At 37.0% G+C, this 288,358-nt stretch overlaps 1 protein-coding gene and 1 non-coding gene across 2 annotated transcripts; both read left to right on the top strand.

Moving 5' to 3' along the window:
- The first annotated feature begins 14,401 nt into the window (after positions 1 to 14,401).
- TRNAK-UUU (transfer RNA lysine (anticodon UUU)) lies at positions 14,402 to 14,474 on the top strand. Its single transcript has one exon. It is a non-coding gene; the product is annotated as a tRNA-Lys (tRNA).
- A 74,954-nt stretch (positions 14,475 to 89,428) lies between these two features.
- LOC150087359 (uncharacterized) lies at positions 89,429 to 247,945 on the top strand. The gene is made up of 13 exons (XM_090372455.1): positions 89,429 to 89,594; positions 131,219 to 131,394; positions 139,713 to 139,958; positions 150,650 to 153,736; positions 157,914 to 158,003; positions 174,638 to 174,815; positions 200,475 to 200,666; positions 210,137 to 210,319; positions 214,233 to 214,388; positions 219,477 to 219,606; positions 223,691 to 223,758; positions 233,782 to 234,319; positions 246,841 to 247,945. Exons 2-13 carry the CDS (start codon positions 131,264 to 131,266, stop codon positions 247,785 to 247,787), a joined length of 5,946 nt encoding a protein of 1,981 aa, XP_090228581.1. The 5' UTR covers positions 89,429 to 89,594; positions 131,219 to 131,263; the 3' UTR covers positions 247,788 to 247,945.
- Positions 247,946 to 288,358: the final 40,413 nt, after the last annotated feature.

Below are 288,358 nucleotides of genomic sequence, written 5' to 3'. Positions count from 1 at the left end.
TTTGGAATGTCATTCGTCACCATTACAATCACGGTGGCATTAATTATAAAACTTCTTATATTTAATCATTTATTATGTTTGCTTTTTACCATACTTACTTAATTTTTTCAATGAATGTTATGCATTGTAAGATCAGTACATGATATTCCATGCTGTTAATTAAGTTGACGAAAGTACAGGCTCATCAGGACTTAGTTAGATGGTTGGGTTTTTCCCCAATGATGACCGAGTTTTTCATCCTTCCACAATACAAAAAAAATTTCATTGTAAAAATAAAAAAATTAACTTAGATTTTGTTAGTATTTTCTTTTTCATTATAATATATATTACAATCACTTAAAATGTCTACACAGCAAAATAAGCTTATGCCATTAAAACCTTCCAATGTAAGTGATGAATCATATATTTTTCAAAAATATGATTTTGAAAAATTTTATTTTGAAAATTTATTTCATTTTAGCATTAATTTGTTAAACTGTGCTCAAAAATTTACAAGATACTAGAGAGAGAGAGAGAGAGAGAGAGAGAGAGAGAGAGAGAGAGAGAGAGAGATTGTGTCAGAAATAGAAGGGAATCACCAAGAAAGAGAAGAATGATGATATCCAGCTTAGGAGATCCAGGGTCCTGACACATTCAGGCACATCCGGGCTTGGCACATCCAAGGTCCTGAGCTGGGTATCATCATTCTTCTCTTTCTTGGTGATTTTCTGCTATTTCTGACTCTCTCTCTCTCTCTCTCTCAGGGTAACTCAGTTTTTTTTGTCTGGTACAGCATAAACCTCAGGCTTCCTTGTACCACGTGGATAATAATAACTAGGGGGCTTTTCCCCCTGCTCGCCCACCCCCGTGCACGCTTTTCTACGTAAAATGTAGCGGTATACGGAGTAAGTCAAATCTTTTCTATGTAAAAGACACACCTGTCGAAACGCACTGGTCGATATCTAATCACGAAATGACCTATGTAATGCATTTGTAGTGCGCGGCATTCTCAAGGTCGAATAAACATCACGGTAAAATTCCAGAACGGTGTACACCCTCCAACATGGCGGCAAGCAAAACAGTGGGAAAGCAGTGATTGACAAGTTGTGACTCCTATATTTCGACAAACGGACAGGAACAAAGCAGTGATTGGATTGGCAGATGCCACTTCTTTCCCCCCCCCCACTGTCCTCCTAAGTTGATATGCCTAGGGTGTTTTTCCGCTGTTTGTAAATCGGGAACTCGTTTTCCTATTTTAAAACAGCGGAATGGAGGGATAAACACCCTACCTAAGCTAAGCCCCCCCTCCTCGACGACACAAAACAATCAGAAAAGGGAGTTGCCTTCATCTGTCAATTATCGCCGTCTTTCTTGCTTTCATCGAAGTACTTGACTTCGTTTACACAGGTCACTTAGGAACAGGCCTTTTGCTTCGCGTTCCATAGTACATGAGGAATATTGCTACATCCCAGAGAGCAGGACTAAAATATTAACTGAAATATTTACAAAATACTAAACTACAATATTTACGAATATACAATATTCATTAATATACAAAAAAACGTTACAATGAAACATCAAATGTTAGACAGTGAATCACGTGCACGAGGTTAGTGAACGTTATGGAGGCAGTTGTCAATAATTAATTCCATTTGTTACGTAATTGCCTCGTCCTCTTTTCCCATTGGCTCGAATAAATATCACTAGGAGGAAAACTTTTTTTTAATGTATAGATAGATAATAATATAAAAATAAACAAACGCGAAAAAGTTATATTTAATTCCTCAGTGTGGCACAGTTTGATATTTTATAACACGATTATATTCGACACTCCATTAAACTATAATCAATCGAAAGAAATGAATTAAGAGAGCAAATCTAAAAAGTCTATCTCATTTATCAAAGTAATGATGGTTGTTACACAATACCCGAGACAACACGCGCCTTTTTATTTTTTATCTTTTTTTTTTTTTTTTTTTTTTTAGTGTTTGATAGTTCCTGAAAGTTCAACGATTATGAGTACAAATTTTCATAGTATGGGCTTCATTACATAGAAAGCTTAAAAAAAAAAAAAAAAGTATACTGTATTTTGCTTTCTTGATGTAGCATGAAGTCTTATTTTTATGTAAAATACTAAAAGTAAGAGTATCTTTGAACATAGTTTGTCACTTCATTGATGGGAGGCGTCATTTCATCACTAAAAATTGGGCAAAGTTCTTTTGGCGACCCATCTTGTTAGTTAAATCGTGCTGCACTGTTGGGATGTGTCCTCCTATTAATGAGATGGCAATAATCATAAAAACGGTCGTCTGTGAAGGTAACATCACCAATAAGTAGCATTATACTTAGGAAAGATAAGACTACCGCTTACTGTGATGTACTGAGGTAACTCGTTGAAATAGCCTCGCACATGTGATCAGTTAATTGAAAGGACCGATATTTGTCTTATTTTTTCATAAATTTTGCGTATATTACCAGCTTTTCCATAAAAGAAAACTGCAAATCCTTTGCTTGCTACAATTTTTACTGATAGACAGAACAACAGCTTTTTTAAACCCAGTTTGAAGTTTCTGTACTGGATATTGTAAATTAATGTGATTGAAATGACTGATTTCTATTTTATAGCCCCCTTCCCAAAAAAAAAAAAAAATATATATCTTGAGTCAATTGCAATCTGCCCATTTTCAAAAATCTAATTCGAACTTTAATCTTATGATAAATGGAATAAGTTGTCCCCCCTCAACTACATTTGGTGGGGGCAACTTATTCCATTTATCAACAGTATGCTGTCCACAGGTGAACTTCCTGAGATCTAATCTTTTATTACTACCCAAAATTTTATAACTGTCCCATTGTTCTATTTTCTGCCAACATGAAAATACCTCCCTCCATTCATTCTGCTTATTCTTTTAAAGGCTTTATACTCCTTTATCAGGTGTATATACAGTATTCATTCTTAAAAACCATAAATTACGTCATAAATATTTTTAAAGAAAATATTTAAAAGTGAATGCAAAGTATATACAAGGGTATCCAATTCAGAAAACGGTGAATAACGAGGTTCCAGTGATGTCACTGGAATTGGATATGGAGTGAGGTATTTTTAGACTGGTTGTAGAAGTCAGTTTCATTGTGACAGCAACGATATTTGAGGAGTATTACATTGCGGTGCATAATTCACATCTGCGTTTTGTTCAAGAAGAATATGTATTTATTCGGAATGCTACCGTTCATCCAAACCATTTTTGCACTGCCAAAAGATATTCAGTAATAAATATTTTTTTCAAATAGGATTATATCAAATATACTATCTGTTAATTTAGTTTAGAATTTATGTCCAAAGTGAATTTAGTTTAGAATTTATGTCCAAAGTGAATTTAGTTTAGAATTTATGTCCTAGATGGAGCCACATCAATACATCTAGGTGACGTATTTATTAAAAAGGTGATATCGTTAACATGGAAAAATGCTATGTGCTGTACAGGAAATATAGATTATTAAAATTATTATTAGCCATATGGTGCAAGGAAGCCTGAGACTTATGCTCAGGACCCTGGGTGTGCCAAGCCCATACTCACCAGATGTGAGCCCCTGGGATTATTCTTTGAATTTCTATGGGATCATCTTTTCACTAAATACAAAATTACGTCAAAGAACTATGTAAATTACATCGAGAAACTTCATTTTCTTAAATTCTATATAAACTTACTTGCATCATTTGCAACTACTACTAATAAGTTATGTTGTAATATTTATGATTAAAATATATAACTTCTTTACTTAAGTAGTTAAACAATTTCTGCAAAAATAAATAAATTAATTAATTAATAAAAAATAACGTTACAAAAATTTGATTAGGTACGTAAGACACTGCCACTTCTTAAAGCTTCTAACTATCTGGTGGTAGCTTTAAAATTACCGTATATTCCGGTGTATAAGAATTGAAAATTCGTTCTTAATAACATATCCGCTGTATAAATTCACCGTCTCCTCTTACTCATTTTTCTCATTTCGCATTTATTGTTTAATTCAGATATTTCAGCTTTTTTAATGTCTACATTCAGATGTTATATTGCACTGCACAGTAAGCTGTAAAGAAGGCGGTAAGTGTACACAGTACTCCCATGTATTTTGACCACTTAAACCAAAGCCTACAGGCATAAGTGACGATATGACATTGTTCTTATTGATGTTATATGTACATGGGATACCTTCATTATGTCACTCAGTCATTCCTTTTTTCCTGTTTAATACTGAAAATTGGTTTCTCTGAAAACTGTCTCGATACGGAAGCACTATTTTTGCTATAAGAAATTCACAGTCTCGAAAGTTTACTAATCGAGTTTTGAAAAGTAAATCCCCGGAAAAAAATAATAACCTCCTGACGAAATGCATTAATTTTTTTTTCGTCTGAAAGAAAATGAAAAATTCTTGGGTTTTACATGGTGAGCAGTGGCGTAGCTACCATGTAAGCAGGCAAGGCAATTGTACCTGGGCCCTTTAGGGGCCCGGTCTTTGGCTGTTGCCTGTTTTAGCAATTTTCATTTAAGTAGGGGCCCGAACATGTTATTTGCCTCCGGGCCCGAAAAAGGGTAGCTACGCTCTGATGGTGAGCAGCAATGTATATTCATGTAAAAATATAAATATAAAAAATATAAAAACCAGCCAATAATCTTTCGATTATTGGCAGGTTTGCAGAACATATTCCTTTAAACTAACGTTTCTCAAGCTGTGGTCGACCAACCTCGGGGGGGGGGGTAGAGATGCTTCAGGGATAATTTTGTTGAGCGTGTGGAGGTGGGGGGGGGGGGGATCACGAAAAAATTTTTAAGTTAAAAGAGCTGCTTATGTAAAAATATATCACTAAAGTGTGAAAACTACTGTTCTGGACTATCCCTTAAACACTTAAAAAAAGATTTGAAGTTTCAGCCAATCACAGAAAAGCCCTATCTGTTAGTTACTCATTGCACCGCTTCCACATTTTTTATTCAGCAAAATGCTATTTTGAGTACTGTAATCATTTGGGCACTGATTTATCGTCATGCATTTATACCTTCATAATAATGATATATTATTATTCGAGGATTCCAGTCCAGATGACGGTTAAAAAAAAAAAGTTTTAATTTTCTGTGTAATTCTGACTTTGAGATCTCTCTCTCATACGAATTGCTGTCCCCCTTCACAATGCCTTGATTTTGCACTATTTCAATAAATAGCACTTCCCTATTGAGAGAAAAAAGTATTGCTATTTTAATAGGTATTTTCTTTGAGTCCTTCACAAAGAGGACTGCATTACTTCAAGTAATCAGTACTTCCCTAAAGGGATAGAAATAAGTTACAAAAGCTGGTTATTACAGAGAGCTGTTTAAGTTCACAGTGAGTTGCATTACTTCAATCACTAAATACGAGAAGATAATACATTTATTTATTCTCTAATAAAAGACTTCAGCTTTTTGTTGTTGAAACTTGTAGTACTGTTACTACTACGAAAGAAACTTTTCAAGCCATCCGTGGCTAGCCTGTTGTTGATGGTCGAAGCAAGGTTGGTCCTGGTTGTTTAGGCTATGTGACCCGCCAATGAGCACATCCAAATATTTCGTAGTGACCATGGGCCTAAGAGCCATGAGAAATAAGATAAACCTTGTCCCGTTTATAATGTCCGTTTGATGTCGATCTACACAGTAGACCGACTGCAACCAACTTCTGCAGCTATACGTGGACTAGAAAAGTCCCCCCTGTCAATAGCAATAATTACGCTTTTCTTCCTTGGAGATATCTGAGTGTATGCCATACTGCTGCTGAACTGGAAAACAGATAGCAGTAGGAGGATGCTTTTATAAACAAGATGATGCAATATCACCGTAATGTTACCAAATGGTGATGCAATCACAGTAATTTTACACGATAATGTAATAGTGTCTTAAGATGACATAATTTTACCTATAAAAGGAGTTATTAAGGAAATATTAAACTTTAAGACAGTGATGCAATTTATGTGGCCGCCACTGCTACTACACTTAATGATCACTGAATTATGACCACCCCATCCGTAATGGACTATGCCACATGGTTCGCAGTATAAAAAGAAAAAGTTTCATAGTTATGGGACATAGTCAAGATATTACGGAGTTTCAAAAGGACATGACTGTGGGAACTCGTGCGTCCATATCAGAAACGGCACGTCTTATCGGTTGCCCACTGTAATTAAAGTGCATAAAGATTGGTGTCGAACAGGTCTAACCACTTCTTGCAGACAGAACTGTAAAGGATTACGAAAAGTGGATGTTCGTGGTGAGCGAAGGGTGTAGAGCATAGTGGCGCCTCCGTAGTCATGTGGGCAGGAGCAGCAGTGCGTAGCACACGCTTCTTGTATATATGCGGAAAGGTCAGGGAATGACCACCGCATATCCCCGGAGCAATATGGCCTTAGTTGCTAATGCTCCTAAAAACCAAATAACAAACAAGCAGAGCATAGTACTTCTCAACGGCAGGTCACTGTGCGACAGTTGGCATTGGAATACATACTGTATATGGGGAATGCAAGAACAATATCCCAAATAACGATGCGCCGCACACTCAGACTTAAGGCGTTCCATAGCTGACGACCAAACAGATACCCTCTCCTCATCGACGATCATCGTCGATGGTAAATGCTCTGGTGTCAACAACACATTGGTTGAACACTGACTAGAGGACTGGAAATGAGTGTGCTGGTCGGATGAATCCAAATACTTGGTATAACACGTTGGCGTACGCCTTCGTGTTTAGTGCAGGCAACACGAGTCCATGGACCCATTGTGTATGGTACCCACTATCCGGACAGGTGGCGGTGGTTGCTTAATATGAGGCATGTTTTTCTGACACGAATTAGGACCTTTGGTGCATATGAATCGTTTCACTGATGGGTTCTGCGGGCAGTTCTTAGGACACTATGTGCAATCCTGCCGACCGGGTAAAGTGCCTGCCTGGCAACCCAAAGGTCACGGATTCGAATCCCGCCTCGAGCTTGGATCAAAGTACTGCAAAAACCTTGGGAGGTGCATTATGGCCACAGAAGCCGATGCGCCAAAAACTACCACAAAAAAAAAAAAAAAAAAAAAAAATGTGCATCCTGCCATGTTACATTTTTTCCTGGACAGAAATTGGATCTTCCAAGACGATAATGCAGCATGTCATCGGGCCTGCACTGTGCACGAGTGGTTCGAGAAACTCAGTGAAGGTATCACTGATCTTGATTGGCCTCTAAGTTCGCCTGACCTCAATCCAGAACAACACCTTTAGGTTGTTTTGGAACGGGAAGTGAGGCGGATGGACGCGCAACTGTCATCTCTTCCGACAGTGGAAAGTGTTGCAGGCAGAATGGCTGCAGATCCCTACGGACGTCTTGAGGTATCTAGTGGATTCAATTCCTAAGTGAATAGCGGCTGTTACCCGTGCGAACTGTGGCCCAACATGGTATCAGGTAGGTGATCATAATTCAGTGATCATCAGTGTATATATACACTTGTGGGAACAACATATAATTCGATTGACGTGTAGCCCTGTTGTATAACGTTACAGTGCAGTAAGCGATGTTGGAACCGCCTACCATTCTGTGCTAAACATGCTGGAACGCAACATGTCTTCGGCAATGCGGTGAAAATGACCTGAGGAATGGCGGCAGTTAACTCGTTGTTGTATCCTTTAGTTTTTAAACCGAATATGGATTGTTCTTTTTAAAATCCAGCTCTTTAAGATATTCCCAAAGGGAAAAAAATCAGAAGAGGGAGCTTTATTTCTCTTGGTGGATTTAGGGATCCTTATTTCCCTTATGATGCATCTAGTTACAGCCTTTTACCTGGTTCTTGATGGTTAGTCCCCTTAAGAGAACAGGCGATCTTCAAACACGGATGCCACTGAAATTATTTTTAAACTATATACAGTAGCTTAAATATAATTTCCAGTGTTTTGCTGTTTGAATAATGTCAGGTCTCATTATTATTATATTTTTTTTTTTTTTCTCTGCAAGATTCTGTGTTTTTATGAAACTCGTAAATTGGTTCTGATTCGATTGGTTTCGTGATTCGGTCAACCTAGTAGCGATCTGAAGAGAATTAAAAACATCATTAGCTGTTGGTTTCCGTGGCATATATTTATCATATCACCTCTTTATTTTCAATTCCTTCGGATGGTGTTTAATGGTGAAACTATTTTTTCATCTACCAAAAAGTGCAACTTGGATCGTTAAGTATTCTGTCTGACCAGTGTAGTGCCGATTTGCATGTTGTGCAGGTTGAAAAAGTGGAATAACTACAGCTCCTATTGAAGAGGTCTCCAGTTTTACAGGATTCGAAACCAGGCCCCTCCAAACGAATGGTAGTGGCAAAACTGCTATACTGTCATGGATAATACTGTACTGTTAAAATGTCCAAATAATTTATTACAGAGTTCATGGAATAACGGCACCTTTGGGGATGCCGTTATTCTGAAAGTCGTTATTCTGATTCAAGGTGCCGTTATTTCGATTTTTCTGTTATCTATAAATTTTTATTTTTAATATATGTAATGCAGAAATAATGAGACTAAATAAGAAATAGAGAGATTAAGAATTCAATTTTATTAACTGCACATAAAAAACATAAACACGCTGACGATCCAATGTTATATTCTGCCATTAATACACTCCTACTAACACCAGTTCTATTTTATATTATTATATCAGATTTTTCATAAGCTTTAATCTTCTTAATTATTCTTCTTTTCTTCTCTGTATGAGGTTTATTAACTTTAGGAACCATAGTAAGGGGTTTTAATTTAAAATAAATAAAACAGCAGTATAATTCGTGATACATCCAGGGTCCTGAGCTGGATATCATCATTCTTCTCTTTCTTGAAGGTGATTCCCTTCTACTCTCTCTCTCTCTCTCTCTCTCTCTCAGACTTCCTTAATTAGTACGATAAAATGTAATAGACTGGTTTAACTGGGAATGATCCTTCGCTGAAATTTTCGAGCGATCCCCTTGTTAACAAATTGGCAGCCGACCCCTGAGCGCAACCAGAAATTCATTTAGAGGTTGTATAAACTTATACTGAGGGGTTGCAGTGTATAGATCTGCTATACTAATTTATTTATTATTGTACGTGCAAAACATCGACTTCTATTTTAACTTAGAAAACTACGCCTAATTTCATTTTATTTTTTGATAGTGTATTAAAGTAGACATTAATAAAAAATAAAACTAACAGCAGGACGTTTGTAATAATTTGAACTGATTATAATAAAACTACTGATAATAAATATAAAGGATGTCTTGTCTTTTTGTTTTCATAGCAAGGAGCACCTACAGTTTCCTTGGCTTAATTGAGAAGGGGCCCTAGTAGGTAGCACAGTTGGTACAATCGCCGACCTCCTCACACCGGGTGGAAAAGACCTGAGTTCGAGTCCCATCGATGATATGAGGAATTTTTATGGGCCCTTTTCAGTGTGGCTGAATTAGTCGGTCTCAGGCGAGATAGCAGGTTTTTTTTTCCGGAAACTCTGGTTTTTCGTTCAGCAAACAGAAAACCGACCATACAACACACGCAATTTACAGACGGTATACTTGTCGTAGGTCATTCTCCGAGAAGGTGGGTGGGTGGATTATCTGGGTGGGTGGATGATAATCCACCCACCCACCCACCTTCTCAGTCTTCCTCTCAATCTTTTTCCTACGGTTGCCCTTCCATTGCTTTCCTTGGCCATCTGTTTTCCCCCATTCGTATCACGTGGCCTGCCATCTAAGTCTTGATCTTTATCACTCCTACTCTAACTGGTTTTCCATACAGCTCTTGGTTTGTCCTTATTTTCCACTCTTCCCCGACTTTTACGGGGCCAAAGATTTTCCTTAATATCTTCCTATCCCACACATTTAAAGACCCTATTACAATCATAATTGAGAAGTGAGGGCAAGTCAAATGGCATTTGGTGTATACCTACGTAGGGGATGATGATATTATTTCTTCAGTGACGGTTTGAAGAAGTAATATCGCCATCTCACCCTCTGCCGTCCGATTTTTGTAGTACCTGTAACGATTCCGCATTGACAGGTCCTCTGAATGTTTTCCTGGAGCAGTTCTACTTTTGCATAAAAGTTCAGCTGGATGACTTATTTCATTTTGTTTGCTTAACAAATCGCGTACAAGCCAGTTATCAGATCAGCAAATAAAAAAAAACAAAAAAACTTTTTCAAGTCCCTTCTGAATGAAATTTAATGCTAGTTACCGGTTTATATTCATCTGAAATATGTATACAAATTTTGCTCTTGGAATATCTGATACAGTACTTTGATAATCTCTGAAATCCATGTATAGTGCTGCCATCTTTGACATGTCCTGTAAACTACTTTTTCCAGTTTTATCTCCTTTTCATTCAATTTAATACATCGTCCCCTGCCGCCAGTCTGCCACTCCCCTCGAGAGGTCCGGGTTCAATTCCTGACCAAGATTGTAGGAATTTCTAAAATATCCTTCAATCGAGACTTAATTAGCCAATCTCAAGTGGAGGAATGCTTTATTTTAGCGTTATAAATTCACAGCATTCCTTGCGCGTCAGCTCCTATCTGGTGCCGATTGCTCCGGTCGGCTTAGTGTTATGCAAGCCTGTTACAGGCAACCCCCGTATAACACGGTACTTCTACAACACGGTTTGGCTTTAACATGGTTAGAGAATTTCGGCAAATCTCGCATAACAGGGTATTTTTGGGCTTTTGTGCAGGGAAAACCCTGCATAACATGTTGGATGTAATTTTTCAACTTTTCCACTCTTTTTGAATCTCTGCTGTTGACTCGCTAGTCAAAAAAAAAAAAAAAAAAAAAAAATTGAGAAATCCCGGTATTTTATTTTGTTGGGAAATCCCCGTGTTATTATTATTATTAGGAATCATCAAGAAAGAGAAGAATGATGATATCCCGCTTAGGACCCTGGGTGTGCCAAGCCCATACTCACCAGATGTGAGCCCTACGGGTTTGATTTTCTGTGCTATTGAACTTGTGGAAAAATCTAAATTTCAAAGTTTTATTACTATTGGATTAGCACGCCAGGCCATCCAAAAGTTTTTAAGTCATCCAAACGTTGAAGTTATGTTTCTACCACCACAGTTGTACTAGGTTAATACAACGTCTTTCATTCAGCCATTAGATCAAGGCATTATATCCACCTTTAAAACTCATTCCATCAGAAAGTCGTTACAATGGATTTTGGAAAAAATTGATTCCGAATCTATTGACGTAATGGAGGCATGGAAACATTTCTCAATTGTGGATTGTATCAGAATCATAGCTTTATCACTCAAAGAAGTAAAACTGTCAACATTAAATGCGGGTTGGAAAAATGTATGGACAAAGTCAATTCATTCAAGAAATATGGTCGATCCAGCAGAAAACGGACTCGGTGCGATAGTAGAACTTGCTATGTCGGCAGGAGGGGTAGGTTTTGATGATATAACTACTGAAGCCCTCATGTGTAGCGCAGTTTGTAGAATCGCCCTCCTCCCCCATACCTGGTGGAAAAGACCTGAGTTCGAATCCCGTCTATGATGGGGGCGAGGAATTATGGGTCTTTTTCACAACGTGGCTCAGTTAGTCGGGCTCAGGCAAAGGTAGCATGGTTTTTCGTCCATCAAAACAGAAAATCGACCTCGGGACACATTTCAAATTTTAAACTAAAAAGCATACGGGAAGGCATAAAGTTAGCCGAGCAGTTAGAATCTTATTTTTTGAATGTAGATTCTTGAATGAAAGGAGCTCAAAGTTCAAAAGGGTGCTTCAAAAATGTTGAGTTCCATGCGATAAAATTCACAAAGATTTATCAAGCAAAAGCAAACAAAACCAGATTACTGATTTTTTTTTTTTTTTTTTTAAAGAGAGCAGAAGGTGCACGAAATCTAGAATGGTGTATTTTTGTTAACATTTTATTAACGAAATGGTGTATTTTAGTTAGCTTTTGGAACATAACCCCCCCTTTTGTACTTTTTCTTAGTCCCGTATAACACGGTTTCGCACAACACGACATTTTATAGGAATCTAACTACCGTGTTATACGAGGGTTACCTGTATTCGACACTGGAGTGCAGCGTGGTGAGAAATTTTCCATGTTTTCAGTAATTCAAAAAGAATTTTAAAAAAAAAACAGTTTTTTTTATACTGTTGTTGCATTTTTATTTTTCTGCGCTTATAGCAGCGATATTTCCACCACTGTCAATAAAGTTCTGCAGTTTTAAGTTTTCATTTCATGAAGTGCGCGCGCACACACACTCATGCACTCGATGACATATCGCTTCTATAACTCGATATTCAATAAGCGCAGAAAATAAAATAAAAAAAACTACAGTGTAAAAAATCTGGCACACACTGACTGTGACAACTGCCATGGAGACGGGCAATTAGGGTAAGCGACACACAAGCTGAAAATAACAGGTTTTAGTAACAGTGAATCGGCCGCAAAAACACAGGTTCAGTTAGTGGTCATGCGCAAGGTATGCTGGGAATTCATAACACTGAAATATGGATTACAGCAGGGTTTCTCCTATGGGAAAACCCTTTGTTATTCAGCTATTAATTTGAGCTATTCAGTTGTTTTTTGTTTTTCAGCTCTCACAACATGCAAATCAGCCGTGAACACGTTCCCACAAACATAATACACATGGTCACTGCAGGTGCGCCATGTCGCGGTGCATTGGGGAGGGGGTGAAATCATCTGCAACACATTTTCAAATGGTATATCTTGTATACCTTTCTTTTTTTTTTTTTTACAGAAGTTTAATGTATTATTTTATATAAGAGGATAGACTGATAAGTTTGGCCTGTTGACTCATAACTTGGTAAACAAAAAAAAAAAAAAAACGAACGATAAAAATAAACGAATAATCAGAATGTTCTCTACGCATGCGCAACGCTGAGATTCTGTACCATAACTAAAACTCAGTTACTAGCCATTAGAATGAGTGCTAGTGCAGTAGGTATGTCATCGTGCTGAAGTGAATTGCGCATCACTACACGATGATCGTGTATTAAAGTGGAACTGTCGCATGGTGGTTCCTTTATCTGGAGATTCTTAATGCATGAAGTGCACTACTGTTGGCGCCTGCATCATGTATACATATACATTTGTAACGAGGTTAAAATAAAATACTGTATTCTAATTTCAAGTACAAAAGTATTACTAAAAAATTATGCATAATGATTTCTATATAGATAAAAAAATAGAATGATACGTGATATTTGTGTAACTCGCCAACCACGGTATTGAAATAATAAAAATATAAAATCGGTTTTTAAATTAAAGTACAGTACCTTACGTAAATGTGAATACTGCTTATAGTAAAAATGCAAAGAAAACATACTGAATGCAAATAAAACCTTGAAGGGAAACGGTGTAAACCAAGCTCTACGCTACAACAATTCTGTATCTTTATTAACCGCGACTGCTCAATAGGAAACCACTTAAAACAAACCGTTGTATGCTTGGCCAATGCATATATCGGTGAGACAGCTGTTTTTTCACTACTTCCGGCCACTTTCCTGGCTTCCTGAAAAGTCATGTCAATTTTTGGCTGCGCTTGTTACTTCCTGTGTTTCGACTTGTCTTTCCAGCAACTTGAGTATCTCGGTATTACGTACAGTACGTAAAAAAAAAAAAAAAAAAAATTTGGGTATTAACATTTTTATACACTGCCGGTAATCACTAAAGCTGTTGGGAACCCCAGTTTTAGTAGAAGGAAAAGCTTCTTTTTTTTTTTTTTAATCAGATTTTCAAAAAAAGCTGCAAAAAAGTAACAGTTCACAGATTATGATAATTTCATTTAGAAATCTTCCTATATTATTTTTTTAATAAAGAAAGACATCTTAAATAAATATTGGTAACCGAAAAATAATGCAATAACATGTACATAACCTGTGGCTGTCCCAGGGACAACAGACCCCTCTTTTGATCAAAATAATGTGAATTTTTTTTTATAGCCGTATGATCATTAAACTTAATGCTTAATGGTTACTGCCTTAGCTACCTCATTCTCTACGATTTAGAAAATCCTAGAAGTGTCAGTGTACACAATAACACCTATATACAGTGCACATGCACAGGAAAATAATTTATATAGAGTTTATATTTCTTACGCTTGTGTTTTTTTTTTTTTTTTTTTGTTGCACTAAGCAATTACAATATTTGTTTGTTTGCTGAAAAGACTGGATTTGCTTTTGGGGTTGAAATGAAAATATAAGCTTGTTTGTTACACGTATCGCAAGCGGGTACTTAGATTCTCTATTTGAAATTTAGTATATCTTAAAGGAAAGGTTATCTTGTAATAAATATTGCTAACGTTAATATAAACATTATATATGAATAATAATGTAATCATTAAGTGAAATAACCTTGTATAAAAATTATTTTAGAGAAAAAAATAGGTACGCCCGGATAGCTCAGTCGGTAGAGCGTTAGGCTTTTAACCTAACGGTCCAGGGTTCAAGTCCCTGTTCGGGCGTTCAAATTTTTTTCTTTTTTTATCATACCTTTTCTTTACTTAGTTATTTTTTAACCCTGTTCGGGCATTCATTTTTATTATTATTTTTTTTTTATTATACTTTTTCTTTACTTAGTGATGTTTTACCGCTTTAAATCCTTATAAGGAAAAATGAAATGCTTAATATTAGTTTTTTTCCAATTTAGCCTTATTTAAAAATGGGTTATGAACAAAAAAACAAACAAACAGAAGTTAAAGGCTGAAAATAAATTAATAATAATGCTAAAAAAACAATATTAATTGGCATAAATGGATTTCTTACGTCACTACACATTATTATTATTTCTCCCTGACTGGGGAAGGAGGTTCCACCCCGTGACGGGTATTGCTGCCAAGTACATAGTGTGATTGTTATATGTGGCGTTACTATTGGTTGAGAAACTTTCTGACTATGGTGCAGGTGTTCAGGGTTGCTACTTTCTGGAGTTCCTTGTAGGTGTTCCCTGGGACACCTGTTGTTGCTAGGCTGTTATGTAGGTTCTTTGGCACCATACCTGTGGTTGACACGATGATCGGGATGGTCGTTACTTGTTGCATATGCCACATCTCTTTGATCTCCCGTCTTAGGTTCGTGTACTTCCTGATTTTTTCCCCATGGGTTTTCTGGAGGTTGCTAGTGTTGGGCACCCCTATGTCAATCATATAGGTAGCCTTTTCTTTCTTGTACACAAGGGTTATGTCCGGTCTGTTGTGCGGGATTGTCTTGTCCGTTATTATGGCGCGGTCCAAGTACAGCTTGGGGTTCGTACTTGCAATACGGTACGCTTTCTTTGATCAACGGGGGCCCTCGTGAGTAGCGCAGTTGGTAAAATCGCCGTCCTCCCCACACCGAGTGAAAAAGACCCGAGTTTGAGTCCCGTTGATGACGAAAGGAATTTTTATGAGCCTTTTTCACAACGTGGCTGAGTTAGTCGGTCTCAGGCGGGGGAAGCATTGTTTCTTCCTTCCGGAAACTCGGGTATTTCGTCCAGCAAACAGAAAATCAACCTCAGAACACACGCAATTTATAGACGGTATACACGGAGCAGTATGCTCCTAAAATCCAGTAACACCAACGATGATCAAATGGTATTTCCTTGCTAGCTTCTGATATACAGGCAACCCCCGTATAACACGGTACTTCTACAACACGGTTTCGCTCTAACACGATTGATAAATTGCGGCAATCCTCGCACAACACGGTTTCGCTCTAACAAGGTTAGAGAATTTCGGTAAACCTCGCATAACAAGACCAAACTATTATATTTATATCACTCAAATAATTAAATTCATCTGCCGTGCTGTGTTTTATGTCTGTTAAATGCGTGTGTTCTATGGTCGATTTGTCTGTTTGCTGGACGAAAAACCCCAGTTTATGGGGGGGGGGTGAACCTTGTTATCTACTCCTGAGACCGACTAACTCAGCCATGGAGTGAAAAAGGCCCATTAAAGTTCCCCGGTGTGGGGAGGACGGTGACGATACCACTGTGCTACCCGCGCAGACAACCTCGTATAACAGGGTATTTTTGAGTTTTTGTGCGGGGGGAACCCTGTGTTATGTTGGATGTAATTTTTCAGCGTTTCTACTCTTTTTGAATCCCTGCTTGATTCGCTAGTCAAAAAAAATTTAGAAATCCCTGTATTTTATTTTGTTGGTAAATTCCTGTGTTACGTTCTGTGCTTTTGAACTTGTGCTTGAACTTGAGGAAAATCCAGATTTCAAAGTTTTTCTATTACAATTGGACAACACACCAGGCTATCCAAAAGATTTAAGTCATCCAAACGTTGAAGTTTTGTTCCTACCGCCACAGTTGTACCGGGTTAATACAACTTCTTTCATTCAGCCGTTAGATCAAGGCATTATATTATATAATAAAGAATTCTTCTTCTTCTTCTTCTATATCCAACTTTTAAAACTCATTCCATCAGAAAATCGTTACAATGGATTTTGGAAAAAAATTAATTCCGGAACTATTGAAGTAATGGAGGCATGGAAACATTTCTCTTTATCGAAAGAAGTAAAATCGTCAACGTTAAATGCTTGTGGAAAAATGTATGGCCAAAGTAAGTTCATTCAGGAAATATGGTCGAACCGGTAGAAAACGGAATCGGTGCGATTGTAGAACTTGCTACATCGGTAGGAGGGGTAGGTTTTGATGATATGACTACTGAAGCCCTTGTGGGTAGTACAGTTGATAGAATCGTCCTCCTCCCCACACTGTCTGGGGAAGACCTGAGTTCGAATCCCGTCGATGAAGGGAGGAAATTTTATTGGTTTTTTTATCACAACGTGGCTGAGTTAGTCGGGCGAATGTAGCATGGTTTTTTCTTTCGGAAACTCGGGTTTTTCGTCCAGCAGAAAATCGACCTGAGGACACACAATTTATAGACAATATACACAGAGTAACATGGCCTTAATCGCCGATGCTCATTAAAAAAATATGATTATTGAAGACGTTAAAGAATTACTGCTAGAAAAAGAAAACGGCGTAGCGGATTTGGTGCAATTGGCATCGGAGGTAAAATCAGATCAATTCAGATGATGATAGCGGAGGTGAAAATTCTAAACTTCCAAATTTTACAGTAAAAAAGCATACGAAAAGGCATAAAGTTAGTCGAGAAATTAGAATCTTATTTTTTGAATGCAGCTTCATGAATGAAAGGAGTCCAAAGTTCAAAAGGGAGCTTCAAAAATGCTTAGTTCCATACGATGAAATTCACAAAGATTTATCAAGCAAAAGCAAACAAACCCAGACTACTGATTTTTTAAAGTGTAGAAGATACACGAAATCTAGAATGGTGTATTTTTATTAGCTTTTGGAGTGTACCCCTCTTTTTGTACTTTTTCTTAGTCCCATATAACACGGTTTCGCACAACACGACATTTTACAGGAACCTAATAACTGTGTTATACGAGGGTTACCTGTATTATCCTGGATACCTGGTCGTGTCTACGAGTTTACTCAGTCTGGGTGATCACCTTGCATCCCGCGGTGATGTGTTGGATCCTTTCTGAGGCCAGGTGCGCATCATCGATATGTGTCATCTGACACTCCAGGCTTCTTGGCGATGTATTTTCTGTAGTTTCTTATGTTAATTACCTGGTTTAGATTGGATGGCGAGCATGAATCCTTCATTCTCAGAGAAGAGCGTCCCGCTCGGGTGCCATGCATTGGAAGCTGTTTTATCTGTGTGATCTTGATGGAGGTCACTGTAGTGTCTGCCATTGGAATGCCTTCTTTGTTCATCTTTCAGGCTTCGTTTGTCGCGTCAGGACGGGAGGGGACTATTCGCTTAGGTTGAGTGGAGGTATGCCGCTTGTCTATCTTCCTTATGGCCTGGTAGAGTGTGGCTGCTTTTTTCTGGAAGTAATCCTTCAGGTTAGCTATGGCTGTTTTCTGTTTCTCGATGAGGTCTATCAGGCACCTCCCTCCCTCTCATTTTTCTAGCTGTTGTCAGTCTCTCTCCACGCCTGACTTTGGGTGATGTTGGTGGCTTTTGGTCATCATTGTCCTTATCTTTCTCATGATATGAGAAAGATAAGGACCTTCCTCCAGCTCGGTGTTAGTCAAATCTATAATCCCGAAGGAGCATGTTAGTACTGGGACTTCATAGGTGTTTATAGCTTAAACTGTGTTCCCACCGTTCAGCTTTGCTTTGAGTTTCTAATGATATTTTTCAGTCAGGCAGGCCTTGATTTCCTTGTGCCCTAACTGCTGAGCCTGCGGGTCTTGCATTTTTCTAGGCCAAATTCCATCCTGATATCATTGCTGAATTTTTCGGTGATCTGGAGTAGTTGCTGGAGTTGTTGCCGCGTAGAGCTCGATGTCATCCATGTACATCAGGTGGGTGAGGGTGTACAGGTTTTTTCTTCCTTCTTTGAGGTTATATCTATACTTGCTGCCGTTGAGCACAGTGGATAGCGGATTGAGTGCTAGACAGAACCACAGTGGACTCAGGGCATCTCCCTGAATGATTCCTCTCCTGATGAGGATCGGTCTGGTTGTGATATTCTCCACTTTAATGATGATACTCATTTCGCCATCGTTGCTTCTAGGAAGTTTGTCACTGTCGGATTGACTTTGTAGATCTTCAGCGTCTGTACTACCCAGCTACGAGGCACGAAGTCGAAAACCTTGCGGTAATCGATGTAGGCCGTGTACAGGTTGCGGCGCTTCTTGTAGGCTGGATGGTTAATTGCTCCTTGCATCCATTGCTCATCCGCTTACATCCTTTCTGCTGTTCGGCCATTATGTTCTGGCTGGATGGTCTTGCCCTTCTTTTGTGGTAGTCATACGGGGTACAGTGCCTCTTTCTCCTCTTATTATTATTATTAGGCCTTGAATTGTTAATACTGACATTTGTTTCATACTGGCCCCAATTTTTATTTCCAATTTTTTTATTGCCAATTTACATTTTAAGAAAACCGGATATTTGTGATTTCGTTTAAATGCATCTTTCGCTTTCGAGTATTAGTGTAAATGATTCAAAGTAGATGTTTGCAAAATTTTAGGCAATATCACTTTCTGCTACTAATGATTACATTGTAAATTGGGTTAGGTTCTTTTACACTGAGGAATATTGCCTAAACTTTTTCAATGACATGCTCGGACATGTTTGAAAGAATGCACTACAAAAAAAAAAAAAAAAAATTTACTACATTTTGAGCTTCTAAACTACACTTCGACAACAATTCTCGTCGGTCACGCCTAATGTCAATTGAAGTGTTGGATTTTGTACTATCGAAAATTAATTTCGAAAAAACGTATTCATTTTCAACAAAATAAAATATAAATAAAAGCTTAACAACATCTTCCTAGTAGTTAATTGCTGATTATTTAATTTGCAGCGTGGCATCGCCACTGTACAACCACTGAAGTTTCAGAAAACTGCCGGTAATTAGCAGGAGAGTGTATGTCTAAGAATATGCTAATACAATTGCAAGTTCTGAAATGTGTAGTAATTGAAAAGTGGTCTTAAGTGATGTGCTGGTACTTGTGAACCGCCTACCTACTCGAGCAAAATAAAAATTTGTGTAAATATCTTTTTCATTTTTATGGCTTTTATGTTAATTGAAGTAGTATTGATTTCTTGTGGTATAGAAATGTATTTATGTATAGAACATTTACGTTTACTTTTTTTATTTACAATATGTTACTCCCCTTATTATAACTGTTACTTCTCTGTGGAAAAATAATTTCATCGCAGTGGCTTTTTCTACTGCTCACAATCAGACTTTTGGGACACTTTCCTAACTGTCCTTGGGACACGTTCCTAACTGTCCTGCCCTAGCCCTGCCACTCTTTGGAAACATATTCATCGTAATGCCTCGTCTTGAAAACCCTTGATTATCAACAACTTTTTCCTCTTTTACTTTTCGACATTTTATCAAATAACCAACTTTTGTATAAGCGGACATTCTGTATATATATGACTATTTATTGATGACAAGTTTATTTCTATAATAAAACAAAGGTGACAATGACAACTCATTTATTTTATTAAAGTAAGGCACAAACAACTCCCATGTTTGTGCTACTCTAAACACTCTGTTACAGGTTTATTTCTTTAAAAATTACATCTGTTAAAATATTGTCCATTAAAATTGATGCACATCCTGAAACACACCAGGATGTTGCTCATCACTGCCAGCAGTGCGTCATTTTGGAGAACAGCGAAGGTTAAAACAATCTTAATTTTGTTCGTCGCCAGTTTTAGATCTTGTTCTGTTTACTCTTCAATATTTGTCAGAGAAAAATAAGAGGTAAATGGTAAAGGAAAGGCAATTTATTTTTTATTAAATCAAAAAAAAGGAAAATATGTTAAAATATTATTTTTCATGTACTTCCTTTGCTTCTCCAAACACTTCTCACATCGGTCCACAAGCTTCTTAATGCCATCTAAGAAAAGCATCTTCTATTGCGTGAAGCCACTTGTTCACCTCGCTTTGATTTGATCAAATAAGAGGTGAAAATCGAGGTGCACGTAATGCACTTTTAGAGTGCTAAAAAGTTGATAGTCTGAAGGGGTAATTCGGACCTCATCCACTCCAAGGTTCGGAGTAGGTGAAGGTAGCTGCAATCAGCGCTCTCCATTCCAGCCTCCATCATCCCAAGTTTTTGAATTATTTCAACGGTTGCAGCGGCGGGGTTTAAGTTTCCCTTCCATAATGGCCTTTCACTATTGACACTCTCTCCACATTCCTGATAATGTTCCAGAATAGGTCCGTTCAAATTACAAAACAATGTCAACATGATTCTACCAGAAAAAGGCACACTTTTGAATTTTTTTTGATTGTTGGAGATGACGTGTGTTGCTTCCTTGAATTTAATTATTCCATGCTTCGCTGCTTGCTTTCGGGTTCATTCTGATGCACCCATGTTTCTTCTCTCATAAAGTTCATCGTAGGAATGCCTCTTTTATTGCGATGCAGCTGCAAAAATTACTTGCAAATCTCTGAAAGCGTCCTTTTATGTTTATCTTGGGGACATAAGGTGGGTCCCCAAGTTTGGGGACCCACCTTATACAAACTTTGCGATATTTGAGAGTGTTATGTACAACACCATCACGTTGACAGACCGGCTCCTCGAAACAACACTTGCAGTACATCTCAGATAAGATCATCACAGCAAAATATGTAAAGATTTTTGAAGAAGAATTCTGTATTCTCATATGAGCGAGCGATTCAGCCAGCAATTTCCCAGCACTGCTTTGGTCACAGGCCCCGAATACCTTCATACCATTTTGCACAAGAGATCAACAACCACCAATCTTCTAGACACTCTCTTCAGAATCCAAAAAGCCCTCAACAGCAAATCCCAGATTGACATAATCTTTCTGGACATTAAATCGGCATATATGATAGAATATACCTTCCAGCTCTGTTTACCATACTTAAGCACTACTTCGGTCTAGCAGATACAAATCTTGAGTCAATTCTACTTCCCAGACATCTGTCTGTTACCGTCAACGACATCTACTTGTAGGTGTAGACTTTCAACGTCACAAGCGGTATCCCGCAGGGGAGTGTGCTTTCAACTATCTTCTTCACAGCTGTTTTGGAACCTTTCTTAGCATGCAACTCTTTGTTTCTTATGCCGACGATCTGAAGTTCTACGTGAGTTCAAATCATCCTCATCAGATTTTTGATATTAACCAACATGCCTCTACACAGATAATGAAACTGGAAAACACTCTAGCCACAATTGGGCTCCATCTGAACCCTTCCAAATCTGCTCAATCTAGGCCTCACCTGGGATGTTGGACTCACCTTCCAACCTCACTTTGTCAGGATGAGACAGAAGACGTACGCGGCACTTTTGGGCAGTGCATCAGCCAACGCTACTTTGTTGGTACATCCTGAGGTTCATTACCCCTATTCCTCTCTACGCATCTGAAATTTGGTCATCTGCTCCTGCCTTCCACCTAAAAAAGTACCTAATTCTGGAATATTGGTTGCTCAGATGGATGAACAGGGTAGTGGGCCACTCTTTCACTATCTCCAGATCCATCCTCCAAGCTAATCTAGGCACCACTCCTTGGAGACTTCTCATCACGAAAAGAAATACACTCACGCTAGCTCGGCTTATCACAGGTCAATTGATGCTCCGTCTATATCTCCATTAATCTCTGGGCCAAAGAAGACAAGGGGAGAACACTCCTACTCCTGCTTTCCTCTGCGGCTTAGCCTTACCAACATTGATTCCCTTACGGACATGTTTCCGGCCAATTGCTTTCAGATCTATAATAAATTAGGCATCCACCATGATAAGTTCTGTGAGGACAAGCTCTAAAGAAGTAAATACTTAAGAACTGTTACCAGCTATTGAATCTACACTCGTGTGCAAAATTTAAGGACCAGTCAGGTTTTCACCTGTAGTTTCTCATAGGAGTGGCCTGGATATGGGAAAAGCATACCAAAGGAGGTACAGAAATGGTGAAGGAAACAATACTGACGCAACAACGGAAACAAAACGGTACAAAGGGACTTTATTCAAAAATGGCAACAGCACTGGCTGCCATGATACAGATGCATCACTGCCAAAGATGGAACAAAGGGAAGAGGTGGTCCTCAGTAGGAGATATGGCCACCTCTAATGTCGATGCAGGCTTTGCACCGCCTGTCCATACTTAGAACAATGTTGTTGATAAGTTCTTGCGGTAACATCGTCCATTCTTCTGTCAGCGCCATCTTCAGTTGGTGAACATTTTCTGGTGGGTGTGGACGTGCTGCTATGCTTCTCCCCAGAACGTCCCATATGTGTTCGATGGGATTTAGATCGATGGAAACGGGCATGCGAATCCATACGAGCAATGTCCTCACTTTCTAAAAGCATATCAACAGCTGCAGTACGATGGGGTGTGGCGTTATCATACATAAACACGAACTCGGGGCCAATGGCATCTCGAAACAGACGCATATGGGGAAGGATGATTACCTCAGTACAGTAGCGTGCACCGGTTTGAGTACCGCCTTCCTGTTCTGGAGTTGTGTACGTCCATCCAAGATAACGTCTCCCCAGACGAGAACACCTCGACCGCCATATCGATCCCTTTCAGTGATGTTTGCGGGGTTGATACCTGTGCCAACCTCTCGCCAGATCAGCTGACATCCAGAATCGCTGCTGAGACTGAATCTACTCTCATCAGTAAAGAGTACCTTAAGTAAACATTTTGTGGTTGTAACCTTTAGAAATAGTGTTGGTCCTTAGGTTTTGCACACCAGTGTATGACGTTCATCTACATCTGGACTTTTTTTGCTTGCTGCATTTATCTTGCTTATTACAAACTTTTTGCTTTTATTTCGAGCTCCTGTAAGTTCATCTCTGTAAACATGTCAGCTCAAGCACACACGTACTCTTGTACATTGTACGTGTGGTTCCTTGCACCTTAGTATGTAAATTTCACACCCTTCCGGCATTTGCCATCCTGGGGTGGCCCACAGTTTTCTGGGGCATCGCCCCAGGAAAACTGTGAGCCACCCCTGTATTACAGCGATGTCCTAGGCCCTAGGTATTCCTAGGCTCTCCTTGCTTACAGACGAAGGGAGACTTCTTATTACACTAAAGTTGATCACTGTACTCAATATATCTCCCTCTTTCTGGGATCTCTGTGGCGGGAGCGTTCCGCTTTCTCAACTTAGAGCAACCCCTGCATCTTTCGAATCGCTTTGTCCCTCATGAGATGCTTAAACAAGTACAGAAAATGGATGCTGACCTCAACAAATTGCTACTAACCGCACTTACAGGAAACACATCCTCCGGCTTGCAGACTCCCCCTTCCTCCTATATCTGTCAATCACGCATCGAAAACGGCTCCACACTGGTTGCATGCACCACCACATTATGACGGCCGATTCTAATCAGAACCTGGTGACTCCCAATGTGACATCCTTCATTTTATGGCGTCATCTAAACTTCTTGCAATGTCCGCCCTCGGTCGTCTTAATATCAGTCCGGGTTGTGGATTTCTTACGATGAGGATTCATCATATTTTGTCTCCGCCACTGTTAAAACCTCATACTGTTTGGTCAGTCTTTACTGACGCCACAAACTAATTACTTGGGAAATTGTCTATAAAAAGCTCACGCAAATCGTGAACTAGTCCGCCGTAGCCGTGTGGTCAGGAGCGCGCATGCATAAGTACACGTGCCTTGAGTGACCGGGGTTCAAGCCCGTGACTGCTAAATACGGTGCTATTTCTTGTATTCTGTCTATCTTGTGAACTCCTCTGACCGTTTGGTCGTCCCGGAGTATAAACAGAAAATTTATTTTTATAAACTCTGGCGGCTCGCTCCACTTGACCTCCCAGAGCTCTAGATCTCATGTTGAGCTTTCCTTAGCTGTTCCTCCCCTTTCTGTGAACTTTGTGGATAGTATTATCTGTCCTTTGTCTGTTTTTCGTTTTACTATGTGCATATAAATTTAAACAAATTAATTTGATTTATACTATGTATATACAAATTTTGTATCAAATTTTTTTGTTAATCCAACCCAACCATTTCTGATTTTTAACGTTTTGTCTATGTTAACCTTACTTTTTAACATGTCCTGTTTATATCTTTGTTACTTTAGAAAAATTCGTGATATATCACTATTTTTTTCTTTATTAACAAAAACAAAAAGCGACCCCTAGCCAGAAACTGGCAAATCCGCTATGTACATACATAAATATATATACAATGATATATATATATGATACAATATATAATGATACATACAATGATATATACATATAATCGTGTTAATTACAATGTTATAAGTGTAGTGAACATGCAACATGTTCACACAGCAAATCACATCATGCAACTAATCAGAAGTATAAATTGTGGCACAGGAACCACAAGACAGCAGTCTTTTTCTGTCCTAGGAAGAACGGAAACCGCACCCACTGGAGGTAGTGCTATACTAATGGGTGTTAGCTAATCCTGTATCCACAGCTGCCCAAACTGGGGTACCAGCTTAAAAAAAAAAAAAAAAAGTAGATGGCAGACGATATCAGTTTTAAGAAATATCGATAGACATTACAGGTGTTGGGTTGGTTCCTTGTTCTTGATATGTTGATAAACTTGAGAAGAGTTGCTTTCTTTTGGAGAAAACAACAGAGCAGAATTGTTGTAGAGCTGAGAAAGATTGAGAATTTTCAGTCAGCGCCACTTCATTTCCTTCAGAGAAGTTGCTGACAGCAGCTTGTAGTGTAGATTTGTCGTCGTGGTACAGGTTGCAGCGATACAGAATGTGCGTCCAGGTTACCTCAACACCACACAAGCAGAGATTGGTGTCAGACAAGGCAAATTGAAATAGTTTGGAGTTGATGGAGCTGTTCCCAGTAAGTATATACGATGTTGTTAGGCTGGGAGAAAACCATTGACAGACGTTCTTGTTGAGAGTGAAGGTAACTGCAGGAACAAAAGAGCGGGTGACTTGACCAGTAGTACTGGAATCCATCGTGATTGCCACACACTGATAAGTTCATTCCAGATTCTCCGTTTCTCGTCTTTGATGTTAGCAGTTAAGTTGCATGAGATGCCGAGAATCTCGCCGGGAACTCCGTGCTTTAGACGATAGCATAGTCCGTTGAAGATGACATGCAGGTCTAGTGGTAAGACTCCAGCAAGGACTTGCAGAGCAGCAGAGGACACTGTCCTGCAGGCCCGGAGCATGGCAAGCAGCATAATCCGTTGAATGGAGCTGAGTTTGGAACGGAGTTTAACATTAACGGCTCTATGAAACCAGACTCCCGAAGCATATGTTGTTATTGGTACGAATACTGCTGTATAATATAGTAAGAGTCTTCCTATTTAGTCCCCAGTCCGATTTGGAAATGCGGATAATTGCTGCAGTGAACTTCTTAATCTTCGAGGCGAGGTGATTAATATGAGAGGAGAAGGTTAACCTGTCATCTAAAATTACGTCAAGATGTTTTAATTCAGGAATAAAAGGGATTTGCTTTCCGTATATTTTTATATTTGGAGGTCTTCTGTAATCTAACTTGCCCTTAAAAACCATCAGTTTTGTTTTTGTGGCAGATATTCGCAGTTTATGTATACTTGACTTGATTAGCTCAGAAAGAGTTATATTGGCTGATTGTTCTAGTTGAAGACGCGATCGACCTGGAATTAGAAGAACCAAATCATCAGCGTAGGCGAAGACAGAGATATTGTCAGGTTTTTGCGTGAGCCAGCTATCCAAAACTATGTTCCCGAAGAATGTTCCCAGAACTGATCCCTGGGGGCATCCTCTTGAGATGGTCCTTGAGAGAGACTGCTGTTTCGAGATTACTTGGATGTGTATATTTTGGAAGTAGCTTCTGATAACTTGGAACAGTTGCTGAGAGCACTTGGCTTTGGTAAAACGATTGAGAGCGCTCTCTCACCAGAGGGAATCAAAAGCTCCTTCGAAGTCAACGAATATGACCATTTCATATTTAGCCCTCGAAGCTGATATGTGGTTAACTAAAGAGACCAAGGCGTCTTCACAGGATTTTCCCTTCTTGAATCCAAATTGGGATGGAGACATTAAGTTTTGACCTTCAATTAAATCTGCTACTCTGGGTGCTAACAATCTTTCAAATAGTTTGCCAAGGTTTGCCAAAAGAAAGATGGGTCTGTATGCTATGGGATCAGATTTAGTTTTGTCCGGCTTGTGAATAATTTTGATCAAAGCTACCTTCCAGAGATTAGGAAATATCCCCTCAGTAAGACATTTGTTGTACGTAGAAGTATTTCTGGAAAGATTTCGCCAAATTTGATAATTACAGCATTTTCCACAAGATCTAAACCCGGATATATAAGGAATAGGCATAGGAGCATGTATGCTTGCATGTATACCAATGCTAGAAGTATAGTAAATAAATTTGATGAATTTGAAGTGTTGGTCAAGACATCAAAGGCGGATATTGTTGGGATAGCAGAGACATGGTGTCACAAAGATATAAGGAATGCAGAACTGGAATTTGGGGAGTACAATGTGTACAGAAAGGATAGACAGGACAGAAAGGGAGGAGGTGTTATGCTGTTAATTAAGAAAAACATAAAATCAAAAGAAGTGCATCCAGTTGATATAGATGGACAGTGCACTGTTGAGTCAGTTTGGTGTGACATAAGCACTGCAAAAGCAAAAATAAGAGTAGGAGTGTGTTATAGGCCTAATGACTCGAATGAGTACAATGAACAATTGTACAGAGAAATAGAGTGGGCCAGTAAATCAGAATGTCTTATAATGGGGGATTTTAACTTCCCAGATATTGACTGGAACTTGTGGGTTGGGCATTCACACACTAGTCAGACTTTTGTGGATTTATTGGATGATTGTTTTCTGCAGCAGCATGTTCGAGAGGCAACCAGAGAAAGTAATACTCTTGATCTGGTTATCAGCAGTGATCATTCGTGTATTAAGAATTTGCAGATAAAGGAACCACTAGGTGGCAGTGATCAGTGTGCTGAAGTGGGATTTACTCAAAGAGGTAACTACCGTCAGGGGTAAAGGAAAGGGTTTTTGCTTCCGTAAAGGGGAGTACAGTGGTCTCCGACAGTTTTTAAATTCTGTACAGTGGGATCGACTGACGATGTTACAAACAGTAAATTCTAAGTGGGAAGCATTCAAGGAATTAATCGTGGATGCTACTAGACTTTTCATACCGATGAAGAAATATTGTTCAAGGTTTAGGCCTAAATGGTTATCAAATGAACTAATGAGACTCGTGACAGAGAAGAAAAATGCATGGGATGCATATAAATTATCAGGCGACGCAGAATCCTGTAGCAGATATAAGCTAGTCTGTAATCAGGTCACAAAGGAGGTTCGGCAGGCAAAGGCGGATTACGAGAAATCTTTGGCAAAAGATGCTAAGAAAAACAGCAAGGATTTCTTTACTTATATAAACTCTAAAAGGAAGGGGCTGAATATGATTGGTCCACTTGGCATCGATGGTTCGACTGTTGATGATCCTGCTCAGATAGCAAACAAACTGAATGAGTATTTTGCATCTACATTCACACGTGAGGAATCATTACAGTTTGAAAATGGAAGAAGGTTATCAAATTGTAGCAGTGTGCTTAATGATTTTGTAATAACTGAGAGCAAAGTGGAGGAGAAATTGTTGAAGTTAAACATAAGAAAGGCACCTGGGGCGGATGGGATCTATCCAGTTATATTAAAGGAGGCGGCAAAGCAACTAAGCAAACCCTTAGCCATAATTATGAGAGCATCCTTGGATTCAGGGGAGGTTCCCACGGACTGGAGATGTGCAAATGTATCCCCAATTCACAAAGGAGGTTCGAAGGGTGACACGAATAATTACAGACCAGTTAGTTTAACTTCTGTTCCGGGTAAAATAATGGAGTCACTGGTTAAAGATGCATTGCAGGATCATCTAGACAAGACTGCAGCAATAATTCAGACACAGCATGGGTTTGTTAAGGGAAAGTCTTGTATGACAAATTTGATTGGTTATTATGATGTGGTCACAAAGGAACTGGATGCAAAAAATAATTTTGATATCATATACTTGGATTTCAGGAAAGCTTTTGACACTGTTGCGCATGGAAGACTACTGTACAAATTGGAGCAGAATGGTATTAAGGGTAAGTTGCTACAATGGATAAAAGGATGGTTAAGTGGGAGAAGACAGAGGGTGGTAATCAATGGGTGCTGCTCTTCGTGGACTAATGTTATTAGTGGAGTCCCACAGGGTTCGGTGTTGGGGCCACTGTTGTTTTGTATATTTATCAATGATATTGATGAAGGTATATCAGGCTTAATGTCGAAGTTTGCAGATGACACGAAGGTTGGCAGGGTTGTTAATGACAGTAATGGCAGTGTGCTACTGCAACAGGATCTAGATAATTTGGGCAGATGGGCTAAGAAGTGGCAACTGAAGTTTAACCTTGACAAATGCAAAGTACTGCATATGGGTAGAAGTAACCCCAGAGAAACGTACCAACTGTGTGGTACTACACTTAAGGTGGTAGAAAATGAAAAAGACCTGGGAGTAATTGTGCAGTCAGATATGAAGTTTTCTGAGCAATGTAGACAGGCTGCTAGGGCAGGTCATGGGGTCTTGTCAATGATATATAGGAATTTTGCTAGCAGGGAAAAGGAGGTGATTGTCCCTCTGTATAAGGCAATGGTCAGGCCACGCCTTGAGTACTGCGTACAGGTCTGGAGGCCTCATTTTAGGAAGGATGTAGATTTGCTTGAGCGTGTACAGAGAAGAGCAACACGATTGGTGAGGGGAATGAAGGGATCCTCTTACCAAGAGAGGCTTAAGTTCTGCAAATTGCAGTGGCTGGAGACTAGGCACCTGCGTGGTGATCTGATTGAGGTCTATAAGGCCTTGAATGGGTTGAGCACGCTGAATTCTGATGGGATCCTCCCACTTGTTCAGAATACGAACCTACGGGGACATAAGTTCAAATTAAGAAAGGATAGATGTAGAATAGATGTGCGGAAATTTGCCTTTAGCCAGCGGGTGGTTAATTGCTGGAACAAACTTCCATCTGTCGTTGTGGAAGTTGATAGGTTAAATAAATTTAAGGAAGAACTGGACAGGCAATTGGAGGGTATGGTGTGATTTTTTTTTTTTTTTTTTTTTTTTTTTGGCTGATGCTGCATAAGCTCCTACACTGCTTTCTTGCATCAAGTGCCACTACTACTACTACTACTACTACTACATTTATGGATATTAATTTTGCTTAGGGCCAGCTTTAGCTCGGGAAGAGTGAAGAGATCCGTTTCATATGAGGAGTGGTAGGTTGAGTTGTTATTCCGGATAGATATTTGTTCTGGAGTTTCTGTGGTGAGATCGTCCAGGGGAAGCAAGCGATCCAGGATGGTGTTAACTGAGTTATTCCAGTTAGTGGTTTCTGTGTCGTTGTTCACTACAGTGTTGTACACTTCATGAGAGTGATACTTGTTTTTGCTAATTTTATATAATAGACCCCAGGGATCAGAATTTCCTGTGGAGTGAACTAAGTGTTGCTAGGAGGCAAGTTTTTGTTTTGCGATTGTATTTACGTATTCGTTCCGCTGGCCTTTATAGATATTTTTTAGTCTGGTGACTTCTGGTTCAGGCCAGGACCTTCTCCATTGAAAGTCTCTGCGTGCTTTGTGTACTTTTTTGCGCAAAGTGGAAAGTTCGGCTGTCCACCGTGGAACTGTAGTATGCTTGCTAATTTTCTTCTTCTTAGCGGAGCGTTCTGTAGCACGAAGTAAGGCAGCCTGTACATAGAATGCATATTCTGAGGCATTGAACTGGTTCAAAGACCGTCGAGTGTCAACGTTAAAATCCTGGTGAATTGAAGACATAAATAAAGGCCATTTGATGGTTTTGATAGAAAATCTAAGATCTTTTGGAGGAGGAGAAGGAGGGGGACCTATAATATTTGGAAGGAGAGTTACCTTAAAAGTGATTGCTCGGTCACTGTTTGTGTAGTCAGCATGTATGGTCCAATCAGAGATCCTCGAGGACATGGCGGACGTTGAAATGGTTAAATCAATGTTTGATTCTCTGTGGACGTTTGAAAAGGTGTGCGGTTGGTTGGGTAAGTTGTGAAGATTTAAATTGTAGGTGAATAAAAATTCCTCGAAAATCCTACCTCTGTTGTCCAAGATACTGCTGAACCATAAGAAAGATTTTGAGTTTGAATCAGTTGTAATTATTAAATATGTGGGATTTAAAATAGCAAACACCTGTTCTAGATATCTTTGTGATTAATTAATATCTGCTGATGGTGAACAATATAGTGACAGTAAGTAGAATGAGAAAGTTGATGTAGAGACTAAAATACAGGTGGAATTTTGATTACATCCAGCTTGTTGTTGAATATGATGATGGCAGATTTAGGATCTGTTGCAGAGGACTGGATGATTCTTGTAGTCATGGGATATTCCATAACTTTGGAAGATTGCCCATAAATGTGCTTAGAGACATAAGGTTCCTGAATGCATATAATATCAAATAAATTTTCCGTTGCAATGAGCCTGATCTCATCAGCAACGCATCTAGAGTGTTGTCCATTGATCTGCATGATTGTAAGTTGGAAGAGACAGTCTGGTTCGCTGCCTAGCTATGCAGAAAGAGGCACACTGCCCGTCTCTGGTCTCGAGATCGCTTGTACCGCTGGTTGTTATCACTATTTGAAAAACCCTGGTCGTAAAGGGATATGCATAACTATTCCATGTGACAGTTTGCAATCAAGATATTCTATCTCTCTATCAAATATCTCCATGATCACATCTCCACTGTAGAAAACAGACTGAGTGCAGGTAACTGGCGATACATGTGTATACCTAACAATGTAATAGGTATGATGATAGTTTCGGTAATGGGCTTTTTGCACTCCGTGGCTGAGTTAGTCGGTCTCAGGCGTAGATAGCAAGGTTTCCCCCCCCCCAGAAACTGGGGTTTTTCGTACAGGAAAAAAAAGACAAATCGATCAGAGAACACGCAATTAACAGACATGACACAGCACGGCAGATTAATTTAATTATTCGGGTGGCCTAACAAATAATAGTTTGATGAGAGTTTCGGTATAATGATGGATCGGTTTTTTGATAGATTGGTATGATGATAGTTTTTCATACAAATTGCCTTTACTTTTTGATTTATCCCTCTTTTGAAAATTTTCCTTTTCTTGATTTAATAAAACATAACCTGCCTTTACGTTTTGATGTACCCTCTTAATTACCCTCAAAAATATGAAATGAAAATGTGTCAGATATTAATGGTTCACCCTGTATATATTTCTTTTCCTTATCTTTTGAATTCCTCTATGTGGTCTTTCCACATAGAGGAATTCACAGCTGTTTATAATCCATAAACAGAAAATTTATTTTTATTGCGTTAATCCAGTGAGGCTGAACATGAATGATTCACTTTACTTAAAGCCATGTTTGTATTTCCTGCAGCATGCAAAAAACTACATTCTCTGCCTGAAGGAGCAACTTTCTGTTGTAAAGACTTGCGTCATGATAGGATAAGATATCAGTTTTCATACCGGGACCGGACAGATGGTTTCCTCTTTTTCATTTGCGCTACTATGACTCACAGTATTTATATCCGGTTGCAACAGTTACTCAGAAGTGGAACATAGTATTCTATTGTCTGACTGCGAAAAAGAGGTTAAAACTCTTAAAAATATGACATACAAGTATTTATAAAACTACAGGGTGATTATTAAATGGCTTCTTGCAGTTGGAGGTTAAGCCTGGAAACTTTAGGATATTCCCATATTAGGCATGCGTTTGAGATTTCCGCCGTTAGATTTTCATAATTGCATGGTTCGAATTTGTGCCACCAGCTGATGATTATCATTAGCATTATCAGTGGCAAATGATGCAAGAAAGCAAGCTTATATAGTATCAGCCAAAAAGAAAAAAAAAAACAAACAAAAGACGCCTCCCATTTCATCCATTCATTCCCTCCACATGGAATGAATAGATGAAAGCCTTCCTTGAGTTTATTTAGGTTCCTAGTTCCTTATTCCTACTTCTTCCTTAAATTTATTTAAGCTATCAACTTTCACAATGACAGATGGAAGTTCATTCCAGCAATCAACCTCGACGAAATCAACCATTCATTCTCCAACCGTCCTTCCTCAGTTGGAATTAGTGCCTCCTCATGTGTGTGTGGTCTGAGCAAGAGGAAGAATCCCATCATCATTGAACTTGCTCAATCAGGTCAAAGCCTTAAACACCTCAATCAGATCACCTCGCAGGTGCCTAGTCTCCAGACGCTACAATTTGCAGAACTGAAGCCTTTCTCGGTGAGAATACTCCTTTGTTCCCCCCCTCACCAATCCCGTTGCCTTTCTCTGTACTCGTTTCAGCAGCAGCTCCACATCCTTCCTAAAATGAGGCCTCCCAACCTGTATGCAGTACTCAAGATGAGCCCTGACTATTGCCTTATACAGTGGAATAATCACCTTCTTATCCCTGCTAGCAAAATTCCTGTCTGTCATTGACAAAACCTCTGGTAGCCTGATTGCATTGCTCAGAGAACTTCATGTCACAATTACCCACCCAGGTCTTTTTCATTTTTCACTACCTTGAGTGTAATACCACGCAGTTAGTATGTTACTCGGAGTTACTGCTCCCCTGATTATTCAGGATTTTTGCTTTTATCAATGTTAAACTTCAATTGCCATTTCTCAATCGATCTGCCTATCTTTTCTAGATCCTGTTGCAGTAGCATACCGTCATAACTGTCATTAACCACACTGCCAACATTTGTATTATCTGCACACGTGGACATTAAGCCTGATATGCCTTCATCAATATCATTCATAAATATAGGAAGCAACAATGGGCCCACACCAAACCCTGGGGAACTCCATTAATAACATTAGTCCACGAAGAGCAATGTCTGTTGATTGCCACTCTTTGACTTTTCCAACTCAACCATCCCTTTATCATAGGAGCAACTTGCCCCTTAATGTCACACTGTTCCAATTTGTACAGCAGTCTTTTATGTGCTACTGTACCAAAAGCTTTTATAAAGTTCAAGTATATACTATCAGAATTATTTTTTACATCCAGTTCCTTTGTGACCACATCATAGTAGTCAATGAAATTAGTCAGAAGATATTTTGCTCCATCTGAAGTATAATTGCAGCCTTGTTTAGATGATCGTGCATTACTTCTTTTACCAGTGACTCTGTTATTTTCCCTGAAATAGAAGTTAAACTAACATATTAGTTTAAACTAACTTTTAACTAACATTAAAATTAAACTAACATATCTAATATAACATATTAGAAGTTAAATTAACATAACACTTGCTTATTGGAGGCTTGAAGTGGTAAAACCCATATTTAGCCACCACAGCAAAGTTTCCAGCAATCCCCTTCCTCCCCATCTTCTTCAACCCGTGTACGGTACTAAGTGCTGTTGGTTTTGATACCTTTCGTGTTTGGGGGGTTTCATAAAAAAAAAAAAAAAAAAAAGTCTGTAATTACTCGTGTCGCCCTTCCTTTGATTCCCCCCTTTGTGAATAGGGGATACATTCGCACATCTGCAGTCCCCGCGGATTGCAGCTGTGATTCTAAGGATCTAAGGATGCTCTCATAATTATGGCTAAGGGTTTGCTTACTTCCTTTGCTGTCTTCCTTAATATATTTGAACAGATCCCATCCACTCCATCCCAGGTGTGCCTTTATTGTTAAACTTCAACAATTTTTCTTCCACTTTCCTCTCAGTTATTTACAAAATCATTCAGCTCCCTGTCAGGGTTTGATAAACTTGTGGCATTCCCCTCCCTGGTTATTTAGGGGACAGCGTCTACTAGTTCACGAAAGCGTTCCACAGTATTTCCATCCCTGCTTGCTGCAATGCTATCCATAATTCCGTCGCATTCCTGGGTGGAGGATTCGAAGCTCGATCGGACCTTTCCACAGCATCCCACAGGGTTCATGTCCGGTGAACGGGGAGACCATTTCATGGTGGTAAAATCTGCGGAATGCTCTTCGAACAATGTTTTAGTCACCAATGCTCTGTGGGGAGGCGCATTGTCCTGCTGGAAGAGTCCATTTGCCCTGTGAGTGCACAATGACCATGAAGGGATGCAGATGGTCTGCAAGGATGAACACGTAACCTGGACCGTTCAGAGAAGTGTCTAGACGTACCAGAGGTCTCAACATGTGCCAGTCGAACACGTCCGAGACTATTACCGACCGTCCACCTGCCTGAACAGTTCGTTGTTGATATGACGTGTGCATAGCTTCTGTGGTTTCCTCCAGATATGCACCCTCCTATCCGCTCGAAATAATTGGAAACTGGACCCATCGGACCAGGAAACTAGTCCCCAATCATCCAAGGTCCAGTGCCGCTGTTCTTTCGCCCAGTTGAGGCGTAGAATCCTGTGTCGTGGTGTTAGCAATGGGACTCTGGTGGGTCGGCGGCTCCCATAACTTATTGCGGATAATGATCTCCTAATGGTCTTGGTGGAGGCGTTTCTTGGGCCTCCCTCGTTGAAGTCGGCGGTGATTTGTGCCGCTGTCACTCTCCGGTTGGCTGAAACAATGCGAGACAGACGTCGACGGCCACGTTCGTCCAACACCTTTCTCCGCCCACAGCGCTGTCCACGATGAGATGTTATTCAAGAAATGGCACATTCCGATAAACTCTTCATACTATCGAACGGGAATAGTGCAATTTCTGTACTACCTCCGGGCGCCTCCGTAACCAGGTGGGAAGGTGCAGCAGCAGTGCGTAGCACACGCTTCTTGATTAGGCTGGGGTTCGAGCCCGTCACCACCAAATACGGAGGATGCGGAAAGGTCAGGGAATGACCACCGCATATCCCGGAGCAATATGGCCTTAGTTGCTAATGCTCCTAAAAATCAAATAACAACACCAACAACGGTGCGTACCACCTCCGCGACATAGTTACCCATGTGTCGGGCATCCACTAACACCCCTCTTTCAAAGTCTGTTAACTGACGACGTTCATCCTTACTGACATCGAATTACCGTCTACATCAGCAGTTCCCAACCGGTGGTTCGCAAACCCCCAGGGGATTCACATTAAAAATTCTATTATGGCGTCTGCTTAGATTTACATAGGTATATTATTGTAAACTACAAAATATAACTAATAATAAACAATAAAGTAAAATCAAATTAAATAAAAAGTAAAGAATTGCCAAAGAAAGAAACAACATCTCCCACAATTTCTTACAATTAGTTTATTATCTTACAGTATATCATGTTAAATAAATATGTTTTCCATACTAATTTTTTTTTTCTCAAGGACCGTTGTCATGTACAGGTACTTTTTTTTTTTTTTTTTTAAACCTATAGTACTTAGTACCGTGCATAGGTTGAAAGAAGATACTTCTTAACATTGGACTTGAACTTCTGTAGACTGTAATTTTCAGGAAATACGTATGAAGGAAGGTTGTTCCAGAAAACGGAAATTGAATGAATAAATGAGGAAGATGAAAAGTTGGTTCTGTGAGTTCGAAGGTGGACAGTAAATGGATGTTGCCTGGTGGCGGCACGTGTTTGCATTTCTTTGAAAGAGAGAGCGGGAATTATAGAAGCCAATTCAGAAGAACAGTGCCCATAGACGTATCTATAGAAAGGTCTATGAGACAGAGAATCGAGAGACTCTGTTAGAGATGAGACTGTTGCGCGGTAGCACAGTGGTATCGTCACGATCCTCCCCACACCGGGTGGGAGGGCCCGGGTTCGAATCCCGTCGATGACGCGATGAATTTTAATTTTTTCATCCCGTGGCTGAGTTAGTCGGTTTCAGACACAATAAATATATGGGTAGATGTAATCATTTACGGGTGACTCTAATATCATAACTTTTTTTTCTTTTGTTAGAGATGAGACATTAATTAACCTAACTGCCATCTTCTGAACGGAATCGAGAAGCCTGAGAGAGATTTTGGGGGCACCGCCCCAGATGTGGGAACAATATTCCGTGGTAAGCTTTATTTGCGATTTCTACAGAGTCAACAACAGTTTGGAAGAAAAGTAACGGTCAGAGATAAAACTGGATACTCAATTACAATAAACAGCTGGCAAACCATAGGATGGAAGCTTGTTTAGAAGACCTTTATGCCAAACACGAACGAAAGCCTTTGAGATGTCAAGAGCAACTGCTTGTGTTTCACCAAACTTTTCCATTGAATTAGTCCATAAATGGGTAACATAAGCCAGAATATCACCAGTGGATCGACAATGACGGAATCCATACTGGCGATCGTTGATCAGACGGAATGTTTCCTGATAGTCTAAGAGTTGGTGGTTAATTGATTTCTCAATTATTTTAGAAAGAGTAGAAGTAATTGCAATGGGACGATAATTGGATGTTAGGGATTTGTCACCCTTTTTAGGAACTGGCTGGATATGAGCAAATTCCCAAGCAGAAGGAAAAACACCTTTGGAATAAGGAAGCGAAAAAAGCGGCAAAGAACAGAAGTAAGTTCAGGAGCTCAGGTTTTGAGAACAAGCGGAGAAATGCCATCAGGACTTGGAGCTTTCTTAGCATCAGATTCATCAAAATCCTTTTGACGGAAGACCAAAAGAGGCTTTGAATGGAGTGTGCTGAGAATGGTTTGAGGTGATTTACCAAGATCATCAATACATGAGTTGGAAGGAAAATAGGATGCCAGCAGGTCAGCTTTATCTTTGGCTGATGTGGCAATAGTTTTGACAATCTGGTTTTGACAGAAGTGGGAACGGAGATGGGCAAAAATTGCAGCCAATAGTTTTGGCAAGGGACCAGAATGCTCGGCTACCATTAGGGCAAGAAGCAAGTTTTTTACTCTTAGCCTGTTCGAAATCTAGTTTGGACTGATTAATAACTGCTTTACAAAGTATAAATGATACGTAATAATAAAAATTATTAAAATTATGCTATGTCGCTTATGAAAATGTAGTACTGGAAATATTTTGTAATAAAAATTCATTCAGAAATATTATACGATTTCAGAGAATATATAGGCTTAGTGGTTCGCTTTAAAAAATATTATGTTGAAAGCAGTTCGCAAAAAAAAATTTTACGTTGAAAGGCGTTCAGAATAAAAAATATTATGTTGAAAGGGGATCGCGAGTCAAAAAAGGTTGGGTACCCCTGGTCTACATTGATGCAGTGTATCTATATGCCGATCGGTGGCTTCGTCCACTAGCCAGAGTGGTGACAGCGTCGCGTTGCCCAGAACCAGGTATCCCAGATATCCATTTTTCCGAATTTAAAATCAGTGGATTTCTGGTTATGGGCACGGAAGTAGGAGGGGGGGGTGCTCCACAGTAGTAGTGAAAATGGCGTTAACTAAAAATATAACAAACCAAGCGAAATGCTTTCATCAGCTGTACGTGATGTGTTGACAAATTATAAAGTTTATATGGGTAATAAAGCAAAATGACCGATCATTTTCTGTATCAATTTGTTTATTTATCCTAATAACAGTCTTTCTGCATCTGTGGCGAAGAAAACGTGGTAGATTAGGAATTGGTTTGATTTCTGGTATGGAGTGTGATATTTTATGGAGCAGACATTGAGAATGGAAGATATTAGAAGATTGGAAAGTTTGGAGATGTTATGAGGAGGCTTTGAAAAGGGTGGGTGAGAAGGGATGTTTGACTGAAATAATCACAAGGCTGAAGAGAAATTGGATTTGACGTGCGTTGCGCACTGAGGGTTTGATGAAAAATATGGGTGCAGGAAAAATTTGAGGAAAGTTGGGAAAGTGGCTCAGAGGATGATTGAGTCGGGATAATTTCTTGAGTTGTACGCTTGCCCTTGGCAGAATGCTTAGATGACGATCTCTCGGCACCAGCTGGATCAAAAAGTATGCACATCCAACTTAACATATATCGAGCGCATATCTAACATGGAAATACCAATGGAAATATCACAAAATTTCTACTCTTTCCAACAACTCTCTTATGAAAATGGAACCCAAGTGCTCTTTGGTTCCATTTTCGTAAGAGGCTAACAATAACTTAAAAAATAACTTAATTCGAAGTAATTGGAAAGACGATTGACCTGAGTGTGACCTAAACTAAAATTAAATGAAAACGGAAACCACAGTGAGCTCGGAAATGTCGTCACAATAACAAGGTGGTTATTTGGTTTTGATTATATCTATCAGGGAATTTATCTGATGTTCAATAATATTTAGTGCTACTAAACTATACAAATTTGCGTACACACGCGGTACGTGCAAATGTAGTGTATTTTTATATTTTAATTTAATGTTATAATATAAATAAATAAATATGTTTATTTATTTATATATTTTTTTTTCAGTTGTGGAAAGCAAAATAGATCTTTTGAGCATTTTCAGTTCCTATATTTTGATGCACTGTTACAAGTGCGGATAGTGCAAATAATTATCAAATAAGAATGTCCCTTCAGTTTTGCGAAATTTCTCAAAAATTGTTCCTAAAAATATATTCGCATTTCTCGAACACTAGGGCTATCTTCATCAGCCAATTATAGATGTATCACACTGGAAAGAAAGCGAGACTTAAAGTAGATATAAACAGGATGCTTTCATTACTGTTCCTAATAACATTTGCCTGTTTTAAAAGTCCTTGGATTATGAGGGGGTGCACCCACTCATAACAGACTTCTCTAAACATATTTTTGCAGAGTACGTTTAATAAAAATAGCGCATTCATTGCTTGCCAAAATGAACGGTGCCTCTGTATTAACTGAACTCATTCAAAATGAATTTACTCATTACTCAATGCTGAGCAACAAAAATTGCGCTGGGTTATATTAAGTGAATTTGGTTTGGTATTGCATGTCTTTTAGGACTTTCTTCTGCTAGCCGATTTATTTCGCGCTACTATCTACTAAATGTTCAGATGTGTATGAAACATTTGTTAAACAACTATTTATTTTTTTATTTATCTGTACAAATAAATCTAAAGATTTATTATTTCTGATAGTTTCTTAGGGATTTATTTTTAATTTATGAGTACCTTTTAATTGATAATTAATTAGTAATTACACTACCTTGCCACTTTATTAGGACCATGGAGGTTTGCGATATATGCAACAATCTATGCTAAAATATGTAAATCGAAGAATTCACATAATGTTTGACGTGTGGCCTTAGTATGATTGTTAAAACAGTTCCTGTGGTTTCCCACTAATCCGCGTTAAGTACCCTGTGATGCTGTACAACTTTGAAAAATCGGTCGGTGTGAGTAGTCTCGGCTGTGTGTATTGTTCGACTGGTCACTTAGTTACCAGGAGGCACGATCACCAGAAAGGGACTTCCCAGCATCCGTCCACTGCACTGGAGTCGGACCAGGGACCAGATAGGAACGCTTATTGGACCACCGGTGCTCTGGCAAGAACATGAGCAAAGCCGGTCCCGGAACGGAGTTGATAGGAGAGGACAAAATAGTTAAGAGCAGGGAAGTGTTCAGGAAAGCTCTGTAAAGTTGTGTGTCCTGACTAGCGCCCAAATCAATGGCAGCTACACCTGAACTCATATTCAACTCCGCCATTTTATTCTGTGGTGTTACAGACTCTGTATAAAGGATAGGTATATGTTATGTTTGTTCAGGGTACCATTTTTGAAGTGAAACTTCTTTAGGCGCGTTCCAGGCAATTTTCAGATGGGAGTAACTTGCATTCGTGGATTGACAAAAAACACAACGAAAATGCGACCGTTGCCAGTGAAGGCATTTCAGGCCCTTTGAGCAGCCAGCTATTGTACTAGGTTAATTTAGACATGTTAAGTTTTTGGTGTGTAGGGCTTTCGCTAGCGTATAAGTAGAGAGGAGGAGGCAGAAGGCTGGGGGGAGAAAGACAGAAATATGGGGCCAATAGAGTAGGTAGCCCCAGTTTTCAGTGGGCATGCCCCTGCCCCACCAGAGTAGAAGATATGGGGTGGAGAGGAGGAAGGACGAAAACGTCCCCCTCCCCCCAAGGAAGTAGGTATAAAGGTGAAGGGGGGCTAGAGTGCCCTCTTCAGATCGCCCTATGGCTATTGGCAGCTACTGCTGCATTTCTGTTTTAAAGTTTCTTCACTCATGGGGCAACCTTCGTCCTTGTGCTTGTGTCCCTCATCTTTAGTTGCAGCCCTTACATTGTGCTGGCTGGTGTCTCAATAGTGGTACTTGATGTCAGTCATTGTAGATGGTGATTAATGTCCTTCTCCTGACGAAGAGGTCTTGTGTGAACTGGGATAATGCTCTATATTCATCTTCAGTATCTATGAAATGGGATTCCAATCCTTTGGTAGGTATCTTATTTTTGTTATAAGTACCCCTCTGTGGTCTTCATATTGTGGGCACTCGTACACTATGTGATTCCGGCTTTCTGTCTCCCCGCACGTACAGTTGGGGCCCTCAGTGAGTCCGAATCCGTGCAGCTTCTCATTGTAGGGTCCGTGTCCTGTTATTAGAGATGTCAAATGGTACCCTGAGAAGTACCAGGTCGGCTGTTTTGGGTAGATTTTCTGGAGGTCTGGTAGATATCTTCTGGTTATCTGGCCCTTGGTGGTCTCCGTCCATCTTCTCTGCCATAATTTTAGCAGATGGTTCTGTAATCTAGTTTTTTCCGTTTCTAGGTTGTTCCCTGGGTCAGTTATGTAGTCCAGATGTGTGGCCGCCACTCCCCTGGATAGCAAGTATAGCAGACCCGTGCGAACGACCTCCGGGTCCAAAGGAAGCGCTCCAGCGAGTACCTGCAGTGCTAGGGTACACACTGTACTACACGCACGCGTCGTAGTTAAGAGTATGGTCCTTTGAACCAATCGTAAAGCGGGTGGGGAATTCACTGTAGTGAACGTTGTAAGGCGTATAGCGCACGTATACGTGCAATGCGTTTGTGAATTGACAAAAATCGCCAAAAAAATGCGACACGAAATGATTCATTCCCTCTCCACCATTATACCACTCCGTACCAGGCACGAGCGACGCATGACCTAATCAGTAGCCCTACTGTTGCATCATGCTATTTCTTTCATCATTTTCCACATATTTAATAAAAAATTTCTACGAAAAAAAATTTATAATTCAACATGTGGAAGACTAATAGTGAGCATTGTAAGGCGTATAGAGCACGTATACGTGCAATGCGACCACCGAAACCACCTCCATTGAGTACAAAGGAGAGATCTAAAATATTTCGACAGTTTAAGAAATTACAGCGTAAGATGGAGTTGAATAAAGAAGCCCGAGAAGGTCCATCCACATCTTCAGAGCCTTACAGCCCCCAAGAAATGAATTTGGAAGAAGGAATTATGGAAATTAATAATAATGCAAATGAAAACGACGAAGAGTCCTCGAATCCCGGTCGTAAACGTAAAGAGAAGAAGAGAAAACCGACTGCCAGAAGTGCTCCACCAAATCGTTCAACACGTAGCGGGCGTAATGCACAGCAGGAACAGCAACAGGATTTTATGAAACACCAAAGCATCCACGCACAGTTTAAATGTACATTCCTGGATAATGATTTCGGTTCAGTCTGTTGCGTGTGTGATCGGCTTTGGTTCAAGAACGAGGTGAAGATTGTAGCAGTTAGAGATCACGCTCTTCTTCAAACAGCTTTTCCAAATGAGGATGCAAGTCAAATGTCGGCCTGTAACAGCTGTCGTAGCTCTCGCAAGAACAAGGTGATTTCGGCTCTATCGAAGGCAAATGGTTTTAAATATGATCCGATGCCACAGCACTTTCCTAAACTAGATTTGGTAACGGAACGTCTCATATTTCCGAGGCTCCCATTCATGCAGATTCGTTGCCTACGACATTCATACGGTCAATACGGGATTCTCGGTCAAGTGATAAATGTTCGACTAATTAACACACAATTATTTATTATTTATTTTATTTATTATTTATTTTTTTGATGAATTTGGCCATTTAGCTAACTGGAAGCAGTGATCACCAGGAAAGTTCCATTAACTTTCGCATCGCCAAGGAATGCCGAACTAAAGCCTCGACAATGCCAAGCAAATCATGCTCTATCAAGTGCACAACTGGACAACAAACCAGCAAATCCTGCCCCAGAAAACAGGAGCCAAGCAATCCCTCCTTGAAGGGTCAGCAAAAAAAAAAAAAAAAAAAAAAAATTGCCGGCATGGATAAAGTACAAATTTAACTATATAACCGATGCCATCAAGTTCAGGGCGCCTCCGTAGCCAGGTGGGAAGGAGCAGCAGTGCATAGCACACGCTTCTTGATTATACCGGGGTTCGAGCCTGTGACCACCAAATATGGAGGACGCGGAAAGGTCAGGGAATGACCACCGCATATCCCTGGAGCAATATGGCCTTAGTTGCTAATGCTCCTAAAAACTAAATAACATAACACATAACATCAAGTTCACATAAAGATCATAACAAACGCACAAAAATTCCAAATGATCCAGAACGATCACAAACTCCATAATGATTATAGCAATGCATAATAAAAGTTTATAGACGTAGCCGAGTGGTCAGGAGCGAAAGTGCAATAGCACACACTCTTTGAGAGAACCGTGGTTCAATCGTTCATGACTACTAAATACGATTAACGATGGTATTCATGAATTATTGTAAGTTCCCTTGACCTAGTGGTCGTGCCTGAGTATAAATAGGAACAATGGGGAATGGACAGGATCTCGCGAATTTCGTAAGAGTTATGTCAGAATGGAGAAATGCCCGGAAAACATCCGTGAACAAGCAAGTTCAGCGGAAAATGTAAGGAGAGGGGTGTTCGATGTCTGGAACGGATTATGAATTGTGTAACGTTGCCAAAATGACAGAATTGACCTCTGCATTTAATGGGCAACTTCACAAGGCATTTGTACCTCTCTGTATCATGCGACGAACTCTACAAAGAATGCACCATGAAAGCCAGTGATCTCGGAGACTAAATGGGAATACGGCTGCGTTGGTAGCAGGAACGCAAAGGATGAGTGCAGGAGGACTGGAGGCAAAATCATTTGATCCGACGAGTCCCGAGCCACACTGACTCTCTGGGGTCGCCTTCTCTATCGTCCCCATATTTCTACCTCTTGCCTCCACTCCATCTGTATGCCAGCGAACGTTTTTTCCCTCAGGAAATTAGTTGGCAAGACCTGCCAGACTAACTGTCTTAAACTACTGGCGAGCCTGGTCTACCTCCACGGGAAAAAGTGCGGGCAACGTCAGGCCTCAGTAGGGATCTGGCGGCTAAATGGCCAGAGGAACAACGGTACACAACACTACACGTAAACAATACCCATATACTTTTAAATCTCTGGCCTTTACAATGTTCTGTATCACAAGACAATGTATATCACTCGGAGATGAGGGGGGGAACCCCTGGTGCCGTTTGACCCTAAACACACTACTAATTCCACCTCGAAAAGGGAAGTAATACACAAATATTTTTGTACTTTAGAAAATGTTTCGCATCAGCAATTCTACTTTTCAGATTTTTAAACAAGGACATGTTGGGAATACATCACCTACCACACAAATGATTTTTTTTTTCAGCTTGAGAAATAATAATACAGTATTTTATTTTCAGTTACTTATCATAATCAGTTTTAGGATTGCTATCTCTCCTCGAAATATGTAAGAAAATATTTCAGCTGAACCTGTATGCGATATTTGAAGTCCGGTGTGCAATCTTGCAAAAATCTATGATAGTGCAACGATTTAATATAAAGGTACTAAGGACATTCGTGAACAATCTGTTTGTCTCATTTTGATAATCATACGCAATTCGTACAAAACCAAATCTTTGGCAACACTGTGAATCTCCGCATGCAGAGCAGTGAGAACATCAAAACGGAATTTCGAGCAAATATCAAGATTCACTAGAACCAAACAAATCAACAATTTTATGATTAACCCGTTTTCGTGAACTAGATTGGAGTTTTTGACACACAAAAAAAAAAAAAAAAAAAACATACAAAAGATATCGTCGAATATGATGAAAAACATTCCGTGCATGTATTCAACAAGTTTGACCTTTCAGTGTTTATTATAAATTTTTATAATGACATAATCTAAAATTAAAAGAATTAAAACATTTTAATTAATGATATTTGAATTTCGCAATTTTAAATTTCTTGTACTGGTTATATAGCATCGCAAGGTGAATGACTGCTTACCTATAACGATCCCACTATTAGGGGGAAACTGTAAAGCATATAACTTAACTTAGGCTCGTTGTTCACGCGGTCCACGGTAGCACAGTTGTAGCGTGCTTGTTCGCCGAGTGGAAGGGCCTGGGTTCGAATCCAGCAGAAGGTATTCAGGAAGTTTTCCTGCCTTCTTTCACTCGGTGCTGAGTTAGTCGATCTCAGGCCGTGGAGTGAGGTTTTCTCCGGGTACTCCGGTTTCCCCTCACAGACCTAAAATCGACCGTGGAACACACACGAAGTTACAGACCACTGCATTTCGCGTTTCTTGAAATTTCAATGCCCCGTTTTGGGGTATTGAACTTTCAAGGTTCTCCTACGGGAGCTACCCCCGCCCGGGAGAGGGTAGTTTCTCGCTCCCCAAAAAATGATTCACTAGTTTATTCTTATTTGTCAGTACGTTCCATTCAAACATTTGTAAAACAAATGATTTCGATGATTCAAACGTTTGTTTTACAAATGGTTGATGTTTTTTTTTTTTTTTTTTTATGAAAATCTATAGTACCGTGTATGGATTGAAATGTTAACAATATTTATTATTACTGTTACTATCATAGTCGTTTTAATTACATAATCTGATATTAAAAGAATTAACATTAACGCTTTGAAAGATTCAACCCCCCATGTGTATTTCCTAAAAAATGCATGCAAAATACAGAAGTGAAAGTAAAGTGCGAACAAACTTCTATTGTATCCAAATCTTAACAAGACCGGGGCACTTTTTTAAAAAGATTTCCTAAAAAAAATTTTGAATGTGCATTAAAAACCGAAGGTTGACAGTACGTTCCATCAAGAACTGTATCGTGATCACTGCATTCACCATTTATAGCACGATTTTAAAAAAATTGCCATATGCCGAAATGTCATTCACCATATTGTTTCTTACACCGAATTGACATGATCCAGAGGAAATCACACCAGGCACTGGAACCATCCTGTTGTTTACCGAAAGTACAAGCTACTGGAGGAGGTGTAATTGTGTGGGGTATGTTTTCATGACATAACCCTGGTCCCCGAACCCACTGGAGAGCACCGTTAACGCCGGATAAAATCTGAACAACGTTGAGGCTTACCCCTCTGGAGCAGTTGGTCCAATGTCGAATACAAGTAACTGGACTTCCCATTACATACCGCAATGACAAACAGACAATAGATGACGCAGTGCAAAACAAAGAAAAGAAAAGATTTACTGATTCCGCAACTGTACAGCAGAGTATTCTCTCTATGCCGACTGCAGCGAAATTTAATTTCCCCTCTCCTCTCCAACGAATACTATTTCAAAGATTCAGCCACGGCTTAATCGCAAGTTTTAAATTCTCTTACCGGAGATGGGTAATGGAGCTCTTATTTCTGAATCTGAACCAACTAATAGCTGAAGATTGATATGAAGGTGGCCATTAAATTTGTGAGGAGTGCATGGAATTTGTGTCAAAGTATCAAGGTGCAAACGGTTCTCAGAAAGCTGGTTTTGCTGCGATTAGAAATGAAGTAACTTTTGATGATGCAAGTATAGAACTGTGGGATGAAGCCATCTGCCATGACATAAGTAGTGGTACTACTTTGAAGAACTTTTGTACTGCAGATGTTAATGTGAGATCTATTGAAGTTCTGAAAGGAAAGAAATGTATTACGGATGATGGTGAAGACGAATTGCTATAAGTAGAAAATGGTGTATCGGCTGTAGAAACTGTCTCTTGCTTTAGATACTGTACAGTTAAAAGCTTTTTGATGTCCCGAGACTGTACTGAAGTGCATTTCCTTAAACTTGATTATGAAGCGTGTTGAAAAGAAAAGGGGGAAAAGTTGTAATTTAGACGAATGGTTAATTAAGAAATAGGAGGGTTAGAACTTGTCGATGTTTTTTAAACGCATTACTGTACATACTATATTTTATCTGTGTTTCTGAATTTACTTTTGCAATAAATGTGCGGATATAACAACTTTTTCATTAACCCTCTTTTTATAAACGGGTTCGAACTGTAGTATATAACTATTAAAATCATACGTCATTATATGTTAAGTTTTCTGTTTTCTTTAGCATTTATTAAGTGTTTGATAAAATGTGCAATACTAAATGATTCATCAGTTTAATCTGTATGTTTATGATGCAGCACCCCCCCCCCTTTTTTTTAATTTGGAAAACTGCGATAGTAGATGAGACAGGATTAAAAATGATTTCTCAGTCTTTATTGGTTCCGACATTCAATGCTGCATATTGCGTTGCGCAATATTTACATTAATTTACTTCTGACCTTATAAAGTACTCTAATAATACCTTGAATGGATATTTTTAACAGCTATTAATTAAACAGGCCAGCCAAATTTAATTATTATACAGCGAAGTGTGTTTAATTTCACCAATATTAAAACGCAAAAATAAAACGTCATACTGTTTTGTCTATGCTGCATGAAGGAATCAAATATGTCTCGCTTAGTTATTCCAGCAAAGTATTTTAAGTAAGTGGACGTGGGATGCCAGTCGTCTGCCTTGACGAGAGATATTATTTATCTGTTTTTCTATACGTCCGCAGTATTTGAAACAGCTTATCAGCGATGATGAAAGCGACATCCGGATTTTTGATTGCACATGGGCGCCATCTACAATGTCGTCTTCTGCTGCTGTCCATCTTCTGCCTCCTCCCTTCTCCATTCTCTTTCGCTCTCCCCCAATAGTGTTCTTAATTAAGCGCTTTTGTAGCTAATTTCGGCTAATTAATTATGATGGTATTTATTCCATTGCCTTTGTCGTTTAAACTGCGTGTTTTTATCAGCGAGGCCGACGGAACAAGACAAGGGACATTGCCCTACCAAATTGTTTTATTTTATTCATTTCCTCCCCCCCCCCCCCGAGAATTTTGTGGGTGAAGAAATGGCTCGTGCTGTTGAATCATTCTGAATTTCTGCCCTGACTTGGTTCATGGTGGCAGGTTATCTGGGGTCTCTGTGCTGACTTGGCTCATAGTGTCCATGATGACTGATTCAGCTGCGTATTTCTTCGTTAGATTGCAAAGAACGCCCAAGATTTCTGAATGGTTTGTGAGCTAGAGATTGTGATTCTTTGTGCTTCTCGAGTGTAATTTGGTGCCTCTCCTTGTATCATGCTCTTGCATGAGGTTCCTGTGTGCGCCACTAGTATCTCTGTGCGGATTTGGTGATTCAAGAAGAAACTACTGAATCTATTTGACATGTGATTTGGACTTGGCCTGATTGTAATTTTTTTTTTTTTTGTAACGTGTATTTTTTTAGGAGTAAATCTGCAAACTGTATATATGTCTATATTTCTGTAAATATACGGCAGGATTTCCAAGGTTAAGCCGGGACCGCCTAGTATAATAAAAAAAAAAAGCATTGGTAGACCCTTACCAAAAATTTGGGAATGCATTGGCTTATTGAAAATATAGTGAAACTTCGATACATTTTGGCAACGTATCCCTCCTTATAACTAAATATCTCATGAATGTAAAAGACCAGTTTCTTGAATATTAAATTCAACTTCTGGACAGTTATCTTTCAAGGCATCTTTATTTCAGACGCTTGCAGATTAATCACGAATACCATAAAATATTATGTTGCAGACCTGCCAATTTTTCTGGTATTCACGTTTTTCAAATACGCATGTGCGTTATGTTTTATTCATCGATATGAACGCTTCAAAATCTACTCCGTGTAAGATATATATATATATATATATATATATATATATAACAATTTTTAGTTAATTATAATACCAACTAGATAAATTGGAGAATTTAGCGTAAAAGTATTAGGGGTGAAAACTATACTCATTAGTTCAAAGAGCCAAGTTTAGGTAACATAAGTTGGACTTCTTTGTTGTACCCTATAAATAAAATAAAATGATAATACAGCTAATTATAGATATATGGATACATTGAATGGAACGTTAACTAGGGCTAGCTCTACTCAATATATCCCATCAATAATTAGCTGAGGCTATCTGTTTCTGTTTGCCATTTGCCAGTTTTTCTATATTCATATATGCTGAGAATTTACTGTGATTATATAATCACAGTAAATTACTTTAATATACCTTAAATTTAGCAGAATAACCGCTAGCCCGACAGACAGCAGCAAAAATTAATAATAATGGAAGTGAATAATGAATGTGAGTACCAACTTTATTTATCCAACTTTGTAGGATTCAGGTCCGGATTGTTTCCTGGCCAGCTAACATTTGTAATGGACCGTTCTTCCAACCATTTTTTCACCTGTAACAAATGTAAACACATTACTGTCGAACCTCTAATGCAGAAATGAAGCTAAAGTAAATACAGAAGTGCCTACTTACACTTTTCGCCCGATGACAAAGAGCAGAGTCGTCCTGAACGGTGCAGTTACTTGGCAGCTTGAAATGGTTTCTAACGGTTGGTAGCAATTTGCCTTCTAATATAGCCAGGTATCTATTGGATTTACGGAACCTTTTATAAACTGCAGGATGACCTACTCCGCGATACGAAATGCACCCCCATATCATTTGGCTGGTAGGGAATTTCAGTGTAGACACTATACAGTCTGGATGGTATTCTTCAACACGTCTACGGCGAATCGTTTGTCTCCCATCAGAGCCATGCCGGTTGAATTTCATTTCATCCAAGAAAATAACTGACTTCCACTGCTCGGGGTCCATTTGACATTCTCCTTACACCAAATTAATCGGACCTTTTTCATTTTTTGTGTGAGGAGGGGGCTTCTTCTTAGGACGACAGGCTACAAGTCCATTTTTGAAGACGCGTCTTCTGACTGTTACTGCACATCCAAGAGTGGTAACTCCTGGATGTTCTTCCCATTCTCTTTTCAGCTCAGACGAAGAAGCTTTACGGCTTTTAAGGCATAAGCGCTTCAAAATGCGGTCCTGTTTTGGCGTAGAGACTCGTTTGCGTCCGGTTCCTTTTTTCCTATCAGCAGAATCAGTATTCTTGAATTTGGAAAGAAATCTACTCACTGTCGACTGATTACAAGACACTTTATAAGCAATATGACGGAAAGAACATCCTTCCTCACGTAAAGCAACAATAGCACTCTTTCTTTGCGGCATAAACTGCACGTAACTTGCCATCCTGACACAAGCAAGGAATGACTGCAACTCTTGCAGAGCGTGCTTATATAGCTGAAAGTAACAGCTGATGCAATATTACGTCATCACCTACGCGTGTCAATCTTATCTGATGCAATCTGTAAGAAATATTGTCATATATGTACTTATGTTATTCGGAAGACAATTACAATTTTAAGGGGTGATGCACTTTCTTTGAACACCAATGTATATATGGATCGATTTTGGATGACTCCCCTGCATATATGCGAGAAAGTACAACGAAGATGTTTTGAAAAAATTAGTGTGTTAATTTAATTAATCAGACTGTATGCAACAACGTGTTCTATATGTTGTATACAATGTGTTTGGCTCTAAGGGACTTTGGGGCGAAAGTAACGAACAGCGGAAGGTGAGAAGAAAATTACTCAGCTCCATCCGATCCCCAGTTATAGCCTTGGTAAGGACTTCAGGAAGTCTTAGTGTGCAAGTATTTTATTCAGGAACAGCATAGTTCCAGTCATGGTACCATTGCTCCCAAGTAAGTGATGAGGGCAAGTTTTATTTCCGAAACAAGCTATAGTTTCTTTGATAAGAAACTTGTCAAATACTTGCCTTTTCAAACCAACAACAGAACTAGACAAATGAGAAGCTAGACAACAACAATTTTGCGTGGTCACCCATTTCTCAAACAATAACATGAACTCATAAAAATTCATACCATTAATTGTTACAGTTGTGTGTTAAACAAAGTTTACATATAGTATTGTGGTTACAACTTTGCGTGTTTTATTATTTTTGTTTTTTGAAATTACAAAAGTAATTGAATATAATAACTGGAAGGGAATATTATAGATGTGGGAATTGACTGGAGAGATAAAAGTTTGATAAAGGGACTGTATTTGGATCAAAGAGTTATTTTGTCTCTCCCCAATCGTTCAGTGTGTATGTAGAGGTAACTGTAAGAGAGATGATAGGGTCGAAGGAGAGACGGAAAAGTGGGGAGGGAAGGTATAAAGATAGAGGTAAAATAGCGTAGAGAGTAAGATTTGCAGATGCTATGGCGCTGATATCTGAAGATGGAGTAAAGATTTTGTTGGGAAGAAGTACAGAAGATGGAGTAAGATTTTGTTGGGAAGACTTAAGGAAAGTTGTACAGAATGTGGGATGGAAATAAATTTTGATAAGGCTAAAATTATGATGGTGGGAAGGGATAAAAGGGAGATGACAAGAAGATATTACAAGGGAATAAATACAAATATATTGGCAGTCTGCTAACAAGTGATAGAAGTATTCAGGAAATTATAAATTGCACTGCAATGGATAAGACAACGTTTGAGAAGAGGAAATGTAGCACACACGCAACACTCAGTGTTGAGTGTGCGCTAAGAAACTATTCAGAAGAGCGCCTTAACGTATGGGAGTCCATATGTTGAGGCGCCATTGGATAATATTTGTAAGGTTAAAGCTGCCGTTGGTAGCTATTTATATTAAGAAAAGGATGAACATGCATATCATTATTCTCAATTAAATTTAAAGAATACAAAGTTTTTCTGTGAATATTCCCAAACAACTAGTTTAATTTTGATTTGATTTTATATTTATTACAATTCCTGTTTTTGCCCCTATAACTCGTCCATTCATTAATTACTCAAAATTTTAGGTGTTTCTGGGCTACGTCGTCCTGTTTGTGGGTTGCCAATTGCTGTCTTTGGGTGTAGACCCTGTCTAGATTAGTCACAAAGGGGCAGAGAACTACAAAACGTCCTACGCAGAGCTGTTAGACCCTGGGTGTAACTTTTGCATCCAGATGTCTTTTGTTAGCTTAGCACTTATCAGAAATTTCCAATTTCGCAAAAAAAAAAAAAGAAAAGAAAGAAAATTGTTTGGGATATTACATGTTCTTTCATACGTACTATTTCTCCATATCCATTTTTAATAAACTGATTATTTTACTCAGTGTTGAATGTGCACTACAATGATCATTACCGAATGGCAAGTGGGTGGGATGCTTATTACGGAATCATGCTTTGGTTCCGTTGGATTGGCTCAGGGCACTGTTTACTCGTGAGCTGAATATGAAATTAAAAAGGCTTACCAACAATACTCAAATCATTCTGTGGGTTTCCTACCTACTAGATGTGAGTATTATTCAGTACTCTACCCACAAAGTAACAATATTTGAAATCTCCTCAGTGGAGATTAATTTCGTGACCCCTTTATTAGAAAAGGAGAATCAGCCAAATACTCAAATATTTTATTATAAGGTCGTTAATTTCACTTAGCTTACTCATATAAATATCTTAAATTATAAAATAAATGAATTGTGTTAGGCAAAACTTGATTTATTAATTTTTATTTTGTTTTAAGCAGTGGCCAAAGTCGTTTCTTTCTTTTTTTTTTTGTGTTGAGTAAACTAAGTTTGCTACTTAGTCCACTAATCTCATATTGTGGGGGCACCTTCGCCACCAGTTGCCTTGGTATTGCGCTACTCTAAATAAAACGCACTGCACCAGTGGAGAAGTATGTTGATGCTTTATTTAAAGCGTTTATCACTATTAAAACTCGAATTTCGCTTTATTTGAGTTAATGTGGTCGAACTCCAAGCTTTTCGAATTGACTTAGTTTCAGTAGACGTCGTTCTGTTCTCTTTCTTTTATTTTTTATCTTCTTCAGAACTTGTTTCGTCTTTGAAAATTTGGTCGCTCTGTATAAAATCTTGTTTTGCAAATAAGGTAAAAATTAGCAAATCTTGATTTGCTGATTTTTTCTTTATATGCAAAATGGTAGAAATGCTCAACCTTGATTAAGGTACTCTTTCAGATCTACACGTATATAATTCATAAACACTTGTAAAATAAAATTTACATTAGTTTCCGCAGGTTACTTTACTTTTTTTAATTGCATAGTGGGATAAATTTCAATCATTTATAACGCATAAAATAAACTTGCCCTGAGAACAACAGTTTTTCAGCGAAAAAATATAGCTTTTTTTTAAAACTAATATAATTTTCATTAAGTTATTTTAAATAATTCATTATGTATGTTAAACTTAATTTCTTGGTAAATCGACATATTTCACACTCTACACTATAAAAATAAACTAATAATAACTAGGGGACTGCGCTCGCTTCTTTTGATAAAATACTTACTTTAAAAGCTTTCGATACTGTGTATGTCTCTTCCTCAGCTATGAATACGTTACATATGGAAATCAAGAATGGTACAGCGTGATCATGCTAGATAAACAAAGCGCGTGCATGAGGTTTATCTAGCATGACCACGCTAAAACAGAAGCTTGTTTTACCATACCACAGTAAAACAAGCTTCTGTTACGTATTACCACGTAACCCGCATCTCTTTTCTCCCATTGGCTCTACCAATAAATATCACTAGGAGGAAAATTATTTTAATGTATAGAAAGATATTTGAATATGAATTTTTATACAAGATCTTCAAAGTGCATGCATACTATACATGTATTTAAATTTGCATTGCATTTTGTTAGTTTGCGGAGTGAGTTCTTTTTAAATAGTATTCTACTTTTTGTTAGATTGTATTATCAACAACAAAGGTTTCCCCCATTCTCTCGGCTCTTTTCATCTTTTTGCCGAACTTTGGATATCATGAAGGCAAGTTCTACAAGTTTTCAAACAATAAGCAATTCAAAAGCAGTTTTTACTGCATAGAATTTTCTATATATCTTATCGTCCAAAAGAAGTGTTAAGGAGATCTAAATTAAATTATAATCGGACGGTGCAAATTTTGCATCTTCTAAGACCATGGGGTGGCCCAACCAACAGCACAGCTCTTGTGACACGCGCCTCCCGATATGAACAAAATAACGTAAAAGATTATACAACCGATTTGAAAAATCAGAAATAAATAAATCTTTATTTGTCCTACCATACTTAGTAAAATGAACTTTCAAGTTTTTAATTGGTATTAAATTGTACTATATTGTATCACTGTCGCACCTGTAGTTTATTTGTTTCACGTTGTACGCTGATCAGCTATAAATATATGTGGTGATGTAATTATGGTAAATCTCCCACTACGTGGGTCAGTCAACTCAGAAGATATGCCTTAAATGTAACAATACAAAGTTTTACTCGTTTATATTAATTTAAGTGTTATGCCTTAAGCAGATAACGGGTATTTCTAGCGTTGTATAATCCAGATATATTTAGTTTCACAAAATTGTATAAATCATATAACAAGTACTGTATTACATGTCTTTTAAAATTGTATATTGTCTTATATTCTGTAACATAATTAAATATGTAACTTCACCCCCTGGCCAGTAGCTGTAACCGGGTGTCTCCTCCTAGAAGAAATAAAGTGTTACAATGGTGAGTGACAAATTCCCTTAACGGCAGTAAATGCCAGAGGATTTACATATAATACAATGTAAACAAATAGAAAATATAGATTGATTAAATTTAGAGTGCATTTCTGTCCTGACAGTTAATGTGCAAGTTGCTCAATATAACAAAAACTACTGAAAACACTATAGAAACTTGTTTACATAAGCACACAGTTCAAAAACGCGCAGAACTGTTAGGTGACAGTAGCCTCAACGAACCACATCGCTGTTTTTTTTTTAATTTACTTCGGATCTTCTATAGCCTTTCGAAGTCGATTCCAATTTGATATTGAGTCCGACGCGCAGGCTGGTATGAACCTAACAACCATCTTCAATCTATTTGCTTTCATCCTCAGGGATTAGGTGCATCTTAAGATGGTGGGATGTGCCACTCACAAATCTGCCAGAAGCACGGTGAGGATATCACGCCCGTCATCATCTTTATTGTAGTTATGAGTTGTTTCCAGGCAATCAAGTCTGGCAAACGCTGTAGTTTCAGTTGTTCCGCAAGCCACGCAGCTTGCGTAACAACTGAAGAGGCTTATTGTTGGCCCACTTCAGCAGCCAGAATTCAGTCCCATATATTCTCGTAATGTGGATAGGGGTGGCGGACGCCCTCAATTCAACATCTTACAATATGGCCGAATACACTGTTGTTCTTATGTATCGTGCGGTTGTCGCAGCTTGTCTCACGTGTAAAAGGCGTTGCTAAGATGTTCAATGTAGATAGTTTATCTACGTCAAATTTTTGATACCAGGTACAAATCTTTGTACCTGGATTTGTCAAAAATTATCCCCAGATCTCTATGAGTTGTGACAATTGGGATAGGCATTCCATTTATTTTTGAATGTACGAGCGTTGGTGTTTTTTTTTTTTTTTTTTTTTTGAGAGAATACACCATCATTACAGTCTTCTGCGGATTTAGGGCCAAGCCAAATTTATCTAAGTATATGAATAGCTCCATAAGCTTATGATTGATCTGGTCACACATTGCACTATTAGACAAGGACGGTTGGATGGTCGTTAAGATCTTAATGTCATCTGCGTACGTGTATACATCGTCCCTGCTCACTCTGAACGGGATCATCATTGCTGTAAAGAGGAGTCTGGATAAGACGCCACCCTGTGGAACTCCTGCATGGAATGGTCGTTGGAGGATCAGACTGTCTGTATGTAAGTAAATGGAACGGCAAGTTAGTAGGGACTGCAGGAACTTCAGCAAGTTTCCTTTTATTCGGAAGGCGAGTTGCAGCAGACATAGTAGGCATATACATTCACACTATCGAAGGCTGCCTTTACGTCAGCATATATTATTGCAACTTCATTTCCGTCTTGGAAAGCGTTCAGTATCGCGGTTTGCACAGTAAGGAGGTTCGTAATTGTTGATCTGTTAAAATATTGCAAAATGAATTTATTGATCCTGACTGGCCAGGATCTGTTGCGACAATTTTGGAGGTAGGGCTTTCTCCAGTATTTTCAACAGTGTAGATGCAGTCGTTATAGGACTATAGTGCTCCATGAGGCTGGGATTAGTAATTTCTGGCATAGGGATTACAGCATACTTATTCCAGTTTTCCCGGAAAACTCTGTTAGCAAGAATAGAGTTATAAATAACTTGCAGTGGTTCAATTAGATATGGACTGAGACACTTTACCATGAAGTGAGCAACCTGATGGAGTGGCCTTGATGGAGTTAATACTCTGTATCAGCGCTTCTTTTGTGATAATAACAGACTCCAGCTCATTATCAACCAACGGAACCCACTCAACCTCTATGACCTTGTGATTGATGATGTTTGTTGGAAAATCTACTTATGTGGTCCATCCAAGCTTCACCGTCAACTCGCTGATATGTGTCATTCCTGTGCTTGCATCGGAGTAGCTTTCCCTCGTCAAGTGTATCTTTCATATACCTGTTGATTGCTTTAGATTTTTTCCTATTAAATGTTGCTCTGGCTAATGAGTAGTTATTTCTGTCTTATTTGGCAGTTTCCATTTTGTGTACAGAGTTTGCTTTATTTCAAACAGGCCAGTTACGCTCGAGTTCCACCAGGCTCTCGATCTTGATGAGATCCTTACAAGTTTGGAAGCCGCAAATTCTGCGACAGAGTTGATCCAGCTGGTTAAAAGAGATGTTACCTTAATGTGTCACATGTGAGTAGACAATTCCATGGGATACAGTTAGCAGCATATAAGCATTTATTCGGGTCCAGAGAGGCTGGCGAAGTCACAAGCTGGCTTTTGCATTTGTCCTTAACATTGAACTCAATATAGGGTAGCATTATGAGGTTAGCGAATGGACTGTGATCGGATAGAAAGCACGTTTTTGGGGCACGTCAATTAGACATTTACCGGATGACAGAATCAGGCCTAGTCTATTTTCACCTCTTGTGGATCGGTCATTGCTAAGTGAGATGGAGCATGGCTGCAGCCTATTTAACCTGGTGTCCATAGGTTATTGAGCAGTGGTGGAAGGTTGAAATCTCCACATATTATATGGGTGACTGACACATGTAGCTTGTTGAGAAGCCAGTCCACTACGTTTTTTATCAAGTGTAGAATAGGGACAGGAGGGATGTAGACGATAGCTATATCCAAGAGTGCAGTGTAGACTTTTAGTGTGACGAGTATTGCCTCATAAAGCTCTGAATCCGAGTAGGAGGCTGAGATCATCTGAAATCCGTTATCACGTACAAACAGGGCTACTCAGCAGAGCTTGTCACGTCATGTGCCAAAGGGTGTTGCCAAATTTTGGCGACACCCTTATTATTAGCATTGCTTTCACTCTGACTTCTTTTAACTGCATATATTGTGATATAATTAATTGATTAATACATTAACAGATATACGATACACAGCACGGCAGATGAATTTAATTATTCGGGTGGCCTAAAAATAATAGTTTTTATTATTTTATTTTTTTTTTATTGATTAATACATAAAAAAATTACATTTGTTTCGTGCTTCAGACTTGTGGTTTGGTGAGCACTGGACACGTTTCACATAGCCTTGCGCTTAACCAAAGCTATTTGAAATGTGTTAACGCATATTTTGGCCGAAACAAAAAAAGTTGCATTCACCACTAGATTAAATAAAAAAAAAAAAAAAAAAGGGTAAAAGGGTCGGTGTCGATTTTTTTTTTTTTTTTTTTTTTTTCATGTACATGGTGTGTTGGCCTCCAAAACGTTTGGAAAGCACTGACGTACAATTTAAATTCCACCTTTATTACCATTACGACCTTGGTTTGAACGTGACGGGAACTATATTTAGCTGCTGTCTTTTAGGTTTAATTTAGCGCAGGTAAAGAGGGGCGCTAGTGAGCTTTTAACGACTTAGATTCTCTGGGGACTTTTTATTTATTTTATAATTAAAAAAAATTATAAAATTTATTTTATAAACTAAAAATTATCTTCATTTTTCTTTTATTACAAGCACTTAGCATAAAATTCTTTTATGTAGCTAGCAAAAACATTTGGTGGAGCCAAGCGCGAATCATTGGGGGGGACGGCACTGATTCCTGTAGCTTCTGGATTCGACCCTAGGTGGCACGGTACGCAACACGCTGCAGGTTTTGGCGAAACTGGAAATTCTGTATTTCCCCGCTGGTTGCTGAATTGACCTCTATACGATCTTTAACAACCATACCAAATAAGCCATCGAGAGTTCCTCAGGCTTTCGCGGTGGCGGCCTGGTGGTATAGTACTGTAGTTTCGTCACTATCTGCAGGAAGAGGTTGACCACCCACTGTTCTAAACCGTCTTAATATGGACATAGATCATTACTCCTCAGCAATTTGGTTGTCTTTCTTTGTAAACTCTCTAGAAGTTTAGTCACATCCTCCGGACTTGAATACAATATTCCAATTGTGGTCTTCATATCGTTTTATATAGAGTAATAATGACCCCCTTCTTCCTACTTGCAAAGGTCCTTTAAATCATTGAAAAGACACCATGTGCCTTCCTGCCTCTTGTTTCTACTGCATGGTTAAATTTTGTCTGATTGTATCATAACCTTTTTTGTTTGGAATCAATTTTAATCCCTTATCTTGTAAGTTGCTTGTGAATTTCTGTTGCTCAGGTGCAAGACTATATTTATTAATGCTAAACCTTAGTTGCCATCTTCAGACCATATCTGTAACATCCAAATTATTTTAGTGTTGTTCTGGTTATTACTCACTCTTCCTATCTTCAAGCTTGCTTACACGCCCATCATTTGTTTACAAGCGATTAGCAGAAAGTCGAGACACCTTCCCCTCTTAACGATTTGCAGTGTTAAATGCAATTCATCTCATTCTGACCGGACAATTGAGATCGACATTGAAGACTTGCAAGCTTTGGTGGAAGCGGATTACTGATTATAAGTTGGAAAATTACTCAAAGCCTCGATACAATACATGCAAGTGTTATATTGAGGACCATCATAGCAAATAGGGTCCCTCGCGGGAGGACATTCGTACTGCTTATTCTCCCTCTTATTTCTAATCTTTAACTTTTCCACTATTTTTCGTTTAAGTAGAGTAGGGAAAATACTTGTAGATCTAAAGTGAGATGATGCTTGAAAATAATTTGCAGGGAGCATTCTGTTGCTTTTTTTAGGACACTGTATATCTGAGTTTGCTTATTTGTAATTATTTTTTGTTGATTGTTTAAAAGTAGTGCAATACCTGTTGCTTGAATCTAAGTTTAATATTATCTGTATTTTTAAAATGGATTGCCAAAATACTTAATTTAGACATCTTTATTGTACGAAATTACAGTTATGATGTTCTACAAGGTGACATGAAGTAAACATTATTTCTTGCTTCTTTCCGTGTTAATGACTACCTTTTTTGTACCCTGTAATCAGCACATGTTTTGCGATTATGACTTCCTAGCATAATGGTAAATACATTTATCGTATGTGGTAATTTTTACCTCACGCATGTGACAAAATCTTAAGTTTTTATACGTGTTTCCAGGTTAGCGTATAAATTCGAGTCAAGTATATTTAGTACTCGTATTTATACTTAAGGCACGGTCCAGTTACCGTCTTCACTTATTTGTTTTGTTCCGCAACAAAAATTGCTGTACAGCAACTTTTGTTGCGAAACAAAAACAGTTCTACATTTCAGTCTTGTTTCATCCACCTATCCACCACTGCAGCTTTGCAAAATATCTCAGATACAAAATATTGCGTTTAGATCTTTCATTTAAAGATTTTCCTTGTTATCTCTCTACATAATTTATCAAGTACGGCTATGGAAATATTTTTATTCGATAAAAGTAATTAAGGTCTTTCCCCCCCCCCCCCTTAATATTCATTATAAAATATGTTGGCAGTTGCATAAGACCAACCTGATGTTCGTGTAGACATTTCTTTATTTTTAATAACTGTAAATTCCTGTCATCTGTAGACATGGGCGCCTGTCTGTCTGTCTGTTCTTGAAGTAATTGATCCACGGACCGGCATTAAATGGATGCTTTTAAGCAGCTGCTATTGCTCAACAGAAAGTTGTTGCATTAGCAGTTCTGGGTATTCTGCCCACCATTCTAATGGCATACGCAGAAAGAATGGGGGGAGGGGTAGAGAAATCCCCCATCTGTTGTTAAATGTCATATTTGATATTTTGGTAAAACGTAAAAATATGACTTATTTCTTGTTTTTAACTGTAAACATTTTATTTTTATAAAAAAATAACGTATTGCTTTATTTCTGCATAAAAGCAATTAGCTTTTTAATTTTAAGGACAATAATTAGTTCATTTAATTAAAGCAGTGATGACCCGTCAAATTACGCGGAACTATACAGTAGTGGACAAAAAAAAAATTAAAAAAATCGCAAACCTAACAAAATTAAAGCTCTATAAATAAATTACAATTTTCTTACATTATCTTATGAAACCAAAGCCTATTCTGTACTCTTAAGATAGTTTAAATGATACCTAGAGGCGAATTTACCGTGAAGCTAATGAAGCTTTAAGCTTCAGGGTCCCTCACTTGCACGGGCCACTTCTAAGGCCCTGGGAGAGGCCCTAGCAATGTGTTCACATTTTTGTAAAATTTGCAAAAGTAAGATATTTTAATCACAATCGGTTAAGACTGTTGTCTCTTCCACTCCGACTTCCCCTCCATCACATTTCCCATCGTATCTGGTGGAATTGGAATGGCCGCGGGAATTTTTGGGAAGAGATAAGCTTCTCAAACAGATATTTCGAAAAAAAATTTTTTTTCTGTTGCTCGGGTGCAGGGCTTTGTATTTAATAACGTTAAACCTTAGTTGCCATCTTCAGACCATATCTGTGACATCCAAATTATTTTGGTGTGGTTCTGGTCGTTACCCACTCTTCCTATCTTCAAGCTTGCTTACAAGAGATCAGCAGATCTCTTGTAAATATATGGTTTTGTTTGTAAACTGTTTTCAACATGACAGACATTACTTACATCAGACGGGTTTTCAGACTGGATGAATATATTGAGAAACCTCGAAAGTCAAAAAGACTCCACAGAGCACAAAAAGGTTATGTTTACTTGGATTTATACACGTAAATCAAATAAAAATGTACTAGACCAACGTCCTGAAGAACAGACAAGAAAGAACATTCAGTATTATTTAGAAGTGCTAAAAAGAGTAGTTGTGGTTATTAAAATTTTAACTATAAGAGGTTTGTCCTTCAGAGGTCACGATGAAAAGTGGCGTTCTTCAAATAACGGGAATTTCATGGGAACATCGAATTAATTGCTGAATTTGATCCATTTTTGCACGAGCACTTGGAAAAATGTCAAAATGAAAAAAAAAAAAGAAATGCGACTTATTTATCCAAAACAGTTTACGAAGAATTAATCGAAATGATGGGAAAATGTGTGCAAAATGAAGTGGTAATACTACTCCATTATTGTAGATTCTACAGGATGTGACAAACACTGATCAGTTGGCAATTGCAGTATTGTGTGCTACTGTTATAACGGAAAACCCTATTAAAAAAAAAAAAAAAATTTCGATCAACCAATGTTAGAGGAAAGACTGAATTATCTTTCTATTCTCTCTATAGAAAATGATATTACAAATTCGTTGTCATATAAAGAGGCGATCAAAGAGTATGTAGCCAAAAAAAGTATTATAGAGGTGTGGCAGGCAGTTAATTAATAAAAATATGTCATTTTTCCTGGATTTTGCGATGTGTGTGTTGTGGTATTTGTCAGCTTTTTAAAATTTGTAATTTGTTGTGATTTCTTTTCTCATTCTAAAGAAATATTCACTTTCGTACTTAAATTTCGTATTCTTTTTCTTAAAGACGGCCCCAAAAATGATATATGCTCCAGGTCCCACAAAACCTGGATCCGCTCCTGATGATATCACAGGTGATGCTGACAGACAGGAACGAGTAGGCTCGGCCATAGTTCTCCCTCATTCCCAGAACGTTGGACGTCAGGTTAGTATGTGTTATTTTTTATTTATAAATAATTTATTGGTTTTTGACTTTAACTGGTATTTTCTTTTCAGTTTTCATTATTGGTTCTTTATATGACTGACCATTATGCCGTCATATCCAACACCGTGGAGTTGGGCGAGGATACGATGGCCTATATATTTTGGTTATTAAAGATCAGGGAGTGGCACGTCCGAAATTCCAGTGGTAGTTGCCACCACCTGGTAGCAACGTGATCAGAAACAACTAAAAAACACAAGATACACACTACAAAAACATACACTAATTTCTTCCATTTTATAGAGTGCTGTATTATCCACTGTACCTTGGCAGAGTTGAAGTGATGGTCTCAGGAGCTGTCCTACTTAACTTACAATACATGTGACATGTATTGTATCTTGTCCATTCCAGTAAGAGAGGAGAATACGTAGTTACGCCTCTGCACACTTTGCTTTATAAATTGGGTTTTGACTCGGCCTGAGCAGTCCAACCATGGTTCTTGTCTAAATGACAGCCGATCCTTTGATTTCTGGGGAAAACTATTCGCCGTCCATACTTCCACCTCTGTTGCATTCTTATCTAATGCTAAAGCTGACTTATTATATCAGCCTACGTTTCCTCTTGCGTCGATGAATTTGATAATCTTCCCCTATCACAGAGCTAGGATGAGGCATATCTGTGCCAAAAGCAGCTTTTCAAAATTGCATACTTCTGCATCCGAGGTAGGTATTTAGAAGTATGCCCCATCCTTTCCAATTAATATATCGAATGAATTTGTACCATTAATTTATCTCTTGTGTTCCTTCCAACCTTGTGCTATATGCAGGTGCCTCAGTCACCTCTCCTCGTCTCGGTAGTATTACCATACTGAATACATCTCATTCTGTGCTATCCTTGACCTGACAAAAAAAAAAAGAGATCAGAAGAACCTTAAACAATCGCGATGCCAAGAAGTTTAAATGTCCTGGAGAATTTCTTCACTTGTTCTTAAAATCACGATCGGTTTGAAGCGTGTTCCAATGGTGCGATTGTACCCAATCGAATAAGTAGCTGGTCCCTGCGCTTAGAATAAAATTTATAATTTCTACTACTGTACCCGTCGAAAAAAAAAAATAAATAAATTAAATATATAAAATAATATCTTTTACAGAGAGCTTACGTTCCGAAAATACAGAAAACAAATCAAGATTAAACAAAAATACTTGTTACGTAAATAATTGTACAGGTAGTAAGTAAAATTGCAGAATGAAAGTTAGCTGATCGACTAGTAGTGTTACTTTCCTCTGTACGTTGATGTGAACACAGCTGTAACTCAAACTGTTCACCATTCTCTTCAGATAAGCTTTCTTTCTTCCAAAAAAAAAAAAAAAATTCATTTTTTAGTTTATTTTCTGTGATAATCAGTCTCATGAGATCACATTAATGTCCCCACACCCAAGCAACTTTTTTGTTTATAGTCCGATCCAAACCAAACTTACGGTGCACTTGAAGAAATTATAGAGATATCCTAATGGGAGTAGTTTTATTTCAATCTTCCATCTTAAAACAAGGTAACTGCCACTAGAATTATGAACACCGCCACTTTAGCAATCATGTGTTTTGAGTCCGAAATAAACCAAAATTACAGTGCATGGATGAAGTCAAGTCTAAGGGTACTCTGACTAGATATAATTTTATTTCGAACCTCGATCTTTAAATAAGATTGAAATGTTTCATTTTTCGCAACTTTGGAAGAAGCGAAAAGTAAGCGATTTTAATTTTTAAAGAATTTTGGAGAATATTTTATTCATTGACGACCTCTTAAATTTTTCTTGTCGTTGTGTCATTTTGTTGTTTTTGACACCTTGGCCGAAGTTTCGGATTGCATGAATTACCTTTTCCCCACCAGAAATGCTGTTTTTCTTCATCCAAAAAAAAAAAAAACCCAGCAAACTTGCAGATTATACACATAAGACATTAACGATCATCACTTTGGCTGCTTTTTCGTGGATAGGAGAGTACTTATTATATGTGATGTTAAACATTAGTGGAAGTAGTTCAAATGTGGCCGATCAGCCTCCTTTAGACATTTTTGTAAAATTTTAACTAACGAGCCAATGTTTTTGCTCTTTTAGTTATAGTAATGGATACATCGTTTTGACCCTGGCAGTACACAGGATCGGATCAATGGTTACCTTCTCAAATTTGGTTACCGTCTCAAGGCCATTATCGCAATATTGCGACGATCTCCATAAATATCTTTGGTTAAGCAATAAGACGTTGCGCGCTTAGTAAAACTGCCTTAGTTTTCTGCAAGACATCTTGCTGCAGAGCTCCATCAATGTACGCCAAGCAGCAAAAGAGTAAGGCTGCATCCCTAGCCATTGTACTTAACTAGATTAGATTTTTTTTTCTTTCCTCATCTCTGAGAGTTGCTTTACGAGGAAGATATTTCAGCAGCGAAATGACTTTCCCGTAATGCAGTTAATTCCGTTGCTAAGACAATGTTTTCTGCACAAAGTGCAGATTGTAAAAGCAAGGTCATGAAGGTCGTGTGTCGTTGAGAAAAGTGCGTGTATCCGGTAACAGATTATGTAGAGCATGTGTGTCTAATTTGAAGTTTTTGGGTCAAGGGTAAAAACTTTTTGACTTAACTTATAAAACGGTTTCTTATGGGACATATTATTTATTTAGAATCTATTCATGCATTAAAGAATGAGCCCAATTACATTATATGAAACGCGATAATACAGTTACATAAATTACACCAGTAACTAAATATACAATATGGTATTTTAGTCAGGGCCGATGTTTTTTTTTGAGGGGTAGGGGATCTAGGGATGCAGCCCAGACCTCAAGCAGCTATACGAGACTCCAAAATAAGTTGACACAACTTACTTGAATATTCAGACAATCTAGAGGAAGAGGTCGAAATTGTGCTCAGTCTGGGTCCCGCGTGCTTAAGTGGGCCATTACTTATAACATGCATTTAGAACTGTCTACTTAATGAGACAATCCATTCGTAATTTGTACTACGTCAAATTTCTCAGAAAAACCCTTGTATTTTTTAAGAATTCTTTTTTGAGAAAAGATCAATAAAAAGCACTTTCCCTATAATTTTATGGAGAATTACTGAGTACGCTAGTAGTTGAAATTTCCTGGGGGAATTTCGCATAGATTTCTTTGAAAGTGAGCCACAGAAACAAGTTTATTTTGGATTCCAGGGCTGGTACTGTATTCAAAGGCCTGGGTACAATTATTATTGCGACAAAAAGTCAGGAAGGAGAAGTTCTCCTTTCCTGGACTGAGGTCCCCCCCCCCCCCCATTGGGATGGATTTGATGCTGTTTTCAGTTCTGGGACCGGGTGATTGCACATGCTGCATCCTAGTAGGTCCCCTAATAATGATTTAACCACTTGAGAAGCTTAATAATGATTTAACTACTTAAGAAGTGGTTAAATCATTATTACGCTTCCATTATCCTAATTATAACTGTTAACCGCACTGTGGTAAAATAATAATTTCTACACTATAAATAGCCGGGAATTCCTCTCTCCAACACTTTTGGCCGCTTTTCGGATCCTCTGCAGGTCCTGCTCTGGCTCTCATTTCATCGCCCTAGTTCCACCGCAACCTCGCCCTGTGCGTGTGTTGCACCTCACTTTATCCCCTTTAAAGCGTGTCATTCGGTTTGATAAATAAAAGTTCATCTTCAGCTTATTACTTTACTTTTCAAGGTCGAGGACACACGCTTTGATATCGTCCAAGGCTAGCACACGTCAGTATTACGTGCTGCCTTTTCACTTCAAAATGGAGGTGTTTTTCTGCCATTTCCCTTCTTTGATTATCTCAAGCTTCCCATTACTGCAATCTTGAATGCCACGTACCTCTTTTCATTCTTTCGTATGGATAGTCATCCATACGTGCCATTACGCCTACCCATACCAATTTGTCCGCTTGTACGTAGAAACAGTTTGCCGACAATACCTGCAGGAATCATATACTCCATCGAAATACGTTTACTCCAGTGACTCTCTCTCTGCCTCCTTTCACGTGCGTGAAAGTTTGCTTCAAGGCATTGTGTGGAGGCGATGAACTCACCATGCCGTTTAACCACTATGCTTCCCGCATTCCTTTTCTTTTCCTCTCATTTCTTCCACGCTTCGCCCCACATTATTTACTTTATACGCCCTAAGATCGCTCAGGCTTTGGCAAAAATAGACGCTTCGGAGTCGTGCATCTGGTAAACATGAGAAAAGGAAGACGGAAAGGAAGTAGAGGTTCCATTCTTTAGTTGAATGATATTCCAGCTTTCCAGTAAACAGAATATGCATTTTAGAGATTAGTTAGCTTAGATTATATATGAGAAACACTGTGGGATAGGATACATCCAAAACGTGTTTGATTTCGAACATAATAGAGGAGTTTATTACGTAGAGGTTTGTTTACCAAACCCTAAAACGTATTTGTTTTTTGGTTTGGACTTTCCATAATTTATTTGTACGTAGTGTGAAATCTAAACGTGCTTTGTGTAATTGAAGTAATAAAAATATTTGCTCAATCAGATCACCTCGCAGGTGCCTAGTCTCCAGACCCTGCATTCCCTTGGTAAGAGAATCCCTTCGTTCCCCTCACCAATCTTGTTGCCCTTCTCTGTACTTGTTCTAGCAACTGTACATCCTTCCCAAAATGAGGCCTCCAGAGGCCTCATTTTGGGAAGGATGAGACCTGTAGGGCAGATCCAGGCCTCCATCAACAAAAGTCAACACCGAAAATATCTGTGGAGAGCCTTCATAAAGTAATGCATTATAGCGAAAGATGTTGCTAATAGTCCAACTAAGCTAAAATTCAAAGATTGTATTGCTAATTCTTATTTTAAGCAGCTTTCTTTTCTTCTATTGATTAACAATAATTACTCATATCTTTAATTTACTATACTTTTTTTTTAAAATGAAAATTTGACTTATGAAAGATATTTGAGAATGTGTGCTTTTAAATGTTAGGCATTTAATACTATAGCTATAAGTTTAATATAATATTTTTTATATAAATTTGTGTGTAAGACAGTACCTTAAACCTTTTAGAAATACTTAAAATAAATAGTAATTGCGTGATCGGGAAGTTCAAAAATTATCACTCACAGGATAAAAGTAAAAATACTAGTGCAAAGAGTGTTTCTCGAAAATTTCTAGTCTGTTTATGGCAGACATCCAAATGAGACTAGTAACTTGCACTACACTTTATTCAAGTGTCGGTGTTAATGGAAGCCATTTTTGAAGTCTGAAATCTAGACGTCGAGATATATCAACTCCATCATAGTTTTGCAGAGGCACAAGCGTAAGTTCAAAAACTTTGGGGCCATGGCTTCGGATCTTTGTAGCCTGTCTTGAAGGAAGGAGAATGTTTGAGAAGTTCCTCCTCGAAATGAAGCATCAACCAGCTTTTCAACATTTCTAGGTAAAGACAAAAAAACAGGCAGGAACATGTTTTCCATGTCCTCTTAAGTGTTAAAAAGGATGAATTTCATTATCCCAGATATTGATATTAGTAATTCACCTTTCATGACATATGGAAAGTAACCTCGTCACTACATAAATTTAACGGGTTTTCTCTTTGGAGCAAGCCAGTTCAGGGCGTAAGGGCAAAACGTGTGTCGCATCCAATAGCCGAAACCTGTATAATCCCACTTCAAGGCAATTTCCTCCCACACTCAGATAACGCAAATGAGATTAGCGAAGGGGATACAACTGCCAGAAGGAATGAATTTATAAATAAAAATAAATTTTCTGTTTATATTCCGGAATGACCACACGGTCAGAGTAGTTCACAAGATAGAGAGAATACAAGAAACTGATTTCTGGTGATAGTTATACAGTGGCTTTCTATATGCAGATTTTTTTTTTATTTTTTTATGTGATCAATGAATTTCGCGTGGAAGGATATTAAGGATTTCACCACCCGTGGTTTGAACTCTACTGACAGTAAGAACCATCCAAAATGGTATATTTGCACGCATTTAGTTAACCTTGACCAGGAAATTAAAAAATCTTAAGTTTAATTTTCGTGAATATATATTTTAATTCATTCATTGTTTAGGAATAAGCATATAATTAATTTAGCACTTTTAACTAAAAACGATTCAGTACTTTTTAATAAATTAATTATTCATCATATTGATACGCTTTAGCGAATCTTTGCAGTTTATATTTGCATTAAATATGGGATAAAAAATTCCGATTTGGTGCTATTTTGATTCTCATTCTATTCGTTTCATCCACCAAAATGTTTTACAGTATTAAAAAAAAAAAAAAAATCCACAAAAGCGTTTTTACAGGAATTAACAAAATTGGTTTTATTTTCATTTAAGTACTGTATCTTTCCGGAAATTAAAAAAAAAAAAAAAAAAAAAGGAATTAAATATTAAAAGCTCAAGGCAATCACTTCAAGCTCAAGGCTCTTTCCTCAAGGCAAGAGCTCAAGATACAAGGCAATTTCCTCCCACACTCAGATAACGCAAATGAGATTAGCAAAGGGGATACAATTGCCAGAAGAAATGAATTTATAAATATACTCAAAAATATTTAATAATATTTAATTATTGTATATAATATATTTATTTAATATGCAAAGTAATATGTTTAATTTAATTTATATATTTATTAATATGCTGAACGCATTTTATGCTGAATATATGTTTATTCCTAAACAACGAATGAATTAAAATATAAATTTATTAAAATTCGCGAAAATTAAAACTAAGAGAAAAACATTTTTTAATTTCCTGGTTGGGAAATTAAAATTTATTTTTTAACTTAAGGAATGCAAAAGTGGCAGTAGCATTTTGGAGGAATTCTGATGGTTCCCACTGTCAACAGTGTTCAAATCACGGGTGGGGACATCCTTAATACTCCATTTCCCATAGATGCGCCCTTGGTCTAAAGTGGAAAAGGGCTCTTTTATTTTTTGTGGTATATTTGAACATTTTTTTCTCTGCCAGATATATATATATATATATATATATATATATAAGAATAAATAAAAGATATTATGTCAGAACTCCCTATGACGTTAGGATGACACTAGATATACAGTTAACCCATTGTATTATCTACGAAATACTCTCATGCACGCAAAGATGTGTACACAGGAATGTGTTGCCCATACTTTAAACCCGTGCTGTTTGACCTTTAGGGAAGTACGTGTACGTTTAAATAACAGGAGCAGGCCACGAAACTACTCATCGTCTTTAAATTACCCAACCGAAACGCGAATTGCTTGTAAGACCCGCAACATTTAAGCTACAATCATAACGAAAACTGGTTTAAGAGATTATTCTGCAATATTATGTAACGCGTTCTTACTATAAACCTCAACCCCGTGGAGAATTCAAGATGGATAACAATGCATAATTACTGGGACTCCGTTTAAAAAGAATTGGTTTCACCGATGCCATGCGTAACTGAAAGTATAATTATTGTATCCGAGGTCAATGTAACAGTCTTCGAAACTAAAGGAGGGAAGTGAAATAGCAGACTCTTTTGTATTTCAGACTTTTTTTTTTTCCTTAAAAAATTGTTTTAAGGATTACTCTGCAGTGTTCAATAGTGCCTGGACCTGATTCATGTAGCTGGCCGCATATTTTTCTTTAATGAAGATTAATCAACTGCTCAGCGAAAGTTGTCAGTTTTTATTTGTCCCATGTTTGCCTTCACATCCTTATTAACGTATTCAGAGCAGAAAGGTGAAAGAACTGAATAATTTTATCAATCACTGAATCATTTTGCGAAAATAAGTTTTTATTTATGCGTATGCCTGTGTATCTTAGCGAAAATCAGCCAAACTATTTTGTTCATTATTTATTTTTATTATTTTATTATTTTGCAGTCTTGCATAATAGAGCTATAAAAATAGTAATAATAGGATAAAAGTCAGCGCACCAGAATTAAAAGGAAACTACTTACAAACTCGTTAATATTTCTTAATGAAAGCTATCGCAAACGGAGATTTGAAGGATGCGATTTCTTCAGCTTTCCAGAAATTGGACGGGCAGAATTGCCCCATCGAAGCACCAATACAAGGAATTCATGGAAATATAAATAATTATTTCCAAGACAAGATTTGCAGCGTGGCCCATGGATTAAAATGATGAATCCATGTTTCTTCTATGATAATAAACTGGGAAATGAAGCTCTTTGGGTTTAGACCAGTGGTGGATCTAGGAGGGAGCGATCCTCTTCACCAGAACCTGAATAAACTGAAGGAAGTATGTTCTGTGGTATTAAATTAGTATGGTAACTATTCGTGTTGTCTACACTCATAAGCCAAAACGCCAAGAGCATACTTGTTTCCACGAGTGACGCATCCCACAGCATTTAGGAGTAACGTCACCGACTTGCGCAACATATATAGTGACGGCACGGTAAACATGTATAGCATCTTATGTCGGGCAGCTCCCAAACGCTAGTTAAACTACACCGTTCAACTGAGTTAATCTATACTGTAATGATACAAAACTGCGGAAAGGCCAGAAATGTGTGAAGTGCTATGTTTGTGCTGCGTATGCGTTATTTAGTTGTTTCTGGCCACTCTGCTACCAGGAAGGTGCGTCCTGATACCATTCTATGCCACAACTGAGCGAGAACCGCAGCAAACCTCGAGTGTCACGTACTGAATGTCCAAACCATTAAAAAAAAAATAAGTAAATAAAATAATAAAAAATATAAGTTAGAATTTAAAAAAATAAGAATTAATTTTAATAATAAAGAATTGGTAGAAAACTACCAACAAATCCTGCACCAGTGCAAGGCTGCTGCCAGCACCTGATAGACAAATTAAAAGGAAAAGACGAGAAATAAAAGGAAATAACCTTGGCAGTTTCTGGGGTATTTACTCAGGAACAGCGTAATGCCATCAGGAGATAGAAGGTGATGGTAAAGATGGCTGTTTGTACTAAAGACTGTGGTATCACGAACTGGGGTGATGACCTGTATTGAAGGTGGAGCTGGAATAGGAGTAGTTCCAGAAACTGCAGTGCTATTGATGAGTTGTCCACATCTGGTGAACGCTTTATGAGCAAATTCTTGCAGAAGATTAAGCTTTTCTTTGGAGTCCGAGAGAGATGTTTCATTGGAGAAAATTGTTGACACACAGCAAAGAGAAGCTGATGGTGATCCAAGTAATATGGACAGGTGCAAAACTAAACTATTATAAAATAAATTTTCTGTTTATACTCCGGCACGATAACCCAGTCAGTAGAGTTTACAATAAATCGTCAATACAAATATTTATCGTATTTAGTAGTCACGGGCTCGAACCCCTGTCCACTCAAGGAACGCGTGCTCTGCACTCTCGCTCCGGACCGCTCGGCTACGTCATTACGGTCACCTGGCAAGTTACTTTCAACTACCATGTGTACTGTTTTCTGTAAATTGCGTGTGTTCTCCTGTCGATTTGCTTGCTTTGCTGGACGAAAACCCCCAGTTTTTCCGGGGAAGAAACCTTGCTGCCCACACCTAAAACCGACTAACTCAGACACTGAGTGAAAAAAGCCCATAAAAGTTCCTCGCATTATCGATGGGATTCGAATCCGAGCCTTTTCCACCCTGTGTGGGGAGGACAGTGCTATCCGGGCAGACAATGGACAGGTGCAGCTGAAAAGAACATGCTACTAGTCTTCTGGGCTGCTACAGTTACAGAGAGGAGAATAAGACAGATTAAACGTAGCTAGTTTAGCGCAAAGGGAACTATGACCAGTTAGAAGAAAAAGAGTTTGACTAGAGAGCTGAAGACTTGGACTGATCCAATTTAGAACAGACTTTTGTAAAGCAGAAGACACAGATGGAATCAACTTTCTTGTGACCATACCTGTAGAAGAAGAAGACCGCCGATATTACCAGAGCTGGACTAGGTGGTTCCAACAACGAGTCCTATCAGTTTTAGGATCGCGCTATATCAACGGAATTGGCCTGTCTAAGATAGAAGAAAAACCTCGTTAAGCAATTTGGAGGTTCGAAGATAGGTAGTCTGATTGCAGCTGTTCATCTACCAGACTACGAGTATGTTCCCCTCCATTGGCATGATGGAACCATGATTCATCAGACCAGTAAATCTTTTCTAGTCATCCAATGTCCAGAAAAGGCGCTCCCATTCCCATTGTATGCAGTGGTGTCGGTCAACATGGGCACATGAATAGGCCACCTACTACCCTTTAAAACCTAGTGCAGCTGTGGAGACAGTGCAACAGGAACAACTCATCATTAAGAGCATATGCCTTTGGATGGAAGAGTTTCTCTTGGGTATTAACCTTTTTAGTATACCAAAACCAGGCACCACCACGCCACAGGTAAAAATCGGAGAAAACACCACTTCATTCAAAAAACGAAGGGTACAATGGTTAATATCTCAGGATGGATGCGACAGGTGGACAATCATAAAAGTATACTTGGCTATTTTATCATGAAGGCGAAGCATGTAAGACGTGTTTCTGAAAGTTTAATTTATGGTCTAGAATAATACCCAAGAAACTTATGTGAGTCAACCATGGAGAGAGAGCTATCAAAAAGTTTAACAGTCGTGTGACAGCACGGTAGTTCTTTTCAGATCATCAGTACGAAGCCCATGCAATGGGAAAGGGAAGGACCTTACAGATTTTGAACGGGGAATGATTCACGGCGCTAGGAAGGCGGGGACCAACATCTCAGCAATCGCAGGTATTGTCAGCTGTTCGAGGGCCGCGTAGTAAAGTTGTTTGTTGTTGTAGTAGGGTTTTAGAAGCATCAGCGACTAAGGCCATATTGCTCCGTGTATATTATCTGCAAATTTTCTGTTTGCCGGACGTAGTAAAGGTGTGGCGGGAATGGGACACCATACGTTTACACATAGCCATTCATCGTACCCGGACGGGGAGACCACCACTGGTTGACAGTCGAGGTGAACTGCGGTTGGCACGTACTAACCGAGGCAACAGACGGCTCACGATCCCTCAGTTATCGGCAAACTACAACCAGGGCTCGTAAAGAAACGTTTCCGAGCATACCATCCAGCGGACACTCATGCGGATAAGCGTACGAAGTAGGTGGCCTATTCATGTTCCCATGTTGATCGACACCTCCAACTACAATGGGCATGGGAGCATCGTTTCTGTACATTGGATGACTAGAAAAGAGTTGCCTGGTCTGATGAATCATTGTTCCAGCTCCATCATGCTGATGGATGGGTGCATACTAGTCGTCAGGTAGCTGAACAGCTGCAATCAGACTGCATGGTTGGACGAAAACTGGCCGGTGGTGGTGGTATCATGGTTTGGGGATGTTTTCTTAGACAACATTGCCTCCCTTCATCTCCGCTGAGTATACCCTCACCTCACGCCAGACTCAACCTCGTCATTGTTTAGGACCACATTTTGCCCTACATGGTGACTGTGTATCCAGATGGCACTGGACTCTTTCAACAAGACAGTGTCCCGTTGTCACAAGGCCTGCATTTCGTAGGAATGTTATTGAAAAGAACGGTTTCTAGAACCTCAGTTAAACTCTGCCTCTTGTCATAATGAAGTGCAATACTGCAGTCAATGGGCCAGGCGTCGTTCGAGGATCACTCCCACGCATTTCGTTTGCTCCTTTGCCTGCTAAATTCCATCGCATTGAAGATTTGTGGAATGCAGTCTTCGCTAGTCCACGCCAGTGCCTCGCTCCGTTGCTGAACTCTGGAACGTCCTTCTGTATAACTGGTCCAGGATACGTGAGGATACTTTCCGCGGTCTCGTCTAGTCGATGCTGTGCCGGGTTAAGTGGTCATCACGGCGAAAGGCGGCCAATACGCTATTAGGTAGGCTGTTATAATGTTTTAATTCATGAGTGTTATATGGGCTTTTTCTTTTCTTTTTTTTTTTTTTTTTTTTTTAATACCGTGGTCGAGCTGGTCTATCTCGAACGAGGGTAGATATTTTTTTTCTCCTGGAAATTCGGACTTTTTCGTCCAGCCAAACAACCAGACCTACCAGTTTATAGATAAATTACATTTGGGTGTATGAACTGCAGCTCGGATAACCCATAATTTGAAAATATTTTATTTTTATATGTTTGCTATATAATGGCTGGTTAAAAATTTCGAATGACTTCAAGCTAAATTTGAGCTTAGTCACTTATATCATAATTATTCTATTGCGCTACCTCTAGGAAGAACTCCGGATTCACCACTACTTGGAACTTTCCCAAAAGTGCTGTTATTTTTAAACAGTTGCTCTATGTTCCTTCACTAATAATTATGATATCTGTCTTTCAGAAAATGGAGCCTCATATAGTTAATTAATATTGATTATCGTAAGAAATACAATATAACTGGTCGAAACCTGTCTGAGAGTCATTCGGTGATCATTTATGAACCATGGTCTGGTTATGCACTTTTCTTATAATTTCGTAAGAAAAAACGGTGTTGGGCGCTCGTACCAATCAGCAACTTCATATCAGGACTGTACTTTCCAGTAGGCATGGTAAGCGCTGTACCTAGGATTTTCGAAAACTAAAGGTTTAAGAAAAAATTGACCACGTTTTTACTTTTTATAACGAAATCTACAAAAAAAAAAAAAAAAAACACGTATCGCTTCTTAAATAAATTATAAATAGCAAGAATAAGCACACTGTATACTCAAAGAAGGTGAGTTATACCAATGTTTATTGCGATACTACATTTGAGGAGGGGGTCCAGCTTGTAGTCACCTAGCTACAGTAGATAAATGCTGGTGATAATGAATAAATTTATAAAAAAAATAACAAGGATAATCACACTGTATACACAAATAAGGTGAGGTATACTACAATTTGAGGAAGAGGTCAGCTTGTAGTCACATAGCTATAGTAGATAAATGCTGATTGGTCACTGTCTAAACATACCTACTGTTTGTCGTTTCTCTTTTCTGTTAGATATAAGCGAAGTGCCCTAAAGAATTAAAAAAAAAAGTACTATTTGCGAGATGTTTAGGTTACTTCATCTCCTGTTTATTATTATTATTACTCCAGCAGTGGAGAGACCGATAATATCTCGGAAATAAGGGACTTGATGGACCTCATCGAGCAGCAGAAGACAGCGATAGCTAACCTGAAGGATTTCTTCCAGAAAAACAGTGCCACTCTACCAGGCCATAAGGAAGATATACAAGAGACACACTCCACTCAAAGTAAGCGGATCATCAGATCCATAGAAATAAAATGGCTTCCAATGTATGGCTCACAAGCTGGACGCTCTTCTCCGAGACCGAAAATTCATGCTCGCCATCCAAGATCAGTTAATCAACACCAGTAACTATGTGGACATGTGTTTTTGTAATGGGCGACACCTGGAACGCCAGTTTCATTCCGCCTCGTATCTCTGTGAAGAACAGTATCACTAAAAATGGGCCAGATATGTGTGTGTGTGTGTGTTCTGTTGTTGTGTCTGGCCGCTTGGCTACCTACAGATGATTCTGGGTACTTGCCACATCACGGGAAGGTGGGCCAGTCCCAATGGAACACATACTGTCTCAATACGAGACTCTGACCCACCTGATGTTGCCAAAAGGTGGGCCAGATTCCTCTAGCGGGCCCAATCCAGAGGGGGAAAAAATTTAAAATTTTCCCGTGGTGCAAAATAAAACAAAATGTTACCCAAAAAAAAAAAAATATATATATATATATAATAATAAATAATTAAATTTAATAAAAAATTGAATAAAAAACACAATGTGACAGCAACACTGAAGAACTCAAAAAGAAAAGAAGAGAGAGGAAGAGAAAAAAAAAACGTGGCAGCAACACTGTGACGAACACGAAGAAAAAAGAAGAGATGGAATAAAATGAAAAAAAAAAAAAATAAATAGAAAAAAAATATAATAATATTAAATAATTAAATTAAAAAAGAAGTTGAATTTAAAAAAAGCGCACACAGTGTGACATCTACACTGAAGAACGCGAAGAGAAAAGAAGAGATAAAAAAAATATAGTATTTTCCATCCCGCACGCAGACCGGAGAAACTAGCTCCTGAGCCCATATAGCAGAACGGGGGAAAAATTACATGGTCGGTTTCAGTTTACAGCTGAGTCATCGGTGTTGGCCACTGGGGGCCTGTTAATCCCTCGTCTGCGTTTAAAGACTTCTGCTGAGTAGGTTTGCAGTGCAGGGAGGTTGTTAGGGTTCTGTAGGAAGAGCTCTAGATGCTCGCCAGAGATCTATGTAAAGCTTACAAGGTTGGGTCTCAGATCAGCATACGTAATGCAGTCGAATAGTATTTGCCACCAGTTCTCTTTGGCTCCACAATGGCAGAGGTCTGTTGGCTGGAGACCCAGATGGCGTAATTTTTCATGTATGGATCCGTGTCCAGTAATTAGGTACGACGTTTCTAGTGAAGGGGTAAACCAAGACGGTACAGATTTAGTAGCTGGGTAGGTTACATCAAGTCAGAATCTTCTTGTGACAACGCCCAGTGTTGAGTTATCCCATCGAGTTTGCCAAATGTTGAAGAGCTCGTTGTAGCAAAGGGTCATCTCAGCCTTGGGGGGAGACCGTTATACACACTCGACAGACTGCCATTAATATTGTCCTCTGGATGGTTCCAAGCTTATCTCGCATCTTTACAAGAGTTACCCGATGGAAGTTACCAGGCGCCAGCCGCATAGGTAGAAACATTGGTAGAAACACTGCTTTGTAATATAGCTGCATGGACTTTTTTGTAGAGTCCTCAATCATTTTTAGAGATGCGTATGATAGCTCCAGAGAATCTCTTGACTTTGTTTCTTAGATGGACAAGATATGGGAGAAAGCTGAGTTTGTGGTCAATAATCACCCCAAGTACCTTGGTTTGGGTGAGGATTGGCAGTCGAGCATTATATATTTTTACCTGCGGTGGGTGCCTGAAGTCCAGTCTATTCTTGAATAGCATCAATTTAGTTTTTGTTGGATTGATATGCAACTTATTTAGTGCAGTTCAAATTGAGAGATCGCCGAGGACCTGGTTTGCGTTTTCTTCGATGGCCTTCCGTGAATGCTCTGACACCACCACTCCGAGATCATCAGCGGAGGCCACAATTTTCGCATTCCTGAAGGTGCGGGAGAGCCAGTCTTGTAGGATAATATTCCAACTTCCCAGGACTGACCCTTGGGGACAACCTCGATTTACTGATCTGGTGACTTGCTGTAATTTTGACTTAAGAATAACTGCTCGGTCCGAAAAATAATTCTGGAAGGGGCTGTATAATTGCCGGAGAAAGCGGCAGCTCGAAGGCCTGCCAAGGCACTATTTCACCAGACGGTGTCGAAGGCTCCCTCGAAGTCTATGAAGATGCCAATCCGAATTTTTCGTCAGAACTCTCAATATGTAAGACTATATCGAAAAGAGCTTCTTCACACGACCTTCCACAGGTGAAGCCATACTGGCATGGTGATACCAATTCTTGTATCTGTAGCAGGGAGACAACCCTAAGAGCCATGAGTCGCTCAAGGACCTTACCAAGGTTAGTCAACACAGGGCGATAGGCTAGAAGCTGCGAGGGTCTGTTCGTGGCTTGTGAAGCTTCTTGATGAGGTGGAGGAGGGCCAACTTCCATTCTTTTGGGAAGCATCCTTCATCCAAGCATTTATTGAAAAAGTTTGTGAAAGCGGATGATGAAGATGTATTCTATTAGGTCAAGGCCCGGACACTTTTTGACATTAATGTTTTCAAGGACTGCTCCCAGTTATTCCAGGGTGAATGGGCCAGCTTGCTCTTTTGATATATAACTGCTGTTGGCGGCTCTAATTGCCGAATGTTCTGGGGGATTCTCAGAGATGTCATTAGGTGGAAACAATTTGTCTAGAATAAGGTTGGTAGAATCCTGCCAGCACTTAGTTTCCTGAGCGTCTACTGAAAAAGTGCTGAATATTTCCGGGGAGAAGGTTTTTCTCTCTCAAGATCTTATATGCCAGGCCCCATGAATTTGTCCGGTTCGTTTCTTTTACGAAATTTGCCCAAGTTTCTCTCATTCTGGTTGCAATTGCCTTGGTATACTCATTCTTTTTGGCGATATAATCCCTATGAAGGCGTTCGACATCAGGGGCTGGCCAATCACGGTGTCGTTGGTAGTTCCTGCGTGCAGTGCGGACCGACTTGCAAAGGGTGGTAAGTTCCCGGGGTCCACCAGGAGCAGATTGCCGGGCAGAACACCTTCTTTGATACTAACATTAACACTGATACTAATAATAAACTCGTTGAAAAATAACAGGGAAAGTAATAATAATGCTCTTGTGGGTAGCACAGTTGGTAGGATCGCCGTCTTCTCCACACCGGATGGAAAAGACCTGAGTTCGAGTCCTCTCGATGACGTGAGTAATTTTTATGGGCATTTTTCACAGCGTGGCTGAGTTAGTCGGTCTCAGGCGAGGGTAGCATGGTTTTTTCTTCTGGAAAGACGGATTTTTCGTCGCAAACAGAAAATCGACCTCAGAACAGAACACACATAATTTACAGACAATATACACGGAGCAACATGGCCTTAGTCGCCGATGTTCCTAAAATCTAATGACAATAATAATACTGAAAATAATACTGTTAGAAAAAAAAACTGGAGTTCAATTTTTGTCGTCATTTTCATGTGCGATCCTTATTAAGGATCCTTAATAAGGATCGCACATGAAAGATATGTTCCAGATATGTTTAAAAAGTAGAGCAACAGATGTGTTGCGGAGAAAGTGTCTTTTCGAATAGTGAAATACTGCATGAATATAGATAGAATAATTGTTTCTGGAATTTTTACTATTTTCCTAAAGCAAAACAGTAATTACAATGTCAAGAAGAATCTTGACGTCGCAGAAACTATTCGGGGTTTTGGTCAAGATTTCTGTAAATTGGTGAAATAATGAACACTTAAACTTGCATGGAGTGTAATTTGCCTTTAATTTCTTAAAGAATCACAGGTTATTCTTAGACGTTTCGTGATACTTCTACCACTTCCTCAGTGTTCCGTATACAGTATATGTACAGAACATCGAAGAATTGGTACCGGAAGTACCGCGAAACGTCTGAGACAAATTTTTGATTTTTTAAGAAATTAAAGGCAGATTACATTCCACGCAAGTTTAAGTGCTCATTATTTCACATATTTCCAGTTTTTGATATACCTGCGCACCATGCCGCTAAAAGAATATTAAGAATATTCAGGATTGCTGTTTTGCCTTGATTCCATGCTTCAGCGTCTCTCTCTCTCTCTCTCTCTCTCTCTCTCTCTCTCTCTCTCTCTCTCTCTCTCTCTCTCTCTCTCTGTTGTAAGAGGATTAGGCAAGTTGTTCTTTGGGGATACATTTGACAGGCGCCGTTCTTTCTTTTGTGTCACTAGTGGATGCATCATCCTTGCACGTGGCACACTTTGAAGCTGGTTATTAGATTCTCCAGTTAAGTCATAATTTTCTTGTCGGTAGTTTTTGAAGCCAAAAATTCGCTCTCAAGAAAGATTTCAGGGCCTGTTGGCCATATGACCGTCTTTCGAAACTTATTTAGTGCCCTTGTCATTGAGCTGCCCGAAGAAATGCATTCTCAAAAGCTGTCCAATTTAGAACACTTACGTTATACAAGTTTTAAGGCAATTGGACAAGCTACTTTTGCCGATATCATTTTATTGATATTCAACATGTACTCAAAATTAGTACTGCAAATTAAACAATTAAATACATAAAGGGCGAGGATATGCTCCAAATACCAATTCTCATCTTGCCCTATATCTTCGAGGAAAAATGAATGACACCAACCTAACCTTTTTTTTTTTTTATTAACTGTCAAAACAAGAACAAATATAAATATTTGTTCTTGTTTTGACTCAACAGTTATTTGAGATAACTAATTAAATGATAATATTGAATAACTAAAATATTGAAGCATGTAGTTATTAATCCTTAAAAAAAAAGGCAAAGAGTAAGATCATAGGAGTGGGAAATGAAAAAAAAAAAAAAAAAAAAAGACCACTACGTGCAGGGGCATGTTCTACTACGTCTGACTCCTTCCATATTGTGTTTCAGTGAACTAATCTTTGAGTTTGATTTCCTGGTAGGTGGACGCATTTTATATATTTCTCTCATCTTACCTCTTCTTCCTCATTCCGCCATGCCACGTATTAATTTTACTTTACGTGCAAGCATACCAAATTCTATGATCGACTTTTTTGTGATATTTGTGATCCTAGTGAATAGCAAAATGCCGTGGACGTTGTTTATAAATACAAAAATAGTTTCAGTTTAACGGTTAGTATAAACAGTGAGGGAATATAAATAAAAAAAACAACATAATTTAAAATATTATGAATAAAACCCCTATATGCGGTTTGGATCGTGTATCTCCTAAGTAACAAAAACACACGTGAAAATCTTTTATCCCTAACTACTGGTTCAACTGCTTATAATATCCCTATATTGTAAATGTTTTAAATACAATAATACAAGTGATACGTATTTAAAAATGAGAATTTGTAAGCGGTTGATAATGAATAGTAGAAAATTCTTTGCCAATAAATATGAATTGCATTTGGGAGTTTCAAAATATATTCATAATTAAAAATACTAAAGATATTTCAATTAATACAATAGAGAATTAAAACAGAAACGGCCCAAATGCTTAAAACCAGTATACTCCAATCGCGCTGTAATCATTATATTGACATATTCTGTGTGACTTCAGGCGTTTAAAAAACATAGTTTTTTAGCAAACAGAGCAAAGAGGGGGAATAAAGAATTCTTCACATATATAAATGCCAAGAAGAGCAGGACAAACCAGATCGGACCTTTACGTAAGGGAAAGGGGACAGTAATAAATACCCCAGCTGCCATTGCAGATGAACTCAACAGTTATTTTGCATCGATATTTACAAATGAAAAGAATTTTGCGGCAAAGGGAAATTGTGGGAGCGAAGTTAAAAAATATGTAATTAATCATATTGAAATTTCGCAAGATTATTTAATGAAAAAACTTTCGAGCCTACAGACCAGTAAGGCTCCTGGAGTTGATGGAATATATCCTATAATCTTAAGAGAGGCGGCAAGCGAGTGCATTGAACCATTGAGGCTAATTATGCGAGCATCAATAGACTCTGGGGAGATTCCCTTGGATTGGAAAAGTGCAAATGTATCTCTCATACATAAGGGTGGCTCTAAAAGTGAAGTGGGAAATTATCGACCTGTCAGTCTGACTTCAGTAGTAGGGAAAATCATGGAGGCAGTGATCAAGGGTGGAATTCAGGATCATTTGGATCGAATTGAAATTCTCGAGGATACTCAGCATGGTTTTGTAAAGGGAAAATCATGTTTGACAAATCTGGTTCGCTATTTCGAATGGGTCACTCACGAGCTGGATTTAGGGAATAATTTCGACATTATTTATTTGGATTTCAGCAAAGGTTTTGACTCAGTCCCACATGAGCGGTTGCTTTATGGGCTGGAACAGGTTGGAATCACTGGGAAAATCCTTAGATGGACAGAGGGATGGCTTCAGGGCAGGAGGCAGAGAGTTGTGATAAATGGCTATTCTTCAGATTGGGTTGATGTGGGAAGTGGGGTTCCCCAAGGATCAGTATTAGGACCACTGTTGTTTTTGATTTTCATAAACGACATTAATGAAGGGATAGAGGGCGTGATGTCTAGATTTGCAGATGATGTTGAAATTGGTGAAGTAGTTAATGATCACTGTCAAGCTGAGCTTCTTCAGAGAGACCTAGATAGACTTCAGGAATGGTCAGAAAAATGGCAGCTGTGCTTTAATCCAACAAGGTGTAAGGTATTACACCTGGGAAACAGTAATCCCAAAAAAACTTATTCACTTGGTGGAGTTCAACTAAACCCAGTACTGGAGGAAGGGGACTTGGGTGTGGCGATACGGTCAGACATGAAATTCTCTGAGCATTGTAGACAGGTTGCAAGAAAGGCCCATGGTGTCCTATCGATGATCTATCGAACTTTTGCAAGTAGAGATAGGGACGTGATAATCTCATTATATAAGGCTTATGTTAGACCACACTTGGAATACTGTGTTCAAGTATGGAGACCGCACCTAAAGAAAGACATCGAGCTTCTTGAAAGGGTGCAAAGACGGGTAACTCGCATGGTGAGATCGGCAAAAGGGCGTCCTTATGAAGAAAGACTTCGAATATGTGGGTTGCAGAGTTTGGAAACTAGACACCTTAGAGGAGATTTGATTGAGGTGTTTAAGGCTCTGAGAGGCATCAGTAAAATGAATGAGGACAAAATTTTCAAGATTATAAATGATGCTAGAACTAGGGGACATAAATTCAAGTTACGGGGGGAAATGTTTAGATTGGACTGCAGGAAGTTCTATTTTAGCCAGCGAGTTATAAATTACTGGAATAAGTTGCCTTCATGGGTGGTAGAGGCCGACAGTTTGGGGAAATTCAAAGGTCATCTGGATAGTACTTTCGGGTAAGAGAAGCGCATAGGATGATAGGTTTAATTTCCTTTTTATTTATTTTTTATTTTATTTATTTATTAATTATTATTATTTAGTTATTTATTTTATTTATTTATTTTTTTGTTTTTATCATTGTTTTGTTCGGATTTTTTTTTTTTTTTTTTTTTGGCTGGTGCAGCATAAGCCATAGGCTTTCTTGCACCATGCAGCCGTTACTAATACTAATACTAGTTGAGGTGCTTCTCGATCATTTTTCGATAAGAGATGCCATATAAGGTATCTGCGTAGCTTCCTGTCACCCTTTTACTTAGTAAATTAATTTACAAATTTCCTCGCATTTTCTGTCTCATCTCTCATCATGTCACTTTGTTATTCCCACACTTTTTGCTATTGAATGTAAATTCATTCCTTCCTTAAAGTGTGCGAAAAACCCACACTTGTCTACTCGTATATTATGGTTATCATATTTTATTGTTATTCGTATTGTATGTTATTACGTTTCTTTGTGGCCTTCCAGAAAATCATTCTAATCGTTTTTTTTTTTTTTTTTTTTTGAAGAAACCTTTAATGTGCTATGAAAATAAATAAACAAATCACAGCATTAATTATATGACTTACAGTAACCACTGTTAGTGGGGCATGACCATTAGCAAACTATTAATGTTTGATAGCGTGTGTTAAACGGGCCTTAGACAGTCATGCCAAATTTGGCAATTATCTCATTTGGGAGAGGCTGTCTTCCACACAGAAACAATTTAGTGGCAAATGCACATAGTGTGCATAGTATTAGGGTCAGGCGCCACCTGTGATTTCCCACATCTGCGCCATATGTTCGCTGTGAAGGAATACAGTACTACTGTAAATGCCAGAGAAGTGTTGTGTGTTGTATATGACATATTGCGTTAGGTTCTGTTGTGTGTCCTGGCATTTGGCCGCAGGGCCCCTGATGGGACCCCCACGTTTCCCGCACACACCACCAGGAGGCGCCCATTATTCTCTGGCTCTGGCGCCCAGAGCTTCCTGGACGGAGACAAAAAAAAAAAAAAAAAAACAGGTAGAGTCGGGGAAGTATAGAGTGTACGCAAGAAAGGAGGGTATAGCTAGAAATATGGAGGATGTAGGCGAAGGCATCCTCCAGGTTATCAATGGAGCAATAAGCGCCATCAGTTGAAAGGGGAACCCGGGAAGGACGATAAATAAGAGATAGCAAGAGAGCGTTGTAAGTTGCCACAGAGGAATGAGGGGGCCTGTACGCCAGTTGATCCTATCCAGGTTAAGATCGGTTGGCCAGTTAGGTAAGGATTAGATGTTTGGGTTGTTCCTATTTTGTGTTAGCAATAGGGTGCTCCGTCTTGTGAAGCGGGCTTGTGCAAACTTGGTAAACTCATAGTAGTAGTTTTCTTCTGTGATGAATAAGTGTTCATTTCCTTGAGGGTTATCTTGTATACGAGAATGGCAAATGCAGAATGGCACAAATGGCAAATGCACAATGAAAAGTTGTTGTTGTTGGGTTATTATGATTATTAATAGCCATATAGTGCAAGGTAGCCTGAGGCTTATGCTGCATCAGCCAAAAAAAAATTCCAAGTTACCCTGGGTGTGTGCCAAGCCCATACTCACCAGATGTAAGCCCCTGGGGTTATTAGGAGCATCGACGACTTAAGGCCATATTGCTCATTCTGTACTGTCTGTAAATAGTGTGTGTTCTGTTCTAAGATCAGTTTTCTGTTTGCGACGAAAAACCCGAGTTTCCGGGGAAAAAAAAAAAACATGTTACCCTCGCCTGAGACCAACTAACTCAACCACGTTGTGAAAAAGACCCATAAAAATTACTCACGTCATCGAGGGGGGACTCGAACTCAGGTCTTTTCCACCCGTTGTGGAGAGGAAGGCGATCCTACAAACTGTGCTACCCACGAGGGCCTGCGATGCACAGTAGCGCACCCAGAAATTTTGTTTGTCTTGGGGAAGGGGGAAAGTCGTTCTTACAACCATCAACACAGAGTGAGAGTACAATTTCATAATATAAAACAAAATGTTCTTGTGGGGCTTCATCACTTCAGCCTCACCCCAGTGGATGCGCCTATGGCGATTCATCGATAAAATCAAAGCATCGGAATTATTCCCCGCTCTTATGTAATTGCTGTTTTCAACTGAGTGTCTATGGTAGGCCACGCAGTTATGGTATTAACTTTCCGGTCAACGGTAATACCAGATAATCGTCATTATTTTATATTTTTATTATCTGTTTATACTCCGGCACGACAACCAAGTCAGTAGAGTTTACAATAAATCGTCAATACAAATATTTTAAGTATATTTAACGCCGAATTTATCTCCAGAAAAAGAAGACGATTGTCTGTGGCCCTTAATTTGACACGGCATGTGAAAAATTCCGACACAGATTTTGTTACATTAATTTCGATAATGTATTATTATTAATTTGATCAGTAATACAATTACCAAGAAAATACTATAAATTTAAAATAAGAATCATCAGAGAAATAAATCGGTTATAAATATAATTTGTGTGCAGTACACCGGAGTTGAGATTTCTGGGCGAGGGCTCCATTTTTTCCTAATTGCTTTGCCAAAAACTGCATCTATACATTTACCTGTCATTGAAATAGTCTGGAAGGGGGAATGTTGGTCAAGAGGGGAAGGCAAAGTCTTGCAAACGTCCTTGCACCAGTCTACTCCCGTCAGGGTTGGCAGTAACCTGAATGATGCCCTGAGAAAGAAGCTTCTTTAAATGGGGCTGCCCCATCCTTAGCGACGACCATTGCTGACAAGTCTCATTTTCAGTTTGGAAAAGCCATCGCTACTAGGGAATAACACGATCATTAATAGGTGTACCTGAACCGCAACAATGTATAGTTGGATATCGGTCTTCAGATATTATGACATGTGTCAGAGGTTTCTGGGATTCTCAATTAGGTTAGGTAAGTATACAGTGGTGGACAAAAAACTGCATCACCTTAAAAAAAGTAACATTTGTAATGAAACGTATAAGATATTGTTTGATTACAGTCATTTTGTTTATCACAAAGCAAAGGTATTGCTTCAGATAACTCTTCTATTGCATCAGAGAGTAATTGCAAGGTATTTCATCAGCCGTTTCTATAAACACGGCGTTGGAAGGGTACTCATTAGTATCCTGTTTTGCGGAGTTGTAAGCAGAGGTGTATTGCTAAAAAAAATAGTACCGGAACGCTCGTTCTCCAGAACACTATATGATAACCCCGCATCGACTGTACAGTAACTGAATCAGACTTCAGACTCACGGTTCATAGAACAACCAATTCTAGCGTTCAGCTCATGGCGAATCAAAATGCAGCGTTCGCACGCGTCACAGTATATCTCATTCGTTGGATCTCTTTATCTAACACATTGTACTTTATAAAGAAACGTTCAAGTTTCATTGCGAAATTTATATTTTTGTTTTTAAATAAATTTTTAAAGAAATCTATTAATTTTAAAGATTACTATTAATATATATTTTTAGTAGCAATGGGTAAAATAGATATTTCTCCCTCCCCTTTGATTATGCCATTGTTTCATAATGTTAGGTGTATAAATTTAATGATTTTCTATTATGACATTTAGAAAAAGTACCTGAACGTCGTTCCGGTGCGTTCCGGCCCGAATACATCACTGGGTGTAAGCATGGCTCCATATGTTCAGTTGACACCAAGAAAAAAGAGTGTAGCTGTTCCTCTGTCCCAGGAAGGGCTTTCTATGCGTGCTATCTACCGCTGATAAAATAAGGTGCCACTAGTCAACAGTATCCCGGGTGTTGAAATTAAAACGTGAAACCAGTGATGTGAAGAGAAGACCTGGATCAGGCTGTGAGAGAGTGACTACGCCTTCCCAAGATCGCCATACTAGTGCTCCTGATCTAAAACTGGACTTTGAGATGGCCTCTGGTGTTGAAACAAGTGCACGAACTATCCAAATGCCCCAGGCTGGACACCTAGCCTACTTCCAACCCCTATCCCTGGCAGGGGGAGATAACTTTTCGTCGCCTCCCCCACCTGCCATCCAAACTTCCCTCTGGTGTGGCATGGGCATGCTATACTGCCTAGCAGGGGTCATCTCTTCTATCGACCCCTTACTTTTACTTCTATCCCCCGGTCTTCAGCCCCCCCCCCCCCTCCAACTATTATCCTTCATCTAGCGTATAGCGCCACATGTCTAAATTTAATAACATCAAAATTTTTCCCGACCTATTAGGTCTTTTAACACACCTCTCTAGCGTTCAACCCCAACTAGAGATTTCCTAACAGCAATCTCATTAAGCATTAACGTCAAACGCGTGAATTTTTTTTAGCTCCTAGCCACTGAAATCCCAGGAAACTAGATGGCAGGACCTGCCAGAGCAACTTGTTGTGATACTGGACACACCCGGCTAGCCTCCACGTGGCGAGGAATGGGCAGCGTCGGGCGCCACCTGGGGGCCTGGAGGCCAATAAGACGAATAAACAATGGGCACAACACATCACACTGCACAAACACGGCCCACACACTTTCAAGTCTCTGGCTTGACAGTGTGTATGGGCCGTGCACAGCGAACACACACGGAGATGGGAGAAATCCCAGGTGCCGTCTGACACGAATATACCTTATATCCAAAGGTGGCTTTCGGGATATGGTCTGCATGCCTATCGCCCCAAGAAGAAAATAACCATTTGTTGACCCAACAAATGAGGAAGAAACGACTTGCTTGAGCTAAAATGTATGTTTCATGGATAAAAGAGCAATGGGACACCGTCATTTTTTCTGATGAATCGAAATTTAGCCTGCATGGCTCGGATGGGAAGCGATATGTCAGAAGACGAAACTCGGAGGAAAACCATCCTGACTGCACAACGCCGACTGTAACGTTCCCTGCCGGTCAGATGGTGTGAGGATGCATAACAAGCAAAGGGGCGGGGCGAATTAAATTTATTAATGGAACGGTGAATGCAGAAACTACACTGGTATCTTGGAGGAGTGCCTGAAACCCGTTATTAGGGATCACCACACAGACGTCCACAAGGCTTAAAACATGCTTACACCAATGTTTTCCCTCATTTTTTTCCCTTAAGGTGCAGTCATACCTCAGAAATGCTGGCATTACAGTGTTGGACTGGCCCGGCAACAGTACAGATTTGAACCCTATTGAAAATTGCTGGTACATAATGTCGTATAAAATTGCTCAGAAGAAGCCAACAAGTAAGATTCAGTTGCAGGAGAGCATTGTAAAGGTGTGGTACCACGAAATTGGGCAACCGTATATCCAGAAGTTGATGAACTATATGCCAGCTCGTTGCAAGGCTGTAATTGCAGTTCGAGGAGGAACAACAAAATATTGAGGACTTATTTTGCTGATTTACAGAACATAATACTATTACGTTAACTTGTCATTTCAGTTTGTAAATGCAATAAAATGTATGTTTGGTTGTCATGATTGCTATTTGCATAATTTTTCATATTTCCATTAATTACGCATTTTACCCTTTGGGAAGATATTTATGGCAATTAGGTATATCAGGTGCAGTCTTTTTATTAGATTTAATTCACAGAGATATACAGTATACCCCATTTAACAAATGCATTTCGAGCATTTCTGCAACCCACAATGCAGCGCAAAACACATTATTTGCAAAAATCAGAAGTGATGTAGTTTTTTTTTTTTTGTCTGCCACTCTATATCTAAGACTATGAAGTATCTGTAATTGCGTTAATTATCTGTGTGATTTACACATTGGGTGGAAACTACCCAGGTTCGACTCACTTTCAGTAACTTGAAGAATTTTTACTGTTTTTTTTCACCCCCCCCCACAATTTGGCTGAGTTAGTCTGTCTCTGGCGAGGGCTGCATGAATTTAGTCCCGGAAACTTTTCGTCCAGAAAATAGGCAAATCGACTGCAAAATACACGCAATTTGCAGACTCTGCATACTGCAATATCATAGTTTAGTTGCTTTGACATTTAACATATATACACACACACACACACACACATAAATTTATCACATCACAAACCTTTCCCCTATTATTGTCTAGGGTCATGATTTTTGTAAAAATGTTGTTCGGCATTCACCTTTATTTTGAATTGGTGGTGTCCGCCGTAGCCGAGTGGTCAGGCGTGCGGGTGCATAAGTACACGTGCCTTGAGTGACCGGGGTTTAGCCCGTGACTGTTAAATACGGTGCTGTTTCTTGTATTCTGTATATCTTGTGAACTCCCCTGACCGTTTGGTCGTCCCGGAATATAAACAGAATATTATTTTTTTAATATTTAATCTGATCAGTTATGCTGCTAGAAATGGGAAGAAGTATGCTACCTTGTATCATTCCTCTGGGCAAGAAGCAAAGAGGAATGGTACAAACAAGGGGCATGTCTCTGCCCATTGGCATCACGTGGTTTGAATGTAAATAACATCCTGTTGGCCCGAACCACACATACCAGTCTTCTTTCATCCAAGTTGGGTCAATGATAGTTGCACATACTCTCCTAGCATCTGTGATCATGCTCCTTTCAAAATCCCTTAAATATTACGTGAGGCCGTTCGGCAATCTGGTGGAGTGGAGGGGGACAGAATTTATACTTGAACTTCTGCTCTCATTTAACGACACCCGTCAGGCGCTCGACGCTTTGGTATTCCTTGTGGAAGACCTAGCGGTATGCTAGTAGTTTGGCCACTGAATCACAGTTCATCCATCTTTATGAACGATACGAACCATGTGAACCATACGATGCATGTAAGTCCGCCTTCCGCTGATTGTTGCTTGTATTGGATTTAATGTTTATAGTTTCACAGAGTGCGTGGTTGATAAAGATATCCATTTGATAATGAGTGTATAAGGGATTCAGAGCATAAGAAATATGTGTTGTTGTTGTTCAATTTTAATTATGTATTTGGGTGAAGGCAATGAAACAATAGTCTTTTGTTTTTTAAATTACTTTTGAATAGACTAGCTGTGATTGGCTAGCATCCTAGGAACCATGCAATTGGCACATCCTCCCCCAAACCCCAAGGGCTGATGCAGGCTGAATGTGTTTGGCGTGTATGGACGAACCACTCCTGTTCATATTATTTTTGCTGATTTGTGTAATGGTCACTATCAATTCTTGATATCTATTTTCCATGCATCCGCATTTCACACAATAGTTTTCATGTTAATGCTTTTATTATTTAAACAGGTTTCTGCAATTATGTATTCGGAACTCATATGCGTGAAATAACTTTAACGCCATTACGGTACACAAAAGCCAGTGTACCGTAAATCTCTATTCGTTCTCAACTTTCTTACTAGGTGGCAGCACCTTCGGTAAAAACATGCGCTATGAAGGCGCGTGCCAGATTGACAATATTGATTTTGTTGACTAAAACATTGAGCATACTCAGTTTAACGCTAGGGATAGGTTTCTGTGTGTGAATGGTTCAAGTTAAAGATATTCTTAGTTCCGTACAGCTGATTAGTGAAGGATTTTGAATTAATCAGAAAAGAAACTTCTGCAAATGAAAGATGTGCTATTTTACAAGCTATGCCGTTTGTTTGTTTTCATTCAGTCCACATGTAGCATCCGAAACCATGGTATGTATGGCTACTCAAGTGTTGTCAACAGCCCACGAAATGTGGATGACTGTACGGTAACGAAACGCAGTAGCTTCAAGTGATTGAACTGGTTTAGTCAGTGAAATAATAGATTTTCGACGCTTATTTCCACTTGCTTTTAAAACCATGTGCAACAGTGAACTGAGAAAAAAGAATTAAACGTACAGGAATTACAAGAGGTGGATTGTGATAAGTATGGGTAAGTAAAAGCTGAATATTGGCACCGCAGTAACAGCAGAATTATCACGCTGAAATTATTTTTTAATTAGGTGTGTTATTTAATTTTGTAAAAAGAGGGTATACTTTTATTCTTTCACCCTCTCTTTTTTATTATAAAAGTTGTGTTGTGTTTTGAGGAATCACTAGGGAAAAGGGAGCTTCAAACTTTTTGCAGAATTCATGTGGAAAACTGTCAACAGAAAGTGTTTTTTGGAAAATCACAGCTACCGTTGTTAAGTGGAATAGTTTGTAACGTCACTCTTAATAAAAATGAATAATATTTTTTAAATGCTTCAGATTTTTGTTTTTTTTTTTAAATTTTACTTTTCAATACTTTCATTGTCATTCAAATCGGAAGTGAGTTGTTTTTATTAGGTTTTACATGGCAGGATAAGAACTATGTAGGAAAAGTGTCTTTACAGGGGTGGGGCAATGTCGGTCATCGACAGCCTGGATAACGGAATTATTGATGCATTAAATTGTTGCAGGCCAACGAGCAGAAGAGTAATTTCGCCTTTAATGAGAGTGTAAATTTTTTAACTTCTAAGGCTTTTCATTTACTGCACTCATTAACTTGTAAAGAAGTATTAATAAGATTTGCAAAGATAACTTTCAGCATTTATCGACTGGTGATAAACCCGTTTAGTTAATAAATGAACATTACACTATAGGAAAATTAAGCAACTTGCCTGGAATAAAACATAGAAATTAAGAACAATAGAAACTTATGATGTATACTCTGGCAGAGATGGATCTTAATATTTTAATGGAAGATTTCTACCTCCTGTGGATAAATTTATGCGAAAAAAACTGAAGACGTAAAAGAAAATTAAAATATCGAATAAATAATAAATGGAACGTAGCACGTGTGTAAATCCTTACATTATTATGAATGAGAGCAAGACGTGTGTAGTAAAACAAAGTTTATTGAGACATGATGGTAGGGAGCAGTGATCAAGTCTGCTAAATTATTTTTAAATCTTTTGAACTAGATATTCAAATTGACGTACTTCAGATATCTTGTTTATTTATTCAAGTGGTAGTATCATAAATAGCATTAATCTGCTGCTTTTACATGTCTTAAAGCATGATTAGTACAGCGCATAAAGTTAAAAATATTTGTGACATTACATATAATAAAGGGTATATGTAATTTAGAATTATTGATGCTACAGTAGTAACGAAATTATTGATGACATAATAAAAAAAAAGCAAAGCTGTAAGATTTCTGCAAAAGATGAAATAATGTATTATAATATGTAGGCCAATAGGTAGTGTTAATTTATTTCCCAGATTTTTATCATTTTGATCATGGTTTAATTTCAGATTTGAATGTAATACACAAAGAAAGAAAACATGTAGGTTAACTAGAAGTAACTAACGATTAATTTTTGTAATTAGGATTTGGACTGGACACCCAAACATTGGATATTCATATTTAGATCTTCCATTACACACACACACACACAGTAGTGTATGAAAAAAGTTGAAACACAGTCTTTCAAAATTGTGTAAAATAAGAATGAATTGAATGGATATTGTCACATTTATTCCATTGTTTATATTTAACAGCTGTTATCTGATGTCATATTGAATATATCATCTACAGGGTAATGAATTAGTAATATGCACTTTACAGTTGTTAATTTGGTTCTTGTAAGCAATTGAAAAAGTATTTTAATGTGATCCATAAAATGAAATGTTACACTTGCAAGATCCCTTCATAAAAGAAATTATATTTCGTGGGCTTCAATATTATATTGTCATTTTTAAAGAATTGTTCGTGGGTTGAAGATTTTAGCAGCAGATGTAAAACTTTTTTAACCGCTAGTTAAAAGTATTCACCCTGAGAATATTTAGTGGCAAAAAAACTGAGTTAACTATTTATAAAACTAATAACAAATAAGCTTTAGCTTCATACATTAATTCATCAGCAATACAAAAAAAAAAAAAGATATACAAAATAATTGAAATATACATTTCTTCAAGTACTGTATATTTATTCGGTGAAAAGTGTGGAACAGGTTGAGCAATTGAAACATAGTTAGTAAGTAGATATGTAAATGATATTTTTACTTCCAATTCTTTTATTTACTTTCATTACATTTGGTTTTAATTCTGTGCAACCTTTGGGGGTCGGAGGGTTATATATCTATATGAAAACAGATTTGATACATCTTTGAATGCAGGTGGCCATATTAGTTAGACCTCTAATTTAACACAGTATGATATCAATATATAATATTCAATGGGGCATATAATATTATTAATTAATAATAACTTTCTTGATAATTTAATATTAATGTATATGCTTCAAAGGGTGCTTTTTAAAAGGAAATATAATTTGTTATCTAAGTTAATAATTCAGTGCCTTCCATTTAAAAAAGCATCCAGTGAGATGAAGAAAAACACCTTCATAGTAAATCATGATCAGAACTGATCACAACATACTATGAAGGATGATCATGACGTGATCAGATGTGTTAGAGGGTTTGTGACAATTTGGCTCTGTATGACTTATTATTGCACATCATATCAACCTGAAGACACGATGATTATACAGAAGAACAGTATTAGCTGGGAAGAAGTATTTAATGCAGACAAAGTTGAGTTTGTTATTGAAGTATTGTATTGTACTATTCTTGAGGTTCTACCAAGCTTATTTGGGGTTTCAGTTTCATGTGTCAGGAGTTGAAAAGACTGATATCAGTAACAACTTGCTTCTAATGTGCAACACCACTGACTTGAAAATGGTTGACATTTTCAACTTGTTAAATATAGAGAAATTTTCATAGGTTACTTTCATAGGAATGACTCAAGTGTGATGGCAAAGGGCATAGTTGAGAGAGCTTCACCTTGTGTGACTCTTTTTGAAGTTGTATAGTCATACAAGTATTTTGGTGCATGACTTTTTTAAAATTTATTGTATTAGGTTATCCCTGCCACTTTGATGACTCTGCTGCATATATACAAAATCATTCAAATAAAAGCCAGTAAAAAAAAAGAATTTCTGATCAGAAATGTATTACCCAGTCAAAATTAAGTCCAACCACTCCTCAAGCTGCTTCTTGCATATAGTTACTATTGTAGTTCAAGGAGCTACCATTAAGTTTACTCACCATCACAACAAAATCCATACAGTACTGAATTCTGGTCTGCCAAAGCCAAAAGTTTATGACTTAGAGCAGATATAATCTTTTAAGGGCACAAAAGGTGATATATTGTTGTACACGTTGGAACTAATGACATTAAAAGTAGGAGATCTGTGGACTTACTTAACAAGTACAGGTCAATGTTGAAAAAAAGTTACGAGTTAGAGTTAAAATTGAAAATGTCTGCAATTCTGCCAGACATGATAGGAAGGAGTATACGATGAGAGCCTTGTCAGGCACTGCATCCAGGAAAATGTCTGCAATTCTGCCCAGACACAATAGAAAGGAGTATATGATGAGAGCCTTGTCAGTCAATTCAGCCCTGGATAGATTGTGCAAGGCTCATGGGGTAGAATTTTTTCTGAGCGTGGTCTGTGCTTGTTAATAGAAGAGACTGCTTCTACAGGGATGGGATATGCATAAATAGAAAGGGTGCAAGAATGTTTGCTGATGCCATAGAGGCCATCATTAGGTGGGTCGGAAAACTGCTTGCTTGGGAGATTCACAGACTAATAGATTAACAGTAGCTGCAAACAGAGATGGAAGTGATTCTTGCTCTGCTTCTATTGGAATGAGCAACAGCCTGGAAAGCAAGTTGCTAAGGATTTCAAGTACTGCTGGGAGTCATCATGAAAAAAGTAAATACATGGGCTGTGTTAGGGTAACTAAGAGTAAGAGCAGATGCTTGTATACTTGTGTGTACACCAGTGCTAGGAGCATGGTAAATAAATTTGATGAATTTGAAGTGCTGGTCAAGACATCAAATGTGGACATTGTTGGGATATCAGAGATGTGATGTCATACAGATATAAGGAATGCAGAATTTGAATATGGGGAGTACATTGTGGACAGACAGGATAGGAGGGAGGTTATGCTTTTAGTTAAGAAGCACATAAAATCTAAGGCACTACATCCAGTTGATATGAGTAGCCACTGCAATGTTCATAAGCACTGGAAAAGCAGAAATGAGAGTTGGAGGGTATTAAAGGCCAATTGACTCTGATGAGTACAATGTACAAAGAAATAGTTGGCCAGTAAATCAGAATGTGTTATAATGGATGATTTTAACTTTATAGATATTAACTGGAACTTGTCAGTTTGTCTCTCACGCACTAGTAAGACATTTGTGGATTTATTGGATGACCTTTCTACACCAGCATGTTAGAGAAGCAACAAGAAAGTAATACTCTTTATCTCATCAGCAATGATTAATCATGCATTAAGAATCTGCAGATAAAAGAACCACTAGGTCGCAGTGATCACAATATAATGAAGTGGGATTTACTTAAAGATGTAACCAGGGTCTTGCAAAGGTATTTGGGGACCCAGATAGATAAGGGATTAAGGGGCCTTGTTTATTTATGTTGAGACAAAAAGTATTAAATGGAGCATATTTTTATTACGTATTAATTATTACAATTATTTTAATATTATTAAAATATAATTATTATAACATTGTTATGTTTTGATAAATAGTCAAAACAATTACCTATAGTAGACATTAAATGCTGTCATCAACTTGACACAAAAAGGGAATTTACACAAATGTTTTATGTATTGATTATTAGAGTATAATTAAATAGTCAAAACAAAACAATCACCTATAATTAAATAGTCAAAACAAAATAACCTATAACAGACATATTAAATGTTATTATCAATTTGATACAAAGAGGGAATTCATACAAATATATTTTATGTATTTTTAGTTTTTTTTTTTTTTTAGAAGTTTTTTTCTACCCAGTTATTAATTAAATCCTCAAAAGAACATTCAATTGATAATATTGCACAAGCATTTAATTTTTCTTGAAGCATTGATGCTTGAAGTTTGTTTTTATTAACTTTAATTTACCGAAAGATCTTTCAGCTGATGCTACTGTTTCAGGGAGAGTCAAAAAAATTCTTAAAGCAACAAATATATTAGCATTGACATTAGTAGGGGTATACGATGCAAGAAAGCAAGCTTATCATCAGCCAAAAAAACATCCCATTTCATCCCTCAATTCGTTCCAAATGCCTGTCCAGCTCAGCCTTAAATTTATTTAGGCTATTAGCTTCCACAACAAAAGATGGAAGCCTGTTCCATCAATCAACTACCTGCTGGCTAAAGGCAAATTTCCGCACATCTTTTCTACAACTATCTTTCCTCAGTTTGAAACTGTGCCCCCTCAGTTCTTAGTCTGAGCAAGACGAAGAATCCCATCAGCATTCAGCTTGCTCAACCCATTGAAGGCTTTATACACCTCACAGGTGCCTACTCTCCAGGCGCTGCAATTTGCAGAACTTAAGCCTTTCGTGGTAACAGCACCCCTTTATTCCCCCCAAAGGGGGGTGCATGATAAATAATATAATGTATGTTAATATAATATAATGTGTGCTAATAATATAAATAAAATAATAATTATTATAATATAATAATATAATATAATCTATGATAAGTAATAAAATGTATTTCAGATTTCTAATATTATCTTTGCTTCATGTCATATCCTTTAAATATGTAATTTCCGAATAAATAATATTTGAGATGTCATTTGAATAATCTGCATAAAAATCTTTGAGGTTTTCCCTCAAATATGATTTTGATGCTTTTTTAATGTTTATGAGAAAATCAAATTTTTTTTGTCACTTGTGGTAATATATCAAAACAGTCATGTAATTATTGTATAGCAATGTCAATAAAGTTAAAATAAAATGTTATTTTAATTTTTTCATCTAAATCTGTTATTATTTCATCTTTATAATTTTCATCATAAAACCTTTTCTTTTTTCTTTCCTACTTTCAGGAAAATCTGTATTTATTTGCAATTTTCTATCCCCATCCTAGGCAATAATATTTCTTTAAATTTTTCTCTTTTCTCACGTAATCTTTCCTTTTCAGCGTTTAGTAAATATTCTGCACAATCTATAGTCCAATCAGGGGACTACATATATTTGCTTATTTTACTGACTTCACTCAATAAATCATACCATATAATAATGAATATAATGAAAGATAATTTTTGAATTTGTTTCAGAAAACTGCTGGCCTCTGAAGCAACAGCATTATCAGTGACTATGTTTAAGTTCTTCTAAGGCATCCAATAATTCCCTTAATTGAAATCTAACTGCCTTCATTGATTCAGTTTTGCTCTCAATCTTGTATTACTAAGAGGTTTTAAAGTAGTGTTTAAATGCCTACCGAGAATATTCCAATGAATATTCTTGGGGGCAAATATTTGTACTGGCATTGTATTATTCTAAAAAATATTTTGCATTCTAAATTGTTTAAAGCCGCATCACCAACGATAAGATTTAATGAATGTGCAGTACATGGGATATGCATAGTGCTTGGCACAGTACTTGAAACTTTAGCTTAAACCCCTTTATATTGGACTTTCATGTTTGCACCATTATCATAACACTGGCTTCTGCAATTTTTTTTATATCAATATGAAATTTTCCTAATATTTTTAATAACAGATTTGTTAAGCCTTCTCCACTGTGATCAGTTGCTTCAAAAAATCCAGTAAAATGTTTGTTCTCTTATTTTGAATTCATTTTTATTCTTGTAATATAATGTAATATAACTGAGGTTTTCTCGTTATGTGAAATATCTGGTTTACAATCCACTTGAATGCTATAGTATTTAGCTTTTTTTTCCTCCATTCGAAATTTGTTTTAAAACTTCAACGCTGAGTTCACTTAAAAATTTATTTTGAGATCTGTTCGACAGGTGATTCTTTCTTACATTTTTATTTTTAATGGAGTTTAGATATTCTGGCAGAAGCACATCATATTCTGATAATTCTATCAAGCCAAAAAAATTTCCATTTCCATTTGAACTAAAGTCTTCATTAGACCCTCTTTGTGGCAAATTTATACTACATAAAAATAATATTACTGAAAAAATTCTTTCATATAACATTTTCAGATTCTATTTTTCCTCATTTAATAATTTTTGTGTTGACTTATCTATCATTTGACCTGCATTTAGTCTTAAGTGTAATTCTTGCTATTGACAAAAACAATTTATATGTATTTTTCTTACTTCATGATCTGTAAGCGAAACACTAAGTTATTTTCAATTATTATAACTATTTACAAATTTATTTGGTGTATTTGATTTGTGAAATAATAAACAACAAAAGCAATACACAGTCAGTGCTTAATGAATACATTAAGCGATTAATGTGATTAATTACTTTTCCATTTTTTAAAGTTACTTTATAATAACTAGTTAAATTTTCTGTTATCAACTGAGTTACATGGAAAAATTACATCAGTTACCTGTTTGGGACCTAGATTTACAAACTTAACTCTCAAATCATCATTAATTATTTTTGTCCATGTGGCTGGATCATCACAACTAATTATATTTTTATCTTCTGAAAGTTTTATTGAGTCACTATTACAAAAATTATTTGATGCCTTTTGATGATCTTCAATGATGTTTGTTATACATTGTGGTAAATCATTCTTTTGTTCTTCATTTTCTTTTATTTTCTTTTGACACATCTTCAAATACTTCAGTCTTTTGCTCTTTGTCAACAAGCATTGATGATCGTGTGGATGGTCGTTGCCCTTCATCTTGTGTGAAAAATAACCAGCATGACATTCCCAGGTATTTTTGTTTTTCTTCTACGTTTTTCTTTATTCCTCTCTTTTTTGCTCCAGAATGATGTACTCATTTTGTAGACATTTTTTCACTAATCTCTATTAAATAAAATTAATTATTTATTAATGAAAATATTAATAATTAATATTATATATACCCAGTGGACATCCTTAGTAAAAATAATTATTACTCAGTCTGCAAATCACAAAACAGCAATAAACACAAATATAACTTCACTACTGTATGCATGTTCATGGGGAATTTACACCAACTAGTTACTGGGTTTGTGTGCAAGCTTTCTTGTGTTGGATGAGGCTGCAGGGATAGATAAGGAGCTGAGACAATAGGGACCAGCAGACCTACAGATAAACTAGTTCGCTGAACTGATGTGTTCTTGGAATATTTCCAAAATTATTTTATTAATTGACAAAGGTCTGTGAAAGTTTTAATGAATTAAATTGTTATTAAAAAATAAAACAAAAACATTTAAGCTCTTATTTTAAGGCTCCAAAATACTTATCAAGATTGTATTATTTTGTCTATTAAATTTTTTAAAAACATTTCAAATTCTATGCTTCCTCGATTGGGGCCCCTAAATCAGGGACCCTGGTGCAGTGCATCCAATGCCCCCCCCCCATTTGCATGGCCCTGGATGTAACTGCCATCAGGGGTAAAGGGAATGGTTTTTGATTTCTTAAAGGTGACTACAGTGGTCTCAGACAATTTTTAAATTCCGTACAGTGGGATCAACTGATCTGATGTTCCATCAGTAAATTTTTAATGGGAAGGATTCAAGGAAATAATCAAAGAAGCTACTAGGCTTTTCATATCAACAAAAATACTATTCAAATCTTAGACCTAAATGGATGTCACACAAACTGATCAGACTAGTGACAGAAAAGAAAAATTAAGAAAGCAAAGGCAGGTTATTAGAAATCTTTGGCAAAGAATGCTCAGAATAAACATCAAAGACTTCTTTATTTATGTAAACTCCAGAGGGAATGGGATGAATCAAATTGGTCCACTTAATATCGATGGTTCAACAAGCTGGACAGGTATTTTGAACGAACAGAGGGGTGAAGTGGAAGTGGTGTTTTTTTTTTTTTTTTTTTTTTTTGGCTGATGCTGCATAAGCTTGCTTTCTTGCATCAAATGCCTCTACTAATGCTAATGCTAATGATCTTGCTTAGATAGCTGACAAACTGAATGAATATTTTGTATCTACATTCACACATGAGGAATTCTCTAGGGAAGTGGAGGACAAAAGTTTATCAAACTCTAAAAGGGAACTAAAGGAATGTGGAAGAGAAATTGTTGAAGTTAAATATAAGAAAGACACCTGAGGTGGCTGGGATCTATCCATTTATATTAGGGGAGGCATCAAAGGAAGTAAGCAAACCCTTAACCATAATTATGAGAGCATCCTTGGATTCAGGGGAAGTCCCTGTGGACTGGAGATGTGCAAATGTTTTCCCAATTCACATAGGGAACATGAGTAATTCCAGACCTGTTAGTTTTACTTCTGTTCCAGAGAAAATAATGGAATCACTGGTTAAAGAAGTAATGCAGAATTATCTAAACAAGACTGCTGTTATAGTTCAGACATAGCATGGATACGTTAAGGGGAAATCTTGTCTGACCAATTTGGTTGGATACTATGATGCTGTCACAAAGGAACTGGATGCAAAAAATAGTTTTGATATCATATACAGTACTTGGATTTCAGGAAAGCTTTTGATACTGTTGCACCATATAGCAAGTTGCTGGTATGGATAAAGGGATGGTTGAGTGGGAGAAGACAGAGAGTAGTAATCAATGGACACTGTTCTTTGTGGACTAATGTTATTAGTGGTTTGGTGTTGGGCCCATTGTTGTTTTCTGTATTTATCAGTGATATTGATGAAGGCATATCAAGCCTAATGTCAGAGTTTGCAGATGATAGAAAGGATGGCAGGTTTGTTATTGACAGTAATCATAGTATGCTACTGCAACAGGATATAGAAAATTTAGACAGATCAGCTGAGAAGTGTCAATTGAAATTTAACATTGACAAATGCAAAGTACTGCATATGGGTAGCAGTAACCTCAGAGTAATATACCAACTGTATGGTATTACACTCAGGGTAGTGGAAAATGAAAAAAAGCTGGGGGTAATTGTGCAGTCAGAGAGGAAGTTCTCTGAGCAATGTAGACAGCTGCCAGGACAGTTCATGGGGTTTTGTCAATGATGTACAGGAATTTTGCTATCAGGGATAAAGAGATTATCCCACTGTATAAGGCATTGGTCAAGCGACATTTTGAGTACTGTATACAGGTCTCTAGGCCTCAATTTAGAAAGGACGTGGAGCTGTTGGAACTAATACAGAAAAGGGAATGAGATTGGAGGGGAGCAAAGGGATGCTCTCACCGAGAAAGACTTCAGTTCTGCAATTTGCAGTGTTAGTGCACTAAGCACCTGCAAAGCGATCTGATTGAGGTGTTTAAGGCTTTGAAGGGTTTGAGCAAGCTCAATGGTGATGGGATTCTTCCTCTTGCTCAGATTATGCACTTGAGGGGGCATAAATTCAAATTGAGGAAAGACTGTTGCAGAATAGGTGTGTGTCAATTTGCCTTTAGCCAGCGAGTGGTTGATTGCTGGAACAAACTTCCATCTGGTGTTTTGGAAGTTGATAGCTTAAATAAATTCAAAGGAAGAATTAGACAAACTTTTGGAGGGAATGGATTGGGAAATGGGAATTGTTTGTTTATTTTTTTTTTCTGATGCTGTATAAGCTTGCTTTCTTGCATCATATGCCACTACTAATGCTAATGAACACAGTCTTCGTCATGAACAGTGTCTGTATATATATAATTGTATCTGTAACAATGATATCTGTTACTCAAGAACAGTGCACTATGAACTGCCAATCTATTGAACACATGATCCATTGTGAAATACCATATCCTGCAGCACCATGAGCTGCTAGCAACCCAGCAGCACCATTAACTCCCAAGAAAGAATATCACCTGAAGACCAAAGTTTGTGTGATTCTATATTGATAGCAGCATCATGATCTTGCAAAGATGAAAAGTCATCATTGTAAACTGTATATGTAAGGCCATATCTGTCCATTCCCACAAAATATGAAACTCTGCCTGCTTCTGTTCACCCTATTTTCCCCTTATAGGCCCACTTTTTTTTTTTAGGGTTATAATCCTCTTTCAGATCAACTTTTGGTTAATTTTGTGGGAATGAACCCCATTTCCACTCTATATTGGTAAGGCAATCTTGGTCCTTGGTTTTAGGAACTGATTTCATAATATATATGCTTCCAGATTGTTGGAAGCAAGCTGACAATAAATGGACTGAAGATTTTTATTATAAAGTAGGGAAATTGGTCAGGCCCAGTGATTGGTTCACATTTTTGTTACTTATGTTGATCAGTTGCCTCCTAGAGATGTTGACAGAGGAAATGTTCGGTAGTTTGAACTTTGGAGATTGGTTAAAAATGACCTTGGCCATTTTTAATCAATGAGAACTATGAAACCAGCTATGAAAGACATCTTTATCAAGGACTATATTGTGCCTGCCACTCAGTTGAAACCTTCTTCCTTGTGTTTTCTGGTGACAGTGCTTAGCATGCTGCTTGTTTCTTCTTCAAGGTCATTCTTTTTTTTTAATGTAATGCAGTCTGAAAGGGACTGTGATTTTTGCCATCTTTGAAATGATTTCTGCTTTTCCACAAAAACTCATTTAAAGTCCTGATTAAACCATTGGTTTGCCCTTGTTTACAATTAGATGTTTTTTTCAGTCCTTTGAATAGGAATTTTGTAGCTTATTTGCTAGTGTGTGGTGGCTTGTTCAAAGTATTAAGTAAAACATGCTACTTGATTATTAGCTGTTGTGAGATGATGTATTAAGTGTTCCCTATTTAATAACTTGGTTGATAAACATGCTTAGTTTCTTCATTTTTGTAAGAAGGCATTAAGGAAATATGGAAGTCACAACTATGGTGAGAAGTGAATTTAAGTGCTTGTGGAGTACATTTTAAGTATGAAAAGTTTTGTGTAGAGCAAGTTCATGTTGCTGTTGGTTTCTGGCAGGTGGCTTTAGTTAATATATCAGGTTGGTATGGTGAAGTGCATATCCAGGTTTGTTCTGGTTTCATGATATTTTAGTTGTGGCATATTAAAATCACCAGGAAGACAAATCCAAGTTTAGATCTCTGTCTACTGATATTCATTAGGAAGTTCAAATGAATGACAGTTCAGTTAAGAACTAATCCACTTGTTTCTGCAAGAACAGTTTCACCAGAGATGGTTCAATATTAATTTGAAGATTTATCATTCCTGAAAAAAGCTCTTCTTGGTGGAAAAAAAAATTGATGCTATTAAATTAAAACTGGCAGTTAACTGGAACCAAGATTAGTAGAAAAAAGTAATTTTCTCGGATATGCCAAAATTTAATCTGCTTGACTTAAATAGTGTAGTGCATCAGATGATGGTCAGCAGAAAATAATTCACTTGTTGCAATATGGTTATTATACGTAGGTAATTTATTTGCTTCAAAAAGTCTTATGATTTTATCACATTACATTGGAGATGAATTTTACTTAATTGGTTTGTTCAGCTATTATAGACATAATATTATGACCATACATTTAAATTTTATTTGGTGTTGAATTTTAGTATTATTATTATAACAGCTAACTGATGCAAGGAAGCAGACTTTTTCTGCCCCTTCTTAAAAAAAAGGGGGGAAAATAATTCTCACACTTTCCCCATTGCCAAAGTGTGATTATCCAATTCTGCCTTGAACTTTACCAAACTCTACCTTGAGCACCATGGCCAGCAGTTTATTCTGATGATCGACAAAACACTAAAAGAATGTAAATGTCACAAGATCTAGTTTCTATTATTCCCTAAAATTTTATATTTGTGACTCTTAGTCATATAGCATTAATGTGCAAAACTTTGCTTTCAGCTAAAGAGTAATTGACTATTGGAATAAACTTTCCTGTGGTGTTGTGGTAGTGGATAGTCTGAATTAATCTAATCCTGTACCAGGTGCCTGGTCTAAGGATTGATTTTCAGGTGGCAAGATTATTAGAAGGAATGTTCAACCAGTGAGTAAATTTTATTTAATGTACCTTAAAGGTACATTAAATAAAATTTAAAGTTGTTGATCTACTTCTGTAACATTTACTGGTCACATTGGTTTATTAGGATGAGATTAAGGGGGGATTATTATTGACTTTTTTTTTTTGCTGATGCTGTATCAGAGCCATGCCGAGGGTGAGGTGAGCGAGGCTTTTGCCTCAGGTTAAAAGCTGAAAGGGGCATCAATAGAAAGATTAAACAATTGTCAACATTTTTGATTATTCCAATACATTTATTGTCTTGCTTTTGCAAGACGAAAATCTTTGTCGTGCCAGCGTGCAGATACCGAGCTCTGTGCACCAGTGTTACATAGGTCACCACCATGGTTGATGCCCCACTGGTTGTAATTTTTATAACCTCAATTTTAATTTTTTATTAAAACATGTACCAGAAATGTATTTTAAATAAGTTATATTTTTTTATTAATTTTTTTTAAAAAATATTTTAGGGGAGGGTGCAATTTTTCATTCTTGCCTCGGCATGGCCCAGTGCTGTATACTGTTGCTTCCTTGCATAATTTCCACTTCCAATACTAAATCATGCCTACATTGAATGTAATATGGCTCCATTGTAATAGACAATTATAGAAAATTTCAGGTCATCTAGCAGAGCGAAAGGTTTGTGAGTTCATCGTTTTGAAAAAAAAAAAAAAAAACCTGTATAGCTGATAACCAGCTTTTGCTGGTTTTTAGTCTTTGTTAGTTATTGTTATTAGAAGATTCAACCTAAGAGATATAACACTTTAATTTTCTTAGCCATTATTCTATGGCCATAGAATCTGGGCAGTATTACAAAGAAAAAGAACAGAAAAAATTAAAATTTTGAAAACAAGTAATTTATTATTATTATTTATTATTATTATTAGCCACATGGTGCAAGGAGGCCTGAGGCTTATGCTGCACCAGCCAAAAAAAAATTCCCAAGTTATCCTGAGAGAAAGAGAGAGAGAGAAGTAGAAAGGAATCACCAAGAAAGGAGAACAATGATGATATCCAGCTCAGGACCCTGGGTGTGCCAAGCCCATACTCACCAGATGTGAGTCCCCGTGGATAATCAAAAGAGAAAAATAAATGTTTGTTTAAAAGTAGGTGTAATGTCATTTGTCATTAAACATATTGAAGATTATTAGGAAAAAAAAAGGATACAAGGGTAGAACAAGTGATACAATGTATAAATCATTTGCAAACTGCAAAACTAATTGCTATAATTCAGGAGATTTACTAAAATGATTTGTGGATTGCTGATGTGTTTGAAGAAAGTAGTCTTGGTCTAACTTTATGATCTCTTGGATGATATTGATGTAGTGAGTTTTAAAAAAAAGGCAGAGAGGCTGAAAGTAAAATTGATAAAGTTTCTGTTTGTAATGATATTATTAGTATGTGTATGTGAATGATATGTCACATGACATTGAAGATGTCTTGGCTGAAATACTAAAATATACTGACTTTTCTCTCTGAGTTGACAAGTCAACAGACATAACAAGTAAAGCTTAGCTGTTTGCCTTCATACTAGTTTAAAATGAAGGTGAAATAATTGAGAATTTTGTTGACCAGATGACCAAAGGTCAAGACATTTTCAGCTTCTTGTCTTATTTGGTATTCTCTGATTTATCATGGAACCAGTATGTTGGAATTTGCACTTATGGTGCCCACTCAACAAAAGGCATTTTTTCACTTGTCTAAGAAAAAATCCTGATGCCATAACAACAAACTGCTTCCTCCACTAGGAAGTTCTTTTTTTAAAAAAAAACTATTGGGGAGACTTTCAAACAAGTTTCCAATGTACTGTGAACTTGGTCAGTTTTATAAAGCAGGACCCTCTTAAGTCATACATGTTTGCAAAGCTGTGTGAAAATATGCAGAAAGACTGTGTGACTCCCCTTCTAAACACTGAGGTTATATGGCTTTCAAGAAGAAAAGTTTTAACAAGGGTATTTGAGCAGCAAGAGGAAATACTGCTTTTCTTAAAAGATAATAAAGCCAGCTTTTTTGACTTTCTTGGAGATACAAAATGGCTGCTGAAACTAGCCTACTTAGCAGATATTTATCAACACCAGTGTGCAGGGCCCAGAAGAAATCACTGACAGAAAAGCTTGACCAATACTTTCTTTCTTTGTCATCAGAAATGTATGACTGAGTTAGGAATCCTTTTGAGTTCTTATCAAATTCATAAAGTTTACTCAGTCTGCAAGAAGGACAGCTGACTGAACTACAGTGTGATTGAACTGTAAATATAAAATTCAAGGAAGTGTTACCTGATCTGTTTTGGATTTCAATAAGAAAAGTATATCCTGTGATCTCAGCAAAAGTAGTGGACATCTTATTTTAGTTTTCAACTTCTTATTTCTGTAAACAAGCATTCTCGTGTCTGACAAACATTAAAAGCAAAGTAAAAATTTTTTACTGTCTGAGGAAATGCTGCGAGTGTGTTTGTCAAAAATTCCACCAAGAATTCAACATTTATACAAAAAGAAACAAACCTAAGTGTCACATTGAAAGTAAACTATATATTGATTTTGGATGTGAGCTTTATTTTGATCTGATATTTGAAAAAAAAAATTAGATAATACAAAAAAGTCAGGAAAATGCTTAATTTTTTCTTACAATGTAAGCTGACATACACTCAGTGATCATAGAATTATGACCACCTACTTAATACTGTGTTGGGCTACTGTTCACATGGATAACAGTTGCTATTTGCCTAGGCATTGACTCCATTAGATGTCTGAAGACATTCATAGGAATCTGCAACCATGCTGCTTGCAAGGCTTTCTGCAGTGTTGAAATAGATAATGGTTGCACGCCTCACTTCCCATTCCAAAACATCCCAGAGGTGTTCAATTGGATTGCAGTCACATGAATTTGGAGGCCAATCAAGATGGGTGATATCTTCACTGTCTTCTTTGAACCACTCGTACACAGTGCAGGCCCAATGACAGCGCATTATCATCTTGGAAGATCCTGTTTCTGTCCATGAAAAAATGCAACATGGCAGGGTGCACGTGGTCTCTTAAGCTGCTGGTAGACCTCACCAGTGGAATGTTGGTTCACACACACACCAGGGGTCCTAGTTCTTGCCAGCACAACATGCCCTATATTAAGCACCCACCGTCACTTGCCCGGATAGTGGGCACTATGAACGATAGACTTGTGTTGCTTGTGTCATGCAAAGGTGTCTGTAGGCGTGTTGCACCACATATTTGAACTCATCTGACCAGCACACTCATTTCCAGTTCTCCAGTATTCAACCAATGTGTTGTTGTTGACACAACAGCATTCACCATCAACAATGATCAGAGGTTAGGAGAGAGAGTGTCCCTTTTGGCTTTCTGATTTTCATGAATGGCATCAATGATGGGCTTAGAAGGCTTGATGTCAAAATTTACAAATGACATAAAGATTTTTAGAATAGTTAATGGTCAGTACCAAGCAGTGCTCCTTCAGGATAACTTGAACAGGCTACAAAGAATGGTTATAGGAAAGCGGCAGATATGTTTTAATGCAGCAAAATGCAAGGTGGGAAATAGCAACACCAAAATATATTATACACTCGGTGGGGTTGAATTAAAAATAGTAGAGAAAGAAAGGTATCTGGGAGTTATAATATGGACAGTTATGAAGTTTTTTGAGCAGTGTAAACAGGCAGCTGGGAAAGTCCATGGTATCCTATTGATGATTTATCGAACATTATCCTGTAGAGATATGGAAGTAATGGTCCCACTGCATAAGGCAATTGTAAGACCACATTTAGAATACTGTGATCAAGTATGGCAACCTCATCCAAAAAAGATATTGAGCTTCTTGAAAAGGTCCAAAGATGGTGAAATCAGCAAAGGGAAAACCTTGTGAGGAAAGACTCTGTATGTGTGGGCTACAGAGCTTGGCAACCATGCACCTCAGAGGTTACCTGATTGAGGTTTATAAGGCCCTAAGAGAGGTTAGTAAAACAAATGGAGGAATTTTCAGTATTATAGGGAATTCCAGAACTTGACATAAATTCAAATTACACGGAACAAGGTTTAGACTAGATTGTAGGAAATTCTTTTAGCTAGCGAGTCATGGGAACAGGTTGACTTCACAGGTATTTAAGGCTGACAGTTTGAATAAATTCAAAGGTCAACTGGATAGTAACCTATGTGAGGAGGGAAGAAAATAATTTGTATTTTTCTTATCTACTTTTTTTTTTCCCAGCCAGTGCAGCAAAAGCCTATGGCTTCCTTGCACTGTATGGCTATTACTATTACAGATCACTGGTTCTCTTGTGGAACCTCATGCATCCTAGTGTATAATAACATTGTCATTTTGGATATTGTTCTTGCATTCACCATATTGTATTGTGATGTCAACTGTTGCACAATGTTCTGCCGTTGAGCCCATATGATGTGCTGCACTCTTCACCCACCACCAACATCCACCTTGGTAATCCAGAGGTGGTTTGATCCATTCAACACCATTCTTCATATGCCTTAACCACAGTGGGCTCTGAGCAGCTGACAAGATGTGGTTTCCAATATAAAAGCACTCAATGCACGAGCTCCCACAATCATGCTGTTTTGAAACTCTCTGATATCTTTACTATGTCCCATAACTGCTACTTTAACACTTTGACTTGCATGATATGCAAATTACCACTGCTCTGGCTTATGAAACTGTTAGACTTTTTATACTGCGAGCTATGCTGCATAGTCCATTATGAATCGGTTGGTTGTAATTCAGTGATCACAAGTGTATCTACATTGAGATGCTGAATCAGTTTGATTGAGGGATAAGGAGAAAATCTATTGAGAGAAAAGAATTCAATTACAGAGGAGAATTAATGGAGGCTTCTGCCAGTCAACCTATCCCAAATAGAATTGGGTCTGCCAAGTATTCAAGAAGAGTTTGGACACTGCATGTATTAATTTTATCTGATGCAGCATCCTGAGGGTGGGACCCAATTTAAACTTTGTCATTGTGGTCAGTTTTTGGTTTATAGTTAACAGCCCATGTTAATAGTCTAATAATTCACAGAGAGAAGACTCTTAACGTGACAGTGTGCTGCAGTAAATCAAAATTTGGCTGCATGTAATGCCAAAGAAAGAAGATAGGCTTCTATATTGAGTGTTTAGTGTCAAGCAACATTAACTACAAAATCATTTTATAGTAAACATTTTTGTAATTAACCAAGAAAAAGTCATTTGACATTTTCTTGGTTTAACGGAAATGTGCTTATAGCCCAAGCTAACTTGCAGAGTACTAGAGATACAGTAGTGTGACATGATATGCATTGTTATTTGTATAAAGTAAAACTGAAATTGTCTCAATACAAAAATGCAATTTTGTAGTTAACGTTGTTTGACATCAATCCCTCGATATAGTGGAAAATGATAGCCAATTGTAGGCATGAGAAAGCTGTTTTCTTAATACCCATGTCTTACAGAAAGATAGTTTTAAGAAAGCTTAAGGTAAGAATGAAAAATTATGACATTTTTATTTTTTACAGTTATTTTATTTTTCATTAGGCATTTTAACAAAATTATTTTCCTAAAAATGAAAAAAAAAATAACTAGCATAATATTTGTTCAGAGGTTACTCCTGAAAGCTCAAAATGACTAGATATCACTGATAAATATATCTCTTTTATTTGATCTTGAGAATTTTTTAATGAATGTACAATGCATTCTTATGGTACTTCATTTCACTTGGTTTCAAGCAACCACGTAAAATATCTGGAAGATATTTCATTAGATATTCTTCCAGTCATCAATGACTGGAAGAATATCTAATGTCCTCTTTGGTAAAGGCTGTAGTTGGCCAGTCTCATGTGGAGGGAATAGGGTTCTCCTCTGTGAGTTATTCTGGATTTTTTTTTTAGCCCAAATGGCATGAAAATTGGTCTGTGAACAGACACTCCTGCAGACAACTACACATATGGGTATTAGCAAGAAGCTTGGGTGTTGTTTGTAATAATTATTTTTAAAAAAAAATTAATATTATGGTAGTACCAGTAATGCTAAATAGTAGCTTATTAGAAAAGATTACAAATTTTTTGCAGCTTGTAAGAAATGGTATTTGATAGCAGAAAGGATTTTTGCAGTTGGGTAAGCCATTAAATGCCATAGTTTTACTGATAATTTGATTACTTTACCATAAACTGTGGCTGTTAAAATGGTATGTGAAAGCCATTAAATATTGCATTATTTTGCTGATAATTTGAATACTTCATCATAAACTGTGGCTATTAAAATGTTTCTGAAATGAGTAACATAAAATTTACTGAACATTTGCAGACTTTTAACTGATCATTTAACACTATTTGAGTTTGAATTAGCACTAACAAAAATCATTAAAAATGCTCAGTCTAATAAAATAATATCCTGTGCTTAATTTAAAAGTAAATCCTCTTACTGTCATATGATAATGAAACTTTGAAAAGTTGAAATTATTATTCTTGAAGTGTTAGGCAAAACATTAGAGATTATTTTTCATAAGTGTATCTAGTAATAGTCATGACATTTGAATGACTTAATAGCATACAGTTTTGAGAAAGGTCATATTCAGCATGGAGTAAGATTGTTTTAATTAAAAGTAATGAGGAAGTGACTTTTATGGTGTCAATTTCAATGTCATGTATATAATATGTCCTTCAAGAGTGCAGTTCATTATTTATTTAGTCAAGGCTGTAATATTTCAGACTTGATTTTAAATAAATTATATTTTGCTTTATGCAAATGAAATAAGAGGTTTTTATTATTAAGTAGATAATAAAAATCTGAGATATCAGAAGTAACGGTTTTTTTTATGACCCAGATTTTTTTTTTTTTGCTTTTGCATCTTTCATTGATTTAAATTCTGAAATCTTTGTTCTGAAATTAATGAAATATTGCACATTACTTTCTTTATTGCAAAATTGCATGGCTTTATATTTATCTTGTAACTCAGTTTCATATAATTGTAAAACCAGCTTCTTTAACTGTTTCCAAACTATATGTGGAGTTGTGATGGGCAAAAACAAGCCATTCATCTGGTCATTACAGAAAAGTGACTCAAGTCACCTCAAAATAAGTTGCCATTCAGCAGAAAAGCAGTGACCACTGAGTGAGGAATTTAACTGGGTCACTGAATGTCTAAGAGATTAAATGTGGAATGTTCTATGATTTCCTGTTTAAAAAAAATGCACCACACTAAGATCATATTCGTGCTAACTCAAGTTGAATTTGTTTGTAGATTTTTTAAGTTTGGGCTAAAGTACATATTTGAATCAGGTGATTTTATTGTTGTAACTCTAGCACTGGCATACCAGTGCAAAGACTGTTAGGTGGCTATGGCTCTGCCTGATGACTGGCATCATTAGGTTATTGATAACTCAAGTGAGTCATTCAGCTAGACGACTCAAGTCACTCACTTACTAGCCATCACTAATATAGAAACAATTACGGTAGGTAATATGTAGCTTGTTAGTTATTCTTTTCTAAGAATTTCAGGCTTGTGTTATAATTCTGTCATTATTCTTAGCACCATTATGAGCATACAGGCACTTCCCTACTTATGTAATACTTGGCTTACATAAATTTGACCTTTACGTAAGTTTTTGCTGGCTGGTGCAAACTGAAAAAAATATGGAAATATATGTTGCATCCCATAGGAATATATGGAGGTATTTTGAAAATATTGTAATGTGAACTCAATAACACATTTATTATTATTATTATTTTTTTTTTTGGTAATTCGTTCCACGACCTCGGAAGTTGAAATTTTCTCTATATAACTAAGCTATTTATCTCTCTAAAAGGTCATTTTTATAATGGAAATTGTATTAGTTTTATATAAATTTATGTAAAATAAGCACAACAAAAAAATCACTTAACTAAGGATGCAAACACAAAACATGCAGCCAACACATTTACAAACGCTACTATTGAGGAAGGGCTAATGCGGTCCAGCCAGAGAATGCACTACACTTTTGTTGTTATCTTATGTCCCGTTATAAGAATCAATTTTGAATGCCTTTGTGATGTTTTTCTACAGCGCATTTCTGGAAGTCATGACCATAAAACAATTTGCAGTTCCCGGTTTATTGGACTTTTCTGTTAGTGCAATCTTGATTATAAATGGGTAGTAAACTCTATCTTGTTGAATTTGCAATAATACTGATAACTGGAATTGTGCAAGTTTTTACGTTATTATAGTGAAATGTGTTTCCCCTTCACCGAAATCTTCAATCATATAAAAACATAAATAAATTTTCAGATTCTTCTCTTCATTCCTTTTTTGCATATTACAATGATGAAGGGAAAGTGACCAGTGGAAAGTGAAAGTGGTTGCAGTGCTAGGAAATGAAACAAAATTGATTTAAAAATGAAAATGATTAAGAAGTACGAAGCAGGGCAAAGTTTGTCATCTGTTGCATGGGAATTAGGTCTTGCTTCTTAAACAGTGAATGCTATTTTAAAGGACAGTACTTGTATAAAAGAACATGTGAAAGGGTCAACACATTTAAGATCAACAGTGATCACAAAATAGCATTCAGGTGCTATATTGAAGATGAAAAACTATTAATAATATGGATGGAAAATCAGATTCAGAAGCGGGTGCCCCTTGAATAGCCATTCAAGCAAAAGAGAAGTATTTATGAAGATATTAAGGATAAATACGGCGAACCCCAAGCCAAGTTTGTTACAAGCAACGGGTGGTTTAATAGGTTCAAGCATTGCACTGGTTTCCCCATCATTAAAGTAAAATTTTTGTAATTGCACACTTTTGTAATTTTGTACGCTTTTGTAATTTTTCCTGTGCATGAGATAAAAAAAAATTGAATAAATAGTTCTATTTACATGTTCGTTGAACATTTATTTTTTGCTTCAATCAAATTCAGGGCGCATAGTTGAGAGTACTGCATAAATTTAGGGAAATTCCGACTTAGTAAAATTCAACTTACATAGAGTTCCGCGGAACGCAACTCTTACGTAAGTCGGGGAGTGGCTGAACATATATACATGTTTTGCTTTTCTCTTGGCTTTTTTAATTCTTTCACCTCAACCTCATTTTATTATTTTGATCATTTTTAAAATTTCAGCCTGCATCTTTCTATCTCTTACACACACACACACACACACACACACACACACACACACACACACTCTCTCTCTCTCTCTCTCTCTCTCTCTCTCTCCCCCCCCCCCCCCCCCAATGCAGTCATAACTTTTACTCAATCATTTATTACATATACATAGATGCGGTAACAGTAAAGTTTACACATTCTTGCATTCAGTTACACACATTTAGACATTCATTCACACTCTGGAATGGAGAATCACATTCAGAGCAAAGTAATTATTATCCCTCATACATTCTTGCTCGCACAAGTTCTCAGTCATGTCCGCATTGTTGGACATGAGAGCTCCACCCAAGCATTGACTGTCATACATACTGTCAATCATACAGTTAAATATTGGGGGAGGTTATCACTGTTCGTACATACTTCAGCATGCATTCAAACAAGTACTAGCTCTCTATCACGTCCGTCAACGTGGACATGAGTAAGAGCTCTAACCATGCATAGAATGTCAAATATACACTTACTCATACAGTCCAATCTCATAGCCAAGTTCACTGGAACTCAACCAGGGCAGGAATATATGCTCATTATACAATTCATATATGATTGTCAATCATATATGAATGTATATACAAAAAGGATATACATTTTGTATATACATTCATATATATACAAAACTTATATAAAAGATTTATATACAATTATATATACATATCCATTCACATCATCCAGGGCTCGTGTGTGCATGTGTACGTGTATTGTGGTGGCTCCAAGGCAATAGCCCATCTCCACCTTTGTTCTCTGTGATGGTGCAGAAACTCTAGGCCACTTTGCAATTGGAGCAGCCTATTGTTCAAGATTTAGGCCCAAATTGGATGTCAGACGAACTAATGAGACATATGGCAGAGAAGAAAAATGCATGGGATACATATAAATTAACATGTGACACAGAAGACTGTGATAGATATAAGCTGGTCTGTAACCAAGTTACAAAGGAGGTTAGGCAGGCAAAGGCAGATTACGAGAAATCATTGGCAAAGGATGCAAAGAAAAACAGCAGAGTTCTTTACTTATGTAAACTCTAGAAGGAAGGGGATGAATCAGATTGGTCCACTTGATATCGATGGTTCAACTGTTGATGATCCTGCTCAGGTAGCTAACAAACTAAATGAATATCTTGCATTGACATTCACACACGAGGAGTTATTTAGCGAGGGGAATGCCAGAGGTTTATTCAACTCTGGCAGTAAGCTAGATAATCTTGTAATGACTGAGAGTAAAGTGGAGGAGAAATTGTTGAAGATAAACACAAGAAAGGCACCTGGGGTGGATGGGATCTATCCAGTTATATTAAAGGAGGCAGCAAAGGAAGTAAGCAAACCCTTAGCCATAATTATGAGAGCTTCCTTGGACTCAAGGGAGGTACCCATAGACTGGAGATGTGCAAATGTGACCCCAATTCACAAAGGAGGATCAAAGGCTGACACAAGTAATTATAGACCTGTGAGTTTAACTTCTGTTCCAGGAAAATTAATGGAGGCACTGATTAAAGAAGCACTGCAGGATCATCTAGACAAGACTTCAGTTATACCTCGGACACAGCATGGTTTTGTTAAGGGAAAGTCTTGCCTGACCAATATGATTGGATACTATGATGCAGTCACAAAAGAACTGGATGCAGGGAATAACTTTGATATTATATATTTGGATCTTAGAAAAGCTTTTGATACTGTTGCACATGGAAGACTGCTTCACAAATTGTAGCAGTGTGGCATTGGAGGCAAATTGCTGCTATGGATAAAGGGATGGTTGAGGGGGAGAAGACAGAGAGTGGTAATCAATGGACACTGTTCATTGTGGACTAATGTTATTAGTGGAGTCCCTCAGGGTTCAGTGTTAGGCCCATTATTGTTTTCTGTATTTATAAATGATATTGATGATGGTATATCAAGCTTAATGTCCAAGTTTGCAGACGATACAAAGGTTGGCAGGGTTGTTAAGGCTACTGACGCTATGCTGCTGCAACAGGATCTGGAACTTTGAGCAGATGGGCTGAGAGGTGGCAAATGAAGTTTAACATTGACAAATGTAAAGTACTACATATGGGAAACAGCAACCCCAGAGCAATGTATCAACTTTGGGTACTACACTGACAGTGGTAGATAATGAAAAGGACCTTGGGATAATTGTGCAGGCAGATATGAAGTTCTCTGAGCAGTGCAGATGGGCTGCAAGAGTAGCTCATGGTGTCGTGTCATGTCATGATATACAGGAATTTTTCTAGCAGGGATAAGGAGGTGATTATTCCCTTGTATAAGGCAATGGTCAGGCCACACCTTGAGTACTGTATACAGGCCTAGAGGCCTCATTTCAAGAAGGATGTAGAGCTGCTGGAACGAGTACAGAGAAGGGCAACAAGATTAGTGAATGGAACAAAGGGTTGCTCTTACGAAGAAAGGCTTAAGTTTCGCAAATTACAGTGTCTGGAGACTACGCACCAGTGAGGTGATCTGATAGAGGTGTATAATGCCGATGGGATTCTTCCTCTTGCTCAGAATAATCACTTGAGAGGGCATAAATTCAGATTGAGGAAAGACAGATGTAGGATAGATGTGCTGAAATTTGCCTTTAGCCAGCGGGTAGTTGGTTGGTGGAACAGACTTCCATCCCTTGTTGTGGAAATTTAAGGCTCAGCTGGACAGGTATTTCAAACGAACAGAGGGGTGATATGGAAGTGTGTGGGTTTTTTTTTTTTTTTTGGCTGATTAGCATTAGCATTAGTAGAGGCATTTGATGCAAGAAAGCAAACTTATGCAGCATCAGCCAAAAAAAAAAAAAAAATAAAATAAAATAAATAAATAAAAAATAACCACTTCCACTTCAGACCTCTGTTCGTTCAAAATACCTGTCCAGCTGAGCCTTAAACTTATTTAGGCTCGGCTGGACAGGTATATGAGGCATATGATGCTGCATAAGCTTGCTTTCTTGCATCATATGCCTCTACTAATGCTAATGCTAACACCTGGGCAGCTGCTGCCTGGCACCCGTTCCCAGGCATGATGAAACCGGCCTGGGTCTACTACTATTCTATATGTGCTTATGTGCACAAAATCCTGCACCCACCGGAGGTAGTGCAATACCGGTGGATGCCAGCAATCTTGCTCCCAGGTTGCCCAGACATGGGAGCCAGCGAAAAAAACTAGTGGCATAGTTACCCATAGTAGTATCACTACCTATTTTTACGTAAACATGGCACTCAATGCTTAAATTATAGCAATTTAACATATATCTCTGCTTAAATACCTGTTAAGTTTACTCATAATAGTGTAGAGTGCAAACAAGGCCAAGACCAAAACGAGTATAGCTTTTAACATTACATTATATACACTATTTACAATATAAACATTTAGTTGTTGTCAAGGCCCAACTTAAGCAAACACAGCAGCAACCATCATAGCATCTTATGTTTAATGTCTTCTCTCAAACTGAAGGATTCTTTACAAGTCCTAACCTCAGAGCTATGTACATACACAAAATCATTGCTGTAGTTTAATTGTAATTAGTAATGCTTGCACAAGCCCCTCCTTAACCAAAAATTTGAAATTAAAGAAAAAGAACATAGGAGGCATTCTAAAAAAAAAACTCAAAAGCCTGGTCGCCATGATGATACCTGGACCTGGTCGCTATGCCCTCCCTTATGATTATTATACCTGGATATGCCACTGGATGTGTTCAATAAATAATAACCAGCACAAAAAAAAAGCAGAAAGTTCATTTGTCTCCAGTTTTGTCCAAAACAGTAATGTTGATAATATATAGAGCCATTGAATGCATTTTGCCTGAAGTCCATGTCCAAGAAGTCACTGTGAATAGTCTTAGCACACAAGATCTAGAAATCACACCCATTGTTTTATACTGTGGTTCTAGGTTAGGTGACATATCACAATATGGCAGCTATGCCCCAAAGCCGATTTCCATCTATTACTTTAAATTTTCAAGATCTATTAAGTAAATTACCTAGCACTTTGAGCTCTCAGCTCAGTTCTCTTCTTGAAAGGCAAGGTGGAGAAAATCTATAATGTCTTGAAATTAGTTTTATTTTCCACAGGTATGTTTACATTAACCTCCGTGAGATGTAGAACTGCAGGTAGTAGGTTCAATCTGGCTTGTGAGTATGATAGGCAATGAAAAAGTACATGGTCCCACATCTCCAAGCCTCCACAGGTGCAATAAGGAACAGGTTCCAGTCCTCTTTTTAAAGAGCATAGAACGGAGGGAACCATGACCTGTGAGTAAATAGGATGTGGTCATAGAGGGTGTAAACTACAGGAAAACTTGAATCTTTGATACAAAATGGTTTTGTTAAGGGCAGGTCTTGCCTGACCAATTTGATTGGATACTATGATGTAGTCACAAAAGAACTGGATGCAGGGAATAACTTTGATATTATATATTTGGATCTTAGAAAGGCTTTTGATACTGTTGCACATGGAAGACTGCTGCACAAATTGGAGCAGTGTGGCATTGGAGGCAAATTGCTGCTATGGATAAGGGGATGGTTGAGTGGCAGAAGACAGAGAGTGGTAATCAATGGACACTGCTCAACGTGGACTAATGTTATTAGTGGAGTTCCTCAGGGTTCAGTGTTGGGTCCGTTGTTGTTTTTGGTGTTTATGAATGATATTGATGATGGGATATCAAGTTTAATGTCTAAGTTTGCAGATGATACAAAGGTTGGCAGGGTCGTTAAGGACACTACTGACGCTATGCTGCTGCAACAGGATCTGGAAAGGTTGAACAGATGGGCTGAGAGGTGGCAAATGAAGTTTAACATTGACAAATGTAAAGTACTACATATGGGTAACAGTAACCCCAGAGCAATGTATCAACTCTGCGGTACTACACTGACAGTGATGGAGAATGAAAAGGACCTGGGGGTAATTGTGCAGGCAGATATGAAGTTCTCTGAGCAGTGCAGACGAGCTGCAAGAGTAGCTCATGGTGTCTTGTCAATGATATACAGGAATTTTTCTAGCAGGGATAAGGAGGTGATTATTCCCTTGTATAAGGCAATGGTTAGGCCACATCTTGAGTACTGTATACAGGTCTGGAGGCCTCATTTCAAGAAGGATGTAGAGCTGCTGGAACGGGTACAGAGAAGGGCAACAAGATTAGTAAATGGAACAAAGGGTTGCTCTTACGAAGAAAGGCTTAAGTTTTGCAAATTACAGTCTGGAGACTAGGCACCGGCGAGGTGATCTGATAGAGGTGTATAAGGCTTTGAATGGTTTAGCATGCTCAATGCCAATGGGATTCTTCATCTTTCTCAGAATAATCACCTCAGAGGGCATAAATTCAAATTGAGGAAGGACGGATGTCGGATAGATGTGCGGAAATTTGCCTTTGGCCAGCGGGTGGTTGGTTGGTGGAACCGACTTCCATCACTTGTTGTTGAAGTTGATAGCCTAAACAAATTTAAAGCTCAACTGGACAGGTATTTCGAACGAACGGAGGGGTGAAATGGGAGAGGGTTTTTTTTTTTTTTTTTTTGGCTGATGCTGAATAAGCTTGCTTTCTTGCATCATATGCCTCTACTAATGCTAATGCTAATGCTAAAATCAGCTTTGGGAACAAATTTCCTAGTAAAAAATCCGTGCTCACTTTCATTCCAACATATTTGCCACACCTTTACAAGTTCTTCCCAAATTATGGTCTTTTCTATCTTTAAGTTGTTTTCTGAATCTGAGGAAATCCCCAGTATTTCTGTAGCAAGGCCCATCCTCAAATGGTGAGTCATTGCTCTATATATAATAAGCAGGTCAAGGGGCACCATACCACCTAACAGCTGTAAAGCATTATTAGATACTATTCTAGAGCACAATTGATAGCCAAAAGAACAGAGCTTTGTAAGGATATCAGTGTGATACATATTTTCACTTTGATAACATTTCTGAACCACACACTGGTAGCATAAGACATGATTGGTAAGAATATTGTCTTATAGTATAATGAAAGAGTTTTCTTTGTCAATCCCCATTCTTTTTTAGAGATTCTAACCACGGAGTAAGTGAAGTTCTGATTTTTTCTAACAGTTTTGATGCGTGCTGCAAGAATGATAATATGTCATCCAGCGTTACACCTAAATATTTGTTGCTATAATAATTTGCCTAAATATTTGGGAATTTGAGAGTTGTTTATTAGGATTTTGGAGGTCTATTGTATGCCAAATGAGTTCGGAAAATCAGAAAATTTATCTTGCTGGTAGAGATTTTTAGTTTATTCACTTGTGCCCAAGCCAATAGATCATCCAGTATGGGTTGGATTCGTTCTTCAGTTACCCTCGACTGTCCTTCCACTCCAATAACCAGATTGTTAGCATAAGCTATTTTGAGAGTGCCCTCGTGATCTTTGACCAACCACTGGTTCAGCTCTGCATTCCATAGGAGAGGCCTCAAGACCTCTCCTATGGAACCCTGGTGGCATCCTCTGGAAACAGTTGAGGAATAGTTTAAGTGCCCTGCACAGACCTTAATTAATCTATCACTGAAGTAAGATCTCATCACCCTCAAAGTCAATGAACACAACTATTACGTATTTTGAAATTTAATTTTGAATGTAATCTGTTAGGGAGATGGTGGCATCTTCGGTTGAACATCCTTTTTTGAAGCCAAATTGACAATTAGATGTGAGCTGTTTTTCCTCTTGAAGATTCTGAATTCTCAGTGCAAGAAGCCTCTCGAACAATTTACCCATATTTGCTAATAAAGATATTGGCCAGTATGATCATGGATCAGATTTAGATTTCCCAGGTTTATGAAGAATTTTTAATAAAGCCACCTTCCATTGTCTGGAAAAAACCCCTTCTAGTAAACATTTGTTGATAAGATTCAATAAAATTTGAGGAAAAAGTTCAAAAAACTTGACCAAAATTATATTTTCGAAGTCCAAGCCTGGGCATTTTTTAGTGTTTAATTTTGCGATAGCCAATAGATCAACAAGTGTGAAAGGCACTATATCCTACCACCCAACATATAAGACATTATCACAGTAGATTTATTCTTGTTCAAAGGAGTCATTTTCAGGAGAATCCCTGGGGAAAAGTTTAGAAACAATGGTCTCAACCGTCGACGTCCAATTCTATCTTGTTCACCAACCATCATGGTGTTGTATATATATCTCTGCATAACATTTTATTTCTAGATATCCTGTAAACAAGACTCCATGGATCAGAATTACCAGTATCACGGTGCCTCCGTAGCCAGGTGGGAAGGAGCAGCAGTACGTAGCACACGTTTCTTGATTAGACCGGGGTTCGAGCCCGTCACCACCAAATACGGAGGATGCGGAAAGGTCAGGGAATGACCACCGCATATTCCCGGAGCAATATGGCCTTAGTTGCTAATGCTCCTAAAAACTAAACAACAACAACAACAACCAGTATCACGAACAAAACTTTGCCACCAGGAATTCTTCGCTTCCGCAATTTCTTTGTGGAATAATTTATGTAAATCCCAGCATGCATTTTTGTAGATAGCGACATTAGCCTCAGATAAGTGTCTATACTGCTGAAACTATTTTCTAGCCTGTTGACCTGACATCTAAAATTAGAAAGGCCCGCATTCCACCAGGGAATTGCTATGCATTTAATCTGCTTCCTCTTTGCAGAATATTTCATCGCCTGAAACAGGCAATTTTGAACAAAGTTACATATTCTGGTTCTGTAAAGGAATTAGAGTGGCAATGTCTTGAGTGATAACTGTGTCCAGATAGTCTTTAAATTTCTTCCAGTTAATTCCAGTTGTAGAAAACCATCTGAAATCATTAATTTGGAAATCAGTTTGTTGACTTTCAGATCTAATTCCAAAAACTATGGCTCTATGATCACTATTTACAAGGTTAGGAGCCTCATCCCAATCAGAGATATATTCATCCATTTTGCTTGTTGTTACTGTTACATCTATATTTGATTCACCATTCACGGTGGAGAAAGTGACTGGCTTATTAGGTAGATGCTGTACGTTTAGGTTTTATGAATGGATTGCATCTTCAAGTAGAGAACCTCTGGAATCCGTATATCCACTGTGCCATAAAAATGACTCTGTGTTAAAATATGCCAAGATAATTAAATTTCTGTTTCCAAATTTTGAACAAATCCTGTCTAAATAGTGTAAAGCCCCTGTTGAATATCCTCAGATGGGAGACAGTAGAACATAATGAACGGAGCAGAAATAGACAGATGGGTAACAGTGTCATTGCATTCTCCAGTTATTATTATTATTAGTCATATAGCAAGGAAGCCTTGAGGCTTATGCTGCACCAGCCAAAAAAAAATTGAGTACCCTGAGAGAGAGAGAGAGAGAGAGAGAGAGAGAGAGAGAGAGAGAGACACCAAAACAAAGAAAAATGAACATATGGTTGTAATCACCAATTCTTTGTCTAATATAGCTATGGCTGATTTTGTAGGCTTATCCTGAGAATGGATTAGTAGTAGTGGGAAAACCCACAACTTTAAAAGCTCTACCCCCGACCTGGGAGGAATAATACTGTTCTTGTATGCATATTAGGTTGAATTTTAGTTCCTCAGCCACAACTATGATTTCATCCATTGCCAACCGAGACCTTTGTCCATTTATTTGGATAACCTTTATCCTCTAAAAGCTATGTGGATTCTCTAGCAAAATATTTGAAAAGGTTGTATTATTCATTATTTGTTTTCTTTTTTACCATATTTACTGCTCTTATATATTCTGGACAACCACTGTCTCTAATGGAATGATGAAAATCTTTATTTCTTTTCCAATTCATGCATTTAGAGGGGATCCTCCTTGTGCATGCGGTCAGCAAATATATGTCCACCAATGGCACAGTGGCCACAGGACACAGTCTTCTGTGTACATGTTTGAACCATGTGGCCAAAAGCCAGGCAGCAAAAGCATTTGGTGACCACTGTGAAGCAGTGTAACTTATGCAATGTAAAACCAAGGTAAATACGCTCATTTTCTATCTGCATTTAAAAAGCTGAGAATCCTATAATCCAATTAACCACCTTATTTCCTGAATCAGAACTAAAACAAAAAGTTGTCCCCTAGTAACTTCATTCTGTTCAAAACTTTAAAGTTTTGAACAGAATGAAGATTTCAAAAACTTTAAAGATTTTGAACAAAATCTTTAAAGTTTTTGAAAAACAAGTAATCCGTAATTTCCTCCTTTGAATAATCCTTAGGGATTCCATGTATAAGAATCATGGGGTCTTGCAATTTGGGCTTTCCCATAGAAAGCCTGCCACCAGTCAAGATTGCAGAGTTGCTAATTTTCCTTGCATCTGTAGGATTTGTAGTTTCCACAGGTAGCCCGTTGTTCCTCAATAACTGTATGTTCTTTATTTTTATTTCCCGATACTTTTTTTTTTAAAGTTTCCATCACTGTAGTCCTTATTTCTTGACTTGATGCAATTTTGGAGTCTTAAAATTACTATGTTATTTGGATCAATTGTATTAGTGGAACCGGTGAGATAAAATCAACTCCAGACATAACCAAAGATTCTGGTACAGTTGGCTTTGGTCGATGCAGACTGAAGTCTACTCCACCAGGAGTGAGACTCTCAGACTCCGGAACACAAGAGATGCCAATAGAACGAACCAGTCTTTGTCTTTGATCTACTCCAGTTTTAACTTTTTCTGCATGTGAGTGTGAAAGAGAAGCACTAAAGTTACCTGTCAAAATTTGGTCACTTTGTTAGCCTCCTTGCCCATAAAGTGCTTTTTAATTCCAAATTAAAATAATATTTTATTTTTATTTTATTATGTAATTAATATTTAAATTCCATAATTAAAAAATCCTTAAGGGCTTTTTTAATTATGGTTATGAATGCGTGGACTGTGGCACCATCATTGTGACAATCTCGTCCTAGATGAATCACTGGAGTTGAACTTTGCTTATCTATATTTACTTTTTACATGGCTTCTCCATGTTATCTTGCAAGGGTGTGGCATTGGTTACCATATCAGTATTTACATTTTGTACAGAAACAATGGGAAGGGGGTTTATGCTTTTAGTTAAGAAGCACATAAAATTTCAGGCATTACGTCCAGTTGATATGAGTAGCCAGTGCAATGTTGAGCCAGTTTGGTGTGACATAAGCATTATAGTATATAGTGTTTAATGTCAAGCAGCACTGGGGGCTCCCGCACCTCTGCATAGTAACTCTGTGATGAAAACATGACTCTGTAAAGGTAGTGTGGGTTAGTGAGTGTTTGTGAAAGGTAGTGTTGGGTTGTGTTGGCCTGTTGTTCATCCAGCCTCTTAGCCGTGTGTGATATAAGAACTGGGAAAGCAAAAATGAAAGTAGGAGTGTGTTATAGGCGTAATGACTCTGATGAGTACAATGAACAACTGTACAAAGAAATGAGTTGGCCAGTAAATCACAATATGTTATAATCGAGGATTTTAACTTTACAGATATTAACTGGAACTTGTTGGTTGGTCACCCACACACTAGTAAGACATTTGTGGATTTATTGGATGATTTTTCTACACCAACATGTTAGAGAAGCAACAAGAGAGTGATACTCTTTATCTCATTATCAGCAATATTTATTCATGCATTAAGAATCTGCAGATAAAAGAATCACTAGGTGGCAGTGATCACAGTGTAAAGAAGTGGGATTTACTTAACCAAAGTAACTACCATAAGGGGTAAGGGGAAGGGTTTTTGCATTTGTAAAGGTGACTACAATGGTCTCAGACAGTTTTTAAATTCCACACAGTAGGGTTGACTGATGTGATATTACCATCAGAAAATTTCAAATGGGAAGCATTCAAGGAAATAATCATAGAAGCTGCTAGGCCTTTCGTACCAACAAAGAAATAGTTTAAATTTTAGGCCTAAATGGATGTCAGATGAACAGATCAAACTTGTGGTAGGGAAGAAAAATGTATGGGATGCATATAAATTATGAGGTTATGCAGAAGCCTATGGTAGATATAAGCTAGGCTGTAATCAAGTCACAAAGGATGTTAGGCAAGTGAAGGCAGATTATGAGAAATCTTTGACAAAGGATGCTAAGAAAATCAGCAAGACTTGACGTATGTAAACTCTATAAGGAGGGGATGAATCGGATTGGTCCACCTGATATCGATGGTTCAACCGTTAGCATTAGTAGAGGCATACAATGCAAGAAAGCAAGCTTATACATCATCAGCCAAAAAAAAGAAGAAAGAACAACCTTCCCATTTCACCCATCTATTCACTCCAAACGTTTGTCTAGATCTGCCTTGAGTTTATTTAAGCTGTCTACTTCCACAACAGATGGAAGTTGGTTCCAGCAATCAACTATCTGCTAGCTAAAGGCAAACTTACGCACATCTATTCTACAACTGTCTTTCCTCAATTTGAATCTATGCCCCCTGAGGTTATTAATCTGAGCCAGTGGAAGTATCCCGTCAGCATTTAGCCTGCTCAAACCATTCACCTCACAGGTGCCTAGTCTCCAGATGCTGCAACTTGCAGAACTTAAATCTTTCTTCGTAAGTGCACCCCTTGTTTTCCTCTCACCAATCTTGCCCTTCTCCGTACTCGTTCTAGCAACTCTACATCCTTCCTAAAATGAGGCCTCCAGACCTCCTGTACACAGTACTCAAGGTGACCTGACCATTGCCTTATACAAACGGATAATCACCTCGTCTCTGCTAGCAAAATTCCTATATATCTTCTATGCAGTACTCAAGGTGGCCTGACCATTTCCGTATACAATGGGATAATCACTGCCTTAATCCTGCTAGCAAAATTCCTGTATATCATTGATAACACCCCATGAGCTACTCTTATATCTGACTGCACAGTTACCCCCAAGTCTTTTTAATTCTCCACTTACCTGAGTGTAGGACCATACAGCAGAGGTGTATTGCTAAAAAAAATAGTACTGGAATGCTCGTCGATTAACTACAAATAATTACCTATGTTTTTTTTCATTTGCAAAAATTAATTAGTCAAAGATTAGAATATTTGTTCAGTATTTATTTATAACTATTAAATAAAAATTTCAAAAGTAAAAAACAAAGAACTTAAGCCTTTCTTCATAAGAGCACCCCTTTGTTCCCTTCACCAGTCTTGTTTCCCTTCTCTGCACACGTTCTAGCAACTCTACATGCATCCTAAAATGAGGTTTCCAGACCTGTATGCAGTACTCAAGCTTCCAAAATTCCTGTATATCACTGACAAGACCCCATGACTTACTCTGGCAGCCTGTCTGCACTGCTCAGAAAACTTCATATATGACTGTTTGTTTGTTTGTTTGTTATTTGGTTTTTAGGAGCATTAGCAACTAAGGCCATATTGCTCTGGGGATATGCGGTGGTCATTCCCTGACCGTTCCGCATCCTCTGTATTTGGTGGTGACAGGCTCGAATCCCGGTCTAATCAAGAAGCGTGTGCTATGCACTGCTGCTCCTTCCCACCTGGCTATGGAAGCGCCCATATATGACTGCACAATTACTCCAGGTTTCTTTTAATCTTGTAACACCACCCAGTTGGTACATTTCTCTGGGGTTACTGCTACCCATATGCAGTACTTTGCATTTGTCAATGTTAAACTTCAGTTGCCACTTCTCAGCCCATCTACCCAACTTTTCCATATCCTGTTGCAGCAGCATACTGTCATTACTGTTATTAACAACCCTGGCAACCTTTGTATAATCTGCAAACTTTGACATTAAGCTTGATATACCTACATCAATATCATTGATAAATATACAAAACAACAATGGGCCCAATGCTGAACCCTGAGAGACACCACTAATCAATTTAGTCCACGTAGAGCAGTATCCATTGATAACCACTCACTGTCTTCTCCCACTCAACCATCCTTTTATCCATTGTAGCAACCTTCCCTTAATGCCATATACTGCTTCAATTTGTACAGTATTATTCCATGTGCAAAAGTATCAAAAGCTTTCCTGAAATCCAAGTATATGATATCAAAATTATTCTTTGCATCCAATTCCTTTGTGACCACATCTTAGTATCCAATCAAATTGCTCAGACAAGACAAGACTTCCCCTTGATAAACCCATGCTCTGTCTGAATTATTACTGCTGTCTTGTCTAGATGATCCTGCAATGCTCCTTTAACCAGTGACTCCATTATTTCCCTTGGAATATAAGTCAAACTAACAGGTCTGTAATTACTGTTGTCACCCTTTGATCCCTTTTGTGAATTGGAGATACATTTGCACATCTCCAGTCCTTGGGGACTTCCCCCGAGTCCAAGGATGTCCTGATAATTATGGCTAAGGGTTTGCCTACTTCCTTTGGCACCTCCTTTAATATAACTGGATAGATCCCATCTACCCCAGGTGCCTTTCTTATGTGTAACTTCAACAGTTTCTCTACTTTGCTCTCCGTTATTACAAAATCATTTAACTCCCTGTTAGAACTTGATAAACATCTGGTCCTCTCCTCCTTGAATAATTCCACATGTATGAATATAGATGCAAAATACTCATTTAGTTTGGCATCTATCTGAGAATGATCATCTACAGTCAAACCAGTGATATCAAGTGGACCAATCTGATTCATTCCCTTCCTCTTAGGGTTTATATAAGTAAAGAAGTCTTTGCTGTTTTTCTTTGCATCCTTTGCCAGAGATTTTTCCTAATCTGCCTTTGTTTGTCTAACCTCCTTTGTGACTTGATTACAGACTAACTTGTATCTACCATAGGCTTATAGGCTTCTGTGTCGCCTGACAGTCATGTGCATTTTTCTCCTCTGCTGCTAGTCTCATCAGTTCATCTGACCTCCATTTGGGCCTAAACCTAGAGCAGTATTTCTTAGTTGGAACAAAAAGCCTAGTAGCTTCCAAAATTACTTTCTTGAATGCTTCCCATTTAGAATTTGCTGTTGGTAATGTCATCAGTTGGTCCCACTGTATAGAACCTATAAAAATCTCTGAGACCATTGTAGTCACTTTTGCGGAAGCATTAACCCTTTCCTTAGATGGTAGTTACATCTTTAAGTAAATTCGACATCAGTACACTGTGATCATTGCCTCATAGTGGTTACTTTATCTGTAAATTCTTAATGCATGAATAATCACTGCTGATAATCAGATCAAGAGTGTTACTCCCTCTTGTTGCCTCTCTAACATGCTGCTGTAGAAAACGGTCATCCAATAAATCCACAAAAGCCTTGCTAGTGTGCAAGTGACCAACCCACACGTTCCAGTCTATATCTGAGAAATTAAAATCCCCCATTATAAGACAACACTCTGATGTACTGGCCCACTCTATTTTTCTGTATAATTGTTGCATTTACACTAGGAAAACATGATGACAGTATGTTATAGGATAAATAATTGTGATGAGTATAACAAGCAACTATAGAGAAAAATAGTTAGCCAGAAATCAGAATGCCTTATCATGGGAGATTTTGACTTTCTCAATATTGATTCCAATGAATCAATCAACTTTGTGGGTTGGCAGCTCACTCAGTAGCAGAACATTTCTTGACTTATTAGGTGACTATTTTCTGTACCATTATGTTAGAGAAGCAACAAGGGTAAGCAAGAATCTTGATTTGATTATCAGCAGCAACTCTTTTGTGTTTAAAATCTTCAGGTAAAGGAACTGTTAGATGACAGTGACCATAGTGTATTGATAGAGAAATTATTTAAAGATAACTACTGTCAGGAATAAAGGGAAAGGATTTTGCTTTTGCTAAGGCAATTACAGTGCTCTTAATGTACTTTAATAGGGCTGACAGTAGAGGAACCGGTAGCAGAAAGTGATCATGGAGTTCTACGGTGGGCGCCTCCGTAGCCAGGTGGGAAGGAGCAGCAGTGCGTAACACACACTTCTTGATTAGACCGGGGTTCGAGCCCGTCACCACCAAATAAAGAGGATGCGGAAAGGTCAGGGAATGACCACTATTCCCGGAGCAATATGGCCTTAGTTGCTAATGCTCCTAAAAACCAAATAACAAACAAACAATAACAAGTTCTACGGTGAATGATGAAGAGAGAGAGGTAGCAGTAGTAAAAGGCAAAGGAATGGGTTATAATTTCAGAAAAGGAAATTACGATGCCTTAAGGTGCTACATGGCCTCTATTAACTGGGTAGATATTGCACAGAGAACGAATACAATTGAACTGTGGTATGCTTTTAAAACATTAATCACAGACGCCTTGAATGCATATTTACCATTAAAATAATACTCCAAGAGGAGGGTTCCAAGTTGGATGAATAGTGAAGTTTCCACATTACTTGAGTAGAAAAAGGTGGCGTGGAAAAGTTACAGAGCATTAAAAAGTACTGAAGCCTATAACAGCTACAAGATGATCTGTAATAGAGCCACAGAAAAAGGTTCGACAGGCAAAGGCAGTTTATGAGAAATTTCTAGCAAACAGAGCAAAGAGGGGGAATAAGGAATTCTTCACATATATAAATGCTAAGAAGAGCAGGACAAACCAGATTGGACCTTTTACGTAGGGGAAAGGGGATAGTATTAAATACATCAGCTGCCATTGCAGATGAACTCAACAGTTATTTTGAATCGATATTTACAGAAGAAAAACCTTTTGTGGCAATGGGAAATTGTGGGAGTGAAGTTGAAAAATATGTAATTAATGATATTGAAATTTTGCAAGATTATTTAATGAAAAAACTTTCAAGCCTACAGGCCAGTAAGGCTCCTGGAGTTGATGGAATATACCCTACAATCTTAAGGGAGGCGGCAAGTGAGTGCATTGAACCATTGAGGCTAATTATGTGAGCATCACTAGACCCTGGAGAGATTCCGTTGGATTGGAAAAGTGCCAATGTATCTCCCATACATAAGGGTGGTTCTAAGAGTGGAGTGCGAAATTATCAACCTGTCAGTCTGATTTCAGTGGTAGGAAAAATCATGGAGGCAATGATCAAGGGTGGAATTCAGGATCATTTGGATAGAATTGAAATTCTCAAGGATACTCAGCATGGTTTTGTGAAGGGAAAATCATGTTTAACAAATCTAGTTCGCTATTTTGAAAGGGTCACTCATGAGCTGGATTTAGGGAATAATTTCTTTCGACATTGTTTATTTAGATTTCAGCAAAGCTTTTGATTCAGTCCCACATGAGCGGTTGTTTTATAAGCTGGAACAGGTTGGAATCACTGGAAAAATCCTTAGATGGATATCAGGATGGCTTCAGGGCAGGAGGCAGAGGGTTGTGATAAATGGCTATTCCTCAGATTGGGTTGATGTAAGAAGTGGGGTTCCCCAAGGATCAGTATTAGGATCACTGTTGTTTTTAATTTTCATAAACAACATTGATGAAGGGATAGAGGGCATGATGTCTAAATTTGCAGATGATGTTAAAATTGGTAGAGTAGTTAATGATCACTGTCAAGCTGAGCTTCTTCATAGACTAGATAGACTTCAGGAATGGTCAGAAAAATGGCAGCTATGCTTTAATCCAACAAAGTGTAAGGTATTACACCTGGGAAACATTAATCCCAAAATAACTTATTCACTTGGTGGAGTTCAACTAAACCCAGCACTGGAGGAAGGGGACTTGGGTGTTGTGATACGGTCAGACATGAAATTCTCTGAGCATTGTAAACAGATTGCAAGGAAGGCCCATGGTGTCCTATCGATGATCTATCGAACTTATACAAGTAGAGATAGGGACATGATAATCCCATTATATAAGGGCTTTTGTTAGATCACACTTGGAATACTGTGTTCAAGTATGGAGACCGCACCTAAAGAAAGACATCGAGCTTCTTGAAAGGGTGCAAAGACGGGTCACTAACCTGGTGAGATCGGCAAAAGGGTGTCCTTATGAAGAAAGACTTCGAATATGTGGGTTGCAGAGTTTGGAAACTAGACACCTTGGAGGAGATTTGATTGAGGTGTTTAAGGCTCTGAGAGGCATCAGTAAAATGAATGAGGATGAAATTTTCAAGATTATAAATGATGCTAGAACTAGGGGACATAAATTCAAGTTACGGGGGGGGGGGAAGATGTTTATTTGACTGCAGGAAGTTTTATTTTAGCCAGCGAGTTATAAATTACTGGAATAAGTTGCCTACATGGGTGGTAGAGGCTGACAGGTTTTGGAAACTCAAAAGTCATCTGGATAGTACCTTCGGGTGAGGGAAATGCATAGGATGATAGATTTATTTCCTTTTCTTTTATTAATTATTAGTTTGGTTTTTTTTATCATTGTTTTTTTTTTTTGGCTGGTGCAGCAGAGGTGCATCAAGCATTTGGCTGCTTGATGCACCTTCTTGCATCAAGCAGCCATTACTAATACTTAACTAAGAGATATTGTTCAAGGTTTTGACTCAGATATATGTTCGATTATCTGATGAGGCTTAATGCAGATAAGATAAATGTATAGAATAATTATAAATTATCAGTTGAGGCAGAAGGTGACATTAAGCATATCAGGCTTAATATCCAAGATTGTAAAAGTTTGGCAGGGCGGTTAGTGACATCAATGACAGTATGCTACTTAATAGTAATAACAGTATGCTTCCATTTCTCAGCTCATATGGCTAACTTTTCTAGATCCTGCTGGATCTAGAAAAGTTAGGAAGATGGGATGAGAAGGGTAGCAGTAATACCAGAATAATGTACCAATTGTGTGGTAATAAACTGAAGGTAGTGGAGAATGAAAGAGATGTGAGGTGCAGTCAGTCATGAAGTTTTCTTAGCAGTGCAGACAGGCTGCAAGAGCAGCTCATGGGGCCTTGTTTAAGTATGATTTCAGGAATTTTGCTAGCAGGAATAAGGAGATGATTATCCCCTTGTATAAGGCAATGGTTAGGCCACACCTTGAGTACTGCATACAGGTCTGGAGGCCTCATTTTAGGAAAGATGTAGAGCTGCTAGAAAGAGTACAGAGAAGGGCAACGAGATTAGGAGATTCAAAGTTTGCAGATGATACAAAGGTTCTCAGGGTTGTTAATGACAGTAATGGCAGTGTGCCATTACTGTCATTAACAACCCTGAGAACCTACTGCAACAGGATCTAGATAATTTGGGCAGATGGGCTAAGAAGTGGCAACTGAAGTTTAACCTTGACAAATGCAAAATACTGCATATGGGTAGAAGTAACCCCAGAGAAACATATCAACTGTGTGGTACTACACCTAAGGTGGTAGAAAATGAAAAAGATCTGGGAATAATTGTGCAGTCAGATATGAAGTTTTCTGAGCAATGCAGACAGGCTGCCAGGGCAGGTCATGGGGTTTTGTCAATGATATATATAGGAATTTTGCTAGCAGGGAAAAGGAGGTGATTGTCCCTCTGTATAAGGCAATGGTCAGGCCACGCCTTGAGTACTGCGTACAGGTCTGGAGGCCTCATTTTAGGAAGGATGTAGATTTGCTTGAGCGTGTACAGAGAAGGGCAACAAGATTGGTGAGGGGAATGAAGGGATCCTCTTACCAAGAGAGGCTTAAGTTCTGCAGATTGCAGTGGCTGGAGAACTAGGCACATGCGAGGTGATCTGATTGAGGTGTATAAGGCCTTGAATGGGTTGAGCACGCTGAATTCTGATGGGATCCTTCCCCTTGTTCAGATTATGAACCTAAGGGGGCATAAATTCAAATTAAGAAAAGACAGATGTAGAATAGATGTGCAGAAATTTGCCTTTAGCCAGCGGGTACTTAATTGCTGGAACAAACTTCCATCTGTCGTTGTGGAAGTTGATAGGTTAAATAAATTTAAGGAGGAACTGGACAGGCATTTGGAGGGAATGGTGAGTTTTTTTTTTTTTTTTTTTTTTTTTGGCTGATGCTGCATAAGCTAAATAACATACACTTGCTTTCTTGCATCACATGCCACTACTACTACAAAGGGTTACTGTTACAAAGAAAGGCTTAAGTTCTGCATATTGCAGCATCTGGAGACCAGGCATCCATGAGGTGATCTGATTGGATGTATAAGGCCTAGAACGGCTTGGACAAGCTGAATGCTGATGGTATTCTTCCTCTTTCTCAGATTAAACAACTGAGGGGTTGTAAATTCAAACTGAGGAAAGACAGTGGTAGAATAGATGTTCAGAAATTTGCTTTTACCAGCAGGTGGTTGATTGCTGGAACAAATTTCCATCTGTCATTGTGGAAGTTGGTAGCTTAAATAAATTCAAGGAAGAACTAGACAAACATTTGGAGTTAATGGACAGGTGAAATTGGAAGGTTTTTTTTTTTTTTTGGATGATTCTGTATAAGCATGCTTTCTTGCATCATATGCCTCTACTAATGCTAGTGCTAATATAATTGTAATATTGCTTAACAAATTAAATTAATTGGTTCATGCCGCTTTTATATTTGATATGAAGTGTACAAAGATTTCCATCTATTTTTACTTATACCATGTGTACAATCCTTGGTCTCTCGTGAGCAGTGCACACAATACTTGTGGATGAACCAGCTGAGGAAGAATGTGTATTTTTCATAATTAATTTCAATTTGTTTTTTGTCATTTGAATATATGAGAAGCATCTATTTGTAACTTGAACTTTGAAAGTACTGTACATGAAAAATCCTTGGGAATGCAAATAATGTTATTTAACTTTGTATTTAATTTTTAAAATCTTAAATCTAGAATGAAGTGTGCATTTTTCAGAAAAAAAAAATCAATATGGTAGTTTAATTGCTTTGTTTATCATACCTAAAGAAAAATTTATTTTTATAGTTAAATAGAAGCAGTAAAGTGAAGCTGTGAATCAACAATGCACCAATGGCCAGTAGTGGAGCGAAAGTATGGGGTTGTTCTTCACAACCTAGTGCAGCTTTTCTGCTCAAATGTGCTAAGGAGCAGGAGAAGCTGAGATCAAGGTTGCAGAAGCAGCTCCAGCAACATATGCTTCAGTAAGTTAATTTTTATTTATAACATATACTTTTATCATTTTGTTTAAGCAGAATTTTTAAATAAAATTCAAGCCATTTTAGTAGAGTACTTGCACCTTCATTTATATTATTAGAATACGCTTAACAAACCTTATCATTTATCATAATACCCGTCAAATTATTGTCATTTATCAGAGTATTCTTTGCAATTATAATTAATTCAGTATATGAATAACATCACTGTATTCTTTCCTTCATATAAAAACGGAAGGAAAAAAATGTGTATTTTTGGAACCTTCAGTGTTAAACATACCTTCCAAAAAATTGTAAAATTGCAAAAGCTATACTTGTCTGTGTATATATACATGTATATGTGTATTTTTATTTTATTTATTTTTTCTTGCTAAATTTAAACCGCATAGGAAAATGCTACAGTACTGTAGCAAAACAAACTCTACCATTTTGAATGAGTTGCCATGGTACTGCACTGCTTGGAAATAAAGATGAGGCATTGCTATGATAATAGCTTTCAGGGTTTACTTGTTCCTTGTCATTTTGGACTGTTTTGTTAGAATAACTCCCAGTAACAATTTTTACTAAGGGTCACCTCATCAGCATTCTGACAAGGGACCAATAACCTCAGAAATGGGCTATCATATCAGTTTACTATTAGAAGTCTTTTAAATTAACAGTATAATATCTTACTAATGTCATTTTTGTTTGAAAGTGGTGTAATACCACTTATCATAAAGACAGCTCATCGTGTGAAAGTGGAATTTATTCAATTTTGAGACTTAAAATCTTGAACTGTTTGGGTAAGCTGAATGCTGATGGGATTCTTCCTTTTTCAGGAAGGACCAATAACCTCAGACAAGGGACCAATAACCTCAGAAATGGTCTATCATATCAGTTTACTATTAGAAGTCTTTTAAATTAACAGTATAATATCTTACTAATGTCATTTTTGTTTGAAAGTGGTGTAATACCACTTATCATAAAGACAGCTCATTGTGTGAAAGTGGAATTTATTCAATTTTGAGACTTAAAATCTTGAACTGTTTGGGTAAGCTGAATGCTGATGGGATTCTTCCTTTTTCAGGAAGGACCAATAACCTCAGACAAGGGACCAATAACCTCAGAAATGGTCTATCATATCAGTTTACTATTAGAAGTCTTTTAAATTAACAGTATAATATCTTACTAATGTCATTTTTGTTTGAAAGTGGTGTAATACCACTTATCATAAAGACAGCTCATCGTGTTAAAGTGGAATTTATTCTATTGTGAGACTTAAAACCTTGAACGGTTTGGGTAAGCTGAATGCTGATGGGATTCTTCCTTTTTCTCAGATTACACAACTGAGGGGTCGTAAATTCAAATTGCATTTTTCTCTGTATTATTTAAGGTTTATAGGGCAAAAAAAGAGGCAAGATAGTGCTCTTTTGGTTTGCTTTTTACAAATACAATATCTTTCTAATAGGTATATCAGTCATCCTCATGACATAGTATATGGATATTATATAGAATTACAGGTGATTGAAATGATAGTGCAGGGTTCAACAATTTATAGCATTTGTGCTAAAGCTGCCTGAGAATGTCCAAATGGCAACAGAGCATTTTTTAATTTACATCCTGTACTTTATTTGAAATGATAACTAATGCAATGCATATAGCTTGCTTCTTCACAACTTCTTTCTTTGTTGCTATAATACCTGCACTGTATACTTACTGAATGTCAGTAAAAAAAAAATTCTCTGATAGGGACAAGATTTTAACCAAGCATATTTCCATATGGTGTGGAAGGGGAGACACTACTGTGCTAGCCACAAGAGCAAAGAAGTGTGGAGAAAACATAAATATATTCTACAGAAAGCTGTGACAATAATCCAGTGGATGCTGTTTCTAGCTTAGTGTAATCTTCTCTGATATATTCATGTGCTTTACTGGTTTCTGTTATTTATATCACAGTATAGAAACTTTACTTTATGAGATCTAGTCAAGACAAAGCCTTCCAATTGGAAGGCCTTTTGTCTGTGATTTGTATACTTAATATAATCCTTAGAGTGAAACATGTGGTATTGTAGGGGAGTTTTCAAGAAATTGGAATTTGTTTAATTTCATGACATATGATTAAACTAATATGTAAATTTTATTTTTTGCTAATAATCTCATCTCTTTACCTGCTGTCACTATGTGGCAAAGGGCAGGCAGAAGTGATCAGCACACTTGATATTGAAAGAAATCATTATTTTGTCACTCTCACAATTTTTCAGGAACGAATTACACAATTGTGACAAGCCCCTGTGCAAAATGTAGCCTGCCTATTCAACCAGCCTGAGTTCGTTGGAGGGGGCTATCTACAACATTCATCATCACTTCATGTGATGATATTGATCATTTGCTTACCCTGTTTGAAGCATCTCTTTTCATGATCCCATTGAGAATAAGGGGAGCATAGTTAAAATACTTAACTTTTTATTCACTTGTTTATGTAATAGGTTGTCCTTCATAAGGCTTTCCATTGAAAGGTTACCAGATTAATTTTATTAAAAAAGGGTTGATTTTACAAAAATATTTCTTAAATTACAACTATGAACCTGAAATTTTATATTTTTGATGAAAACACAATATCCTTGACATATTTTGTAAATTGAATGATGAATCTCTATATACTAGTAGGTCATAATCATTTTGAGAATTATGTTATTAAAAATTTCATTGAAAATAACTTACTATAGATATGAATGTGATATTACATATTTTCAAAGATAAAACTGTTATTTATTAACAGGAATAAAAAATCGATGAGAAATATCTGTTTATTTCCTTGTTTCTTTTTGAAAAATCTGCCTTTCATACAAAATAATTTTTCAAAAAAAAAAAAAAAAAAGCTGCTAAAAATATGAGAATACTATTTTGTGTTTAGAGTCCATATTTTTTTGGTAATCATTGAGTAAAAGAATGAATGAGAAATATTTTTCCTGTCTATGCAATGTTCCAGAATTTCTTCTTCATGCTCCCAGATTACAGTAGCACTTTTCCTGAAGATGTTTGGTTTCATAATTTTTGGTTGAAGTGAGTTGGCATAGTGCTACTTTGAGTAAACTTATTTGCCCACTTGTATATGTCATTAAATCCTATGTTCTTCTATTGAACTGACATTCTACAACAAACTTTGGTTAGATTTACCTCTCCTGCACTAAGAAAAAAATAAAAAAAGGTACACATCATATATTTCTTGGCTAAAGCCTTATAGAAAAAAAAAAAAAAAATCTCAACCCGAGCATGAACTTAAAACAATTATTTCATTCTTTCATGCCTCTTTCTTGGCTAGTATAAATTGCATAAGTAAAGGTGGACATTTCCCTAACACTTAGTATGACAATATTTTGTGTTAAATACATTTCTTGGCTAAAGCCTTAGAGTATGAAGGAGTTTGCTTATGAATGGGCTAATGCACACACATTATTTCTACTACCAAGGCAGTTTAAATGCATTTTTTAATTATATCTCATATTGTGAATACCTTCATAATGAGTTGCCATGGTATTGCGCACCTCGAATAAGTAACGCTTCACCTATGGAGAAGACTATCGTTATTTATTCTCAGTGGATACCACCACCCAGACAGTGCCATTTCAAGGCTTTTTGGCTCCTCTTCAGTGGGCGGGTAGTAGCCTGTTGTTGCAATAATGACAACCCAGTTATGAAGTATAACTTCACAGTATGAGAGATGCCTGATGGTGTGCATGGTTTAATTGTGGAGTTGATGAGCCTGCTCAAGTTGCTAACAAACTGAATAGGTATTTTGCATCTACATTCACAGATGAAGAATATTTTAGGAAAGGGGATGCCAGAAGTTAATCAAACTCTTAGAGGGAGCTAAATGATTTTTTGATAACTGAGAGGAAAGTGGAAGAGAAATTGTTGAAAAAACTAAATGTAAAAAAGCACCTGAGTTGAATGGGATTTATCCAATCATATTAAGGAAGATATCAAAGGAGGTAAGCAAACCTTTAGGTTAAAGATGCAATTATGAGAGCATCTTTGGATTCGGGGGAGGTTCCTATGAACTGGAGATGTGCAAATGTATCCTCAATTCACAAAGGGGAATCAAAAGATGGCATGAGTAATTACATAGCTGTTAGTTTAACTTCTGTTACAGGGAAAATAATGAGTCACTGGTTAAAGACGTAATGCAGTACCAAGAATGCAATTATACTGCAGCCACATCATGCATTTGTTAAGGGGCAGTCTTGTCTGACTGATTGGATACTATGATATAGTAAAAAATGAACTGGATGCAAAAAAATAATTTTGATATCATATACTTGAATTTCAGGAAAGCTTTTGATACTGTTGCACATAAGACTGCTATATAAATTGGAGCAGTGTGGCTACTGCTGTGGATGAAGACAAACCTTTATCCATCATAGCAGTAATTATAGGTGGGGATGGGCAGGTGATGTGGGATTATTTTATTTATTTATTTTTTTTTGTTGATGCTTTATAAGCTTGCTTTTTTTGCATTATATACTGATACTAATACTATAAGCAGTTTCCCCATCTGGCAAGATGTATTATAATTAGTAAGTTACAGTATTTAAAATTTAGTACAATTTGAAATGTGTGATATTAAATCTAAAAATCCTTTAGGATTGTATTGAAGTCTATTGTCTATATTCATTTATGTAAAAAAAAAAAAATTTCTGAATTTGTGGTTAAACTTTTATTGTTCCCTAATTCTTAGAAATAAAATAGATTTTTAAAATGATAATTTTTGTTTGTATAAATTTATTTAATTTTGTCATAGTTGTTTAAGTAAAAGAATAAATTATTACTGTATGTTAGAAAAATATTTAGCATTTTTAGCATTAGTAGAGGCATTTGATGCAAGAAAGCAAGCTTATGCAGCATCAGGCAAAAAAAAAAAAAAACACTTCCACTTCACCCCTCTGTTCGTTCGAAATACCTGTCCAGCTGAGCCTTAAACTTATTGAGGCTATCAACTTCCACGACAAGGGATGGAAGTCTGTTCCACCAACCAACCACTCGCTGGCTAAAGGAAAATTTCCGCACGTCTATCCTACATCTGTCTTTCCTCAATTTGAATTTATGCCCTCTCAGGTGATTATTCTGAGCGAGAGGAAGAATCCCATCAGCATTGAGCATGCTCAAACCATTCAATGCTTTATACACCTCTATCAGGTCACCTCGCTGGTGCCTAGTCTCCAGACACTGTAATTTGCAAAACTTAAGCCTTTCTTCGTAAGAGCACCCCTCTGTTCCATTCACTAATCTTGTTGCCCTTCTCTGTACTTGTTCCAGCAGCTCTACATCCTTCTTGAAATGAGGCCTCCAGACCTGTATACAGTACTCTAGGTGTGGCCTGACCATTGCCTTATACAAGGGAATAATCACCTCCTTATCCCTGCTAGAAAAATTCCTATATATCATTGACAATACACCATGAGCTACTCTTGCAGCCTGTCTGCACAGCTCAGAGAACTTCATATCTGCCTGCACAACCACCCCCAGGTCCCTTTCATTCTCTACCACTGTCAGTGTAGTACCACAGAGTTGATACATTGCTCTGGGGTTGCTGTATCCCATTTGTAGTACTTTACATATGTCAATGTTAAACTTCATTTGCCACTTCTCAGCCCATTTGCTCAACCTTTCCAGATCCTGTTGCAGCACCATAGTGTCAGTAGTGTCCTTGACAACCCTGCCTACCTTTGTATCGTCTGCAAACTTCGACATTAAGCTTGATATACCATCATCAATATCATTTATGAATACAGAAAACAATAATGGACCCAACACTGAGCCCTGAGGGACTCCACTAATAACATTAGTCCACGACGAGCAGTGCCTATTGATTACCACTCTCTGTCTTTTCCCCCTCAGCCACCCCTTTATCCACAGCACCAATTTGCCTCCAATGTCACACTGCTCCAATTTGTGCAGCAGTCTTCCATGTGCAACAGTATCAAAAGCCTTTCTAAGATCCAAGTATATAATATCAAAGTTATTGCCTGCATCCAGTTCCTTTGTGACTGCATCATAGTATCCAATCAAATTGGTCAGGCAAGACCTCCCCTTAACAAAACCATGCTGTGTTCGAGCTGTAACTGAAGTCTTCTCTAAATGATCCTGCAGTGCTTCTTTAACCAGTGCCTCCATTAATTTTCCTGGAACAGAAGTTAAACTCACAGGTCTATAATTGCTTGTGTCAGCCTTTGATCCTCCTTTGTGAATTGGGGTCACATTTGCACAGCTCCAGTCTGTGGGTACCTCCCATGAGTCCAAGGAAGCTCTCATAATTATGGCTAAGGGTTTGCTTACTTCCTTTGCTGCCTCCTTTAATATAACTGGATAGATCCCATCCACCCCAGGTGCCTTTCTTGTGTTTATCTTCAACAATTTCTCCTCCACTTTACTCTCAGTTATTACAAGATTCTCTAGCTTACTGCTAGAGTTGAATACACCTCTGGCATTCCCCTCGCTGAATAACTCCTCATGTGTGAATGTCGATGCAAAATATTCATTTAGTTTGTTAGCTACCTGAGCAGGGTCATCAACAGTTGACCCATCGATATCAAGTGGACCAATCTGATTCATCCCCTTCCTTCTAGAGTTTACATAAGTAAAGAACTCTTTGCTGTTTTTCTTCGCATCCCTTGCCAAGGATCTCTCGTAATCTGCCTTCGCCTGCCTAACCTCCTTTGTAACTTGGTTACAGATCAACTTGTATCTATCATAGGCTTCTGTGTCACGTGTTAATTTGTATGTATCCCATGCATTTTTCTTCTCTGCCATATGCCTCATTAGTTCATCTGACATCCATTTAGGCCTAAACCTTGAACAATATTTCTTAGTTGGTATGTAAAGCCTAGTAGCTTGCAAGATAAGTTCTTTGAATGCTTCCCATTTTGAATTTGCTGTTGGTAACATCATCAGTTGATCCCACTGTATAGAATTTAAATACTGTCTCAGTCCATCGTAGTCGCCTTTACGAAAGCAATACCCCTTCCCTTTACCCCTAATGGTAGTACCTCATTGAGTAACTCCCACTTTAGAACACTGTGATCACTGCCACCTAGTGGTTCATTTATCTGCAGATTCTTAATTCATGAAGAATCACTACTGATAATCAAATCAAGAGTATTACTCCCTCTAGTTGCCTCCCGAACATGCTGATGTAGAAAACAATCATCCAATAAATCCACAAAAGCCTTGCTAGAGTGTGAGTGATCAGCCCCCAAATTCCAGTCAATATCTGGGAAATTAAAATCCCCCGTTATAAGACTCTCTGATTTACTGGCCCACTCTATTTCTCTGTACAGTTTCTTATTATACTCATCAGAGTCATTAGGCCTATAGCACACTCCTACTCTCAATTTTGATCTCCCAATGCTTATGTCACACCAAACTGACTCGACACTGCACTGTCCAGCGATGCCGACTGGCTTCACTTCCTTGGATTTTATGTGTTTCTTAACTAATAGCATAACCCCTCCTCCCTTCCTATCCTGTCTATCCTTTCTGTAGACATTGTACTCCCCAAATTCCAGTTCTGCATTCCTTATATCTGTGTGACATCACGTCTCTGAAATCCCAACAATATCTGCCTTTGATGTTTTGAGCAATACCTCAAATTCATCAAATTTATTTACTGATATGAATAAATAAGATATTTAAAAATAATACAATAGAAAGAATTTTCATTAAAAGAAAATGATTCATGTTCCTCCAAGAATTTTATTTATATGGCCATTATATTTTATTATTTGTGGACTATGCACTGCAATAGAAATGGCAACCACCTCTATTGCAGTTCATAGAATTTTTAAAACGATGCATGAAAGTGATTGCCATGTTGATCAGAATTATTTTCATTTGTGAAGACTGTTTGTAAACTTATCTTATTGGATCATCAGTTATCTGATTTCTTCCTATATAATATCATAAAAGTAAAGTTAATAGAGTAACATTGATATTTATCTTAATCAAGGTCCATCACTCTATATTTAGATCTCGTTATTTTACACTGATTAGACTGGGTTCCAGCCCTTCACTACCAAATACGGAGGATGCGGAAAGGTCAGGGAATGACCACCGCATATCCCGGAGCAATATGGCCTTAGTTGCTAATGCTCCTAAAAACCAAATAACTGACTAACTAACTCTTTTAAACAGGTTAACCTCTGCTTTGTTCTAATGGCATAAATACTTCTGGTGTATATCTGTATGTTTGTGACTCTGTTGTTGTTATGTTAAACATTATTACAGTTTATTCAGTGAATTGAATTTGGATTTGTGTTATAATTTTACAGGTTACTGGAAGACAGTCTCTTTTCAGACATACTCATTGGTGTTAATTCAGATAAACTGTGTAATTCAGGCAATATTGACCTTAATAGTTCAGAACAAGATCCATGTACAGTCAGAGCTCATCAGTCTGTTCTGAAAGTAAGAGTACCAGCATTTTATGAACAGTTATGCAAACATGTGCAGAGTTCACCAGAACATACTATTTATCAGTCGTTTCTAGAAAAAAATGCAATTATACCATTTTTGAGGTGAGCGACTTATTTTTATAGTTAGTTTTACTTTAATTCAAGTTGATATAAACTTTAAAACTTTGAAAAGCTTTATTACAAATTAGCACCTTATTAGGAAGAAATGCTAATAATTTTCAATAGATAAGTTGTTTATTTGTATTGCAACAATGAGCTAACTCATATGCAAGAGGAGTCTTGAAAAGTTCATTAGAAATAAAGAAAATAAAATTGTGAATACAAGCTTGTTTAGTTATTTGGTCCTCTTTATGAACAAATGCAAAAATATAAGTTCATATATAATTCTATTATGTTTTGTTGAGAACTGTTGAACTTGCTATATTTCCTTAATCCTTCCCCCCAGATAACAGAAAAAATTTTAATATTGTGGTATCTTAAGATGCAAGATACCCTCCAGGAGAAGGGTTTGATGTCAAGAGGATTCCATTATGATGTGATATATATGTTTCAAGTACATCTGTTTCATTACATTCCATGGTGAAGGGGGCAGAGAGAGAGAGAGAGAGAGAGAGAGAGAGAGAGAGAGAGAGAGAGAGAGAGAGAGAGAGAGAGAGAGAGAGAGAGAGAGAGATATTGAAGATGACTCTCATGGTGGGCAACCAACAACAGTTAATTGCCAATAAAACATCAATTTCAATTCACAATATGGTGATGGCAGGCCAACAATCATCAGTTAATAAAGTAGTGCAAGCTAGAGGCATTTCATATATAAGCAGGTGCAAGACATCTGACAAAGGAAGTAGGTTTATCAGAGATCTCTCTGCAAGGTGAGTCCCATGGCGTCTGATGCCTGATCAAAAATGTGGTCAGTGCATGACTTTCTTAGAATTGTTGTGCACATTATGAAGCAGATTTGGAAAAAAGTTTTCCAAGATTCATAGCCCTGACAAGACATGGATCCCTCACTATCAGGCAGAGTCAAGGAAGTAGACCAAACAGTGGAAAAAAACAAGTTCACTGAAGGAAATAAAAATAAGTGAAACAGTTCCACTGCTGGAAAGATGAAGACAGCAATCTTTTGGGATTCCAAAGAATAATAATGGACTATGTTCAGGAATAATAACAGACTATGTTCAGCAGGTCAAACTGTAACAGAAGTATACTGGTGCTAACCTATTATATCAATTATGAGTTGTTATTAAGTTTAAAAGAAAAGGAATGCTGACCAAAGTTTATTTCACTAAGACAGTGCTCCTACTCACACGTCAGTGTGTGTACGAATTGCTGCTGCACCCACTTTATTCATCAGACCTGGAACTGTCAGAATTTCACCTGGCTGTACAAAAGTTCAAAACAAAAGAAGAGGCTATATCAGCCATGGAAGAATTTTTTTTTCAGGCCTTGAGTCCTACAAGATGGATAACTTGTAGATGGATAACTCCTACAAGAATGATCATATTGAAAAATTATACACAGCCATTGGCCACTGCTTTTTATTAAGGTTCGCAGTTTTTCAATTTCCCAAGAGTATGCCTGTGCTCAAGCTCTTTCTTACTCATAAGAAGTCACTAATTTGAGGATCCTGAACCTTTTATATCCTGATATAAATGACCACACTTTCTCTATCCACAGCTACAGATAAAACATCACTGTACGCACTTAGTATACCTTTTGACTATAAGATATAGGGGAGTTTTAGGCAACATTTTCCAGGAGTTAAAATTGTCTTTTGGTCTGGGAAATATGGTATATGTCGAAAGATAACACGTAATGATAATGAGCATTGTTATTATGTATGAAGTGTTTTGTTATGTGTATGTACGATTCTTACTTGACATTAATGGCATTTTAGTTTTAATGGAAATTAGATAGCTTAGTATATAGTTATACTGATTTGGGTTTTAGAAACTACTGCAAGAGTAAATCCAGTGGCAAAGTAGATATTTATTACAAAAAGTGTTATAATTCTTGTAAAGTGTAAAAGCCCATTTTAGTACAAGACAATGCATTTTCAATCATAACTGACTGAAAAGCAGTATGCCAAAGATACATGAGAGGGGGAGGGAAACAACAGACAGGGGAGGCAGTTGGTTTTATGGAGTATAAAAGATTTGTTTATGTAGTAATAGTAAAATGGAAGTAGTTTTGTGGCATACAGTAATTAAAAACATACAGTACGAAGTAACTTAGAGAATTTACTGGAGCCAAATTTTCTTCAATTGAGGATCATAAGTTTGAAAATGAAGCTGAAATTTTTTATGGATACCATAGCATAGTAATCTATCTCAACAAATGCAAGCATTGTGTGCAAAATAAAGTTGTACACCAATTTACACTCGGGTTTATAAAATGTATGTGAACTTCCTACAATGGCAGTTTTGTGGTAATTGCACAAAATCATATAAATGATATTGCTGACTTTGGAGCATGTTTTCACTCTATCCAATAGAGACTTCTTGAATTTTCATTAAACTATAGTAAAAATTACTTAGAAAGCAATATGAGTTATTTTAAAGTGAACAGAATGTTTTTTAGTAAATTGGAATGGGGGGGCAAAATCACACAGTTCACATAGTTAACCTATGTGTTAATTTATAATTCAAAGCTGTTCTGCATATGGTAGAAATATATTTAAATACAATTACTTCAAAATTATGCCTGCATAAGTACAAATACAGATGGGGAACAAAAGGTACAATAAGTAATAATTCAAATACTGTAAGACTTAGTAGATTTTAAGGTATCAAAATTAATTTAAGTTAAATTGAAATAAAATATATTCATACAACTTGTTTAACAGTAACTTTCATATTATGTGAATTAAAAATAGGAAAATATAACAATAGACCTAAAGTAAAGCTAATCTTTACTTTAGGTCTATTATGCAAGGATTAAGATGGCAGAACTTCAGTTTTCTGGATGATCAGGACCAAGACTGGTTTGAAGCAGAATTCTTGGATACTATAAACTAACTTGGATACTATACTTTTTTTCACTTTTTTTTTTTTTTTTTTTTAAGGGATTTGAGTTTTGTTTATTACTGTACATTATTTATTTTGCCCAATAATTTTCAATATATGAAATGTATAGTATAAACTGCTTTCAGAAATCGTGTATAAACTCTGTACATTTGGTATTACCATAAGCAGAAATAAACTGGTGTTGTCTGTAAGGTGGAGGCTATGTGCTTGGAGAGAGTGACTGGAAATTACTTTGTTCTCACAGAGCAAGTATGACCTGTGTAGAGAGCAACCTGTGGTACTGTGCTACCAGGATGGTGCATGTTTTTGGCCTTGCTGCCATCAGCTCCACAAAAATGCACAGCACAACAATGGAATAAGCAGTGAACCCAAACTAATCTTGTTGGGGCTCTGCATTGTGATAGGGAATTTGAGTGTGTAGTTTGATTCATACAAAATGGTACAATTTTACATATTCATACCATCCAACATTTGTTTCATTTATCTACAGGAGGATGTTATTGGACCATTTCTCATTCTCTCTCAACATGTCAAGAAATTGTAGTTCAAATTCAAGATGTGTAATTCTAGTTGTCTACTTTAACTTAGGAAAACTTTGGGAAATACTTGGGTATGTTTCATGGCAAGTGTTTCACAAAGATTTCTCTGTACCATGGGTGGAGCCACCTCCAGCACATGCAACTAATCAAAATTGCATATAGTACATATGTGAGTTCTAATCTTCTTGCTACTGTGAAGACAACAGTAATAGTTTCTGTATTGAAACAAAATTGTTCTTTACATGGTCTGTTGCCCATGCAGCTGGTAACCTCAAGTTTCTTTATCAAATGAAGAGCAGTACCCATTACTAACCACCTTCTGTCTTCTGCCACTCTACCATCCCTTTACCATAGCAGTAACATACCTCTAATGCCACACTGCTCCAATTTGTTACAGCAATCTTTCATGTAGAATAGTATCAAAAGCTCTGCTGAAATCTAAGGATACAATGTCAAAATTATTCTTTGCATCCAGATCTTTGGTTGCTGCATTGTGGTATCTAATCAGATTGGTCAAACAAGATTATCCCCTTAACATATCCCTGCTCTGGTTTTCCTATAGCACCATTCCTCCCAAGATGCTTCTGCAATACTTCCTTAACCACTGACTCCATTATTTACCCTTGTAAAGAAGTCAAGCTTAGAGGTCTGTAATTTCTTGCTTTTCCCTTTAAACATTCTTTGTGAACAGGAGAGACATTTGCACATTTCCAATTCTTTGGCACGATACTTCCCTTTCATTCTCCACTACTCTGAGTGTAGTACCGCACAGTTGGTATGTTACTCTGGGGTTCCTGCTACCCATATACAGTACTTTGCATTTGTAAATGTTAAACTTCAGTAGCCACCTCTCCTCTCAGCCCATCTGCTCAACTTTTCTAGATAATTATGGCCAAAGGTCAGTGTACCTCTTTTTCTGCATCTTTTAGCATTAGCATTAGTAGAGGCATATGATTGATGAATGAAAGCAAGCTTATTTAGCATCAGCAAAACAAAAAAAAAAAAAAACCCATCTTCCAGTTCATCCACTCCAAAAGCAGTTGGTCTAGTTCAGCTTTGAATTTATTTAAGCTGTCAACTTTTACGACAGATGGAAGTTTGCTCCAGCAATCAACCACCCGCTGGCTAAAGGCAAATTTCTGCTCATCTATTCTACAACCGTCTTTCCTCAATTTAAATTTATGCCCCCTCAAGTGCAGAATCTGAGCAAGAGGAAGGATCCCATCAGCATTGAGCTTGCTCAAGCCATTCAAGACCTTATACACCCCAAACAGATCACATTGCTGATGCCTAGACTCCAGACACTGCAATTTTCAGAAGTTAAGCCTATCTTCATAACACCAACCCTTTGTTCCACTTACTAATCTCATTGCCCTTCTCTGTACTCGTTCTAGAAGCTCAATATCTTTCCTAAAATGAAGCTCCCCAACCTGTATGCAGTACAGGTTGCCTTATACAAGGAGATAATCACCTCCTTATCCCTGCTAGTAAAATTCCTATATACATCGACAAGCACTGTCTGCACTGCTCAGAAAACTTCATATCTGACTGCACAATTATCCCCAGGTCTTTATCACTCTCCACTACTCTGAGTGTAGTACTGCACAGTTGATATGTTACTCTGGGGTTACTGCTACCCATATACAGTACTTTGCATTTGTCAACGTTAAACCTCAGTTACCACCTCTCCTCTCAGCCCATCTGCTCAACTTTTCTAGATCTTGTTGCAGTAGCATACCGTCCTTACTGTCATTAACAACCCTACCAACCTTCATATCTTCAGCAAACTTGGACATTAAGCCTGATATACCTTCATCAATATCATTGATAAATACAGAAAATGACAATGGGCCCAACACAGACCCCTGGGGGACTCCACTAATAACAATAGTCCACAAAGAGCAGTGTCCATTGATTGCCACTCTGTCTTCTCCCACTCAACCATCCCTTAATGCCATTCTGCTCCAAATTGTTCAGTAGCCTTCCATGTGGAACTGTATCAAAAGCTTTCCTAAAATCCAAGTATATGATATCAATTATTTTTTGCATTCAGTTCCTTTGTCACCATATCGTAGTATCCAATCAGATTGGTTAGACAAGACTCCCCTTAACAAATCCGTGCTGTCTGAACTATAATTGCAGTTTTGTCTAGATGATCCTGCAATACTTCTTTAACCAGTGGCCCCATTATTTTCCATGCAACAGAAATTTAAACTAATACATCTGTAATTACTCATGTCACCTTTTGATTCCCCTTTGTGAATTGGGGAAACATATGCACATCTCCAGTCTGTGGGTACCTCCCCTGATTCCAAGGATGCCCTCATAATCATGACTAAGGGCCTGCTTACTTCCTTTGCTGCCTCCCTTAATATAACTTGATAGATCCCATCCACCCTGGGTGCCTTCCTTATATTTAACTTCAACAATTTCTCCTTTACTTTGCTCTCAGTTATTACAAAATCATTTAGCTCCCTGCCAGAGTTTGATAAACTTCTGGCATTCCCCTCTCTGAATAACTCCTCATGTGTGAATGTAGATGCAAAATACTCATTTTTTGTCAGCTATCTGAGCAGAATTATCAACAATCAAACTATTGATATCAAGTGGACCAATCTGATTCCCTTCCTTCTAGTTTTTTTTTTTAGGAGCATTAGCAACTCCGGGATATGCGGTGGTCATTCTCTGACCTTTCCGTATTTGGTGGTGACGAGCTCGAACCCCGGTCTAATCGAGAAGCGTGTGCTACGCACTGCTGCTCCTTCCCACCTGGCTACGAAGGTGGCTCTTCCTTATAGTATATAAGTAAAGAAATCTTTACTGTTTTCCTTTGCATCCTGTGCCAAAGATTTCTTGTAATCTTTCTTTGCTTGTCTAACCTCCTTTGTCACTTGATTACAGATTAGCTTATGTCTATCATAGTCATATGTGTCTCCAGATAATTTGTATGTGTCCCTTGCATTTTTCTTCTCTGCCACGAGTCTCATTAGTTCATATGACATCTATTTAGGCCTAAACTTTGAACAGTATTTCTTAGTTGGTATGAAAAGCATGGTAGATTCCAAGATTAATTCCTTGAATGCTTCACATTTAGAATTTGCTGTTGGTGACACCAGCTGATGATGGTGTTTTAAAAACTGTCTGAGACCACTGTAATCACCTTTACAAAAGCAAAAACCCTTCCCTTTACCCCTGATGGTAGTAGTTACCTCTTTGAGTAAATCCCACTTCAGCACACTGTGGTCACTGCCAACTAATGGTTCCTTTATCTGCAGATTCCTTAATGCATGAATAATTAGTACTGATAATCGAATCAAGAGTATTACTCCCTCTGGTTTCCTGTCGAACATGCTGCTGTAGAAAACAATCATCCAATAAATCCACAAAAGTCTTGCTAGTGTGTGAGTGACCAATCCATAAGTTCCAGTCTATATCTGAGAAGTTATAATCCCCCCATTATAAGACAATCTGATTTAATGGCCCACTGTATTTCTCTGTACAGCTGTTTGTTATACTCATCAGAGCCATTAGGCCTATAACATACTCCTACTCTCAACTTTGTTTTCCCAGTGCTTATGTCACACCAAACTGACTCAACACTGCACAGTCTACCATGTCAACTGGATACACTTCCTTAGAAGTTGTGTTTCTTAACTAATAGCATGACCCTCCTTTTCTATTCTGTGTATCCTTTCTGTACACATTGTACTCCTCAAATTCCAATTCTGCATTCCTTATGTCTGTGTGGCACCATGTCTCTGATATCCCAACAATTAAAATAAGTCGTGAGTAGACAATATGCTAAGCACCTGTTGTCTTCACAATGTCTGTCCATTCGTTCATTTGTACGTAATAGAGGGGCTACCAGTGGACAGATTTTCATGAAATTTTGTATTTATGCTTGTTAAAAATATGAGACAAATAAATTTCATTAAAATCAGACAAATAGAAATTTGGCAATTATTTTTATTTATTTATTTTTTCTATACAATTTGCATGGGGGGGAAAAAAATTCATAGATTTTTGTGTGTATTGTTATGCAAGATTCGTGAACATGATGTCACCATGTGAAGAGATACATATATACAGAGAGAAAAGAGACAAAAAAAGTAATATGGGAGGAGGGTAATAAGTTTTATACAATTGTAATTAAACTAAATGACTGAGGTTAGAGAATGTAAACCTGTAGAATTTTATTAAATGTTGTATAAAGTTATAACCTTGGTAATTATTTAAGGCGATAACTATATTTACATTTCATTTTCTGTTAATCACAAAAAATGAAAAAAAAAAATTAATTAATTAAATTTAAGAAAAAAAATCAAACGCACCTGAAATGTAACACACTATGTACATTAACTAACTTGTTTCTATTTCCCATGTCAACAGTTTTATTTAATTTTAAATATTAAAGAATTCATTTCTTTCCTTTATTGTTTCACTTACCATCAAGCATACTTTAGTAGACATATCACTTTCCTGGGTTAATTCTCATTAGCAAGAGGAATTTGCTGAGATCTTTATAGGCAGAGCTGTTAACCAGCCTCAGATGGAGTAGTGAAGGGGTTGCTAATTAGCGGACCATGGTCTGCATCCAGACAAACAACGATTTTTCATAAACTGTGAGTAATCTGAGCCAAAATCAGTAATTTGTACATAAAATAATTATTTTAGTTTTGCATTTTTGTAAAATCCCTTTTGTAAAATTTGACATGTTAAATTTAAAAAAATAATAATAATTATGCATTATATTGAATGCACTTTTCTTCACAGTCTAATAATGTAATGTAATCTGTAAAAGAAAAAGAATAAAAATATGTTATCATAATATTTATTTGAAGTTTTATTAATTTTATTTAAAGGGATCTAGAATGCAGTGAATTACATTTTTTTTTTATAATACAGGTTATGAAGAAAACTAATTGGTAACCCCTTGAGTAATTGATTTTCCGGCAATTTCCTCAAACTCAAAAAAATTAGCTTTGTGGATAATAATACATTACTGCCTCATAACCTCTTCTGTTTTTGCACTAATTAAATAACCATGGCAATAAAATGTGTTTCTTTTATTATTGTAGAGTGAGTGTGTTTACATTTTTTGTAACAGTAAGAAAATAATAATTTGCAAAATTAAAACACTGTTATACCATGTTCAATAATAAAAGAAATTTCTGTGGGAGTGACATGTCTTGAAGAAGTGGTCACTCTTTCCCCCAAACTTTCTGTTTTAGTTTTTTTTTTCTTTAGTGACTGTCTGCATTCACCTATTGTGTTATGTGCAGTGGGGGTTTCTTAGCTTGTTTCCAGCAGCAGTTGTGCCATACTTTAGCAGGAGACTGTACTGCTATGCTTCCCTGGGTGAGTGTACGCTTCTGCTTATTTATTTATTTACTTCTGAAAATTTCTAATTTTTATTTTTAATTTTCGTCTGTATGTAGGTGGCAGTTGGAACCACCACTTCAGCATTACTGGCTGTAGTTTGTAACTATCTTTTCGAGGTGGTATAATAGTGTTTTAATTTCATAAATCATTATTTGATCACACCACATTTCATTTTGAACTTTTAGTGGACAGTAAAGAAAGGTTCATTAGTTCATTCTTGAGTTTGTTGTTGATAACAGCAAATTTATGCTCACGGGAAGAAAGCCACATGATTACTGGCATATGACTGAAAAGACAAACTTGGAAAACATGATTCATCCAAAAACAACATAAAAGACACTAGGAGTGTTTTTTACCCCAACAGATAAAGGAAAACTTGATAAATAATATGAGTAATATCAAATAAACTGTGTAAAGCCACTAGATCATTGCATTGGCATTTTGTTCTGCCTGAAATAGTTAAAACCTCTCTAGGACACTTAACTATATATCACCATATTCATGAAATTATATATCACAAACATATAGTTTCATGAATTCTAGTAGTTAGTATATACAATTGTTTTAAAACTGGATTTTAATTTGATAATAGGAATGGCTGAATCTACTAAGGGGATGTGGTTGCGGGATTGAACATGTGTTGCTAATTCGGTATTGGACTGTCCTGTCCTGAAGCTATTGTAGTGTAGTATGCACATGTGTTTGATGTTTTGATAGAACCGTATTTTGTGGTGGTGCTATCAATGTAGCAAGCATTACAGTTATGTTGACATTTTATTAAGTAGACAATATTATTCATATCACTAATGTGGTATTTTTTTTTGTGTGTCTTTATATGAGTTGAATAATGAACCTAGTTTATTATAAGATGAGAATGTAAGGGTGATATCGGTACCTTTAAATAAACGGCGGAATTGATTGGAAAAATTACTATGGTAAGGGAGGATAATACGTGAATTATTATTGGAAATGTGTTTGGGTGGGTTGTTAATATTATTTTGGACTGTGATAATAGGTTGTTTGATTAATTGAATAGGATATTTCCTAGATATGAATTTACTTGTAAGATATTGAAGTTCATTATTAAGGTCGTGATGTGGAACTGTATTTTATAGCATTGTAAATTCGGTTATAAAGGACTGCTTTTTTTTGTGTTAAGGGGATGATGTGTTTCAAAGTGTAAGTATTTGCCTGTGTGAGTATTTTTTCTGAAAATTCTTTTTCCTAGTTTTGTATCCCTTCTGTATATAGTGAGGTTTAGAAAATTAATTTGTCCATTTTCTTCTAATTCCAGGGTATATTTTAATCTATTATGCATGGAATTAAATTTAATGAAAAGATCATTTATTGTGGATTTGTGCCCTATTAAGAGGATATCATCAGCGTATCGTATAAATAATTTAATATCTGGAGGGTATGGTTGTAATATATGATTTTCTACGGTGGCTAGATAAATTTCAGATAGGGGGCCTGAGATCCCTAATCCCATAGGTAGGCCATAGGTTTGCTGGTAAATATGATTAAGAAATCGGAAGTATCTGGCATCTAATAGAAAAGTTGTGAGCTCTAGTATACTATTAATTGAGAGAGAAGTGCGATTGGATAAGGTTTTGTCGTCTGTTAAGAAATTACGTAAGGTTTGTAATGTTGACTGTTGACGGCAAATGTACACTAGTGTACAACGAAATACAACTATCAAAAGTTTATATACAATTGTTTAATGTGTGAAATTTAAATAAGATATTCTTTCAAGTTTTGTGTTTCTTTTGAACCATGTATACATTATATTCATTGAGCAAATATATTAAATTGCATTGTAATAAATTTAATTATTATTTACTACTTTCAGGAAAGTGTATACTGATGATGATATTAGAAAACATGAGTATGATGTTCTTCGCTTCAGTAAGATGCATGCAGAGGCCCAGAGTAAATATCAGAAAGAATTAAAATATGAAAATCACCTTGTGAATAAGCTGAGAGAAGTTGATGAATTTGAGAAAGAGACAGTGAGTTCAACTTGTGCAGATACATTTGTTACGCCAAAGTCTAGTCCACAGACTCCAGACAAGAGAATTGATGTCCAGGATATGTTTCATCCTTCTCCTTCTTTATCAGGATGTCAAAATATATTTGAAAGTGATAAATCATCTGATAACGATAATATTCAGCCTAAGGAGAATAATACAGAATTTGAAGAAATATGTACTAATATTGATGTGTCAGCAGGATACTATAATGAACTAGAAGCAAATACCTGTGAGGATGAAATTAAATCTGAAGATATGATTTCTAACCATGTTTTAAATATATCCAAAAATTTAAAACAGCCAACTACTTGTAACGAAAATCTTTCCACTTCTCAGCAGAAATTTTTTGCAGATGTTAAAGAGTCACTTTTGGCATCAGGTTTACAAGAAGAATTAAGAAATGTGTCAGAGGGGCCACATCGGTATCATACGTCACTTGAAACTGATCTTCTGAATTTTTCCAATGGACTCGTTAGAAGTGGTACTTTTGATCTGCAAAGGCAGAAGCCATTAGAAGATGTTTTAGATGTGAAAGAAAAACTGTGGAAACAAATGGTACGGTCAATTTCTTCAGTAGATAAGCAAGTAGTTGCTGAACAGTCATCATTAGGTATAGATTTAAGTAATGAACAGAAAATGGACAGAAAACAACTTACTCAAGATTTAACTAAATCATTTTTTCTTCATGATAATACATTATCACCACAGACAAAAGTTAAGGGAATAATTTCAAAAGAACAAACTGATGCCAATCAAGTTTACACAGAGAATATTGGTAACAGTAGTTCATATATTCGTCGGTTAGAAGGCAGTATGAGTGATTCAGGAATAATGTCTCAAAGCACAGTAAGTTTAATTTCTGATGCTGGACTTCCATGTTCTATTTCTTCTTCACTGGTAATGTCTTGTGAAGGTGAGCTTAGCCCATCTCCGTCGTCAACGATAAAAGAAGAAATAAGGAGTACAGGTGATCATAATGAAAAAGAAATAGCACAAGGAAAACGATATTCAGGATCCATGTTTCCATTTTATATTGATATCAATAAGTTGAATCCAGAAGAAGTACCAAGAACAGAACAAAAGAGTACTAAGAATAGTCCTTCTTCGGTATATATGTACATTGATGTTAGTGATACCCAAAGACTTAAGAATATGGAGGGGTATAAAGTATTTACTTCTACAGCTAGTGATGGCTTTAGGTTGCATAAGTCTTCTTCTTCTGAACAGTTAACCAAAGTTTATTCACTGCCTCATTTAAGCAGCTACTGTACAGATGAAACCTCTAATAGTCAACCTACTTCTCATGAAAGAGTCAAGAAGAGACCTCAGTCTTGCTATATGTTTATTGATTTTGATTCCCTAAAAGGGGAAGAGCAAAATCAAGAGATGGCAAAACAGAACAGAAAGAAAGATGCACCTCCAGCTCTTTCAATGTATATTGATTTCAATAAGGATTTGGATGATAGTGTATTATCAGCTCAAGAAACATATAGCCAGTACACTCGGCAAAAAAGTTCTCTCGGTTCAGTTGTTCCAAAAACTATACAAGTGCCATATAGTAATATTCCACCGGATATTCCTGCTAATGGATTTCCAGCTATGGAGTCTGTTAAGTTCCTTCCTCAAAGGGGAATTATTGAAACTTCACAGATTGATCCTATTATTAGGAAAGATGATTCTGTTCAGCTTCAGCCAGGCATACCTGCATTCCCCAAACAGCTAATTTCTTCAGATGAAATGTCAAATCTGTATATAAATTCACTGAAGGGCAATCTAAGTGACAGGGATGTATCTTTTCCTCCAGTCATTTCTTCTCAGTCACATGTACAAAAAGATGCTTATCATAATGAATCTTTTTCTGGTAAAACATTAGATCCATTCCTTTTTGAACATAGGCATCCATTGACAATGCCAGATTTAACAAAAAATGACAGTGTTGTTTCTTCTCAGCTGCATACAGATAGCAGGCAGATTCCTAATGTCAAATTTGATGGTAATCTTCCTTTAACAACTGAGAAGTTGAAATATCAAACATTCATTCATCCAAAGCCATCTAGGGCTGCCTCTATAGAAAATGATCAGCAGTTAGATAAGGGTAAAGGCAAGGAACCTAGCCTTGAAGGGGATACACAAATTCCAAACAAAAGAGACTCTCAAATGATTGAAGAAGAGACAGGTCTTTTACCAATGAGTCCCATTTTACGGAGAAAAACACCGAATAAAGAACCAGTAAAATCAATTCCACAGCCTGTGATAATGAAAGCATCTACCAACCCTCAAGATATAGATGCAATGACATTTCGAAGGCCTGATATTGAGGATAGTCCAAAATTTGTCAGGAAGCTTTCGCATGAAGATGGAATTCATGATTTAAGTGGAAGTAGATATGGATCACCAGCAAAGAAAAAAGGGAGTCAGACTGAAGAACAAAAAACTGAAACTCCAAAGACTTCCTCATTGATTATAGTAGAAACAAAATCAGAATTTACTGCACCTAAAGAAAAGTCTCTAGAGTATACGAGTCCATCTGAATCAGCAGTCATGACAACAAGTTGCGAAACCACATCATCTGAAAAGCAGCTCTCACAGGCAACATCAAAAGATAGGTTGCACTCACCGCCTTCATGGTCCTTATCATATGATTTTGAAGATGATTCAGAAACTATATATTCAGAAGTTTCTGATGTTAGTTCATCTCTAGGTGGCTTGAATAGTATTACCAATTTAGAAAAGAAGTGGAGAGAGAGCCAAAGTCCAGATGGAGAAAGTAGTCATGGTTCAAGCTCACTTTCTCGAACTTTGGCATCATGCTCTAAGTTAGGAGAAGATTTGCTAAAAATGTTTTTAGAGGAGATTGACAGTGATGTTATTATTGAAGTGGAAGAAAAAGAAATGAAAGCCCATAGGTAAGTTGTTTAAACTTAAGAAATAAAATATTTGAATGTTGTCTAAGGACTATATGTTAAATTTGAAAGACTTGAACCAAATGTCAATTAAACAAGACCTGCTGACACTGAAACACATGGATATTAATAACCATTCTGTGGTTACTTTTTTGTTACATTAAAGAGATTTTGATGGTAATATAAGTAATATGCATGAAGCACCTAAGGAATGAAGTAGTAGCATGAAAGTGAAATATAAATGATTAACTACAGTCAAACTTAGTTATAATAAGATTCAGGTGACTGATAAAATTCTTGTCAAATCCATTATTTGTAACTGTTATGGCACTTTTATAAAGTTTCAAAATAATTGTCTGTTGTATGCACCTACAAGAAACTTTGCTGTACTTTCCAAAGCAGTGCATTTCCCAATATCAAACAGACTCATGATGTGATACCACTAGATGGCCTGTTGTTGGCGACCAAACTCTTTTCACTTTGAATAAGAGTAGCTTCCACGACTGGTAGCTACCCTTATTCAAACTGCACACCATATGAAGTTTTGCTGTTAATCTCTTTGGTGCCTTCATTGTGCATCTGTTCTTTGTTTGCAGCTTCTTTTTCTAAATATTGACCAGTGGCCAAAAGAGAGATTCAAATTACTATTTGAATTATTATTTGAATAATGGCCCAAAGGATACTCATACTTAAAGGAATAAAGTTAATCCTTTAAAAAAAAAAATTTTGAAAGCCTTTAATTTTTGTTCCTAAATGACATATCCACTTGATTTGGCTTGGCTTGTTTAGATTTTACTGGTGCAGCAGTATTAAGACTATAATGCACTAAGCACATATTTCCTTGGGCTGTTGGTAAAAATTTGTCTTCTTTTGCTTGTACTTTTGTATTGTAAGCTTATTATTCTGCTGCAGTTGAGAAACGCATACATGTGCAACAGAGTTGCTGATGTAACATGTAGAAACAAAATTGGAATTTACTGCACCTAAAGAAATATCGCGGATTTATGTGGTTGTATATTGTGGATTTATGTGGTTGTCTGTAGATCACCCAGCCATATCATAGAGTGAGTTTGATTTGACATTGGGAAACATGCTGCTTTGGGAACTGGGCAAGGTATCATTGTGTATATAATGCACAATGATTGTCAGGACAGCAAAGACATACATTGTATATCCTAGTACAAGGGGGGGGATAAAAAACTTCAGTTACAGTAACCATATGCTGAAAAATACAACATTGTTGCACATTTTTTTTAGATATAAGATAAAAATGAATACTGGAAGAATACTAAAACCCATATTTTTAACTCACAAGTACCTCTATTTGTGGTTAAACAAATAGTGTGCTAACTGAATGCCTTTTTCCATCAATCAGATTTTCTCAGATCACAATTTCAGACAAAAATATCACCAACAGAAACATCAATAAAGAAAGCCAAACTCTAATAGCAGTTTGGGATCCTATATTCTTGTAACTATTACAAAGTGCCCTGATTCTGGCAGAGTACAGTATTCTGCCCATAGCAGAATACTATACTCCTTGTTTACCAATTGTGGCTATAAGAATCTGGGTTTCAAGGATATGTTATCTCAACACAAAAACTTAAAAATGCTTTCATTTTGCTTTTTATTTCCATGAAGCTTGCTATTAGAGAAATAAAAAAACACAATGAACATTCTTTCATTGTGCTTTTTAAAAAAAAAATATTATTTAAAAAAAATAACTTCTAGGGGAAATCCTGCACCCTCTGCCTGAGATTGGCTAACTAGAGTGTAACTGAAAAGGCCTTTAAGAATATCTTTAGCCTCAGACAGGATTCGTGTTTGAATGGTCTGGTTCAAATCCTATCTGTGGCTGTAGAAATTGACCCATTAATCCATACTTGTACAGATATAATTCAGGGTTTTTTCATTTTTTTTTTTAAAGTCACTAAACCCATACGATCGAATACACTTCTGGTTACACTTGAGTGAGTAACATATAATTTTGTTGACATATAAACCTGTTGTATGTGATTGCAATGCATTATGAGGGGTGTTGGAAGTGTGTGCTCTTCTGTGCTAAATATGCTTGTATATGGCAATAGTTTTTCTATGAAACTGTGAAGCATACCCATTTTAGGCCTACTGCTATACTGTCTGTTACACAGGCAACCTTATGAAATTTTTAATCAGCTCCCATATGGTGGACTTACTTTGAACTCAGATATTGAAATATATCCTTCTCTAACTTCTGAAAAGGAATTGAGATTTAAATATGATTCCATGATAAAGTATCTATTGTAGGGTTAATGCCCATGGCTTACTCAGGAAGTGAATGGCATTACCATGCAAGTGGCTTTGCTTGCACATGTGTACCGCCATCTGTTGTAAGCTTCCAATTTATATGTCATTCACATTATATGCAATTGATAACCATTCTCTGTATTCTTCCTCTCAACCATCCCTTTATGCATTGCCGACCGGGCTAGCCGGGTGGGTAAAGTGCCTGCCTGGCAACCCAAAGGTTGCGGGTTCGAATCTCGCCTTGGGTTTGGATCAGAGTACTGCAAAAACCTTGGGAGGTGCATTATGGCCACAGAAGCCGATGCGCCAACAACTAACTAAAACAAAACAAACAAACAAACAAATCCTTTATGCATATTCATAGAAAAATAATCAGAAAAAAACAACACATTTTCTCTTTATCAGCCATGAGCTAAAATGCAGCTGATTCTTTGTCATTCTGTTCCTAAGAAGCAACATTTTTTGAGAACATCAAGTTGTTACATAAAATGAGGACTTTGTGGTTCATTACTACTGTACTGAACAATACAACGGTTTTTTTGTTAGTTGTTGGCACATCGGCTTCTGTGGCCATATTGCACCTCCCAAGGTTTCTGCATTTTCTACTCTGATCCAAGCCTGAGGCGGGATTCAAACCCGCGACCTTTGGGTTGCCAGGCAGGCACTTTACCCACCCGGCTAGCCCGATCGGCCAATACAATGGTAATGACTAGTACAGTTGAATTCAGTTATAACATCACATACCTTATGTTACAAAACAGCATTTGCTGATTTTATTGGGACAGGAGAGTCAAACAAACTATGGTATGTTTGAACCACTAGTGTGATGGGCTGCATTATTCTGAGGTTGCACTACATAAAGTAAATTTCTACAAGTAGTAAATAGATAATATAAATGGCTGTAATAAATCTGGGGGGGGGAAACAAGGTTTCTCCCATGAATTGTTCTGCATTTTTCAGCTGCCCCTCAAAAAAAATTTTTTTTAATACATCTCTTACTTATTATTAATATATTAATAATATATTATTGAAATTAATATAAATTTTCTAATGAGATTTACATGTGTGTAAAGCAAGGATTTGGGAAAAGTGCAAACAAAGAAGCTTCATTTGCACTTTTTCAGCCTCCTTTTTCTTTAATAAAAAGGAGGCTGAAGTATCTGAATTGGTAACTTTTTTATTTATTTCTAGCTTACATTGAATGAAGCTCACACCAAGAAGAAAAGCTGTGATTTGAGAACATGAATTGTGCAAAAGAGTGCAGCTATACACAGAGTAATGAGGATTGAACTGCTGATAGTTTTTCTGTTTACTAATATTTTTATACTTTACTGAAAGTGATAAATGTGATCTTAAAGAACATCTATGCTTTTTACACACATAAATTTTAATTTTTTTTTTTTTTTTTGCCTTTGAACATATCTTGCATGTTGTATGCAAGTGAGTACGTGCAGTGGTTGATTTGTCCTTTGTTCCTATTATTCACAGTTCTAGGAATGTAACTGGGATGAAACACGAGGACTTCCTGTATAAGGTTCCTTAACCTTTTATTTGCCATTACATTTATTTCTGCAATAACATCTAGGTGCCTCCGTAGCCAGGTGGGAAGGAGCAGCAGTGCGTAGCACACACTTCTTGATTAGACCGGGGGTTCGAGCCTGTCACCACCAAATACGGAGGATGCAGAAAGGTCAGGGAATGACCACCGCATATTCCCAGAGCAATATGGTCTTAGTTGCTAATGCTCCTAAAAATCAAATAACAACAGCAATAACATTTTATGTATATTTTCACATGAATTGTTGATAACTTCTTTATGGATTGCATTAGTGATAAGAAATGTTATGTTATTCTAAAAAAAGTATTGTTTACTAAATTTCTTTCATTTTTATAGATGTATTTTAGCATCTAGATGTAAGTATTTTGCAACTCTGCTTAAAGGTCAGAAGACAGAATGTACAAAAACTACTATCACCTTGAGGGGGTAAGCAATTGCAGTATGTTTTTAAGTTAGCATTGAGACTTTTTTGAAAATTTATATGATTATATCACTTAAATTCATCATGATTTAATGTTATCTCATTACCTATGTAGAAGGATAGATCAAAGTAAATATGCTACAGAAACATGGTTGTTTAAGGAGGCTCTGAAGTATTTAATAAGAAGATACTCAAGAAATTTATGCATATTAAGTGGGACTTATTAAAACCTGTTGTATGTTTTTCTTATTTGTATCCTTTGCACATTTTTTAGATATTGAACTGCTAGTACCTCTTCTCTTAGGCAAACCAAATGCCTTTGCTTCTTGTGTGGGCTTGCTTCAAGCCAGAGTGAACCAAATAAAAAAAAAACAAAAAAAAAAAAAAACACGAGGGTTCTGAGTTAAATTGTTCTCCAAAGGAGAACAATTACAGAGATATACTTTTCTTTAATAAGCTATATTGATAGCAACAAACAGTTTTTAAGAAGATGAAAGGCTGCTTTAATTGATATTAGCCATATAGTGTAGTGTAAGGAAGCCTCAAATAAATAATAATTAAAAAATTAAAAGAAAAATAAACAACCTATGTGTTTCCCTTCTTGTGCAGGTAACTATTCAGCTGACCTTTATTTTAGTAATTAACTTATTTGGAGATAACTTATTTTGGTAATTAGCACTGGCTAAAAGAAAACTTCCTACAATCCAATTTAAATCTATTTTCCTAAAATTTGAATTTATGGTCACTAATTCTGTAATCATTTATGACAGTACAAATTTTGCCTTCATTCATTTTACTGTCCCTTCTTCGAGTCTTTTACCTTATAGATCCCCTTTGCAGATCTTGCAAAGTGATTGACTGTATTTGGACCCTTTATTATTATTATTAGCCATATGGTGCAAGGAAGCCTGAGGCTAATGCTGCACCAGCCAAAAAAAAAAATTTTTTTTTAGAATTACCGAGAGAGAGAGAGAGAGAAGGGAATCGCCAAGAAAAAGAAGATTGTTGTCTTTTTAGGCGTGGTCTCCATACTTGGACACAGTATTTCAAATGTGGTCTTATAATTGTCTTCTGCAGTGGGTTATGTATGACCTCCCAATCTGTTATTATGATAATATGCATGTGTGTTGAAAATATTAGGAAGGCCATATTGATAACAGTTGGTAACAATTTATCAGGTTTATCAAGTAAGCCTGATAAGCTGTTAACAATTTGCCAATTTGTCTTAATTTATTTCTGCATGGAGGTGATTTTACTGGTATTTCTGAAAAAAGGAGCCATCCCTAGAGAAGATCAATTTATATAATTACTTTTAAATATATCCTTGATATTATTTTCTTAATGAACTGTAATATACAGGGTGTTTCAAAAATATTGGTACAAATGTTTAGGGGAGGTAGGTAACATCTAAAGGAATGTGAATCGCATAGGAACCCATAACCGGAAACGTCACCGTAAGTCGGTACACGGAGATGTTCATCAGTTCGCGAGAGGGAAAATTTATTTCTGGTTTACTCATTGAAGCAGTAGTCGGCACACGAAGAGCATGCATCGATATACGAACTGTGAGCTGGCAGACATGCACCTAGTGTATGGATTAGCAGAGGGCAATGGACGAGCCACTCAACGAATTTATGGAGAACGCTTCCCAGACAGACAGGTACCGGACCACCATTTCTTTGTGCGCGTGCATCAAAATTTGTGCGATTATGGGTCATTTAGAGGTAACAGGAGTAGTGCGGGTAGACCACGTTCGACGCGAACTCCCGCCATGGAAGAAAGTGTGAAGAATGCCATCGAGAATAATCCTACTACCAGCACACGTGCCGTTGCCTCACGAGTGTCTCGTTTCAGTGTATAGTGTCTGGCACGACGATTCCTTACACCCCTTTCATTTCCAAAGGGTTCAGTTACTGCTCCCCCAAGATCATCCTGCAAGTGTAGCTTTTGCGCAGTGGTTTCTACAAGAAAGTGTTCAAGACTTGAATTTTCCATCCTATGTTTTGGTCACGGATGAGGCTTATTTCACTCGGGAAGGCTTATTCAATCAGCACAATGCTCATGTGTGGGCTCACGACAACCCACACGATGTGCATCCCATGTGGCACAACATCGCTTCACCATAAATATGTAGGCAGGTATAGTTGACTGCTTAGTTGGCCCATGCCTGTTACCATCCCGCATGAACTCCGCTAAATATCGGATCTTTCTTGAACAAGTTCTACCAGGGTTACATGACGATGTTCCAGCAAATGTGAGACGCAATATTTGGTTTCAACATGATGGGGCGCCTGCCCATTATGGAAGGTGTGTTCGTGACCATTTGAACAGGCATTTTGGGCATCGATGGATTGGCGTGGTGGAACCATTGCCAGGCCCCCACGCTCACCTGATTTATCGAGCCTTGATTTCTTTCTGTGGGGGCCTTGAAATCTATCATGAATGAATCGCCTGTGGAGACGGAAATGGATCTCGTGGCGAGACTCATCTGCGCTGCTGCTGCTGTCAAAGAAACTCCAGGTGTGTTCGATCGCGTCTCATGGTGGAACCTTCGAGCATCTGTTGTAACATCATGAAATGCATCCATCTCGTACTCCATTGTTAATATTATGTCAAATAAATGTTTGCCACTAATTACTGTCTTGTGTCATTTCTGCTTCCTTGTGCCTCTGGTACTACTTTCCCATGATGTTTCCGGTTATGGGTTCCTATGCGATTCACATTCCTTTAGATGTTAGCATTAGCATTAGTAGAGGCATTTGATGCAAGAAAGCAAGCTTATGCAGCATCAGCCAAAAAAAAAAAAATAAAGTAAAATAAATAAATAAAAAATAACCACTTCCACTTCACCCCTCTGTTCGTTCGAAATACCTGTCCAGCTGAGCCTTAAACTTATTTAGGCTATCAACTTCCACAACAAGGGATGGAAGTCTGTTCCACCTACCAACCACCCGCTGGCTAAAGGCAAATTTCCACACATCTATCCTACATCTGTCTTTCCTCAATTTGAATTTATGCCCTCTCAGGTGATTATTCTGAGCAAGAGGAAGAATCCCATCAGCATTGAGCATGCTCAAACCATTCAAGGCTTTGTACACCTCTATCAGATCACCTCGCTGGTGCCTAGTCTCCAGACACTGTAATTTGCAAAATTTAAGCCTTTCTTCGTAAGAGCACCCCTCTGTTCCATTCACTAATCTTGTTGCCCTTCTCTGTACTCGTTCCAGCAGCTCTACATCCTTCTTGAAATGAGGCCTCCAGACCTGTATACAGTACTCTAGGTGTGGCCTGACCATTGCCTTATACAAGGGAATAGTCACCTCCTTATCCCTGCTAGAAAAATTCCTATATATCATTGACAATACACCATGAGCTACTCTTGCAGCCCGTCTGCACTGCTCAGAGAACTTCATATCTGCTTGCACAACCACCCCCAGGTCCCTTTCATTCTCTACCACTGTCAGTGTAGTACCACAGAGTTGATACGTTGCTCTGTGGTACTACACTGTGGTACCACAGAGTTGATACGTTGCTCTGGGGTTGCTGTTTCCCATGTGTAGTACTTTACATTTGTCAATGTTAAACTTCATTTGCCACCTCTCAGCCCATCTGCTCAACCTTTCCAGATCCTGTTGCAGCAGCATAGTGTCAGTAGTGTCCTTGACAACCCTGCCTACCTTTGTATCGTCTGCAAACTTGGACATTAAGCTTGATATACCATCATCAGTATCATTTATAAATACAGAAAACAATAAAGGACCCAATACTGAACCCTGAGGGACTCCACTAATAACATTAGTCCATGATGAGCAGTGTCCATTGATTACCACTCTCTGTCTTCTCCCCCTCAACCACCCCTTTATCCATAGCAGTAATTTGCCTCCAATGCCACACTGCTCTAATTTGTGCAGCAGTCTTCCATGTGCAACAGTATCAAAAGCCTTTCTAAGATCCAAGTATATAATATCAAAGTTATTCCCTGCATCCAGTTCTTTTGTGACTGCATCATAGTATCCAATCAAATTGGTCAGGCAAGACTTTCCCTTAACAAAACCATGCTGTGTCCGAGCTATAACTGAAGTCTTGTCTAGATGATCCTGCAGTGCTTCTTTAACCAGTGCCTCCATTAATTTTCCGGGTACAGAAGTTAAACTCACAGGTCTATAATTACTTTACTTGTGTCAGCCTTTGATCCTCCCTTGTGAATTGGGGTCACATTTGCTCATCTCCAGTCCATGGGTACCTCCCCTGAGTCCAAGGAAGCTCTCATAATTATGGCTAAGGGTTTGCTTACTTCCTCTGCTGCCTCCTTTAATATAACTGGATAGATCCCATCCACCCCAGGTGCCTTTCTTGTGTTTATCTTCAACAATTTCTCCTCCACTTTACTCTCAGTTATTAAAAGATTCTCTAGCTTACTGCTAGAGTTGAATACACCTCTGGCATTCCCCTCGCTGAATAACTCCTCATGTGTGAATGTCGATGCAAAATATTCATTTAGTTTGTTAGCTACCAGAGCAGGGTCATCAACAGTTAACCCATCGATATCAAGTGGACCCATCTGATTCATCCCCTTCCTTCTAGAGTTTACATAAGCAAAGAACTCTTTGCTGTTTTTCTTTGCATCCCTTGCCAAGGATCTCTCGTAATCTGCCTTCGCCTGCCTAACCTCCTTTGTAACTTGGTTACAGATCAACTTGTGTCTATCATTGGCTTCTGTGTCACGTGTTAATTTGTATGTATCCCATGCATTTTTCTTCTCTGCCCTATGCCTCATTTAGTTCATCTGACATCCATTTAGGCCTAAACCTTGGACAATATTTCTTAGTTGGTATGTAAAGCCTAGTAGCTTCCAAGATAAGTTCTTTGAATGCTTCCCATTTTGAATTTGCTGTTGGTAACATCATCAGTTGATCCCACTGTATAGAATTTAAATACTGTCTCAGTCCGTCGTAGTCGCCTTTACGAAAGCAATACCCCTTCCCTTTACCCCTAATGGTAGTTACCTCTTTGAGTAACTCCCACTTCAGAACACTGTGATCACTGCCACCTAGTGGTTCATTTATCTGCAGATTCTTAATGCATGAAGAATCACTACTGATAATCAAATCAAGAGTATTACTCCCTCTAGTTGCCTCCCGAACATGCTGATGTAGAAAACAATCATCCAATAAATCCACAAAAGCCTTGCTAAAGTGTGAGTGACCAGCCCCCAAATTCCAGTCAATATCTGGGAAATTAAAATCCCCCATTATAAGACTCTCTGATTTACTGGCCCACTCTATTTCTCTGTACAGTTTCTTATTATACTCATCAGAGTCATTAGGCCTATAGCACACTCCTACTCTCAGTTTTGATCTCCCAATGCTTATGTCACACCAAACTGACTCGACACTGCACTCTCCAGCGATGTCGACTGGCTTCACTTCCTTGGATTTTATGTGTTTCTTAACTAATAGCATAACCCCTCCTCCCTTCCTATCCTGTCTATCCTTTCTGTAGACATTGTACTCCACAAATTCCAGTTCTGCATTCCTTATATCTGTGTGACACCACGTCTCTGAAATCCCAACAATGTCTGCCTTTGATGTTTTGAGCAATACCTCAAATTCATCAAATTTATTTACTAAACTCCTAGCATTGGTGTACACGCAAGTATACATGCACCTGCTCTTCCTCTTAGCCACCCTAACACAACCCATGTGTTTACTTGTACCCCCATGATTCCCAGCAGTCTCTGAAATATCCTGCATCTTATTTTCCAGGCTGCTGCTCATTCCAGTAGAAGCAGTGCAAGAATCACTTTCTCCTCTGCCAGTGGCTACTGTTAATCTATTAGTCCTTGTATCCCCCCCCCAATCTAGCAGTTTTCCGACCCACCTAACACTGCCTCGATAGCATCAGCAAACATTCTTGCACCCTTTCTATTTAAGTGTATCCCATCCCTGTAGAAGCAGTCTCTCCTGTTAACAAGTACAGACCAGGCTGAAAAAAATTCTACCCCTTGAGCCCTGCACAATCTTTCCAGGGCCGAATTGATCGACAGTGCTCTCATCATATACTCCCTCCTATCGTGCCTGGGCAGAATTGCAGACACTTTCAAATTCAACCCTAATTCACGGCTTTTTTTCAACAGTGATCTGTACTTGTTAAGTAATTCCGCCGGTCTCCTACTCTTAATATCATTAGTGCCAACGCGTACAACTATATCACCTTTTGTGCCCTTAAAAGATGATATCTGCTCTACAACATCATCGACCTTTGCCCCTGGCAGACATACCCTGGTCCTGTTCCACCTATCCTTTTTACAAAGCATGTTTCCCGTTTCCCTGACAATAGAGTCACCAACAACTACTAGTTCCTTTGGGACCAGCGCATTCTGCCTTGGGGGTTGCCGCTGTGTTGCGCAATGACCAAGTGCAAGCTCTGGCATTGGTGTGGGCAGCTGAGAGCTTGATGGGCCCCTCACTTGTAATCCTTCGAGGGCATCCACCCTGTCCTTCAAGCTCTCATATAGGCCCATAACAATGCTGAGTTGTCGCCTGATTTCCTTACACTCCTTGCATCGCGCACATACAAAGACATCCCCCATGGCAGTATCATGTCCCATACCTGACTGCTCCGCAAACATCAAGCAAATAGTGCATCTTAAAAGGCTGTGATTCAGAGGGAAACTGCCCCCCCTCAGTTCTTCCCTGAGCCACAGCATTCCCATTAGCTTGAGCCTTTTGCTTTGCTGCTCTGGTTTGAGTCATGATTTCGATTTACTTTCAATAAAATTTCAATTTCAGTACAAAATTAAATCCTAAACTTGTATCCCAACACAGTTATAACGCTATATTTATGTTTCAGTAACGAGTGTTATCTACGAAATATTTATGTTTCAGTAACGAGTGTTATCTACGAAATCCCTTTATATAACTTCCGTATCAAGTTATGTATTAATTATTTATTTTTACTAATTATTTATGTTACGTAACCTAAGTGGTTATATGTATAGTTAAAAGTACAATTTAATTGCCAATGAAGTTCGACAAGATTAATAGATTTTACTGATTAATTTTCCCGTAACAATGGCGGCTATTTACAAACACGTGGATTTGATACCCTTTCCGATAGGCGCCTCCGTAGCCAGGTGGGAAGGAGCAGCAGTGCGTAGCACACGCTTCTTGATTAGACCGGGGTTCGAGTCCGTCACCACCAAATACGGAGGATGCGGAAAGGTCAAGGAATGACCACCGCATATCCCGGAGCAATATGGCCTTAGTTGCTAATGCTCCTAAAAACCAAATAACAATAACCCTTTCTGATACTAAGTAATACCTACAAAATCTCTATCTAAGTTACTTTAAACTTAAGTACCATAAATAGGAATATAAAGCTACTCTAGAAAATAAGTTAATATGTCAATTTAAAATAATAAAGCAGAAAATAAATCAGAAAAAACTTCTCTGTTCCAAGAGCGGCAGAAAGGCACGTCTGCACCGGCAACCCTCGTCCTCAGAGTCTGAGGATGTTACCTACCTCCACTAAACGTTTGTACCAATATTTTTGAGACACCCTGTAGAAGAGATACTATTGTGCTGTAGTTCTGAAGTGGATTCCTCCTATGAGATATATTTGCTGAATTCCTAGCCTGTGTTATAATCTCATTCACTGGGGTTGGGGGGGGGGATAAGCTCTGGCCTGAAATGGAGAACTTAATGTATTGCAACTCATACTCTAATCAAGATATGATGAAACTGTATTTTATTGCATTATGCATTTTATTTTATTGCACTTGTGTTCGAAAGACAGATTTTTTTTAAAACTGTGGGTGGTGTGAACTACATTCCAGATAGTGCTCAGAGTGTGTTGGTTTTCAATATGTATTCAAAGATGTGTTCAAAGAAGTTCCTTGTTTTATTAGCATTAGTAGAGGCATATGATGCAAGAAAGCAAGCTTATGCAGCATCAGCCAAAAAAAAAGGCCCCTCCCATTTCACCCCTGCATTCATTCCAAATGCTTGTCCAGGTCAGCCTTAAATTTATTTAGGCTATCAACTTCCACAACAAAAGGTGGAAGTCTGTTCCACCAATCAACCACCTGCTGGCTAAAGGCAGACTTCTGTACACCCATTCTACAACTGTCTTTCCTCAATTTGAATCTATGCCCCCTCATGGTCTTAATTTGAGCAAGAGGAAGAATTCCATCAGCATTCAGCTTGCTCAACCTATTCAAAGCCTTATACATCTCGATCAGATCACCTCACAAGTGCCTACTCTCCATGTGTTGCAATTTGCAGAACTTAAGCCTTTCTTGGTAAGAAAGACTTAAGTTCTGCAAATTGCAGAACCAGTCTTGTGACCCTTCTTTGTACTCGTTCTAGCAACTATATCCTTCCTAAAATGAGGCCTCCAGACCTGTACACAGTACTCTAGGTGTGGCCTCACTATTGCCTTGTATAACGGGATAATCACCTCCCTGTCACTGCTAGCAAAATTCCTATATATCATTGACAAGACTCCGTGACCTGCCCTGGCAGCCCATCTGCACTGCTCAGCAAACTTCATATTTGACTGAACAATTACCCCCCAGGTCTTTTTCACTTTCCACTTCCCTGAGTGTAGTATCACACTGTTGGTATGTTTCTCTTGGGTTGTTGCTACCCATATATGCAGTACTTTGCATTTGTCCATGTTAAACTTCAGTTGCTGCTACTCCAAAATTCATTGCAAAATTCATATATATCATTGACAAGGCTCCATGCACTGCTCAGCAAATTTCATATTTGACTGCACAATTACCCCCAGGTCTTTTTCACTTTCCACTTCCCTGAGTGTAGTACCACATAGTTGGTACATTTCTCTTGGATTATTGCTACCCATATGCACTACTTTGCATTTGTCAATGTTAAACTTCAGTTGCCACTTTTCAGCCCATTTGCCCAACTTATCTAGATCCAGTTTGAGTAGCATACTGTCGTTAACAACCCTGCCAACCTTTGTATAATCTGCAAACTTGGACATTAATCCTGATATACCTTCCACTTCCCTGAACAGTATTTCATAAATATCATCGATGACTACACAAAATAATAATGGGCCCAGTACCGAACCCGGGGAAATCCACTAATAACATTTGTCCACGAAGAGCAGTGTCCATTGATTACCACTCTCTGTCATCTCCCACTCAACCATCCCTTTATCCATTGTAGCAACTTACCCTTAATGCCATACCTCTCCAATTTGTACAGCAGTCTTCCATGTGCAACAATATCAAAAGCTTTCCTGAAATCCAAGTATATAATATAAAAATTATTTATGACATTCATATTCCTTTGCAACCTGATCATAGTCTTGTGTAGATGATCCTGCAATGCTTCTTTAACCAGTGACTCCATTATTTTCCCCGGAACACAAGTTAAACTAACAGGTCTATAGTTACTTGTGTTACCTTTTGAACCCCCTTTGTGAATTGGTGATACAATTGCACACCTCCAGCCCATGGGCACCTCTGATTCCAAGGAAGCTCTCATAATTATGGCTAAGGGTTTGCTTACTTCCTTTGCTGCCTCCTTTAATATAACTGGATAGATCCTGTCCACCCCAGGTGCCTTCCTTATGGTGAACTTCAATTTCTCCTCCATTTTGCTCTCAGTTATTACAAAATCACTTAGCTCCCTATTAGAATTCGGTAAACATCAGGCATTCCCCTCATTGAATAACTCCTCATGTGTGAATGTAGATGCAAAATACTCATTCAGTTTATTAGCTACCTGAGCATGATCATCAATAGTCAACCCATCTATGTTAAGTGCTCCAATCTGATTCATCCTTTTCGTTCTAGAGTTTACATAAGTAAAGAACTCTTTGCTGTTTTTCTTTGCATCCTTTGCCAAAGATTTCTCGTAATCTGCCTTCACCTGTCTAACCTCCTTTGTAACTTGATTACATACAAGCTTATAACTGCCATAAGCTTCTGTGACACCTGATAATTTATATGTATCCCATACATTTTTATTCTCTACCACGAACCTCATTAATTCATCTGACATCCATTTAGGCCTGAACCTTGAACAGTATTTCTTAGTTGGAATGAAAAGCCTAGTAGCCTCCAAGATTAAATCCCTGAAAGCTTCCCATTTAGAATTCAACATCGGTAACAGCATCAGTTTATCCCACTGTACAGAATTTAAAAACTGTCGGAGACCCTTGTCAACTTTACGAAAGCAAAAGCCCTTCCCTTTAGCCTTGATGGCAGTTACATCTTTAAGTAATTCCACATCAATACATTGTGATCACTGTCACCCAGTGGTTCCTTTATCTGCAAATTCTTAATGCATGAATAATCACTGCTGACAGTCAGATCAAGTGTATTACTCCCTCTTGTTTTCTGTAGAACATGCTGCTGTAGAAAACAGTCATCCAATAAATCCAAAAAAGCCTTGCTACTGTGTGAGTGACCAACCACAAGTTCCAGTCAATATCTGGAAAGTTAAAATTCTCCATCATAAGACATTCTGATTTACTGGCCCACTCTATTTCTGTACACAATTGCTCATTATACTCATCAGATTCATTAGGCCTATAACACACACCTAATCTCATTTTTCCTTTCCCAGTGCTTATGTCACACCAAACGGACTCAACATTGCATTGTTCACCAACATCAGTTGGATGCACTTCCTTAGATTTTGTGTTTCTTAACTAACAGCAGAACCCCTCCTCCCTTCTTGTCCTGTCCTGTCTATCCTTTCTGTACACACTGTACTCCCCAAATTCCAATTCTGCACTGCTTATATCTGTGTGACACCACGTCTCTGATATCCCAACAGTATTTGCCTTTGATGTCTTGATATCTTGACTTTGATGTTGAAGCTATTAAATTTATTAACTATACTCCTAGCATTGGTGTACATGCAAGTATACATGCACCTGTTTCTACTCTTAGTTATCCTAACACAGCCCATGTATTTATTTGTTCCACTATGACTCCCAACAGTCCTGGAAATCTCCATTGCCTTTCTTTCCATGCTGCTGCTCATTCTAATGGAAGTAGTGCAAGAATCACTTTTGCCTCTGCATGCACCCACTGTTAACCTTTTAGTCTGTGTATCCCCCCCTCAAGCTAGCAGTTTTTCGACCCACCTAACACTGCCTCGATAGCATCAACAAATATTCTCGCACCCGTTCTATTTAATTGTACCCCATCCCTGTAGAAGCAGTCTCTCTTGTCAGCAAGCACAGACCAGACAAAAAATTGTACCCCTTGAGCCTTGCCCAATCTCTCCAGGGCCAAATTGATCGACCAGGCTCTCACTCCTTCCTATTGTGTCTGGGCAGAATTGCAGACACTTTCACATTCACCCCTAATTCGTGACTTTTTTTAACATTGACTTATTGAGTAAATCTACAGATCTCTTAATGTCATTAGTTCCAACGTGTACAACAGTATCACCTTTTGTGCCCTTAAAAGATATCTGCTCTACAACGTCATCAACGTTTGGTCCTGTTCCACCTATCCTTCTTGCATAGTATATTCCCCGTCTCCCTGACAATAGTTACCAACAATAACTAGTTTCTTTGGGACTAGCACATTCTGCCTTGGAGATTGCCTCTGTGTTGCCTGATACACAGGAGTCAGCTCAGCCATTGAGTTAGGCAGCTGAGAGCTTGATGGGCCCTCATATTAATTTCTTCGAGGGCATTTACTCTACACCTCAAGCTCTCATAGACGCCCATTAGAACGTTGAGTTGGCACCTAATTTCTTGACACTCTAGGCATCTAGTACACACAAAGACATCCTCTTTGGCTAGATCATGTGCTGTTTTAGAAAGTTCAGCAAACATTTCAAATTTCGCACATTTTTTGAGACTGTTATGCATTGGAGAATCATCCCCTTCGTTTCTCCCCTGAGTCACAGCACTCTCACTAGTCTTTGATCTTTTGCTTCGCAGCTCTAGTCTGGGTCATGATTCCTGTTTAAATACAGTTTAATTAACAATGGAATTTAATAAGATTAATAATTATTTTTGATTAATTGATAATACTATACTAAGCTAACAGATTCCTAATACAGTGCTTCATATTACGTTATCTAGCTTTATATTATACCTTATGCTGTCAGTTTGAGATATATACATTGTGCTATTTCTTATTGATTACAATATGGCGGCTAGTTCAACAATATTGGCACCAACACGGGGAGTCGTAACTTCCAAAAATCACTAGTTAAATTCAAAATAAGAAGCTAATGAATGCTACTAAACCTATTTAATATCTTTGTAAAACACATTGTAGTATGTTAGTTAACGAAGAATACGGTAAAACTATCTAAATACTTATCCCTTTACAGCAGCCAAAAATCCACTGACTGTCTTATGATAGTTAAATTTATGAAATTTATACTATTGTTATTTTCTAATTGAATTGTGTGCTTCAATTGGGTAGGCTGAATTTGAAGGTGGTGAGAAAACTGTCTATAGTTGTTCTATTATTAATAGTTTTCAAAATATATAAGAACAATACAGCTCAATCCTCCTACTTTAATACTATTTGAAAAATTGAGAGATTTAACTCGTACCTTTTTATAGGAAGTTCTTCGGCCTGACACTCACATCATATTAATCCAAGTAATACATTATATGAGACTAAATTTATGACATGATATTATGATTTAAAATTGTTAATATATACGGGTTTCTTAAAAATAATCCTGTATTCAGTTTCCATAATCTACTCACTGCCAAAAGGAAGAGCAAAGCGAAGTCAATGCAGTCCATGCTCACAAGAAGTAGAGTGTTAAGTGCCACTTTACTTCTTGTGAGCACGGACCATCCCCAAATAACTTTGTCCCTTATTAAGAAGTCCAGTCTAAAATATTTTAGTAAATTTGACAATTGTCTTCAATTTCCTGTCCATTATTGCTGGGTGGTTTAGTTTGTGGCGGGTTGATGTGCATTGACTTTGCTTTGCTCTTCCTTTTGGCAATGAGTAGATTATGGAAATTGAATACAGGATTATTTTTAAGAAACCCATATATTAACAATTTTAAATCATAATATTGTGTCATAAATTTAGTCTCATATAATGTATTAATTGGATTAATATGATGTGAGTGTCAGGCCTGAAGAACTTCCTATAAAAAAGGTATGAGTTAAATCTCTTATATTTTTCAAATATTATTAATAGTGTATTGTCAGCAAATTTTGAAAATAATTTGATCTGTGACCTCTAATGGGGTGTTTTTGGGCTTCCATGGGTGTAGGTGTGGCTGTGCCTTTCACAGATATTTACTTAAATCAGTGTTCTCCCCAGAAATTTTTGCCAGCCGGGTGGAATTATGAAGTAGCTGGGTGGAGAAGTGTAATACTTGCAATATTATAAAATTTTCTGTTATTTATGAATGTGACTTAAGCGATCCAGAGCAAAAATTAATTGCATAATTTAACATTATATTGATTTAATGATAATTTGTGCAACAAACACTGAAAAAATTTAATATTGGCTAGTGTTATAACTGAAAAATGAAAATTACAACACATATACATAAACACACTTAATTTAACAAATAAGGTACTTTTTAAATAAAAAGTAGAATATTTTAATAAAAAATTTGAAAAAACAATTTTATTATAATTCGATGTAAAAAAATAATGAAAAATGTTTAAATTTAAATGTTTTCTGATTCACTTCTTACTCATTATGGGTTCTTATTTCGTTTTATTTTATTGCAATATAGGTAAAAAGTCAGGAAGAAGGCAGTGATTGGCAGGTGCCACTCACTGCTTTCCCTCGTTCCCTGCCCTCCTAGGTTGACACGCCTATGGTGTTTATTCCCCCACTTGCCGCTGTTTTAAAATCGGGATGTCGTTTTCCAATTTTAAAACAGCGGGTTGGGGGGATAAACACCCGAACTAAGCTAAGCACCCCCTCCTTGATGACACAAAACAATCAGAAACAAAACGCATTCACAATAATCACCCAATCACATAACTTGACCATACAATCACTCTGTTCTACGACCACACCCACTGCCTGAAGACAAGTGGTACCCAAATAATAGATATTAGTTGCAATATATGTATATTATTATATTTGTGCACCTGTACAGAGACCAAGACAAACAACACATCTAACAGTTCACAGAATTTAATGTGGTGTACTAGTTTGCAGAATTATAATATTCAGCTTGCTGTAGAGATGGCTGCAGAGCAAGTGAGTCAATACAGTAAGTCAACTCAGTGAATTGCAGAATTTAACCAACATATCGACACTGACATCTGATAGCTCAACATAAAGCACACAACAATATTCTTGGTAATCTTGATTCACAGAATCGACCTACGCAATGGCTGCATGACGTCAGTGTGATGGTCGAATAGTAGGAGGTCTTATAACTGCTTAGGTAGGTTATGTACCGGAAAGATGATCTGAAGATGATCTGAGTTCTACCAATCTTTCGGTGTCCAATCACAATTTCAGCTGGATTGCTGTCTGCTCCTGTCACACTGACCTCATTCACATAGTATGTTCAAATTAATATTGATCAAGATTAGTGCCATACGGGACCGTGAGAATCACTTAAATTTTAGCTGGGTGGTCAGTTAAATTCACCAGGCAGTGCACCCATTCGATAGGTCCTGGGGAGGATACTGCTTAAATGCCATGGAGAAAACAGTATTTTTAACATCCCACTATAGGTATGATTATTTTTCCAGATTTACCAATAATGTACTAATCATAGTTAACAGAACCACTATAGGCAGTCTTCTGGCCTTTTATCTCATTGGAAGTTCAATTAGAGGCTTTTCATTTCGTCCGAAGTTCAATATACATATAAGATTAAGTTCAATATATATATATATATATAGGCTTCATATAAGCTTAAAAATTTCAAACCTTCATTATGATTTCTCAAGTTTCTCCTTTTACAGTTTTGAGAGTATGTAAGGAAAATCTCATTTTACCCAGCAGTGATTGCATCTTCTGTTGCAATAAAAGTGGTCTCACTACATCTGACTAGTGCACAATTCCTTTCCTTTTTTATTTCTGGGAAAAGTTTTTGAATTCTGTGTGGAGTATACCAATGCATGACCTTTTGTTAATGGATAGCATTAAATGCTAAATGAAATTTTTATTTTTTAATGAAAAAATTTAAAAATATGGGTGTTTTTTTTTTTTTTTTTACACATGCTATTTTCAGTGAAACAAAACTTAATATAAGTCTGTTCAAAATTAAAAAAAAAATTAATCATAATATTGTAAACATGAAATTATTAGTTCACTTTTCTGCACTTATATTAAAAAATATATGCATGGCACTTATTGTGATCACTGGTATTATTTGTTTTATGCTATCAGTTATGAAGTTCCAATTAGATGTATCACTGATACAGAAAAAAGGATGTTTATTGTAATTAGTGTTTTGATTATTGTTACTACTCTTTTGCCTTATATACATAATAATACATAATCACTTCCACTGTACATATGTAAATTTACCACAATAATGTGGTAAATTTACATACATGCAGTGGAAGTGATTATGTATTATTATTGTAGGGTTTTAGGCCCATCAGTGACTTAGTCTATATTGCACCATATATATTATGTCTGTAAATTGCTTGTGTTCTGCGATTGATTTGAATTGTTTGTTTGTTTGATGAAAAACTGAGATTCTGGGAGTAAAAGCCATGCAACCCTTGTTGAGACCAACTAACCCAGCCACATTGAATTATGTAATATCCCGGTTTGTTCTTGAACTCTGATGCAGTGTGCAATTTAATTACTAATGTTGCCTTATACAGTTCGTATGATTTGTCAGTGTCGTTGCTCCATGAAAGAAAGTACTGTGTGTGTTTTCTTAAAAGCAGTATGAGGTTTAATTCCTGTAGTTCATCATTGGTAAGGGAGATTAGCAACTCCCTTACGTCATCTACAGTGATTTCCTTAATCGCTGTTATGATTGCTGAGTGGTTTACATTTTCAAGTTGCACTTGGAAGCTCGTCTTCAAAACCAAGGGAATCTTGTACAATTTTTAGGTAGAGTTCTTGTCAGACACCCTTTACGTACGATGGGGAGACTTCATCTGAGGCCACATGGATTGCTTTCATTATGTGGAAATAACTGGTTACTGATGGCCACAATAGTGGCCATCAGTAACCAATTATTTCCACATAATGAAAGTACCAGGTGGGGCTATCATTACTGATGGCCCCACTTGGTACTACTATTTCATCGGAGGCCACATGGATTGCTTTCATTATGTGGAAATAATTGGTTACTGATGGCCACAATAGTGATCAGTAACCAATTATTTCCACATAATGAAAGTACCAGGTGGGGCTATCATTACTGATGGCCCCACTTGGTACTACTATTTCTGCATAAAAAATATTGCTTTATAATTTTTTGAAATATAACTGTGTCACCAAGGGCATTCTAAGCGGAATTCCCTATATGTCAGAATTTTATTTAAAATTTTGAAACTACCTTTTATAAAATCATTTTATAAACTACATTTTATAAAACATGTTATCATTAAATGTTAAAAAAGTTGTATCACAATTAAATGTTAAAAAGGCTGCATGCAGTCATTTAATTGACATTTTAAATATTTTGTATTTATTGATATGTACATTATACATTTTCAGATTTAGTTTTGATGTAGTTCATTTTGCATTATGCCATATTTACGGTGGTGTGATCAACTTGCCAAAGGATATTAACATTGGAGAATTGGCTGTTATAGCTGACATGTTATCACTAGAGACACTGACAGATGTGATTGTATTTCATTTGAAGATGAATTACTGTCATTTTTTTCACAAGGTAAGTCAGTATAATTTAACTGTTTCCTGATATTCATTTTATTATGGTAGTAATTTTTTAGAGAAAATCTTGTGAGAATTGTATTCTTCTTCATTTTAGCAACTCACACTCAAAATTTTTGGTTGCTTTTGTTGTCAATGATTTTATGGCTGGATGACCTGACTGACTTTACACATGTTGTTTTATGAATGTTCCAATCAATACTGATTAGTTTTTCTGATTGTGACAGGTAAACTGGATCAGAAGGTTACCTTATAACTACAGACTATGATTATTTAAGAACTGACCAAAAAATTCCACAGAAGATATGGGAATTAAATTCTCCATTATCAGCAGAAGGGTGCACGTCGGGCTACAACTCAGCTTATACAGCAGGCCCCCGTTATAACGCGGTTCGCTTTACGCTGATTAGCTATAACGCTGTTTTTATATTATAACCCGTATCTGACTATAACGCTGTCACAGATCACTATAATGCTCTTTTACAGATTACATTTTTGACATATTTAACGATATCGTTTCATTTGATGGAGTCGATAGCTTGAAAATGAATAGCAAAACAGCATTAAAACGTTTCCCACGCTGACTTGAGAAATTTTCCCACGCTCAGTGAAATTTAATTGCAGTAAGTGACTTGTTACGTAGTTCTGAGATCAACATTTTAAGAAATGATCAAATATATTGCTTGTAATATTTGCGTTATATGCATTTATCCGAAGTCTAGTCATCACTCAGTACAGTATTAGACATTGTGCGTAACGGAAAGTTTACTTGAACATTGTATCATAATTAATTCAACCAACGCAGTTACATTTTCGAAGAGCTAATAATGACCGATAGGAATGAAAAAGCAACAACGTCTGGGCGCAGTAAGAAGACCATAAATGTAAGAAAAAGCCTGAATTTGAAAATTAAATTAGACGTTTTGAAGCGAATCGATTCCGGTCAACGACAAGCGGATGTGTGCCATAATTTAGGACTTGCAACTTTAACTGTAAGAACAATTATAAAAAAAAATAATAAAGAATTAATTTTAGCAGCGGGAAAGATAGCTGTTCCACTGCAAGCAACTAGGGCTAGGCCGACTATTAGGATTGAAATGGAAAGACTTTAGTTTTATTGAAGATAATATTCCAATGCAGAATTCAGTTAAGTTAAATATTAAAAAAAAAAAAAAAAGAGAGAGAAAGAGATTAGCCAATATGATGATCTGAAGAAAACTCGCCTAAAAAAAAAAAAATGTGGAACCATTTAAAACTGGTAAGGGCTGGTAGAATAGATTTAAAATCCAGGGAGAAGCCTAGTGCAGATCAAGGAGCCGAAACTTTCAAAAAAGAACTTGTTAAAATTATTGAAGAGGGGTATTATGTGTTATACTTCTCAACAAGTTTTTAACATAGATGAAGCATGACTTTTGTGGAAACGAATGCCTAAAAGAAGTTTCATATTGAAAGAAGAAAAAACATGCCAAGTCTCAAAGCGGCAAAGGATCAGTTGACTTTATTGTTGGGTGGTAATTAAACTGCGGGCCATTTAAAATTAATACCCCTTTTAGTTTATTTGGAAGAGGGCCAAAGTTCAACTCAAAATCCACACATTTTTCATGATTAAATTCATCCATTAAATTAAATCAATTAAATTCATTATTTTACTTTTGATACGCAAGTAGTTACCACATAATTATATAATTATAATTATGTGGTAATTATATTCTGCATTACGTATGTAATGCAGAATATTTGAATATTAAATATTTTGACCGACATTTGTGCATCTTTTCATTACTGTTTATTATTGATTAGGAAATACCTATGGCACCGACCCCTAGCTCATAAATACATATGTTACCTTATGGGAAAGCGGCACTCGCTTAGCGCGGATTCACTTAGCGCTCTGTTTTTCCGGAACGAATGATCAGCGTTAAGCGGGGGTCACCTGTATTTGTTTCTTGCACAATATGAAGATGATTGAAAAAGACATTTCTTACCTAAAGCTGGGGATCAGCAAGACATTTTCATGTACATATGTCTACTTTGAAAATGAAATCAAAATCAAAACAGGCCAAATAGGAAACACACCAGCAGTGCTCATTACACCACTTCTACATGACAAAAACATTTCTTTAATGATAATAAAGCACTCAAATCTATGTTGGTATAATTATGCTTATTTCCAAATTGGAAATACGTACATAATGAAATTAAACTTTTTGTGGTATTTTCTTACCACTTCTTCAGTGCAGCTGTCTTTGCAATATCACTGTCACAAAAAATTGCTTTCATCACAAGAACTCATGACCAAAGTGATATTTTGTAACTTTGAAGTGATACTGTAGCTTTCTTCTTATGTACTTCTTATGTTGGGAGACTGCCAAAATGTTCATTCTAAACAACCGGAATCATTGCGGATGTGAGAAGTGATTTATTATTATTATTAGCCATATGGTGCAAGGAAGCCTGAGGCTTATGCTGCACCAGCCAAAAAAAAATTTTCTGAATTACCCCGAGAGAGAAAGAGAGAGAAGTAGAAGGGAATCACCAAGAAAGAGAAGAATGATGATATCCAGCTCAAGACCCTGGGTGTGCCAAGCCCATACTCACCAGATGTGAGCCCCTGGGGTTATTTTTTTTTTTTTTTTTTTGTGAGAGAGAGAGAGAGAGAGAGAGAGCCTAAATGTTTCATGACTTGATGTAACAAATGTGCCACTCTGCACATGAAACCAGAAACTTTTTTTGTTTTAGTTCCTTGTGTTAAGACCTCATCACAAAAGTGTTGTTGTTCAAAACTGCATTATTTGCAGTTCAAGTCAACAAGAATTTTAAAGCATTATTCCTATAGAAGTTTCGATGGGGAGGTTGCCAGAGTTTGAGATATCTAGAAATTTGACTAATTGAACCACACCACTGCATAGCTTGAGAAGATCATCATTGGTCTATAAGATGTTCCAAGGTTGCATGTCACTTCATCTTAGCTAGAAATCAAAGAGCAGAGTTGGGAATTGTTGGGGACCTCGTGGAGTTAACTGGTGAATCACATGGGTCTTGTAAGGAAAACATTGCAGGAGGAATTGATGCACTTTTCAGACTGTTGCCCAAGTGTCTAGTACTCTGACACTAATGAACAAGTGTGTCTTTGTGTAGCACTATTGGCCTCAGCAACACTGATCTTGTCAATAATGTCAGTTCATATTAGTACAAATTTCAGAAATCCAGTAGCACGTTTTTGCAAGATGTTGCAGGAAAGCAAGTTTGTATGCTGAGGCATCTTGAGAGAGAGTGTGTGCTAAACTTTTACCCGCTTTATTTGCCCATTTCTTGTAATAATTTTTCAACTCCTTTAAATTTATCCAGACTACCCACTTTCTTCCTTCAGCCCTAGAGTAACCAATTGTTGGAAGTTTATTCTAGCAATCAGTTACTCTATGGCTGAAGGCAGATTTCCATCCATCTATTCTGCAGTCATCCTTTTTCAATTTAAATTGTGTCATCTAAGAAAGATTCATCTAAACCTTTATGTATTATCTAAGCAAGAGTAAGGATGCCATTAGCATTTAGTTTACTCAACCCACCTGAAATCTTACACTAGGGGTGGGAATCTGTGGCATTATGTGATAAAAATCAGTGCAGCCTTTTTTCATACTTGCCTAAACATACTCAAACTGTGATATGATTTTAATAATGCAGTTAATAAGGGCTTACAATTGATTAGAATGGATCTGACTGTCTGGAGTTGCATTTCACACTTTCATTTTTTTACCATACTTCACTGAAGTGATCGTAAAGAAATATACCGGTATATGTGTCCTTGATGCCTTAATTAATGAGCACAGTGACAGGTTTAAAGATTTTTAAAAAACAATGCCAGACTGAAATTAGTGTTTCAGCCACACCTGGGTGATCTCTCAAATGCACCTGAAGGTATGCAGATGGAATTGAGTGATCTCTCTCTCTCTCAAGACAACATTCTGAAGTCTGTTTCACAGCAAAAACGACCCCATTGAAATATGGGGGAATATCCATGACTGTCAACATGTTTGTCATTTACCCTCCTTCTTGATTTGGTACAACCTATTCTTATGAATCACTGTATTCAATATGACTATTAACAGGATGTGCCTACGATCACAGATGACAAATATTACCCTGGAAGATCAATTGAAGCTGAAGATAACAGTTGCAAAAACAACAACAACAAAATTTGGTAAATATAAATAACTGCAGCATTTTTATTTAAAACAAAATAAATTGTTTTTACTTCTTCATAGTTTTTTAAAATATTGATAAATATAAAGAAATTGAACTTTTTTTGTATTAATTCTGTACGTGCATTATGCGAAATATATAGAGTATATATAAAATATACTTTATATGTGACCATAAATTATTGACCTCATTACAAATGATTATTAAGCACAAACTAGAGCTGATATGTTTGTTTGAAAGAGCTGCTCAAAGAGTTTTATATAGCATCACATAGATGTCACTAGTGTCAATAACAATTAGCATTAGTAGAGGCATATGATGCAAGAAAGGAAGCATACAGCATCAGCCAAAAAAAAAAAAAAAAAAAAAACCCCTTCCCATTTCACCCATCCATTCATTCCAAATGTTTGTCTAGTTTCTGCCTTGAATTTATTTAAGCTGTGAACCATTCACAACAACAGACTTATTCTACAGCTGTCTTTCCTGAATTTGAATTTATGTCCCCTCAGTCAATTAATCTGGGCAAGTTGCGACGATGTGGTTTGCCGAGTTTAAATTTGTATTTACAGTGCAAAGGCAGTACTACCGGGAATATGGAAGTGAGGTACCTTCAGGCAAGTCTATTAAGCAATGGGTAGAACAGTTTAAAGGTACTGGCAGTGTCCTGCATAAGAAGGATGTGATTCAGGCTGCAGTAGGTGTCAAGAATGTTGAATACGTTCATAAAAGTTTTACATGTAGCCAGTGGTGAGCCGTGAATATTTTAACAATGGGCTCGTAATTTTGCCGACTTTTTGATGTGAAACATCCTTGAGGATTCCTGCCACGGATGACGTCACGTGTAGCAGGCTTCCACCAGAGGTGCTTCCCACGTTCACACTACCAGTCTGCACCAAGCACTCACTAGTAGTGTGATTGGAGCGTGCGATGCATTTTTCATAACAGGTGTGATATCTCGAGTCAGCCTGGTCCTCATGCCCTGACTTTTATGTGCACCCAGATACGATAGTATTTAGAGTTCTAACCTTTTAATAGAACTTGGATACAAACGAGAGTAGCCTTGTGCAGGTGAAGTTTTTACTGCTCCTGGAATAGAGAAGGTTTTTCTGTTTTATTAGCTTAAATTGGCATATTAACATATTTTCTAGAGTAGCTTTATATTCCTAGTTACGATACTTAGTTTAAAGTTTAACTTAGATAGAGATTTTGTAGGTATTACTTAGTATAGGTAAGGGTATCAAATCCACGTTTTACAAGTTGCAGCTCCGCTGAACGAGAAGTTTTTTAGCCATATTTAGCTGCTTTATTGACCAATTGTTATATTAAATAATTATTTTCTATAAGTAGCTTATAGACCTAGTCAGGATCCTTAGTTTATTCTGAATTGAGACAGCAAGATTTGGAAGTTAATTAATACTTAAGTGTCGTAGATTTACCATTCGTAACTTGCCGCCATTGTTATACGATACAACGTTATATCCCAAACTAGATAGTGTTAGCTTAGTACAGTACAGTATAGTATATAATATAATATTGTCAATTAATCAGTAAAATCTATTAATCTTGTTAAACTAACAAGATTAATTAAATTGTACTTTTTAACTAAATACATATAACAACTTAGATTTTACAAACATAACATAATTAATTAATACATAACTTGATATTGAAGTTATATAAACAGAACTCATAGATAATACTCGATACTGAAAATATATATAGCGTTATAACTGTGTTGGGATAAAAGTTTAGAGTTGAAATTTTATTGAAATTAAATCGAAATCATGACTCAGAGCAGCAAAGCAAAAGGCTCAAGCTAATGAGCCTTTTGCTTTTGCCTCAAGTTCAAGCTTATATGTCCCCCCCCCCCCACCTCTGAATCACAGCCTTTTAAAATGCACTACTTGCTTGATGTTTGTGGAGCAATTGGGTACGGGACATGATATTGCCATGGGGGATGTCTTTGTGTGCGCACGATTTAAAGAGTGTTAGGAAATCAGGCGACAACTCAGTGTTGTTATGGGCCTATATGAGAACTTGAAGGACAGGGTGGATGCCCTCAAAGGAACTGAATTGAGGGGCCCATCAAGCTATCAGCTGCCCATATCAATGCCAGAGCTTGCACTTGGTCATCACGCAACACAGCGGCAACTCCCAAGGCAGAATGCGCTGATCCCACAGGAACTAGTAGTTGTTGGTGACTCTATTGTCAGGGAAACGGGGAACATAGTATGTAAAAAGGATAGGTGGAACAGGACCATGGTATGTCTGCCAGGTGCAAAGGTTGATTATGTGGTAGAGCGGATATCATCTTTTAAGGGCACAAAAGGTGATACAGTTGTACACATTGGCACTAATGATATTAAGAGTAGGAGACCGGTGGAATTACTTAACAAGTACAGATCACTGTTGAAAAAAAGCCATGAATTAGGGTTGAATTTAAGTGTTTGCAATTCTGCCCAGACACGATAGGAGGGAGTATATGATGAGAGCCTTGTCGATCAATTCGGCCCTGGAAAAATTGTGCAAGGCTCAAGGGGTAGAATTTTTTTCAGCCTGGTCTGTACTTATTAACATGAGAGACTGCTTCTATGGGGATGGGATACACTTAAATAGAAAGGGTGCAAGAATATTTGCTGATGCTATTGAAGCAGTGTTAGGTGGGTCGGAAAATTGCTAGCTTGGGGGATACAAGGACTAATAGATTAACAGTAGCCACTGGCAGAGGTGAAAGTGATTCTTGCAACTTCTATTAGAATAAGTAGCTACCTGGAGCGAGGGGTGTTGGGGGTTTCAGGGACAGATGGCAGTCATCGTGAAATAGGTGGGTATATGGGATGTGTTAGGGTAACTAGGAATAGGAGCATGTATGCTTGCATGTATACCATTGCTAGAAGTATAATAAATAAATTTGATGAATTTGAAGTGTTGGTCAAGAAATCAAAGGCGGATATTGTTGGGATAGCAGAGATGTGGTGTCACACAGATATAAGGAATGCAGAACTGGAATTTTTTTTTTGGGAAGTACAATGTGTACAGAAGGGATAGACAGGATAGAAAGGGAGGAGGTGTTATGCTGTTAATTAAGAAAAACATAAAATCAAAAGAAGTGCACCCAGTTGATATAGATGAACAGTGCACTGTCAAGTCAGTTTGGTGTGACATAAGCACTGCGAGAGTAGGAGTGTTTTATAGGCCTAATGACTCAAATGATACAGTGAACAATTGTACAGAGAAATAGAGTGGGCCAGTAAATCAGAATGTCTTATAATGGAGGATTTTAACTTCCCAGATATTGACTGGAACTTGTGGGTTGGTCACTCACACACTAGTCAGACTTTTGTGGATTTATTGGATGATTGTTTTCTGCAGCAGCATGTTGAGAGGCAACCAGAGAAAGTAATACTCTTGATCTGGTTATCAGCAGTGATCATTTGTGTATTAAGAATTTGCAGATAAAGGAACCACTAGGTGGCAGTGATCACAGCGTACTGATGTGGGATTTACTTAAAGATTTAATTACCATCAGGGGTAAAGGAGAGTAGAGTGGTCTCCGACAGTTTTTAAATTCTAAGTGGGAAGCATTCAAGGAATTAATCGTGGAAACTACTAAAAGTTTCATACCTATTAAGAAATATTGTTCAAGGTTTAGGGGTAAATGGTTATCTATTGAACTAATGAGACTCATGACAGAGAAGAAAAATGCATGGGATGCATATAAATTATCAAGCGACTCAGAAGCCTATAGCAGATATAAGCTAGTCTGTAATCAGGTCACAAAGGAGGTTAGGCAGGCGAAGGCAGATTACGAGAAATCCTTGGCAAAAGATGCTAAGAAAAACAGCAAGGATTTCTTTACTTATATAAACTCTAAAATGAAGGGGATGAATCTGATTGGTCCACTTGACATCGATGGTTCAACTGTTGATGATCCTGCTCAGATAGCAAACAAACTGAATGAGTATTTTGCATCTACATTCACACATGAGGAATTATTAAGGTTTTAAAATGGCAGAAGGTTATCAGATTGTAGCAGGATACTTAATGATTTTGTAATAACTGAGAGCAAAGTGGAGGAGAAATTGTTGAAGTTAAACATAAGAAAAGCACCTCGGGTGGATGAGATCTATCCAGTTATATTAAAGGAGGCGGCAAAGCAACTAAGCAAACCCTTAGCCATAATTATGAGAGCATCCTTGGACTGAGGGGAGGTTCCCATGGACTGGAGATGTGCAAATGTATCCCCAATTCACAGAGGGGAATCGAAGGGTGACACAAGTAATTACAGACCAGTTAGTTGAACTTCTGTTCCGGGTATAATAATGGAGTCACTGGTTAAAGATGTATTGCAGGATCATCTAGACAAGACTGCAGCAATAATTCGGGCACAGCATGGGTTTGTTAAGGGAAAGTCTTGTCTTACAAATTTGATAGGATATTATGATATGGTTACAAAGGAACTGGATGCAAAAAATAATTTTGATATCATATATTTGGATTTCAGGAAAGCTTTTGACACTGTTGCGCATGGAAGACTATTGTACAAATTGGAGCAGAATGGTATTAAGGGTAAGTAGCTACAATGGATAAAAGGATGGTTAAGTGGGAGAAGACAGAGGGTGGTAATCAATGGGTGCTGCTCTTCGTGGACTAATGTTATTAGTGGAGTCCCACAGGGTTCGGTGTTAGGTCCACTGTTTTTTTTTTATATTTATCAATGATATTGATGAAGGTATATCAGGCTTAATGTCGACGTTTGCAAATGATACAAAGGTTGGCAGGGTTGTTAATGACAGTAATAGCAGTGTGCTACTGCAACAGGATCTAGATAATTTGGGCAGATGGGCTAAGAAGTGACAACTGAAGTTTAACCTTGACAAATGAAAAGTACTGCATATGGGTAGAAGTAACCCCAGAGAAACGTTCCAACTGTGTGGTACTACACTTATGGTGGTAGAAAATGAAAAAGACCTGGGAGTAATTGTGCAGTCAGATATGAAGTTTCATGAGCAATGCAGACAGGCTGCCAGGGCAGGTCATATGGTTTTGTCAATGATATATAGGAATTTTGCTTATAAGGCAATGGTCAGGCCACGCCTTGAGTATTGCGTACAGGGCTGGAGGCCTCATTTCAGGAAGGATGTAAATTACTTGAGCGTGTACAGAGAAGGGCAACAAGATTGGTGAGGGGAACAAAGGGATCTTCTTACCAAGAGAGGCTAAAGTTCTGCAAATTGCAGTGGCTGGAGACTAGGCACCTGTGCCGTGATCTGATTGAGGTATATAAGGCCTTGAATGGGTTGAGCACGCTGAATTCTGATGGGATCCTTCCACTTATTCAGATTACGAACCTAAGGGGGCATAAATTCAAATTAAGAAAGGACAGATGTAGAATAGATGTGCGGGAATTTGTCTTTAGCCAGTGGGTGGTTAATTGCTGGAACAAACTTCCATCTGTCGTTGTGGAAGTTGATAGGTTAAATAAATTTAAGGAGGAACTGGACAGGCATTTGGAGGGAATGGTGTGATTTTTTTTTTTTTTTTGGCTGATGCTGCATAAGCTCTTACACTTGCTTTCTTGCATCACATGCCACTACTACTACTATTACATGGGTTGTGTTAGGGTAGCTAAGAATAGGAACAGGTGCAGGTATACTTGCATGTACACAAATGCTAGGAATTTTGGTAAATAAATTTGATGAATTTGAGGTATTGCTCAAAACATCGCTGGATAGTGCAGTATCGAGTCAGTTTTGTGTGACAAGCATTGGGAGATCAAAATTGAGTAGGAGTGTGCTATAGGCCTAATGACTCTGATGAGTATAATAAGAAACTGTACAGGGAAATAGAGTTAAGTAAATCAGAGAGTCTTATAATGGGGGATTTTAATTTTCCAGATATTGCTGGAATTTGTGGGTTGGTCACTTACACACTAGCAAGACTTTTGTGGATTTATTGGATGATTGTTTTCTACATCAGCATGTTCAGGAGGCAACTAGAGAGAGAGTAATACTCTTGATCTGATTATAATTAGTGATTCTGCATGCATTAAGAATCTGCAGATAAAGGAATCACTAGGTGGCAGTGATCACAGTGTGCTGAAGTGGGATTTACTCAAAGAGGTACCTACCATCAGGGGTAGGTATCTCTTTGAGTTACCTGGGAAGGGTTTTTTGCTTTTGTAAAGGCGACTACGATGGTCTGAGACAGTATTTAAATTCTATACATTGGGACCAACTGATGATGTTACCAACAGCAAATTCAATATGGGAAGCATTCAAAGAACTTATCTTGCAAGCTACTACTCTTTACATACCAACTAAGAAATATTGTTCAAGGTTTAGGTCTAAATAGATGTCAAATGAACTAATGAGACATATGGCAGAGAAGAAAAATGCATGGGATACATATAAATTAATGGGTGACATGGAAGCCTATGATAGATATAAGCTGGTCTGTAACCAAGTCACAAAGGAGATTAGGCAGGCAAAGGCAGATGAGAAATTCTTGGCAAAGGATGCAAAAAAAAACAGAAAAGAGTTCTTTACCTATGTAAACTCTAGAAATAAAATAAAGAATCAGATTGGTCCAATGGATATTGATGGTTCAACAATTGAGAATCCTGCTCAGGTGGCTAACAAACTAAACGAGTATTTTGCATCTACATTCACACATGAGGAGTTATTCAGGAAGGGAAATGACAAAGGTGAAGTAAACTCTGGCAGTGAGCTAGATGATACAAAGATTTTGTAATAACTGAGAGGAAAGTGGAGGAGAAATTGTTGAGGATAAACATAAAAAAGGCACCCAGGGTGGATGGGATCTATCCAGTTATATTAAAGGAAGTAAGCACACCCTTAGCCATAATTATGAGAGCTTCTTTGGACTCAGGGGAGGTACCCACAGACTGGAGATATGCAAATGTGACCCCAATTCACAAAGGAGGATCAAAGGCTGACGCAAGTAATTATAGACCTGTGAGTTTAACTTCTGTTCCAGGAAAATTAATGGAGGCACTGGTTAAAGAAGCACTGCAGGATCATCAAGACAAGACTTCAGTTATAGCTCGGACACAGCATGGTTTTGTTAAGGGAAAGTCTTGCCTGACCGATTTGATTGGATACTATGATGCAGTCACCAAAAGAACTGAATGCAGGGAATAACTTTGATATTATATATTTGGATCTTAGAAAGGCTTTTGATACTGTTGCACATTGAAGACTGCTGCACAAATTGGAGCAGTGTGGCATTGGAGGCAAATTGCTGCTATGGATAAAGGGATGGTTGAGGGGGAGAAGAATCAATGGACACTGCTCATAGTGGACTAATGTTATTAGTGGAGTCCCTCAGGGTTCAGTTTTGGGTCCATTGTTGTTTTCTGTATTTATAAATGATACTGATGGTATATCAAGCTTAATGTCCAAGTTTGCAGATGATACAAAGGTTGGCAGGGTTGTTAAGGACACTACTGACGCTATGCTGCTGTAACAGGATCTGGAAATGTTGAGCAGATGGGCTGAGAGGTGGCAAATGAAGTTTAACATTTACAAATGTAAAGTACTACATATGGGAAACAGTAACCCCAGAGAAACGTATCAACTCTGGTACTACACTGACAGTGGTAGAGAATGAAAAGGAGTAATTGTGCAGGCTGATATGAAGTTTTCTGAGCAGTGCAGACGGGCTGCAAGAGTAGCTCATGGTGTCTTGTCAATGATATACAGGAATTTTTCTAGCAGGGATAAGGAAGTGATTATTCCCTTGTATAAGGCAATGGTCAGGCCACACCTTGAGTACTGTATACAGGTCTAGAGGTCTCATTTCAAGAAGGATGTAGAGCTACTGGAAGGAGTGCAGAGAAGGGCAACAAGATTAGTGAATGGAACAAAGGGTTGCTCTTACAAAGAAAGGCTTAAGTTTTACAAATTACAGTGTCTGGAGACTAGGCACCGGCGAGGTGTATAAAGCCTTGAATGGTTTGAGCATGCTCAATGCCAATGGGATCCTTCCTCTTGCTCAGAATAATCACCTGAGAGGGCATAAATTAAAATTGAGGAAAGACAGATCTAAGATAGATGTGTGGAAATTTGCCTTTAGCCACCAGGTAGTTAGTTGGTGGAACAGACTTCCATCCCTTGTTGTGGAAGTTGATAGCCTAAATAAATTTAAGGCTGAGCTGGACAGGTATTTCGAACGAATGGAAGGGTGAAGCGGGAGTCGGTTTTTTTTTTGGCTGATGCTGCATAAGCTTGCTTTCTTGCATCATATGCCTATGCTAATAGTATCATGTCACAATCATACTTCCTGAAGTGAGTATGACTGCACCAATACAAATATTTGTCAACAATTTATTTTTTCATCTCAGATTTTCATAACATTCCATTGTTAGGTGCACTGTATGTCGCTTCAACTACAAGGTCAATCAATGCTGTTTTCTAGAGACATTTAGATAAGTTGCAATTGCAGATACACATCAATTACTTTAGTTATCATAAATCCATTGTATCTTGTCGTCCAGAAATTATAAAAATTTGCAAATGTTCCATAAAATATTTACAATACTAAAGCTCTTTTATTACGTAATCAAAATACATGCCTAAAAGAAACACAAAGGATTCACATAAAACCATCTAAAATGCATGCTCGGTACACACACCACTTTTTTATTCATTTCTCTTTTTTTTTTTAACTAGAGAAATATAATGGATGCATTTTTTTTTTTTCCATGATAAAATTTTAATATTGCAAATAAAAAATAACACTAAATATTTCCTATATCACAAAAACTATCACAAAACATTCTACAATATAAAAACAAATATTACATTAAAAAAAAATCTTCTAGAAAAGGTTCACAATAATCACAAATTACATAAAAAAATTTATTATAGAAATATTCAAGAAAAATTTATTCTAAAAATTGCCACATACAATTTACTTCTTTATTAATATTTGTTCTCGATCTTCTGCTTTGCTCAATAGCTGAGTGATGATTACAGAGGAATGATTTGACGTAATGATCCGGATCAAATTGAAACAGTGGTTTTTCATTTAGATGTATGGTCATCACAATCTGCAATGTGTTTAATTATCAACATTATTCATTCATTTATACAATATTACAGTGAAAGCACTGCTAATCGCAATGGTTTCAAAGATATTTCTGGCTTTCTTAATTGAAGAGAGAACTTCACTCGATTTTAAAGATAAACTGTCTTCGACAAAATCTCTAAAATCATTAATTTTTATTTCATATTTAATCAGAAAACTTAAATAAATTTCTTATTTGTTTTTCACTGTCTTGCTACGGAGACGAAAGTTCTTTCATATTCCATGATTTCAGGTAGCATATGTTTTAAATTTCTTTCAATTCCTCATCGTCAATAGTATCATTATTTTCTTTATTTAATTTAAAATTACTCTGTTGCATTAATAACTTATCCTTAATAACGTGTCACGAGGTAATTTTTTAAACTTGTTCTAACTTTCGATTCCTTCAAATTCTTTCAACTTCAACATGCTCTCAATTTTATCTTCATAATTTCCTTCAGAATTTTTCAAATTACCGATAGCACTGATATTTAGAATAATTAATTTATCTGCTTTTACCATAGTGATTCTGTAAAGCTTCTGAAAGATAAGAGAGCTCCTGCAGCATGTTGATCATTAGTGCTAAATCGTTAAGAAATTCCAGATTGAAAATTTGGTTTAATAATCCAGAATATTTAACTTTCTGATTCAAAATTTCTGATGTGCCATTAAAACCCAAACAACCAACCAATCTGATTCAAAATGTTTGCACAAAGCGGGATAATTCCTCCAACCCTCCATTGCCATCCGTAAGCTACAAGCTGCCCATCGTGGCTTGAACACATGACCAATCTTTATAGTTTCCACATCAAGTTCTTTAGCAATCATCCTTAACTCGTGCTGGTTTTTTGGAGATTGGTGATGCATTATTTATTATTTATTATTTTTTTTTTAAATTATTGCTTGTATGCCATTATAGTTTTGGAGCATTTTTTTAACAGTGAAAGCCTCAACGCTGTTTCCAAATCTGCCAACATCTCATCTTCGGAAAGTTTACCCCTCTACGTTGTTACTGTCACTAGTTCTTTGAATACTGGGCAAAATATCGGAATCGCTCAGGTATTCGGCTACTGTGACCATGTAAACATAGACAGAGAAATTTACTGAAATGCGTGGATCACTCACTTCTCCGAAAAACATATGACTTCTTGTCGGAGTAAAGGGGAACCACAACACAGGTTGACATGGCTATTATCCATGTCGGGAATCTTATTAATCCTCTGACTGGCTATGGAAAGCATATTAACTTGTGCGACTTCTCAGAATGTGGCTGCATAGGTTTTAAGGACACCATTGGCATTGTGGGTGAAAGGGACAGTAATCCCTTTCACTCTTAATTCGCGCTTTCTAATTACCTAAAGACTAGAGGTGAGGACAATGCGCATAAAGTTGTCTATCGTAACGCATTTGTTCTACGGAAATTATTTTAAATGTTTCTGTAGAAACCAAGGGGAATTTCAAAAACATTCGCTATGAAGAAGTTTGTTAAACAGAGGTCTGACTGTAATTAACTCAAAAATGAAGCAATTTTAAAATATATAACTGGTCAATTGTGCCATTAAAATGCTGAGGATGGGGGGTCCGCTCGCCCCACTGTAGTTCTGTATTTAGATACTCAATAATTAAATTAAGGATTTCATTTGTAAAATAAATAATTGCTTCAACAATGGGCAAATTCTCAAAATAAAATAACAATGGGCTCTCGAGAGCCCATGCGAGCCCACTATAGCTCACCACTGCATGCAGCCCAAGAAATCTATCCATTGTGCTAGCAGAGAACCATAAATGCCCCGATCAACCATTCACAAGATTCTCCACCACTGCCTAAAACTTTATGCATACAAAATCCAGCTGGTGCAAGAATTGAAACCAGATGATCCACTATGTTGGAGAATGTTTGCTGTGGATATGATCAATCAGATTGAAAATGACAGCTTCCCGAACAGTTGTCTTTTGTGTCTTCTTCCATCTGTCTGGTAAGGACAACTGCAGGATCTAGGGCAGAAAAACACCCTCATGTCTTTAGTGAGCATAAATGGGCTTCTCCAAAATTGAATTTATGGTGCACCTTTCCCGTAGCTAGGTGATTGGCCCATTTTTCTTTGCTGAGACTACTGCAAACATTAACAATTACTTGTACATGCTAGAGCATTTTGCAGTACTGCAGGTGGCAGACCAAACATTATGTTTCAGCAAGATGATCTCCTCATTGAGCTTTGACTGTGTGCTAATTTCTCAGTGAGCATTTTCCAGGCCAATGGATTGTAAGGGGAGGACCAATTTCCTGGTCCCATGCTCACTGGATATAACTGCACTAGGCTTTTTTCTGTGGGGTTATGTGAAGAATCAGGTGTATCATGCACCCATTGCAAATCTGAATGAACTTCAGGAGTGAATCACTGATGTGAATTGCTTTTGCAATGCCTCAAATGCTAAAAAAAAAACTTGGTGCAAAATTGTAAACCATTTGGACCTCCTATGTGTTGCAAATGGTGCCCATATGGAAACTTATTAACTTTTTGAGTTGTCCTTTCCATTGGAAAAAAAAACAAAAAACTATTTGCCGATATCTCTTGTAATTCCTGTTATATAATAATTTGTAATGTGGTCAATAATTTATGGACACCCTTGATATTATTTGCTGTCTGATGGGGACTCCTTGGAATAACATTCACTCTTCCAATGAAAAGATCCTCATTTCTGCCTTAAACACTTCAGTCATGTCTCCTTCCAGATTCCTAGTTTGAAGCTGCTGAAATTTACAGAACTCCCAGCCTCTCTTGATGAGAATATCTTTTGTGTCCCCAACTAACCCTTTACTGCAACCCTTCCAACACATCTGTTCACTTCCTAAAATAGATTTCCAAACCTGTATGCAGTATTCCAGATGTGGCATGTTTATAGAAAGGCATTAATGCACATGTAGGGTGGCAAAATTTCAGGATGGTGCCTGTTATTGACTTATGTTTAGAAGTGATTACTGATTGTTGCTTATTGACTAATATCTTTCTGTAGTACATGCAGAGTTGTACTGCACTTTGACACTATGAGCTAATATTTTATTCCAAACATCTTGGTAAATCACATGCAAAATCCATCTTAAATTGTAGATAAGCAATTGTTTATCATAAATCAAAATGTTTGGCTTTTTCCCTTGCTATAGTGGTTTACAATGCTTAAGCATTGTTATTAATTTGTAACACCAATACAACCAACTGTAATTAGGGCTATTATAATTATTGATGGCATAGTAGATAGTAAATGTTGTCCCTGTAAGGTATCAAATTAATGTTGTAGTTTGATTATTCATCACTTAGCTTGTCAGTCTGGCATAAGGCAGAAAGTAGCACTCCTATACCAATAGTCAACATTTTATTCACCCATCTGTAACAAAAATGAAATATGCAAGTCAATTTATATTTATAATAGTAACAAATTATTTTGTAAAATAATTTATTACTAAGATGAATATATCCAGTTTTAGAATTCAAGTAATAGAAAAATGTTTAGTAATATGTACTAGAGGTGGGGGAACCTCACATGCCCATCCTCTCCAATAATTTGTCTAATTCTTCCTTCAATTTATTCGAGCTACCCACTTTTACATTCCTTCTTTTTAATATTAACATTAGAAGGAATAGGATGAACTAACTTATTTATCATAAAAACCATTTAGTTCCCACTTATATCTTGGTATACCTTTTGGTATTACCATCCCTAAAAACTTAATCGCATGAATGCATATGAAAAATATATATTCAGTTTGTCAGCAACCTGAACAAGATCATCATAGTTAAATTGTTTGTATGCGGCAGGCCAAGGTGGTTTATCCTTTTCCTTCTAATGTTAACATAAGCAAAGAATTCAACAAAGCATTCTTAGTCAAAGACAACTGATAATCTGCCTTAGCTTTCCTAAACCCTTAATGATTTGATTACAGACTAGTTTGTACTTAATGTGTTCCCTAATAATTTATAATCATCCATGTATTCCATGGATGATTGTAAATCATGTATTCTGTGCTATCAGTCTAATCAGTTCATCTGATATCCACTGAGGTGTTAACCAACTAAGAGATATTTTTTGACTTGCTATCATAAAATATCTCTTAGTTGCTATAAAAAGCTTAGTAATTATAGCATTCTGTGATTACTTCCTTGAATGCTTCCCATTTAGAATTTGCTACTACTATTATTGATAGTCACAAATTATGTAAGAAAGCAAACTTCTCCAGCATAAAAAAAAAAAAAAAAAAACAGACACACACACACTACCTATCTTATCCGTCCATTTACTCTAATTTATATAATGCTTTCTTAAATTTAGTCAAACTGTCCGCTACTACCACACCAGATTGAAGCTTATTCCGAAAAATCAACTGCCCTTTGACCGGAAGCAAATTTTCATACATTTGTCCTGTAGCCCTCTCTTTTTTCAATTTAAGTTTATTTTCTCTTATGAGTGTTGTCTGAGCAAGAGCCACAAACACTTCAGCAAGGTCTCCTTGCAAATGCCTAGTTTCCAAGCGCTGCAGAACTGAAATCATCCTTACTAGGTTTGAACTGATGCTGCATAAGCTTGCTTTCTTGCATCATATGCCTCTACTAATGCTAATGTATGCTCCCTCAAGTGTGTAGTCTGAACAAGAGGAAGAATGCCATCAGCATTGAACTTGCATAATCCATTCAAAGCCTTAAACACCTCAATCAGATAATCCTGTAGGTGCGTAGTCTTCAGATACTGCAGTTTGTAGAACAAGCCTTTCTTGGTAAGAGCACCCTTTTGTTCCCTTCATGAATCTTGTTGCTCTTCTCTGCACCCATTGCAGTACCTATAATGAGGCCTCAAGATGTCACCCAACCACTGCCTTATAATGGGATAATCACCTTCTTATCCCTGCTAGCAAAATTCATGTATATCATTGACAGAACCCCATGAGCTGCTTAGTTGTCTGACTGCACAGTTACCCCCAGGTCTTTTTCATTTTCCACTATCCTGAGTAGTCCCACAGAGTAACGTTAACCTGGAATTTCTGCTACCCATATGCATTACCTTACATTTGTCAATATGAAACTTCATTTGCCATTTCTCAAACCATCTGCCTGATTTTTCTAGATCTTGTTGCAGTAGCATAACTTGATTACTGTCATTAACCACTCTTCCAGTTAATAGCTTTCTATTTGTATTTGATATACTTCTGATATCCCAATCCTTTAAATTCCTCATGTGTGAATGTAGATGCAAAGTATGTATTCAGTTTGTCAGCAACCTGAGCAGGATCATGAATACAGTAATACCCCGACTTACGCTACCCCGACTTACGCGAACTCGGAGTTACGCGGTTCCTGATTTTTTCGTTTGGCAACGCTGCCGCCCACTATCTTCAAGGTCGTTTTTCATATGTTATCGATATACGGTGCGACGGTGGAGAATGAGAGCGAAAGATGAACAAAATTCAACTTTGCTGCTTTTATGTTTTTTATATCAGTGAAGGGGAAACACACTTTCACCATAATAACGTAAAAACCAACACAATTCCAGCTATCGGTATAATCGCAAATGCAATTAAATCGAGTTTACTACCAGTTTATAACAGATTCCACTAGCAGAAACGCAACTGGATTTTTATTGTTTTATGGTAGTAACCCCTAGAAATGTGAGGTGTTAATAGTGTATCTCTGCCTTTATGGTGTTGTTTATTCAGTTGCTACATGCGCGCAGCTTTGTTTATGTGTATCAAGCGTGCCTCCTCGTTTTGTAATTGTGCTTTATTCCCTAAAAATAAAAAGGAAGCATCCTGGTGAAGACTCTGCAGATTCAGAGAGAAAAAGAAAAGCAATTATCGATAAACAGAGGCGGACTGGGTCAAAAATTCTTACCCGGGAAAATTTATAGTGGCCTCATACTATGGTTTATGGCCAAAATCACACTGGCCCACCGGGGTTTCCCCGGTAAGGCTTATTCCCAGTCCGCCTCTGTCGATAGAGAAAAAAATATGAAATTGTGAAACGCATTGAGCGAAATGAAAGACCATGTGATATTGCACGTACTACAGGCCTAAATGAAGCAACGGCGAAAAGCACATGACAATTGCAAACTTGACAGGTTGAAAATTGAAAAGGGCTCAATTGTAAAGGGCTTAAAAATTTTAGAAAACATAGACTCCAACGAATAACGCGTTATAGCTACAAAGCAAGGAATAAAAAAATTATTAGCTTGCTACGAAGAAATTCTGCGTGAAAAAAAGAACGCGCTGTGTCGTCAGACGAATTTGTTAGATTTTATGAAGCCATCGACATCGACATCGAAATAACTTTTTAACGTAAGTCATTTGTTTTTTTAATACATATTTTGTATTAATATGTATAAAGAACTGCAATTTTATTAATATTTTTCTTCTAAACTAGTGTTTTTGTTAGTCCTTGGTCCTAATTAAGCAAAATTTATATGTATTTATATGCAAAGTTGTACCCCGACTTACGCGAATTCGACTTACGCGATTTTCGTCGGACCCACCTATCGCGTAACTTCGGGGTATTACTGTACTTAAATCATTCATATCTAGTGGACCAATGTGATTCATCCCTTTTCTTCTAGTGTTTACATAGTATAAAAGTCTTTGCTGCCTTTCTTTGAGTTCTTTACCAGAGGAACCCAGATGACAACTGATTATTAGTGTAACCAAGTAATTCAAAGTGATCTCTATAGTGTTTGCAAAGCAGATAGATTCCTTTTGGTTTTAAATATAGTTTTACTTATTTAGTTATATAGCATAACTCTTTTGCACTACAAGAAGTAGGCAGATTTACAAAAGAGAAATTCATCCTTCTGTTTCTTATTAATATAGTACTAACTCAGCCACAAGGGTGTCCAAGTGTCTTAGATATGGCAACTTGCTCTTTGAAGTCTCAGGCAAACACTATTCAGAATGGCTCCAAAAAGTCGCATCCTTTGCAGGATTATCCATCAGTATTTCCCCTCATGCTACAGTAAACACTTCTAGGGGTGTGATAGCTGAGTGGGATCTCATAAACCTCTGAGAAGAGTTGAAAAATGAATTACAAGACCAGGGAATTGTACATGCAAAGTGCATATATACTAAAGGAGACAGTGCTCTAGTACTAACTTGGCACATAATCCTGACATTTGATAGCCCCAAACCTTCAGCATCCATCAAAGCAGGGTATCTCACCTGTCAAACAAAACTGTACATTCCTAATCTAGCACATTGTTTTAAATGCCCAAAATTTGGCCATTCCAAATGTCTTCAGAGGTTTAGCCACTTGCACTAATTGTGGTTCATGCAAGCACTTTCACACGAACTGTAAAGCAGAGAAGCACAAATGCTCAAATTGCAATAACCCACAATAGTACAGGCTCAAAATAATACCTGACCTACTTTCGCTCTAGTAATTCAAACGCTACTGTTGCACATGGAAGACTGCTACACAAATTGGAGCCAAATTGCTGCTATGGATAAAGGGGTGGTTGAGGGGGAGAAGACAGAGAGTGGTAATCAATGGACACTGCTCATCGTGGACTGATGTTATTAGTGGAGTCCCTCAGGGCTCAGTGTTGGGTCCATTATTGTTTTCTGTATTTATAAATGATATTGATGATGGTATATCGGGATTAATGTCCAAGTTTGCAGACGATACAAAGGTTGGCAGGGTTGTCAAGGACACTACTGACACTATGCTGCTGCAACAGGATCTGGAAAGGTTGAGCAGATGGGCTGAGAGGTGGCAAATGAAGTTTAACATTGACAAATGTAAAGTACTACACATGGGAAACAGCAACCCCAGAGCAACGTATCAACTCTGTGGTACAACACTGACAGTGGTAGAGAATGAAAGGGACTTGGGGGTGGTTGTGCAGGCAGATATGAAGTTCTCTGAGCAGTGCAGACGGGCTGCAAGAGTAGCTCATGGAGTATTGTCAATGATATACAGGAATTTTTCCAGCAGGGATAAGGAGGTGATTATTCCATTGTATAAGGCGATGGTCAGGCCACACCTAGAGTACTGTATACAGGTCTGGAGGCCTCATTTCAAGAAGGATGTAGAGCTGCTGGAACGAGTACAGAGAAGGGCAACAAGATTAGTGAATGGAACAAAGGGGTGCTCTTACGAAGAAAGGCTTAAGTTTTGCAAATTACAGTGTCTGGAGACTAGGCACCAGCGAGGTGATCTGATAGAGGTGTATAAAGCCTTGAATGGTTTAAGCATGCTCAATGCTGATGGGATTCTTCCTCTAGCTCAGAATAATCACCTGAGAGGGCTTAAATTCAAATTGAGGAAAGACAGATGTAGGATAGACGTGCGGAAATTTGTCTTTAACCAGCGGGTGGTTGGTTGGTGGAACAGACTTCCATCCCTTGTGGTGGAGGTTGATAGCCTAAATAAGTTTAAGGCTCAGCTGGACAGGTATTTTGAACGAACAGAGGGGTGAAGTGGAAGTGGTTTTTTTTTTTTTTTGACTGATGCTGCATAAGCTTGCTTTCTTGCATCAAATGCCTCTACTAATGCTAATTCCAATAACTACTGCTGTGCAAGGAACAACTGGTACTCAGAGAGAAGTAACATTTCCCTCAAACAGATCAGTGTCAGTCTGGGCTTGGTGACTTTTGGAAAGTTTGTTTGTTTGTTTGTTTGTTTTAGTTAGTTGTTGGCGCATCGGCTTCTGTGGCCATAATGCACCTCCCAAGGTTTTTGCAGTACTCTGATCCAAGCCCGAGGCGGGATTTGAACCCACGACCTTTGGGTTGCCAGCCAGGCACTTTACCCACCCAGCTAGCCCGGTCGGTTTTTGGAAAGTGTACCCTTATCTAGTAAAACAACTTTGAACAAGGTTGTTAACACACTAATCACTGTTCTGCATGCCAATAATTATTCAAAGTACTCAAAAAGTGATGATATTATAAAAACTGACTCAATAGGCATGGAAATCGAAGGAAATCCTCAGCAAGAAGAATCAGATCTTGACCTCTTCCCAGAGAAAGAGATGGACACAGGAAGACTGTACTTCTCAAAAAGAAAATCTGATTGCCATTAGCCCCTTGGACACAATTGAAGGCTGCACTAAACCCAAATAATGCCCAGTTTCCTTCAATGGAATTGTAGAAGATATTGTAGCAACCTTGATGACATTCGAGATCTTCTTCTCCAGTATAACCCACATGCCTTTTGTCTTTAAGAAACTGACTGAACAGCTTCTGTTACTACCTCACTTAAACATCATGTCATCTACAGAAAAGATAGTCTCTCATGTAACCAGTTTGGCTCATGGAGGCATTGCAGATGTAATCAGCTCCAATGTTCCTTCCCAACCATTAATGCTACAAACAAATCCAGGAGCTGTGGCTTCTTGAATATCCTTGAATAAGGAGACAATGGCACTTATATCTTCCCCCTAATCAAGACATCCCTTACAGTGTGTACCATTTGGGCACTCTGTTGATTTGTTGATTCCAAATTCACATCCTATCGACTCACTTTCTCCAGCTTTAAATTTCAAGCTTCTTCCCCAGGCTTATCATCTTCCTTTTCTTCGTCATGACTCCAGACATAGTTGCACTTTTGCAAATTTTACTAGATGCAGAAATGACATAGAACAATTTTAAATAGTACACATGGGTTGAAAGACAAAATGCTTATAATAGGGATGCTTTATGATGACTAGACAGATCCTCCATGTTGATTTTTAACAACCATTTTTATGACTCTTAAAAACTGTACATCGCACATAAACCAGCATGTCAACATTTGCCGTCCATAACTAATCTCCGATTCGTGGTCTTTTATACGCATGCATGAAGACAAATAATCTCTCTATTTAAGATTTCCGGCTCGCACATATTCAGAAATTTCCATTCCTGCGATCAAGACATATGGTCGAAAAGTCATGTCAGCTTCAGGAAGGAAAGTCTTATCAAAATTTGCATTGAACTTGTTTTAATTTTTTTTTATTAATAATTTTGAATTAATTTTATATTCATTTATTTGCTGGAGAGTGTCATTAGGAAGTGTTCTACGTATCATATTGAGGTAAATTTCTCTTATTCTTCTACAAATATTAACTAACTAACTGTACTAGTATTGTAAACCTTATCATGGTTTATGCTGTATAAGAAAGTAATGTTTACTGTTTATTTCACTGTATATTTTACTAGCATATTTATCATTGTTTTTCCCCTCACCTGATATTTTCTTTGGGACCTTATTCTTGCTAACTACAGTTTTGCAAAACACAGTACTTTTCAGGAATGTATCCCCTGTGGTTGATAAGTGATTATATTGAAAACAAATGTGATGTTTACATATAAAATCTCAAATGTGTGTAATAAATCAAATAAAAATTTATCAGCTATCTTTTCTTTTTAATATGAAAATTGAAGGGGAGGGTGGTAAATTCTTGGGTGCTTAAGGATGCTCAAGCCCTATATCTATCACTGGCTTGACCATTGTTATGTATAATGGGAAAATCACTTCTTTGTCCCTGCTGGAAAAGTTTCTGTAATTGACAGAACCCCATAAATTGTTCTAGAAGGTTTGGACAAATTGAGTGGGTATTTTTGTTTATTTACTTTGGCTAGTGCTGTATAAGCTATACTTCCATGCCATTATGTTGCCAATACTAATACTACTGTGCAATTACCTGCAGGGCTTTTTTGTTATGAACTGCCTTGAGTTTGGTACTATTCACATAAACGTTATGTTTCTTGGATTAACTTCTACCAAAGTGCATTGCCTTGCATTTACTCGTGTTAAAGCTCAGCTGCCTAGTTTATCTGTATTGGTAAATGGCCAATTTCCAAGCCTATTTTTATGAATCATAGAAATAAAGATATATCTACACAATACAAAAAAAAAAAAAACATACCAGTGTTTATAGGTATTACAAAATTTTTTTGCATATTAATATTAAATGTTTTGCACAGTGTTGACAGCCAAAGTGTTATCTTAAACATCTAAGCCTGAGGATATCATGTGGATCCTTGTGATTGGCCTGCCAGTCCCATGAAAAATGGCATCCCATAGTTCATGTTTCTCAGGCTCTCAGCAGTGTGTCTGTTTTGCCATTTTCAGTAGTATTCCAATGCAGGTCTTCATTGTTGCTTGCATTCTAAAAAACTAAACAGTGTTTTAATAAATTGTATTGTTAAAAGTTATGTTAAATACATTTTGTTTGCAAAATATTTCAGTGCCAAAAACACTGTTTAGTTTTTTTGCTTGCCTCATATAGTTTTTAAATTTTTATATTATATCATATTATTTTAAATAAATATATAAAGTTATATATTATTGGAACATTTTGCACTTAAAGGGAATTCACAGGAATGCTTAAGAATCTTTTTATAAATATACAAAAATAATAAACTATTATTATTATTTAGTTGTGTATTAATATATAAATATAATAAAAGGTTCATATTTAAAGTGTATGTGAATGTCGAAACAAAAACAAACACTGAATGCTTAAATTCCTTAATTTTGGTCAAAATTGCTCTGATTGTAGATAATATATGGGTGCATACAAATACAAATTGAAGAGGTAATTTGGAACCAGTAGGGATTTATTTGATTCATATATGTATGTTTAGAAACCTTTTCAAAGATTCTGTTTTTCCAACTTCATCATTTGCATTAGAAGCAACTATGGATTATAACAACATTTCCCTATAAGTTATTTGGATGAAAGCATGCTCCCACTCTTGGACATACAAAAGTATTTGTAGAAAATATAAATACTTGAACAGTCCATATTAAAAATCTGTCTGAACCCTAATGATTCATTCCTATCTATGTGGGAATAGGGAGACAGTAACTTTATCAATGTAACAATTAATGAGCTGGAATGATTAAATTTTTGATGAGTTGGAACAATATTGCTCAAAGTATTTGTGACTGGAATGGACTTCTGGTGTGCACCAGCCCATTCTAAGCCCTGATCTTAAATGAATAAGGAGTAATTTAACTTAATTAAAAAAAAAAACCCTTTGTGTTTCTTGGTAAGTTGTAAAGGGAGGTGGAATGAGCAAATCCTTTTTTTACTATTTCTAAAGCCTCATAGTTTGCAACCAGAAAATAGTTATAATTTCTTAAAACTGGAAAAGGTATAGTTGCACTATCGTGATTACAACCAGTGAGTGAGTTGGGGGGTGGGGAAGAGAGGCTATTGTTCAATTAAATTTTTAGGAGTCTCTGCTCCCATAAAAATAATATTTGAACAACTAATCTAGTATTTACCATTATTTGACTAATGATAGCATAAAAATTTTAGTTTAGATATTTTTTTAAGAAGAAAATTGACTTAAAAATAATAACCTAATTATTTTTATGTATTTTAAATATTGTTTCCTTTATAGCCATGTAGTTATTGTACCCTGAGTGTTGTGGAGTGCCTCTCCTTGGCTGCCTCCTGCAATCTACATGAACTAAAAGACAAATGTATCAAATGGCTAGGGAAATACTTTACAAGAACATGGCCTAATAAAGGTTTTGCATCTCTTCCAGAAGAATTTAGAGATATGTGCTATAAGAATACTGTGGAAAACTTGGTTGGTTTTATTATTTTTAATATACTGTTTTTAATGATTTTATATTACGTCAGCTCAGTTAACCTACTAAATGTTGCAAAAATGACTTTTTTAAAAAGCTTTAAATGTTTTGTATAAAACTTTATTCTGAAATGATAAATTAATTTTAAGCAGCAGTTACAAAGGTAGTCGTAATGTTTTAACAAAATTAGTCAACTTAAGTATACTCACAAAACAGTATTTTTGAGAGAATAAATTATTATTATGTGAATAATAATTTATTCTCTAAAAGATTTACACCACAAGAATATGCATCATATTATAAGATCCACGCTGATCTCTTGATAACGTGCAAATTTCGCACAGGGATGTGTGTGAGAGAGAGAGAGTGTGTTGCATATGGGAATGTTATCAACTGTTCTCCTTTGTGGATTGGCACAGTGGAATTCAGATTGGTGCCCATTACTCAGGTGGAAGCTTTTGTGGTAGTACAAATGTTGGCTGTTAATGGTTTCTCTTTTATAAGAAAGAGTTAAGGATAATATGGCAATAATTGGATTAAAAAATTAATAAATTTTTTGTTTATACTCTGTAATGACCACATGATTGGAGGAGTTAAAAAGTTAGAATACAGGAAATAGTGCTGTATTTATCAGTCATGTCATCTTGAATCACGACATTCAGAGCATCTGTATTTATGCACCCTCATTCTTGGCCACTCTGCGATGGCGGCCTACTATAAAACCTGTCCTGAAAATTTTCCAAGTGACAAGAAAAAATTCAATAAATAGGTGATCATTAAAAGGTGATAAAAAGTAGGAGTCAATGATCGTTAACTTGAAAACAAGCAATTTAATAATAAAGCTGAAGAAATTCTGCCAGGTCCAGATGAATTACCAATATCAGTACTGTTCAAGATTCCCTTAACTTTGAAATCCTCATGGTCTTTACAATAAAACCCAAAGGAGGCATCATGTGTATAGTTGATAAGTGGTAGAGCAAATTTAGGAAGAGTATCAGTGGGGAAATTGTAGGAAAAGTAGAATGCTAGTTGATTGTCTTTTATGTTTTATTTTTGCATAAATAGAGATGAAGTTGAAACTTCCACTTCATCTCTTTGATTGAAATGAGAAGTGTTGAGCTGAACTGTTCATCTCTGATTGAGATGAGAACTTTTTAGGTGCAGAAGAGGTGTAAATAGAGATAGACAAAAAATCTGCAACTAATAGCTTTTAGGAGTGACAAAGATTGCACAGCTGCTGCTTTGACAAGGAGCATATTTTTTACTCTTGGGTTTTTTGAGAATCAACTTCAGGATAATATAATTTGTTTATAACTGTTGCATGCTTTAGTGCAGGTAGAAAAGATATGTGTTCGATCAATTTGGATGTAAAACAGTTGTGATATCCTTTATTTTTTTTTTTATCTCAATTGGCCTTTGCCTGTGTATTGAAAACTTAAGAAGGTAATGAGAATTTAAAGTAGAATAAGAGCAAAACATTTCATTCTAATAAAAAATGATTTGTGTGATGTAATCAGAACACATGTTAGTAGATTTAAACAGTAGTCCTGATAAGGAAATGAAATAGTTTAACTTCTCCCATTTGTCATACCAGAATATGAGATTGACAATAGTTGTGTGAAAGGGATTGATGATGAAATCAACTTAAAAAAAGTTAATGTATCCTGTGAAGATGCCATGCTAAGTGAAAATGTGTTCTTTGAATATAATAACCAATGTCAAATACTGTAATTCATCCAATGGGCTTTCAAAATCTTTACTAACTAAATTTTTTTTTTTTTTAAATAACCGTTTTTATTGCCAATATAACTATGAAGGAGAACAATGATGTTTGAAACAATTCAGTTTATTATGTAGTTCATATGCATAATTTACTTCTGTAATAAATATTTATATTTGTCCAAAGTAATTTTCATGCTCTTTTGTTTCCTTTTCTCTGCATACATTTCACTATAGCAACTCAAATCATTGTCTATGTTTTGGCAGACTTGCACGTTGTGATCAAGGTTAGGGTCGAAATCCATAAGTTGTTTTAAAATTTCAGCAGTGTGAAACAATTCTTGGAATTCCTTTAAAGTTATCTCCTCCATTGATGCATTTTCGTCCTTGTTACAGTCATCCTCTTCATATTCACGTTGCTGATCGATATTAAGGAGGTCATTGCTAAATTCTTCGGAATGTGAGTCTAATAACTCCCGAATATTGGTGTCTGCTTCATCAAAGCCTAGTTCTTGCCCGCTATTCACTATTTCTTCAACATCAGAAGTTACTTGCTGACTATAGCCTACAAAATCGTTTTTGCTCAATGAGGTAGATTTTTCCACCCAGCTCTCTTATTGCTCAATGTCACTTGATGCCATGATTCAATATTTTCAATCGCATTTTTAATGCTATAATTTTTCCAGAACTCCACCAGTGTAATTGGCTTGTTACCTATAGTGGCTTGATTTGCCTGTTCAAAAGTTCTTTTCTGGTAATAGACCTTAAAAGTTGCAATTATCCATAGGCTGTAAAATTGACATGGTATTCTGTGGTAAAAATATTACCTTCACATTTGCGCATGCAGTGGGATGGCCAGGGGCATTATCCAAAAACAACAAAGCTTTAAAACTAAGATTATTTTCTTGACTGATGGACAGAAACAAGTGTTGAACCAGTCTTCAGAAAGAGGCTTAGTCACCCATGTTTTCTTATTGGCACACCAAATGACTGGCAGTACTTGCTGGCTGTATCCTCTGAGTACCCTAGGATTTTGAGTACGGTCTATCACCATGGGTTCTAGTTTGAAATCCCTTTCAGCATTGCCACCCATTAAAATTGTTATTCAATCTTTTGACAACAACGTAACCAGGTACAGATTTTTCTTCTTTGGCAAGAAGCTTTGGAAAGCATTCGTTTCCAGAATAATGCTGTTTCGTCCACATTGAAAATTTGCTTGTCGTCGTAGCTGCCTTCTATAATTTTTTGAGAAACTTCTGGAAATTTTGCTGCAGCATCATGATCTGCACTTGCAGACTCACTTTGAATTCTAACATTATGCAATCTAGTTCTTTTTTTTTTTTTTAAACTCAAACCAGCCTGAACTACCAACAAAACCTTTCTCACCTTCTGATTCATTGTCTTCTTTCAACATGGAGAACAGGCTTAAAGCTTTCATTTTAATACTATAAGTGCTAAGCGGAATTCATTTTTGAACAGTGGCAGATTGACACTTACAGAAAACTATGGATAAAAAGACGCAAAAGGTATAACTTTAGAACAAAAACTTGACATAATTAAAAGATTGAAACATGCTGATAAGAAGGTCAAAATTGGCTGTGCTTTTGGAATGAACGATGCAACAGTGCGAACAATTTTGAAACAAGCTAATGAATATAAGAACGGAGGTCAAGTGGCATCAACTTCAATGGCTATACAGTCCACTAGAAAAATGCATGCTCTCATTCTGTTGCCATGGAAGCCAGTGCAGAGGTGGCATAGGAACTTGCGTATATCATTTGAATAATTTCTTAGCAATTACTGAGCAACTATCTGGAAAATGACTGTGTTAGGTGAATTTTAATTCATGTTAAATAAATTTTAGTAAAGATTTATAAAACTGTGTTAATCGAAATTGTGTAAAGTGGTGGTCCTCTGTATATATGGCGCCTCTGTAGTCAGGTGGGCAGGAGCAGCAGTGCATAGCACACGCTTCTTGATTAGACCGGGGTTTGAGCCCGTAACCACCAAATACGGAGGATGTGGAAAGGTCAGGGAATGATCACCGCATATCCCCGGTATACCTGTCTTGTGTGCTAGTAGTATTGTTTGGTTCCCACCGTCAAAAAAATATATAAAAATAAAAAAAGAGCAAAATAATTATAATTAACAAGTGAAATTAAATAATTAAACATTTTTTTATTTGAATCTTACTCCTAAAACTTCAGTGATTAATTCTATCTATTGGTTGGACCTCTTCTTGTCTCCCTGCATTCTGTCCCATTGTAAAATCTAGTCTGTCATTTTATTTTCAATGATGTATCAAGTAAAGTGAGCCAGTCTAATTTCTGAACGTCATTTTTACAGAAATTTTTAATAAATTTTACTTTTTTTACTGGATACTATAAAATAAAAAGTAAAATTATGCCCAAAAATAATTCATCTTACTAATTAAGAATAAAAAGTAAGATGTATCAGCTTTAATAAAGATAAAATAACATGAGAGAGAGACCTCTCGCTTTTACAATTGCTAATCTGAAGTTAGTTTCTGAGGTATCTATAGGGTATAATATTTCCAAATTGTGTGATTTATATATACCTTTTTGATTGTTTTTTTTATACTCGTTCATAGTCTATATTTTATCAGTTGAAATTTTTTAAAATTTATATTATGAAGTTAAACAAAATGTTATTATGCAAGTAAGGCATAGCCTTAACCTGTATGCAGCATTCAGCAAATTTTTGTTACCAAGGGAATTGATGTCATATTGTGAAGATGTTTCACTATGACTTGCTCTAGTATAACACTTTAAATGAAAATTATTGCTCCAATGGATAAGTGTATTGCATTCCCCAGTCCAGGGTTTTGGCACTGCTTTGCATGTCGATGGGTAAGTAGGTAGGTACCATAAGCGAATGACCTGACAATTCAGTGATAAGAAATGTTCACAATATGCAAGATGCTTAATTGGTATAGAAGTTTTAAAAGCTTAATCGATTTATGACAAAGGGATGCTATGAGATATAAAACATTACTGAACAAGTAGAGCACAGACTTGGTGTATGGTACTACAGGTAGAATGTCTGAAATACAACTGTTCAAAATCAAGGCATTTTTAAGATTGCTTGGTTTTTTTCTTGAAACAGTAATTTCAGTTTGGTTCAAAAACTTGGTCTCTGAATAAAGCAATTGGATTATCAATTGAGAATCTGATTATATTAAAGTTAATTTAAATGATATTTAATTTAACTTTGTGTGTATCCTTCTATGTTTGGTGGCAAACAGGCATTCAGCTTCCATAAGTAAACATGCTATAGTCTTATGGTAGAAGAACTACAATAGATATTCCCATAAAGCCTGCCAAATCCATAATTTATCAAATTTATTTTTAAACCTAACAATTTGTACTATGAATATATGAAGTACTTGAAATTTTAATACATAATTGGATAAAATCACATACAGTCACCTTGATGACAAAACTGCACTAACACTGCTGCCTAGGGTGGCTGTAGTCTTTGGGTAACATATGGATACAAATTATGAGACTGAGCCTGAATAGTGCCACAAAAAATGCAGTACTCATTGTTAGCCATTCTGCTAGTAAATTGGTTGCAATAAAAACAGAATGACATTGTAAACTATTCTGGTCTCGGCCATCCAAAGTATAAATGGATTATTAAGATACTGGTTTTTCTGAAGCCCTAAAATGGGTGAGCTTTGATGCCTGTGTTTTTATTATTATTATTTATTTTTTGACAGATGAGGGATGGGCATTCTTAGTAAAACTGAAATAGGCTACAGTGAGAGATTTTTCTGTTAATGGCCAGCTTTATTCTTTGCATCAAGCTGTTTTTAATTTTTCTTTTTAATTGTATATGAACCCAGTCAGAACATTAGTGTATATTAACATTAGCAAGGGCACATGATGCAAGAAAGCAAGCTTATATAGCATCAGCCAAAACACACACACACACTTCTCATTTCACTGATCCACTCTCTCCAAATGTCTGTCTAGTTCTGCCTTCAATCTGTTTAAGCTATCAACTTCTACAATGACAGGTGGAAATTTGTTCCAGCAATCAACCACCCGCTGGCTAAAGGCAAACTTCAACACATCTATGCTACAACTGTCTTTCCTCAATTTGAATTTATGCCCTCTCAGGCAATTTATCTGAGCAAGAGGAAGAATCCCATCAGCATTGAGCATGCTCAAACCATACAAGGCTTTATACACCTCAATCAGGTCACCTCGCAGGTGCCTAGTCTCCAGACACTGTAATTTGCAGAACTTAAGCCTCCCTTCGTAAGAACAACCCTTTGTTCCATTCACTAATCTTGTTGCCCTTCTCTGTACTCGTTCCAACTGCTCTAAATCCTTCTTAAAATTAGGCCTCCAGACCTGTATACAGTACTCAAGGTGTGGCCTGACCATTGCCTTATACAAGGGAATAATCACCTCCTTATCCCTGCTAGAAAAATTCCTGTATATCATTGACAAGACACCATGAGCTACTCTTGCAGACTGTCTGCACTGGTCATATAAATAAACACATAAATTAACAGGTGACGCACAGTCACCTGTTAATTTATATGTATCCCATGCATTTTTCTTTTCTGCCACATGTCTAATTAGTTCATCTGACATCCATTTAGACCTAAATCTTGAACAATATTTCTTAGTTGGTATGAAAAGCCTAGTAGCTTCCAAGATTAATTCTTTGAATGTTTCCCATTTTGAATTTGCTGTCGGTAACATCATCAGTTGGTCCCACTGTATAGAATTTAAATACTGTCTCAGACCACCGTAGTCACCTTTACAAAAGCAAAAACTCTTCCCTTTACCTCTGATGGTAGTTACCTCTTTGAGTAAATCCCACTTCAGCACACTGATCACTGCCACCTAGTGGTTCCTTTATCTACATATTCTTAATGCATGAAGAATCACTACTGATAATCACATCAAGAGTATTACTCCCTCTAGTTGCCTCCCGAACACGCTGCTGTAGAAAACAATCATCCAATAAATCCACAAAAGCCTTGCTAGTGTGAGTGACCAACTCACAAATTCCAGTCAAGCTCTGGGAAATTAAAATCCCCCATTATAAGACACTTTGATTTACTGGCCCACTCTATTTCTCTGCACAATTTCTCATTAGATCTATAACACACCTGCTCTCATTTTTCCTATTCCAGTGCTTATGTCACACCAAACAGACTCAACGTTGCATTGTCCACCAACAACATCAATTGAATGCACTTCCTTAGATTTTGTGTTTCGTAACTAACAGCATAATCTCTCCTCCCTTCCTATCTTGTCTATCCTTTCTGTACACATCGTACTCCCCAAATTCCAATTCTGCACTGCTTATGTCTGTGTGACATCATGTCTCTGATATCCCAACAATATCTGCCTTTGATGGCTCGACTAGCACTTCAAGCTCATCAAATTTACTAACTATACCCCTAGCATCGGTATACATGCACCTTTTTCTACTCTTAGTTACTCGAACACAGCCCATGTATTTACTTGTTCCACTATGACTCCCAGCAGTCCTGAAAATCCTCATTACCTTGCTTTCCAGGCTGCTGCTCAATTGCATTTCAATAGAAACAGTGCAAGAATCACTTTCACCTCTGCCAGCAGCTACTGTTAATCTATTAGTCCATGTATCCCCCCCCAAGATAGCAGTTTTCCGACCCACCTAACTCTACCTCAATAGCATCAGCAAGTATTCTTGCACCCTTTCTATTTAAGTATATTCCATTCCTGTGTCTAATTCCTGTTAACAAGCACAGACCAGGCTGAGAAAAATTCTACCCCTTGAGTCTTGCACAACCTCTCCAGGGCCAAATTGATCGACAAGGCTCTCACCATCTACTCCCTCCTATTGTGTCTGGGCAGAATTGCAGACACTTCCAAATTTAACCCTAACTCATGGCTTTTTTTCAACATTGACCTTTGCTTGTTAAGTAATTCCACCAGTCTCCTACTCTTAATATCATTAAGAAACACTTAGGAGTAAAGTTTGCTGTGAGTGTTTTGATATGGTCAGCTCCACCTTTTGCCATTTATCAACCTCTCTGATGTTTAGGACACATTTCCATATTTTTCTCTTATTGATCTTTAATAATTGTTGCTGACAGGAAAGACAACCTTTACTAATTTGTTTATGGGGCAAGCAGTGTTTTGGCTTATTTTAAATTTTGTTAAATCAAGTTATAAGAGTTGCTGTTACTTCTTTTGAAAATAAATCTTTATTGATATTAGTTTTTTAGTAATATTAGTAAAATTTTGATCATTCTCTAAAGGGGTGGGGTAACCTCCCTGGGCCGTATTGTTTATATTGCACTGTAATTAAATACAGAACAAAGTTTGCTTGATGGCTACCAGTTATAGAAAGTTTTTCCTGCTGTTTATTATGACCATGTTTATTATGCTTTCCTTTTTAACTGCATTTGTTTAGCTGTTTTACTTACCAAATTAATCAGCAACTTAAAAAATTATTAAAGGTAACCAAACACAGCTACAGGGAATTTTGTTTCTGATTTCTGCCACTGATGTTCAGGAGTGCAATCGGCTAATGATACAGTATCTGCATACAAAATATATTGTATATCTATTGTTCTGAAAACTGATATCAAGTCTCATATTCAGCTTGCAGAATAAATAGTTTTGATACTTGCATAATAACTAAAGATTGTGATTTAGACACCACATTCTGAAAAAAAAAAAAAAAAAAAACTTATCAGTAATGTTAGATTTAATTGTTGTACTACTAATGTATAAAGCAAGTATTTTTTTTTTTTTTGCATTGATTGTAGAGAACAGCTCAAGTTGTTACATTACTGTTGTTACAAATGTTTGTCCTTATAACTTCATATTATGAAGTTATACCATATTTCAGGAAATCATGCATCTTTACTAACTTCCTGATTCACAGTATCATTCTCTGTGCTATCTTTAGCATCATGTCATAAGTTTAAATCTTAATCACAACTGAAGATATTTTATTTTTATATTCTATATTATACAGTTAATTTTTTTTTTTTGAGGCATGCATTTTTTACTCCTGTTTTTATCACTGTTCAACTTTAAAATTTTTACTGTTAATAATCAGTGTGAAGCTCCAAAACAGGAATGGCCAACCTTTTCCTGCAGTGTGCCCCATATTATTGATGAAAATGCATTGCATGCCACCTAGTGGTGAATCAGAACTGCTCCCCACTTATTCATGCATGGCTCCACCAAATGTGTTGGCTAATAAAAAAAATTAAATCAATTTTATATTTATAAAATAAACTTAGTGTAGGTTAATGAATAAATGTTTATCCTTACAGAATCAATGTCACAAAGTGCTCACTAACACTCCTACTTACCTGCTTTAAATTAGTGCTTAAAGACAATAGATACGAACCACAGGTTCCTGTTACATTGAAACCTGGGTGATAATTTCTGGCAATAACAGTGCAATTTAAACTGAATACTTTAGCTTCGGTTCTGATTTTTCAAATTAGCTGTATAATTTTTTTTATGTTTTTTTTTTTTTTTTTTTTTCACATTAGGAAGCATACCACTAAGTATAGCTGCACATGTAACTTATGACACGTGCCAAGAGTTGGTCACCCCTTCTCTAAGCAGTCCTGAAATCATTAAAACTGAATCTAAAATAGTTCCTACTTTAATAATTAAAACTTATATCAGCTTAAAACTTAAAATTATACACAAGTAGTTGCTCTTGACATCTCAAAGGTGTTTTCATTTTTCAGACCCAGGAAACAGTCATTGATATGACTTTGTGCTGTGATCGTCTAATAACTACACTGCCTCATGTGAAATGGACTGAACCGGTATTTGGAATGGTGACCCGATTGCTGCAAGATTGCATCTATTTTATGGCACAAAATTTTGACCAGTTACTTAGCAGTGAAAGTTTTCTTGCTTTAGGAAAGGTAAGTATAAGCACTGATCTATGACAAATAAACATTAGACTGATATAGAATGTTTGTGATGATACTTTATTTAAATTATAATTACATCATTATATGCTGCAATAAATGTATAAATATCTTTTTAGATGCCTTAGTTTAGTTTTAATCCATAATTAATTTGTTGAGGGGGGTTTCATTTTTAACCCTTTTTTCCTCTAAATCAGTGATTCTTGATCTTTTGAATGCACCAGACCACTTTTAAGCTGAACAAATTTTATGGGACCACCACATCTTTTAAACTTCCTCCTTTAAACTACCCACCATTCCCAACACGCTCCATTCAATGCCTCCTGTGGTCTTCCGTCAAAAGAATATCAGAAGGATTTTGATGAATCTTGATGCTAAGAAAGCTCCAGGTCCTGATGGTATTTCTCCACTTGTTCTCAAAACCTGTGCTCCTGAACTTACTTATATTCTTTGCTGCCTTTTTTCACTTTCTTATTCCAAAGGTATTTTTCCTTCTGCTTGGAAATTTGCTCATATCCAGCCAGTTCCTAAAAAGGGTGACAAATCCCTCCCATCCAATTATTGTCCCATTGCAATTACTTCTACTCTTTCTAAGTAATGGAGAAATGAATTAACCACCAACTCTTTAAAACTACCTAGAAACCTTCCGTCTGATCAACGATCGCCAGTATGGATTCCATCAGTGTTGATCCACTGGTAATATTCTGGCTTATGTTACCCATTTATGGACTAATTCAATGGAAAGGTTTGGTGAAACACAAGTAGTTGCTCTTGACATCTCAAAGGCTTTTGATCGTGTTTGCCATAAAGGTCTTCTAAACAAGCTTCCATCTTATTGTTTGCCTACTGTTTTTAGTAATTGGTTATCCAGTTTTCTCTGTGATCGCTCACTGTGGGTGATGGTAGATGGCTCTCTGTCTTCTAACTTCTCCACAAATCCAGTGTCCCCCAAGGTTCAGTTCTCTCCCCCACTGTTTTCCTCTTATATATCAATGACCTTCTTCCATTGATTGGTAATCCCATCCATAGTTTTGCTGATGATAGCACATTGCATTCCACTTTCCATTTTGAGAAACCTTGTCCTGCTCAATCAGCTTCAACTTCTCGAAAATCTGCTACCAATTCCTTAAATGCCGATCTTCAGGTAATTCTCCAGTGGGGCAAAGACAACTTAGTTGATTTCAACCCTTCTAAAACTCAGTCTTGTCTTATATCTCGCAAAAAGGATTCTTCTGCTCCTATGCTTATCTTTAGTGACACTCCGATTTCTAGGCAAAACGATATATCTCTTTTGGGGATTACCTTGACTTCTAATCTCTCTTGGTACAAGCACATTACAAATATTGCTTCCTCTGCATCTAAAAAACTTGGTTTTCTCTTTCGCTCTCAGCGTTACTTTTCTTCCAAACAGTTGCTCACTCTGTATAAATCGCAAATCCGCCCTGCCATGGAATATTGTTCCCACATCTGGGGTGGTGCCCCCAAAACCTCACTCAGGCTTCTTGATTCCATTCAGAAGAGGGCAGTTAGGTTAATTAATGATTCATCTCTAACAGAGTCTCTCCACTCGCTTTCTCATAGACGCACTGTTTCTGCTGCATGCCTCTTCTACAGATACTTCCATGGGCACTGTTCTTCTGAATTGGCTTCTATAATTCCCGCTCTCTCTTTCAAAACAGTCCGAACACGTGCCACCACCAGCCAACATCTATTTACTGTCCAACTTCAAACCCACAGAACCAACTTTTCATCTTCCTCATTTATTCATTCAACTGCCATTTTCTGGAACAACCTTCCTTCATACATATTTCCTGAAAATTACAATCTACAGAAGTTCAAGTCCAATGTCAACAAATATCTTCTTTCGTCTTCTCAACCTCCAACCCAAGCACGGTACTAAGTACTATAGGTTCTAATACCTCTCGTGTTTGGGGTTCACATAAAAAAAAAAAAAAAAAAAAACCTTTTTTATTCTAAAATAATGGAAAGAATAATATTAATAATTAAAAGAAAGACACTATAAACCACATATGAATGTTTACTGAAATATTACAAGGGAACAAATATAATAATATAACCACCACAATAACCTAACGACCCAGTGAAATTTTGCTGAGCAACATTAGCATTAGTAGAGGCATATGATGCAAGAAAGCAAGCTTATGCAGCATCAGCCAAAAAAAAAAAATCCTTCCACTTCACCCCTCCGTTCGTTCAAAATACCTGTCCAGCGGAGCCTTAAATTTATTTAGGCTATCAACTTCCACAACAAGGGATGGAAGTCTGTTCCACCAACCAACTACCCACTGGCTAAAGGCAAATTTCCACACATCTTTCCTACATCTGTCTTTCCTCAATTTGAATTTATGCCCTCTCAGGTGATTATTCTGAGCAAGAGGCAGTATCCCATCAGCATTGAGCATGCTCTAACCATTCAAGGCTTTGTACACTCTATCAGATCACCTCGCCAGTGCCTAGTCTCCAGACACTGTAATTTGCAAAACTTAAGCCTTTCTTCATAAGAGCAACCCTTCGTTTCGTTCCATTCACTAACCTTGTTGCACTTCTCTGTACTCATTCCAGCAGCTCTACATCCTTCTTGAAATGAGGCCTCCAGACCTGTATACAGTACTCAAGATGCGGCCTGACCATTGCTTTATACAAGGGAATAATCACCTCCCTATCCCTTCTAGAAAAATTCCTGTATATCATTGATAAGGCACAATGAGCTACTCTTGCAGCCCTTCTGCACTGCTCAGAGAACTTCATATCTGCCTGCACAATTACCCCCAGGTCCTTTTCATTCTCTACCACTGTCAGTGTAGTACCATAGAGTTGATATGTTGCTCTGGGGTTGCTGTTTCCCATATGTAGTACTTTACATTTGTCAATGTTAAACTTCATTTGCCACCTCTCAGCCCATCTGCTCTACCTTTCCAGATCCTGTTGCAGCAGCATAGCATCAGTAGCATCCTTAACAACCCTGTCAATCTTTGTATCGTCTGCAAACTTGGACATTAAGCTTGATATACCATCATCAATATTATTTATAAATACAGAAAACAACAATGGACCCAACATTGAACCCTGAGGGACTCCACTAATAACATTAGTCCACGATGAGCAGTGTCCATTAATTACCACTCTCTGTCTTCTGCCACTCAACCATCCCTTTACCCATAGCTCCAATTTGTGCAGCAGTCTTCCATGTGCAACAGTATCAAAAGCCTTTCTAAGATCCAAATATATAATATCAAAGTTATTCCCTGCATCCAATTCTTTTGTGACTATATCATAGTATCCAATCAAATTGGTCAGGCAAGACCTTTCCTTAACGAAACCATGCTGTGTCTGTTTTATAACTGAAATCTTGTCTAGATGATCCTGCAGTGCTTCTTTAACCAGTGCCTCCATTAATTTTCCTGGAACAGAAGTTAAACTAACAGGTCTATAATTACTTGTGTCGCCCTTTGATCCTCCTTTGTGAATTGGGGTCATATTTGCACATCTCCAGTCAATGGGTACCTCCCCTGAGTCCAAGGAAGCTCTCATAATTGTGGCTAAGGGTTTGCTTACTTCCTTTGCTGCCTCCTTTAATATAACTGGATAGATCCCATCCACCCCGGATGCCTTTTTTTATGTTTATCTTCAACAATTTCTCCTCCACTTTCCTCTCAGTTATTAGAAAATCATCTAGCTTGGTTGATTATTTAATGAAAATGGTCTTGGCCTGTATTTGTTGGAAAGCTTAGTAATTTATACCAGCACACTGCAATTACAGCCATAAAGAACACAGTAAAGTGTCTAGTAGATCTAATTGTTATTACCAGTAAAAACTATGCTGTTTTAGATTGCATTATTTTAAAAACTAAATTTGCTTAATTTTTTCCTATTGGAATATTTTTAGGGACAAAGCTGGAATATAGCAGCACTAGAAGATGATGTGCTAGCTTCACTGGAATTGCTATCACCAGATATTGCATGCCGTACATATGTTAAGTTAAATCAGATTTTACCTGCTGCAGAGTCGGAAGGATGTTCTGTGTTTGGTGAATGGACTCAGGTAACTACAAAAATTAATGCTGTATCATAGTCGTGTAATCATAATCAAGCTATTTTCAATTGAAAATCATCCCACATGTTGCTCTGTTTCACTGTGCACCAGAAATAACAAAAATGTATTATGCTAAAGAGATGCCATTGGGAAATAAGCCCAATAGTCATTAACGAAGACAGTTCTATCTTTAATATGCAATAGCTTAACAAATGTTGTCTATTTAATTCATTGATTATTAGGTTCCAATGCTTGCAACACTGGGAGTGCTTTGAGCCAATTTGGATCCACTTTAGTGTCAGCTACTATAACATACTGTCTCGTCAATTTCTACATTGACCAAGCACTGGTGGCAGCAGGAGCGGATTAAGGTCGGTTGAGGCCCTGGGCGCAGAAGAAAATATTGGGTGCCTTAAAATAAAGAGAGAGACAGGGAAAATAAAAATACACGTTAACCAATTTTTTAAATAAATAAAAAATATTATGTACTATTAATGATTTCCAATAAAATTTGAATATAATATATGTATAATATAATTAATAATAGCATAATAATAATCACAAAGTTTTGAACTAATATGTTCAACTAATTTGTTGAACCTTTGGGGCCCAGGGTGCAGGTGCGCCGTTAAATCCGCCTCTGGGTGGCAGACTAAAATCCCTATCCTCCATACTTATGAAGGGTCAAACCTCGAAAACAACTAAAACCTAAATCTATCCTGAATAGATTCCACTTCATCCTTTGTGCAACACACACACACACATTAGTTTTTTCTTCCTCTGCATCAAAAAAACTGGGTTTTCTCTCTCGCTTTCGCCATTACTTTTCTTCCAAACAGCTGTTTGCTCTGTACAAATTGCAAATTTGCCCTACCATATAATATTTTTCCCAAAACCTCTCTCTCTGGCTTCAAGATTCCATTCAAAGGAGGGCAGTTAGGTTAATTGACTCATCTCTCTAACAGTATCTCTCCACTCTATCTCATAGATGTTCTGCTGCATGCCTTTTCTATAGATACTTCCATGGGCACTATTCTTCTGAGTTGGCTTCCATAATTCCCACTCTCTTCCAAAGCAGTCCAAACACATGCTGCGACCAGTCAACATCCTTTTACTGTCCCACTTCATACTCACAGAACCAACTTTTCTTCCTCATTTATTCATCCAACTTCTGTTCTCTGGAACAACCTTTCTTCATAAGTATTTCCTGAAAATTACAATCTACAGAAGTTCATCACAAATGTCTTCTTTCTTCTTCTCAACCTTCAACCCATGCACAGTACTAAGTATTATAGGTTCTAATACCTCTCTTTTTGGGGGGGGGGTTATAAAAAAAAAACAAGCACAAGAGGTATTAGAACCTATAGTACTTAGTACTGTGCATGGGTTGAAGATTCCTACACGTTTCCACTATGAGTTACCCAGGTGCTTTTCATTTACTTGTCTCTAGTGCTATCAGCTAGAGCAGGTATTGGTATTCACTGATGTATTTCCAAAAGCTTGTGGAGATATCCCATCATATATGTGACTTGAAGTCAGATATCAAACACTTTTATTTGGCAATGATAGTATGTATACAGATGGTTTATAATCCTTTATCGAGCTCAGTTCTTTTATTAATAAGAACACATTCTTATGTTGTTTTTAAAAATATTCAGTTTTGTGTCTTTATTGTTGTGCTTGCCCATCCCTTTCAAAACATGTTGTGTGCTCACTGGAGATAAAAGTTTGTGAATCCCCAAATTAGGTATTTAAAACATTGAAGAAAATCAAATGTTTTGTGTTTTCTAGCTATCTAGCATCTGTTCTGTTGACTTGATCTCCATCAGTGTACTAGTAACACTTCTTCAAGATTACATTATGCATTGCTAGACCCCTGTTAAAATTCATTCATCTAATCCAGGAATTGAAATGGAAAATTTTACAAAACAAAATGCCCATTACTAAAATATATGTGTGACAGTTCTAGTGTGCTTTGATCCATTCTGAGCCCTGATCAAGTATTTTCTAGTCCAAAGATTGTGATACAGTGCCAAGTGTGCATTGTTCTTCCACAAGAAGATGCACTATTTGCCTCTTATTTTCTGCTATCTGTGCATCTTCAAGCAACATCCAGATTTCTCCTACACCTATGATGTTTTATCAGCAATTGTTCTTCCTAATATGCTGCTGTCTCACAAGGTTAATTGTCACATTCAGAATTTAATCATTGCATTTATCCAATTTTTAATGGCACAATATGGCCTAAGGTGCTGATGCACTGTAAAATCAACAACCTGTTTTTAGTTTTTTGGCTGATCTCTTAACTAGGCCAAATGAAAATATGTGGTCTTTTCTTTTGTAAATTGAGTCGGTGACCTCTACCTGCAGCTTGAGTCGTTTTCATTAATCTCTATTGGAACAAATTCACTTATTTAACTCTAACATTTCTTTCCAGCATCATTATTGCAGATATGACATTCAGAATACTAAGAATTTTCTAGGCTTTAATCTGAACACACACACACACACACACACACACACACACACACACACACACACACACACACACACACACAGTATATTAGTACTGCCTTTTAGATTTTGCCAACCAACTTAAGAGCTGGAATATGAATGTTTTAGGTCCAGATGAATGGTAAAGTGTGAGGATACATAAGTACACATGCTTTGAGTAACCAAGAATGCTCACATGACTGCTAAATATGGTGTTACTTTTTGTATTCTGTTTTGTGAACTCTACTGACTGTGTGGTCATCCCAGAGTATAAAACAGAAAATCTGTGTCTGTCTATCCTGAAGAATTTGGCAACTAACTCTACAAATGTTCTGATTTTAGTACAGTTCTGCAATTTTCCATATTGTCCATCACTAATTTCACCATCAGTATTCTGTCGCTAATTAAAATTACCATTTCTTAGAATGAATGACTGATCTTAACTATCTAATCCTCTGGAGCAGTGGTATCCAACCTCTGGCCCATGAATTATTTTTATACAGTCCACATGGAAAGTGAACTAACACAGCATTTTAAATTTTGTTAGTTCGGCCAATGGGTAAATGTAATTGTGTATTGTACTTAATAAAATTTTTGAATATTTTAAATTTTAGGTATATCATTATTCACCTTAATATTGAAAAGCAGTGGTCCTTTTCAGGTTGTAAATTTTCTAAAGTAAGCATTTAAAAGCAAAAGTAAGGCATATTTTTATAATTTTAATAAAATACAGTAAATAATTGACACAGATTTGTTGCACATAAAAGTGTTGGAAATTTGCATTTTTAATATATAGCCTAAAAATGAAAACAGAAACTTCCTTTTACATGTAGCAAGATATGGAAAAGGTAACACACTAATTTTCCTCGAATCACCCAGTGTGGGCCACAAAATAAATCTAACTTTGAATATGGTCCCTATACGGGAAAAAGTTGGACACCACCGCTCTAGAGGTATGAACAACCACTATAAACACAGCAAAATAACTATAAACACAGCCTGGAAAGAAATAGTGCTGCCCCAGTAATAACAGCTGTCTTGCTGCTTAATCAAGGTATCAGGTGTGATGCTCAGCTTCCTCATTCTTCTAGTTTCTAAAATTTGACTTCTCTCTAAATGCAATATTAACTTAATGGACTGATTTCTGCAACCAGAAAAATTTGCCTATTCTATGATGATGTTGAATCTCAGTGTCAAGCTGTTGCTTTTGCAATCTTCCAAAATTCCTTGCTAAATGAATGTGTTTGCACTTGGCCAGAAGACTACGTTTACTTTTTCTCACCAAGACATTATTTCTCGAAAACAATCATTCCTTTTACACCTCCAGTCTCATTCAGAATTTTGTGTTTTTTCTTATCCTAGTGAGTTTTCCCTTCTAACATACAGGTATCAGTTGGTAAACTTTCTAGACAGTCCTACAATATTACTCGCCTCTTTTGATCTTTCTGCAAGTATCCTTGAAAACATGTATTTAGGAGTGTCTAGCCATGCACCTCTCCTAATTTGGGCTGCTCTCAAATAATGTGACTCTGATCTTTGAAGTATTTACTGACGAGGTTCACTTTTATAGATAATTTCATAGGGTCTTATGGAGCTTAGTAATGTAGGTAAATAATGCTATAACATCCCTTCCACTTTCCCTGAAATTTGAAAATAAAATTTCACTCTTGTTCTTTCTGAACTGAACTAAACTAAATAAAATATAACTCCATATTATGTATTTATTAATTATTTCATTTCAAAAATGAAAACCTAAAAATACATCTCTCCAAATAAATTAGTCGTTTATCCTTTGTCCTAAAAAATAAAAAAAAGGAAAACAACTTAATTTTAAACAAACAAAACTGCTTTACAAATTACAGAAATAAGTATGCTGTTTCATTGAGAGGGTTTTAAAATTTATTAATCCAATTTATTGCTTTTTTGATATTATCTCTCTCTACATTAAAAAAGTTTCACCTCCTGGTGGTATTCATTTGAGCCAATGGGAGAAGAGGGTGGGGCAATTATGTCATTACAAATGCACAGGTAAATAATTACATTGTCTTCCATTGAAAGACAACTGCCTACATAATGTTCACCAACCTTGTGCACATGCTTCACTGTCTAATACGTGACCACACCAGGCATCATTTGATGTTCCATTGTAATGTCAGCTGATGAAGGGACCCAATATAGTTTAGTATTTTGTAAATATTTTAGTCCTATTTTGGATGCAACAATATTCCTCATGCATTATGGAACCTGAAGCAAAAAGCCTTTTTCCTAAGTGACCTATGTAAATACAGGTAAATAATTATATAATGATATTTATTCCATTTTGAGAATGCCGAGTGGTGGTGAAGCCAATGGGAGAAGAGGGATGCGGGTCACGTGGTACAAGTGGGTGGATCAATTATGTCACTACAAATGCACAGGTAAATAATTACTTAGGTCATTTCCTGATTAGATATCGATCGGTACATTTTGACAAGTGTCTTTTACGTAGAAAAGCATGCACGGGAGTTGGCGAGCAAAGCACCCTAGTTATTATTTATTTTTTTTTTTTTGTGATTTTACGATGAACCACTTATGTTTACATGAGATCTTTCTTTCTCTTTTCAGAAATTTGTTGATTTATTACACAGAATTCATCGTCAGTGTGAACGTTACCTTATTCATAATGCAAATCGAGTAGTACATTGTAAAAGTTGGTCATTTCTTGCCCCTGATGTACAGAAGAAGATCAGAGATGGTGAGTTTGATATGTATATGTTTAAAAGTGTGATAAGAGAAAATGTATTTAGCAGAGTTGAGCAATAGTAAGAGAAATGGTAATACATACCAGAATTAGTTAGAGGACTGTACGAAGGAACTAGAATGTGTTCAGAAAGGTGCATTTACACCAAGAACATGTTCAAGGACAAACATATATGGAGTATTTATTTATGTACAGTGGTGATTACACTCTCCAAGCAAAAACAATACTGCATTCAGCCAATGTATTGTCTGACAGAATAATGTCCTCCAGTGTGTAAGGTATCTATGGCAGACAAGTCCATCATCTGCCTCAGATGTGTGTATAAGGGCCACATTTTGTGCATATGAAAGTTGGCAACTATGTGCTTCATAAAGTGTTTATTTAAGCAGAATTTTCTAAGTAAAGTAATGTCTGTATATTAGACCTATTTATTTTCAATTTTGCTATTAAATTTGGGTCTATTATAGTATATATTAGAAATCACAAAAAACTTGGCCAAATTTGTGGTTAACAAATATATATAAATAATGAAATTCATCGTAATTTAATATCCAAAAGAAATATCATATCATAACAATTTTATTTTCTGTATTTGATTAAAGATTTATTTGTTGTATTTTAAACCAAACATGTAAAAAATAACCTATATGAAAATAATGAATAAATGGGGATACTAAGAGATATAATATAAAATTGCAAATTTTTGTGCAAGGGGAAAATAGGTGAAAATAGTTAATACATTTCTCAGCAGTTTCAATGGTATGTTGTCTGTGAACACTTCCGAGTTTGACAACCCCATTTTACACCAGTGGATTTACAAGTTCATTATTAAATTTGGACCTTCATGATTTTTACCTCCACTAATATGTCAGTTTTTATGCATAGATTTTATAAAAATTCTTAATTTCCCATTATAACAAACAATATGCACTATGCGTGCAGTTAACCTGTACACGTACTCATGCTACAACCTCTCTTTCCGTTACTGAAAGGCAGGCAAATAAGGTTGAACATGTCAACTCTCCCAATATTACCGCCATCTATGAGCATATGCAAACATTATTTTTGCAGGTAACACAACACATACAGGGTTTTTGTGTTTACCCCATACTACAATTTAGGGTGGTAGATATGACACTGATCTGTTGTATTACCTGCAAAAATAATGTTTGCATATGCTCATAGATGGCGGTAATGTTGGGGAGGGTTAACATGTTCAACCTTGTCTGCCTGCCTTCCACCTTTCAGTAATGGAAAGAGAGAGGTTGTAGCATGAGTACATGTACAGGCTAACTGCATACTTATTGTTTGTGTTTTCTACATTTTGCTTTGCATTGTATTGTTAAAATGTTTAAGAAGAAGCAAAGGAAGTCTCTGAATCACCCTGACAATTTCTACTAAGTATGTGTGGATGGTTTACAAACAAAACTCAGAGGATGAAAATCTACAGTATTTCTATACGTGCTATTCTTTGTATTTTGGTTGCAAGTTCGGTGATCAGGACAAAACTAGGGGCTCCACATATGTGCTGTATTGCCTGCACTGCCAATCTGAAGATATGGCTAACTGGGAAAATTAAAAGTATGCCTTTTGCTGTTCCTATGATGTGGATTACCATTTCAGAGATTTTCTGAAAAAGCAAGCACAATGTTAAATATCCTAACATATCACCTGCAATAAGGCCTTCACATAATGAAGATCTGCCAATACAAGATCCCCTAAAACCATGGGATAAATATAGCAATGATTCTTGTGTTGCAGACTTTGCTGGATCATCCACTTCAACAGATTTGTACTCTCAACCAGAAAATTATAATGCATTGCACTTAATTGAGCAAGAAAAGTTGAACAACTTAGTTCATGATTTAAACCTAATTAAAGAGCATGCAGAACTCCTTGGTTCTAAGTTACAACAATGGAAGTTATTTAAAGCAGGAAATAAAAGCATCACAAAGCGTTTTCAAAATATTTTTTTATGGAAGACAGCACATCTTTATGTAAAGATATTAGTGGGCTTTTGAATGAACTGGACATTGGACACAATCCTAATGAATGGCATATATTTATTTATGCCTGAAAATTAAGTTTAAAAGCAGTTTTGCTGAACAATGGAAATGTATTTCGACCAGTTATTTTACTTCATGCTGTTGGCTTGAAAGAAACATGAAAGTACCTAAAGATCCTGAGTGCAGTGAAGTAAAATGTCTGTAATGATCTTAAGTAATTGGATTACTTTCTGGTTTACAGGGAGGTTTCACAAAATACTGTTTTTTTTATGTTTGTGGGATAGTCATGCAACAGAAAAACATTATATTTTGCAGCAGTGGGAAAGAGGGAGGAATTTTTACCAGGAAGAAGTAATATAAAACACAAGGTGTGGCTACAATTATTATTAGCCATATGGTGCAAGGAAGCCCGAGGCTTATACTGCACCAGCCAAAAAAAAAAAAAAATTCCGCGTTACCCTGAAAGAGAGAGAGTCAGAAGTAGAAGGGAATCGCTAAGAAAGCAAGAAAGAGAAGAATGATGATATCCAGCTCAGGACCCTGGGTTTGCCAAGTCCATACTCACCAGATGTGATTTGAATCATTGCTTACAAATGCCTTACTAACTACTGTGCATATCACAACATTCATATCGTGTTGTAGCTTGTTTTTCCTGTGCAGATCAGTTTTTGTTTTGTTGCAATCAGTTAAGTTTTGATTGAACTGTACCTCTTTAAGTAAATCAGTATTTTAACCCTTTGGCAGAAAAATGAGTGAGTGTAATTTAGAGCAAAGAATTGTTATTAAATAATTAAATTCAGTGGTAACAGAAGATGTATACTGGATCTTTCAGTATGATCCACAAAGCATGCATGTCTCAATCAAAAATCAAGTCCATGTTTATCGTTTCGTTTTCTTTGATTATTGTGTTGTTCATCATGAATTTGTCCTATTAAATCAGATACTCTAAATTGAGATTTTAGGAAGACTTCATGAAAAAAAGACACTTCCCAATTTCTGGCTGGAGACAAATGGGTTTTGCATCATGACAATGCACCTGATCATTCCCCTGTCACAGTGAGAGAGTTTTAATGAAAAACAAGATCACAACATTATAGCACCTTATTCACCAGATCTGGTGGCATGCAACTTTTTTCTGTTGCCAAAAATTAAAATCCACCTCAAAGGAAAATGACTTAAGGACTTAGCAGACATTCAGAAGAATGCAATGCAGTAATTAAAGGAAGTACCTTCCGAGGACTTGTGCTGCTGTTTTAGATCCTGGAAATCATGAATGGAGCACTGCATAGGTGAGAATGAAGAGGACTTTGAAGGGGATGAACATTGAAATTGTTTAAAATAATAAATGATTTTAAAAATACTTCTCGTTTCTTTTTAGCTGCACCTTGTATATTCCACTGGTTAAACCAAAAGAGACTCTTCCACCTTGCATGTAAATCTCCAATTAAAGAAGGATTTTTTTTTAAAGCTCTGGATAAAGAAGGATATGGATTCTGCTGCCTATGGGGAAGTGTTTTCCAATTTAACAGCTCTGAAGCTGAAAGAAGTAATTTTCATTGTGCCTCAAATAAAGGAACTTCTAAAAGATGATGTATTTGAAACAAAGTTATAGGATACTGAACTAGCAGCTTGGCAATCATTTAAAGTAGTCGTGCATGGATTTCTTGGAAGAAGGAAAGAAGATAATTATGAATCTGCTTTCAACTTCACTGCAATGCTATAATGTATAGGCTGCCAAATGTCTTTTAAAATTCATCCTCTTCATTCCCAATTCAATTAGACTATCCTCAAGAACGTACAATTTACAATGTGCATCATTAATTAGCTTTGCTGAAATTAATGAATCAACTTTTTTAGCCTAATCATTTTAAGTTGAAGGTTACTTAATCATAATGTGAAAACTTTTATTGTTTGTAAGATTATGAAGTTGACTTTGTGGTTACTTTACATAGTATATGTTATGCTAACTTTGGAGTAATGAAAAGTAATTACTTTTAAGTGTTTACTTTAAATATTAATTTATTAAATTTACATAAAAAAGCAACATTTTCATGCAGATATTTATTTTTCAGCTGCAATTATTGTGTTTGAATTTGAGAAACCAACTGCACCTCCACCACGTCTTTCCAGTTTGCATAGGGTAATTATTGTAAATGATATGTTTGTAATAGATATGGTATTTAAAAGTAAGAAACCTTTTAGCAGTGGTCTCAGATGATGATAGTTTTTCTCATTATGTATATTATTTTAACAATGGTTTATTTTTAGTGATAATAATTTTGTATTTGCTCTATTTATATAGAGTTCTACTACGAGGATCAGTACAAAAGTAATGCCTCCTAATTTTTTGCCGTAGATCATTTTGCATATCACTGAGTGGCGCTGTGATCAGTCTCATGAGTGCAGCACACAGATAGTTCAAAATGCTGGATATTACAGATATACGTATCAAGAAAAGAGTAGTGGTTGAATTTCTTACCAAGGAAAGAGTGATGCCTATTGGAATCCATACACATCCCAAAAATGTTTATGGTGACAATACTGTAAATGTGAGTACAGTTAGACATTGGGTAAGACACTTTAAGAGTGGGGAAAGTGACATTGTTGACAACAAGGGCCAGTTCGACGTGCTAATTAAAGGGCATCACAACATGCGAATTGTGCAATGCAGTAGGTAGAGAGAAACCTGCTGTTGATAACCATCATAAAGGAACTAGGCTAGGCTACCACAAGGTTTGCACCCAGTGGGTCCTGAAAATGCTGACACGAGTGCAAAGAAGCCTGCAAAGTCATCTGTACAGAACTTCTCCAGTGCTACGAGAGTGAAGGAGAGGTTTTTCTTTCACACATAGTCCAAGGTGACGAAACCTGGGTCCACCATGACCTTGAAACAAAGATACAGTCAGTGGAGTGCCACCATCGAAATTCACCACACAAGAAGTTCAAAAGACAGCCTTCTGTTAGTAAAATCATGGCAAAAGCATTTTGGGACAAAGATGGAATTTTGGAGTGTGGCACCACAATCAACTCAGATCGACATGCAGAAATGTTGAAAAGTTGAAAGCCTGCATCCGTAGAATTCAACAGGATAAAAACCTTAATGCAGTTCTTCTCCATGACCCCACACTAGTCTGTGCATAATAGAGGCAATTGCAAAACTGGTGTGCACTGTTCTTTCTCACCCCTCTCATAGCCTGGATCTTGCATCCTCTGACTATCACCTCTTTGGCCCACTGAAGGATGCACTCCGTGGAACCCATTTTGTGGAAGACCACTGGCTCAAGCACAGTGTTCGCGAAGCCTTTCAGAGCAAGAGTTTTTTTTTTTTTTTGGTAGTTGTTGGCGCATCGGTTTCTGTAGCCATAATGCACCTCCCAAGATTTTTGTAGTACTTTGATCCAAGCCCGAGGCAGGATTCAAACCCAAACCTTTGGGTTGCCAGGCAGGCACTTTACCCACCTGGCTAGCCCACTCGGCCGGAGCAAGAGTAAGGGCTTTTACAAGAGTGGAATACAGCATCTAACTCAGAGATGGCTGTAGTGCATAGAAAATGATAGTGACTTTGTGGAAAAATAATAGTGTGTTTATTAATGATTGAGGATTAATTGATGTAAAAGGCATAGCTATAGGAATTAAATTTTCTGAGACAAAAAATTGGAGGCATTACTTTTGTTCTGCTCCTTGTATAAAGGTCTGCTCCTTGTATATATGGCATTCTCTACACTTTTACTATTTTCATCAATAATTCTAGGATGATTAGGTTAACCTTAATATTTTATCTCTTAGCAGTAGCATTTCATTTAGTAAAAAAGTGTTATACAAGTATTTGAAAGTCTCCATGTTAGAATAATGGGTTTACCACTTACCACCACTTGTTAGAATTAGCACACCATATTTGAAAGATGGAATTGATGATCTTGGTAATTTATGATGTTAACAAGTTAATGGAAATCAGCTAATATATAACCTTCAAAGAGGAGCAGCAAGGGAGTGTAACTGACATATCAAATCACCATAAAAATAATTTTTACAATTCTATAAGGATATGATGTATCGAAGTAATATAAATTTTATCAGACTAAAGCAAAAGAGACAATCTAATTGAATAAAAGGGAAGAATATCCCTGAATTAACAGAACAGTAAACTTCAGATATAGGCTGTCCAGACTTGACATTTGAGATTTTCAGACATGTCTACGAAGTACAACATACTTATTTCATAATTATTTTTGGACACTGATAGGGCTGATGTGCTATCATAGACATTTTTATCTGCAGTTTCTGTTATACTTTTTATACCTATTTACTAGTAACATATTCATTCACTATGAATGTAACTCTTTTTGAAATATATCATGGAAAAATTGACATCCAGATTAAATTTTTGTTTTAAGTTCAAACTTACCTTTTTGGTTACTTGATTGCAATTTACAAGATGCAGTATAAGTTTGGAATTATGTAATGAATTCACTTAACTTTAATTATCTTAATATAGCTAAAGGTGTATTGAAATAATTAGTAGTCCGCAGTTTACTACAAAATAAATTGGTAAGCTAAGAACTTTTCTACCTTTGAGATCAGCATTTAATCATGGCAGTTGGAATCCTGCTGTGTTCCATCCCAATTTGCTAATTTCTTTACTTATATTGTTGTCATATATAGTCAAACATGTTTATATGAACTACTATGAATATAAGTTTATGCAGTTCATTTTAATAAACTTTTTTATAAGTCTTTATAAAAAAAAAATTTGAAGACTTTAATTTACAATATCAAATGGACTGATATTTTCTGTCAAGTTGCATTTTTATTATGCTTAGCTGTTTGTTTTTACTTGTCATATTAAGTGCTCTTAGTGAATACAATAGAAAACTTGAATGTGGTACTCATCTGTAACTATACAGTATAAATGCAAACCATTTTATCTTGTTTATTCTCTCAGTGGATTGTGAGTTAATGGGCTTGACCATGAGAAAAAGGGCTCTAGTTATTCCTATAAGAGTCATCTGTTTGGAGTTCTACAGAAACTGGGTGTGTCATCTCTAGCACCCATTGCATCTGATAATAACTGTTTCAAAGATATATTTATAGCCAAATCCAGATCATTGTCATATGTAGATTACTGTGCTTGATTATTTAAATCATCTTGTGTAATAGAAGGAAGCAGCATATCCCATGATTTTTTGCACTCGAATTGATATTAGGGGCCAATGGTAGATTATTAAATTTATGTAGGTGGCCATATTTTGATAATTTTTGACATGGAGAGGATGAGGAAGGGCTTAGAAAATTGTCACGCCACAGTTTAAATTTAAAATTCCAAATATAGAGAAAAACTGTTTCACAAGTGCAAAAAATACTTCAAGTTTGTATGGTTTCCATCTCTGTTTTTCAAAGAACCTTGTTGAGAAAGCAGAATTATTTTAAGGACACAAAACCTTTTGTTATATTTAAACTGTGCTAGTTACATAGATTCTATGCTATTCAAAAATCTATAACATTTTTATTATTTATGTTGTAATTTGTGCTTTTAACACAGTACACTTGAATATAAGTTTGTTTGATGAAGCAAATGTACACATAATTGCTAAAATTTTTGAGAACCACTGTTGGAAAAATATTCAAGTACTTTTGATTTCTTGATAAATGTTCATTGCGGAGGAATCAGATTTGATAGGCAACTTCCATCAATGATGCTTGAGGACATGCATTAGGGAACTTTATTTATTAAATACAGCAGCAAAACATTCATAGTATTTGCATCAGTTAAAAATCATGGTTTTTTTTTTATAAGTCAAAAATGGGATTCTTTTTCAGTCTCTAAGATATGTAATACAGTCAACTCTTCAAATCCAGTAACTTTGGGATCTTGGAATTTTCCAGATTTCAGGTGGTAATAAATCATTAATGACAAAAATACATAAAAAAAAAATCATTATTTTTTACTTAATGAAATATTTAATACAGAGCTAATGAATCTATATTCCAAAAGATCAAGAAATCCTTTACCCCTATAGATTACTTCCTTTTCTTTTAGTTGCAAATTAAATACTGGCATTAATTTCCACACACTGAACCAGGACTTTCAATTACTTAAAAGAGAAGCATAATTAAACTCAACTCTATAGCAAAGTGGCTGTATGGGGACAAGGAGTTGCATATTGCAGGAGCAGCACCTCTGATCCATGGAGAATAACCACAAATGCATCGTCCATGTATCTCAAGAACCTTCATATAGTGATATGAAATATGGGGCAACCATAGCTGTGCCTTGAATCTGGCACTACAGAGTATTACCGTACATGTCGCTGTACCACTAGTTAAACATTCCAATCAGTACAAATATTATCTACAGAGAGTGATGTCCTGTCCTTAAGCATGGAATTCCAGTTTAGCATTCTTCAGGCAAAAGCAGCTATTGATTGTGTCAGAATAGATGTGAATAGGGGGGCTACAAAAGAAACCTCACTTTCATCAATAAATATCAAAATCCTTAATAATCTGCTGGAAATAAACACTACTGTTCGCTACATAACTTGTTTTTTCTCCATTAAGAGGTTAATAATCCAGCAATATATGTCAGTGTGCCTACAACAAGCAGCAGTAATGGAATTGGATCAACGTGTGAATTTCAAACTATCAAAATTAGTAAAAGTGTATTTTTGAAACAAACTCATGCAGTGAGGTTGGCACCCCTATTGCATGATTTCCTTGTAATTTGTCCCTAATGGTATACAATTCCAATTTGCACATAAATCTTTCATGTGGAACAGTGTAAGAAGCTTTATTGAAATCTAAGTTATGTGATGTTAAAATTATTTTTTGCATCTGGTTCCTTTGTTGATTATATCATAGTAGATGATCAGATTGGTAAGGCAAGACATCCCCTTAACAAATCTTTGCTGCAGTTCTATTGAATAACTATATTACTGTCAAGATAATCATGCATTACTTCTTTAACTATAGACTCCATTATTTTTTCCCAGAAACAGAAGTGAAATTTATAGGTTTTTAATTACTCACACTTCATCCCTCTGTGAATAGAAGGAATGTTTGCATGTCTTCACTCTGTAAAGACCTCTGAATCTAATGATGCTCTCATAATTATGGTCAAAGGTCTGATTACATTTTTTTAGTATTGGATGGATTCTATCAGTCCTAGATGCTTGATTTATTTTAGCTTCGACAATTTCTCTTCCACTTTCCTCTCATTTGTCATAAAATCATTTTCACTCCCAGCCAGAATTAACTATACCTCTAGTATCTCTCCGTCCCTAAAAATATCTTCATGCATGAATATAGATGCAAAATATTTATTGTTTGTCAGTAGCTGTTCAAGTTGCTGATGAACTGAATAAATAATATCAAAACAATAGTTATGCCATTTACATTCAGTAATTCCTTTCCTTTTTAGTGTTAACATAAGCAAAGATCCATTATTAATTTTATTTGCATTCTTAGCCAAAGACTTCGATTAACATGCCTTAGCTTGTCTAAGCCCCTTAGTGACTTGATTGCAGACTAGTTTGTACATATAATTACACTAGGATTCTTTGTACACTGATATATAATAATTTGTGTCACTGGCTTCATCAATTCTTATGATGTCTGTTTAACTTTAAGCATTTCATGGTACCTCTTAGTTGGTATAAAAAGCTCCATATGATTACTTCCTTGAACGTGTCCCATTAGAATTTTTTTTTTTTTTTTTGATTTGGTAGTTGGCGCATCGGCTTCTGTGGCCATATTGCACCTCCCAAGGTTTTTTCAGTACTTTGATCCAAGCCTGAGGCGGGAATCGAACCCGTGACCTTTGGGTTGCCGGGCAGGTACTTTACCCACTCGGCTAGCCCGGTCGGCTCCCATTAGAATTACCAATTATTAACTTAACAGGGTCCCATCGAAAAGAATTTTTTAAAAAAAGCTGTCTTAAGACTTGCAGTCACTTATTTGAAAGCAATGTCCCTTACCCTTCACCATAGTTATATCTTTAAATAAATCCCACATCAATACACTATGATCTCACTGCTGATAAGACTTCAGATAAAGGAACCTAATGGTTTTCTTTATATGAAGGTTTGGTTCTTAATGCATGATAAGTCACTGCTACTGCTAATAATCCAATTAACCAACCCACAAGTTCCAGTCAATATCTGGAAAGTCAAAATTTCTCATGATAAAGTGTTCTGATTTATTGTTCATTATATTCATCACAGTCATTTGGCCTATAACATACCCTTACTGTCATTTTTATTTTTCCAGTGCTTATGTCAAGCCAAGCTGACTACATTAGAATGGTAACCCATGTCAAGTGAGTGCATTAGATTATATTCTATGCACTTCTTTACCAAGAGCAAAACTCCCCACACATCCTGTCTGTTGTTTCTGCCCACCATATTTAAAGTTCTGCATACGCACTCTTTGAGTGGCACCATTTTTCTGATATCCCTATAATGTCTTCATTTGATGAATTTGAAGTATAGGTATGCCATATTTAATGACAGGGATAGTTTCCTGGAAAATGAATTGTTAAGCAAAATGTAGATGTCTTTAAGTGAATGGTGATTTATCATATACTGCCATGTTATAATGAGAATATTTAAGTAGTATATTTTAAATATAACAGTTGTTAGATTACAGCAATATGGAAAGAAATAGACTTACCTATTTTGCATAAATGGCATAATGATAATGCCTAACTATATAACAGAGTAATAAAGAGCACTGAAACTTCATGGATGGTTTGTTTATTTAATGTAGGACCATCATGCCTATAACCACAGAAAAAAAAAAGAAAAATGAACATTTTTTTATTTTACAAGGGTGGTTCAATAAAGAATCGCCCTCACCTACTTCCACATATTGCAGTCATGATATTTTGTGTGTAGCATCGTACATATCTCTGTACTAAAGGTGTAAAATTTCAGCCCTGTGTCTTAATTTGTTTTTCTCTTACAGAGCTGAACGTGTGACGAAATAGCATCATGGACAGAGTTGAAGTCAGAGCTGTAATCCAGTATCTATTCTTGAAGGGGAAATCTCCTAAAGAAATCCACGAGGAGATGACTGTCTGATTGTATATAAGGATGAAGCCCCATCTTATGGCATTGTGAAGCACTGGCATAGACAGTTTAGGTGTGGTCAGACATTCCAGGTTGTCCCCATTCAGCCATTGATGACCGCACAATCAGAAAAGTGGAGTCATTAATCATGGAAGATTGCTGGATATCTGTGCATGAATTGTCTCAGGAGGGGAAGAATAAGTGGGCTCTGTTGAAACAGTGCTTCACGACCAACTCCATTTATGGAAATTGAGTGCAAGATGGATTCCCCGAAGGCTGATCGACAACAGAAACCACAAGAAAAAAAAAAGAATGAGGAAGACTTTTTCTCTCGTCTAATCACTCAGCATGAAAGTTGGATACACCATTTCAACCCTGAAAGTAAAAAGCAGTCCATGGAATGGTGACGGCAAGGGTCCAAGTGTCAGCGGGAAAGGTCTTGCTGACAGCGTTTTGGGATGAGAAAGGTGTAATAATGATTGACTACCTGCCGAAAGGTAGAAACAATTACAGGTGCCCATTATGCCAACTTACAAAATTACGGGAAAAAATCAAAACATGTAGGCATGGCATGCTGTCCAAAGGTGTGAGAATGCTTCAAGACAATGCCCCAGTTCACACTTCTAAAATTGCAACAATACAAGTGGCCAGTATTTCATATCAACACAAGTGTGGATATGAAATACTGCACCATCGGACTTCTTCTTGTTTCCTTCTCTCAAATCATTTCTTCAGGGGACCCACTTTCCTGACAACGAGACACTCATTTCTGCAACAGAATCATGGTTCAAAGACCAACCTCAGCACTTCTACAAAAACGGTATCTGTAGCCTCATCCATCGATGGGAAAAAATGTGTAAATCTGCATGGTGGCTATGTAGAGAAGGACTAAAACCTGTGCCAAGAATCAACAGGCTAGCACCTCTTCAGCTAGGTCAGGGCAATTCTTTATTGAACCACCCTCGTAGTTGGCGAGACAGTAAAGCTTCTGTTGTGGGGGTAAGAAATCGAGATAATTTTAAATGAGTCATTGTACTGAAAGAAGAGTAATGTAGATTAACTAAACTGTTATAGGGAAAGAGTATGTAGATGTCTCTTGACATCTATATACTCCCTCAATATTGTGGAAGATAGCCTTTTTAGCAGTCTCCACTATGTTGCTTTGTATATTCTGCACTGGCAGTGCAGGATATTCAAAGAATATACTGCATTGGCACTCCCAATTCAAGGTAAGTATATTTGATATCTTAAGTTCCATGGTGCCTCATTTCGGTCGGTAAATGTCGCAACGAGAATTTATTTTTAATTGGCTTGGAGGATTGTTATTTGGTGGTGTCCTTCTTAATATTTCTAGAACTTATTTTTAAGGCATCATTATAATGAAGTGACGGATATCACAGACCAAATATTGGTGGAATTATAATGAAATGTCATGAAGCAAGGTATACCTATATTGGTTATTTACTCTGCTCCTAGCATTAGTATATATTAGTGTATGTTTGTACAAGCAAGTATATTTGCATTTGTTATTTTTCTCTTACCAATCCTAATGTAGCCCATAAATTTCCTTATCCTATAGGACCCCACTCCTCCCAGCAGACCTTGTAATCCCTCATACCTTGCATTCAGACTGCTGCATGTCTTGACTTGAGCACTGCTGGAATCAATTTTGCATCTGTTGTGGCTGCCGTTAAACTGTTAGTCAGTATATCTCCAAAACTAGTAATTTTGGGTGTTATATTGACTAACAGTGTATATCCCAAACCAAAGTGCCTACTAGCTGCCTGTTTACACTGTTCAGAAAACTTCATCTGCCCATATCATAACTGCCAGATCCTTTTGTTCTGCTACTGTTTTTAATTCAACTGCAACAAGTGTATAATTTATTTTGGGTTTGCTCTTCTTCAAATGTAAGCCCTTGCATTAGAACTTAGCTGCCAGTTTTCTGACCAGAAAAGTTGCTTGCCCATTCCATCAGCATGTAGAGACTCTTGTTATACTCTTCATAATTTTCTGGTCTGTAGATTACTCCCACTCTCATTATGCCTTTGCTTTCAACTAACTCGCACCACACAGATTCCATGTTGGCAGACATAACTTCAGACTCAGCTCTTTTTCACGCTCAGGCTACTTTTGATAAGAAGCATGATCCCTCCAATCTTCTCTAAATATATTATACATACCACAGTAGAACTCGTCATCCCCAATTACTGGCTGGCACAATGTTTCTGTTAGCCCTATTATATCAGCATAATTTGGAATGACCAGTACAGAATCCTGTGGAATGAACTGGAATGTCAGGTAAGGGCCAGACCAACATGTCCCACATCGGTACCTCAACTGGTCACCGCAGGAGGAATGTGGAGGGGGGGACTGACACATTATTGAAGTGACTGGCAGTGACATCAATGCTAAACCATGTGTTCATATATGATTTGGAGGGCAGTATATAGAAGACCCTAAAGAAAATTAGTAAAATGATCGATGGCTGTATATACTTACTGGTAGACAGGAGACAGTAACCTGAGGGTGTAAATATAAATGGAGAGGGAGTGATAATTGATAAGCTGAATCACATGAAATTTAGCCAGTGAATGATTGATGACTGGAACAAATTACTTTTACAGGATTACTGAGGCTGATAGCTTAAGAAAATTGAAGGAGGAAGTGGATGGGTATTTGTTGACATTAGGTAGAGTATGGTTAGGAAAAGAAAAGCTTATTATTATTATTTTTTTGTTAGGTACAAAAAAAGCTTAACTGCCTTGTATCATTTGGCCATTCTAATGCTGAAATTTAAATTGAAATAATTAAACTTTGCTTTTGTACAACGTTGTACAAGAATTATTTTTGAATATTGTTTCCAGCATAAAAAATAAACTTCAAATTATATATCAAGTTATTGCTTAAACAAAAATTATTTTGAATAACTATGATTAAAATTATGGATATGACATACCTAAATTTTCAGCTTAGAACAATTTTTTGCACCTTTTCTTCAATGTGTTACTCTTAATATAGATTTAAACAGTTCTTTTGTAATAAAATTTAGTTTAAGTTATATTACAATTTTTAATTTTATACTTTCTTGTTATCATTAGAAACTAAAAAAGCAAAGAAGTGGTGACGAAGAACACTACTTGGGAAAGAGTTCAACATATCCTAAGAAAGGAAGAACAGTAAGAATTAGGAGAATTTTAAGAGAGACATCTGATGTTGCAGATAAAAATGACTTTATGGGTATTCGGGATGAATCTGAAAGTAAAGATGGAGAGAAAGTTACCTGGGGGCACCGAAGAGATGGCAATTGCCTTAAGACTACTGTATCACCAATCAAGGAGGAAAGTCATAACAATTCCCATCTTCCTGATAATAATAATAATAATAATAATGATGAAGAGGAGGATGAAGATGATAACATTATGTCAGAAAGTGAGATAAAGGAAAATGAAGCAGAAAGCGATAGTTGCCAGCTATTTCATAAGGATTCACTTGAAACAAATGAAGACTTATCCCAGGAGATAAATGTAACAGATAAACAATCTCAGGATCCAGTGCCATCTTCTCCTGCTCATTCAAATGATACTCTGTCTCAGTCTACGGCAAACAGACCTTCTGATCTTCAGACAGTTGCAAAAGGTAAGTAAAATATAGTTAATTTAATATCAAGAATTAAATACTCCCCCCAACTTTGGGGGGCACTCAGGTCTCCAGTTACCCATGCCTGTGTACTAAAGTATGATACTTAGCTGCTGAATCCACTCTGGCCTAATCAATTTAGTTCATGGAGAGAATTAAAAATCCCATCACAGTATTGCATTCTGATTTTTTCATAAGCTTGTACTGATCCCTCTGAGCAGATCTCCACATTGCAAGTCCTCTATTGAAAATCCGTATTTATTTGACTCTTATTTGGCATCCCCAAACTATCCTCTCACTGTTACACAATACCTTTTCTCCCTGAGCTATTACACTTGTCTTTCTCAAAGTGATTCTATCATTAATGGATTTTTTCCTGGGTTCTGACAGCTTATCTGAGCTGGTGCACCTTACTTAATTTTACCTTCTTTGGGGCTGCTAAAACTCTTCTTTATCTTTGCCTTCTTCCCACGTTTATATGGGGGTCGGCGTTTCCGTCCTTAATTCTTTTCCTCCATTCCTCCCTATCCTGGGCTTCCTCTCTCTTTTAAATCCTCTGCCACCTTGTCCTTCCATCTCAGCTTAGGGTCTCCCCCCTCTTCCTCACATACTCCTCACTTCTTCGTTCCACATGTCCAAGCCACCTCAACCTAGATTTCTGCATTTTTTTTACTCAGAGGCCCCACCTTAACCGTACCTCTGATGTAGTCATTTCTTATCCTGTCCTTCCTCGTCACACCACACATCCATCTTAGCATCCTCATCTCTGCCACTTCCATCTTCTCCAGGGCCCTTGTAATCGCCCATGTCTCAGCACTGTACATCAATGTGGGTCTAACCACAGTTTTATACACTCTTCCCTTCATTCTACAATTTACTTATCACACAGCACCCCACTCATCTTTCTCCAGTTCAACCATCCACATTGCACTCTATGCTGTATTTCTGCACTCAATCCTCCATCCCTCTCAACGTTCGATCCCAGATACTCAAATTTCAAAACTGATGGTAGCTTTTCCTCCTGCAGTTTTATAGAACTCTCATCTTCTCCATTCAATACCATATATTCTGTCTTTGTTCTACTTATCCTCATGCCTCTCTCTTCCAACGCTTTCCTCCATTCCTCCAATTTCTTCTCTACCTTTCCTTGGGATGGTTCGCACAGTACGATATCATCTGCGAACAGCATACTCCATGGTACTCTACTCTTCACTTCTCTCACCAACACATCCATTACCAGATCAAACAGATACGTGCTAAGAGCTGATCCCTGGTGCAGTCCAACTTCTACAGAGAACCCCTCAGTCATACCTACACTACTCTTAACCTGAGTCACCGCTCCCTCGTACATTTCCTTCACAAGCCTTACGTACTTTTCTGATGCACCCTTCTCCCTCATGCATCTCCATACCTCTTGTCTGGGCACTCTATCATATGCTTTTTCCAGGTCTATGAATACCATGTGCAACTCTACTTGCATCACCTGCCTTAAAGCAAAGGCCGTATCTGTTGTTCCTCTCTTATTTCCGTCTCCTGCCTTTCCTTCTTTCCCAGATCTTCATCAAATGAGACATTAACTTTATTCCCCTGTAGTTCCTATATTCCTGCACTTCACCCTTTCCTTTATAGATTGGCACAAGTATACTTTCCCTCCACTCATCGGGTATCCTCTCCTGCTGCCACAGTTTTTCCATAAAGTCCCATAGGATATCGATCCCTTCTTCTCCTAGACTTCTCCATACCTCTACTGGTATCTGATCAATACCTACTGCTTTTCCCCCTCTTCATTTTTCTGAGTGCACTTTCCACTTCTTTCCTGCTTATGCTTTCCACTACTCTTTCATTCGTCTCTCCATCCTTGTATAATGCTCTTGGGTTTTCCTCATTTAAAACTTCTTAAAATAGTCTTTCCACCTTTCCTTAACCTTCTCCTGGTCCTGTATAACCACTCCCCTCTCATCTTTTATCTGTTTTATTGATGAGGAGTCCTTTGATGCCTATTTCCATCTTTCCTTTCCAGTTCCCCATAGGCCTCATCCACTGCCCTCGCCTTTGCTATTGCCACAGTCCTTTTTGCCTCCTTATTTGCTAATTTATATGCTTCTTTATCTTCCTGGCTACCTGTTAAATCCCATCTTTTCTTCATCACCTATTGCTCTTCCTCATTCCACCACCAAGCCTCCTTTCCCTCCGGCACCCCCTTTCCTGATGTTTTCTCCAACTTTCCTTATGATACAACTATTTAATTTCCATCACTCTTGCACGTCTTCCAGTAACTTTATTCCTTTTAGCACCTTTTCCCTAAACTCCTTTCTCAAACTCCACCATTTTATCCTTTTGAATATTTCCTACTTTTGTCCACTGCAACCTATGTTGTGCAGACACACTTTCTCCATTTATCACCTTGCTGTTCCTCATTTCCTTTAGAAGCCTCCTACAGCACATGATATAGTCAATTTGGCTTGTCCTTTCCCCACTCTTGTATGTTATCAGCTGGCTTTCTTTCTTTTCGAAGTAGGTGTTAACTATCGCCAGGTTGAATGCCACTGCGTGTTCTACTCTCCTCTCCCCTTCTCTATTTCTTTCCCCAATACTCCACCTTCCATACACTCTTGCTTCTTCCTAAATGTTCTTTTAAATCGCCCCCAACAATCAACTTCTCTTTTTCAGATATTGCCATGACCACTTGATCCATTTCCATCCAAAAACAGTCTTTTTCTTCTTCCTCGCATCCTACTTGTGGGGCATACGCACATACTATTGTGGTCAAGTGTGTCCACCCACTTCCAGTTTGATGCTCATAATCCTATCAGTCCTTCTGTTAACCTCACACATGCCAATCTTTTAACTCCTTATCAACCACAATACCTACTCCATTTCTTCCTCTCTCATCTGCTCCCCTAAAGAACAACTTGTACCCTTCACCGAGCGCTTTTGCTTTATTTCCCTTCCACCTTGTCTCTTGTAGACATAGGATCTTCACTCTTCTTCTTCGTATCAAATCCACAATCTTTCCACTCATCGTCCCAGTGTTCAATGTTCCTATTCTAACACTTTTCATCCTCTGCTTCTTCTCTAGCTAGACTAACTTCTTTAACCGAACCCATCCTTTGTTCGGTAGCCCCGACTCTTTTCTCACAGTTTCCGGGCGATGTGACTGCGCGTCGCTAACGGGGTACGCCCTAGCCATTCCACATCTATTTTCCTTCATTCTATCATTTTCTTTTGTTTTGGCATAGTTTTTTTACAGCCAGATGTCCTTCCTGACGTCAACCCTCACCATTTATCCAGGCTTGGGACCGGTATCTACTGGGGCTGCTAAAACTACTCCAGTCTTATCCATCATGAGAACATGTCAAAATATTTGCTCAAGCAGAGTACACCAATCCATTTGGAGTGGTGTATGCAGCTGTTTATTTAAAAAAAAAAAAAGCAGTTTTTAAATGAATTAGAAATAGTTTAGAATTGTGCTGTGTACAATGCCATTTCTTATTTTAATGTTATAAGGGATACAGTTGCAAATATATATATCATGTAACAGTGTGTCAACAGGACAGATTTAAACTGGAGGACTGTTTGCCGAGATTTTCCAGTTGTAGAGATTTGCTAAAAGCAAGATTGTTGGAATAAATTTCAATTGGTATTGTGAAAGTGAGTGGTTTGAATAAATTTAAAAAAAGGGATGGGTAAATAAAGTGGGAATATATATTTTTCTTGGTGGCTTACAAATTTTTACATAAGTTGGTATGATATACTTTGAATATATATTTTAATGAAAAGGCAACATTGAAACAAAAGTGATTGTTTATTATTTAAATTTTATATAATATTGGTGTAAATACACCATAGAAAACTCTTAAACAAAAAAACTACGTTTGTAGTGTGAAAGGGCATCATTTTATTTATATCTCATATTTATTTATATCTCATATTTATTTATATCTCATATCTCATATAATCATCCTTCACAATGATTTGCCATGTATTGCACTACCCCGAATAAGTAAGAATAAGTGGGTACCACGACCCAGATATTCATCTGGGTGGTAGTACCCACTTATTGTTACTTATTCTATTGTTAGACTATTGTTACTTATTCTCAGTGGGCACCACCACTCAGATGAATATCTGAGTGATGGTGCCCACTGAGAATAAGTAACAGTAGTCTTCTTTTAGTAAAGCTTTACTTATTCAAGGTAGTGCAATACATGGCAACTGCTTGTGAAGGATGAGCACAATATGAGATACAAATAAAATGCCCTTTCACACTACAAACGTTTTTTCGTTTAAGATTTTTCTATGGTGTATTTACACCAATATTATATAGATTATTTATACTCCTAAACATATGATGCCTTGTTGCATTTATTTATTTATTTCGTATGATGTGAGCAATATATGAAGGAATCAGTTTTTTCCTGCTTCCTTCATGTATCGTGGCTGTGAAATCCAACCATAACTGGAGGTGTGATATCCAAGCCCGAGGCAGGATTCGAACCCGCAACCTTTGGGTTGCCAGGCAGGCACTTAACCTACCTGGCTAGCCCGGTCGGCACCTTGTTGCATTGACTTGCACTCAAACATATTTAAATTTTATGAAGCATCCAGAAAGTAAAGACTCAGCGCACACAGCTACCTTACAAACAAGTGAGGGTTGCTGTGATGACAAAGTTATACTATGAATCATACTCATATATAGAACATTAGTTAATGCACATTATACTAGTTTAGTTATTGTGAATGTGTTATCTTTGTCAGTAAAAATTAAAAATGAGCTCACACCTATCAAAAATCCAACCAAATGTAAGGTATGTTCTATTATCACATTTTTAAACATTAGGAATGTTTGGCCTGCCGATATTCATCAGCAATTGCTGAAAATGTTATGAAACACCAGAATATAGAAAAGTGGTGTCTGCATTTGGTGAAAGGACTAGTGTCCACAATGAGAAAGAAAAAAAAACCCAGAGTGGAAGACTACCCATTATTGACAATGGTCTGATTCAGAGTTTCTTTGATACGTGAATGTCATTGCTTTGTGAAACAACATCTGAACTACTGAAAATTATGTAGCAGATGTGTATTGAAAGTCTTAACTGATGTTCACAAATTGAAATGAGTGACAAGCATGTTACACATTTCTGCAGCATTACACAGAGGAGGGCATTTCTTTATTATTATTATTAGCCATATGGTGCAAGGAAGCCTGTGGCTTATGCTGCATCAGCCAAAAAAAAAAATTTCTAAATTACCCTGCGAGAGAGAGAAGTAGAAGAATGATGATATCCAGCTCAGGACCCTAGGTGTGCCAAGCCCATACTCACCAGATGTGAGCCCCTAGCAACTGGCAGTGAACCCTAGGTTTGCCATTACACACCATATAGTAAATACCACTCACAGTGGCATATCCAGGTATCATCATAAGGGGGAGGGGCATGATGATTAAGGTTTTGAGTTTTTTTTTTTTTTTTTTTTTTTAAGAACGCCTCCTCGTCCTTTTTCTTTAATTTCAAATTTTTGGTTAAAGGGGCATATGCCCCTTCTGACCACTCACTACATTGGAAGCATATGAGCTCATTTCAAATGAAGAAATTTAAACACTTTCAGCAAGAAAAATCATAGCTGCTGCTTTCTAGGACAGAAAAGGTGTTTTGTTGGTTGAATTTATTCCAAAGGAAGAATCATAAATGCAGACACAAACTGCAAGACTTAAGAGAAACTGACAGAAGGCATGGTTTGCTCTCCGAGGACATTTTGTTTATTGCATGATAATGCAAGATCTCACTGTGCCACTTACATACAAAAACTATTGTAATTTTTTTTGGGAAATCTGGAAAACCACCCTCCAATAGCCCAAACTTGCCATCATCACTTTTGCATTTGGAGAAGCACATGGCTAGAAAAAAGTTCCATGATGATGATGTTGTGAAAATTGATTAACAGATCAAGTAGAGTTGGGTTGTAGACTTTTGTGACCAGGAGCTACAAAAATTGGTATGACAAGTGTTTAAATGTTCTTGGTGATTATGTAGAAAAATAGTGAAATATGTAACCTAAATAATTTTTGAATAAAATTGTTTCCTAATATTTGTGTAATTTATGGATACACCTCATATAGGCTGTGTGTAGGAGTACAGATTTTTTAAAAATAAAATTCGTTATTCTGAAAAAAATTTACATAGTAAAAGATCTTTTTTGTTGAAAACATACACCAATGCCACATTAGGTTAAAGAAGGGCAACTTAATTTTTTATATATGCCTATCATGTCATAATTTACATTATGACATGATACCATGTAAATATTGTTTGAAAGCTGTATATTAAAAAATATACTACTGTAGATATGAATGTCATATTAGATATTTTGTATACTGTTCTTTTACTAAAAGGAAAAAAAATCAATGGAAGGAATATGTTTATTTTTGCACTATTTGCTTTTTAAAGTTGAGGTGTAAATATGGTCAAAAAAACCACCTTCTTAATTCTTAAGGAACGGGTAGAATTTTTCTCGGCATGGTCTGTGCTTGATCACAGCATACTAATGTGGGATTTACTTAAAGATGTAACTAAATTGTTAACAGGAGAGATTGTTTCTAAAGTAATGGGGTGCAAGAATATTTGCTAATGCTATCCCGGCAGTGTTGGTTGGGTAGGAAAACTGCTAGCTTGGGGGTGGGATTCACAGACTAATGGAGTTACAAGCAGAGGTGAAAGTGATTCTTGCACTGCTTCTATTAGAATGGGCAGCAGCCTGCAAAGTGAGGTACTGGGGATTTCAAGGGCTGTTTGGAGTCATCATAGTAATCAGATCAGGAATAACACTTTTGATCTGATTATCAGCAGTGATTCTTCATGGGTTGTGTTAGGGTAACTAAGAGTAAGAACAAGTGCATGTATACTTGCATATACACCAATGCTAGGAGTATAGTTAATAAATTTCATGAAATTGGAGTGCTAGTCAGGACATCAAAAGCAGATATTGTTGGAATATCAGTGATGTGGTGCCACACGGATATAACTGCATTATTGGAATTTGGGGAGTATAATGTGTACAGAAAGGATAGAGGGGGTGTTATGCTGTTAGTTAAGAAACACAAAATCTAAGGAGTTGGTGCATCCAATTGACATTGGTGGACAATATAATGTTGAGTCAGTGTGGTGTGACATAAGCACTGCGAAAGGGAAAATGAGAGTAGGTGTGTGTGTACAGTAGGCTTAATGAATCTGATGAGTATAATAAGCAACTGGGCAGAGAAATAGGGGGCCAGTAAATCAGAATGACTTATAATGGAGGATTTTAACTTTCCAGATATTGACTGGAACTTATGGATTGGTCACTCGCACACTAGCGAGACTTTTGTGGATTTATTGGATGACTGTTTCTTCAGCAACATGTTCGAAAGGCAACCAGAGGGAGTAATACTCTTGATCTGATTATCAGCAGTGATTCTTCATGCATTAAGAATCTGCAGATAAAGGAACCACTGGGTGGCAGTGATCACAGCATATTGATGTGGGATTTACATAAAGATGTAACTACCATCAGGAGTAAGAGGAAGGGTTTTTGCTTTCATAAAGTGACTACAGTGGTCTCAGAGAGTTTTTAAATTCTATACAGTGGGATCAACTGATGTTACCAACAGTGAATTCTAAATGGAAGGCCTTCAGGGACTTAATCTTGGAGGGTACTAGGCTTTTCATACCAAGTAAGAAATACTCTTCAAGGTTTAGGCCTAAATGGATATCAGATGAATTAATGCAGCTCTTGGCAGAGAAGAAAAATGCATGGGATGCATATAAATTATCAGGCAACACAGAAACCTATGGTAGATGTAATCAAATCACAAAGGAGATTAGGCAAGCGAAGGCAGATTATGAGAAATCTTTGCCAAAGGATGCAAAGAGTTATTTACTTATGTAAACTCTAGAAGGAAAGGGATGAATCAGATTGGTCCACTGGATATTGATAATCCTCCTCAGGTGGCTAACTGAGCATTTCGCATCTACATTCACACATGAGGAGTTATTCAGGGAGGGGAACGCCAGAGGTGAATTAAACTCAGGCAGTGAGCTAGATAATTTTGTAATAACTGAGAGGAAAGTGGAGGAGAATAAAAAAGGCACCGGGGCAGATGGGATCTATCCAGTTATATTAAAGGAGGCAGCAAAGGAAGTAAGCAAACCCTTAGCCCTAATTATAAGAGCTTCTTTGGACTTAGGGGAGGTACCCATGGACTGGGGATGTGCAAATGTGACCCCAATTCACAAAGGAGGATCAAAGGATGACACAAGTAATTATAGACCTGTTAGTTTAATTTCTGTTCCAGGAAAATTAATGGAGGCACTGGTTAAAGAAGCACTGCAGGATCATCTAGACAAGACTTCAGTTATAGCTCGGACACAGCATGGTTTTGTTAAGGGAACGTCTTGCCTGACCAGTTTGATTGGATGCAGGGAATAACTTTGATATCATATATTTGGATCTTAGAAAGGCTTTTGATACTGTTGCACATGGGAGTTTTGTTATTTGGTTTTCAGGAGCATTAGCAATTAAGGCCATATTGCTCCGGAGATATGCGGTGGTCATTCCCTGACCTTTTCGAACCCCGGTCTAATCAAGAAGCGTGTGCTACGCGCTGCTGCTCCTGCCCACCTGGCTACAGAGGCACCTGCACATGGAAGACTGCTGAACAAATTGGAGCAGTGTGGCATTGGAGGCAAATTGCTGCTATAGATAAAGGGATGGTTGAGTGGGAGAAGACAGATTGGTAAGCAATGGAGACTGCTCATCGTGGACTAATGTTATTAGTGGAGCCCCTCAGAGTTCAGTGTTGGGTCCTTTGTTGTTTTCTGTATTTATAAATGATATTGATGATGGTATATCAAGCTTAATGTCCTAAGTTTGCAGACGATACAAAGGTTGGCAGGGTTGTTAAGGACACTAATGACAGTACACTGCTGCAACAGAATCTAGAAAAGTTGAGCAGATGGGCTGAGAATTGACAAATGTAAAGTACTACATATGGGAAGCAGTAATCCCAGAGTAACGTATCAACTCTGTGGTACTACACTGGCAGTTGTAGAGAACGAAAAGGACTTGGGGGTAATTGTGCAGGCAGATATGAAGTTTTCTGAGGAGTGCAGACGGTCTGCAAGAGTATCTCATGGTGTCTTGTCAATGTTATACAGGAATTTTTCTAGCAGGGATAAGGAGGTGATATCCCCTTGTATAAGGCAATGGTCAGGCAACACCTTGAGTACTGTATACAGGTCTGGAGGCCTCATTTTAAGAAGGATGTAGAGCTGTTGGAACGATTACAGAGAAGGGCAACAAGATTAGTGAATGGAACAAAGGGTTGCTCTTATGAAGAAAGGCTTAAGTTTTGCAAATTACAGTATCTGGAAACTAGGCACCTGAGAGATGATCTGACAGAGGTGTATAAAGCTTTGAATGGTTTGAGCATGCTCAATGCTGATGGGATTCTTCCTCTTGCTCAGAATAATCACCTGAGAGAGCATAAATTCAAATTGAGGAAAGATAGATGTTCAGAAGTTTGCCTTTAGCCAGTGGGTAGTTGGTTGATGGAACAGACTTCCATCCTTTGTTGTGGAAGTTGATAGCCTAAATAAATTTAAGGGTGAGCTGGACAGGTATTTGGAACAAACGGAGGAGTGAAATGGGAGCATTTTTTTTTTTTGGCTGATGCTGCATAAGCTTGCTTTTTTGCATTATATGCCCTTGCTAATGCTGAAGTGCATGCTGATACCCATCAAAGGAAAAATGCACCTCGCCAAGTTGTAGTTTCTAATTTTGCATTAGTTTTGTTTTGGTAGTTATGCTTCTTTTTTATTCAATAGTATTGGAAAGATAACCACATCTTTCTTTATAGCATAGTTACAAATTTTGATATGGGTATATAATGGTCCATTGCCTTTTGCTTGGTTCCCCCCCCCCCCCAATTTCTTTGATCGGTTTGCTTTTTTTTATCTCTAATTTGAATGCTCATGACCTATGATTTCTTCATTATGTTTGAATTTATACTGTCATTTGGTTTTCCTTAATGATCTTATCGACTGTTCACATTTGTCTTGTTTGCTAAATTTATTTATTTTAATTAAAGGGGAGGTGGCCGTGGTATAAGTTACATTATTGAGTTTAGCCTGTTCTTTATTTTTGGATTGTGTGACGTTTGGCTGAATAGTGGGCAGTGACTGAAATACAATCCTTTTGGAGTTCCCTGTGGAGCTGGTGCTTGTATATTCTGCTGTCTTTAGCTTTTATTTTTTAATTTTATTTGTTGTGAAAGTGGCACTCTTATTGTTGGATGTGAGTGTGCACCAAGATTATGATTTTTTGTGGGAACTGTTGATTTTGCTGTGATATCAGCCAAATCATCAAGTCCTACAAATAATATTGGTCTTTTTCCTTGTCTCTTGGAGAATAACTGTCATAGGAATATGAGAATTTCAGCAGAATGGCACCACAGCTGGTATCTGTTTTATACACATTTATTTCTTTGAGGCAGCTGTTTGAATGTTCTGGTGCAGAAGAGATGGGAGTGTTAGGACTGTTAGAATAGCTAGCTTTTATCAGGCAGCATTATTTTTAGAGAAATGTTTGCTGCTTTGGAGACCTAGAAGGAAAGCCAGAAATTAGTTTTAAAAATATTAACTTGCACTTTGAATGAGGTTCATTCCTTTCGTTTTGCCAAAATGATTTGTTTTATAGTGTGGAATACTTCTTTATATCTTCTTTTTTGAGTACATTTATTTTTGGTAGGATTTTAGTTTTGTTACTGCATCTTTGTTTTTTTTTAGCAATGTATGACTGGTCAGACTATGGCACATTCATGTTTTATGTCATTTTCTTTACACTTGGCTGACAAATTTATTAGCTCTATGATGACAGCTGAACTAAATTTAAACCTTATACAGTACAGTGTGGTAATTTTTAGTTGTTTTTTTAAGGTAATTCATTAGTGCTTATTTTGATATTTTTATTATTTAAATCTTTAATTAAATTATTATGATTTCAATAGAAAAGGTACACATAACATGTCACAATGACTTATGGGGGAATTTTCACTGATAATTCCCCCATGAGTTACAGCCTTTTTTCCTTGTACTTGCTATCCCATATATGTAGAAGTTTCTGTAGCTGGTGGTACTTCTTTTCTGTGTGCTAAGTGTATACTATGCAACAACCTTAAATTATAACTGAGTTCTCTTAGGCAAGGTTGTGTCTCCGAGAACACAAGTTGGTGTGCTAGAGAAAATGCTAACTGGGAGCTCAAAGAAGCCTACACGTTTGATTCTATACAAAGCAACACTCTGCAAAGTCTGGTTTGAGCACAGAATGTTCTGGTTCCACAGGAGGTAGTCTTACTGGGGGTTCAGTTATAAGGAAAACCAGGAATATATTCTATAATAGAACCAAATTATAGATCTGCCAAGTGTGACTAGTACTGGTTTTTAAGGGTACTAAAGAGTGTATTGGTATCTGTGGGTACTGATGACTTAAGCTAAAAAAATATAAGGTCATGCTGGAAAAATGTCATGAGAAGAGACAAAGTATTCTTGTGTCTGCAGTTCTGTCCAGACACAATAGGAGACAATATATAATAAAAACCTTGTGGATTAACTTGAGGACTGTGTAAGGCTTATGGGGTAAATTTTTCTCAGCATGGTCTGCCCTAGTTAATAGGAAAAATTTGTTTTGTAAAGGTGGAATTTATTTTAGGAACACATTGTCCTATCACTGATAGGACACTGTACCATCAATGACTTATTGGCTGCTTTTTTACACTATCTAGTAAACCTTTTGTTGTGTCACAATTATTATTATTATTAGCCATATGGTGGAAGGAAGCCTGAGGCTTATGCTGCACCAGCCAAAAAAAAAAAAAAAAAATCCCGAATTACCCAGAGAGAGAGAGAGAGAGGAATCACCAAGAAAGAGAAATATGGTGATATCCAGCTCAGGACCCTGGGTGTGCCAAGCCCATACTCACCAGATTTGAGCCCCTGGGGTAATACCCTAAGCATTTTTTTCCCCTGAACAATCTTTAACTCACCTCCACTTCTCCCATTAGGGAACCAAAAGCATTGCAGCAGTGATTTTCATATCTGGGGAAGGTCACAGGAAAGAGTGATTTGTTAGAGTTTAATACGTAGGCAGTGTAGTATTGGGTTTCTGTAGCTTTTTATTCTTGTACCTTGAAATTTAATAAAATGTATCTGGTGCAATGTGTAAATGATCTATCTCCTCCAGTATTTGTACAAGAGAAACTATAACTTCAGCATAAATGTAGTAGAGTATATTAAAAACAGCTTAATACCCATGAAATATTCATTCAATACATGCTGGAGATTTTGTTTATTAATTTAATTTATTAAATCTTTTTAAACATAATATAGACAGATCTTAACTTTGAAAGTGTACAATATTTTCTAGATTTGTTTTATTTGTTTATCTCATTTCTACAAATAAATAGTTTTAATTTTGTTGTTTATTTATAGATTCTCAGTCATCTGGAGATAATTTAGTAGTCAACAGAATTAACAGTGAAGAACACCAAAATACAAAAAAAGATGATGAAAAAACATCTAGAAAGAGCAGGCTTGAAGAAATCACTAGTCACCAATTTCCAAAACATCACTGGACAACTGTAGTCAGAGATAGTATTAGGCCTGTTGACAAAGTGCCTGCCTTTTCAGTAACTAATACTGAAGAAGTGCTTAAGTTACAGCAGAAAGCAGCTAGTCACCCTAACCACTGTGATAAGGATGCCCTTAAGCATGATAGATCACTGACTTATTCCTCTAAAAATCAGGGAGTTAATGAGCTCTGCCTTCCTAAGTCGCCAGACTCAGTAGGAAATGATTTAGTTGCAGAGATAGATGCAGACTCAAACCTGGTTACACATTGCTTACAGGAGGCAGAAATGTTGGAGCAGCAATTGTCGAGAAAATTGCAAAGGCAGCAACAAGCTGTATCAGCTTCTAATCTTGCACATTATATTCACAGTAGTCCTGCTAGAAGTTTACCCACCCTGGAACATCATGGTTCAACCAAACTAATTTCAGGAAAAGAGCATAAATCACCTTCTGCTCATGGAAAATCTCTTATTGCACCGATTCAAAGAGGAAGAAGTCCAGGAAGGCAGGTTACAGGTAAATTGCCTTCTCCTGGGATATCTAATCAGCGCATAACAAGAGCCATTCGTGGTACTGAAGGACAGAAAGACCCTGGTGGTAAAAAACCACCACTGCCAAAGTCAGGGGTAACTTCATCACAAAGGACTTTTCGCTCACTGGAAAGTATTGCAATTTCTCATAATAAGCAGACCACAATAAATTCTTCCTCAGTGATTCCACGACATGGCTCTTCATTTCGGGCACGAGCAAAATCCTCCACACCTGTTGTGAATAGAGGAGCTAAACATTCCAGTGCTGGTAACAAATAAGGAAAACAGAAAGCAAAGTTTTTATGGTGCATCACATAGGATTGACCTGTGGCAGAAACTGCTTGCCTTCTCAGGTCCACGATGCATTTTATACATCTTCCCTCCCAATTCCTCCTTTCCCTTGATACTCATTGCTGGTTATAATTGTTTAACTGCAGAGATACTCTGAAAATGGTTGCTATTACTGTTTGTGCTGTTAAAATTTATAGTCACATGTTGAAAGAGAGTCGTAGTTCTCACCAAATACTGCCATTCTAGGTGTTCATTATAATAAAGGTACACACTAAACATTTTTATTTATATTACGGTGTTTTAGATATAGCTTTTATCTTACTATTAAGCCCCTTTCCTTCAGATATATGCATAGTGCCCTTATGGGTAGTATTCATGCATGGAAAAGGGATTGGTCAAACAGTTTTAATATACGTTCTAATGCAACCTGATCAGAATAAAACAGGCACGCTTAATTTATTAGTGAAGGTTAAATTTACAAATTGTTGAGATTTTAATTATAATTCAAATTAATTTCATAACTTCATTAAAAATTTATTCTTATGCGGCCAATGAATATTGTTAGTAGTGAGGTGTAAGTGAAAAAGAGATATAGACGAACACTTTTGGTTTGTATAGGTATTAAAATATAACATGTACTCATATTTTTCTGATTATTGTATCAAAAGAGCATACTTTTATGTAAAATATTAATATTCTCAGTTGATGGCATCTTGCTACGTTTATTGTAGTCCATAAAAAAAATTAGAAAAATCTTTTGTGATAGCACTTGAAATAACAAGCCTTCATTTGCTATCAAGATTCATATGCTTTTGTTGTTTTAATATGGGAAACATCGACTTCCACTGGTTAAAATAAAACTAGATTCTTAATACATGATATTAAAAACAAACAAACTAATGGTTGTTTTCAGTAATGTTGAAGAATCATCTTTTCACTGTTCTAAAAGTAGCTTTTATGGAGGTTTAGTAGTACCTAGCTCTATAGGTTATTTATGTCTGGAAAATCAGTTAGGTACACACAGAGAATGAGAGTTCTTATGCTATGGAGTAAAAGAAAATTTCTGATTCTGCTAGAGGAAGAGTAAGTATTGGAATAATTAGAGCCCAATATAGGTGTGTTAATTATTATTTAATAATGTAATATTCATTAAATATGTGGTTTTTATTATTCTGTATATTTGTAGCACATCTGTAATAAAGGTGGTTTCTATTGTTTTCAAGGATTATATTAGGTGAAGTTCATATTTCCATTATTTCTCTAGTTATATGTTAGGTTTTTTTTTTTTTTTTTTATTTAATTTTGATTAAAATATGATGCTCACAAATAAGAATGTTTGTGTTCTTCAGATCAGGTTGTGTTTATACAAGCCCCTTTAATGGTGTATTCATAAGTGAACTTCAGAAGGCTTTTTTGTTTTGTCAAGATGCACACACAGTTTTACAAGTGCTTTTGGTAACTCATCCCTATGCAGATTAGTCACCCATGCAGATTATGCTTTTGTGTAGTGTGACTAACGAAAGAACGATGTTCAGGCCACGGAATCATCATGCATTTTCTTTTAAAATTAGCTGTTAGTTGCTGCAATAATATTAACTGTCTGACAGATGCACCTTGGGATCAGGTATGCCATTTTATAACTTTAAAATTGCAAACCTTTTAATGCCACCCTTCATTTTCAATTGTTATTTTAAAATAAAACCTCCTTTGCCACATTTTAGACTTTTTTTTTTTCCATGTGTTCAGAAACACTTGCTTGTGGGTATTATCTTTACTGTTGGCGAGCAAAATGTGAAAGAAACTGAAATTAAATATCCTGCAAACAATATCTGAAGCAAGTCATTGTTTCTGTGGAGAGACACACATGAATCAAACAGTACAGCAGCACATTTCAGTACTTGGATGGAAAAGATTCAGCTCATTTTAAATTCTTGTTTTCCAACATGAAATAATTAACATTCGTGAACAGGCTTAAGTAAATCCTTGGTTTTCATTTCCTTTATGGCCAAACCTCTTCAATAACAAAACAGTTAATGATGCAGATTGATCAGAAACACAGTAATTGAGGAATTCATAAAATGGCATTGATGTCATTTATAGATTTTGTTTAAATTAGAAAAAAAAAAAAAAAGAAAGGCTCTGGCATACTTTATCTTGGGGTGCTCCTGTCAGAGGATTGAGAATAATTTAAGATCTGGGACAGAAATATAAGAATTCAAGTTATAAATTTCACATTCAAAAAGAGTTAAGTATTTCATCAGTTATTTTTAAACATACCTTTTTGTTTTTAAATATTTATTTAATATAATTTACAACGTGGAACAAATAAGTGAAGTAATGAAATATGATATAGAACTCTTGCCCACAAATGCTTATGTAAGAAATCTGAATTAGCTTCCATTACATCTAGACGTAGATCATAGTGAATCACTGTAAAGGATACATAACCTAAAGGAACAGTGTTTGCAACTTTCCTTGCCAAGATTATATGAAACAGGTGTAGCAGACAACCCTTTTTATATATAATTGTATTATTAATAATTTTTGCACTGTAGCTTATTAATAGAAATCACAAAAGTCAATGTGTTTAGGTACAGTTGCATTTACTCTCCTTTTTGAGAATTTCAGACACACATCAAATAGCATAGAATTCATTTCTTCCACTCTTCTCTGTAATTTTATTAAAATTTTGTCTTTCAATGAAGTTTACAGTAAAATGGATAATAGTTATAGAAAGTTGAAATAGTCTTTTAAAGTTTTTAGATATTTCATATATATCTTCTGATATTACTAATCACCCACTCTACCAGAAACACAGTAAAAAATCATTCCATTTATATTTTTGTTATCTCTTACTTTTCTACATATTCACTATAAAGTTATTATTTTTTTAACCACTCTTTCACTGGTCATAATAAAGGTGTAGAATATGGAAAAGTTTTAAAAATTGGCACCCATGATTAACTTTAGTATTCCTTAACGTAAGAATTGTAAGTACAAATGTAATGAAAAATAATAATTAAAAACATATCAATTATGAAAACCAGCATTTTGCTATTTATTTCTTCTCCCAATATAAATTAGTTATGTTGGTAATAGTCGTTATATGGACATCTGACATGGTAGCTGATATATAACATATCAAATTCTGTATTTGTACTCTTAAAATAAAATCCATTAGTTGTTGGATTCATTCTTGATAATCACTTTGAATGGTTTTAATAAAGGAGCTAAAGTTTACACATAATTAGAAAATATGTCTAACTTTATTGACCTATTCAAGGATTTCGAATAGGTCAATAAAGGTTTCTTGTCTATTCAATTTTATGCACTATGTAGTTTCTTTTATCTGCTTATTTTTTAGTATAACTAAAAGACATTTGTTCAGTTAAAAAAAAAAATTCTTTTTACACTTAGATACAGCCCCAAAGTGGCTAGAAGAGTTTATTTCAGTGTAACTGTTTTGGCAGTGACTATTGCAAAAATTATCAGTAGACTGACACTTCCTGTGGAAGTATATAGGCTTTATCTTGCAATATGTATTTTCAGCCCTGTACATTACCCAAGGGTCAAAACTTAGCCTGTTGGGTATTAAGATGTTTTATCCTAAATATGCATGGTATTTCAAAAAAGTATTCCAATATTTTGTTGTCAGCCATTAAAAAAAAAAACTTTTTAAAGAGTTAAGATATGTAAGCTTTATTTGTGTGATTTTTGGTTTTGCAGTGGTAATTATTGACTAAGGGAAAACATTAATGAGAATACTTCATTTGTAACTGACTGTGTTGTGAACTAATTGCAGTATGAAATACAACACTTTGATCCCTATCAGGGATGCATTTAATGAGATAAGATATCTATAAACCTAAGTATTAGATGTGTAAACTCAACCATTTTTTTAAATACCTGTTCCCATTATAAATAAGATTTTTTTGTTATACTGTTTCTATATAATTATTAACCAAGAACAAAAGAGAAAATTATTCATTCTAATTTTTGGAATCTGCAGAAGTGCCACTGACTGCTAATGTTAAATCTTTAAAAGTTCATCTATTGTACTAAAAGTATGCTTCACTAGTGAGATGCATCTTATATTTATGCTGCAGGCCGCCGTAGCCTAGTGGTCAGGCGCGCGGGTACATGAGTACACGTGCCTTGAGTGACCAGGGTTCAAGCCCATGACTGCTGAATACGGTGCTGTTTCTTGTATTCTGTGTATCTTGTAAACTCCTCTGACCGTTTGGTCGTCCCAGAGTATAAACAGAAAATTTATTTTTATTTCCAAAATAAAAAGCAAAAAAAAATCTAAAAAAAACTTTTAGTATCAAAAGTTTATGTGCAATATGTAGAGCTTGCATATCTACACATTGTGTTAACTGATTTATGTTAGTTACATTATATTCAAAAAATATTTTAAGAACTAATATAATTCTGCTTATATATACCTATATTGCATTTTGGAGAAATTACCATGTAAAAATTATTTTGAACATTTCTGTAAAAGAATTTACAAAATCAAAATTTAATTTATTTTTCTTTGCTTGAAATAATATTGTTATTACATGCTTCATAAAGCTAATTCTTTGTATACCTTTATTAAGCTCCTGAACCTTATAATGTGGGGGAATACCATACCTCTAGTTCTGACAGACGTAAAAGAAATCAATAAACACCCACACACCAAAACAATAGAATAATTTATGGTAAATGTAGTACAGTTAAAAAGATTTTAGTATTTTGTTGCATCCTTTCACAAATACCACCTAAGGCTCAAACTATTCCATGTGTGCGGATTTCTTTAGTTAAAAATTGCATATTGGTTGTGTTGCATTTATTCTAAATTTAGGTTAATCGAAGAATCATGCATTTGGTGTATTTCGTCAAGGTGGAAAAAAAAAATAATTTTTTAGCAGGTTTAAAATATTTCATTGAAGTTCTACTATAAGTCTCACTGAGATTTGATTTGAGTGGCCTTCTCACAGGAAGTAACACAATTTTATTTTAAATCCAGGTAGAGCAAATAGTTTTTTTTTTTATTCAAAATCTTTTAGTTATGTCAGAATACTTTACCTTGCAATCTAGTTTTAATAGGTTTATTTATTTATTTGCTATATAAAGCATTCATTACAATGACAAACACTAATTTACCTGTAGGCACAAACAAATATTGCACTGCCCAAAATAAAGGATAACATGAATATACAATAATATGAGACTACTTACATTGAAATTATATTTAGAAAGCACTTGTCATTTTTAATGAAGCTGACCTATAAACTAGTCAGTTATTAATTTAATATATTAAGTATTAACTGGCTCCACGACTCATTGAAATCTGTGGTTTATACATTATACTGCATAACAATTAATTAGGTAACATTAGTATCCTTATATCTAAGGATAGTAAATTAATTTTATTCAGAATTGTAAAATAGCTAATGATGTTTGTTTGGCCTATTCAAAATTATGAAAAGTAATTTCCATGTCCTTTTACTATGTTTTTTTCAACCAATGGAGTTTAAAGTGTTTAGTAAATGCAGTGATCTTGATGCTTGCAGCAACCAGAGGGAGCAATACTCTCTATCTGATTATCAGCGGTGATTATTCATGCATTAGGAATCTGCTGATAAAGGAACCACTAGGTGGCAGTATACTGATGTGGGATTTACTTAAAGATGTAACTACCATCGGGGGTAAAGAGAAGGATTTTTGCTTTTGTAAAGATGACTGTGGTAGTTTCAGACAGTTTTTAAATTCTATACATTGGGACTAACTGATGTTACCATCAACGAATTCTAAATGTAAAGCATTCAATGAATCATTGACACTTGTGGCAGAGAAGAAAACTGCATGGAATGCATATAAATTATCAGGTGACACAGATGCCTATGGTAGATATAAACTAGTCTGTAATCAAGTGATAAAGGAAGATTATGAAAATATTTGTCAAAGGACGCAGACATCTTTATTTATACAAAATCTAGAAGGAAGGGGATGAATCCATTGGTCCACTGTTGATGACGCTGCTCAGGCAGCTGACAAACTGAATGAGTATTTTGCATCTACAATCACACATAAGGGAAGTGGAGGAGAAATTGTTGAAGTTAAACATAAGAAAGGCACCTGGGGTGGACTATCCAGTTATACTAAAGGAAGTAAGTAAACCCTTAGCCATAATCATGAGAGTATCCTTAGATTTGGGAGATGTGCAAATGTATCCCCCAATTCACAAAGAGGGGATCAAAGGGTGACACAAGTAATTACAGATGTGTTAATTTAACTTCTGTTTCGGGGAAAATAATGGAATCACTGGTTAAAGAAGCATTGCAGTAATAATTCAGATACAGCATGGGTTTGTTAAGGAGAAATCTTGTTTGACCAATGAGAGATAGAGAGAAGTAGAAGGGAATTACCAAGAAAGAGAAGAATGATGATATCCAGCTCAGGAACCTGAATGTGCCAAGCCCATACTCACTAGATGTGAGCCCCTGGGGTTTAGTGTAAGTCCTCAGACACATTTAACTTTATAGGGCATAAAGAATATGGCCAGTGGCTTAAATGCATGTAATGAGATGCAGAAGGAGGTTGCTGTTGATTTTATTCACATTCCTGATTTCAGTATATCATAGTATTCCTGTAAGCATTCAAGGTAACTATTGCTGCACACATAATACATTGGTACATCACAAGGGAGGTTTTCATAAACTGCAGTTCTTAAGGTATCCACCTAACTATCCTGCTTTGTATTTTGTTAGATGACACGGGTACCTACAATACTATAACTCACTCTGCAATTCAGTTCCATACAAATAATATAACATGGATAACTTTGTGGAAAAGTTGAGTGTTCGGGTCCAGTCAACATTCTAGCCATGCAGAGTTCTCCCTTCCTTCCACATCTCATCCAATTTGCCTTTGCAAAAAGTGACTGCTGAGCCAGATATTTGTGCACTTTGGCAAAGTCCCATTATGCATAAAGCAGATGTAGCCACATATGGCTTATGTTATATAGGAACTTCCTGACTTACGTAAGGGTTGTGTTCCACAAAACACTACGTAAGTCGAAATTTCCCCCATGCTTGTGTAGCACTTGTAGCTGTGCTCATTGAATTGATTGACTCAAAAAAGAAATGTTTGACGAACATGTAAATAGAATTATTTATTGTATTTATCTCATGCACAGGAAAAATTACAAAAAAAGAGAGGAGACGGGCATAACGTCAGTAAGTTTTACCTCAGCATCGTTTTTCCAGAATCAACAATGTGGTCACAAAGGAACTGGATGCAAAAAATAATTTTGATATCACATACTTGGATTTCAGGAAAGCTTTTGATACTGTTGCACATGGAAGACTGCTGTACAAATTGGAGCAGTATGGCATTAAGGACAAGTTGCTGGTATGGATAAAGGGCTGGTTGAGTGGGAGAAGATAGAGAGTGGTAATCAATGGATATTGTTCTTCATGGACTAATGTTATTAGTGGAGTCCCCAGCATTTGGTGTTTGGCCCATTGTTGTTTTCTATATATATATCAGTGATATTAATGAAGGTATATCAGGCTTAATGTCCAAATTCACAGACAATACAAAGGTTGGCAAGGTTTGTAATGACAGTATCTATAAAAGTTGGGCTGAGAGGTGGCAACTGAAGTTTAACATTGATAAATGCCATGTACTACATATGGATAGCAGTAACCCCAGAGTAACGTACCATCTGTGCGGTACTATACTCACAGTAGTGGAGAGTGAAAAAAGACCTGGGGGGTAGGTAATTGTGCAATCAAATATGAAGTTTTCTGAGTTTAAAAATTTTGGATTTACATAAGTATTCTGCTACTTTGCATTACATTCTGTCTTAGCTTGCCTACCCTCTCTTGTGACTTGATTGCAGAATACTATCTGTTGTCAGTATCTGTATTACCTGTTAATTTATATGCATCCCACACATTTTTATTCTCTGCTACAATCTCATCAGTCATCCATTATGCCTAAAACTTGAATAGTATTTCTTAGTTGGTATGAAAAGTCTAGTAGCTTTATTATTGCTTAATAACAATCATAAATCTGTTATAAAATTTAATAACAGAATTTGCTGTTATTAACTTTGTCAGTTGGTCCCACTGCATGGAATTTAAAAACTGTCTGAGACCATTGCAGTCATCCTTAAGAAAGCAAAAGCCCTTTCCTTTGCCCTTGATAGGTCTTTAAGTAAGTCCCACATCAATACACTGTGCTCACTGCCACCTAGTGCATCTTTTATTTTCTAATTCTTAATGCACAAATGGTTGCTGCTGATAATCAGATCAAGAGTATTGCTTTCTCTTGTTGCCTAGAAACTTTCCTGTATAAAAAAACAATTAACCTATGAGGTCCAGTAAATATATGGAAAGTTAAATTTCCCCGTTATTATACATTCCGATTTACTGACATTAACAATCATTAGGCTGCTAACACTTTTACTATAATTTTTGTTTTCCCATTGCATATGTTACACCAAACTGACTCAACTGTGAACTGGATGCACTGTTATAGATTTTGTGCTTCTTAACATCAATTCTGCATCTCTTATATCTGAGTGATACCATGACTGCTAAGCTCACAATGTTTGCAAATTTGATGACTAAACCATTACTTCAAATTTATTTATTATGCTCCTAGTATTAGCATACATAGAAGTATACATGCAACTGTTTTTACTTTTAGTAACTAACACAACCCATGTATTCAATTATTTATTAGTTGCTTTACGTCGACTCTTGGATAAACATAGTCATTTATGAAGAGCCTCGACACAAGCTCTGTCACTGGAGGGGAAAGTAGCTTTCATTACAGAAAAACATAATGCAGTATAGTCTTATTTTCTGAAAAGTTGTTCTTTTTATTAAAACTTTTACCTATATGGTTAACTTCATATCAAGTTGCCAGAATTTGTAAAAACGATGCTTTCTTACAGTTTACACAATACTGTAGTTTCTAACAAACAATAAACATGGTTCCATGCCATTAGAGCACTTATCACTCAAATTAAGCTTTAAAGGAAAAAATGTCTCAGGAATTTGCCTCCTAGAGTCCTTCAGAACTTAGTTCTCACGATCCCTGTGATATTTGTGAGGTTTTTCATAAACTGCAGTTCTTAAGGTATCCACCTAGCCATCCTGCTTTATATTTTGTTAGATGACATGGGTACCTACAATACTATAACCATCTTGGCCAAAGTTATTTTCCATGCTCTACAGAGAAAGACCTTTTTCTTCGCATATCATTGAAATTGAGGCCTATATTTGTCCATTCTTCCAAATAAAATTGGAACAATTAATTCACACCACTGATAGAAATAGTTCACGTAAATAGTCTTCAGATTTCAGTAGTAGTCAACTATCATACTTGACTGAATTTAATTGTTCGTCCAAGAGGATGACCACCCTGAACTGCTGTGTATTTGGATTTTTCCTCCCTTTTAAATTAAATTTATCACTTCAGTTTTTATTAATCTAAGGATTGATATTTTGTTTATATGAAAACTGGATGGAGGCAACTGCTGTGTTAAATTTTTATGCAGGTCAGGAATAAGCATGGAATGTTGAAGGAATCTCATTTTTTTTTAATACAAAGGTCTGCTATGCACATTGTATACATTGTATTGACTATAAAGAAAAAATGAAAGACAAGGTGTGTTTTAGTATGATTTAATAAAGTCTATTATTAATTTAGAACAAATCAAGAAATGAAATGGTTAAAGGTTAACTTCATTATAAATTATGCATGCTAGTTGAGGTGCAAATTAAATCTTACAAGAGCAGCCTACTTATAGCAATATATTAGCTTCAGGCTATGGTTTATATGTAGCCATAAATTAAAGCAAATAAAAGTTTTCTTAAAAAGGCATCATTATACAACATCTCATATTGTGAATTTCTTCACAAATTGCCTTATTTGTGAACTTCAAATAGGTAGTACTTGCTCAGAAGGGTATAGAAATTTATTTTCAGTTGCCAACACCAAGACAGCACTATTTTAGAGACTGTTCCCTGAGTGTAAGGGCTGATAACCCAGTTGTGACTTGGCTCAGCTCTTACACTCAGGATGCCTACCCACTGAGCAATGAGGGAATAGTAGTAGTAGTGGCATGTGATGCAAGAAAGCAAGTGTATGAGCTTATGCAGCATCAGCCAAAAAAAAAAAAAAAAAAAAATTTACAAAACAATTCCCTCTAAAATAGTGCTATCTGGGTGATAGCATTCAACTAAGAATAAATAGCTATATATTTCCCTTCTGGAAACTGTTACTTGTTTGAAGTGTGTGAGTATGCCAAAAACTTGTGAAGGGATTCACAATATGAGATTTTGTTCAATGAGGCTTTAATTTATGGCTACCTACAATCTGATGCTTTGGACTAATTATTATTAGTCAATGCCAGGAATTATTGCTATTTTAAAACTAATTCTAGTTTAAATAAATATTTACAAAATTTATAAGAGAGCACCAGTGGTTATCAACAAACATTGTACACAAAGGTGATGCTTAATAAACATTTCTTGTTATTTTCAGTGTTTTTATTTTTGGTTAGTCTTTACAACATGGTACCCCTTTTGATACTTCAATCACTGCAAATAGCAGTGATTGACAGCCTGGCCCCTCCTACTTGCTGCTTTTCTGGCAGTGATTGGAAGCTCTGAGCTCTCCAGTGTATAGTACCCATTTTAGTTAGTATGTTTATTCCTCCTGTGGCTGTTTTAAAATCAGAAAATGAGTTCAATTTTAAAACAGCAGTGGGGGAGGGATTCACTCTAATGCCAAGTAAAAAGCAACTGGGGGGGAGCTAGGACTTGCAATGATTAATTGGAAGGGGTACCAGATTGTAAAGATTAACTTTTTTTTTAACTGCATCCTGACATTTGCATGTAGTTACCATTTAAATTTGTTATTCAGTAACTGTTTTAAGTTGATATTTTTATATCTTCAATAGCCATTGTATATTACAAAGTATAACTTAATAAAGATTCTTTAAGATTTATCAACATTTGAAGAAAGTAGTTGGGAACTATATTCATAATCTGGTGGTAGCTTTTTCATGAAAGCCAAAATGTTATCAGAGTTTGAAATATTTGTGTTCATTGTAAATTTGTTTGGATTTGAAATACTAGTATTTTGCAATATGTCAAATATTTATATATGTGATGTGTTTTATATAGTTATGTCAGAGTGCCACATTTATTCTTCAGGGCGTTTATAATAGTAAACGTTTCGGAAAATGACTGTTGAATATTTGGTCACATGGTTTACTATGGTGTAGACTGGCATTGCTGGTACGACTTTGTATATTTGCTGTTGAAAATTAGATCAGAATATTTATGATACAAATTATCTTATTTTAAAGTAACAGCATATTGAATCTTCCATTATAATTATTAAAAATACTTTAATTATAGTGCGAGTATCCTGCACATCAAGGATAATTTTATATTTTAAAAGGTTAGTTTCCCCAACAAACTAGTACATTATCATTCTTAATTGAGACTGCTATAAGGGCCTTTTTATTCCATTCTAATTTAAGAAGAATCACTGCCTACAGTCATGTTTAAATCAACTCTTTGTATTCTCTTTTATAGTAGTAACCATCACTGTAATGTTTTACAATAAGTAAAAGTTTTCTTATTACTCTTGAAATAGTGTTTTTTTAAAAAAGGTATAACACCATGCTATTACATATTAATTATCTGCATGGTTTTCCTATTTAAGGTTTTAGCAAATCTAAGCCAACAAGCATTTTGCTTGTGCTGATTATATATATATATATATATATATATATATTTTTTTTTTTTAGTATTATTTTATTTGCTTGTGATTATTCATGCACTTCTATTAAATTATATAGTCATTTAAATGCAAATTCTTTTTATAAATATTTGTTAGTTATCAATAATTTTAATTAGTTTACACATTACATGAATGGTCTTAGTAGTTAAACTATTCCTTGCTAATGTAGTTTTTTTTTTTTTTTTTGTCATCACCATTAATGGAAGTTTATTAAAAAAAACACTTAGGACTATAGCAAAAACATTTCTTATGGAATATTTATTCTAAAATTTAAAATCTAACATTCCATTCCCTTTGGTTCAGAGGTGAATTATGCATTTCATGGTATTGATGTTCTTAATAATGAGAGAAGAGAATGGGCCTTAATGGTAATTATCTTTCTCCAGTTAGCCATCATAAGTCTTAGCATTTCAGAAATATGTTATGCCAGGGTCATCAGTAAAATTTGCAGTGAGAAACAGAGTTCAAAACACTTGTGAATTTGTATAATTCATTAAATCATTGTGAAAGGAATTGTGTATGATGTGTGTTTCTATCAATAACAGTGGATATCATAGAAGAATAGTATTTATTTGTATAGAATGATAGCTCTTAGCCTATAGATAAAAATGAAGAAGAAAAACTAAAGATGCCATTAAATGTTCATGTGTGATGTGTATTGCTTTATTTCAATAATGTGTGTAAACCAAGAATGGGCAGTTCTGGTCACAACTAAATGGGTTAAAATTCTTAATCTCTGAAAGTTGGCATGCTTCCTGTCACAGGGATGAGAACCACTGTTTGAAATGGTTACTTGTGTATATAGTTAATGACAACAAAACACGAATTATGTGCAAGCACACAAATCCATGTCTTTTTTTTGCTAATCTGAATAACTCAATTTAAAGATGTGGAGTGCTGTAATAAGAAGTAAACCTCGAAGTTTTTAATATAAAGCTTTGCAGAATACAGTAATACTATTATTGCTTTGGCACTTGACCATAAAAAGGGTGTGGTAGTGTGACCATTATATTCCTTTTGGCTGCATTTATAAGTTGTGAGATCTATTTTTCATAGAATTTCATTATTATTTTTTTCAAATTGACTTCTAGACAAGTGATTCAATTTTGCTTTATGTCAGCATGGTTGGATCTTTTCATATAGATTTTTAATAGAGGTCTCATATTGTATTGTGACAGTTAAATGTGTGGTATAAATTTTTTCATATTCTTTTAGAAGATGCAGTTTTATACAGTTAGCCATTTTTAAAATGGTTAAAATATAAGAACATTAAAATCAGATCATGGACAAGTCTAAAAACTTTTTTAGAGATATTTCGCTAGAACATCATAGCCATTTATGGATATAATAATAATAAAAAAAAACAACTTTGCAAAACCTTAAGATATCTTCACAATGCAGCTTAGAAACATCTCATTTCTATTTTCTGCATGTACATACAATGATGTAAGCTTTCGATTCAGCATCAATGTACTGAACATCTACCCTTATAATGACTAAGTATGTTTTGGAATTTATTTAAAAATAAAACAGATATTTTATCTGACAAGGTATAAAGTTAGGCATTTAGCTGAACTCTAGCAATAATGAGTAAACTAGAACAGTTCAAATTTACAAGCAATATAAGTTTTGTAATATAGTTAAATGATTGCAACTGCTTCCCTGGAGATGCTGCACATTGCCACTTTAAAGTTTGGGGATAAATATTTACGTTTTGTATCTAAGGCTGAAGTGTAGACTAATAGGTTTGCCCATAGCATTTTTCTTATTATTTAAGATATAACCTTCATGTAGTTTAAATATTTTTTTACCACATCTTGTTGGTAATTTGTTGTCAGGCAATAAGAGATGCTCACTAATTATTAAGCCACATAAGTTTTGTTGGTATTTATTTTTATTGACAGTGGTAAAAAAATTTATTGCATCACCTGTCTGAAAGAAATATAAAATTGTGCACAATATCTAGATAACTGATTTAATATTTGCATAATTTTTTACTTTTTTTTTTTCCAAACCAAGAATTGGGATTAAATACAGGTTTACAGAATAGCTCTACATAAATGAATTCCTATGCTATGCTGTGAAACAAATTTTAATACTTGGTAGATCATAGGCAATATTGAGAGCCTGTCACAGTTTTGGTACAAATAGAACAAATTTCAGAATGTACCCATGAGTAATGGATTGCTACTGCCTTGTCTTTAACTTTCTCTGTTCATTGTTGGATCCCTGATATTTTAAGAATAACTAAACTTTGTTAAAAAACATGGAAAGATATATTGATAGTCAGATAGTGTGGATATGAAATAATTTTAAACATTGAAAACTGACTCACTATTTTAGCTGAATGAAATGGAGCAAACTCAATAAAAAAAAGAAGTTTTTGCATTATAAACATTTATACTGGATGTGTCTTGAATGAAGTGCAAATAACCTGTTCTATGGCTTAGGATGCATTTCCATACCCTTTATCTTTCTGGGTGCTTGGCAGTTGAAGTTAAACAAGAAAAATGATTCTTCTTCATAACAATGATGCACAAAAGTATCCCATCAGATCCACAGGTTGAATTTAAGCTAATCAGAAAATTACCTTCTGGTGTGTCTACTGTCCATAAGGCATATTGTTTTGTGCACTTCAACAGATGTGAGACAGTGATCTTCTTCTGCTACTGATGCACAGTTCTAGGAAGCTTTCTATAAACAGTCACTCTCAGATTATGAGGATTTCTTGTGCAAGGGCTACTTAACGTATTAGTAGTGGCAAAAATTAATTTTTTTTGGTTTTTAGTAATTATACAGCATCAACAAAAACAAACCCACTTCTATTAGTCTGTCCAGTTCTTTGAATTCATTCAAATTTTTCACTTCTACAACACCAAATGGAAGATTGTTCCAACAATCAACTATCTGCTGGCTGAAGACAAATTTTCATATATCTATCCATCAACCATCCTTCCTCAGTTTGAATTTATGCCCCCTTGTGTGTGTAGTCTGAAGAAGAGGAAGGATTCCATCAGCACTGAGCTTACTCAATCCATACAAAGCCTTAAACACCTCAATCAGATCTTGAAAACCTGTATATCATTGATAAAATCCCATAAGCTGTCCTGGCAGCCTATCTGCACTGCTCAGAGAACTTCATATTAGACTGCACAATTAACCCCAGGTCTCCTTTTTATTCACCACTACTCTGAGTGCAGTACTATAAAATTGGTATGCCAATTAGGGATAACTTTTATCCTTGTGTTGTACCTTACATTTGCCATTTCTCTGCCTAAATTATCTAGATATTGTTGCAATAGCATACACTAATTACCGTCATTAACTACCCTGCAAACTTAGACATTAAACCTGATATGCCTTCATCAATAGCATTAATAAACATAGAAAACAACAATGAACCCAGCACTGAAGCCTGGGGGACTCCACTAATAAATGGTCCAAAAAGAGCAGTGCTCATTCATAACATCTGCTGCTGCTGAACCATTCCTTAATGCCACACACTGGTATCAAAAGCTTTCTGAAATCGAAGCAGATGATGTAGAAATTACTTTGCATTCGGTTCCTCTATTATTGCATCATAGCATCCAATGAGATTAGCCAGACAGGATTGCACCTTTAGAACTGCATTCCTGTCTAGATGTTACTGCATTACTTGTTTGATTGATGACTCCGTTATTTTCCTTAGAAGAAAACAAGTTAACAGGTCTTTAATTACTTATGTCCCTGTGATTTGGGGGTACATTTGCATATCTCCAGTCTCTAAGCACCTCCCCTGAATCCAAGGATGCTCTCATAATTATGGATAAAGGGTTTTTTTTTTTTTTTTTGCTACTTCCCTTGGTATAACTAATTGGACAGATACTATCCACCCTCAGTTGTCTTTTTTTTATGGTTAGCTTGAACAATTTCTCTTCCTCTTGGTTATCACAAAATAGGGACTTGGAAAAACTTCTGGCATCCCCATCCCTCAAAAATTCCTTGTGTGAATGTAGATGCAGAATATCTAATCAGTTTGTCAGGAACCTGAGCAGGGTCAACAACAGTTAAACCATTCATATCTAATGGACCAGTGTAATTAATCACCTTCCTTCTGCTCCTTATCTTACTTATTATAATTTGCCTAACCTCCTTTATGACTTGATTGCAGACTAGTATATATCTACTTTAGGCTGCTGAATCACCTGATAATTTATACACATCCATCCCATGTATTTTTCTTCTCTGCTGAGAGGCTCATCAGTTTGTCTGACATCCATTTAGGTCTAAGCTTTGAACAGTAACTTCTAAGATTACATGCCTGAATTCTTTCCATTCAGAATTTGCTTTTAATAACTTCCTCAGTTGGCCCCACTGAATAGAATTTAAGAACTGGCTGAGACTACTGTAGTCACCCTTATAAAAATAAAAGCCCTTCTCTTTGTTCTTGTAAGTAAATCCTGCATCAATGCTCTGCGATTATTGCCACTTTATCTTCTGATAATCCGACCAAGAGTATTGCTTGCTGCTGTAGAGAAAAAAAAAAAAGTCTTGCCAGTGTGCAAGTCACCAACACCCACAAGTTCCAGTGAATAACTGGAAAGTTAAAATCCTCCATTATGTCATTCTGATTTACTAGCCCACTATTTGTCTGTGTAGCTATTTATTATACTAACTTTGTTATTAAGCCTTTATCACACTCCTACTCTCATTTTAGTTTTCCTGGTGCTTATGTCGCACCAAACTGACTCAACATTGTACAGGCCATTATGGTACAGAGTTTTGAACTCCAGATGCTTATTCTGAGACTGAATTTGCCATATTAATGTATATTGATTTTTATATATTCTTACAGAACCTATAATCAAGAAATGGACCCCTGTTCTCAAATTCCAACAGCTAACAGTCAAATATATATGCTTCACGTGGGCCACCACTGCAGTGGCATGTTCAATTTTAAAGTAAGAATTTCACATTAAGCCTATTCAGTGGAGATTTCTTAAATTTTGGGGGGAAAAAAACTGAGATACTGTGAAAGTGGGGGAATTATTCCCATAGGTAACCAAGATGATGATGCAATAAATTTTCCTGTGACTTGTATAATTTACAAATTTTGCTTATAACTACACCTAATTCTGTTTTTACACGATAGATACGTTCCTAAAAAATATGTGTAAAAAAAGACATTGTATTTATGGAAGGAAAGACGATTGGTTCCGGATCTAAAAAATCAATAAAAATAATTTAAAAAAAAAACACATAAAAATATTCGTTTTAAGCTTATTATTTTATTTCAACAAAATACACATGTAATAATACGTAATGAAAATGTATTAAAGTAAATTTGTATGCATATGAAATGAAAAAAATCTGTTTTACACATAACAAGATTTTATTCATTTTCACCTTCTGATAATAAACGCTGCATACGTTTGCGTACGACTGGAATATCACTAGAAATGTTGTGGACATGGTCTTCTTCCTCTGTTATGAAATTCTATCTGTGATCTCTTGAGAAAAATCAGCACGAGTCTCCTCTGGTGCTGATGTTTCACCGGTTTTTACGAACAAATTCAGTTATTAATCGTTGTGTTCGTGTTTTGGTTAGGCCGTTATATAATTCTCTGTAAGAGGCTGTCAACAACTTCCCAGCGCATTCTTCATTAGGGTCATGTTTGACAAAATGATTACCTAATTTTCTGGCCAGTTCCAGACCTTCTTTTATTAAATCTGCATTTAGAACAGAATCATTTTCTTCATTATCACTACGTTCTGTGGGATAAGGAGTCCCAAGGACAACCTCTAATATTTCATCTTCGCTTAGGGCTTTGTCGGTTAACAATTTATCAATATCTTCAAACGATAGATCATCGAATCCTTCTCCACAAATTTTGTGTGCCATTGTAATGATGTTGGGAAATTCGGTCGTATTAGGGATGATGGTATCTTTGCTTTTTACACATTGTGGCCAAACCGCTTTCCAACACGCATTTAAAGTTGCTGATTTTAATTCAGTTAACGCTAATCCAACTTGATTGATACAATCCATAATTGAGAATTTCTTCCACACATTAATGACTGTTAGTGTTTCATCATTCAGTTTGTCCAAAACGTGTTGGAATGTTCGTTTTACGTAGTATGTTTTAATTGTCGCAATTATACCTTAGTCTAGCAGTTGTATCAAAGATGTAGTATTAGGTGGCAGAAATAAAATTTGTATGTTTGGGTGTTCCAAGACAGGATGGCCGGGTGCATTGTCAAGAAATCAGAAGAACTTTAAATTCGAGACCTTTCAAATTCATATAACATCTGACTTCTGGGGCGAAACATTTGTTGAACCATTCTGTAAAGATAGCAGTTGTCACCCAGGCCTTCTTGTTTGACTCCAGTGAACAGGCAGTTTATTGATATCTGCACCTTTCATTGAACGTGGGTTTAGGGCTCGATTTACCAGCAGTGGTTTCAACATACGATCTCTTGAAGCGTTGGAGGAAAATAACAAGGTTACACGATCCTTAGCTACCTTAAAACCACCAGCAGTTTTCTGCGATTTGGCTACATACGTTCTGTTCGGCATTCGTTTCCAGAAGAAACCAGTTTCATCTGCATTCCACGCTTGATCAGGAGTGTATCCTCCGTCTTCAATAATTTTTGCAAGTTCCTGCGGGAATACTTTAGTGGCCGGTTCATCTGCAGATGCAGTTTCACCTTTAATTTTTATATTAGGAAGAGCATTCCTTTTAAGAAACCCTATCATCCAACCTGTACTCGCAGAAAATTCATACTTTCTGTTTAACTTTCTGTTTTTTGTTTGAGATGAAGTGCTTGGCTTCTTTTCTTTAATCTGTCTCTAAATTCTTAGTGCTGTTTGCTTGATGGCATTTCCATCTACTGGTACTCTTTTTTGTGACTGATCTTCTATCCATATTACCAGAGCCTTTTCCATTTTTTCCTTGACAATATCTCTTGTATATGATGATGAATTAACACTTACTTTTGTTCCAGAACATACCGACTTCCTAATTGCAGCTTCATTTTTCTTAATAGTTCTTACGGTAGCTTCATGTACACCAAAATGCTTTCCTACAGACGTAGCCCCTTGTCCAGTTGCAAGACAATCTAAAATTTGAATTTTAAGTTCCAAAGAACTCTCTTTCCTTTTCATTTTGGTAATAGGCGAATTATTCGACATTACAAATGTATATAAGGGCTACCGAAAAATATCTCAGTTATAATTAATAAAAAAATATGAAAAATTTGTAAACTTACAATTTATTGACTATAGGCAAAATTAATAAATTTATATGTGCACAAATTTCACTAAAGATTCTTTCACTTTGAAATAGAGCTTACTACTAAATGTCTTTCGAAGATACAATGCACGAATACCGTAGATGTGCACCAAATTCAATAAAAACGTTGATGATTCATAGATACCTAGACGTACACATTAGTAAACAAAAGCACGCATTTCAAAACGCACACACTAGCTAATCTATCACACTAATAAATAGCTGATAATCACACTAATCTATTGGTGCGTGTAATATAGAAATGATACTAATATGCCACAAATAAAAAAAAAATTCATAGAAATCGTGTTAAATCAAAATGACTCGCATAAAAAGAGATTGAAATATTTATTTTGAATTCGTGTTAAATCAAATTCGTGTAAAAAAAGTTTGTGCAAAAACAGAATTAGGTGTATATAATATTCTTTCGTACACTTTTTTAATTTAATGTAATTAATTTTTCCCCCTATAGTTACTTCTACTTACAATGTAGTATTTCACAGAAACATTTTTCAGTTATGATTTTTTTTTTATAATAGCTATTTTAGAATTTAATTCAAGTAATAAATTATTAACTATTTTGGTTCAAAATGCTAATGTGTTGTTTGATTGTATTAAATTTATTTCTTTTTTAAATGCATAAAATATTATGAAGAAATAAGCGGCACTTCTTTTGGATGTATATAATAAAAATGAACTTGTGTGAATTAACAATATAATATAGAACTTGATATAAAAAAAAAGAAAAAATTCTTGTTTTAACAAGAATTGACATCTTACTATACTATATTTTATAGTGTAAGTAATGCTGAGTTAGTTGGAAGATTAATGAATTTATGCTTGTTATTCTTCCCACCCCCAAATGCTTAGTACTGATATTGCACAGTCCATCAAAACTCTCTAAATCTAAGCAGATTCATTCAGTTTGTAAATATCACTTGATTTTAAGAGACTGAAGTTGTTGTCTATGGGTAATTATGTTTCACTTCTAAACATTACCTTTACACCTTCAGTTTTGTCTGAATGACGTCCATTCACTTCAACTTATTTATACTGCTCAATTAGCATGATTAGGTAACTCATGGCAAATCTGTTACTTAAATGAATATTTTTATAAACAGCTAAATACTAAGTAGAAAGATCTGATGAATTGCCTTCTATGTTCAAAAGTAATATTTACATCATAATGTCAATAGTCAGTATTTATTTCATTTAAAATCTCATTGCCTTCCAAACCATTAATTGTGCCTCTGTGTTTGCTATTAGATGATTGCATAGTTGTATGTTACCCCATCATGTAACAATTAAGAGAATTAATCTATTATTATAACAAATGCTTACAATATTTCATCTTTGTTAAGTTACTGATAAATATAAAATCTCTTCCTTTATAAATAACAAACCCTTGGAAACTTCACTATATTTTTAACATATTCCAAGTTGTAAATTAGATAAAAAAATTGAACATCATTTGTATTGTGAAGTTTTCAAAAGAGCTGTAACATTTTTGTTAATATTAAGTTCATATTTAACTATTTCAACACATACTAATACATCTGATAATTAAAAAAACATATTCAGAAGTGCACAGATCTGAATTTAAGTAAAAAGTGTACTACTGAAAACAGCTTAAGCAATTCATAGTGTGTACAGAACTGATCCTTTTTGTGACTTTGTTTGTTGTTGGTGCTGAGAATATGTGGTCTTCCATTCAAAGAGGAAGAATATTTCCAACTGTCATTTACCTCTACAAAAGTTGTATTTCTGTTTGGCCAAATACAAGTTACTCAGCTGGTTTTTATGTGGTTGTTATGCAACCAGTCAAGAAATATTCATGCATCCTTCACTACTTTCTTTCCTTTATGGAAAGGGGTATTGCTGCCTTATTTAATATCATCTTCAATATCATGTCTTTTTCATTCCACTAATTTAGTGCATCCTTTTATAAAAAGTTTGTATTTAACTCTTCAATGCTTTGTATTGCTAATAAGTACCAGTATTTACTTCATTTTGATACATTTATATAAAAATGTAAAGATTGTACCACCAAATTTGTTTTTCCCTCTTCTCTTGTGTATTCTGTAATATATTTTCTTTATTTTGTAAATATAAAATGGAAGGAAAGCAACCATAAAATGTTAGCCCTAATAAAACTTTATATTGCTGTGTTGTGTATAATATAAAAGTTTGTCCGGTGATATTAATACAGAAATATGATAATGGAGGGAAACATTATCGTATCATAAAATTGATGTTTTGTGTCAACTGAGTGCCATATTTGTATATTTATTTAGTTTGGCAATTCATGTAGATATTTCTAATATTCTGTAAGTGCTGTAGCTTCCACAGCTGCTTATAAAGCACCACACCTTTCTCAATGTATAGAATTAAAGATGTATAGAAGATTTATTTGTATTTTTCTGTTTTGTTTAATCTAGACAATGTAGTAATATACGAAATTCATTGGGAAACAGTTTATAGAATGAAATACAAATTTACCAAAATCCATCAATTTTAGGCAGGCTTAAATTCCCAAGATTTTCTCATACTCCTTATGTTTGGGATTTAGTGGAGTATGAGTATTGACAAGCATGGAAATTTCTTTATAAATCTCAAAAAGGGAATGCTATCATTTATTTAAAAGAAGACTGTTTAGAGACTTGTTAATTAGTCATCATATAGCCTCTGTGGGCAGGAGTGGCAGTGCGTAGCACATGCTTCTTGATTAGACCGGGGTTCGAGCCCGTGACCACCAAATACGGAGGATGTGGAAAGGTCAGGGAATGACCACCGCATATCCCTGGAGCAATATGGCCTTAGTTGCTAATGCTCCTAAAAAAAAAAAAAAAACACAACCAAACCAACCCTACAAACTAATATCTGATGACAGGCTACCATAGTAATGGTTTTTTTTTTTTTAAATGCTATCTGTCCTTTAAAAATTATAATTAATTAATATTACTCAGGGAGTAAAAGAATGCTAAGGTAGACTTTAAAAAGATGTTGGCAAATTTAAAAGAAGACTGTTTAGAAACTTGTTAATTAGTCTTCATATAGCCTGTGTCTCTAGTGTCAATTCACTACAAACTAATATCTGATGTTTTAGTATTAAATCAGCTCACACCAACCATAAGAATAAGTATTTACTGTAACTAAAATATTTATTTACATATTAAAATAAAATAAATATTTACAAAAACTGCTATTATATTAAATATACATGTAAAAACATTAAAACTGTGATAAAATCCTTGAGATAAAATACACTAAAATAAACCGGATAAAAACGATAAAAATCTCTGGAGCTTTCGGAAGCTTGCGCTCCCTTCCTGCAGCACGTCCATATATATAACAGGCTCACGGTACCTATACACGTGCAGTCGGCGCATGGTCTGAACTGGAAGCGGAAATAGCTCGGGAACGTGTTAAGCAAAACCGTTCATCCGTACTTAGGATAATAGTTTCAAACAGAGGATGCATACGCATACCTCTGTCCCTATTCATAATATTGTGGTCGGATGAACAGATTTGTAGGCTCTCGAGCCATTTACGGTTCCAGAACCCATGCGCTCGATCCATGATAACCGCATCCTCTGGGGAAATTTGATGCTGCTTCTCCCAAAAATGTTTGGCCACAGCAGACTTATTGTAATCAGCGGTTTTTATAGCATTTTGCGGGGCTATAAAACACGGGGTTATAAAACACGCTGTGTGCAGCTTCCCGGGCGGAGGTTGCACACAGCGTTGTCTCAGGTAAAAGACCCAATAGCGGAGTAGTATACAGGATAAAATGCCCGGATTGTGGGGAGTGTTATGTGGGTGAGACAAAACGACGGCTCAAGGATCGTCTGGGGGAGCATGCAAATGCTATAAAAACCGCTGATTACAATAAGTCTGCTGTGGCCGAACATTTTTGGGAGAAGCAGCATCAAATTTCCCCAGAGGATGCGGTTATCATGGATCGAGCGCATGGGTTCTGGAACCGTAAATGGCTCGAGAGCCTACGAATCTGTTCATCCGACCACAATATTATGAATAGGGACAGAGGTATGCGTATGCATCCTCTGTTTGAAACTATTATCCTAAGTACGGATGAACGGTTTTGCTTAACACGTTCCCGAGCTATTTCCGCTTCCAGTTCAGACCATGCGCCGACTGCACCACGTGTATAGGTACCGTGAGCCTGTTATATATATGGACGTGCTGCAGGAAGTTTTGTTACTGCTGAGGAAGGGAGCGCAAGCTTCCGAAAGCTCCAGAGATTTTTATCGTTTTTATCCGGTTTATTTTAGTGTATTTTATCTCAAGGATTTTATCACAGTTTTAATGTTTTTACATGTATATTTAATATAATAGCAGTTTTTGTAAATATTTATTTTATTTTAATATGTAAATAAATATTTTAGTTACAGTAAATACTTATTCTTATGGTTGGTGTGAGCTGATTTAATACTAAAATATGAATTTTCCCAACCTCAGAGGCCTTTTTCAGGATAATATCTGATGACAGGCTACCATTAATAAAGAATTTTTTTGCATATGTGAACACTAGAAGGAAGGGATGGACCCTACTGGTAACATCACTGATGAGCAAAAGTATTTACAGGTTAGCATTCTTTTAGACCTGATAGTATTATTGGCACAGACAACAGTTATCAGAAACTGAATGATTGTATTCACTAAAAATGGACTGGTAAAGAAATTGCCACACTTATAAAAAAGGGTACAAGAAGCTGATGGGATTGTTCGAGCCCTGTCTATTATAATACTTGCATCTAAAGACAGGAAAATCTCAGCAAACATCTCCAATTTACACAAATATAGTTTCAAATGTGAAAGCAGGCCATCTTTTTCCATTAAGCACTAACAGGGACCCCAAAAAAAAAAAAAATTAATTCAGTGATTTTACTCTCACCATGAAAGTTTACAAACTAATTTCTACAATAGATTCTCTCTTTTGGCTTTTCCCTCTTAGGCAAAATCATTATCAGCATCTGTATTGTGAGTAAGTTAGCACTGGAATAAATGTTATGGAAAATATTCCTATAGATGATTAGATGTGAATACCAAATTTATAGAAATGCTTTCAAATTCTTTAAAAACAAAAACAAAATTAGAATATAATGTAAAAGGGCCTTTGAACATACCAAAACATGGCCCTGTGTGAAACAGCTGATCACAGACCTATAAATTTAACTTCTGTGGCAGTGAAAATTATGGAATCCATGATTAAAGATAAACTGCAAGAATTAAATGGGCACAGGTTTGGAAAGGGAAATCATGTCTAACTAATCTGATCATTTTTACATAGTCTAAATATACTGTCTGATACGAATGCTTTTGTATAAATTGGAACACGATGCCACTGGTGAGCAGATACTACAGAGACAAGAGGTCTTGAGTTGGGTGCGTTTTTGATTTTTATCAGTGACACTGATGAAGGCTTAACAGGTTTGATGTAAATGTTTTTGCTAATGAAAACAATGGTTAGAAGAGAGGTAAATAATAGTAACTAAGGTATGCTGCTTCAACAAGGTTAAAATTATTTAGTTGGTCTGAAAAAATTGCACTTAAAAGAGAAATGTACAGTTCTACATTTCGGTGAAATATGATCCAAGATATAATCTTATTGCTTGTGCAGCTTTTGAAGCCTTGGTTAGACCCAGTGACATATCAGAAATGTGAGCTGTAGTGTGTGTTTGCCCCCTTCCTCCTCAGAGCTCAAGGTCCTGTTGTTGGTGCAGCACAGGATGCTATGTCATTGGTTAGACCACATCTTGAGAATTGTATATAGGTTTGGATCTCTTGAAAAAAGTAATAAAGATAATTATTGTGAAGATAGACTTCAGTTTTATGGGTTGTAATGTCTTGAGACTAGAGATGCCTGCACAGGGAGTTGAAGTGTTTATGGCTTTGAAAGGCTTGAGTAAATTAAATAATGGACACATCTTGTTTCTTTTCTTGTGCAAGGTACATGCACTTAAATAGAAAGTATTATTGGAGACTGAATATAAGAAAATTCTCTTTTAATAAATGGATTATTTATTGTAAAATTGATTTCCACCTAATCATGACTTTAACCAAGTTGTTACATTTGTGTATTATTTCTGTGAAGAGATAAATACAATTTAAACTGTTACTCCATTGTAAAATCAAATGTGCTGTTCTTTATAAAAGATAATTTTTGCAGAGTAACAGTTGTTTGAATTGTAGTTCTCTTAAAAATTTCCACCTGATCTTGTAGAACTATGGAGCTTGTGTAAATTAAGTTTGTAAATGTGAAGACTGAGAGAGTCATTAATAACATTTGAAAGATAGCCAGAAGAAACCAGATACTGATCAAGCATGGCTTTCTTGCTTTGGTTTGTCTTTATTAATACTAGCTACAACTTTAAAGTAGTAAGTTAACTACACTGTTTAAGTTTTACTCACCTATGGTCTCTGCTTCATTTCGTATGCAGCTGTCACCATTGAAAAGTACCAAGATTGGCTGAAATTGTCAGGGTAAAAATTTTTAGATCTGATGTGTTCCAAAATAGTATAATATAGTTATTTTAAAAGGCACTGAAAGCATTTTCATATTTTTAGAATGTGTTATTGTGGGCCATACTAATTTGTTTTCTAGCTACAATACCCTTATTTCTCCTTAGACCTCATTACAAATATGGTTACAATAACTAAAATAATTGAATATTGCAACTTTCTACATAGTAAATTATCTTGAAACAACAGTGGAAATTTAGGAATCTTGAAATCATTTAACTTAAGAACGTGATAAACTGAAGAAACTTAAGTTGAGCCCAATTATAATTCATACAGTATTCAGGGAAATTTTTCCTCAGTTCCTGCTCTATCCCTCTGAAATTTATTTAACGAAGAATATAGGTGTTCTAAGCTGTTCTGTTTATTTTGGTTGTTATGAGATAAATGTACAATGTAATAAATACAAATAAGTAGATACATATTTACACTCATTGAAGCGTTCCCTGAGCAAAGGATCAACAACGCAATTTAGCTATTTACATCGACCTATTTAGCCTTCCATGCAGTAGGGACTCACCCTGCCGCAGGGAAGTTTACCATCCCTAGCCCCGTGGAGGCAGGTTGCTACTAGCCTTATTTACACTAGCTTTTAGCTCTAAGTTTATAGAATTCAGATTGCTTTGATCAAACCACAATCTAGAAAACTACATAAATTTAGAAGTCAAACAGTAGATAGGGACATTCCATTTTTTGCCTCCATTTGAGAGAAATCCACTTCCTAGGCTGAAGCCTATCCGTGGATAATTCTAAAATGGGAAATTGTGTCTAATCTTTTGAAATTAAAATTTATGTTAGTATAAATTAATAAATAACGTTAAAATAATTAAAACTACCTATCATTTGGCCACTTAGCCTCGCGCAAGAAGAATTGGCTTTGAAAATTTGTGTTCCGCCAATCTTAATTGGGCGAGTTGACGTCCCTGCCACGGGAAGGCGTGCCTCTACTATCCAACATTCTAATCCTTCTTTTAAAAATTCTGCTCACAAATTTGTTAAAATATGCAAATAACCATTTATCAGTAAACATGATATGGAGTCTCTTCTTCTCCAGAAAGCCAATTGATAATTCCATCCTAAGATCTACATAATAGTTGCAGTTCAGCATCACATGTTCAGATGTTTCAGGCTCGCCACACATGCACAGGCCATTATCCTTTAATCCAAGTTGATGCAACCGTACAGCCAACCCATGTCCTGTTATCAGAAACATGGCGTGCAAGCCAGACTTTCTTTTTAGTATTAATTATATCTATTTTCGGAATGAACATAAGTCTGGCGTCCTTTTTCGGTGGTCTCCCAGTCTGCTTGCCATCTCATTTTAACTTCTAATATTCTTTTCTTCTCACTTTTTACATCAACTTTGGTATAGATTTTGTCTATTTCAGGACATGTACTTATTCCCATGATTGTTTTCCTGATGTTTCTTTTTGTTAGATAAGCCATTCTTGATATTAATACTTCATATTCTACTGGTAATCTACCGGATACCACTTGTAATGCTTCAGAGGACACTGTCCGACATGCCCTAGTAAGGCAAATATTTGCGCTTGAGTTAAGTATTTTTTAATAATTACGTTACCAATTCTATGTACCCAAGCTCCTGCTCCATAACACACTATTGGAGTAAACAGACACTCATACAACAAGTTAAGGGCTCTTCCTTTAATACCCCAGTCTTTTCTAATGACCCTTCGGAGCTTGGCGTACAAAGTTCTTATTTTATTTTTGATATACTTCAAATGTTCCGTGAAGAACAAACGTTCTTCAGGCATTAATTCCAGGTATTTAGTCACTTTTGCATATCGGAGCGCTCCCCATCAGCCTCACAGCTCCCACTGTGAGGCTGATGGGGAGGATGTTCGTGCTTAGTTTGCCTTTTAATAATATCTGAACCGTTTTGTCCTTTGAAATCTGCAACTTATGTTTCTTAGTCCACTCCTCAAGGGTTCTTAAAGCTTCTTCAGCTTTACTTTCTATAAATGATCTAGCATTCCCTTGAATGAGTATTTGTACAAGGTCATCAGCATACGCTATTTTTGTGACACCAGGCATATCAATATTTAAATATTCGTCAAAGACCATATTCCAAGCAAAGGGGCCAATCACCGAACCTTGTGGACATCCTCCAGATATCCTTTTTATTATCTGAGTATATTTTTTTTTTACTACCACTTCTTTATTTGAGAAGTAGTCTCTAAATACCTTATATAAAGCTGTATTACATACGTCCTTTATCCTGGACAAGTAAAAAAAAGTAAAGTGCAGCCATTATCAACCCACTGCAGGATGGAAGCCTCCTCAACAATTCATGCTGAGGGAAATGGACCATAATCTGCCATGCTGGTCCAGTGCGGGTTGGCAGATCAACCATATTCAGCAGTCAGGGGCTTGAACCCCGATCTACTCAAAGAGCATGTGCTACTGCACTCCCGCTCCTGCCCACTTGGCTACGGAATGATGCCGCCCCAACTTAGATGGTCAAAAGTTCCTTTAAAATCGACAAAGATTCCAAGACTATACCGCTCTTCACTCTCCTCCACTGTTTGTAACAATTTATAAATGGCGTCTTCAGTCGATACACCTTTTTTTAAAACCATATTGGTTTTCTGATGACATATTTTTAAAATTATACTTCATCATCAGATGAATTACGCATAATCTTTCATACGTTTTGCCCAAAACAGACAGGAGAGCTATTGGTCGGTATGATCCTGTTTCATTCAACATACTATCGGTTCACTTAACTAGTAATTTTATATGTGCACTTTTCCAATCAGTCGGGAAGGCACCCTCCTCCAAACACTTGTTATACATTTGTAAATACAATTCTGGTACCAGCTTAAACGATCTTTTCAAAACATAAACTTCTATCTTATCAAGGCCCGGCGACTTACCATCATTTGCCTGGTCGATAGCCATTTCTACCTCACTTAGAGTAAATTGTTCTTCTGGCGTCACAAAACAGTGCTCCTCATTTTCTTGTGAACTTCTTTAATTACTATCTTCTGGAAAGAGATCGTCCAATATCCTGTTTACTGACTCACCCCAAGTTAAAGTTTCTGCTTGCTCATCACCTGTGTTACTTCTGATAGATTTTTATTTGTTAAAATTTTAAATAATAAATTCCATGGATCACTGGAACCTTGTTCACCTACATACTTCCTCCACATTATTTGTTTAGCTTTACTGACAGCCTTTACATATTCCTTACGATTATTCCTATACATTTCTTTATATGTGGTACATAACTCAAGATTTCCATTTCTCCTAGCATGCTGAAATTTCCTTCTAGTTCTAAAAGTTTGTTTTATTTTATCCGATAGTTCTTCACTCCACCAAAAAACAGGTCTATTAACCACTATATCTTTTCTTCATGCTTTTAAAGCATGCATTTCTTAATATTACAGTTAACTGTGCAACATAATCATTTGATGTCAGGCTTATCCAATCAACCTCTCTAACACTATTTAAAAATATGCTTTCAAACCTTGGCCACCTCGCGCTTTTTTCCATATATCTTTCTGTATCATGATATATCCTTACAAAATAATCTGTAGCGTATATAAAAGAGATGCTATTGTGGTCACTGGTTGTACAACTTTCATGTACTTTCCATTCTTTTTATTTTATCAACTATAGAATAAGTTGCCAGAGTTAAATCTATGTATGATTGCCCATGTACCGTGGAATAAGTTGGGGCATGTCCCGCTGTATTCAGCACTTCCATTTCTGAGGCAATTAAAAACTCCTCCAGCAATGCACCTCTGTCATCGGAAATTTCACTACCCCAGAATGGTGAGCACGCATTGGAATCCAAGGCAACTACAATCCCACAAGAACCAATCTTTCTAGGTAGTCCACATATTGCTCTATTCCAATAGAAGGCTGACAATACACTGTTACAACATAACGTTTTCCAAATTCACCCAATATTTCACAGCATACATAAAGATAGTACTTTGGTTACTACTATGTCCAAATATTTTACAATTATGGCTGTCATTGGATTTTCACCACATGAAATTACTCTATATCTACTTGGATACCCTATTACTTTTCCTTTTATAGTATATGGTTCCTGTAGGAGAGCCACCTTGATATCCTCCTGCTCCATTATCTGATTTATTTGCAGTGCTACCACCTTTGATTTTTGCGCATTTAACTGCATTACTTTTAATTGCTTACCCATAATTAATCTTTCTTTTATAAATTTCTAGGGCTTTTATATATTCCGGACATTTCTTATCCAGGGCCGCATGTGCAATACTTTCATGTTTTCCTTTACAGTTACAACATTCTGGCTTCTTTCTTCTATCTGGACAATCTTTAAAAGAATGTCCTTTAGAACAGTGACCACATCGCACCTCTCTGTTACAGTACTTTGCAACGTGGCCATAGGTTAAACATTTAAAACACTGCGTAATCGAATAAATTTCTTTAAATTTATATGCCATCTTACATATAATCTTGACTTTTCTTTTACAATTTGCCACAGTATTGGGGCTAACTGTAATATCCAATTATTTAACTGTGTGTTCCTGTTTTTATTTACAGTTAAAATTTCAGCACTTTCCTTAAATTTCTTTTCACTAATGTCACTATCTTTAAAGTTCTTGTACCACAATTGCTGTAATAGTTCTTGTTCCACATCGAATATCACTATTTTCGGATGAATAGGTTTTGGTATGGTATAACTCAGACCCAAGTCTTGGATTTTTGAGCATGCCTTTAACTTTGTCAAATTTGTTTCTGCTTCTACTAGTACTCCCCCTGTCTCGTATGGGTTTTAAGTTTCTTACCTTTATATTTGATAGCATAGGTCTTATCTGGTTTAATATGTCCGTTTTAACATCTTCACTAGTTTTATATTTGTCCGTTACTGCTTTTATAATCATTACTTTCGGCGCCTCATCTTTTAATTTACTTTTCACTACAGAAGAATAACTTTTCTTCCTGTCTTTTCAATCTATCCTGTAGCAATATATTTTCCACATATACTTCATGAGCTTTCTTTTGCATGATATCCCATTTATCCATAATTATTTGTATTGCTGCTATTGGGATCTTGCTTTGGACATCCCAAAGAAATGTATTCAATTTCATTTTTTTTTTTTTTCACGAACATATTCGAAACCATCCTTCTCAGATCTTTCACTGATGCTTCCTTCTTTTTGCTTTCTTTTCTTTTGTTTTTCACCATCACTTATGTTTGAGTCAGTTCCTTGAGATTCACTAACCTTTTTTGTCTTCTTTTCTTCTTAGCACCTTTTTGAGAATTCTGAGGAACACCTGATAATGATAAAGACCTTTGCTTGACGGGTACATTGCAATCCTCTTCCAGAGAATACCTCTGTCTCTGTAGGTTCTTGGGCCTGAGATAATTTTCCTGATGTTATATCTTCCCTTTCATCCTCACTTGTGGCTGCCAGCAATTCTTCATCTTCCATTAGATCCTCCTCACTTGAGGACATTTTATATACAATAAAATAACTATATACAATTTAAAAACTGAAGGTCAATAATGAATGACAAACAGTCAATATTTACGATATATACACTATTGTAAATGAACAAGGAGCCTTTGATCCGATTAGCCAAAATGGAATATTTAAAACGCACAAGAAAATCTATCCTTTGTGCTCTCCTCCCAAGTTTAAGGAGAGGAGGTCCCAGAGGCTTAACTCACAAAACAAAGTGCCTAACCAAGCCAAACTAAGTCCGAGGGCACGGAAATGCTCACAATTTAAGCCTAAAAAGGGCACAAATGACCACAATTTTAACCCTAAAAAAGAAGGGCACGGAAATGCTCGATTTTACCTCAAGAGGAGATTGATTGATTGATTTGATTTTTATGGCGCAAAAACAGCAGGGTTATAGTGCGCCAGGAAAATGTTAAAATATAAAAAGGTAAGACTGGTAACTTGTAAAAAAGTTACGTCGCCTAAAAATACATAAAATCATATAAATAAATAAAATCAGTACAATGATAAAAGCAAATTGTATATTTCATATGAGTGTATACATATTGATCAACTTTAAAAATTTAAAAACTGCTGACACATTGTCGTTGTCATTTAAAATCTGACTGAGTGTATACGGCTCAGTCAGATGGGTAAAAGCAGTAAAACGAGCATTTATAAAACTGGAACAATCACATAAAATGTGTTGGACGGTTAAAATGGTGTCGCATTGCTCACACATAGGAGGGTCATCAGCCCTCAGCAAAAAGGAGTGTGTTAAATGACAGTGTCCTGTGCGGAGCCGAGCAAGAACAACTTCTCCTTGCGATCCCTGCGTAAGCTGGACCGCCAAGGATGGATCACATGCTTAATTCGACACAGCTTGTTCCTAGTAACCAGGCGATGCCACGAATCATGCCACTCAGAATGCAGGTTACTATGGATCACTTGCCTGTAGTCTGTATAGGGGACTAACAGGTCAAGATTATCCATCAGGGCTGCCGATTTGGCTGCATTGTCAGCCAAATCATTTCCTCTAATCCCGATGTGACTGGGGATCCAGCAGAAGCGGATATCGAATCCAGTTGTATAGAGATTGTATATTATCTGCTGAATTCGGGACAGGGTTGGGTGATTAGTGCGTGACACCGCTGATAAGGCCTGCAGTGCACTCATTGAATCGGCATATATAATACACCGTTGGTATCGGTGTTTTCTTATGTGATCTAGAGCTAGCTCTATGGCATGCAGCTCTGCAGTGTAAATGCTGCAGTCAACGGGTATCTGCTCTGATATGGTTTTATCTGGAAAAACAGCAGCAGATCCCACATACGATTCTGACTTCGAGCCATCTGTGTAAACTGGCAAGAAGTCAGAATGTTCTGCACGGTGTTGTGAATAGAGCTGAAGGTAGACAGAGGCTGGAGTATTAGACTTCGGCGCAAGTTTGAGCGAGAAGTCACATGCTGGTGTTTGTGCATGCCAGGGTGGAAGGGGCTCCTTTGGTGATTGAGCAACCTTTTGTTAAGCTTATTGAGTAGCTCTTGAACACGAATGCCGAATGGCCGATTGGCAGTATGTCGTGTGTTATAAAGATTTTCCCATCGTGGCTCGAAAACGGATGTCCACGTGGGATGGTGTGGTAGGGACTTCAGGTTGAAGGCATATTGCAGAGACAACTGCATTCGCCGAAGCGACAAAGATGGTTCATTTGCTTCGGCATACAGACTTTGGACAGGCGAAGTTCTAAAAGCACCAGTAGCAATACGGATGGCTTGATGATGGACGGGGTCAAGCCAACAAACAGCGCTATTTCTGGCAGATGAATAGACCTGAGACCCATAATCCAATTTTGAGCGTATTAGCGCACGGTATAAGCGGAGTAGAGTGCATCGGTCTGCACCCCAAGAGGTAGAAGAAAGAGAGCGGAGAATGTTAAGCCCTCTCGTGCACTTTGTGCGTAGGTGATGAATATGTTGGACAAATGTAAGCTTTTTGTCAAAAATGAGTCCCAGGAATTTCGTCTCTGATAAGACTGGAATGGTGCTTTGTCCAAGTCGTAATTCAGGCTCAGGGTGGAGGTTACGTTTGCAGCAAAAATGGACGCAAACGGTCTTCTCCGGTGAGAACCTGAAACCATTGGCCATGGCCCAGGAGTTAAGACGGTTAATAGCTTGTTGCAGTTGTCTCTCAATAACCCTCATATTGCATGACTGAGAAAATATACTGAAGTCATCGACATAGAGTGCACTGTTTATAGTTGGAGGAAGTTGTTCGGAAATAGTTTATTTTAATGGCAAAAAGCGTGACACTTAAGACAGATCCTTGTGGTACCCCCTCCTCTTGGCAAAAGGGCCGCGAAAGGGAGGATCCTACACGAACTTGGAAATAACGGCAGGATAAAAGATTTTTAATAAAAACGGGAAGGTGACCGAGATTGTAAAGGTCTTTTAAAATACCAAATCTCCAAGTTGTGTCGTACGCTTTTTCCATGTCAAAGAAGATGGATACCAAATGTTCTCTTTTTAGGAAAGCATCTCGGATAGATGTTTCCAGTCTAACTAAGTGGTCCAATGTGGACCTATTTCTTCGGAAACCGCACTGAAAGCGGGAGAGAAGGTCATTCAATTCTAAATACCATAAGAGCCGAGCATTGACCATTCTCTCCAATATTTTGCACAGACAGCTGGTCAGAGCAATAGGACGATAGTTTTTTGGATATTTAGGATCCTTTCCTAGCTTAGCAAAAGCAAGAATAGTTGTCTTGCGCCAGGTTTCCGGAAAGTGCTCTTCTAGGAAGATTCTGTTGTACAGGAAGAGCAGACGGTCCATGGATTCTGGTGAAAGATGTTTGATCATTTCATAATGGATGTTGTCTGGTCCAACAGCGGTAGCCTTTGTACGGGCGAGTGCTGTTTTCAGCTCATGGATATTAAATGGCCCATTGTATGGGTGGGAGCCCTTCGATGTGAATTTAAGGGCCTGTTTTTCAGCGTTGCGCTTTAAGACCAGAAACTCTGGGGAGTAAGATGATGTTGCAGAGATGTTAGAAAATGTTTCCCCAAGAGCATTGGCTATTGCAGTAGAGTCTGCAATAGTACATCCATTATATTCAAGGACCGATGAGGGGTGTGCTGTGTATTTTCCCTTCATTTTCCGGATTTTTTCCCAGACCACCTTAGTGCTGGTCGTCTGGGTAATGGATGATGTGAAACGGATCCACGATTCCTTTGGACTCTGACGGTGGATGTAGCGTGCTTTGGCTCGTGCACGTTTAAATGCTAATAGGTTGACCGTGGTGGGATATCGTAGAAATATTCCCCAGGCTTTGTTTTGAGCCTGTTTAGCTGCTGTGCATTCTGGATTCCACCATGGTTTTGGAAAGGGAGGAAACCACGTGGATGTCTTTGGAATCGCAGTTGCAGCTGCATGGACAATATTTTCTGTTATGTACGTAACTGCATCATTGATAGGCTCCTGACTGACTGCAGAGTTGTCAAACTTTGCCAGGTGTTGAAAGGCACTCCAGTCAGCCTGATCAAACTTCCACCGCGGTAACCTGACAGGAAGACAAGGTCTCCCAGTAATTAATGTGGTTATCACGGGGAAGTGATCACTTCCATACGGGTTCATTTCTACCTCCCAAGTAAGCGAAGGGAGAGAGAAGGCGAGCTGATAGAAAGATCAATGGCAGAAAACGTACGGGTAGACATGTGGAAAAAGGTGTTTGTTCCCACATTAAGAAGGCAGAGGTCATTGTCAATGAGCATACGCTCTATGACTCTTCCCCTTCTATTAATGCTAGCACTACCCCACAGAATGTTATGTCCATTAAAGTCCCCAAGAAGTAGGAAAGGGGGAGGCAACTGCATTACGAGATCATCAAGGTCTTTCTGGCAAATGTCAGTCCCAGGTGGCAAATAAAGAGAGCAGACAGTTAATAAGAACCCCACCGTAAGGCGAATTGCTACAGCCTCAATGCTAGTTGTAAGCTGCAAAGGCTGAAATGGGATCTGGTTGCCGATGAGGATTGCGACTCCTCCGTGTGCAGGACCATCCACAATTCTATCCTTACGAATGATGGTAATGTTATGCATAGTGGGGTCGTCATTTGCCTTTAAATAAGTCTCCTGTATGCAAAAGCAAGCTGGTTTGTGCTTTTGCAGGAGTGCCTTGATGTCATCAGTATTTTGCCGGAATCCACGACAGTTCCACTGTAGGAATTTAGCCATTATTTTGGCTTGGTGGGTCCATCAGGCGGCTTCCGAGGTGCTGAGGGCTTACCTTTTTCAGTTCTGGCCTTCTCCTTCCTGGGGAAGTATGGACGATGTCCAGTGTCCATTTCCTCTTCAGCAAAGAGCTCCAAAACTGAGTCTTCTTGTACCTCCTTCTACTCGACATCCATGTTTTCTTGGATACTAGGTGGTATTTCACCTTTCTTATTCTTTTCTTTTGTATTTGCTTTTGTTATTTGTGGAGCATTAGGAGGTACCGATATAGGAGTGGCAGCTGATTGGTCCTTCTGTGCAGGTTTTTGGGAGCTTAAAAGGTAACGTGTGATGGGAGTAAATGATTCTTTTGGAGGGACGGACATGTCCGTCTGAGTCCCAATCGAACACCTCCCTGCTACCTTCTGTGCGTAGGTAGGTTTTTTGATGTTAAGAGGTTTCACTGCTTTCCTTGCCTCCTGGTACGATATGTTTAGCTCTGCCTTCAGCCGTTGAATTTCTTTTTCTTCTTTCCACCTCTGGCATGCTCGTGAGTAGGCCGGGTGTTCGCCTTCACAGTTAATGCAGGTGGGTTTCGTGGCTGAACATGCTGTTGTTTTGTAGTCCTTTGCACCACATCGAGCGCATGCAAGGACTCCACGGCAGGCCATTTGAGAATGTCCATATTTCTGACATTTAAAACACCGTAAAGGGTTCAGAACATATGGACGCACTGGACAGTTGATGTAGCCAGCTTTAATCTCATCAGGAGGTTTGGGAGAGTTAAAAGTCAGGATAACACTCCTGGTTTTAACAATTTTTCCGTCCCTTCGCGCAGTGATTCTCTTGACGGCAGTAACTCCCTGTGGTTTTAATTCGGAGCAGATTTCCTCCTCGGTGACGTTGAGAAGGTCCCACTCCGAAATGACACCTCTCAATGAATTTAGTGTTCTGTTGTGGTGTCACTGTTGTGGGTATACCTCCGATTGATGTTACTCGGAGTAGATGTTCAGACTGCCTGTCATTTTTTGTTTCAATCAAGAGGTCCCCAGAACGGAGCCTCTTAACTGACTTGGGTGTACCTGCTAACCCATCCAACCCTTTTTCTATAAAAAGGGCGACATTTTACCAATCGGTGTTTCGTTGGTGGAATGCATTATTAAGAACCTTGGGACAGGCCTTGATGGTAGTTCGGTTCGCTGCCTCTTTGTAGCAATAATGCTATCTGTGTCTCCGTCATTATTTTCAGATAGGGACCGGGTTGGGGCCCCTGAAGGAATATGTTTATCAGGATTCATGAAGTTTTATAAATTGTTCAGTGCCCGGGCTCCCCACCCACCACGGAGCCCAAAGGGACGTTCACTACCCGGCATGCAATAAATGCGCTTGGGAGTGGAACGCCAGGGCTACCCAGACACTATACCCGCACCGCCGCCAGCCTGAATCCTGTCCCTCGGACCATGAGGGTAGGGGCGTGGCATTGACACGGTTGACCCTCGCAGGCGAGCCTACTAGCCGATTGATCCTAGCAGGGCCTTCCAGGACCACCCGTCTTGTCGAAGCAGGGGCCAAAGTGGTGTATTGAAGCTGGGCCCCTCAACCACCAGGACCCCCCTTTCCGAATTTCCACGGGTCGCAGCGCACAGCAAACACGCCGGATTCCATTGATGTAAGCCTGGAACCTGGGCTGTGGGCGTTGGATCCCAGTAATGCTAGTCTGGAAGTCCAGCAACGTCACTGGGAGGTCCCCTCACCACGTACAGGTGCCCACGTCGAGGGGCTCAAGAGGAGAAAATTTAAACACCACCTCTTTCCGTTTACCCGCGCTTGATGGAATTTATTCACTTTGACATTCAGAGTACTGGGCAGAAATCACATTGCGTCAACACCATCGACGGCCATCGCAATGCTTTGTTTTAATTAGACAGTCGGATTGCCCTGGTCCGTGCCAGTTCTGAGTTGGCCGTTAGTTGCCGGCCGAAACAGCCATGCCAGATGGGCCACGCAGCTGAGGCATTCCACGAGAAGGCCCCGACGCTGGTCCGGACTCACCTGATCCATCACTGGACAGTTTCGCCCAGTCCCAGTACAGTGCCATACCCGCTTCGGACCCCCAGCTCGACTGGCCCAGTCCTCAGAGCCAATCCTTGTCCCGAGGTTACGGATCCATCTTGCCGACTTCCCTTACCTACATTATTCTATCGACTAGAGGCTGTTCACCTTGGAGACCTGCTGTGGATATGGGTACGGTCCGGCACGAAAATCACACTCACTCTCTCTCCCTCGGATTTTCAAGGGCTGACAGGAGCGCTCCGGACACTGCAGGAGGTGCGGTGCTTTACGGGGATAGCATCCCTATCTCCGGATGAACCGATTCCAGGGAGCCAAACCCTTAACAAAGAAAAGACAACTCTCCCCAGGACTCCCGTCGACTTCGGTTGCGTAACCGCACTTTGCCCCAGAGGGGCTCTCTCCGTGTCCGAGAATATTAACCCAATTCCCTTTCGGTCTACCGGCGGAACCAGCTTTTCCTTGCAACATCCCACTTCAGAACAGATTTCTCCTATCCCTTAGGACCGACTGACCCATGTTCAACTGCTGTTCACATGAAACCCTTTTCCACCTCAGTCCTCAAGGTTCTCACTTGAGTATTTGCTACTACCACCAAGATCTGCACCAGCCGCGGCTCCAGGCGGACTTATGCCCGGCATCTTCCACGCACGCCGCTGCGACCCTCCTACTCACTGCCGCATAAGAGTCAGGCTTATCTGCGGCAGCGGCCAGGTATGGGCTCGACGCTGGAGCGCCATCCATTTTCAGGGCTAGTTGCTTCGGCAGGTGAGTTGTTACACACTCCTTAGCGGATTCTGACTGCCATCGCCACCGTCGAATAAGTAGATACAGTGACTTCTTATTTTAAGTAAATTTAAAATAACGCGTAGCAACTCTATTTATGGAAAACGCCACAAGAGGGGGAGTACATATTCAACCTCGATAAAACAGGCTTATATAGGGGGGGGGGGGATGCCTGATCGCACTTATATGTCTATTGCTGAAAACAGTGCGCCTGGCTTTAAGGCAGCTAAAGATCAGCTTACACTTCTGTTTGGTACTAATATGGAGGGTCATAAACTCAAACTTGTGTGCGTTTACTACTATGAAAATGCTAGTGCTCTTCAAGCTTATGACAGGTTGTACATGCCCGTATACTGGTACTCAAACCCTAAAGGGTGGATAACTGCTGTTATTTTTAGAAGTTATCTTGGATCTCAGTTATGACAAGAATTAGAAGGTCAACCTCAGAAATTGACTTATCTCTCTGCTCTTCCACACTTTTTCCAAGCACAGTGGTCAGCATTATACAACCTGCTACATAGTGATCACTTCCCAATACTCTGTAAATTCTATACAAGTACACTGCAGACAAAAACACAACAAATTTGATATTTTTCAAGTCAAACTGGACAAAATATTCTTTTTGCATATCACCTGATGACCAAATTATCAATCTGTTGGTAATATCACCAAGTACATCACAGTACAGATATATGCCAGCTGCAACTACAATATATATCTCAATTGGCTTTCAGAACACCTCCAGTCCCAGAGCCTATATATGGAGGCAAATGAACATTTGTTATGTCTTAGAAGAAAAACTATGCAGATAAAATTCAAAAGATTCCATCTGGCCATATTTCTTTGATCCACAATGGATGATTAACTATAAAAACAAGCCTAACAAAGCAGACCAAGAGAAACCACTTAGTTCCCTGTTAGAGTTTGATAAACTTTTGGCATTCCCCTCCTTGAATTAACTCCTCATATGTGAACACAGATGCAAAAACTCATTCAGTTTATCAGCTATTAGCAGGATCATCAATAGTCGAACCACCTATGCTAAGTGGGCCAATTTGATTCATCTCTTCCTTCTAGAGTTTACGTAAGTAGAGAACTCTTTGCATCCTTTGCCAAAGATTTCTCGTAATCTGCCTAACCTCCTTTGTGACTTGATTACAGACCAGCTTATATCTGCCGTAGGCTTCTGTATCGCCTGATAATTTATATGCATCCCAGTCAGTGTGTATCATGTGAGAGCTTTTCGGATTTCTCGCGGGGCAGGATTACAGTTTCTGCCATGGGGTCCACTGTTTACATAATTAAATTTGACAATAGAGAGCTATTAAATGCTCAATTATTCCTATATGATCTTATGAGATGCAATAGGGATTATACCTTTATTTTATTTATTTACTTTTTTTGCTATAGGGTGGCTTCTTTCGACCAACGTGTTAACGATTAATTTGTAACAATGATATAATTATAAGATTAATTAAACGTCTTCCCCATTGTCAGAACAGTAGAGGGCCAACCTCCCCCCCCCCCCTGCCAGTAAGGAAAACATCAGGTCCAACATCATTAAAACTAAAATAAAAAGCTTAAATATACAGCAATATTCTCTTCATTCCGTTGGACTAAGGCTTTTCGGTTCACAGGAATTTTTGATAATTAAATTATATTTTTAAAATAATAATTAAAACATGATGCTCTTTTTATGTAAAAAGAGGCCCTTATAATAATTGATTTTTATTATTATTATCAGCCATATGATGCAGGGAAGCTTTTGATGCACCAGGCAAAAAAAAAAAAAAAAATTCTGAGTTACCCCGAAAGACAAAAAGAGAAGGAAATCACCAAGAAAGAGAAGAATGATGATATCCAGCTCAGGCCCCTGGGTGTGCCAAGCCCATAACTCACCAGATGTGAGCCCTTGGGGTTATTTGGATAATAATAATTCTAATACATGTATTTTTAAAATAAATTATAAATTCTATTATTTAAGTCTGATCCAGCGCCTTTGGCCGGACCACACTCGGTTATGCCTTTATCCTACAGTCACTATGAAAATGGCTATTAGTTAGGGATCAGTGACACCTGTCCGATGACACCGCTCTACGAGCGTGTTCTCAGTATTTTCTGAGAAGTATAGTGTCGAAAATAATTTGTATCAATAAAACGACTTTTTCCATAAAGTAACATTTATATTATTTCAAACTTAAAATTTCTATCTACTTCCTCCATGGAAACATTATGTCAAAGTTCTTACAAGTAGAACATAAGCAAACAAACAGTTAATGAATTTTTTTCCGTAATTAATATTCTAATAGCACGCTAGTCGGTGCACGTGTTCCAGTCAGTTGCAATGTAGAACACGTGAGGTTGTTTATTATTGTAAAGGGCTACTGAGTTTCCTGCAGCTAAAT

The sequence above is a fragment of the Mastigoproctus giganteus genome, chromosome 4, assembly GCF_048544385.1.
Source record: "Mastigoproctus giganteus isolate SK-2022 chromosome 4, ASM4854438v1, whole genome shotgun sequence".
Lineage (NCBI taxonomy): Eukaryota > Metazoa > Arthropoda > Arachnida > Uropygi > Thelyphonidae > Mastigoproctus > Mastigoproctus giganteus.
The sequence above is the reverse complement of the archived record's forward strand: the minus strand, read 5'-3'. Positions and strand labels throughout refer to the sequence as shown.

Bases quoted from the DNA above. Each gene is read 5' to 3' on its own strand.
- LOC150087359 (XM_090372455.1), top strand. From the start codon at position 131,264: ATGGCCAGTAGTGGAGCGAAAGTATGGGGTTGTTCTTCACAACCTAGT. The intron at 174,816-200,474 runs GTAAGTCAGTAT...TTTCCTTTATAG, and splicing joins ACTGTCATTTTTTTCACAAG to CCATGTAGTTATTGTACCCT. The intron at 210,320-214,232 runs GTAAGTATAAGC...GAATATTTTTAG, and splicing joins GTTTTCTTGCTTTAGGAAAG to GGACAAAGCTGGAATATAGC.